The 256,191-nt window shown below is 42.5% G+C and overlaps 1 protein-coding gene across 1 annotated transcript; it reads left to right on the plus strand.

The window, feature by feature from the left end:
* Positions 1 to 21,605: 21,605 nt before the first annotated feature.
* On the plus strand, positions 21,606 to 239,795 carry CAMK1D (calcium/calmodulin dependent protein kinase ID). The gene is made up of 11 exons (XM_054399522.1): positions 21,606 to 21,697; positions 117,539 to 117,670; positions 155,047 to 155,121; positions 200,957 to 201,095; positions 206,610 to 206,736; positions 213,761 to 213,836; positions 221,876 to 221,988; positions 224,972 to 225,050; positions 235,009 to 235,096; positions 235,787 to 235,925; positions 239,674 to 239,795. Exons 1-11 carry the CDS (start codon positions 21,606 to 21,608, stop codon positions 239,793 to 239,795), a joined length of 1,182 nt encoding a protein of 393 aa, XP_054255497.1.
* The last annotated feature ends 16,396 nt before the right edge of the window (positions 239,796 to 256,191 follow it).

Below are 256,191 nucleotides of genomic sequence, written 5' to 3' on the forward strand. Positions count from 1 at the left end.
TTTTAACCTAACTTGATTAAACACTTTCTTAAAAATGCTCAATACCATGAAAATAGGCAACTAGATGGCGATAGGCAAGAGTGAGGTGCTCTGAAAGTCCCCTCCTGAAAGCCCTCCTAGTGGTTTTCTCCAACAGCCAGTAATAAATCTATCATGAATGCCCTGAAGGTAGTAAAACCTTCGGAACAGGTTTCTTTTATCAATCACAGCAGAAACAAACCTCAAAACCTCAAACGTCTGCGTAAGCCTTGCCTACGTTCTGCTACCGAGCAGATAAACTTCAAATTTGTTTGAGTCAGAAGTGTTGGACTATTGAAGAATTTTGGTTAATCTGGACATTTTCAGCTTGCTCTTGGATGAACCTTTTCGATAAAGAAGCCTTAAAAATAAGTGCTAGTTAGTGCTAATTGTTGCTTTTCCACCAGTCAAGCCCTCATGGCTCTGAGCAGACATTGATGAGGACACTTTCCATCTCAGAGTGCATGAAATCTATTTCCTGAATTAGCCATTAGGGAAGCAGCATGGATTTTGAAATAAAACACGCAACATCTTAAATACCTTGGCAGTCAGCAAAAGAATTAGCTTTGCTTCTTGCTGAATGGATCATGCTTAGCATGCTCCTCTGTGCATTAGGGAGGACTTTCTATATCTCCTCAGATGTTCATGACCTTCAGTGCACACAGCTTCTTCCGTGTGCATTCAATAAAGAAAGTGGAGCACTGCCCATGATTGGGGGGGTCTGCTCTGTGCTGGGCTCTCGGGGTGTGGAGCGCAGAAACTAGCATGTAATATTTGGGCATCTTGTTCTCGTCTTTCTTATCCAGCCTGAGATGATTGTAGGTATGGGAACTGTTATTCCACTTGATGCTAATTTTCAAAGCAAAAATTCTCTGCTTCTCTTTAGTATGGACATATAATTTCTTAACTTCAGTTATGTTGTTTTAATACACATAACAAAGATAATTCTCCTTAATTATTACCTTGAGCACATGGTTGCAGATGCTGTTTACTTTTTTTTTTTTTTCAGAAGGAAAACAGCATTAGTCCTAAATATTGAAGTGTTTATCAAGGGTATTAATAAGTTACTCAGCCTACAGCTTTCATGTAGTGGGATATAAGGGCTGTAGTGACTTCATGGTGGCAAAACCCTCTTTAAAATTAACGTGGGGGAAAAATAGGACCCAACCCTGAAATAAATTAACTGATGTTGACTTAGACACCTGCAACTGCCATGTGTATCCATCAGTCTTGTGGCTGAAATTTGTAGTTAGAGAAACAGGTTTCTGCTTGGAAGGCATTGATGCAGCTACTAGGAACCCTTGAAGCCTGAGAACAGTGTTGTGTGCTGCTGCCAGTTTCTTAGTAGGGGCTTTTGACTGTAAGTGATCATCCTTCCTAAGCACAAGGTTCTCCTTCATTGCTCTGTGCCCACCACAGAGTCGTCTTCTCTGAAGACGTTCAAAACCTGCCTGGATGCGTTCCTGTGTGGCTTGCTCTAGATGGTCCTGCTCTGGCAGGGGGTTGGACTGGATGATCTTTTGAAGGCCCTTCCAACACCTAACAGTCTGTGATTCTGTGAAAACAGCCTTCCCAAGTGGTCTTCTTCCATCCATCTCAAGGGTAGATGGAAAGTGAGGAAAAGGAGAAGGCATAATGGCAGGATGAGGGTTTTATGCTGAAATTCAGGTGTCCAGGCATAAAGAGGCTACTGTAAACCAAGGGAAAACAGTGACTTTCAGCAGAAAGCTTCTCCAGCAGAGGTGCTGAAGCTCAGATGGGAAACCTCTGCCACCCGTCTTCCTTGCCTCTTACAGACACCTGAGCATGCATCCATAACCTTCAGGGATTCCATGGTGATAGGGTGGAAACAACAGATAAAATCAAGGAGGTCTTCCATAGTGGGATATTCCTTTGTAGGTCACTCTTCTCTCCTGCAATAACTCTTTCTGGCAAGCAGGACGTCCAGTTCATGCCTTGCATCCACAGCACCCTAAGATGTGCAGGGAAGAGGATCTGCATGAGGAAGGACTGCAAGACTGAGCATTGTCTGTAGAAAAAGGACCAAGAGGAGCTCTGAAGCAGAGGCTAAAGCAAATGCAGTAAACTGTTCTACCATCCAAAGTCTGGTTTACAGAAGTTTCACATTTGCTGTATTTACACAGGCTCCTTTGCATTAAGCTCATGTCCCTCCCATGTGCCTGTTCATCCTCAGCTTTCTCTCTTGTGTTCCTAAGCAATGGAAAAAGCAAGACACAAGCTAATTTTGAGCTGTGCCTGGGCTCATCAGCTCAGAGGCTGTCTGGTCATCCAGAAGGACAAACAGAACAAATAACTGTCATCTTTACACTGTTGCTTCTTAGGGAAGGCACTAATTTCAAACTTTCATTTTCCTCTACTCAACCATTGTTTTTCATGAAATATGCAGCTGTTCCCTATCTTTAACTTTTAGCTGTTGAAGTTGGTATAAGTTGGCCATTGGACCACTTATGGAGGCAGGTGTAAAGACAGAAATCACAAAAACCCAGTACCTTAAGGAAACCAGGCTAAAGTATGGGGTGTGTTTTGCATCTCAACATCTGTACAGATCTTTCTTCCATCCCTAGCTCCTTCTAGAGTTACATCCATGAGATGCTGCCTGCCCACTGTGGTGTGTGTGTGGAGGCTGTGCTCTACCCATAACATTTCACAATTCCGTGAGCCTCTGACAGTTTGTTAAACAAGATAGTCTTGACTGCATGCTTCCTACAAATGTTTCCATTCCTAGATCCAGCACTTGCTTCTCCTAATTAAAGGCAGTGTTCCCAGTTTGGGTATGTTTTGCCATCAAAAAAGTGAAGGGAGTATTAAATTAATGAAAAACACAAAATACACTCTTACCGTGAGATAATAGTACACCTGATAACTTTAGAAAGTTTCCTCTAGTTAAAATGCAATTTATTAAATTCAGCTCCTAGTCTATATTTCTTCCTGTTTGGTGATTTTTTTCTTACAATAACATTCAGGGCTATTTAAAAATAAATAAATAATTGTTGGTAAATATTTCATAGAATTGTTTTGGTTGGAAAAGACTTCTAAGATCATTGAGTCCAACCATTGACCTAACACCACCATGGCCATTAGACCATTTCCCAAAGGGCCGAGTCCACACTTTTTTCTACAGACTAAAGAATTTTAGTTTCCTCAGCTGCTCCTTGTAAGACTTGTTCTTCAGGCTCTTCACCAGCTTTGTTGGCCCCTCACTGTAGGAAGGACATTGAGGTGCTGGAGCATGTCCAGAAAGAGGCTCATGAAGGACCTGGAGCACATGGCTTATGAGGTGCATCTGAGGGACCTGGGGTTGTTCAGTCTGGAGAAGAGGAAGCTGAGGAGAGACCTCATCACTCTCTATAGCTACCTGAAGTGAGGTAGGAGTGAAGAGGGGGCCCGTCTCTTCTCCTTGATGACAGGACCAGAGGAAATTATTGCAAGCTGCACCAGGGGAGGTTTAGGGTGGGTATCAGAAAATATTTCTTCACAGAGAGGGTTCTCAAACATTGGAATGGTCTGCCCAGGGCAATCGTGGAGTCACCATCCCTGGGGGTGTTCAGGCAGTGTGTAGACTTGGTGCTTAGGATCATGGTTTAGTGTTGACACTTCAGTGATGGGTTGAAGGTTGGACTGGATAATCTTTGAGGTCTTTTCCAACCAGATATATTCTGTGATTCTGATTCTGTTGCCCTTCTCATCATATAATGATGTTGTTGAAAATGAAGACAATGATTTAGGATTCCTGGTGACTTAATGCTGAATTTTGTTTAACACTAGATTTCAGTAAATTCTATTAGTGTGAAGTTCAGATATTGTTTATTAGGTTTGGGAGAGGCTGTACAGGAGAAACAGAAAATACACGGCAGAAAATTAGCAGCAGGGCATATAGAAGTGAGAACAGAAGGTAGGTGGTTACCTTGATCCAACCAATATTTGCCACGTAGGTTAACCTTGCTCAGGATTTCCATTGAACTGGGTCCCCTATAGACAATGACACTGTGCTCTTACTGTGATGAATTTGTACATATTGAGCTGAACCTTTCCAACAGTGAGACTCCTTTCAAGCCAAACATAAGCTGAGTATTCCAGGTCTGGTAGTTTGACATTATCCCTTGTATCCTTGTAATTATTTATCTCTTGGGTAGTGTGAGTCTTTGTTCCAGCTTGAGTGTTTGAGCTGTGCTTTGGGTATGTGGGTGGAGATGCTTTGTGAATGTGTGTTTAGCTTCCTGCACAGTTATGAAAGAACATTTTTCTTAAATATAAGAATCCCAGGAAAGACAGAGATTGCAGCCCTGTAAATCCTAGAGCACCAGTAACCTCTGCAAAGACCTCACACTTTCTTCAAGATTCATCCCCAAGGGAGAACGAGGATAAGGGAGCAGATTTAGATGGTACCATGCTATGTGGCATTAATGACAGTTGCAGTAATCTGCTTTACTTCCTATATCTGGAGGGGCTGTCCATGAGATGGCATTGTCCAGTTTAAAGGCTTCAGGAACTGACCTGTTCTTGAAATGGAGGAAAAACATGCTACAAAGAATCAATTTGGCTCTCAGAACATGTTTTGTGCATGATCAGGTGAATTAGGTATGGGTGGAGCCAACTTTTGCACTGGGCAGTGATGAGAGAAGACTTAGAAGGAGCCAGAAAACCCGAGGCTCAGGTTGCAGTAAAGAAAGCCAGCTAAGCAATTGTGTACATCCTGTCAGTCTCTGCTGTGCAGCAAAGATTCTGCCAGAGAAAATATACTGAGGAGATATGTTTTGGACCTCTTTCTGAAGCTATCAACAGTAGGTGTTGTAGCTCCTGTCTTGAACTGGCCTGGGTGCTGCCTGCAGGTTGGTGTTTTGGGAGGAGGACATCAGTATCTGGGTCTGAGCTTGTTCCACAGTGGGATGACTCCAGCATTTTGGACATCTCACACAGGTTTGTCATTCTTGCAGAGTCTGATGTGGGCTGAGACTTTCAATCTGTGGTGTTGCAGTGTGGCTGCTTGCATCATAGCAAAGCAAACATCTTTCTGGAGTAAAGCTACACTCTTGGCACAGTCTATTTCTCTGTGGCCTCCTTTTCAGTATCAAGCCTGTTTATGAAAGTATCAGGTGTACCTGACCAGCTTTTCACCTTTATCACTCCTGTCCCAGCTCCTGGGCCATATTTAAGAACCAGTGAGTTAGCACAGATAGGTGCAATTCTCAAAAACAAACTGGGGGAATCAGATATTCTGTTCTGGCTCTTTCTAAGTTTAAAGACACTGCAAGTCCTTACAATTTAATCTTTGGCCATTTCATGCTCCAAGGCTGTGCACCTCTCTGCCCTCCTCTCCCTTTCCACCTTCCTTCATTTCCTTCCACAGAACTATTTCCGTCCTCCAACTGCAAACCTTATTAAATCGCTCATTAGGCCCTGCCACTTCCTTGTGAAAAGCCATTAAAGCTGGAATGCTGAAGAAGAAGGGCAGAAGCCTGCCTGAATCTAGAAGACTTTCATTTAGCAAAGCCTTGCACCAGCAAGCTATGTTGAACATGTAGGGCCTGATCTGGACAGGTCCTGAGCACACTTGGTGTGCAGAACTCCTTGAAGCACCCTTTACAAAACCACAGCCTCACCTGCTTTTAAGGGATCTGCCGGTCTAAGACACCAAGGGAGATGACAACAGTGTCTTGCTACAAACCCAGGACCAGGGGAGCAGAAAGGTGCCCAGGGGCTGGACCAAGGGCTCAGCTTGGGATGCAATGGCTTATGGGATCTTACTGAGTTTTTTCTCACAAACTCAAATCTTAATATCAAAAAATGAGTTTGCACTGCCCAGACAGTGGCCTGATGCAGAGGCTGCCATGGAATAGCTCTTCCCCAGCCTTCCCTGGCTCCTGCCTGTGCCCTGTGAGCGAGCAATAGGCGCAGATATCCTGCCAGGGCAATTCTGCCTCTGTGTCCCTCTTCTCCCTCTCCATGACCTTTTTAGTCTAGGCTTTCCATCTTGGGCATTACATGGGGACAGCCTGCTGTGTCCAGGGCTCACCGTCCCATGCAAGACAGCATGGCATGGGGGAAGACTTGGCTTAGCAGCATGTGTTCACCATGGGGAGAAATCACAGCAGAAAGATCTCATCAGCAGGCTGGGAAAATGGAGCTTTCAGTTTTAGCTCACAAACTTGCTCTCAGCTTATATAGCAGTATGAAAGTTTTCAGATTAGTGTTATTTTTTTTTTCCCTGTCTTTGTGATGTAAGTCAGTATCATAGAATAGTTTAGGTTAGAAGAGGCCTTAGAGATCATCTAGTTCCAGTCCCCCCAAAATATGGAAAGATTCACAAATTTGTGTGTCATATAAATAATGTGTTGTACCATTGCACCAGTGGTACTGCTTTTCTTTCTGAATAATGACTAAATCACTAAAGCAGTCACAGGTTTTAGATGCTCAGAATTCAGTAACTTTTAAAATAAAAGTAGCTTCTAAAATAACAGGTATTTCTGTGTCAATCCTGCTGGAGTCTGCTTCAGTTACAATCCTTCAGCTACTAAAGTATCACCGTTCCTTAGATAGGTTCTAAAACATCTGGAAAACCTCATGTGAGCTAGAAAGAAATATTGTTCCCTGTTTGGCAAAACACTACCACAGTTTCCTGGGGCTGCAGGCTGCAGATTTCCAGAGCTCTGGGTCCAGAGCAGCAAGATGTTTTTCCTGCAGCATGTCTTCACAAGTGCATAGACAATGCTGGCAGCTCTGCTGCTGTTGAGGAGCAGGTTGTGTAGTTTTGTTGTTTTTTGAACCTACTGTGAGAGCTGGGCACTCAGGATAAAGGCACAAATAGCTTCTGGACTTCTCAGCTGAGAATGTAGGAAATGAGTCATTAATTCACATTTTCAGTTGTGCTGAAAAAAAAAGAGGGAAAAAACAATGTTTCCTTTCGACTAGAAGAATAAATTGTTGTTTTATGCATTCGGAGAGAGCTGCCAGCAGGCCTTTAGACTCTCAGGATTTATCCCCAAACAAGAATAGTTTTATTTCAGATACGAAAGTGGAAACAAGTGTGCCTCTTCATTCAAAAAAGAGAAAACTCCCGAAGAACCACATTATCTGCTGATAGAAATCAGCACAGCTCCAAGTTTATACTGTCTGAGATGCTGACCACGGCTTTGGAGGCAGAAGTGATTCGAAGAGTAGCATTGTGGCTCTTTTACCATTAGCTGGAGGCTGAGGGGGAACAGGGAAGGTGCAGGGAGCTACAGTTTGGGGAAGCAGCTCATGTTTATCACAGTGCTGCCTGGGACAGCTCTCCATGCAACCCGGGGCTTTTGCATAAAAAGATGTACCTTAGGTGCTCCTACCCACCTCCTAAGTGATCTGAAACAATGCAAAGCAAATTGTGCTGCATTCCAGCAACCTGTTTAGAATCCATCCTTCCCACCCCTGTGATGGAACCATTGCCCCAAGTGCCTGGCTGGCCATGGCGTCTCCTCTGCTGATGCTAGTGCCTGGCTGCTTGTGTTTTGTTGTCAAGATGTGGTCTAGGTGATGCTGTGACTACAGACTTTTACTCATGCTATATAAAATTATAAAATCCCTAAAATGGATAATTTTTTGTATTTTCTGGGCAATGCCACCTGCCTTGTATAAAAAAGGCCTTGGTCCCTGTTTTTCCTCCTTCTTTTATGTGCCGAATGAAACGGATTTTTTACCCCAAGGCATTTCCAGGCTGAGACAGGCCACAGCAGGAGTCCGCAGCTGGTTCAGTGGAGAAGATATGAAGCAATGCTGGTCAGAAAGTCTTGCTTCATCTCAGCTGGAGATCCTGCAAAATCAGGATGATGTTTCTTGTAGCTTTTGCAGCAAAGGAGGACTGGAGGCATAATTTGGAGGTGGCTGCTGTATGGGGAACGTTTTTTGAGAGCACAGGAAACGCAGGGTGAAGGAAAGCAAGCGCTTGGCTTCTCCATTGAGTGTGGGGCACATCAGATGCACAAACTGACTGTGTGACAGCCCTTTGCTCTCAGTTCCTGTGGCTAGTATTGATTTAGCACCCATAAGTAGCAGGGTGGGATAGCATCCCCAGTAAGGCCACGTTACCAAGCTGGTAAGCAGCAAAGATCCTTGACTCCAGACCATTTTCTCAAGGCTAGAAGTAGTAAACCCAAAAAAACTCATAATGATGAAAAAGTGCAATGCTAGAGAAGAAGGAAAATAGGTAGAAAAGTTTTTCTGTTAAAGCCCCTTGCTGCAGTGTCACTCCTGTTCCTGAAATGCTGAACAGCAGGGACTGCGAATGTGAAACCCCTTTAGGTGCCTGCACAGCTGCCCTTCACTAGGGCTGAGCAGCCAGTGATGGAAGAAATGCTGGATTATGTACTAAGAATAGTATTTTCTTACTGAATTTTAATTACCTTTCATAAAATGTCCCTTGTTCCTGTATGATACCAGTGGGGTAAAAAGTAGTGCTGATTCTGAACATATCTATAATTTCACTGTATTTAGGTCTTTCTACAAACTCCCCCATGGCAAACTGGGAATAGCTGTGTTTCCACTGTCTGTTGGTTTCTCCACTAGAGTTTTACCAGGATAACCCTGTGTTGGCTTCAAACTGATGTTGGAGAAGGGATCATGATGGTGACATGCCACATTGAGACTTGTTGAATCTTTGTGTGAAGCTGCCCAGTATTAAACTGGCATTAAAATTGCCTTGGCCACCAGTGTGTCTGCTCTGGCTGCTGTCTTGGCTTTGAGGAAGCAAATATCCTGGGCTTGCTGTGCATAAACCTTGTAGATCCACTTAAAGAGAAGTTAGCAATAGAGCAGTATCAGGAGCAAGTATATCTTCATATATTTTTCATTCACAACCTCTTTTCCTACCCAATAACTCTTGTAATTATGGTATATATAAATACTATAAGGAGAAGCAGCCCCAAAATGATCCCTACAAGATCTACTCCTGCATAAACAGCTCATGCATGCACCTGTTCCTCCCCAACCAGAGCCACTCTGTATCTTTTTTTCAGTAAAAATTGCTTCTTGAAAGGAAAATATTCTTACTGTTCATACACCTGCATGCCCACATGCCTATCAGGCTGGCTTTTCCAAAGTAATCCAGACTCCTCTTAAGGGGGAAGGCAAAGAGACCTTGTTGCTGACTTTCCTAGGACAGTATGGAGGCAAACAACAGAATCCATAGAATCATAGAATGTCTTGGCTTGGAAAGGACCTTAAAGATCATCTAATTCCAAAGCTCTTTCCATGGGCAGGGACATCTGCCACTAGAGCAGGCTGCTCAAAGCCTCAAGAGCAGAAGGAAAAGAGAGGAAAGAAGAGGAAACAGCCCTTCCCCCATTACTTCCCACCCTGGATATACTCTGAAAGTGACCATGATCAGGCAAACGGGAGCTTTTTGTTCTGGCTGGGAAGTGATTTTTCAGAAGAGCATAGCATCGTGTGTGTCATTTCAGGCACTCCTCTTGGAGAAAGAAGTGGCAAGGAGCTGGGTGGGTGGGGCTGTTGTACTGGGATGTGACAGGAAAAACTAATGAGCCTGTGCTAGGTTGAAAACATCACAGATATGGCTGTTACAGACTTGCTGGTGCTACGGGTTCCTGGAAGAGAGCTGTTTGTCTGAACAGCCATCATGTGTGCTCTAGTCCGTGACAAACACAGAGTAACCCAGGGGACAAGAAGACCTATGTCACTGTGCTATAATAAGACACATGGCATCAGGAACAGTGTTACTGTTTGCAGGAGAACAGAAGGCATTTCTGGAAAAGCCTTCTCCACTGACTAAAGAAGCTCTTCTTGAAAAAAAAAAAGTCCAACCCTGCCAAAATCTTTATTTTTCCCTTTGGTGTATAAATTAAGAATCAAATAGACTGGGTCAAATAGGCTCTTCCCATCCATCTCCTGATGGGAATAAGCAAGGTTTTTAAGGAATGGGCAGCACTGTTCAGATATTAGCATAGGGGCTGGTTTAGATCTGTTCTCATTTGTGCTGTGATTTTCAATTCGTCACCTTTGGTAAATTTGCTTTGCTTTAACAGTCTGAAAGTGCCAGAACAGTGGCCCTGCTGGAAGCTAGCCACCCATCTAACTTGCCCTGATTATGTTGGACAAGAGGACAAGCCCCTTTGTCTTTAAGATGTGCAATGAGAGGGAACCCAAGAGATGCTTCTGCATAGGTCATGTTTGATGAAGTGAGATGCTGAGCTAGCAAACTCACTTTGTTTTGCAATGAGTGCTGATCAATGAGCACCTTCATCTCTTTGGTAGGTGTCCAAGGTGGACTGGTTACACCTAAGCAAGACAGCAAGTTCAGACATGGTGTGTGCTAAAGGCTGAGGGTAGGTGAGATGGGTAGGTAAGATAAGTCCAGGTCTTTGTCATGGGTTTCTAGGGAGAATAGCAGATGCATTGTGCTTTATCCAGGTCTTGATCCAGAGTGTGATTCCCCAGCTAAACCACACTGGTGGGGAGTAGTGGCCTTGCCTGCACAGCAGGTGCATATGAAACCTAAGAGTGAACATGAAAAATGTGTGCATAATCTCCTTGAGATCTTGGAATCTTTCTGGATAGTCCCTGAAATGCTTGGTGATATTTGTTTGTTTTCCAAAGTTAGCAGAAGGGTGGAAGTAGTTGTACAAGGGTAGGGTGAGCTCGCCCTAATTGCAAGGCTTTGCTCACACTGGTGAAGTCATCTGGTTATAGATTCAGGTCTGTGAGTGAATGTACCTCTGACAGACAAATAAAGCCTTCTGTCACCTCCTTGCCATTTGACCCTGGCCCAGAGTTCCTAGTGAAGCCTAATTAAGCCTGTAAAAAACAGTTGTTTGTCATGCCTGTAGTGCATGCAATCCAGCTGGGTAAGGACAAATAAAGTTTCCAAGGGTCTGCACACTGCATTCTGGTGCATTGTTTGTCTTGAAATAAAAAAGATTTGAGCACAGCAGCTTACATGGGAGTTACACTGGTGGGCACCATCACTTCTCTCTAATTATTTTTTTAATCATGCAGATCATTGCTATGACATTGCATTGGGTTGGCAGAGGTAACCCTGGCAGGTTTGCCCTAAGTGCTATAGCTGACAGCTGGGTTCTTAACAGGTAAGACTCAACCTGCTCATTGACTTCTGAGTATAGAAGTGAACCAAGTCAAACCATCACTGCAGATGAAACTAGAGCTTACAGGCTTTAGGAATGTCGGACATGTGAAGTTTATATTTCAGTTTTCCTAGAGAATATCCACCAAGGTCCGTTTTAGAAGGGACATTATCAGTCAGGTACTCAAAGTCTTACTATGGAAATGGGACCATGACTGAACTTTGCAGCTCTGAAGTGTGGTTAAACAGGGAAGAAGTAAAGGGCAGTAAATAGAGCAGAAAACCTATGGAAATGCTTAGTGAGGAAGATGGTGGTGCACAGTGTAGAACCTTGCACTAATTGCTGTTTTCCTGCCTGATTAGATTGTGTCTGACCTCATGACACAGCCAGCAGTCAATGGGCACTGGAAACATATGGACATGGCAAAATACAGTGTAGTTCTGCTCAAAGAGTGACCCATGGGAAAAAAAGAGTGGCCAAATCCCTCTCCAGTGGGACACAAGCAGTGGCTGTCCTGGGAGTGTGCAGACAAAAGACAAAAGGCCTGGCTCAGTTTGGGAGAGGAAGGTATGAGGGTACAGCTAGATGGTGTCACTCATGGATGTAGCAAGGTGATGAGAATACAGGTTGAAGGGTTCATCTGGTAGATACTTTTGGGGTTGTGGAGAGCTGGCAGGAGGTTATATCACAATTTGCTTCAGTGCTTGTTTTCTTGAGCTCTGACTCACCTTTCCTTCACAGACCCAGTTCCCAGCCCAACTGTGGAGCCTCCCAGGCATGTCACAAAAATCATGGAGAGATGTGGGACACCTTTACTTAATTAGTCTCTTTGGTCCAAGCTATGATCAACACTGACTGAGACTGGGGGAGGAGCTAGTAAGGGATACACAGCTCCTGAGGTGTTTCACACACCAGGCTTTTAGTTGGAGACATTGGAAGCTAAAGTTGGGGTGTTGATGAAGAGTTGTGTTAAGGTGCATGAGTTTCAATGAGATTCAACCTGATCAAAACATGCCAGTGACATGGATGATCAGCCCAATGGCTTCTCTGCACCTCAACCTTCTCCTCTGTAATGAGAATGATGATGATGATGGTTATCATACAGCAGGCAGTGAGCAGAAATCAAGAGCCTTGATTGTAAATAGAGCAGAGATCATCATGTTCCATCACAAAGGAATAAGCAGAGACAAAGCAGCTCTTTTTGACAGCTGCTGGGGTTTGATGTGGCTGTGGAGCAGACTGTCTGTGGCAGTCACTGCTTATAGCCCAGTGTGTGTGTGGGAACTGAGGCAAGGCAAGCAGACAAGAGCCTGTGAAGGTGTAATTCATCCTATAGCTGGCCTGAGAGAACATTGGACTGGATGATCTTTGAGGTCTCTTCCAACTGGACGTATTCTGTGATTTTGTGAAAACATTGTGGCTGTCCTGGCTTCCTGTGTGAGCTTAATTAAGGGAGAGTGACTGAAATTTGCCATTCAATTGAATGAGTTTTCAAAGAGCACAAAGTCAACTTCAGTTCCTTCAGTGAAAACCACCTGCATTGTGCCACAAGGCTTAGAGATACCCATTTGATTGAACACCATGCAACAACCTTTGTAGGGCCGTAGCTTTCATATCAAGCTGACAAAAGCAAATTATCCCAGCTGTGTTACAGAGCTCTGAAAAATGAGATTCAACCCCTTGCTAAAATCCTTTCCCTCACCACCAAACTGCATAACTCACCTTCTGGAGATCTTTTCACAATCTGCTCACATCCCAGCAGACATGAAATTGGACAGTTGGAAGAATTACACTGGCTGACACTGGCCCTGGCATCCTGAAAGTCACCGATTCCAGTAAAAGTTTCCAATAAATGTCTGCTTTTGCTAAACACTGACAGCTTCCACTTTCAGCTCTGGCAGCAAATGAGGCTTTTGGCTGCAACTCCCAAGTCGGACTCTTTCTGTGCTTGGCAACTCCTCTGGTAATTATATTGTGTAAATGGAACATGGCTTGCAAGAGTGGTGGGCACTGATTTAGCTCTTGGGCAACTTGGGCTCAGCTCAATCACTTGTTTGCTGATGGCAACTGTGCACACCAAGTATTTAAGCCTAGATCCAAAAGACCATCCCAGTGCCCCGCACCAAATTTACAGCTACTCCGAGAGTCAAGCCTGGTCTCATGAACAGGGTTATCACCTGCATTAGTTGCCCTTTATCAATCCAACTGGTAGCTTCAATTTCAGATATTTACCCTCCATGCAGGAAGAACTGAGCTTGAGGCACAGCCTGGGGCAGTCCTGACATCCCTGTTCTAGAGGAACAAAACTCTTGGTCTTTTTCTAAAGCACCCACTGAATTTGGGGTTTGCCTGCCAGGGGGCACTAGCACATGGCCTAAGGGCAGCAAGTTTTTGTAGAAAGCCAGAATGAAGAGATCGTTCCCCATAAGTGTTTCTGTGTCATCTAATGACTGAAAATAGATATAACCATTTTAACCTGGAATCTTATAACGCTTTAAAAGTAAGTAGTGGCAAACCACGGAAAGCAGGACTTAATAACAGATTGGGATGAGGAATCTGCCCATTGGTAAAGACTAAAACACCTCATGTTTCTTCTGGGTCAGTTTGGGCCACAAGACTCAGCTCTGGCTGTTGTCTTAGATGCCCATTGCTGGCTGGTGGCACTGTACTACTTCGTGTATGTGAGGGTAACGTCAGTCTGGAGTTCATGTGGAGGCTGCAGTTAATTAGCAAATCTCCTTCTCTCTTCATTATTCAGCATTGTTAATGTCTGCGAAAGGAAAGAACAGAACGAGCCAAGTTCATTTCAGTGCTGTGAGAAACACGGGAAATGGCAATGTTCACAAAATAGGAAAAAGGGAAAATGAAGAGATAAAAAAAAATTAATTTCCAGCTTCTGAAAGGACTTTACCAATAACGATATAAAAGATAGCTGAGTGTTCTGCTTAAATGGAAAAAGTGATTACTTCACAAGGAAGTGAATGGCTTTCCATATCTTCTTCCCCTGCCTGTGTCATTTAATTTTGTTTTCCACCACTCTTTGCTTATTATTTGACTCCATTGATGTGGTGAGATGGTGCTGGAGGCTGTTGACATTTCCCCCCAGTGCAAGTGGAAGAGCCATCAAGAATAAGTCACCTTCTTTGGAGGGGACAAATCTGGCTTGTCACCTCTAGAAGTTATTTGTGTCAATGCAAGATTCATACATCTCAGATGAATACATCAAGCTCAGGAAGATGAAAATTCATGATAGATGTCCAGCCTTAATAGTAAAATTGCATGAATCTGTGGAGCTGTGATCCATTCTCAGGGTGAACATGGACCAAGTGCAAGCACAGGCCGGGCTGGAGAGGAAAAAGTGCCAGTCAGCATATCTGTGCCCACCAGCTGCTTCACAAACAGTATGATTTGGCTTGTACTCACTGATGTTCGCAAGCCCAGTTCCCAAATAGATATATCCATCAGATAAAAAGAGCAGTGTGGTGGACAGCTAAACCAGCAGAACCACATGACCTACAGACTTGTGTCTCCAGCTGCCCTTGCATCTTCTGCAGGCTCCCTGATGACTAAGCAAAATGACCTTCTTTTTGAGGAGGAATAACTGGGTCTTTTCTCTCTAGTATGCCTCCTCATTTGCAGGAAACTTCTCATTTTGGGCTTCCCTACAGTAGCATGATATGTGGCCGGAATTACATATGAGAGGCAAAAGTTAATTGGAGGTGGACAAGACCAACAGGCACATGCATGGAGGTGGTTCAAAGAGAGAGTGTGATCAAATAAACCTTCCTTCCACAGGGTATGGGCTAGAAACCCTGCTGGAATCTGTAAGGTTGTAAAGCTAAACTCTCAGGAACTAGGAAACACCAGATTTAAATGGCCTGCACAGCCAGTTTGTGCACATTGGATGTGATGCATCCTTTAATTATCTGATCACCTCTCATTTGGGGTTATTTTAATCCAGTGAATTGCTCCAGGCCACATTAGCACATGCTGTTCAAACCACACACTGAATTCAACATTAATTTCCTTGCGAGCGCCTCTGTAATGCTTCAGCCTCTGATCAATATTAATGAGTTTATCTTCACAGTGCTCCTGCCATAGCTGGTAAACCAGGGCACAGAGAGATTAAGGCTGTGGGGAGGTTCAGTTTTGGGACCCTCATTACAAGAAAGACATTGAGTTGCTGGAGCATGTCCAAACAAGAGAACACAACTGGTGAAGGGTCTAGAGAACAAGTCTTAAGAGGCAGACCATATGGCTCTCTGCAACTAGCTGAAAAGAGGTTGTAGCAAGGTGGAGTTTGGTGAGTTTTTTTCCCAAGAAACAAAGGGAAATGGCCTTGTTAAGGTAAGGTTTAGGTTGGATGTTAGGAAAACTTTCTTCACCAAAAGGGTTACCAAGCATTGGAACAGGCTACCCAGAGAAGTGATGGAGTCACTGTCCCTGGAGATATTTAAAAGACATGTAGCTGTGGCACGTAGGTACATAGTTTAGTGGAGGACTTGGCAGTGTTAACAGTTGAATTTGATGATCTCTTCACAGGTCTTTTCCAACCTGGATGATCAAATTTATTTTGAACAAACCCTGGCTCACTGGTGAGGCTCAGCCTATTGGGTCCTGAGCCCAGACCTCCACCTCTGCCACAGAGGAACTGAGAGAGCAGTTATGTGAGCAGGGTTTGTGTTACCCAGGCAGGTCTTTAAAGTTATGAGAGATGTTTGTCCAGTGATTGCACACTAGGTGCTTAGCAGCAGGGAAACACTAAGACTTGGAACTCAGAACTCAACACCAGGAACTGAGTGGGGTGTAAAGTTCTGCTTTCTGTAATATTTGCCTCTGGGACTATCTTCTGTCCCTCATCCTCCTGTCCTGCCCAACTCCTACCTATACACTGCTCTACTGCCTGGCTTCTGCCAGCTCTCCCTTTGCTCACATCCATCTTCAATGTCCATGTTGCTCCTTTGTCTTCTGCTTTGGCAATGATAGCTTTTTTCTCTCACTACACTTTTATATGACTGTGATTTATGACCCTGAGTTTAAATATTTAGTGCAATGCACACATGTCACAACAGACTGTAAGTGATGTGTTCACCCTGGTTATTATTCTCTTAAATCCCAGTTTTTCCATAGTGAAATAAGTGGGTTCTGCGTCATGTTGTCAAGACTTTTGTCCTCTAACTTCCTGGATTTATTCAGATGAGATAGAAAGCAGAGAAGAAAAGTACTAACTTAAAGAGGTTGACTGGCATTATGAACCTCATGAACAATATAAGCACCTGGGAGCTTAACCAAGCACCAGATGGTCTTGCTAACAAATTGCAGGCTGAGGATTCACATCTGTATCAGCACTTGCTTATTCCACTTTACAGATATGGTTAAAACCCCTATGGCAATTTAAAGTCCTTCCTCCCTGTGAGAAAAGTAGCACAGGCAGCATCCACTTACCCTCTCTCCCTTGCTTTGGTGTGGTTTTGGACAGTGTTTTAACTATCTAACATGAGCAAGGGCCGTAAGTCATCTTAAAGAGCTTAAACTGATCTCAGGTTTTAATGTACGTAAGGGTGGTGTAAGGACATTGATTATACTTAACCCTAAAAAGAACACAAAACACTGCATGTCAAAGATTTGCAGAAGGCTCTTGTTTGGCATGGATGTTTTTTTTTCTTTTATTCACTTTTAGCATCTTGATGTACAGACCAAGTCAAAGTCCCCTAAAGTCACTGAAAAGTCTTCATTTAGCTCAGAGGAGCATTGCTGTTGGTATCAGCTCCACCAGGTTCAGCTGCTGTTGTGGACACCCTTAGAGCTGAGTTTGCAATTTTCTGTGCTGAGATCGTAGTGCCAAAATGAACCTGCAAAACATTAAAACCCATCTGTAAGCACCAGTTTGACTTAGGGTGAAACCCCCAAACCCATAGACTTCAAATTGCAGTTCTTTTTAATTACTATCCAATGAAAGAAATGTCAGTGAACCTTTTTTTTTTTTTTCAACTGAGCAATTTTCTCCTTTAAATAAGCATTTAAACTCCTCAATTAAAATAAGCTATTTTCTCTCCCTTTTTCAAGTGAGCAGTTCTTGTCATAAGTTCATTTTCTCATGACTCTGCGTGATACCCAAGCAGGTTTCCTCCAAATTTCCTAATGGGTCACCTTGGTCCAAGGTTGGAGCTACAACACTCCCACCCTTGAAAATGCCAAGAAATGCATTAAAAAAAAAAAAAAAAAAAAAAAGAATGTGCTAGTCAGACCTGGCATCTAAAAAAATTAAGATGGTAATCCATGCTGCCACATTTGAAGATGCCTTGCCACAGGGTTTTATTTCATCTTAGGCTTGTCCTAGAAGTGATGAAGCATCAGAGATGTCATTTTGCTTTGAACTTCTTGCCAAGCTCTACACTCACACATGACAGCATTACTATCAGCATCCACAGGAGCAGACCAGCACCAAATAACCTTGCTCCTGCTGTATGACAGCTTGCGTGTGTATGTACCTATGTGTGTGAAGCCAATAATCCACCTTCTCACTAGGATTGGCCCCATGTTTTCTGTTGCAAGCAGAAAAGCCACTATCTATGGTTGCTGTGTGGTAGCAATAGCAGCAGAGAACAGCTGTGTTCTTGAGTGGTGTTTGCTTTACAATGAAGCTGCCCTGCCTCAGATGCTGAGGGTTGTTGCCTTGCAAACTACAGCTTGCTTGTGGGGATTTAACCTTAAACATGGACATGGACACGCTGGTGCTCATGCGTTGAGCTTGGACCTGAGCAGCTGAGAAACAGGCATGTTTCTGCTGCTCAGGCAGAAAAGCATCAATAGTGCTGATTTGTAATTGAAAAAAGGAAGATTATATTGTATGACTCAGAAACAACTCTAGGAAAGAGATGCAGTATTACAGTATTTAGGCAGAAGAAAATCAGGTTGCATGTAAACGAGCTTAGAAAGCAGATATGACTCCTCATTATAAGGTAGTTTGCACAGTGCTTATATTAAGACCAGCAGTGAGTGTGGCTGAGCACAGTTGTACCATATGTGAGCAATCCCAGCATTGTTTGGAAGGAGCAAAGTGGTAAATGCATAGTTTTAAAGGTTACTCCAAAAATGCTATCACTTTATTCTGAAATAAAATATTACATATAGAAATTGATTTTAAATTTCTCCCCTAAATTTCCAATATTTCCATAGAAGGCTTTTTAAAAGAGTTGGAACTTGTGCATCCCCTATATAAGAGTTTAGGGGTTTGTGGCATGGAGTGACTGGGTGCCCATGCAGCATGTGTGGCACATCAGCCACTTCTTCTCTTTAGCCATTTTCTGACATAAGCCTTGGCAGAGCTGCAGGGCATGCCCAGGTGATGAGAGATTGCTACTACGTGGCCACAAAAAAAAGACCCAAATTGATGTTTTATCAGTAGCCTGAATTCTGGTGTTACCTGCATGCTTCATTTTACCACTCTATTAATGTTCTTGTAATCTAATTGTATGTAATTAAGCCCTGAATGGAGCCATGCAGAGCCACACATAGCTGCAGCTTGCCCTGCTAATATGCAGCCACTCTGGAGAGAACTTTTCATGTAAGATTTTAATTCTTTAAAAATACCTGTTCTTCAAATAGCTACAATAGCTCTGTAGGAGCTTGTCAGTCAGGCAAGATTACAGGCTCCCTAAATTCGTCCTGACATGACAGATTGTACTGACTCTGAAGGGGCTGTCATGGTCTATTGTGCCAGCGGTCGCTGCCTAATAGGAGCATCTCGTACACTCCTCATTAAAACTGCGGTGGCTCCAGAGATTTCTGTATTACCAGTTACGTCAAATATGAGTTATTTTCTCACAATACTCCCCCCACATTCATGTGATTCTAAAAGTGCAGGTTAAATAAGGAAGAGAGAACTTAGATTTACAGGCTGACATGTACCTTTACCTTATGTGATTTTGATGATGAGAAACTGGCAGTACTGGCAAGGGTTTCAGCAATTTTAAGTGAAATTTTTGCCTGCTGAAAGCAGAAATTGGAAAGTGGGTGATGCTGTCTGTGCAGTGTGATTTTAATGTGATGCTGTAGGGACCAACGTGACTTCATAATAGTGGTGGATGGTTTTGGTATGCCAAGAGAAGTTACATTGCTTGTCATCTGGATGGATGGAGCTCTCTGGCTTTTGTCATGTGGGAGGTCAGAGCAGATGATCACACTTGCCCTTTCTGCCTTCAAACTCTCAGTCTTCTGAAGACAGAAAGCTACATTCATTGCTCTATTCAACAAATCCAAATCACAGTGTAGCATTTCTGAAACCAAGTGATTTATGTGTGAAAGAGAGAAAATATCACAGTGGTGCAGGTTGAAGAGAAACTTGGATCTGGTAGTGAGCTGCATCATTTTAGATGTGCCTGATCACATCTTTCATTTCCCAGGTATGCAGTGGCATGGAGAACCTAGCTGGGGACTCCTGGTGACACTATCACAGAACAGGTTGTAGGAATCATGCACTGAAGGAAATCCTGAGGGTAGCGAGAGGATGGGAAAGCTGTTCAAAGTGCACACGTGTGACAGCAGGTAAGCATGTATCATATGGAATCCTGGGCTGTGTGGGCTGCCCGTGTGGCTGGATAGGCACCAAAGCATCAACTTTTGGAGGTGCAGTAATAAATTGCAGGAGCTGGCACATGCAAAGCCAAGGGGCTCTGCCCAGCAGAGGGTAGCATTGCCCAAACACCCCAGCCCGTTTTCCATGTTTACACCTTAACACACCTTTGAACTCCCACACCAGCCACACCTCCTTTAAGATGGGAGACACAGCTCAGCCCAGACCCAGGGAATCCCCTGCTGGCTGCTACCCTGTAAATCATGCTCAGAATTTATGAGAAATCTGGAAAACCAGCTTCAAAAGTCAAATTTCAAGGAATCTGTTAAAGGACACAATGCATGTTAAACATTTGTGTGCAGTCACATCGGTTTTGAAGTAAATGTTTAGTTACTTGTACTAGGATTTATTTTCAGGCACCTAATTTGATGGTCAGGTTTGGAGCTGCCCTCAAGGCACAGGACAGCCTTGTACCTGCTGGCAGAGAGTTGCCTGATATAATTAGCTAACTTCGATGTTCCCAGAGAATTGCTCTTTTTTGGTGTCTAACATATTCCGAAACTGAATCCCAGGGATGTTAATGATGAACAGAACTCAGTAAGGCTGGATGATAACTTTTGCTGCTGCCTTCTGCCAGTCTCCTGCTCCACAGCTCAGGCGATGCCCATTATAACGACGCTAGAGGTCTCAGTGTTGCCGAGAAAAAGCTGCTTTTAGCCATCCTCAGTGGGGCCATACGTGTGTGTGCCCAGCTGGGAGCCCTATGCAGTGGCGTTGGCACGGTGTCGGGGCTTGGGCCTCTGGCTGAGGAGGCTGTGCTGTGCCTATCCACCTGCCTCTGGGCTTGGTGCTGCTCAAGGGAGTGACCCTGGGGTTTTCATGCCCATTGCTGTGCTGGGCAAGGGGAGTCCCAGGAGTGTGTGTGTGTGTGTAGGCCAGGTGGGCACCACCATGCCCTCCACATCCCAGGGCATCCCGGCTCAGCGCCTGGCCAGGCGATGTGGCATTTAAAATATTTTTTTTTTCTTCTCCTTGCTGCTTCCTCCCCCCGCCTCTCCTCCCCCACTTCCTCCTCCCCCCCCCCCCCCCCGCCCGTCTCGGCTTTCCCTCCCCTCCCGTTTGACGTGCGCGGTTTTGGTGCAATGCGAATTATCTCTAGTCATTCAGTCAGGAGGGGCAGCGCCAGGCAGCAGAGCAACCGCGGGGCTGCCTCCTCCTTTTCCCTTCTCCTCCTCCTCTTCCTCCTCCTCCCGCCATTGCCATAACAACCGCGCACAGCCGCGCCGCACCGCGCCGCGCCCGAAGGGCTGAGCATCCCACGGGGCCCCGCACGGGTGGGATTAGGGGAGGGAAGAGAAATAGTGACATCCTTCCAAAAAGGGGAACAACAGAATAGCAACCCAAACAAGAAAAAAGAACAAAAAAGGGGACTTTTGCGCGCGGTGTCGCGCGGTGGTCTGTCAGGGACCAAAGTGACCTCAAGGCTTGGGCGCGCGCAGCTGCTGCGCGGGACAGCGGAGGAGGAGAGAGGGAGGGACGGGACAGCCCCGAGAGGGATTTCGCGAGGAGGGGAGGGGGGCGCGGAGGAGGGGAGAGGAGAGGAGAGGAGGGAAAGAGCCGGGGCGGGGGGGAGGTAGCAGAGAAAGTTGGGAGGAAATAGCCCAGGAAAAGTGACACTCGCGGAGCCCCCCGGAGCGCGGAGGAAATAAAAGCAGCGGCGGGCAGGAAGTGTGAGGAGGAAAGGGAGAAGAAAGAGGAGGAGGAGGAAGGGGAGAGGAAGAAGGAGGAAGAAGAAGAAGAAGAAACAACAGCAGCAGCAGCCGCCGCCGCCGCTGCTGCTGCCGCGGCAGAAGAGAAAGCAAAAGCCGCACAGCGGCTCGGTGCCGCCTGGCCCGGCATCCGCGGGGCTGCGCGCCGTGGCCATGGCCCGGGAGAACGGGGACGGTGGAGGCTCATGGAAGAAGCAGGCGGAGGACATCAAGAAGATCTTCGAGTTCAAGGAGACGCTGGGAACGTAGGTGGAGGGGAGCGAGTGCGAGGTTGGGGGAGGTAGGGATAGTGGTGATGTCCCATCCCCGCGGGGATGCGCGGATTGCCACACGGGTGGGTGCATGTGTGGGTGTAATTTCGTGTGCAGTCAGGGGTGCTGCTTCGTGCTCCACTCATCCAAGCAAGAAGTCGGGACGATCTGGGCGCATGGAGAAAAATATAATTAGGGGAGTTATATCTATTAAATTCAGTCGATGTCCCTGTCTGTCGTGCCCCCTCCCCTCCCCCCGAAAAAAGAGGGAAAAAAGGGGCGAAAGTGTTTTAAAATATTCCTACGGTGAGAAGACAGGGGAAGGCTTTCTCGTGGTGTAGCACAACTGTAAATAAATGCGGTCTGACTTGCATGCTTCCCCCTAAAGCCGATGGCTGTGTCTATTCAGGGAGAGACGAGGAGAAATAACCGGAGTGGATTGGAGGTGTTTTAGCTGCGATGCTTAACTGTTGTTGGGGTTTATTTCTGTTATTTATAGTGGCGGGGCATAAAGATTAGTAAAACGTTGGAGTTTGGTTGTTTTTTTTATCAGAAGGCTGAGAATAAACATGCGCAGATGGTGTAAGGTATGCAGGCTGATACCTTTTTTGGCTGAGCAGAGACTTTTATTTTTGTTAAAACCAATTTTTGCGTGTAGGATATCGTAGAGGTAGGGGAAGTGCTGAAGGAAGTCAGCATATGGGCTGCTGTGTGTATATAGGTTGTAATTAAAGTCCATTTGTATTGGGAGTGCTCTTGGTGGCTCTGTCCTCCCTGCTTTAATTGCATCTTTAAGCATGTCTCAAAACGAAGAGTCGTTAATCCCAAGTGTGACATTTCCAAAATATGGATTAATAAGTTTTGACTGTATTATTTCAGTTTCTGTCAGCTTCCAAGGGAGGGCTCTATAAACAGACTATTTCTGGTTCAGAGAGTCACGGGTTTCCTATAAGCAAACTACGAATAAAGATCACACTGGTCATTTAATATGGAGGTGGGCCACTCGACTCTGTTGTGATGAGCAGGTAGGCATCAGAAAAACACTGACCTAGCAAATCAAATTAATGTCTGTCCAGGTCCTTGAAGCAGCGAAGTACAGCATAAGAACTAAGTGTTATGGTGTATTCTCATTGCCTTCATTGAATTTTTGCTGCTGGAATTTCATCTGGGAGAGACATGTCTCTGCTTGTCACCTTATGTGTTTGTTTTCCTTCTTGAGCTGTTTGGGAAGAAAGTCTTAATGCTAAGAGATTTGTTAAAGCAGTAGGACAGTTTGCTTCAGTTTTTATTATACATCTTTATAATCTTCCTGGTTGTTGTATATGAAGCCCTCTGTGAGAGTTAATTTGTGCCACTGAAGAGGTCCAGAAAGAGTTAACGCTGTAGCCTTGATCCCTATTCCACTGAAGTTAATTGGAACAGGTGTGGGTCCCAAGGAAGGTAAAGTTGGTCAGAGTTAATAGTTATGCATATTAGCAGGGCTGTTGCAAATTAAATTCATTATCTGTGGCCAATTAGTGTCTCAAACTATTAACCACTCTCTTAGCCTCACAGTTTGGTTAATAAGTCCTTTCTGATGAGAATGGAAGGAGTGAAGTTTAATGTAACAGTCAATCTTGAAAGTTTTTTGAAAACTAAAATGCCTGAATTAGAAACCCGGGCCTGTATAAAGAAAAGAGAGCTATTTTCTTTTACAAACATAAACCACATTGATTGTTATGTGCCTTTAACAGCCTACACATTGGTTACCTCTGGTTGTGCATTCCTTAGTTCTGGAGAGCAGGCTGATCATTAGAAGATCTGAATCTGAGTTTTGGTTCTGTCCTTGCCCACCCACCAGCACAGAACCTGCAGTTCCTACCAGCTCTGGTGTGACTTACCAGGGTGTGAAACTTCAAAAAAAATTTAGGCCATCACTGTGCAAGTTATGAAAGTACTTGTTCCAGTCCCACTGACAGCAGTGAGGGGCAGATACACAGGATGCAGGAGTCCAATTAATGGGACACATTCTTAGTTATTGACAGGCAAGTACTTAAGCAGGAGTTAAGCAAAAATGTAAATACTTTTTAAAGCATCTGGACCAAAATGCTTTTTCTCTTTTTTTTTTTTTTTAGCAACTACAAAAATCTGCTTTGATGCCTCTTGCCTCTTGTACTACTGTAATGCTGAACTGTGCTGGACATCTATTGGTTGATACCGCCACCTAATAGATTTTTCTTTAGCATGGATGGGCTTGGTTTTACAAACTTCTTGTGTCAGATGCAATGACTGGTTTAGTGTAGTAGCTGTATTTTGCATTTCTCTGTCACCTTCCATTTCAGGATATCGAAGTGCTAAAAGCACTTTCACCAGAAAAGCAGCCCTTTTTGTTACAGCAGTCTTACATGTCTGTGGTAAAATTGGTTGGAGAAAGAAAAGCATTAAACCCCCAAATCAGGGAAGAAAGTGAAAGAGAAACCTTAAAAACGTATTTTATTTGAAGTGCATTGATTTGTGAATGTTAATCTGCCTGTATACCGTATTCATGATTTGTTCTGTGAAGGAATTCTTTCATCTGAATAAAGCTTTTCAGCAGATCTTTAACATGGGAGAGCTGAAATTGCTGGAATTACTAGAAAGATCCTTACTCAGTTAATCATTATATCATTTGGTCTTCAAGGAACCTCTCTAATGAGTAGCCAGCTCTCTTTTCCAGAGCTGGAATTAATTATTTACATGTCCCTGTAAATCATGTCCAGCCACACTGATACTGAAATAGGCATCTTGAATTTGACATCACCTCTGGATATAAGAGAGTAGCCTTTTCCACCTGAAGAATTACTTTCTTTAGTGGCTGAGGTCTGTATTGTTTGCTTTGTCAGCGCTGTTTGGCAGCAGCGTTTTCCTGAAGATGTTACCAATGCTACAGTGGCTGGTTCACCTGGTACCCAAACCTGTATTTAACCTCTTCTGTATTGATGCAGTAAGTCCCTAAGGATGACCAGTCTTAGTTTGTGGCTTCAGCCTCCTGGGTACCAGAGCATGAACAAATATATTGGTAATGTTAATTAAAAAAATAGAATATAAATAGAAGATAAAATATATTATGTGTTCTACAGTATATTATAGATGATAATATATAATCATAGAATCACTAAGGCTGGAAAAGACCTTTACAGTCATTAAGTCCAACCATAACCTGACTACCATGACTGCTGAACTATAGCCTGAAGCATCGACACACTTGAACACTTCCAGGGATGGCAACTCCACCACCTTCCTGGGCAGCCTGTTCCAATGCCTCATCATTCCCTCAGTAAAGAAATTTTTCCTAATATCCAATCTAAACCTCCCCTGGCACAACTTAAACCCATTTTCTCTCATCCTATTACTAGTTACCTGGAAGAAGAGACCAATGCCAGCCTCACTCCAACCTCCTTTCAGGTAGCTGTAGAGAGCAAGAAAATCTTCCCTTAGACTTCTCTTCTCCAGACTAAACAATACTGGTTCCCTCAGCCACTCCTCATAGCTATAATGTAATGTATTATTATATACAAAATACATATTATGGTCCTGTTCCATTTTTGATCTGCTTAAGTTTGATGGTGCTGTTCCATGTCAGAGTGTGGTAACATGGCAGTGAACCATGCCCTGGATATTTAGAGTCAGTGGGCACCTCTTCTTGAAACTGGGCCTGTTTACTAGTGAGCCATTGAAGGTGAAATTACAGATCCTGAGAAAGTAGCTAGGAAGAAATACAGAGTAAAATTAAGAGTAAAGTAAAATCACAGCAGCAGGCCAGATGCTCAACTGATGAAATTTGGAGTTCCTTCCAAGTTAAGATGGGTAGGCTTAAGGAAAGAAGAGGATACGACTAATTGCTCATCATTTTTACTTTTCACAAGTTCTCCTATAGTAGCTCTACTCAATTCACAGGCCTGCCTGAAGAGGGGGATTTCTGCCTCAGCCCTTGAAAGATGTAAAGCTTAACAACAGCAGGAATCTGATAAAAAGATCTGTTAAAATAATCTGATAAGATGATCACTGAAATATAATTTTTTTCTCCATATAAAAATGATTTTATGTCTAAGGCATTTTTAAACACAGATTTTGAGATTCTAAGAAGTAATAAGATACACCATGTCATCCACCAGCCAAAGAGGAAAGCCTCCAATCACTTGATCTGCCTAATCAGACCAGCCTTGCATTTCTAAGATGTCTGTTATTAGGCCTTATTGACATTGGAGTTATGATGAAGTTATAATATTTAGAAAGTATCAAGCTTAGTAACTATGGAGATATTGATGCTGCACTTAAATATGATGTGATAGATGCCTGAAAGCATAGTAATGATAACACAGGGAGTTGCATGGATATAGCCATAACAAAGTAAAAGCCAGATGGGAACATAAATATGCTTCAGTTGTGTGTCCAGTACTTTCTTAAAATACAAGACAGAGAAAACCTATAGGTGGTTCTGTTTTTCTGTTTTGTGTCTCTTCCATACTCTTAAGCCATTTGATGGGTTCTTGGCTCTCTTCATAACTCTTCTATACAGCCATACGTGCTTGTTCATGCTGGGAAATGAAGTCACTCCATGTCCTGTTCTCACATCCATTTTCTTTCTTTCACGTGTACATTATCACAAACTCTTATGTGCTGTCTACAATGTTTTTGGCCTCTCATATCCTCCATGGTATCTTCCTCTGCATACAATCTCACCTGACACTCAGGCTTTTCATGAGCTGGTCTGCCTTATGCTCATCTGTTCTTGATTGCTCAGACCTTCATGGAGAACAAGGCTAATGGAGGTGATGTGCCTCAACTGACTGCCCTGTAAGGACAGGTTCTGGCAAAAGTGCCCCATGCATTTGAGTTGCTCTGTACAGAGGAGGTGCTGGGAGGCATCACTAGGCTCAAGATCTGTTTTTCTCTGGTCAAAGATCTTCCCTTCTCATCAACCGCATGTCAAAAAGCTGTTGTGTTGGATTCAGCACATCATCACTCTTTAGCTGTTTAACTTCAAACACCATGCAGGTTGCTCAAGTGCTTTTTTTTCCCTTCTGATTTTGGAATTTCTCAAGACATAAAGAAACATGTTGGTATTCCTCTGAAGATTCCTCTTCCCGTGAAGATTGGAGATTTTATGTGGTTTTCACGTTCCATGACGTTACCAGCAATTTCTGCCTTTCTCTCAGGACACCTCAGCAAGCAGCAGTGGGTCTGTTAGACTGTTTCATCTTTCTCTCAGTTCAGTATTTTCTTTTTTTTTTTTTAAATGACATTAAAGAAACATTTCACAAAAGAAATATCTCCAGGATAGAAAATACAATGTCCAAAAGGGCAGAAGTTAAGGCACATATTTTCATGGGGAGGATTGATGAACCACTGGGGCAGACTATGGAGGCAAGTGGTTCCTGTCTCACAGAATCACAGAATATTAGGGGTTGGAAAGGACCTTGAAAGATCAAGTCCAACCCCCTTGCCAGAGCATCTCCTCTGGGATGATTTGCTGGGAGAAATCCTCTTGCCAACTGAAAGCTCTCAAGTTTCATGCAGGAGTCACCAGGAAAGAGCCTTTTGTCCCTCTTTATGGAGGAAGATGTTTCAGGTTAATTTCTGACCTCAAGATCTGTAACTGAGAATCTTGCCATCAAAACCATGTGGAGTTAGGAATAATTCTTGGTAAGAGGTGCATGGTACCTACTGCACTTCTCTAACATCTGTGGGAAGAGGAGTGAAAGCTGAGGCCCAGGTATTAATGTTTAACTTAATGCTGTGAAACAACTCAGATGTCTGAGCTTGTGCTCTCTATGTAGGCCAAGCAGAAAAAATACTGTTAGAATTCCTTTAAGGTGGCATATTTGTTTTAAACTACGTAATCCTGTTTGCTATCATATGGCATAGTTTACTACCCAGTGTGCTCTTGGAGTCCTTACTATCTGCAGTGTGAATTGTAGTGTCTTGTAATGTAAATTGTTTGGGTCCTTTGAACAGTTACAGAAAATGACAGGTTTGAGCATTCAGCTGGGATTGAAATAGGGGGGGGGAAATAAAAGCTATATGATCAGTGGATTTAAAGGGTGATGGAGAGAGGACTGGGAAAAAATAAATCTACAGCCACTGGTGAGAAGGGATTTTTGACAGCTCTTCTATGCATAGTTCATGGGTGCATTTTGGACAGTGCTTGTTTGGGGTGACCCTGTAGTACAAAGGTCAATTTTCTTTCATTGGCTAAAAGTAGGGTTTCGAAAACTCGCATGGCTTTTTGGGAGTTTCCAAAGTTATATTTTTACCCATCTGCTGTATTGTCAGCTCACATATGCACTAACGCTTCCTTCATGAGCCTTATTTTCTCCCAGTTTTGACGCCTTACCTCTCTTTGCCTTGCTTTGTCTCTTTTTCCATGGCTGTTCTCTTTCAAGTACATCTTTGCAGTGTCTGAGGTCGTTGCTACCTGAGGATGCTTGCTCACCTGCATACCTCTGCAACCAAGAGGTGTGCTTGGCAAGTTGACAGTAAGATGTCTGGGTAGGGTTGAAATAGGATATTTGGGCTTTTTTCCCCCCTATTGTTTTGCACAGGGCTTAGAAAAATGGGATCCTTGCCTAGGCCAAAACTCATGTTACTATTCAGGACCTCAGTATGGGGAGAATCTTTTCAGCTGACCCTAAACAGCAGACCCTGTGACAGTTTTAAACTGAAAGAGAGGAGATTTAGACTAAATCTAAGAAAGAATTTTTAATTTTTTTTATTTTTTTAAACAATGATGATGATGAAACACTGGCACTGGTTGCCCAGAGAGGTGGTACAAGTCCCAACCCTGGAAACAATCAAGGTCGGGCTGGATGGGGCTGTGAGAAACCTGATGTGGTTGAAGATGTCCCTGCTCATTGCAGGTGATTTGGACTAGGTGACTTTTAAAGGTCCCAACCAACTCAAAACATTCTGGGGTTCTGTGAATGTAACAAATACTGAGTTCACAGCTGCTCTTTGTGTGGATGTGAGCTGAGGGCAAAGCATGTGTAAAAATAGTGGTGTTTTTGTCAGCTGTAGAGGTAGCTGACATCCCAAAGCTTGCCACAAGCAAATCCCAGAGGATCTGAAGATTTGGTGGAGAGGTAGTGGATAGAGCTGAACCCAACTTTTTAGAGTCCTGTAGTAATCCTTTAACCAGAAGTCTAATCTTCCCATCACAGCCACAACACAGTGGGTGTGAGAGCCTTCTTCGCTGCCGCTCCTGCCATCTGGAGCAGCCTGTCTGCTTCCTTCACCTTCCATCTGCTTTCACTGAGGAGCTGAAATAACTTTTTATGTCTTCTTTCCTTATTTTTTATCTCCTTTTCTCTCTACCTTGGTGACTGATCTCAATTATTTTTGTTGCCCTTCATGCACAATTCTCCTGACTGCATGCAGAATATTAGCCAGAGTTATTTAATCCTTTGAAGCAACCAAGGATACAATTAATATTGAATCAAGTTGTATTGTTTTGGTTTGTTTGACAATAACAGTAACAGGATTCTGAATTTATTGCCAGTAATGGTATTCACTTAACTGGTGAGTCATAGTTTATATTCATGATTACTTAATAGGACCTAATTTTCTAGACATTTTAGGTCCATGAAAACCAAGTTGGAACTAAACAAGTAATGTTAGTAAATAGGTAATAAGTCAAAGGCGGGATAAAAAGTTCCTCGGGGCAGCAATCTGTCATTTTCATTGGAATTCCAACCACCTTACATTTCAGTGCTTCTCTGTAAATACTAATTAACAACAATAACAATAATTTGCAAACATATGTCTGTGAATGGTCTGCCCTTGAATGACAAATAGCTTAGCAGTCAGAATATTTCTTCTTTCTAGAAATCATGCTGTTCCTTAAAACCTTTATAGCAAATCTTAACACTGATGACTCTTTTTTTTGTTGTTTTCTGACTTGGCAGTTGCTCTAATTTTGCTCTGAATGTTGTGTGTCAATAATTTCTAAAAAATAACACTATAAATAACAGATTGTTAATAAACTTTTCAAGGCCCTTCACTGATATTTTTGTGTTGAAAGCTGTGTATGGAAGTCTATGCCAGAGTTACCCAGCAGATTGTATGAGGTTAAATTAAAATAGTACTCTTTAGCAGATTTGGGTTTTGGCTGAGATGAAAAGCTTTTCAAAGGTCATGTATTATTTATTTATTTAAACACTGGACATGCTAAGAAAAATCTACTGGGAAGCTCTCTTTTGGATCTGATCTGTGTGTAGAACAGCTGAGCACAGGACTGCAGATCCTCTATAACAGTAGATCTAATTTTACATGCTCTTTTTCCTGGGCAGTATCGTAGGTCATACTTAAATCATAAACATTTTTGGACAAGAGGTTTACATAGCCGTGAAGATAGTTCTTAAAATACCTGTTTTAGGAGGAGAAAGAGGAAGAAGCATGTATTGATTTTTGTTTTATCTTATATTCCCAACTGGAGATAAGCTAAACAGTTTCAGTCTACTTACAGTTTCCAGGAGGAATGAAAGGGAGGTGCTTTTAACAATGCAAATTACCATGAGCATTTACCATCAGCATCAATAAAGTGCAACACTGTGGCATCTCTTCTCTTAACCCTTTGCTTTTACACACTTTCTGCTCAACATGTATTTTTCTCATTGCCTGCATCTTAATGCTCTCCTTAATTTACATTATTTTAAAGTATGTTCTGTCATACCTCAGCACTCAAAATTTGGAAATTAGATCCAATTCTCAGTTGTCAGAGTACAGAGGACCTAGAGATTTCTTCTGTGGCTGATGGGAATGGAGCAGGGTTAGAACCCAGAGAAAGTTTGAGGCCTGGGAGTCCTGAACCTCTGTGTTTGTTTTGGTGAGGCTTGGTGTATCAGTTTGGAGAGTAAGGAGAGTAATACTGTACTTGTTCATCAGTGGTGGGGTATGAAGGCTTGCAGGTCTTCCTAGGAAGCTTTCTTCCTAGGGTCCCTCAGATGTGACAGGTGTCTTCCTTAAGACAGTGCAACCTAGCGCTGCATAATCATTCTGTGATGTTTGTGTGTTTGGTCTGAGCAGTGTGTTTAAACTTGCCACCCAACCTGGAGCCACGTGCCCTTGAGAAATGTGGCTGCCTTGCTTCCACCAGCAGTGCTGCTGGTTGCAGAAATGGATGGGGTTTTGAGGGTAGTACACAACAAAACAGTGTAACTGCTTGTGCTTAAATGTAAAGATTTGCAAAAGCTGAAAAAAAAGGTATTTGAGGGTTGGACACTAGCAAGTGAAATTTGAAGGCTCTCAAATATGCAAAGGTTTTATTGCATTGCCTTTTGTTGGCCTTAAATGAGATCAGACACTGTTGAGGTAAGAAAATTATGAACACCAGAGTAAAAGACTGTACCCAGAAGAACTTATAATCTAAATAAATACAACAAAAACGCTAACACTGTTTTGTTAGAGATGAGAAACCGTGTCACTAGTAAAGCCAGAGCTGAGCCTGAATCTTAACCCCAGCCTTATGCAGTAGATTGTCCTGCTTCTTTTAATAGTGGGCACTGTGTCAGCACCAAAAAGTGCTGTCTGTATGCATGGGCACCTTATTGCTGTGTTGTTTCACAGATGCTTAGATGAATTGAGGTCTTCCCAGAGCTATAAAGAGCTGGAGCAGACCAGGCTGTTCTTGGCAATGTGGGATTGCTCCCAGCAGAATCCCAACCTGACATCCTGACTTAAATAATTCAAGGAACCAGGCTTCAATCAGGCTTCCGCTTACCAACCCAACTCAGAATGGTAGAATCACAGAGTAGTAGGGGTTGGAAGGGACCTCTGGAGATGGTTGAGTCCAACCTCAGCTCATTAACTGTGGCCTGGCCATCCCCACTGTGATGGGCAAGGGCTGAATTGAGGGAAGCTATTAGATGAAAAACTGTGGAAAAAGCAAAAAGATGTAGAAAACTCCAAGCAACGCAGAAGAGAGCTGTGGTGGTGGGTTTTTGGGGGGGGGGGGGGGAAGAAGAGCACTTAAAGGTTTTGCAGCCATGTGGAAAACTCCTCTGGGAAAGGTACAGGTTAGTAATGAAATTCAGCTGTAGTTGAGAGAGGCTGCTGGAGCATCCCTGAATAATCCTTCATTGTTATATTGAGTTGGCTTGGAGATTTCCTCCCACTGCTCGCTCTTGCCTTCTCCTGCCTCTCAGCATAAGTGAATTAGTACAATATGCCCAGCCATGAAGCCTGCAACGTTTTGGAAATTTCATGCACAGCAGCATGCTTGATGTCAATGGCAGAAGGAAGATGCTGTGAACCTATTAACTTACTGCATGCTCCCTAGCCTGTGTGCTTGCAGAGTACCTGAACAAATTCACACCTTTGTCTTTTACTTCAGGACGTTTTACGTTTTGTAGCTAGGACTTGAGATATCTTAAAGATACCTAAAGCTCTGGGATCGTCCTCAGCCTCACACCTTAGCACTAATGGGATTTCTTGCCGAAGGGGTGTAATTAATTTGTTCAAGAGGCACAACATTTTTTTTGAGGGGAAAATCTGGCACTGTTAGGCTTTTCCATGGACTGATGATCATCATCATAAAAACACCACCTCCCTCCCTGGGTGCAAGCCAGGGTGTTTTGAGACACCTCCTCTTGTGTAATTACATAGCAACCTGAATACTGCAAAGCAAATAAGCTCTCCTTCCCAACATAAAATGCTCCCAAACATAAAAAATACCGAACAAAACAACCCACAACCCTCTACAAAAAGGCTTATGCACTTATGTGCCCTTCTTTAGGGTGAGAAGAGGGAGCCAAACTACATGTGGCTTGTTAGCCAAGTTCCTTGATGCACCATGAGAAGATGCCTAGATAAAAACACTTACAGATCAGAATAATGGTATGACTCTGGTTGGCCAAATGACCTAGGCACAGGGGCACAAGAGGAATAACTTAGAAAGACAGGAAATGTCCCATGTCACAGATTTGACTTATGGCTTATGCTTTTTATAAAGGAGGACACTGGGGGAGAATGTACCAAGAAACAAGCTGAAAACTCCATAGTTCTGAAAAGCACAGACAAAGGACATACAGGTACCGCAGGTTGCAGGCAGGGTTCTGCACTTGGGTACATTAAGGTGTATCTGAGTAATTTTACTGACTAGTTTTCCTGGCTGTAGCCATGTAATTTACGTTATGGACACAAATCCTATCCTCTTAAGAGAGAAACCCTGAAAAAAAAATTGAGAGCTTTGTAGCCAAGGCCTTTGAATGACCTCTGAATCTTATATTTTTAATTGAAAGAAAATAAAGTGATTCTAGGATTTCTGAGTGACATCTGAGATGATTTGTGTCTGCAAAGCAAATGTGTGCTCTTCTGGCACTGCTGAAAGAGAACAGAACAAGTACTGAAGCTGAGAGCGTGCTCATTCTGCAGGTGAATGCCAAAAAGGAAAAGTCCGGGGCAAGGCAGGGCAACGGGATTCAATGCCAAGAAAGACTTGTTTAGATGGGCTGCTTTTAGTTTAGTTGACTCTAGAAACAGTTAGCTCACTCTGCTGGTTGATGAGATATACAGCTGCAAAAGTTCATAGGCATGGATAGGTTGTACACTGCACCAGGCAACATCATAATTTTCAGTCCAGGGCCACTAAAGTTACTGACAGCTTCAATGCCAGTGTTTGCTCTGGAGATGGTGTGATGCTGTGACATCTTTATCTTGCATTACCACATGGTTATGAGGAAGGTGTAGGAGCCCTTTATGTACATATAAGTAGATACAGTCAGCATGTATGTATATATATATATATATATAAAATGTATATATACCCACACATTAAAAATACTATAGTATGGTAATGCATAGTGATATCTAGTGCTAGTTTCTTGCCACACAGCATGTTGTTTGACTTTGTTAATAAATGCATAGAGAATGAACTGTGCCATTTGGTAAAAACTGTTTAAGAGTATCATGAACATTGTTAATTTATTCTGTAGTTTGAATTTCTCTTCATATTTGGGTTACATTTAGGTGAAGACAGGAGAGCTGTGCCTGATTACATTATGTAAGCTTCATTATTTCTCATAAAGTGTCTAACCCAAAATTCAGTATATCTCCAGTGGTGAAGAGGAGGTTGTCCCTGGATGTAAACTGGCTTTAGGCAATTTCTAAATACCTTTGTATATACAGTGACTTCTTGACAGATGTTTTTTCTGATGCCCTGTTGTGTCCTTCCATCTATTGAGGTAAGGCTGGAGCCCACCTAATGGCCCTGTGTTTCTACTCTTGTTCACCATGCAGTTGCTTTCAGTGATGGAAATGGGATAGTGTGTTTTTCCCATCCTGTCATCTTTAGGAGGAATGACTTTGGTAGTACTCCACAGCTGCTGCATGGTGTTGGACCTTGGTAAGTCTGTGACCAAAGACCATGGAAGGATCTCAGATGCAGTCTTTGCTCTGTGATGCCTCATGTCCCCCATGGCCTTCTAACTCTGAGACACTTGTGATACGTCCTCTGAAATACTGGAAGGAAAGTGCTCACATTGCCTAAGATTTAAACAAGAACTGTATGGTGCCCTTTCATTCAATTAGCTAATGGGATAAGCCCAGTCTCATAAGAAGTAAGAACATGATGTTCCCCTTCCCTTGGCTCCTTCATATCCGCATTACCTCTGCTACACAAATCATGGATTTCTATGTCCTGTCTAAACCTTGCACGGTTGGGTGTTGTCATGTCTCACGGGAGTGCACAGCTGCAAGATGTCAAAGCTTCTTCCCTCAGGTCAGTTAAGGGCTTTGTGTTTAGATAAAGCACACTTCCCGTGGGTAAATTAAGGGAGTGCAGAGCAGATGGAGTCTGTTAGAGCTTTTTGGGTGTAAACTTGACCACAGGAAGTGCAGGATGAATTAACCAATGCCTTGTTTGATGTTAGGAGGTCTATCTCGGATAGCCCCCTCCACAGATGGGGTGGTTGAAGTATCTTCACTGACCACATTTAACTCTGGTCTGTGCCACTGCCTGCAGGGTGATGGCAACTGCTTGTTGCCCTCTGCCGCTGTACCATTATGGCCTGCAACGCTGTGTCAATTAAAACCTCACCCTGCTAATGGCATTGTGGTGGTGAGTACAATAACTTCTGAAATCAGCTCCCTTTCCTGCTGTTATTTAAGCAATATGCCCAGGGACATGGCAACCCTATTCTGGTATTTTAATGCTAAAGCAAAATATGGAAGATAAAGAGAGTGGTAGTAAAAATATTTGAAAAAGGTGTTGGCTTCAGAAGGTTCCTATAAAATGTCTCCCTAGAGGTCTCCTCATGCATTGGCTTTGTGCTCTGAGTAGATCTCCCTAAAGTTAGAAGGTAGCATGCAAAAACACTCCAAGCTTGTTTCTCTTCTAATTTTCTCTTAACTCATTTGTAGTAGTGCAAAGTGTCTGTAAAATTCTGCCTTTGATGTGCACAGCTTGGAGTTTTTCCTTTTGGAATCAAGAAAAGCTTATATTACTCATCAGCACATTCGAACAGCAGCATTTTATGTTCCTTACACTCAGGTTTCAAACATCAGTATAAAGTTACAAGGCTGTGGAGGAACTGGTTGCAATTCTAGGACAGAAGAGGAAGGGGCTGAACATGTCCTATGGGGCAGTTTGCATCTTCTGCCAGCCCAGTTCTTTGCAGGGATGTACTGTGAATTTATTTAATGAAACAATACAAGTTAAAAATAGTCTTCCAAACAGGAGGTGGGGAAAGGGAAGAAATGCAAAGTACAAGAAGTTTTCTTTCTTTTCATTCCATAGACACTATAAATCAGCAGGGAAGTCAACTGCATTCTTTTTTTTTTTTTTTCTTTCTATCTGCATTGAAATAGTTTGCAAGAGCTGTTTCTCCAGGACCAATTTCTGACTGAGAACAACAAAAAATTGGTAGATGCTAGGTTGAATTTGTGTACTGAATTCAACTTAAGAGCTGTAAATGGAACCAGTCATCATTTCTTAATGAGATATATGAGAACAAAGAATCACAATGCTTGAATAATCTGTCACATCTCTATCAATGCTGCTTAAGCAGTTACTCAGTTTGTTCAATGGTTTGACAAGGTAACATGACAAAAGCAATTTGCAAAGCAGATAAAATATAAATATACAGTGCTTTTTCTTTTTTTTTTTTTTTCCCCCCAAGAAGGTAATTCTTAAAGCTGTATGTTTGTTATTCATACAATCCCTGCCCAGTCATCTGTTTTCAGTGGCACTGCTTGGATGAAGTCCTACATGGCCCACAGTGATATTATTCACCGGATCATTTGTCATTTATCCTTCCTTACTCTAATGAGACTGTCGTCTGGGTGAAAATGAATGATGCATTATTCTGATACACAGTGTAAGTATGTTTTTCACATAGTGCTCTGGCTGAATTTCTCCAGAATTGGCTCTTAAGGAAGCCTGGTCCTCAGCCTTTATTAACCCTTAATGTAAACCTTTCTGCATATTTTATTCATTTGGCAGCAAATGTAGGGGAAACTTGGTATGAGTTCCCTAGGAGCAAAGTAATAAGCATTCCAAATGGAGGTGATACAATCATCTGTTTTAATACCAGACATTTCAAGACATTGCAGCAGACTGGTACTGAGATGGCCCCATTCCTATTAGTCACAATGAGTATCTGCAGCAAACCATGGGTAACAAGTTACAGGGACCATCACAGTGGAGATGAAGTGCTATCTTCAGCAGCAGATGTTCACTGGCCTTACCCTTTTCAAGTGCCCATACTTTGAGTGTGGTGTCATGAAGCTATGGCACAGAAGAAATTATTTTTTTCCTTTATCTTCCCTGTTCTTCTATCTTTTCCCCATCTCCATCTTTCATTTCCCACCTTCTCCAAGGAGAGCTCACAGATGTAAGGCTTTTGTTCCCTGTGCAAATAACCCTGGGATTCCCTCAGTCCATTTATATTTTATATAGCCTACAACATGCCATTGAAGTACCTTGCTGCCTATCTTACTGTGTCTTTAACTTTGTATGTCACCAGGTTCTCAACAGAGATGTTGTAAACAGATTTTAGGGAATTGTGAGCAGATTTTATACCAGACGAGGTGACAGGATTCCCAGCCACCTTTCAAATATCCCAGAGGACTCTGTCATAGAAGAGAATCCTATTTCTTATCTTTGCCACACGACTCCCATTACTATAATTTCTGTACAAACCACAGTCCTTACAAAATCTATGATACTGAAAGATCATATGCTTATATTTTTGCTACATTTATGCATGACATATGGACTTCCAGTGTATGGTTACTCCGTTCCTGCTCAACATCTTGTATATTCTGGTGACTGCTGAAGAATCTGAATATGTACAGTATTTTCTTATCTATTTTTGGTGTTGCTGCAGCCTTTAACTTGTGGTTTGTTGCCTGTCAAATACTCATGGCTTCATTAAGAAACAGATGTACAGGTCTACACTTTGTCTTTGTAGCTGCACTTTTGACATATTGTAAATGTCCTTAATTGAGTTTGTTCAGGATAATACCATCTGCTGGCTTCTGTTTCTGCTGTGGCTCTTGCTGAATGCTTGTGCGTATCATTGTCTATAAAGAAAGATTGTAGAGTTTCAGCAAGCTATTATGTTGATTTTTTTTAATAAATAATTTAATATCTATATTAACAGAATTTATTCCTAAAGGCACCTTTCAGGCAAGAATTGAGCCCTGTGTCCATGTTGGCCTCTCTTAATTTATTGGTGTGTCTATCAAGGTGTCAGAGCTCCCAGACTAGGAGAAAAGCAGCCTTTGGGTTCAAATTTGGCTGCCCTTGATCATGGAGCAATGTGAACTAAACTTTTAGATTTGCCTGAAGCTTTGACATGAAACTTGATCTAACAAGATAAATCAAGATATGTCATCTTTAAAATCATTTAGTTTATCTGTAAGTTGATGGGCTTCTTGTCAGCTTTTAGCATAGCCAAGCATGTTGTGATATGAAGCTTTTGGTGGCCGAAGCAGTACTGCACAGGCACTGGATGAGATGTGTGCTGAGGATGCAACTGGAAAAATAAGTGCTGCTTCTTGAGAATGTAGAACAAAATCCTCCTTTTCATGTAGCCCACTGTCATGTTTGGTTTAGTTCTTCATCCTCAGCAGTTGCCATATCTGTGTCTAAACTGTGAAATGCAATGGAAATTCCATTTCCCAGCACTCTGTCTCTGGTCATGACAAGTATGAGCAAGTGTCAAAAAGTATATGGGTCACGATTTATCTGTAGTGGCCTAACTCTGCTCCCAGTAAAAACAGTGAGAGCTGGCTTTTAATGTTAATGAGACAGTGTTAAACCAATTTTGAGATGCTTATGAAGCCTTTACCTCTCTCTGTACCACTCACATGTAGTGGCAACAGGGAGAAGTGGGATCATGCAGGGAAATGAGTCCTCCAAATACCATTGAAGACAGGGAGATGGGCATGCTTAGTGTTTTAATAGAAGTGGGTCACTGGTCTGAAATATCTGGTGTCCCAGCAGGGTTGGATTGTCCTTCAACTGGAGTTGTCTTTGTGGTACTTCCTATGGGCAGGATTCAGTAGAAAACTTCCTGGTTGGCCATATGTGTTAGAACTCATATGAAGGTAATTGCAAAAACACAGGTTGTCTTTTCACTGTGATAACCAGTTTCTTTGGGTCAGTGTCCTTGCTGTTGCTGTTCTCTCACTACTGATATTCAGTACTGAACTGGTATTGGTTCCCTCATATTGATACTCTCTTGGGAATAGGAATTCGTAAAATCATGAGCTTTGGAGATGAGGCATCTATTGGGTGGAAAAGTGCTAGATGATGATTCAGAAGACTTGTGTTTGGTTTTGACTGTGCCTCTGGCCTTTTTATGACCTTGGAGAAGTTGCAGCACCTCGCTGGCCTGGTTTCCCCATCTGTCAAACAGTCACTGACCTACTTTGTAAGTCACTTTGAGTTCTAACTAATTAAAGCTTGCTATGTGAGATGTTCAAAATGTACCATGTAAGTGTTTTTGTCATGGTAATATGGCAAGATTCTCCCCTCTAGTATCTAAGTATGTTGGGAACTCAGCTGCAATGCTCGTGTTTTGCAGATGATGCTTTGTGTGGGACACACTTCTGCTCCTTTTCCTAAAAATACCACTGACTTCATAAAGAGGTAGAGAGCCACACCTCAAAAACACTAGAAATGGGACAAGCAAGCAAACCTCCCTAAAATGCATTTTGTTTTCTGAACCTTCTTATATTTCAGTGTGCTGGGAATCCCAGCACAGCAGAAAGAGCTTTCAGAAGTGTCTCTGAACTCAACTCCTGATGAGTTTTGCGATGGATGGACATTAGGAATTCAACTGTAAGGAACTGTAAATCTGTGAGGCAGTTTTCTTCTCCTGTGCAGTTCAAGTTCTAAGTGAGATTCAGAAAATAACAGTAGTTTTATCTTCAGGCTGCCAACAGAGTGGGATTTGCAGAGCAGTGAATAGAATTTATACTGTCCTGAAGAGCCCTCCAGTGATTTGACAATGTGGTGTTGCCTCAAAGATACATCTGGAGCATTAGAGATGTGTTGCTTATCTGTTAATGACATTTTTAATGTCTTAACAATGTTTGTGCCTCTTGAAAATCAGTTCAGTAGCTGAAGTCAGCCTGGAGAATAGCTGCAGTGACCCTGAAGTGATAAGCTTTTTGAAACACGTTCAAAAAACAATTAAAGCAATTGGAGGAATATCTTTTTTTATATGTCTTCATGGCAAACAAGGTGGTACCTGTCAGATGCAATGGGAATAGAGCTGTGTTTCCAATCACTGCAGCATTACTATTTTCAAAAGCCTTTTTGTAGGCAGAGTGAGTTAATTTTTTTCCCCTCTGATTCTGGACAAAAAGTAAAGTTAGTGAATAAATTGGAAAGCAGGCCTTCATTTAAGCTGCACAATTTAGATTTGCTGGTGAAGGCTGCTGCTGCAGAGTATTTGACATTCATCAGAAAAAAATCTCCAAGTCTAAATAGTTTTATTATGCAAAGTTATATGGTTGGAAGGTAAAACATTCTGTCTTTTTCCACTTTGAAGAACAGTGCCAGCTGATGGATGTCCTGTCAGATTTCTCATAAGCTTGCAAGGAAGGTGAATAGCTGTGGGTCTCACTTTTCAAACCCTGGCTGCTATAAGCAAGGAGCTCTGAATGCTTAGCCAGGCCAGGCCAGGAGTAAGAGAGCAGCTGTGCTCATTATTTGGAAATAATGTGTTGCACAAAGTGAGAATTAGCAAATCCTTGACATCTTAATGAATTAGGGTCCCGATATCTGGATCTTTCAGTTTAGATTTTATTAACACAGCTTTATACTTCTTACAAGACGCTTCCACTGCTCCACAAACAAAGCAGACAATGGCTGCACATGTACATGAGTGTAGAGCTTTTCCTGAAGTGAATTTTCCTTAGTGATTTAGGGAAAATCACAGTTCACTGAAACATTTATTAGAGCTTCACCCTGTTTAGTGAGTGATTAATTTGCATATGCATACTGCCACGTGTGCTTATCCCCAAGCATATGCTGAAGTCCTATTAGAGGTGTGAAGTCAAAGGGCCTTCAGCAGAAGATAAAATACTAAGCACTTTAATTGCTTTTTTGGTAGGTATGGACTGCTAAAAAATGACCAAGGACACTACTCCTGAGTTATAGCCTCCTGTATTTCCCTCTATTTCTACCTAATGCAAGGGACCAGATTTGCCAAGTTCATTGCAGCAGCTGTAAAGCCCATGATTTTGGGTGGGAGACCTCTAGCCAATGCAGCTGAGTGAGATGGGAGCTGTGGCTCAAGCCTCAGCCCTGTCAGGACACTGATACCAGCAGGAATCACCAACAGGGCAGCCTGAGCTGTGGGGAGGCTATTGCAGAAGTAGCCACATCTGGTGGGGATTCCTCACCCTTGGTGTCTTGTGTCCCAGCGAGCACGAATCAGAGCCCTCTTAGGCTGTTGTGAATCAGAGCTTTCTTAAGCCATTTTATAAAACATCACTGCAAAGTATCTTGGCAGGATGACAGGGAAAAAAGCATTTAGCATAGCATACTGTTGGTGCACTGTAATTATTTTTCTCAGTTTCATGAAAACTGCAATAAGGGAACATAAATCTTCATGAAACACCCTTTAAAATGCAGTAAGAAAACTCAATATTTTAATAAGTTCCTCTTTAATCAAGCAAGAAAAAAAAAAACAACCGTCTTGACTGCTCAGAAAAATACCCTTCCTTTATCACAGGCAAAGGAACTGTGTTGTTTGTGTTTTGTTTCAGGATAGCTTTAACTTTTCTGGAAGGGGGACTGTAGCAGAAAGAATAACACAAAGCAATCAACTGGATCTTGAATAAAACTAATCCTTGCCTGTAATTTGGGTTTATTGTCATCTGAGACTTTGCTTTAGGTAGACTGTATAAAGCTTGGTGATTGTTCAAAATCCTGAGCAAATACAAGAAAAGGCACATTATCTCTTAACCCTGTGCATTGCAGGATCTGCAAAGGTTGTGAAAAGTGCTGCTTTTCTGGACAAAACTACTGTTTCCCAGAAACGACTGCTTTTTAAAGGCAGTAAAAGGCTGGGTGGGATTCATTTGACATGTCCCAGGCCTTCTGAAATAGCCACATGAATATGGCAGGGATGACACTGGATGTGCTGGAGATGGACACCCTGTGGGAGCTGAAAGTTGTGTGCAATAGCAGAAAATATCATTTAAATGGCATTAAATGCCTACAGGCAGCTCAGTGGCATCTCTGGGCACTGGCATTTGGGTCCTGAGATGAACAGAAAAGCAGGATCCTGCATGACTGAGGGTGCTGGTGGAAACATCGCATCACCAGATGAATGTTGACATGGACCAAGAGTTGTTGCATCAGGATAGGGGAGCTGATCTCATGGTTTCAGGAGAACTGAGCTGGGTGAAGGCTGTTTGTAGTATAAACACTGCCATAAGGGTTTTTTCCTGCCAGTTCATGGTCTTACAGGCGAGAGTAAATGTTTAATAGCTCTGGTACTCATTGCAGTTAATTCATCTGAAATTAGGCCAAAGGTGCCACAAACTAGGCCGACTTGATCAACAGTCAGCTTGAAAATGTAGGTATCTGATTTATCTCTATTCACTCATGAAAAAACTGTTCCCATTTTTTGCTTCTGATCTTGCAGCACGTTGCTGGGACTATCATTAGGCAATTAAGTTAACAGCAGTTTAGCTTGTGTAGAATTGGGTCCTGGGGATGAGATGGGTATAGATCCTTCTTTCTCAGTTGGATCCAAACCTTTACTGCGTGTAAGATCTTCCATGAAGTAATTCTGGTAAAAGTCAAAATTATTTTGTTTTGGTCTAATTTTAGTTTTCCCACCTTTTTCTTTCTTTTTTTTTTTTTCTTTGATTGCCAGATTTTCAGTTATCTCCAGAAACTTAAGATGATCTTTTTCAGTCCTCTGAGGGTGGTGGTGACACTGTTCTGTCCCCTGAATTTGGCACAAATAAGACATTCCTTTAATGCTGACCATTTACAAGTAAGATCTTGGAAAGAAAAAGTAAAAGCACATGTATCCCAGCTTGTATCACTTGGGCTGTGCTGAAAAACCTCTCTTGTGAGAATTTCATATTGGGTTTGTAACCCAGTGGGGAACCCATGTGATCCACTGCTTCTGCTCTGCGAAAGCAGCATCCACAGTAATTAAACATTAACTCTACCTTTGCTTGCTAATAGCTGTCATCATTACTCTTTGCAGTTGTGAGATGTTTTGTGTGTGTGCACTTGATTATAAGCTTTTAAAGCACATGCCTACTCTTTATCTCAGTTGGTATTTACACTGAAAGGTGATTTGGATCCTGTGATGCTACGTCAGTGTGGCCACTCTGCTTGAAATTACTTCTGGATCATTTTGCGGAAAACCAGGATTTTTTTTTTTTTTTTTGCTCCTGGTTTAGCAGGTGATGGAAGAACCTGGTTTCTGCCATCACACAGTGAATCTGGCAAAACCAGAGACTCAGCAGGCTGAGCATGGCTTTGGAAGAGTGAGGTTTTTTTTTTTGGAAATGTGAGCAGAGCTGTAGGTGGGTGGCAAATGGAAACTCCAGCTTCATAGTGGGGCTTTCTTCAGCCTCATTTTCTCTGAACCATCATCCAGATGGAAAAGTCTTCCTTAATCTGTTTTGAGATGAAGTGATGGCTGGGATTTGGTTGCCTGATGCCCCATTGGGTTTGAAGTTGAGTTACTGTTGTTTGTCTCTTGCATGAAGCCTTGCTGTACTGGTGTTACACTGCTTGGAGTTTGTGGATGGTTGAGGGCCAGAGAGGCTGAGAACTGAATAGGAGAGTGGGGGAAATATGAGTCATAGCTGGATGTACTGAATTTAAGTTGCTCCTTAGGTGGCTTTAAAGGAAAATCACGGCACAAAATAAATAAAAAAACAAATAAATAAAAGGAGAAATACAAAGAAACAACCCAAGCAACCAAAAAACCTCAAAACAAACAAACAAAAGAAACAACGAAGCAAAACAGCCCAGAGAATGAAGTTTGATCATTCTTAGATTACAGAAAAGTGAGAAGCATTGATCAGCATCCTCATTTCCAGGGCTGTTTAAGCCCTGACCGCATCGTTAGATGGTTTCCAGTCCAGGGCTGGCCAATGTCCAGCTGGCAGGGAGCATGGCCAAAAGATCTCCTCTCTGTCTGTGAAGCAGTGCATAGATAAACTACACACCAGTCAAGCGCAGACTCCTCGCTTTACAACACAGCCCACTCTTGAAACAAGAAAAAAAAATATCTGAAAGGCTAGAGGAGAATTTCTGCCCAGAAGACAGTGTTCAAATGCTGTAGCATGGTGGTCGTGGATCTATGGATCCTTCTCCCCATAGCCCAAGTTTGGCCCCTGCCAATGTGTTTTTTTGGGAGGTTTAATTCCCATAATGTGGGGCTGGAGAGTAGGAAAAGCTCAGATACGTGTGTCTTTTAAGCAGCAGCAGCTGAAACAAAAAAAAAAAAAAAAAGAAAAAAAAGAAATTATTTTCCATATTCAGAAGTAACCACTGAGCACTTTCCATACCTTCTGCTCCTCTGCTGGAGCAGGAAAATTTCCTTTAGGTCTGGGAAATGTGCATAGTGCAAGTGTCAGGCTGCACAGCCTGAGGAAAATTAAGTCCAAAAAAGAGGCAATTCTTGGAGTGAAGCTGCTGAAGGCTTCTGTAACATTTAACAAGGCAGGTGTGAAGAGACAGACTTGTTTTGTAGACAGGCTGCTCCTGAGTCCCATGAAGTTAGTGAGAAGCATGGGAAGAGGATGGGCTTGTCTCCTACACAGCAGTCTTTTAAAAAACACTGGGTAATTTTCACCATCCATAAGTGCTTGGTTTTTTTGTCAGCTTCTGTATTTTTTTTCCTGCACTGATGTGCTGCGGAGCTATTGAGAGTCGGGGGCTGATGCTTCTGCAGTGATTTGAACGTAGGAATTTCCATCTAAACATGGGGAAGATGTCCTTTATGCTGGGGATGGTGGAACACTGCAACAGGCTTCCCGGTGAGGTGGTGGAGTCTCCATCTCTGGAGTCATTCAAAACCCACCTGGATCCCATCCTGTGCAACCTGCTGTAGGTGAAACTGCTCTGTCAGAGAGGTTGGACTAGATGATTTCCAGAGGTCCCTTCCAACCCCTATCATTCTGTGATTCTGCAGTGATATGCAGCCCATCTCCCCTTGACTGGGAGGCAGCCCTCAGGAGGGTGATTGCCTTGCTTGGCTGCATGAGAGTCAGAAACATGCTGATTTTCCGAGGTGTTTCTGAGGTTAACCCGATGGCAGCAGCAGGGATTGAATTCTCTTCTCTGGGAGAAGGCAGCTTCATGCACTGGCCACGGCGCTGAAAGCAGCTGTGACTGCCTGACCCTCAGACAACTTAACTCCAGTGCGTGTGCTCAGGAGTCAGATCTGCTTCATCTGGATCTGGTTGTAGGCTCAGTTTGATTAATGTTTCCTTCAAAACAGATTAAATTCATTACTTCAAAAAAAAAACCAAAAAAATTTCCCCCCAACTTTTTTTTCCCCCCAGTAACCAGCTGGGAAAAAAAGACAAATTAGGTGGATTCACATGATTTTCACTTTTAAATCTTTATTAAAAAAAACTACTTGACATGAATTAAGAGGCTGTAGCATAGACTGTATCCTCTCTTTAAATGATCTTAGTGTGACATTAAACATCTTAGGATGGAGCCAGGCTCTTTCCAGTGATGCCCAGTGATAGGACAAGGGGCAGTGGGTGTGAGCTGGAGCGCAGGAGGTTCCATGTGAACATAAGGAAAATCTTTTTCACTCTGAGGGCGACACAGCACTGGAACAGTCTGCCCAGAGAGGTTGTGGAGTCTCCTCTGGACACATTCAAAACCCACCTGGATGCATTTCTGTGTGACCTACTCTAGGTGACCCTGCTCTAGCAGGGAAATTTTACTGGATAATCTTTTGAGGTCCCTTCCAAACCCTAACATTCTGTGATTCTGTGACATGTCCTGCAAAAGGAGAAGCCATAACAGAAACAAAACTGTACTTTGCAACTCAGTAAATGAAGACAGTTGACTACAGCTCAGAACTACTCCCTCCTCTCCTGAGAAGGTCCTAAAGAGACCAAATACAAGGAGTTGAAGCACTGTAAAATTCCATGTGGGACATGTGAACGTGCACTCTGTCTACTGTGCCGAGAATATCCTCTGCACCTGGGATGTGGCGTATTTACTGCCTTTGTCTGGAGCTGAGGTTCCACATGCTGGATGAAACTGTACATTGGGGGTTTTTTTGGCTGCATATGAGCTGAACGTGTGCAGTTTATACTGACCAGGACTTCTGAGATTTTTGGATGTCCCAAAAGTCTTACACAAATTACCATCTTGCTCTCTTCTTGCACTTAGACAAAGTTTCCAGGTGGAAAAGAGGATCTCTGTGGGGAAACTCAGGGGAGGAAATAACCTAAAACTGGAATAGTGATCAGTGATTCTGGGCAGGGTCAATATTTTAAAGTTGTTGTCTGCATAAAAATTGGGTTTGAAGTAAAATAGCTCATCTGAGTTGTTAAATCTTTTTTTTTTTTAAACATTGTTGAGTGCTGCAGAATGAGAAGGTTTTGAAAGGGGAGAATTTTGTGGGTTTGGTTTTTTTGTTTTGCTTTGTTTTTAAAAAAAAAAAAACAGTGATTTTTTTTTTTTTTTGCCAAACTCAAACTAGTTCTGATGGTTCCTGAAATGTATAATCTAATGAATGTAATATTCACTTTTTTTTCTACCCTGCAACTGTTTTGAATTTGACTTTTTCCATCTGAAAGCTGAGGATAAACCCCAGAATATTCTTCTTTTCAAAACTGCTTTGAGAACCACTTAAAAAAATTCTAGGCAAGTGTTGTCTGCTGTTTTTCACTGCAAGGAGGGCTTCTGCAGGAGAGCTGCTTGCTATGAAAATTGAATGCAATTTGTGTTAAGTTTTCATTTCCAGGTAACTTGAAAAGCATTGACAGATGATGAGCAGATTTGTTGTAATTTCTGCCTTGCTATTTAATATTCGTCAACATTCTGCTAGCAGCAGCCAACTACAACCACCTGTAATCCCTCCTGTAAAAAATATGCATTGGCCCGGTGTATTGGCCAACTGTCCTGGTTCTTCTTGTCCATTTAACTGTGGGAATCAGAGTTTGGCCTTTGCCCATGTCTTCGGCTAATCCACTGCCTTGCTCTTTCAGCCCAACTATTCACATCTGCTATTTCATGCTGTATCCCCCCTGAAGCTTTTTTAGGTGGAGTTTGAGTTTGAAAGATGTGTTCATCCAGGTGCTGGCTGAGAGGTGTGCCCAGCCTCTGTTCTCCCATGCTGTGGGTAGCCTGCAGGAGTTTTCTGCTGCAGTAGGAATACAGATGCACTATGGGAGTAATATCTCATCCTGAGAAGTTGGCAAACACCCATTTTTCTGGGCATGGCTGCTTGATCTCTTGTAGCCTGTAGCGAAGTGGATCTGTGTTTCATGCCACCCTCAGCTGTGATGCATGGCTAAGGACATTACCAGATGTTTTCATATCAACAGGAATATACATGGCCAGGCATAAAGGGATGAATTTAGATTTCTTGACTATACCTAGAGGGTTTACAGCTGTGCTACGCATGGGTAAGTTTGAAATCCAGACTGTAGGTTACTATTGACCATCTCCTTTGGAGGCAGTGCTGGTGCCATGTGTTCCTGTTGAGGGCTCATTGAGCTGTGTCTGCTCTGTATGACTCCTCCACTTCATCCTGAGAGGATGCATTAGGAATCTGATAGACAAGGTTGCACTCAACAACTCCCTTTTGAAGGCTGAGCAGGGCTAGTTTTTCAGTGGGAGATGCAGCAAAGAGGTGCAAAGGACCTTGGGGTGCTAGAGAGAGTGCTTAGTCCCCGTTCAGTGGTATTTCCTTTACCCACCACACTGAGATTTTACACAAGCATCTCCCAGCCTATTACATAGTTCTTCCCCCAAGCATTGAGACGTCTGACATGAAGGTTAATCCTTCCCCACTTAGAGATCAGCAGCATGACTGGCTGGAGGTAACCCTGTGCAAACCTTTCTGGGGAAGAAAACATGCCCAAGGGTCATCCTGGGGCTTGTGAGCGCTAAAGATAAAAGTACAAAAATTCACAATGGAAAAAGGACTTCTTGCAGGACTAAAGGTTGTTTGTTGCCTGTAATTTCCTACCATGGTAAATGGAGAGTGAGCTTATTTGGGGCAGAGATGGAGGAAGAGACGAGGGGGAATGTACATAGCAGAGCTGGGACCATGACATCATTTGTATTATGCTTAGAGCATGTGGCTGTGTTTATCTGAAAACCTCATCACAGCCTATGTAATTTGTATTCAGTTTAAAGGATTTAGCATTTTTTGGAAGCCACTGATTAAGAATAGATTTTATCCATGTAATGTTTTCCTGTTTTTGTGTGATGCTGACAAAAATGTAAGCATAGGAGCTTTATGTTGAAGGAGTAATACAAATTAATATAACTATCTGTAAATCTTGGTGGAAAGTCCTTTTTGTCAGCAATGCCAAAATGCCAGCAGTTCACCCTGGCACTTGTGATGTTCAAGACCTGTGTAGGTTCCAAGGAATTTTAATCTTCTGTTTGATTCAGAAAGGATTTTGTGAGCCTAAAAGCCTTTCAAGGCACATGTTGGGGTCTCAGCTGCTCCCCATGCCAGAGCATAGCTGTGTTTCAAATTGGGTAGAAATGACCAAGGAGATTATAATGAGATGCTGAGTTTAGAGTTGTCTGGGAAACAGTTCTGAAGAGCGCCATGAGCTCTGTGTTACCAGATTTGTTGGAGCATTCTCTTGGTTGCATAGGCATGATTTTGGCTGGTTTCTGAGACATGAGCACTAATCTCACTGTGACTTACTGACTTTAACAGAGTTTGTTCTTTTAATTTTCACAATGGTGTAATTGAGAGCTGAATTTGGCCAGAAGCCACAATGGTGGTACATTGGCAGAGTGAGTGAAATGAGCAGAAGCAAACCCATAGTGGGGTGGTTTGAACTTTTGCAATACCCAAGCCCACAATTACAGATTTAGGTTTTTCATTTTCCAGGATTGCTAGGAGAGAGCCACTGCTTCCTAGTGTGTACCACATGTAGTAATGAAGAAGCTGGGGCTTTGTTCCCAGTTCTTGTTCTTTCATACCAACTGTTTCTCCATCCTGAGCTATGCACAGAATTGGTAAGATATGCTGTATTGTCAGGTGCTTCTTGATGATCCACATGCTTGTTCTAACCAGGATGATAGAGACCAAATGAGAAGGAACGAACAAAGCTGTTGTTCCTGTGCAGAAGGCCAGCACATGACTGTTGGCTCATGGTGGCACATTCGACTCCATCAGTGGAGCCACCAGTTTGGCCTTTCACAAAAGCAGTAGCTGCCATTTTTGTGAAGAAAAGATTTTCTCCTTGGTGCCATCCTCCTTATTTCCTTCTTTTAACACAAATCAAAAACATTTAAAAATGTGATGAGGTACGAAGCTGTGCTTGTAATTCTAGTAGGAAGGAAGTTGTATATTTATGCATGAGCAAGTGAGAGAGGAGGGGAAGGTGAGGACCTGGCCATGTACATAATGTCCAAAGGATTTCTGCTGGTATTAATTCCATTGCCTCTGCAGTTTCAGCATTGTCTCTTCTCTTTCCTAGCAGTGGCTGTGGGGGGAGGCACAGAAAGTATCTCTATGGAATATGATAACTCTCTGCCACAGAATCATAGAATGCTAGGGACTGAAAGGGACCTCCACAGATCGAGTCCAACCTCCCTGCAAAGCAGGACCATTTAGGGAAGGTCACACAGGAACACGTGCAGGAGGGTTTGAAGACCTCTGGAGAAGGAGACTCCACAATCTATACAGGCACCCTGATCCGGTGCTCTGTCACCCTCACATTAAAGAATCTTTTTGTCATGTTGAGATGGAATTTCCTGTGATTGAATTTACGTCCATTGCCCCTCATCCTATTATTGGATATCACTGAGAAAAGACTGGCTCCATCCTCCTGACAGCCACCCTTCAGATATTTGTAGACATTGATTAAGTCTCAGCCTTCTCCAGATTAAACAGCCCCAGGTCTCTCAGTCTTTCCTCATAAGAGAGATGCTCCAGTTCCTCAATCATCCTCATAGCCCTCTATTGAACCCTATCCAGTAGTTCCCTGTCCTCTTTGAACTGGGAAGCCCAGAACTGTGCACAGTGTTCCAGATGTGGTCTAACTAGGGCTAAGAAGAGGAGGAGGAGAGCCTCCTTGACCTTAATACAGGTCCTTTTGACTTCTTACACTTCAAAGACTGATTTAAGCCCTGTTTGTGACCTTTAATATGCATTCAAAAGATATTTAATCATTATCTGTTACTCTGCTTAGTCTAAAAGCTCAGTAGTATCATAGAGTACTATCAAGTTGGGCATACACTTAGTTTGTGCTTTATGGTTGATCTGATGAATTTTAGTACATCAGATGGTTTTAGTTGATCAGTGTTTTTGACTTGGACATGGTCTCCCTCTCTCACTGCAGACGTGGTGTGTTTATACTCATTGAACATATTGCAATCCATGCATACATGTACAACATGGATGTGCCTTTTGGACGCATGGCACATGGAGAACATGTGGGGGCACCTCTAAGAGTCGGCTTTGGCTGCTCCCTGGGCTGTGTTTAGCTGTTAGTCTTGCACTTGGAAGGTATTTCCTTTATTTAGCAGTCTGCTCTTTCATACTCTTCCAATTTGGTTTCAACACAACCTGAATGTAATTGAAAGGCCTCATCTATTTCTATGTAAAAAAATGTCTGGTTTACAGGCCTCCTGAGCATTAGGCAGTGAATTAAAAGCAAGTGGTTTCAGAGAGTCACAAATAATGCTTTAACCTCCCTCCTCACTGAAACCAATGAATGATCCTCTAAATAAACAAATTTTCTCTTGTATACATTGGGTTGGAATGAGACAAGAATCTTTCCCCCAGCTGGCCTCTTTCAAATCATGGCTGGACCACGATATCATGTGAATGTTATTGTGTGTTTACCAGCAGCAGAATTCATCCTCCCTAGTGATAGGGAGCTGCTGAATTACTTCACAAAGAGGTCATCTGGTCATCTGGGTTGGTTTTATCTTAAGTTGCATAAAGAGTTTAGAACAAGACTGTTCCTCTGTGACTCTGATTATTTTTAGTAAATCTCTGTGACTTCCCTACAGCTCTGTTCCCCTTACTGCAGCTTAGACTAATAGGCAGAGACAGTCACTGGGGATGTTAATGACTTGTCTGTTGAGGTCTGTCACTTGCTGGTGACTTAGGTAGTCAGGTGGCTCTTTTCCTCCCCAGAGTGCATCAAGATCCTTTATCTGAGTGTCTCTGTCTTGTCTCATTGGGATTGCTATAGAAATTGTATAGACTGTAGAAATAGTTGCAGGTGCACTTCATGAAACATGAGGTATTCTGCATACTTCAATAGAGTGGTTTCATCTCCTCGCACATGCTTTGTAAAGCCACTTGTTGAGCAGATTTAAAAAGACCTGCTCCTCTGATATTCAAGGACTCTGTTAAGAAAGAACCAAGTATGTCTTGTACCATGAGAATTGAAGTCCATATGGATTATATGGTAGGTGACAAAAATACTGTGAGGAGGAGAGGTGCTGACAGTTTGGATGATGTAAGTCTTGTAGCTTCCGTGTTTCTGCATTTCTCTTGAAAGGTCTGTCAACAATGCCCAGACTTTTGGATTTCCCTTCAGTCAGGTTTTCCTTTTACATTAACCATCACAACGTGATGTTTGGGAGACCATCTTGGGAAGAGCTAGGAGATGCTGTAGCTCACTCACCCTTAAAAGTGCTAGATTTTCTGAATGGATAATGCTGATTTTGTTTGGGGTTTTTTGATGCTTGGTGGGTTTTTTTGTTCGTTTTGTTTTGTTTTTTTTAATGACGTTATGACTACCTGTCAGAGAGGTTTCCCTCATGTGAGGAGGAAATCAGGAACTTGGCAGATGCTTCACAAAATTGTCATGGGCAACCAGACTACTTCCTAGAGTCTCTATTTTCAGTCTTCACTGCCACAGTGACTTATCACAGAATCACAAAATGTTAGGGGGTTGGAAGGGACCTCCAGAGATCATTGGCTCCAACCCATTACGGTCCTGCTGCACAATTCGCACTGCTTAATTTGGTTGCAAAGACCAGGCTTTCAAGGTGAGACTTTCAGCTCTGCTCAGGGGTTGAAACTGGGAGACCACTGAGGAGAGCTTTGCCTACGGTTTGACTCAGCAAGCAGATACTTAATCTGTGGGCTATAACTCTGCTGTATTTTAAAACTATATAAACCCATAGCAAAGCTGAGTCTCTGCCCTCTGTCTCCAGTACCCCAGTTAAGTGCCTCGAATTATGGTTCAGCTATTCTGTGTAGTCTGTTTATGTTGTAGCTGGATGTATCCTAGCAGTACAAATCATGTAGTGAATTTCTGGCATATGTGGCCTATTTGTTTCTCTCCTCCTGGAAAGACAGTAGAAAAAAAAAAAAAGTTGAACTGGTATAGAATTGATAAAAACGGAGTACAGAGCTATTTCCTTATATACTGCAATTGGCAGCTGTAGATATCCAGAAAATGTCAAAACCCATACCCACTAAATTGTCTCCTTCTTGGATAAGTAGGTTAAGTAGTAATAGCAGTTCCAAATCTGCCTGATCTTCAGGGAAATGTAAATATGAATCTGGAAGTGGCTTTGAATTAGTATAGTTCTTCTGTTGGCTCTAAATGAGCATCCAGACCTAGCTCTTGGGACTTTAGTGTAACCATGATGCCAGATTGGAGAAAGCTTTGAGCAACCTAGTCTAGGGGAGGGTGTCCTGCCCATGACAGGGAGGTTGAAACTAGATGATCTTTGAGGGCATGGAGTTACAGGATCACAGAATGGTAGGGGCTGGAAGGGACCCCTGAAGATGATCTAGTCCAACCCAAAACATTCTATGATTCTATTCTGTAATGGTTGCTAGGAAGATGAGAGAATATAACAGTAGAAGAAATAACTGTATGAGAAACCCAGAGTGTTGTAATTACAGGGCTAGAGAGGTAAAAAGGGGATGCCAGTATGGCATTTTTGCCTCACTGCAAGAGCCTTCAGGAAAGCAGCATGCACTGCTTATGTGAAAGGACCTCACCTCTTAGGTATCGCTACTCCTGCATGTGCATGTTGTACCAAAAATGCTCTAATAGCAGGGAAGATCACTTGGGGCTGGAATAAGAAGGTGGTGGCAGTAGCAGATGTAGCTTTCAGATGCAGAGGGAGCTGAGTTTTACACACCTGAGAAGACTGGCATGGTGACATGCCTGTGTGACATAAATGTGGGTATCGTGGGTGTCTAATTGAGTTCCTGATGGATGCCGGGGGGGAGCAGATAAGACTTTGCTAGTCCTGAGGACACACAGGAGGATGGGTGGAATGTTCTGCAGGATGAATTGAGGTTGCTATGTGGGAAACTGAAGTCCAGAATCTCTGTGCTGTTAATGTCACAGGTGAATCTGGAGAGGCGGGAAAAGGTAGGCAGTCTCAGTGCTTGGACAAGATGGTGTGGAGAGCCAAGGGTACTCTCTGGGTCTTCTGGGTACAGGGATAACCCATAGATAGGCCATATCTTTGTCAAAACAGATTAAGATTTGGAGCACGGCTGTTAACACTGAAAAATAAAAGGGTCATAGAGAAGCGTTCAGTCTGGGAGATGGAATAAGGTACAGAGAAGCACCTGGCTTGGACTGGTGCAACCTATGAGCTAGATGTGGTTGCTGCTGCACAAAGCAAAACTAGAGTAAATGGGAAAGGCAAATCAAACTGCCTGCAAAAGCAGTTGAGTAACATGCACAGTATTAGGTGCTGGAGTGAAAATAAAATGTACCAGTGCTCATATCACAGTGCTGGAAACCTGGAAAAGTAAATCAGGGAAACGACAGGGCTTGGTGTCAAGTGACAGCCATGGTATAGGAGGTACTTCAGGGATCTGGTGGGAAGGAGGTAATTAGAAGGATGCATTGTTGCCAAGTGACCAGGTTTATAGGAGTGCTAGAGTAGGAGGTATAGGTTGGAGTAGGATGTACAGGCAGAGGAGTGACAGTGCAAGTGAAGAATAATACAAAGTGCAGCAGCATAGAAATTTTATGGGAAAAGAGAAGCACTGTAGTATTCTTGTGGGTGGAAATCCCAACTCCAATACTAAGTGTAGTACTAGGATTGTACTACTGGTTATCTCCCCTCCCTCCCAGGAAGTATGATGTGAGATTAAAGAAGCTGCAAATTCAGGACAGGTATTAATAGCAGGAGATTTCAGCTATCCATACATAGATTGGATCAATGTCTCAGGAGGATGAGATGTTTTGGACGAAGTAAATACTTGCTTCCTAGAACAATTAATCCTAGATGCTGTAAGAAAAGATGCTATTCTGGATTTGGCCCAGACTGGTGTGCAGGATCTGGTCCAAGAGGCAGGAGAGCTCACTAGCAGGGAGCACAATACAATCAGATTTAACGTCACAGCAGGAAAAAGCAGGGCACATAAATCCTGTATGAGGACAAGGTAAATATGAGGCAGACTTTAAAAAGAGCAGTTAAAAAAATGGAGAACCCTGCACGCAGCCTGGAGGCTGTTAATAAGAGTGTATTAGAAGCTAAGGTGAAACGTGTGCTGCAATTCAAAAAGAAAACAAAGTTGTTCCCCAAATTCCCTGCAGACTCAGTAGGAAAATTAAACAGCACATAACAGGAGATCGTTGGCATCTGAGAAATGGAAAGTTTGTTCAAACAAAGAGAACAGGAAAGGCTGTAAAATACAGTAAGTCAAATGTAAACAGAAAATCGGGTTTGCAGATGAAGCCAAGCTCCTTGGGTAGTCAGATGCCATGCAGATGGTGAGGGACTCCAGAAAGACCTCATAAAAATGACTGAGTGTCAAGAAGAGGGTACAGGAACTTCAGTGTAGATAAACGTAAGGTAATCCATCAAGGGAAAATTAAACTGTGCTTTCAAGATGCTGAGCTCCAGAACTGGAAGTTACAGCTTTCAGGGCACTTCTTGGAGTCATGGTTGGCAGTCATTTGAAATTGCTGGCTCCATGTTCAAGGCAAACCCCTACATATAGTCAAGGAGGTTGCTGAGAGCAAGGTGTCAGGTGTCATACTGCCACTGTAGATAGGTGTGGTGCACCCATGCCCTGGCATTGCTGTCTATGGATTCAGGATGGAGGTAGAGAAGGGCATCTAAAAATGGCCAAAGGGATTGAGCAGCTCGCTGTGAGGAGATCTTGATGGCACAGGCTGGAACTTCATCAGCGAAAGGGGAGGGCATCCCTGTCCATAGTGGGGAGGTTGAAGTAGATGATCTCTAAGGTCCCTTCCAACCTAGGCCATTCTGTGTGGTAATGGGGGGTATGCTGAAACTGGTCAGTGGTTGGATTAATATCCAGAGATTTTAATCCAACTAAGAATAAAGTATCCAGCTGAAAGCAAGAAAGAAAGGAAAGTAATCAAGGTGAAAGAAAGCATTTTTTGTACTTTGCAGGTAGTGAGCTTTGGGATGTGTTGTCCCAGAAGGTGGTTCAAAAAGGAATTAGAACAATTAATTGACAAGAGGTCTATGATACTAGGAGTACAGGGATATTCCTAATAATGTCCTGTAACCAAAATATGCAAGTACTAGAAGAGTAAGAGTGGAAGAAACTGAAGGCAGAGACCAGGCTCACCTGCTTTTCCTGAAGAGTACCTCTGCTGATGAGAGTCCTGGCCTGGGTGAACCTCTGATCTCACCCAGTACGACATTATTTAAATTTTCTTAATGTGAAACCCTGACCCTGATGGTATTTCTAGGTCCATTTGCTATCTTCTGCTCTGGTCACTTCTGAAGCTGTATCATTCCAAGCCAATGACATCTTTTAAGTATGCAGAAATCTTCTGATTGTAAAGGAAAACAATAAAGGGGGCTAAATGGGGACATGCATGGAGCTTCTGTAATCTGTGATGGGCCAACAGCCAATCTTTATCTAAAAATGAAACTACTAGATGAAGGCAGCTGTTGGTGCTTTACAGCATCATTTGCCTTCTCATCAGCTTTACTTTACACAACAGTTCTATGCAGATTAAGATATTGATATCTCTATTTCCCTAAAGGACAGAAAGGAAATGAGGATGGAGGTGGTAAGGGATAGGCTATGAAAAGAGCCCTGTTCATCAGTATGAGAAGTACAGGGCATCTGGGATAGCGTGGAGGTAAATGCAGTGCCCCAGGTACAGTGGAGATCGTCTGTGTAAAGGGAAGAGTGAGAAACAAGCTCATGGGGAAGAAGTCACAGAATCCTGGTGAGGGGCTGATGCGGGGGGAAAGCAAGAGGTGTGTGTAGTGGGGGCAATTCTACTACATCTGCAGAAGCCACTCTGGTGTGCATTTAGGTCTGCTCACTTCCACACTAGACTATAGTGCATTCATACCGTGTATGTTGTGTAGAGAAGGGGCAGCTAGCTTATTCCTTAATAAAGCAGGATTTTGCTACCATGCTGACTGAATGCTCTAGAGACTCCTCAAACAAACTATTTTGATGCTCAGTCAAATCTCAAAAGCAAACATATGAATCCTGCCTAATGCTGAAGCCATGAGAAATCTGCCCACCCCAAACCTAATTTTAATATGGGTAGGAAAACAATTGCCTGATGAGAAAGCTCTTAATAGAGTGTGTTAATAGTGAACATCAAGGAGAGGATCGTGGGCTCTGGTGTAGCTTAGCAACCATGCTGGGAATTGAAAGGAAACTGGTGTTTTGAAGGGTTGTCCACGGTGGCTAGGGCGGGAACAGCATTTCAGGATGACCAAGACCAAGCTGCAGAAGACATCCCTTTGCTTTGTGGCTGTGGAGATGGTGGATGGCCTTAGTGGTTGCTTGTCGTATAGAGCAGGAGAATTGCAACACTCCTGGCCATTGCTGGTGTGATGTTAGAGCAAACCTGGCCAGCCAGTGCAAGAGAGAAAGAATAGGTGTGGGTATGGGTGCATTTTTATTGGTGTTGCAGTGTTCTGAAATGCCCTTCCAGTCAAGAGAGATCTCATTTCCCACTTGTCTGTCCCTGGGTTTAATCAGAGGACTTGGAGTCCACCAGGACAAGCAACTAGGATGGAAAGCCTCCAGGAAACTCAGCATTTTCCTTGGCTTCCCTTGTTGTTTTTACTTTCTTCCTCTCAGTTTGCAGCCATTTGTATTGGCAAGCCTCACTCCTTGCAAGGGCAAAGATGCTGAGGTTAGGGATATCCTTAGAGCCTGTAGGAGCCCTGATTTGATGCTCCCCTCTCCACTGAGGGGGTGGGAGGCCTCCTGACTTCCTGTAACCTGCATGGTGTGGCTGACATTGAGCTCCAGGTCTGTGGTATTTGGCTGCTTGTAGATCTTTGTCAGCTGTCTGGGTTTTGGTGGAAGCCATCCTGTAAGAGTCAGCTTGCTTTTAATAAACCAATGAGTCATGCAAGCATGGAATTTCTTTCTGCTTTACCTTAGAACTGGGTCGTTGCATAAGCAGACTCCATGACTTTGACCTGATGAGGCTCTAGTTTGCTCTGACATCTCTTCTCCCATGGGGACATTCATTTTTTTTGTACTTTTCTGATCTCCTCTGAGAAATGGCACACACAAATACAGCAGTTACAGTAGCAGAAGGGTTTCTGTGTCTTCTGATTGGGGTCCTGCGTGGACCCCTCCTCTCTATGCACTGCAGAGCAGTGATACTCCATTGCCCCATGCAGCCTCTCTGGGTCAATCTGTGTGTCACAGATGGATGAACCCTGTGGTAAGTGCTTCTTGTCCTATGATGGAAATAACACTAGGGCCCCACTCTCAAGAATGCTTCATGGTGTCTTTATTTTGGGAAAGAGACATATGAATGAGAGTTTGAAGAGTGTAGCATGCATCAGATCTAGGACGTGTGTTCAGCTGTGGTAGGGAGGTGGAGGCTAATTTGCTTTTCAGCTTGGGGAGTGGGATCCTCTGTCCATCCCAAGACCTGTTCCTTTGCAAAGCCTCTCATGTCTGCAGAAGCTACCCCACCACAGCTTCACTCAGAACCAGGGGATGTAGCAAATGGTGTAACCTTTCATTTTGTAATCATGTCCTAACCATGGAGAAGGGTTGTCCCCCTCCAGAAAGCCACATGTCGCAGTATCTGTTTATATAGTCTTCCATTGTGGATGCTTCTTACTTGTCTAGCTTCACTTTTGGAGACGGTTCTATCGTTACATTCAGACCCAGGTTTTGGTTGACCTGGAAGCTGGTATAGATTTAGGCACACTAAGAAAAGGTCTCATGAGACTGAAGATTTCACTTGAACTGGATTCATCAACTCATATTGATCATAAATCTGTGGGATTTATACTCTGAAATGCTGTGGGGGATACAGCAAAATTCAGTTTCTTTAAGCCTTCGTGCCTAGACTGTAAAATGAAATGGTATCTCTGGTCCACATGTGGTGGTCAGGGATAGAATGAGGTTACTGCTTAATTAATCGATAGTCTCAAGACTATAAAGGAACCACAGGTAATGATACAGAATTGGAAATGGGATCTTGGGATCTGGAATTAAATCTGATGGCTATGCCAGTCCCAGACTGTATACAGGGCTAGCTTTGTCCACATGAATTCAGCCCAGTGCACTGTAGGCAGATGTTCAACACTGTCTTCTTATCTCTAGGTTGTAGAAAGAGGTGAAAAACTTAATCTTCCAACGGAAGAAAAAGCAGAGTTTAAATAGGCAAATTGTACTGGCCCAGACTTGGTTTCCCCAAGACAGAAGAGATTGGTGCCAGCCAGCATATAGTGCTCCTGCTTCCCTGTGGAGCTGAGCAGATTTCCACTAAGCCAAAAGCTTGAAATCTGCATTCAGCAGAGAAAATGTTACATAGGCCTTGCAGAAGTCCAGATAGATCACATCCATAGGTCATTCCTTATCCACTGCCATAATCACTTTATCATAGAAAGACTAGGTTAGTCAGGCAGGATTTGCCCCTAGTAAAGCCATGCTGGCTGTCTTGAATCACCTCCTTGTCCTCCATGTGCCTTAGCATGGCATCTAGGAGGATCTGTTCCATGATCTTCCCAGGCATGTAGGTGAGGCTGACAGCAGGACCCTGGGAACTACCAACCTGTTCATTGGATAAGGAATTGGCTGGATGGTCACATCCAGAGGGTAGTGCTCATTGGCTTTAAGTCCAGATGGAGAGCAGTGACAAGTGGTGTTCCTCAGGGGTCTGTACTGGGGCTTGTACTGTTTAATATTTTTATCGAGGGCACCATCAGCAAGTCTGCAGATGACACCAAGCTGTGCGATGTTGTCAATACAGCAGACGGACAGGATGTCATCCAGAGGGTCCTGGACAAGCTGGAGAGGTGGCCCAGGTGAACCTCATGAGGTTCAACAGGAGCAAGTGCAAGGTTCTGCACCTGGGCTGTTCAGTCCTCACTATCAGTACAGACTGGAACATGAGGTGTTAGAAAGCAGCCCTCTGGAAGAGGACTTGGGGGTGATGATGGATAAGAAGCTGGACATGAGCAGACAGTGTGAGATTGCAGCCAGAAGGCAAATCACATCCTGGGCTGCATCAAAAGAAGTGGTGCCAGCAGATCCAGAGAGGTGATCCTGCCACTTTACTCTGCTCTGGGGAGACTTTACCTGGAGTACTGTGTCCAGGTCTGGAGCCTTCAGTACAGGAAGGACATGGAGCTGATGGAGTAGGTCCAGAGGAGGGCCATGAAAATGATCAGGGAGTTGGAACACCTCTGCTAAGACAGGCTGAAGGAGCTGGGGTTGTTCAGCCTGGAGAAGAGAAGGCTCTGGGGAGACCTAATAGCAGCCTTCCAGTAGCTGAAGGGGGCCTGCAAGAAGGCTGGAGAGAGACTGTTTACAAAGGCTTGTAGTGATAGGATGAGGGGCAGAGGCTTCAAACTGGAGAAGAGCAGATTTAGGTTGGATGTTAGAAACAAGTTCTGCAGCATGAGGGTAGTGGAACACTGGAACAGGTTGCCCGGGGAGGTGGTTAGGGCCCTGTCCCTGGAGATATTCAAAGTGGGGCTTGACAGGGCCCTGGGCAACCTGATCTAATTGAGGATGCCCCTCATTACTGCAGAAGGGTTGGATTAGATGACTTTTGGAGGTCCCTTCCAGCCCAGACCATTCTATGATCTGGGGAGAAAAATATTTTCTGTCCCCTTTTAGAAAAAGAAGCTCAACTGTGCTGTTCTGTGCAACACAAGTTTGGCTGTAGCTAGCCTAAGCTTTGCTCAGCAGAGCTGGGGCTGGTGTCTCCCCAGCTGTGGAGTTTGCAGTGGGAGACAGGGACACAGAAAAGCCCCAAAGTCTCCATCATGCAGTATTTGGCTTTACTGATTGTTTCCCCTGCTGAACTGCAACCACAGGTCTGGCAGACATTCACTTGAACAGTGGTTGATAAGCTTAGGTCCCCAAGGGTTGATGCATTTCATAAATGAGAAGATGGCAGCATCTCCAAAGGGAGGAGGATCTCCAGGGATCCCTCTGACCATCCCTATGAGGTTGGGTTTAAATTCCCCCTCCAACTGGACGCTGACCTCAACAGCTGAAGTTTCTTTGCCAACCCTATTAAAAACCAGATTAAGATCTCTCATGGAGGTCATTTAGCAAACAGTGAGACAAATTGGCAGGCCCTCTCTAAGGAGTACTTGTTTTCCTCTCAATTCTCAAAGCAATCTGGGGAATGTGCTTGGAGTCAGCCTATTTCTGAACTTAACCCTCTCATCCCAAGCAAAAATAGTCCGTGTGTGTGCTGCCCTTGTACCTGGGATGGGGCCAGCTGCACCCCAACCCTGACTTCCTGAGCTATGGTGGTTTTCTGGAGCACATACCATGATGAGAGGGTGATTAAACCCAGCAGGTGTGCAGTTACATAAATTTGCATCAGCCTGTACCTTATATGTAAAGCACAGGGATGACTCAAAGGCAGGAGCTGCAGTGGCACGTAAAGTCTGATGGCTGACGGTGGCTGACAGCACTGGACAGAGCTGCCAGAGCTATGTTTGGTCTCCTTGGGTGTCCTCTTTGTCTGCCAAGCTGGATTGACAGCTTCTCCTATGTTGAGGCATCAGGGAACAGGGATGCTTTAGTTCTGAGGCTCTGGGGCTGCAAACAAGTCAACCAGTGAGTCAGCCTGAGGTGGAAGTCCAGTATTGCATGTGTGGGCTGTTGAAGCACAAAACAGCCAATAGGAAAATGAGCCTTGCATCTCCACAGTGGTGAGTCCACCACTGTCCACAGGAGGTGAGATCATGTGTAGATATAATGATGAATGATAGACTACAGGCAGAACTCAGCTGTGAGCCCTGTCAAGCTTCAGATCCAGCCCAGAAGCCTAGAGCAAAACTCTTTGGATCACCAAGAAACATTTTTCTGCTAGTACTGTGCTCTTTCAATAGAAAGTAAAAAGAAAAAAAAAGAAGAGAATGTTTGATCAGGAACTCGGTGCGTTCTTTATGGCAATCCTTGATGATCAGACTCTTGCCTTCAAAATTGCAAGATTTAAAAATAATCAAAAAGTTAAAATTTGTAGTATTCAAACTAACTTTCTAGGCCATGGAAGTTAGATTTCCACGCTATAGGTTTTCTTTTCAGTTGAGGTCAAAATCGTATTTGAAAAAAAAGAAAAGAATATAGCCCACTTTGCCTCACCCTGCTTGGAAAGGCTCACTTGATGGCTGGCTTTGGGAGCCAGGGTGTTCACAAAAGGATCAGGAATCACAGGAGTGGGCGGTGCTGGCACTGCCTCAAATCCCCTGGTAATAAGCACACTGACCAAAGCCAGATTGTGAAAGTACATTTTTATAAGGTTTTATGTGGATTAATGATTTCAATAAACATTTTCCTCGTTTGTATACACTCAGAACAGCGTTTGCATGACATCTAAGAAAACTTGCTGAGCTTTCTCTGGCTTTCTGTGTGGCAGCGCTCAAAGGCTGAGTTTGTTTGATCTGCCTGAATCCCCTCTAATATTTATCATTTGTATTAGCCACAAGACTGCAGTGAGACAGATCCCTCAGGGGTCTGGCTTTGCCTTGATGTGTCTGTAACTCCTTTCATAATAATGAGTTATTTGTACATATGGAGGGGATTAGTTAATGACCTGTGATTCACAATCCACCAGGGCATGGCTCTCAAGGGACTACCGTTATGTGGTGGTTTCCTGAGTGCTTTGGGGATGTGCCTCAAGTATCACTGCCCTCTTTTCAAGATAGGAAAACAGAATAGTTCCCTGTTTGGTGGGTAAATAATGTGAGGTTCTGCAAAGTAAAGTTACTTACTGTACATATGTTCAGGGTGCAAGTCAATTTTCCTCAGCCATGCTCTTGTAAAGGCCACAGGGGTCCTCCTAACCAGGGGCAATTGCTGGGTGGTGAGCTTAGCCTGAGAGGAGAGGTGATTAAATGATTCTATGAAAGCCATTGTATGAGAGGTGATTAATCATACAGTGGTTTGGGTTGGAAGGAATCTTAAAGATCATCCCATGGGCAGAGGGACACCTTCCACTAGATCAGGTTGCTCAAAGCCTTGTCCAGCCTGTCCCTGAACATTTCCAGGGATGGTACCAAGCTGACGTAGCTAAGGTTAGCTATGCACACATTTCTCATTACTTCCCTAATGAGGTTATTTGTAACATGAGTGTTTCTAAGCTTCTGGTGTCAGATGTAGCAGCTAGGCTTGTGTCATGCTCAGGTCTCCACGCATTTGGGGCCCAAGCCTGTGCCCTTGCCCATACTTTCCCAAAATTGTCAGAAATTGTATGAGCAGTTACTGAGGGAATGCCTGGCAGCCTGAAGGCTTTTCTAAGGCCTCATTTTGTCAAGGAGGTTTTCTACTTGTTCTGTAGTGTCTGTGCTGATATTTATACCTATGGTCACCATGCTGTATGCTGTGGGTTCCCATCAGCCTGATGGAAAGCCCTTGTCTTGGGGCTCGCTCTGCGGGCAGTATATAGCGTCTGGGAATGACTCATACAACCACTGTATAGCACATCTGCTCCTAGCCAGATGTAAAAGTAAACTTACGCTTTTAGTGTTATCTTGACCTAGACTAAGGTTGCTATTTTGGGGTTTAATGTCAGAGGCACAAAACCCCTGGAAAGCACTGATGGAAAAGACCTATGAGATCATCCCTTCCACCCACAGGATTGTTCCCTTCAAAATATTCTCCGTCGTTTTGTCCAAAGCACTCAAAATTCACTCAAGTGAGGGGGATCCTAATGCTTCCACAGGGAGAGTCTTATGTATTCAAGTGTGCCAGGGAGGACTCGCTCATCCCCACTCTACAGTCCAAAGTTAATTTTGCTAAGTTTAAACCTGCCTATCCAGCTTCAACTCCCCAAGAGTGTTTCTGCGCTTCCTGCTGTTTATACCCAGCCTAGCACAGGAATGAGATGACATCCTGTGAGTTGAGTGCAGGCTGCATAGCCACCTGTAATGGGATGAGTTTGTAGTCACTCCCCACATAATTGTCCAAGGGCTCTCCAGTCATACCAGTGTCACGAGGGTGGTGTAGAATAGCACGTATCATAGCCCAGCGCTGCATGTGCTCCTTCCCTCTGAGGCACAAACCTCTCACAAGGCATTTTTTATTTCATTGAAGTATCTTACTTGCTGCTCCATGGGATGTACAGACCCAGACTGGTAATCCAGCTGTGTTTCTCACCAAAGGAAAAGTAAAAAATTCCCACTGATCAGGAATAAGCTGCAGTAAGTGGGTGAATAGTTCAACAGCTGGATTAGACCATCTCAACATGTCCATCTTCTCAGGTTCTTGGGCAGGGATGCTGGGGACACCAACCCTTCCATTGAACCTTGTCATATTTGAGATGCTGCAAACTACGAGCAACCTCTGCTAACGAATGCTGTAGCATCATCAAGAGGTCTATTTTTAATACAGAATTGCTGTTGCAAAAAAGCCAAAAATCCAACTCCCCACATAACAGATTTTATAGACATGTTGGAGAAGAGAATAATCTCTATCTGCCGGGTGGGGATTTTGTGTGCTAGCTCCCTGCTTTGGCCCAGATGTATGCTCCACCTCACTCTCATGTCCCCCAGGAGTGGAAATGGAAACCTCTGTGTTGAGCTCTGGCAGGACAAGTAAATAGCTGGGAAAGATTTTTTTTTTTTTTTTTGCCAGTACTTAGCAGGATCCAGCTCTTGCTTCATTGCTACAGTTAAACACATTAGTGCATGGAGGCTGTACAGTCCTCCTGGCACTGACTGAATAGGGACTTGTGGGGTATCCTTTTTTTTTCCACAGTGATCATTTTTTCCCTGGGTTTCTGAGCTCAGTTTCTTTCATTTGTTTTCAGTGAGATTTGAACATCTTTGGAAAGTGTAAATTTACAGCCAAGAATCACAAAATGAGGTCTCACTGTGATCTTCCTTGGGCAAGCTTTATGGAAGACCACAGTTGCCACCTCTGAGGAGCTACAATGGCTAAAGAGGTGCTCTGTGGGACCCATCCAAGATGTCTGAGATGGCTCCAGGCTATCACACACAAAGGACGTGCCAGGTTGTTCGGTACCACAGTCTGTTTGTAGACCAAGAGGATCTTTTGTGTGTGATAGCAGATCCTAGATAAACTGAAATTCCAGAGCTTTGTGCAGGCCTGGTGCAGCCCCTCTCAGCCAGTACAGGATGCTGATGCACAAGTGCTGGGAGAAAGGGGGAGATTCTTGTGACAGTGGACAAGTTTGGCTCATTTTCACCATGTACTGGGGGGAAGAGGTTTGGAGTGAAAAGTATCTTTCAGAAAACCCACCTCTTGATCCTCCTGTGGTTCCGGTATTTTTAGTGAAATCTGCTTGTCCTCCTTCCAATCCCCAGGACTTAGCTCTACCTTCCTCCTATATACCTGCCTCCTGCTAGCAATATTCCCCTGTCTTACTCCCATCGATCTTCACATATTCATCTGACTTTTCTTTTGTCTCATTTATTTTGCTCTCTTTGCATTTATTTGCTCCATGAATTCCTTAAGCCAGGGGCTGTCTCTATAAAGCATGTAACAAGTGCCCGATAGATTTTTATTGTGTAATTATTTTCAGAGGACATAAAAAAGACAGCTCCAACCCTACAGGTTGCTCTTATAAGTTGCTCCCTGTTTGATTCATAGAGTCATAGAGTTATTGAGTTTGGGAGAGACCTTTGAGAACAAGTCCAACTGCTCATCTTGAGCTTGCAATCCCACCACTACTGCTTAAGACACTGTCACTAAACCTCATCTCTAAGTACCACATCCGCACTTACCTCCACCCCTTCCCTGGGCAGTCTGTTCCAATGCTTGAAAACCCTTTCTGTGAAGAAATTTTTCCTAATATCCAACCTAAACCTCCCCTCGCACCAGGTGAGGCCATTTCCTCTTGTCCTGTCACTTGTTGTGTGTGGGAAGAGACTGACCTCCCACTTCACTCCAAGCCCTTTTCAATATTGAGAGTGCTGTAACTAAAAAAACTCAACCCAACTGTTACAAATAAAATTAATTCTTGTAACAAAAGAGTATACGCTTCGGTCCTCATCAGAGTTTGGCTCTGTAATAATGGAAAAATATGGGAAGAATGTGCAAAAATTCTGTTCTACATATCAAGTGCAAATATTTGAAGCTATTGGGTTATTTTCCATCATTGCCAAGCTCTACAGTGCCTGCTTACATTTCTTGCCACTCACGAAAGCTGCTTCTAGAGTAACCAGGCTGAGTCATTAGCGTCTTCAGCTGCAAATTTTGTGCTTTGAGCTTCAAGCTGCTTCTTTGCATAGCCGACATTTGTGCCGACTCATTGAAGTGTGGCTCATTTGTTTTATTGATATATTCACAGGACAAAGGACTGAGTCAAAGGGTGTCTGCGGTTGAGGTATTGAACCTTTCATCTCTCAAATCATTACAACATGCTCTGGTCTGGCAGAAGACAACAGCCATCCCAAGCTGATGGCCTTTGTGCAATGATTTGGAGGTCACAGCTGTGCTCGTAGCAGGTGGACATTAATACTGCAAAAACCTCACTGCTAGAGCTGTTGAGGGAAGACCATATGGAAGATGCTTTGCTGCTGTCAGCCACACAGCAAGTCATCATGGGACCTTGCTTTCCAGGCTAGCAGCAGCACAGGTCTGTCGGCGAAAAAAGGGGCTGGTTCTCTCTCTTCTGTGCCCTGCAGACAGGCTCACTGCCCATAGTACAGAGCAGACAGGCTTTTCTGATGACATTATGAATTCTGGACCAATTATTCTTGCTTCACTCATGCAAAATGCAGAGAAATCGACCGTCGTAACAAAGCCCTTCTTCATTTCCTGCTTTCACTCATTTCCAACCAACAGTGGAACCACACAGTCTCTTGAGTTTTATTATAAAATTGCTAAACAACCAAGAGGCTGAGCCCTTGTTTTAAATGGAAGCTTCAGTGTAGCCTCAGCTTTGAATCTGCTCTCTACTTCTGCAATTATCCATTTACAGTAAATAAGAGAATGTGGTCTAATGGACTCACAGATACATTGCTGTTCATTATTGGCAGTACTGTAGACTCAGTTTATATTTTGCTCTCTTGTTGGAGGTGCTCTACAATTGAGGAAAATTAGAGTGCTTATGGCTTGAACAAGGTCAACTGAGAACCAGGTGAAGACCTTGATATTCTCCAAAGGTCATTAGTTACACCCATTTCTGTATAACAGAGGAAACCATCAACCACTAACCCATCAAAACCTGAGGTCAAGAGGCTATTGATTATGCACATCTCTTCACTGGGGCACATGAACCAGAATTCCTCCTTTTATTGTTTTTCTGAGTTCCCGTGAGCTGCTTTCAGTCACCCAAAGTCCATTTTGGCATAACATAACCATACTGAAAGAGAACCACGTGCTTAGGTTGTATGTCTATGCTGCAGACACAGAGTGCAGTTTGGAAGCTGAACAGTAACATTTCTCATTTGCACAGAGAACTTCTCTTATTAGGGTTTCACACCCTTGGGAATGCTGGTGCTCTAGCACTCTAGAGATGACACCATCATTTTTGGGGTCACAAAGAGAGCAGGGTATTGACTGTAAAACCATTGCTTCAAGTCTTCATAATTTGTAGGCTTTAAATGCTTGTCTCACCATCACCCCAGACTGTTTGGCTTACAGTTGCCAGAAGGGTTTGCAATGTTGAGCACCCATCAAAGGTGATGTAATTAAATTGCATCTGGAGCAAACTAATTTGGGGTACCTTTGTGTCCTGCATGGCTGGACAAAGAAAGCCACACTAGCCCTGATTCAGACTTCCCTTGGATCTCCTGCAGAACAGGTCATATGCTGAACAAAAGTAGTCAAAGTTTGGCTTTTAATGTCAAAGCAAGTGGATGTTTTTTTCACAGCAGAGATGTAGCTGTGGATGGGTTAACCCCAGGGATTTGTAGTAACAATTCCAAGACACACCTGTGCCATTCCTTGTTTTTTGAGTTAAGCAGCCAAGATCTCTGAACAGTGTTCCCATACCCTATTGTCTGAGCACAGGTAAGACATGATCTCAGCAGTGGATTACTTTGCAGTGTGTTCCCTCCTTGCTGTTTCACAACATGGTCTTTTTTTTTGCATAGACTCTCTAATAGAAGCATTTGTTTGCAGAAGGAGGAAACAGCTTTTAAGGAATAGGGTAATGAGAGGTATAATCTGATTGTTTAATGGAAAAAAAAATAAAGTATAGGCAGAGAAGATGGGCAGCCACAGCAAAAAGGCAGCATTTGCAGTGTGATTCTTTATATAAACAAAATACTCCAGATAGTTCCTGGGAACCAGTGGCACATACAGATGATTAATAACAAAAACACTCCAGTTCCAGTTGGCAGGAGACACTCTTCAGTGTTGGCACATAAGACTTAGGGCTGAGCAATTGGGAGTTTTGCATATCGTTTGGGTACAAAATCGAGATGTGGTTCTGTGGCTCCAACGTGTGGAAGAGGCAGGAGGTTATCAGAATGAAACTCATCTTCTTTCTTTTGGCTGCATCATCTAAAGGGGATAGACTTTAATAAGGCTGAAGGCACAGATTAGGTGGTAGAAGATGTTAGCTTTATTGCTGTTTCTTGCAATGATTCTCTGGATTCCTATGTCCCAAAAACATGACAGTTCATCACCTGTATTTCTGTGCCAATAGAATGGGGATCACAACATCACTTATCTCACAGGAGTGTTACGAGCTGGAATGAATTAATGTCTCTGAATTCAGCGCTCTGATGGTAGGTGCAAAGTCTTTTCATAAGAGCTTATGATTCCAGCTAGAAAAGTTTTGTGCAGTGAATGCTGAGGTTAGGAAGGTGTGAAGCCAATTTCTCTTCTAAACACTCTGGGCCTTGATGCAACACCAGATAATCTGCAAATTCAGGTCCCTGTTGCTGAGTGGTTAATCAGGATCAGACTCTGCCAAATGCTTGCTGAAACCAATAAGACTGTGTATGTAATAATACAGCAGGTTGGACTGGGTGATCTTGGAGGTCTCTTCCAACATGGTTGATTCTCTGATTCTATGAAATCATGGTAAATGCATGCATACAAATGATGTATTTTTTTAAAGGCATCTTACAAGTCAAAAATAATTATTTAGAATATTTAGAATATATCTCTTTTTTCTGGGAAAATCTCTTACTGCTTGGAAGCTTTTTACCTTACAAAAGGTAGCAATCTTGTCAGGAGTTGTGGATGTGGAGTTCATTACAGCGTTAGTACTGCAGCAAAAGCTGTTTTGCTGTTTGAAAGTTGGAGATCTTCACAGGGCTCATGTGTTTATCAGGACTAGTTTCCCACTCTTAACTAAGAGTTACTTAATCTAAGAGTTCCCAGTGATATAAATGGAACAGGAATGAGGGTGATAGTTTGCAGCTGTCAAGGTGAAAGGAGAGAAAATACCCACATATTGCACTAAGCGGGCTCTTAAAAGTGTACAAGCTTTACCAGGAAAGATAAGGGTCTCTCTTAGCTGCAGAGTTTCCATGAAATGTACTGTGAATGCTGCAAAAGATGGAAAAATGGTCCTCCAGACTGCTCCTTGAGAATGGTCCACAGCCTGATTCATACCACTGTTACCTCTCAGTCTCACTGACACAGGCATAGCCTGCCAGCCTCAGTTCCCTCTGGAAAGACAAGATAAAAACACATCCCTGTATCCTTTGGGAAGGTTTGTTGCTAGGCTGGTGGCAGTCATGCAGATGTGCACAGAAGTGCTGAGGTTATGTGACTGTGGCTATTCAGGGATCAAAAGCAACAGGTGTGTTTTTGGATATTGCTCTTTTGCCCTGAACCCATTTCATCCCACTGAAACCGCTTATATAAATAACCCTGATTTCCTCTCCGCAGAGGTGTGAGGCTGCAAAAGGGGATGTTACAGCTCCCTAATATAAGTTCTGTGGTAGCCTTGGCCCTACTGTGATGGTCTGGGAACTTCTGGAGACTTAGGATGAGACTCTTCTGCCCAAGCATGGGTAGATACCTGTGTCAGAACTAGTCATCTTGAGTTCCCTTTGGGGAAGGTCAGAGGCAGCAAGATCCTTGTGGGTGGGACTTCCACTCCATAAGGGTAGTTGGCATAAATTATATAGGTTCCTTTTTCTCTATTAAGTACAATGTGACCTCAGAACGGGGAGATAGGTCATTGCTTTGCACACAGTAGATGTCTTACAGCTGTGATTACAACTCGCTCAGGGTTCATCATCTTGAGGGCATGATGGTTTCTCTTAAAACCACTGCTCAACTTGATCCTGTGGACACTCAGGCTTCTCTTGGTGGATATGAATTAATTACCCCAAGTTCTGCCATCAACCAATGAGTTGCCTTCTCTCCAACTGAATCCTTGGGGGTTCCTGCCTTAACTTTTAAATTAAGCAGGGGAATGTGGTCTGATATAATGTTTGTTGTTGATCAGGTTAGATGATGTCTTTGTTTCACTCCTGGCTCTTTAAAATGGATTGGGATTGTCAAATGTGTTCCTGGAGTGAGGCACGCTGATAACTGGTGTTTGTGTGGGTAGTAGGGCTGAGTGTGGGTTTCTCATTAAACAGAGTTGAAAATTAAAATTTTAGCTCAAGAATCAGAAAATGTGGCAGCCTCAGGAATAGCATTTAGATCTGCAACAACACAGCATTAGCTACAGGACTGCTTAGCGTTACACCATGTCTCTGGATGAACTTTTATGGAATACCTCACGCTGAAAATTTAATTAATCAGAGAAGGGTTATCACATTACTAGCCTGATTGAATTATTTTTTAAGTGAACAAACGTGTGTTTAAAAGTCTAAATGCTCCTGTTAGAATGACTAATTATCTCCAGAAAACTGATAGCACACAAGAAATTATTAAGAAAGAATATTTAGACATCATCTGTCTTCCTAAAAACACTTGTCTGAATGTATTAAGAAGAATATTGTTGCATCATAGATGTTGGCCATTTGCAATACATTTTTTTCTGCCTTCTTTTTAAGTGCATTCTTGCCGCAATTTTTATTTTTTAATATATCATCTGAATGGATTAAAGATGTATTGATTTTTTTTTTTTTTTTTTTTTTTTTTTTACTGAAATGATTCTCTGGAGAAGCTTGATTTCCCTACTGCCTCAGATTCAGTTTAATTTTTGTGTTACTTATGAAATAATGAGAAATATGCATCAAAGTAATGAGGAGAAACAATGTCACAGAGCACTGGCAGCACATCACGACGCATGGGTCAACAAGGCCTTTTGCATCTTGTATTTATGAGCTGTGACAATATCACAGGGATCACAGCTTGCAGAATCAAACTGATTGCCAGAGCCAGAATTAGTGGAGCATACACCCAGCCACCTATAAATCTGTGTACTCTTATTTTTTATTAACTGAGGATTAGAGTTTATTGATTATATAAAGCTTGATGATGACCTATCTTGTAAACCAGAAAAAAAATCATGTAGTAAAACTCAATAGCTTTACATTAGGTGAAATGGAGATGGGACTTTTACAGCCCAACATGGGTTTAGAAAAATAAAATTTACTCCTGCTCAGAGCATCCATAGATTTTTAAATGGGAATCTAGCAATGGATTAGCCCTGTTTCAGTTATTTCCTACAGAATGGAAATTACAGGAGGGACTTAAACAGCACCAAGTTGTTCTTCCTTAGGAAAGGATGCAAAACCAAAACAAGAGATGGACCAAAGGAATCCCAGGCAAAGGAAAAAAACATCAGTTATGTAGATACACAGCATGCACAAATATGTATTTCATGTCCACTTTGCTGGCTGACCCAAGGCAGAACTAACACTGTAAACACTACCTCCTGAGAGAGCCAAATCATTCTAGCGGGGAGTAGTTGTAGCTTATACCATCGCTGGACCAGTGTGGAAGAGAGAGCAAGGGGGTAGAAACAAGTGCTTGAGAGTAACCCATTTTTAAGCAGCTTTGCTCTAGGAGCCAGTGTGCCATTGAACTAAACCTTGTGGGCTTTGTAAAACTTCTGTCCACTAACGTCTTTGGCTCATGATGCAGAGCTCAATATCATGGTCTGAATTAAATTCATCTACAGTAGCTTTGGAGGAGATCTGGGCTGGGTGGAATGCCTTTAGCAAGGAAACCGAATGTTAATAACCAGCCCAATGAAGGCTATCCAGACAATTAGCCAAAGAAAATAATAGCAAAATGGAAAATAGAGAACCTATTCAACCTCCTTTGCAAATGCAACAAGTCCTAGGCTCAGCCCTACTTTGATCTTTATCTGTGGTCTCAGAGTCAAGGACCTGAGTCATGCCTGAAAGTGGCAAAATGAGGTGAAATTTATTCCTAGAATGAATATTAGCTTTTGTTTTTAAAACGTCTTCAAGATCAGGAAAATGACTTTTATTAACTCGGTATAACTTTTAAGCCAGGTACTCCGTAATGTTCTCAATACCTCCATTCTGTGTGTTTAGACATGGTTATAGATCAAAAATGGAGGGAAGAAAAAAAGAAACGAATGCTCAGACACATTAATGGTCACACATGAAAGAATTAGTGAGTGTTGTGAATTATTCTCACATTGTATTTTCTAATCATTAAGAAAGACTGCACTGATACCAGAAAGAAATAAAAAACAACTGAGCACAGAAAAAGCCTAGCCCTGCTGCTATACTTACATGATGCATGGTGCTGTTGTCTCACCCTTCTTTCTCCTTACATGAACAGTGACCACTCTGTCATGCTCACTGCATTAAAACAACTGATGATCTCCAAATCATTACTTGGTGCTAGTCATGCTCTTAAAAAAATATTTATTCCAGATAATAGCATCCTTTTGTCATTTGTGCTGCAAATGAAGATGCATTGGTTTCTGGAGAGCAACAGCATCAACTTTCTTCATGTCCTCTGACACAGCAAGTCTTGACGTCCCTAACGCTCTGTGTGAGCTTGCTTGGAAAGTCTAACCAGGCTTTAAAGAGATGCGGTGCCTGTTCTGAATTAGTGAGTGAAGAAGGTTCCATAGCCACAAGCTGCTTCCTCCAAGGCCTTTCTTTCTGAGCAGAGGAGCTCTTCTTTCTGATTGTACTTTTACAGTTGCCTGGCACACAGTTACTGTAACGTGATGTTAGTTTCGGTTGTGGATCCTGGAGAAGGGATGCAAAAATAATTCTCTTTGCTAGTTGGTAGATTGAAGGTTGCAGGAAAGAAAAAGAAAAAAAAAAAGGCTTTTGGGGAAGATTTGCCCGGATTTGGCCTTGTTTAAGAGGTTTGAATTAGGACCAAAAAATGGTGCAGTTTGTGGCTTGTGACCAGAAGTGTCTGTGTTACCATAGTTAGTGACCTACTGCTCTCAGCTGTATGGTGGCTTCAGGGTTTTTCTGACTGGTTTCACTTCCCGTTGTGGGAGGAGAGGTGAACACACACACAGCTGGTTACTCAGCTGTAGCTCCCCAAGGAGTAAGTTCTGAACTTCTGGGTATACATCTGTGCTTTAGAATTGCCATAGGGAAAAACAGTTTTGGGCTCCCAAATTACTTGTTTTTTTTGGCTCCTCAGATGTCTATGTTCCCCTAAAACACTGATAAACTCAAAGACCACTAAGGTGGTGTGTGGTTGAAGCACATGGTGCACCAGGAGAAGTTGAGGAGACTGCTTTTGTGGAGGCTGGAGAAGAGATGACTCAAGAAAGACCTTTTTTGTTGTCTATAAGTAATGGAAGAGAAGATGGGGCTCAGCTCTGCTCAGAGGTTGGATGGTGACAGGAGTGAAAGAAACAGGCATAAGCTGTGACGTGGGAAATTCCAGAAAAACTTTTCTTCCATGAAGGTGATCATAGGCTGGTGGAGGTTGCCCAGTGTCTGGGAGATGTCCACCTTGACAATGTTCAAAATTTGGCTGCATGTGGTCCTGAGCTGTGTGATCTAGTTGGATGTTCTTTGTGTGATGGGGTAGAGTAGAGACCACCAGGGATTCCTCCCAGCCAAAACTACTTTGTGAAGAGTAACAAATCCATCTGAAGGCTGAAAACCTAGGAGGTGAATAAACTTTTGTCTTGTTGTTTCCCCTACCTTGTGTTGTGTGGCTGAGCTCACAGTATGAACAGTTCTGGCTCATTAGGGTAGATGTGGGTGTCGCAGAGGCAGAAGGAGTTGCAGATACATGCTGAGGGTGACACTGACTCCATTGAGGCCACAGGTGATGTGTTTTTACTGATTATCCAACATGCCCAGATCTGGTGTTTTTTGCTTTCTTGGAAACCTCACATAACTGAAGGATCCTGCACTTTCTGGCTTGTTTTGATCACTTCTCCTTCAGCCCTAGTCCTTGAGCTGCCTCCCTTAACACTAGTGTGATGCTTAATGCCACAGCAGTTTATTGACACCCCACCAGTGGAGCCACACAGTCTTCCCATCCCCCACCACCAAGCCTGCCAGGACCTGTCAGCTTCTCCCCAACACTCCTACCCCCACCCGCTCTCCTGCCTCTTATGGATGTAGCTCAGTGCACACAGACCATGGAGCTTGGTGTGGAGGAGAGAGACATGAGCTAAATTTACCCCATTTTTAAAAATAAGTTCAGAGCTCTCTATACCAAAGGTGGAGGTTTCATCCTTGCTGGAAATGCCACCTTCTGTGTGCCACTATGTGCTTGTTAAAATCTGTCTGGGAAAACAATATTGGAGGCAAAATGGGGGAGGCTCTCAAAGAAGCCTGGAGCATCGCTTTGGAGTCGGTGTGTTGCTAATTTGCTCTCAGACTAAAGAATTAACACGTGGTTAAAAATGCACTGAAGTAAGTGGGTAGTTTCTGGATAGGCTTTTAAAGACCTTTAAAGGCAGCTAAACACTAGGGAATGGAGTGAACCAGGCTTGCCTGGAAATCAATATCCACAGGCTGAATTTTCACATTTTGGAAACGCAATTGGTTCACTTCTGTGTTAAACCATTTGCTCATCCTCAGCTGAGTGCTCCAAAATATTTGGCATGTATGTTCTTTTCTACCTGCTTTATCTCTCCTTTTATGATCTCCTCTTGCTGCTTCATAGCTGGCATGAAGAGATATGCAGCCAGTGTTTTCAGAAAGCAAAAGCATTTCTTTCTGGAATTTTGTAATTTGCTGTATTTCAAAATCTCAAAACACAGTGTGGGCACCAAACAGTTAAACGTCAAAAAACTTACTTGGGACTGGCAGCAAATGTATCCGTTAGACTGAGAGAGGTGATTCTGCCACTTTGCTCTGGTGAGACCTCACCTGGAGTACTGCATCCAGCTTTGGAACCCTCAATACAGGAATGACAGGGACCCGATGGAGCGGGTCCAGAGGAGGGCCACAAAAATGATCAGGAGGTTGGAGCACCTCTGCTATGAAGACAGGCTGAGGGAGCTGGGTTTTTTCAGCCTGGAGAAGAGAAGGCTCTGGGGAGACCTAATAGTGACCTTCCAGTTCCTGAAGGGGCCTGCAAGAAGGCTGGAGAGAGACTGTTTACAAAGGCCTGTAGTGATAGGATAAGGGCTAGTGGTTTGAAATTAAAGAAGAGTAGATATTCAAAGTTTGACAGGACTCTGGGAAACCTGATCTAATTGAGGATGTCCCTGCTTACTGCAGGACGGTTGGACTAGATGACCTTTGGAGGTCCCTTCCAACCCAAACCATTCGATGATTCTTTAGATCACGGCTGTGCATTTACTTACAACTGAGATCAGCAGGGAAAACGGTGGAGGAAAAAATGGTTTTGAAATTTTCCTCCCTTTCCACAGCACATGTATTTTTCACCTCTCCATTTTGAATCTCAAACCCAGTCTTCCTTGCTCCCCAGAACATGTGTCCTGTTCACCCAGCTGGGCCGTCCTGCACTTGTGATGGCTGCTTGGCCTGGCATCAGTGTAATAAAGCTCCGTCACAGCAAAGAGAAGAGTGTCCTGACTTTTTGACAGATTTCTTCCTATTCCTGGAGGAATTTTCTTTCCTCCTGAAGAGGAGCAGCCAGTGCTCCTACTGAGAGACAAAAAGAAATCAATATTCAGCTTACTTAACACAAATGATGCTCAATGAAACAGCCATTATCTGAAGTCATCAGTTGAGCAGCTTTTGGTTTTCACCTAACCATCATTTCTTCAAGATGCTCTCCTCAGCTTACTGAACTTGCTTTTCACACAGCTCATCTAAATGCAAGAGCCTTTTCTGGTTCTGACTGTGGGCAGTTCAATATCCCTTCTAAAATAAAATAAAAGGGCAGGGGGTTATTTCAGCTGCATAGCACCAATAGGAGAAGAAGTGGTAGATATTAAGTGGAGCTTGTGAAAGTAATTTTGGTGAGAGGTGGAGCTGGTTATCAAAGGTCTGATAGAAAAAACAGTCATTCTGCTAAGCATTAAAGATTCCCAGTTTTATGAACCTCACTGGAATTGTGCTAGCAAAATGAAATAACCCAGCAGATCTCAGTTTAATGGCTTCAGATATCTGCCTCTGGGGGTGAACATGAAGAGGCTGGGGCTGGAGCTGAAGACTCCATCTTAGAGAGACTGTCTTCTCCCTTAAAGGCTGTCTGGAAAAAGTGACAAATTCTGGTTGCTCTTTACTATTTCTATAATAGGAGGATAAAGAAAGAGAGTGGAGGAGACAGCCGAAGGCAGAGAGGAGTAGGATCAGGGAACGGGATGGTCTTAATTGTTCTCCCTCTTGTCTGGGATGGAGCGAGCCCATTGCCCATAAATCCCTGGGTGTCACAGCACTCTAGTAATGAACTCCATCTCAGGCAGTAAGACAAATGGATCTGAAGAATGCTTTAACAGTTCCTAGGCTTCAGACTCATGTTTTGGGTAGTTCTGTATTTTTTGTTGTTTCACTGATAGGGTGGAGGAGATGGCTTCTGGGTAGGCTAAGGCCAAATCCCTGTCTGTCCTGAGTTAGTGAGTGAAGAAGGATGGGAAAGGTTGGTAGGGAGAGGTGGATTGGAGGCAGTTTCTCCTGTTACTGGTTTTGAAGTGATGGGAGGTTAGTGTGGATGCTTGGCAAAAGCTGGATTTACATAACATGGTCTGTGATGTCACTCTAGCTGACCAGCTAAGATCATCCTCTTACAACTGCTGCCTGGAGAGATTGGTAGCCGATATAACACTGGCAGTTGATCCTGAGCAAGCATTTGTCTAGTGCTAGTAAATTCACCTTGAATTTACCCTAGGGCTTTAACTGACCTGAAAGAGATAACATGGCAAATAGGAAACCTGAACATTCAGAACACACATGGGGTATGGCTGAAGACCCCATCAGTCACCTGAAAACTTGCTTGTGTGGCACCATGATGGCTGGCCATCGTGTTCACACCTCAACAGTGCTATATCTCTAACCGTTTGGGGTGAAACAGAATCATTCCTGCACAGCCGGAAGATCAGTTGGCATTGACAGTTATTCAGAAGACTTTGCTGTTTATGGGCTTGTTGTTGGTGATAGTCCTGGCACTGTGGAAGGCACAAGGAGATGTGAGACCTGACAACAGTATTTTGCACTGCTGTGCTTGAATAAGAAGGAAAACTACCAAATGTGTAATTCATTCTTAATATTACACTATGAAGCTTTCTGCTGCTTGCTGCCCTGTGGATGCAATTGGTCATGGGATCACTTTTTTGGATGTGATGACACCGTTAAGCTTACTTTCAGGTCAACCAGAGAAATGCGTGGTTGGACTCTGTAGTTACAGAACTTAATTTCACTACGTAATTCTGCATAAGAGTATGCATGAAGCAAACAAAGTAAGGCTCTGACTCCCTCTGACTCGCAGCTGTCTTGATCTTCAAACTGGTCACTGGGAGTGAAAACTCTGCACTGGGTGAGTCTGGCTTGGAGAAGCACATCCACTGACTGTGATAAGGCCACACATGACATGTGAAATTAGAGAAGAGTAGATTTAGATTGGATATTAGGAACAAATTCTTTACCATGAGGGTGGTGAAACACTGGAACAGGTTGCCCAGGGAGGTAATGGAGGACCTATCCCTGGAGATACTCAAAGTCAGACTGGACAAGGCTCTGAGCAACCTGATCTGATGGAGGATCATTGCAGGGGGTTGGACTAGGTGACCTTTGAAGGTCCCTTCCAACCCAAACCATTCTATGATTTTACAAGTAATTGAAGGATCTGGGCTTAAGTCATTGGCTATGGTGTTTTCAAGTTTGTGGAGACTGTTCATGGTTTGGTGATTCAACATAGCCTGATAGCTGTTGGGTTCCGTTTCTCCAAAGAAAGAAGGGCTTTAGGGTCACCCTCATGAGGGACTGCAAATTAATAGATAATGTAGAGTGGAAGACCAGGAGTATTGTTGCAATGTTACAGCCTGGCCTTGGTAAGTTGGTGGATCTTTTCATGGAGACTGGACTGTTCCTGTCCTCAGCTATCCTTGACTTCAGTAGCTACAGGTCTTGAAGCACGTTATTTATAAGGAACAGCAAATTCAGAGTATCTCTAGAAGATGTTTTCTGCATGGCTTCAGTACCCTTCTCATTGGATGGTGTCACCCACCCATGGATGGCACCATCCCTGGTGGTCCCAGCCACCCAAGTAAGCTGAGGATGGGTGAGATGTCCCCATAACAGGCTGTGGGTGCCACCAGTAAATAGCACTATCTGCTGCACACCCAGCATTGCTCATCTAGCCCAGGGACATGGAGGGATACAGCCCGTTTGGTGTGGCTTTCATGTGCAGCTGTCTCCTCCTGGACTTACATTTTCCATCTTTGCTTACATTTTTAGTGTTTTTTAGTTTTGTGATTTCTTTATACTGCTTGCTTGAAAAAAAAACAAACCAAAACCAACAATTAAATCAGTGAAGTGATGTTTATTGTATTTCTTTAGTTAAAAGAATCAAATGATGAGTCCAACCTTAAAAAGAAATCAAAACCAAACAACAGAAGCTTGGGAGCTGCACAAGTGGCTGAATTCTTTCAGGTTTCTAAATAAGTACATGTCCATGAGACATGTTTTCTTCTTGTTTCTTTGATACACAACATTGTAGAAACTTTAAGTAAAATCTTGGCCCTAAATAGGCATCCCTGGGATGTGCAGCTGCCAAAACAAAGATCAGGCAACAAAACTAGGCTTGTGTCTTGTGAACAATTTATCCTGTTACCTTTTTCTTTGTCCTTGATCCCCTCCATTTAGTGTTCTTGACAATTTTTTAAAGCAATACTGTGCCTGGCCAGCTTTTCATCCTCATTTTGGGAGGCTGCAGCTACTTCTATACTAAATCATAGTTTCTGTCAGCACCCATGGGAAAAATGCCCCAGCTGTAGAGATGGCTGGAGGGCTGGACCTCCATGGGACTGTCAGCCAAGGTGTAAGTTAGTTTTGAGTTTGTTGGTGGTTTGCCCTGGTTCTCTCTCACACTCGCTCTGATAAGTTTTTTGGAAATGGTGCTGTGAAGGGTGTATTTGGGTTAAATTTTCTATAGTGCTGTAAAAAAGCAAAGCTGGAAGTAAAGCTTTGCAAGGACAACATCAGTTTACTGCATTTCCAGTATCTGTCTGTGTGGCTACTAGAAGGATAGTTGAGGAACTTGTAAATTAGTTGAGTCCTGATTCCCTTTCGAGTTCCATTACACTGCATTTGGGTATCATGTAATTGTCCTCCTCACATGTGAGCAAAGTAAATGTCTGTTTACACAAGGTCACTCTATTGCTACTATTTAAAGGCCTGTGTAACTTGTTTGTGTCAAGATAAAGATGTCTTAAAAACATAAGAATTCTCAGCTTTCAAAAATTATGCTGTGTAGAAATGCTTGGATTTAAAGCAGATGCTTTTTGATGCCTATTTGTTTATCTTATCATGGAAAGGGTTATACTGCATGCCTCACATCTTAGAAAGGACCACATGGTAATGGACTTTTTATAGGCTGAGGAGACACCAGTTCTGAATTAAGGGCCAGTCTAATATTATTTATTAAAACGCTTTCTCCATCTGCATTTTTATTGTTGGTTTGGTAGCTTCTTTGTTCTCCAATTCTCCGCAATTGTCTGCAGAATAGTAGTTTACTGAAGACCAGAGCTGCAAGTCTGGCAGCAGTCAAGGAGTTTGCAGACAGAAACTGATCTCTGCCATCAAATAAAGCACAGACTAGAAGCTTCTTCTGTTTGGAAGAGAAAATGAAGGGCCCAAAAGAGGCTGTGTTACCCTACCTGGTGCCTTCTGAAGTCCTGGTGTGAAAACTGGGACCACTCTTAGCACAGCTCCCCTTCAGCTCCTGACAAAAACATTCTGATCGTTCTTTCCTGTTCCCTGGCAGCAGTGCCAGGGTGGTCTTGGGCACTTTGTGGTTTTGTACTTGGTTGTGCATGTGGTGAACTGGGAGCCATGTACACTCGGTAGTGTCAGAAGTGAAAAACTTAGTGCAAAACTTGAGACTCTGCTGTAAACTATCGCTGCAGTTTAGGAGCTTCTGCCAACATTCATAATGAAAACTCTTTAGCCCCTTTGCATGATTTTCACTGCACAAGGACCTAACTAGTGTGCACTAGCAATACTGACCAGCAGGTTTCCTACTTTGCAGTGTGAGCCTATGGAACGTTCTGCCTCTGCTTCTGTCCTTTGCACTGGCTTCCATCAAATGCACCATCCAGCTCATGACCTGTATCTACTGTAAAAAACATTTTCTGGAGTCATGGCCATTGCCTATAGCATTTTCCCAGGATGTCAGTTGAAAGCATGGAATTTATTGCTGCATTTTATCAGGTCACATGTCTTTCCAAATGAAATGAAAAACTTCATGCTTTTTTTGGCTCTTTTTGGCAATGTCATCATCCTGTCGTTGAGATGTATACAGAGTTGGGAGCAGTAAACCTCCTGCACACCCTGCGATCTGGAGATTAAGAAAATAACTATTTGCCATAACTATTTGCCATGAGATAAATTTCGGTTTGTGTCTTTGTATGTACCAAAAGTGCATGGATGAGCGTTGCAGGTGACAATACATGGAAACACCATTAGTAACTGATTTTGCTCTTGTGGAGATACATGGTCATAAACCCCAGGGGAGACCAATTCACTGTGGCACCAGAGAAGTTATGAACATTCTGGGATGTCTAAACTCTCAGTGAAAAATTTTGCCAAACTGATAATAGTGGTAGTAGATATTGTTTAAAAAAAAAAAAAAGAAAAAATATTTTCTCCTGTAATAGCATAAATGCAGGTTCCTCTCAAAAAAAACAAAGCTCCTCAGTGGAACCACTGGTTCTGTAAAAATAAAACTAAAGGAAACTTTTAAGCAGGTCTCAGAGCAAGAAGCATTAGTTATATTTGGAATTTTTCTCTTGCAGTAAGTTGTATGCACGTTGGCTTTTCTTGGGAGTTGAGTTCTCCAGTGTTGTAGATATCTGTAGATGAGTGTACAGATGTGAACCTGTGATGGTTTAAAGACTGACTTTTTAATTTTTCTTCACAAAGTTCAAGCAGAGAAGGTTGGAGAATGTAAATAAATCACTATTGGGTGTAAGAAAGCAAAATAATGATTATTCTAAACACTTCCATTGGATAGATAGAAGTGTTTAAGAATTACTACTCAAAACAAAGTTGGGACAGTCAGAGTCTGAGTTCGCAACTTGCTGGGCTTCTGTCTGGCTGCTGCTGCTTCTTTTCTGGCTGAAGATAACACACTGACCTTGACAAGCTAAGTCTAATAGCTTCTCTGCTTCTTAACTCTCTGCCTTCTGCCAGGGGGGTCTGGGTCCTTCTGGTTGGGGAGGAGGCCCCTTGGGAGGTCCCCTTGGGGGAAGCAAAGGGGGCTTGGTTGTGCTTTTCTGTTGATTGTATATATTTGTAACTGTTGTGAATAGTGTGTATTTGTACATATTCATTGCATTTCATCATAGATTGTAGATTTGCTTGTAAATACAGCTTCATTTGCTTCCAGACTGGGCTAGCCTGGTTATTGTTGGTGTGGGGAGATTTCAGCTCTCACACTGTTACAGAACCAAGGGCATGGCATGTAGCCCAGAGGTTCAGCATGGACAATTATGTGTCTCAGTTATTAAATTGGATACTGATCTAGGCATAGCTGATTTCCCAATAGATGAAAACATCTTAAGTGTGATCTCTTCCATGTAAGTTACCTTTACAGTATCTTTTTTCACCCTTTCCCCCCTCTCTTTGCTTATAAATATATAATTTCCTGAGAAATTTCCTCCTGCACACTTATTTTTAGGCTTCTGTTTGTTTACCAGAATGTGTCTGAAGCCCAGCTTGACAGCAATTCAATATCCACTCATTGATTTCCTAGCTCTCATTAGCTTCAACACTTGAGGCAGTGTAAGGAGGTCTTCAACTTTTGTTTTAAGAGCATTTGGTTTTAAGATGGCCTTTTGTGATGTGTTGTATCTGAATCAATTTAGAAAGGGACCATTTATACTATCATTCTCTTTAATGTTTACTTTTTGGCATGGGCATGTGGTTGTTTCTGTTTCATAGTACATTGAAGTGGAAACTAAGTTAGATATAGAAATTAATGAGCTCACTGATCGTTTGCCAAAAAAACATGAGAGAAGATACATGTAACAAATTAGCCCCAATATTTTCCTGAGAAATGCCCTTTCCTTTATCAGAAATAAATAATGATTAAGTTTATTATTTTGTTTCTGATAGGGCAGTTGCGCTTTCTGAAAGGTAGCAATGATCTAAGGCAGTGTTAGTAAACCCTGAATGCTGTTCCCAGCACTGATCTCTATTAAGTCATCTTACTTTTCTAAGCTTCTTGTTACCATCTATTGCATCTAAAATTCACTTCCCCCCCATAGGAAAAGTGCTCTAGAAAAGCGAAAATGTCAGTTTTGTGTCAGTAGCATGATTTGAGCCATGCTTCAGCCTTTCATTTCTCCTTGGGCAGGGAACATTCCCTATATAGTCTGTATGGCTCAGCAATAGTTTTATTCTGATTATTTGTCATGAGCAGGGTCTGGCTTTTCTTACTGCCAAGTCAAGATTTTTTAAAGGCAAAGACAGCAAATTAATAATTCATTTCTGTAGAGGCAGAGGCAACTCCTGTGTAGGAAGGTCCAAGAACTGAAACTGAACATAGATAGTGGAGAAAATAAGTAGTACTAGAAGTAGTACTAGAAAAGCTTAGTGTTTGGTTGTTTTTTGTTTCTTTGTTGTTGTTTTGTGTTTTTTTTTTTTTTTTACACTGGCTATTGTTTTTTGAGAAATGAGGGAAGCTTTAAAGGAAGGAAATTAGAGGATATGAAAATGTGTCAGTCATCACTTTGCATGGGTTTAACACAAACACAGTTTTCTTAAACACTGCAATAAAGAAAAAGCATTTCCAAAGAAGGCACACCCAGACAGCAAGAGTGTCTTGATCTGCTCTGTGATTTCATTGGGTCTGACTGAAAGCCCAGTGATGAGCAAAAACATTTAATTTCTCGGCTCCGACCAGCTGGCTACAAAAATACGCTTTTTTCTGGGAGGTGCACACATAAATCATTGCACAGTTGTAGAAAGTATTAGTTATTATTGAAGAGTTAAATAAATGTTTACAGTTTTGAAAACTTAGCTCCACAGGACAGTTTTAAAATCATGTCTCCTCCTCCAATTTGTCAAAAGACACAGCTGAGGCAAACAAGCCCTTGTGGTTACCCTCCATTTGCCCAGCTATAGCTCCTTGTGGTGCAATGCAATATTTACTGGTGCCTAGATGAATGCTTTTAAAAATAAGCCTCTGAGTGCAAATCTAAGGGCATGTTCATGTGCTATCAGTATATTTGATCTTCAGACCTGAAAATACAAATATCTTTACTGCTAGAGCTGGGAAGTGACCTTTCCTCCTCTCCCCTTCTCCTCCTCCATAATAGGAAATAATTTACTTTGTGTCTGTCAGCTCAGGTGGTGCCTGGGGTCATACACAGAACCTCAGTGACTGATGGGCTACAAAAGGCATTTTAAACAACTTGTGACTTACACCTTTGAGTAAGCCTGAAGCTTTCATATGAACCTAAGAGTAGATCAGGAGTCATCTTTGGATTGAGGCTTGCAGTGTAGATACCTTGTTGATGTTCATTGTGTTTTCTACATAGAAGTATAAAAGATTGCCCTCAAACCTGCGGCTCAGGTGTTACCATTTAAGCTCCTAGGTGAATGTACTGGGAGCTTGCATAGCAGCTGTTCCCAATGATACCTGTTGGCTACAAAGTGCAGAGGGAAGGAAAGGTGAACAGATTGTGAAGGAGTGTGGTTTTTACTTGGCATTATGAAAATTACAAAGGTCAGGCTGCAAGTGACAATAATTTACGACCAAAATTCTGCAGTAAATAGCTAGCCAGAATGCATAAAATTTCCCTAGAGGAAGATTTATCAAAACAACATGTTGGTTTTGGTTTTTTTTTTTAACTGAAGAATACAACTGCAAATAAATGCAGTACTCTATAGGATATTAGAAGGGTGGCATGGCATGCTTCCAGCGTTTGGTTCTGAAATCAAATATTTGAACAGTGAAGGGGGAGGGAAAGGAGAAGAAAAGATCCATAACATTTGCATGGGTGGGTGATTTTCAGCTTGCAGTTGTTTTTCAGTGCAGAATTGGTAGCCTCAGTTGTTTAGAAAATACTGTTGACACAGAAATGTGGGACTTTAAAGAGTAAAACTTGGGTTCTTATCATGCCAACTCATCTTGTGCAGCTGTCTGTCAGCAGGAGCTGAGCAGAGCCTTGCTGAGGATATTGCTTGCTTTGGTTTTATTTTTCGTTTTGGGAATTTGCTTTATTTATCATTATTTCTTTCTTCAGCTTCATAGTAAGAGACTGTTCCTGCTCCAAAGGTCTTGTGGTCTAAACAGGCAAAGTTGCAAAGCTGCAAAGTAATCCAATAGCAAAAGCAAACGTAGAAGCTGGGTGTCACAGCCCTCTCTCCACACCTGTGTCCCAGTAGCTGCCACATACTATAATTATTAATTTCTTTCTGTAGCACTTGTGGTTCTTCAGGGAGCACCTGAGACTGTTTCTGGGATGGTAGATGGGTTATTTAGGCTCCCAGGCCTGCTAAGCTTTTTCTCATGTAAATCCTTCCTTCATAGGAGCAGCTCATGTGAATGGCAGCTATTGATGTGAGGAAAAGCAAAGTCTGCCCATAAATAAGCCAAGTATATTAGAGCTGGAGTAAATCTGTTTGTTCTTTGCATGAGACAGTCCCTGGGTTCAAGTCAAACCAAACAAAAAAAGACAATCTGCAGATCAGGTTACAGGATCAGCATTGATTCCTTCAAGTTACCAGGTGAGCTGTGTCCAATGCTCAGGAGCTGAGTTTTTGGAGGAGAGGTTTTGTGGTGATGAGGAAGCTCTCCAGAGAAGTTTGGGTATGAATCACTCAAGCTGAGGAAATTGAATATCGGTCTCTTACTGGTAGTACAAGTGTTCTGGTGGTGCTCCTTCCTCTGCTGCAGACATCTCAGTTTGCTGTCCAAGTCTGAGCAGGTTACGTTTATATGGTCAGTGGGATGAGAGTCTACATTTAGCCCATATCTGGGGCTAAACTCTAGCAGTTGCTGTATCTCCTGATGACCACTCCCCAGCAGAGAAGGGGAATCAGGAAAAGGAGGCATGAACTGAAATGAAAACAGATGTAATGAAACAGCCAAACTAATACCAATTTAAAATATACAAAGGTATAGTCAGCCCAGCAGAGGTTCACAATAAATGGGAAGGCAGTCCTCAGGAGAAGGAAGAGGAACCTAAGCCGGATGTCCAACGCTCAGCAAACTTCCCCCTCTATGCTGAGTGTAATGTTTCTGGTCTTAGATACACCTGTGAGTCAATTCAGGTCACCAGCCCTGGCTGACTTGAAATTGCTAATGGCCTGCAGCCCGTGGCTGGTCTGGGATTCTGCCGACAGGACAGAGGGGTACCCTCTATGGCTAATTCCTCGATCCTTCCTTAAAATATAGTAGAGTATCTCTTTTTCCGTGGCATAGACTAGATGCCCAACTTTAGACATTTGCGCTTGCAAACTGAATCCCAACCTCTGTATTAGTATCGAGAGTGAAATAAATGGAAAGGGACCTCAGGAGGTCTCTCATCCCACCTTCTGCTCACATGAGGGTCATTTCTGAGATCAGAGCAGGTTGTTCTGGACTTGGTCCAGTTGGGTCTCAATGTCTGGAGACTGCCCAGCCTCTCTGGGCAGCCTGCTTCATCTGAACCTATACTTCATCTGAGTATTTCCAAGCTCCTTATAAGACTTACCTCAAGGCTATTTCATATATGAATCCCAAAGGTTTATATGCACAGATTAGAGAACTCAGTTTTGGTGGTGCCTCTTTTATGCATGCCCAGTGGCAGAAACAATATGACAAAGTTTTTGCCAGCTTTTAAGGTTCGGGATTTCAAAGCTTTTTCCACATTCAGTTGAGTAACTGAGAATTTTTGCGTTCTTTTCTTCCTTCGTGAAGCAACAGTGCAGCAGGATGCTGTGAGGAAAAATCTGTCCCTGCTGAGCCTTAGCCTAAGCTCCAGTCCTGCTTTTTGACAACAATTAGATAGCCTAATAGCCTCGTTTGCAGCTGCATCTGCCTTACGGAGCAGCTCTGCACTGGGGAGCCTTGTGCTCTGGCATTTCTCTGCTTTGAGCTTTGGGTCCCCCTTGAACTGACAGTTCAGCAGAGGTGGGTGTCACAAAAGTGTCATTTTCTGCAAGGAGCAGGAGGGTGCAAGCTGGTAACTAATAACTGTAGCTGTTTCAAACTTGCACAGCTGTGTACAATAAAACAGGTGCTTGTTTTGTGTGCCATGGGCTGCTGATGGAACTCACATGAGCTGCTCTTGTAGCAGTCACCACCCCTGGGGGTCAAAGAAGGGAGCCCTTGCCCATGTCCTAGTGTGGTTCCTGATGGGAAATCTACTTGGGCTTATGCAGAAGTTGGAATTTAGCACTGTTGTGTTTCTGCAGAGTTTGGTTCCTTTTTGACCCATGTGGAAAATGATGTGAGACCACTGGGGACAAGCAGTAGCAGCCAGCATTCTGGGCCATGCAAGGGGAAGAAGTGTCATGTGGAGAGGGAGAAATTGGCATTTGTGACTGTGTTGAGTAAAAATAGTGCAGTCCCACAGGAGGAACTGGTCAGTAACCTTTAGGAAAACCAGACTTCTTTGGCACGCAGAAGCACTGTAGGAAGGTGAAGACAAATCTATCCATGAATCTAGTGATTTTATGGGGGTCATGGGAAGGACAATTTTGTCCCTGTGGGCTAAGTCCTGTAGGATGGAAAACTCTTTTAACTGCTTGGTAGTAAGAACAATGCATCTTTTCTAAACCTCCATTTTTAGGTAGTTTTTTTCTGGAAATGCTGAGGTCCTGCTGATACCCTGTAGCACCAATGGGATTCGGAGCCAGATCTCTTGAGTTCTGTCTTCCAACCACAAGACCATCCTTCACTTCCCTACATGGTGATTTAAAACTTTAGCCCAGTTTTCCTTGAATGCTGAACATCCACCTGTTCCCAATAAGAAGAGATGCTGCATGATTATTCTTTTTCTTAATGACAAAAACCCCACCAAAACCAGTCCCTATCTTGGTCATATTGTGATCATTTCTAGCAGACTTTCTCAGCTACAAGGCAGTGGGTTTTTTTGTTAACAAATTACATCTCTCAGTTGTATGTATATCCCCTTAGAAGCTGCTTTTTCTTTTCCAAGCTGATCTCTGATATTGTGCCTTTGGGCTATATCCTTCAGACAGGCTCAGACAGTGCTGCCCTCCAAGTCATATCACATAATGACTTCTGAATGAAAAATATTTCAGATCAAGGAAAACAGGAAAGTTCAGTGCAAAAAAAAAAAAAACAAAACAAAAAACAACAAACCACCATTACTCTTATCCAGTTCTTTTCATTCCCTGCTCTCCAAGGGATTTGTAAACCAAACTGTTCATTTGTGCATGTTCTGCAGATGGAGAAACACCCAGAAGGTCCAAAATCACTCAGCAAAAGAAGAGTGAATCAAAACTAGGTTGCGGGTTACAAATCTCCTGGCCAATGTCTTACTTTGAAATTTTTCAAATTTATTATTATCTAACAAAAATTTACACAATTATTTATTTGGTTGGTTGAGATGTGTTTTGGTTCAGGGTTTTTTTGTGTTTTGTTTTCATTTGGTGTGGTTTGTGAGTGGACACTATAGATTTTTATAATTTATTTTCCCAATGAGTTGTCTGGAGAGATGTGTTGGGAAAATGGGACTTTTCTTTTTCACCAGGGCAACTGGACAAATATCTGTCATCAAGAGGAAGTCATTGGTGGAGTGTCAGAGGTAGGGAGAATATTTTATGCATTGGGACAGAGTGAAGTATCAGCATCCCACTGCATACTTCAGCCAGAACACGTGTCCCAAGTATATCAAATGGTTCTGCCAAACTGATAAGGCCTGAAAGTTGGCCAGAAGGCTGTTTCATAATAGAAATATTACATGAAAACATAGACTTCTCATTTATTTACATCAGGTTGCATTAAAAAAAATGTGAATTCCGTTCTCTGGTCCCTGGCTGTTTATAGGAAATAAGAGAAAAAGAGTGCCTAGCATCTTTCTTTGTTTTTTCCCCTCTGTACACATTTATCTGCAGAAGAGCAGTTGTTGCCCCATGCATCCCTTGTATCTGGTTTGCTTGGCATTTCTGGAGGCTTGGCTGCATGCAGCCCTGAGTGCTCTGCTAATTCTGACAGAGCACAATCTGTTTAAGATAACGAGTTAAAGAAGCTGGATGCTCACACTTGCACATGTTTGCTGTCTAAAACAGTAAAAAATAAAAAGGCTCATCAGCTGCCTTTGCTTCCCCACAGCCAAGATGCGCTTATGGATACACAGTCCTTGTACCTACAGGTGCTGCTTTAAAAAGAAGTCTTAACTTCTCAGGCTCTAGGTTGTTGCTTATCTCTTTGTAAACCCTGTTCAGTCCCATGCTTGAAAGAAGAGGAGTGAAAAGGAGACATTTTTGCCTCAGCTTCTGCAGCCGTGCTTCATGTTTTCATCATGTGTATATCATTGGCAATAGAGAAACACTGGTGTTTTCCTCAGCCATGAATATTCATTGGTTGGGAGAGTTTCTCCTGATTTGTGCTTGTCTGTCTATGTGTGTAAAGGAAAGATCAGGATTAAATTAACCACACGGATTTCTGAGGAAATTGGTAACCTAAGGTGATTTCAGTTTGGGGCATCCAGATATTTATGGGAGCCTTATTTGTGAGGATGGATGATCGTGGCTGTGGTGGCACAGGGCTTTGTGCATATCTATCTAATGTAGTGTGTGACCATTCAGAGTTGTCCTGTTTTATCTTCCTTCCTGTTTTTATCTTCCCTCCACCAGCTTCTAGTACTTCACACTTTGAAATAGTTGTTCTTACACCATCCAAAGAAAGAGATGAAAAATAAAAATAAACCCTGACTTTTACAATCCTTAAGACATTTTGGACCTCTCAAATATGCTAATCACTGTCAGGGGTCAGAACATACCTGATGGAGAGATGAAGTGAAATTAATGACATGATAGGCAAAGGCTCATTTTCATGCCCAACATCTGAGTCACAGGAGTTATGGTCCTGTGGAGAGTGAGAGTCTCACATAGCTGCTCCACTCATCAGAAAGTTCACTCATCAGAAAGTTATGGTAAATTGAAAACAAGTACTGTTAGTAACATGGTGAACGTGGTCTAATGCTTGCAGTGAGACTTGAGATTTTCCTTCCAGATTTTTCAGTGTATGGCTGAGCTAACTCAAAACAAAACAAAACAAAAAGCAGAAGCAAAGTGATTCAGGATCTGATGTGGAAATCGGAGGTATGGCAGGGAGCTCTTTGAGTATGACTTGCTTTGCTAGTAGTCTGTTTACTAATTTTGAGTAAAAGCATCAAATCTGGGTTTATGCAGATTTGGCAGCATCTACCCAGCAACAAAAATTGGCTGAACGGCTGAAACAACTCAAGACAAGCAGACCATGGCATCTTTCCTATGTGATTAAACCACGTGTTACAAGGAATTTGACCTGGGAGGGCTTATTTTATGTCTTTCTTTGGTAGGCACCCGAGGTTGCATTCTCTGAGGCTGGAGCTGTGCGGAAGTGTCACAGGGAACAATAGCTTGCTTCAGAATTAATTACAGTGAGATAAGGGTTGTGAAATAGAGTTGTTCCTCTTGGAGCTGTCAGCATGTCTCCTGTGCTTGTTTGATGGTTGTGTAGCTTTTTGTGGATGCTGGTGGCATCCCTGGTTATTAAAGCCACTTTGTGATTTGTACTATCTACAAAGGATGTAGAGAAATCGTGGTCTACTTGATGACATGGAGATCTGGTATTTCTGTGCTATACTGTGAGTATTTTCTCCATTTGCCCTTGTTGGAAATGACTGAGGTCTAATATGTTCTGAATACTATCTGTGAATTTCTCTGAATGAGGACTGAGAAGACTTCATGAATTTGTGGCTTCCATAGGATAAATTCAGTCAGGATCTCACAAATCACCAAAAATCAGTCACCCAATAGACCTTACTGACTTAATCTTTCTGCAGGAGTGTATTGGATGAGTTGTTTAACTGAAGCTGTTTAACTGAACTTCATTGCTCCCTCCTAGGTAGCTGGTTTGGATGTAGTTACTAAAAGTAACAGGGTGGTGGGAAGAACAATACTTCAACCTGACAGATTTGGAAGTTACATAATTTTAATGGCTTGAAGAGTCTGTCACCTATTAACAGCTATTGAATACTTTAAAGAAATAATGTGCTGAGAAAGCTAAAGGCTAAAAAGGTGAAATTGGTATCTGTCTATTACTGCTTTTATTGTGCATCTCTGTCACCTTAGGTGTGAACCTGTATTTCCTCCTCATGGAGGCTCACTGGGCCTGAAACATTTGGGGTTTAGTGCAAGCTCTGGTACTAATATGGAATGTTTGGTCTGCCTGTGCCTCTGTTTTTCCCGTCACTTAAGCAGAATAATATTTGCATTATTTTGCAAAGTGCTTTAAAGAGAGGGGGAAAAAAAGGAGAGAAAACCAAAGTGCTATCAATTATGATTGTTTTATTTAGTGTTTGTTGATTTGATGCCATCTTATTGTTAACTTTGATGCCCAGGGAGAGTTCCTAGAAATGCAGTATCTCCAAGAAGAAGAAAATTCACAGAGAACTTAAGTAGTAAGAAAAAGGTCTCTGAGATTGGATCTTACTAGATAGAAAAGAGTCTTAAACATCTTTCAAAATGTAAATCATACTAACAGGATACATCTGAAGCTAATGCAATTAAGCATAATGTGAGATTAATGCACTCATTTCAAATTATCCTATAATCAACGCTTTAACAAAAGCACTCAGTCCCAAACCAGATAATTTATAAGGATGAGCCGTAAGAAGGACAAAGTGCTTGAACTGAGTGAAGAATAATAACAGTCTCCATTTCTGCTTGACTCCAGACAAGGCAGTCTTTGTTTGGTGTCTCATTTTACAGATAGTAGAACTGAGGCAAGGGTGAGAAATTGTGGGTTTTTATCTGAATCTGCACTGGTGTCTGCATAGGATAAGCATGTCCTGGGCTCTTTTCTAGGCTTTGGGAGAGAGGAGGTGCCAAGATATGAATAATGCTACTATCAGTCACCAACTATTGCTACCATGTGTATTGTCAAATGGGTGAAAAATGATTCTATTTGATAATGGCCTTTAGGTTTATCCTTTTGTGATTCAAGTGTGATTCAATTTAACTTATTAAAATAAACATAATGTTGACAAGTCAAGGTAGTTACAACTCCTTTGTGAAGTAGAATGCATTACATTTTTCACTGTAACCAAATGAAGGAGATGTGAATATGGCTGTGTTTTGCAAACACTAGCCCAGCTGTTATGTATGCATACATCAATATATATGTGGACAGACACACGTTTACACAAAAAATAACTTTGCAAAATGCCTTTCTGCTCTTGTGGCCAAGCAACAGCCTCAATTTCTAACATTTCAACTTGCATTAAGAGAAGACTGGCTTCTGAAATTAGACATCTATGGATTTTGACACAAGAAATCTCTCTTGCTAGAAATATTGCTCTCACTGTCCTTTAAAAACCTGGAGTTTTTGCAAGTAAATATCTTGTGCAAATATTCTTCTGTTCTGCTGATTTGATGAGCCATTATTCAAGTGACCTGCTGAAATCATCTTATTATAGTGAGGGCTTTGTTTTTTTGCTGGACTTCCAGTTGATAGTTGGTTTGCAGAGATTCTGTACACAGGATGGGAGAACAGCAGAAGCCATTTTATATCAAGTCTGACTGCTTCTGGCATCGTGTTTTTTTGAGAGTATGTAACACTGGAGGTAAAGATGGAATGCATAAACTGATCTTCAGCTCAGCCAAGTGCTTAGATAGACGTCTTCCTTTGCCTTCAATATATGGCTTTGCAATCTTCTAAATATCTGCTCTCCTCGTCTGACTTAGTGTAGGACATCGATTTACATTTACTATTGTGTGACTGGAAGCCATGTGACCATGTCACAATTGTCAGTCAAATTTGTTTCAGGATGGGAATGTCCACAAGGTAAAGCTACCATCTCCAGAAAGACAAGTTGTGATCTCTGTAGGAGATCTCAACAGAGAGACTAAGGATTAAGCAGGCAGAGAAAATGGATTTTTACAGCTGCCAAAGGAAGTTTGAGACTTGTTGCAGGGGCAGCAGGAAGCCGTTGCTGCCTCTTACCAGTGCTGTGATGGGCTTGTAGACCTTGTCTGAGTGCTTGGTTTGGTGCTGAGCCTTTGTGAGTCTTAAGGCAGAAAGAAGTAAGAGTAGGGATGGGAGAATGTTGTTACCTGTGCCTTTGTGCCCTATTTGGAGGGTTTGGCATACAGTATCTATGTGGGTAGATTGAAAATTATTCCAATAAGAAATTTTAAAAATACGTTTTACAAGTTAATTGAACTCCTTTGTTACCTATCCAAAGTCTGGACCTGGAAGGCTTGCTGGGAGTTTTTTCAGGGATGTGCAAGGAATAACAGAGGATTCTTTGGCCTATCAGATATATCACAATCACAAAATGTGATGGCCCAGAAAATTTCTTGTCGTTCTGAAACTAGACATATCCAGAAGCAAAATGCAGGTTTTGGCATGGTCATTCGTCACTAGACACTAAATAAATAAAATGTTGTCTCAGACATGCCCTGAGAGATAATGCTTCTTCACTATGCTATTAATTCAAGGAGGTGATCTGATGTCCAGCTGCATAGACCATCTTCATGGTCTTTATATCTATATTAATTAATGAATGTTCTTTGTTGAGGTCTACTGAGATGATCCTACATATTGGAAGATTAAGTGTTTTGTGATTTTTTTTTTTTTCTTTCTGGCTTTATGGGCTATAGCTTGTTTGTTCACCTAGATGCTGTTCCTGAGAGTGAGGCTCCTTTCTGGGTGTGTTTGCCCCATCTGGGGTTCCTCACCTGCAGCTCCTTGCTTCTTCCTTCATTCTCATGTACACTCATGCTCATCATATTTCTTCTCTTCTCATCACTTCTCTACAAGTGGATTCTGAACATTATGGTGTCTTTCATATGAATTATGGGCTCTTGTTCTTCTGGAGAAGTTGTCCCTATGCAAAAACTTAAACACAGCTATTGCTTCTTTGAATAGCTGTTTATGAAGTGGGTGCACACAAAAGAGCAGGGTTGATGATTTCAGTTCCTTCTCTGTTCATTTTGGGCTTTGCCTGCATATTGCTTGCTTTTAGTGGTTTCTTAGTTCTAGTTCTTAGACCAACCTTTGTTTAGTTAGTCTGGTCAGCCTGATGATATTTATTTTCTGAAATCCTGTTCCTACAACACGTGTGCATCACCATGGTGCAGAAACTCTGCAAATGGGGAGGGTTTGCCTTTCTCTTCTTCAGCCTATGACTTACGGTTGCTCATTTTATTTCTCATCAGTTTTGTTCCTGTATACAAGAACGTATCTCAAGATACACCATGTGCACTCTTTCGTATGGATTTGGCTTTTGGATGTCATGGGCATCTTAAAACCAGAGCAGATATGGCTAACACAGAACACCTGCAATTCCTTATTCTGCTCATATTTGATGTTATTTCTAATTCTAGTTAATTATTTAATCTGTTTGAATCAAGGCAAATCAAGGAAGCTGTGTAGCTGCTGCAATTTCTTTGGAGATATGAAAGGAAGCAGTAGTTTCCATATGCCGACTGAACAAACCAATGTGATTCTCTTAATTTTTTCACATTTACTGAGAAGTAACTGATTATAGCACTTAGTACAAATGAATATTACTTCATCATGTTTATCCCTCTGTATTATTACACTCTGTATTTGAATGTAATAAGTCTTTACAGAAGAATCATGTAATTAAGGATAAGCAAAAACACTGATGGGAATTTGCCTTTGGCTGAACGCTCCTTGCTTGAGGTTTAATGAAACTTGTTTAGTCTAAAAATGTCTTAAATGTAGCTGGGGCCAAATTCATCCCTCAGTTGTACAGCTGTGTGGCTAATTGATCCAACATGTTAGACTTCAGCACATAGCTGCAAGTAGGTGGGCTTGTACCTACTAGTGAGCTTCAGGTGTAATCCCGTGAAATCATCAGTTTAGGTTTTCTGTCTGAAACAAATATTGGAGCTCTCCCCATCTGTCCAGAGTAGAGCAAGTAAACCTAAATGCTGATGGCAAACAGCCCCTTCAGAAGAACACAAAACTGAGGATTGTCAGACAATTTGGCTGAGAATAATTGTGCTCATTGGATGAGTGATTCCCAGAACCAGGTTTGTCTCTCTGCAATGTGTTCTTCTGTGTTCGTCTTTCAGATATGCATCTCTGTGGGAAAAGTTCAGCTGTCTGCAGCTGCAAATGGCTGTAGCCTAGTTGGTGTATGCAGAATGCTTTCCTGTCAACGTGAGGAAAAACTTCTTTATTGTAAGGGTGACAGAGTGCTGGAACAGGCTGCCCGGAAAGATTTGTGGAGTCTCCTTCTCTAGAGGCTTTCAAGACCCATCTGGATGTGTTCCTGTGTGGCCTACCCTAGGTGATCCTGCTTTGTCAGGGCAGTTGGCTCGATGATCTCTGGAGGTCCCTTCCAACCCCTACCATTCTATGAGTCATTGTTGGATGGTGCTATGTGAAGTCTCAGTCAGCATCTTGAGGCTTGCCCTTCTGAGTGCTGCAGGTAGGGGGGCTTCAGGAGGGTCACAGTGGCTGGGCACTGGAATTGCCAGCTGGGTACAGAAGGACCTGTATTTTTTGGGAGTATGAGCCACTGTTAACTCCCTCTTCCATATGGAATTGCTTTCTTTGCTTCCAGTGTGAAAGCTCTGAGCTGAGGAAGGATGGGTCAGCAGCTGAACAAGGATAATCCCCCTTAGCACTGGCCTTGGACTGGAAAGAACCCAGGACCACTGTGGTCTCAGTGTGCATATTCACACTGGGGGCTGTTCCTAGGAAGGGTAAGGAGTGAGACTTTCTTTCTGTGTTTGATGGAGATTATCCAAGGGGAGAAATGCAAACATCTGAAAATAAGGAAATAATCTTCACATGTAAATACAGCAAAGAGAATCAGCTTCATCTAAATGCTGGGCAAAGTCCTCTCTGCTGCCAGTGGTTCAGGGAGTGCCTATTTCATATATATTTCTGTATTGTTATTGCTTTCTCTTATTATGTGTGACATTATTTCTGCTGCCATACCCCCTAGAAAACATGGCTCTTTCCCCTCCAGAGTAAATGTATTAAAGCAGACACCATTTATCCCCCAAGTGTAATGAGGCAGGACCACACTCTCACCAACTGCTGTTCCCTGTTCCCTGGATGATCAGCACTTGTGCTATCTCTTTGGAGCCTGAGCACAGACTGAGGGGCCCTCTCTGCTCAGATGAGGTCACAGTTTTAGATGGACCAGAAAGCATGTAAAAATTCACATGTATTACCTCATCTTCTAGCATATGTGCCCTTTTCCTTTTATAGAGTTTTCTTGGAAATAAAGGCTTTTTTTTCTAGTTGTGAACATCTATTATCCCACCAGCTTCAGTTAGCAGCTCTGATTTAGACCTATGAGCCTGTTCTCATAACTAATCAAAGCTTTTAATAACATTAGCTTTAGTGACGCCCTTGTAACTTTTTTAAAAATTACCTAACACCCGTCAAGAGATTTGTTTCATTAACTTGAACAGTGACAGGATTCATCCAATCAGTAGCCAGTCATTCTCTAAAGAATCATTTTAGTTTGGATGCCTACTCATTTTTCAAATGCTTCGTATTTGCATGTTGTTCTCTGTCATTTGTGAGCAACTTTACTGCACGTTCTGTGCTACAGAAAAATCAAATTGCAAGTCCTTATCGTACAGTGCAATTAAAATGAGGGGACCAGACATAATGAGAGCTGCCAACAGACTGTGGAGGGTTATATAGAGAGACAGCACAAAAACAGACAGATATTTATTACTGAGAGAGCTTTTTTTTTTTCCCCCAGCGGCTGCATCGCATTAATTCCAGGGATTAATTGCCTTAATTCTGTAACAATCGTATTTCAAGTTTGCTCCATGAACCACCTCTTGGGAGATAGAATTGTGTTGGTTGGAAAAGACCTATAAGGTCATCAAGTCCAACCATTATCTAACTCTACCAAGTCTAATCTTGTCCCCCTGCACCACATCGATTCATCTTTTAAACACCGCCAGGGATGGTGATTCAACCACCTCCCTGGGCAGCCTAATCCAGTGTTTGATAACCCTTTCGGTGAAGAAGTTTCTTCTAATGTCCAATCTAAACCTCATCTGGTGTAACCTGAGGCTATTTCCTCATGTTCTATCACTTGTAACTAGAGAGAAGAGACCAACACCCACCTTGCTACAACCTCCTTTCAGGTAGAGAGCAAGACGTTTTGCCATGCTGTTGAGATTTTAAACATCTTGTCTTAAAAATGTGTGTTTGTGTGAGGCCGAAGTGTTTGAGGTCTGGTTTTGCTTGAGCCCTCTGACTATGATTATACAGTGATTAATCCCCATTGATGGTGTGTTGTCATGTTATAACCTGCACTTCCTCATGGGAGAGCCTTGGTAGAGCTGTGTCTGCTGTATGTGGAGGTGAACACATTAAAGGAGGCATCAGGTCTTCACTGGCAACTTCAGTGAGCTTTCGGTTCATGTTTTGTCTAAATTTGAAATTCTAATTTTTAAGAATATTATTTTTTTCCTCTAAAGCTCATGCTATTCATAGATAAAACAAGAGCTTTAAAGATTTTCTCTGTTTATGAATACTCCCCAATATATGAAGTATGTAGCACTGTCCAGGGAAGCACAGCTCTCCACACACAGCTGCTGGAAAAGTGCAGTTTTTATTTCTTTCCTCTCTGCAATCACCTTCATGTATGCCACATACTCCCAGTTCACGTAAAAGACTTAAAGAGTCTGTCTAGCCTAAAGTTTCTCAAATCAGGCTAAATTGAGTCTTTATAAAGAATTTTTTGTTTGCTTTGAATGTTCTTTCCTGCATCAGTTTTTCTGTGAAAATGAAGAAAATAATCCTATCCTGTGTGCTTGAAATTTTATCCCTGCTTACACAGCCAGGGTCAGGCTTGGCCTGAACAGTAATTGGATGTCTTCATACATGCTGCCCAAGAGGCACCATGGAGTTCTTCTGGAATAAACTGCATTGTAATGTATATTTAATACCTTTACCTTTCCATTAGGTATATGTCAAATTGAAAGGCAAAACCCCTTTGTTTAAATATACCCTAGAGATAGGCTGATTGAAATGTGTATTGTTTTTTTTTATTCCTGGTATCTTGTGAGACAAGTCTTTGTTGGAGAGGTGGTGCCCTGCTGGATTTTATAACAGAAATCTGAACACAAAATTAAGTGTGGGTTGGGTATTTTTTTCTTTGCTTGTTTGAATCCAGCTCAGGTTCTGTTGTTTAACCACACAGTTCCTTATAAGAGCTTTATATAAAGATTCCTGACCAATTTGCATTAGCTTTTAGTTGTCTGTCTTTGCTAATGCCTAACATCTTTCTTTCTGTTTTCACCAGTGGGTTAAGCATTTGTGGCAAGCTCTCACCTTCTTCCATAGACCCTGAATTTCAGCATGCTCTTCAAATACTGATTATGGATTGGATACCAATACTGTGGTTTTGCTTATTTTATACAAGTCTAGTTGCAGAGAAATTATGGCTGTTCATGCAATACTAGAATTGGCCTTTTTTCCTAATTTGGTAGGGCCTACATGCTCTGGTAGTGGGCACTCTTGAACTGGGGCTGCAGTCAGTAGGGATAGATGATAGGGGAACCTCATCAGTGTCACCTGCACTACTCTGGTAGATGGTCTCCCCTGAAGCAGAGAGATGTTGTGCCCCTCTAGTGAAAAAGGAGGGAAAACGAAGAAGGTCGTGAGCTGTGGAAATTTTGCACATACATGCTGATTGTAAGGAGCTGCAGCATAAAAGAAATTCAGATGCTAAATCTTGATACTGTAGACAAGTCAAGTCTGAGAGTTAGGAAAAAAACACCTTATTTCCAGTCTCCCTGGAATTAGAAAAATCTCCCTAAAAATAGTGAGATTATATGAATATTCCAGTTAGCTTCTTGGTTTTGTGTCTTTGAGGGTATACTTGAGCAACACAGTCAAACTGTTCACCTGTAACCCTGAAAGCTAACAGATAGCAGAATAAAACCAAGTAAGAATGAAAGCTGAGCAACAGCATTACTCATAGCTTAGGCTTTACAAAAAAAGAGACAACAAATACCCAAAGACTGAAGACAAACTTAGGTGACTTGGCAATATCATTGCTGCAAGTACAGGAAAAGCAGAGAACGAAGTCTAGAAATGGATGTTGAACTTTGGTTGTCTGGACTGAAATGTGCAGAAAGAAAACCAAGGGCTAAAGATAAGAAAATGCATCTCACAGATTTTTTTTCCCCCCTCTTTAAATATATAGTTTAAAGTGCCATTTGGAACTTAGGAAAGAAAATTAGTTTTATTTTTGAAGATAAATTCTTTCCAACTTGACAGAGCCCTTTGCAATAATTCAGTGAGATTGGTGAGCAGAAAAAAAGGAGCTGTAGTGAGTCAACTTTGCAGCTCTGTGATGAGTAGCAATGCAGCCTCAACACAGATAATAAAAGGGAGAAAGGAAGAGGAGAGAGCCTTAAAATTAATAAACTTGCTGAAATATTCCTTAGTGACAGACCTATGGAGCAAAGAGAAACATATTGTCTCTCATTTTTCTCCTTTGGCATAAGGAAATTATACTTTGAAAGTAGCCAGAAAATATTATATCATGTAGAGTATCAGATTTGACTTGTGGATGTACTTTAATTTTCCTTTGGCAAATACTCCTGTGAGAAAAATAGGCACCAAACTTCATTTGACCCATGTTCTACTCCACTCCCCCCCATGTTCAAAAAATGTTCTTTCTGCTTTCTTTCTGCTTTCTTCTTCAGAAAATAAGGGAAGGGAAAGCATCATGTGACTTCAGTTGCTGGTATGAAATATGACAGGGTAAGCAACAATGCTAAAACAAGAAAGTCCCATTTTTCTCCTTCCAGACACCAGAAAAAGCTCAATCTTCATGCAAGTCGTGTATTTAGGATTATCTCTAATTGGGATGTGCTGGACTGTGAGGTTTTAACCACAGATTCTCACAATCCACTAAACTGATCAAAGGGGAGCTTTTCACCAGCAAATCCATATCTCCTGGGCCCACTTCTAATTACACACAGAAAAAGGGTAGAAAAAAAATAAAGCTGTTTCTCTCCTCTCACCCAGCATGGATCAGTGTGAGAACATGAACTTGGCTCCCCAGCAGCTGACAAAAGTAGGAACTTTGCCCTGAATCTTTAATTTGGGGAAATTCCTGAAACTTGCTATTGTGTCCCACTCTGGGGCAGGTTTGTAGGGCTGTCAGATATTGGTTGATCCTGTAAGTCCTGCCATCATGGAAGTATTTTGGTTGATGCTGGAGATTCCCATTCTGAATATTTAATAGCTGCACTGCTGACATTATATATCAGAGTGGGGTCTGCAACTGGTTTCTCTGATCATGAGGTGACATGAATGAGAAAGCTGCTTTTATGTGACAGGTAATGTATTTCTTCAGATTACTCTCCTGGGGGACACACTTTCCAGTGAACACATTACCATTGCTTGCCGACAGAACTTGGAAGGTCTTGGAAGGATAGACTCAGCCAAGGCAATGGTTTGCTGCACAAGTGATGGCACTGCTGAAATGTGCCTGCCAGTTCAGGATGCCATCAGTGTTCCATTTTGATTAAGGCTCTTGTACGCTTCTCAGCCAGGACCAGGCAATATGGGCAAGAGGCACACAGAGGCTAAAGTCATCTAGAACACTGAACCAGTGGAAAGAGAAATTTGGAGTAATATCTCCAAATTAGTTCAGATTTTCCCTTCACCTCTCATTGAGGTCAGAGAGTTGTTAGAAAAGGTGGCAGTAATTGGGCATGCTGACACTATCAGAGATATAAAATGAACTTGGCTTTTTCTGGGAATAATTGTAGGTGCTTTCTTTAAAGCAGGATGGAGAAGCAGTGCCAAGAGTGGTGTGTGCATAGGGATGAAGGGCTATAGTGTGTCCCCCCCTATTTCCCTTAGCATAACATCAGGCATTACATTAGCAGAGATTAGAACAACCCAAGGGATTTCAAGGGATAGAAAGAGCAATCCTGAAGGAATAAGCCAATATTTAGGTAATGAGGGTTAGCACAACACTTTCCCAGGGCCAGCATACCCTGTTACAGCTCTGTTATGTCAGAATTCAGCCCACTCTTGTTTAGTTGGACTGGCTGTGCAAAGAGGATGGGAGTGCAAAATCAACAAATTCTGATTTTTTATTTTCTACTCCCTGGAGATGTTATTCAGAATGCAAAGAATTAGCAGATTTGTGGAGTAAGAAAGTGCTTTTACAGATGCTTTCTAAAGAGCTGTACTTGAAGTGTTTTGTTTAGATTTTGAAATGTCAGGTCAGTCCTACTGGTTAATTGAGATTTAAATATTAAATAGGTTCCCAAACAGGCGCAGACTGTGCAGTGTCATGTCTGATATCAGACTTGCTACTCAGCTACCCGTTCCCTTCCATTTAAATGGCTCAAAATCAGTCACATGCAGAAGGGTTGCCTGCATTCCCTCATCCTCTCTATTTGTTAAGTACTTAATTATTTTTGTTGCCTTCTTACCTATTCATAAGTGGGAACTGCTCTGTGCCTAATGTGGGCAATTTTTCATTGTATTGTGCTTCCAAATTGACATTTATAAATTAAGCAGTGGTGTAGCATCCCAGAGAAAGCACCATTGTAGTACAATTAGAAATGTAATTGCACAGTCACCTGGGAAGCAGCTGGGATGGAGAAGGCATTGCAGATATTAGAGATGAGGATGACATAAGGTAACACTGATGAGCAGAAAACTCGCTCAGATGATCCCATTAGGATTGGTCTGGGGAGGGAGGATGGAAAAGGCATTAGAGAGCTGTGCATAGGGTCTGCTTTCATTGAACTCATGAGATTCTCTCTTTGACTTCACCTTGAGCAATGTATCGATCCTTAATGTAGAAATCTTGGATGCCTTATACTAGGCGTGGAGAAAACACTAGAAGGAACAATTAATTTTTCTCCACCTAATAAGACCTTTTAATTGGGCAAGTCCTTGGAGGGCACAGTTTTGTGGGTCCCTGAAGACCCATATTACCACCTCGTCGCCTCCAAGGTGGGATGCTCTCACAGATAACATTGTGAAGGGTTGAGCTTTCTGTTTTGAACTGAGTAGGATCTGAGCTTGGAGAACTTGGCAGGGAAAACTGTATGCTCCCTAAGCTCACCAGAGCTGTGTTTACTTCTGCCTTTATCACACAGGTTGGCTTGTGGCCTCCTTTCAGATGTGATTATCATCCTAATTGGCCCTAATGAGAACTACACATGCAGAGGAAAGGGGATAATGTGTGTTTCTCTCTGTAGTCCTGTTCTATCTCCAAATTACAAACAACATGAAAAAAAGATGTGTCTCTTTTATATATTTACATATCCTCTGCATCACTGTTGCTTTTATCATGACCTTTAGCCCCTGAATATGTTTAACATGAAATTTTTTTTAGGCATATGAGTCTGAATGTGGATGTTCCCTTCCTGAATTGGAGTTAAGACTAAAGATGTAACTCTGGAGACATAAAGCTTCCTGCTGGTGATCGCTCCACGTCTCTCCCATCTGCTGCTAGTGCTTGTCAGCCCCGCACAGGGACAGGCAAGCCTTTCATGTGAAGCCACCTGGGTGTTTGCAGCTCCCTGGCAGCTCTGCTGTTGCAAGGGTGAAGTCTCAGACCCTGCTGGTGGGTTTTGCAGCATGTGACTGGGTTGAATCTATCAAATTTGTTTCTCACTGCGTAAACACTGCCCTGTGATAACATGCCAGAGACTGCTGACACTGGCTGCATTTGAATGAGTGACCTCCTGGGGAAAGGGGCCCTCAGCAATTTTATGATTAACAATTTAATGGCATGCTATCAGGGAACTTTTTTTCCCAGGAAGAAATACCTAGAAAAACTCATGTCTTAACTTTCTCTGGTTGGAGTTGTCACTGCACATTCATTAGGTGTGCTTGAGGCTGTCTAGATTTACGTAAGGAAGAAGAGGTTTCCTTGTTGCTCGTTGAGGTCCTCCCTTATCATTAGGAAGGGAAAAAGTTGCTTGCATGGTTATACCTCCACTGTTTTCTGCTTGCCTAGATAAATGTAATTCTGGACCATTTATTAGTTGAAGGTGGTGTGATTTACTGGGTAATGCTTGGGGAGATGCTTCTAGTTTATTGGGGTTGCATCCTATTTTGAGGCTGGAATTGATAGGGTGGTGTGCAGTCTGGGCATTGCTTGAGCTGTCAGAACAGACTGTGAGCAGCTCTGCTATGCTGTGGAGAAATTATGTGCTATCCTTCATATTTACATGCCATCTTGGGAGCAAGAGTCTGCTTTAGGCATGGGTGACACATGGAGCAGCAGGTAGACACCATCCATGGCCTCTCCATTTACTTTGTGTGTTTGCTAAGACTGAGAAGCATGGATGAAGTGGAAGTCATCCTGAGCAGATATCTCTGTTCTTGGTAACAGCAGAAGCAGAAGATAGGCAACTTTCTAAGGGTTTCTGCCCCTCCCAAGGGCAGCAAAATTTATTCTGGCTCATGTTCCCAAGAAGCTTTGGATTGACACTGTCTTTAGCTGATGTGACTCAGCATACCATAAATCAGTATAGCTCCATCAGCTCAGTAACTCAGGTAAGTGCCAGGAAAGTACCTGACCCACAGATAACATAGAAATATAATATAATATATAACATAACATAATATAACATAATATAATATAGAAAGTTGGGAATGAATAATTTCAGAATATAGATGTAGTCACACTAGCAGTAATAATAATAATAATATTTTCCCTAGTGGGAGAAAAATAGACCTTTCATGGTTGTTGTGCCTAGAGCTATTAAATATGGATGAGACAGATGAAATGCTGCTTCTCCTATTACACAGAAATGAATAAACAGTAATCCTCAATCACTATATGCATCTCAGGCTTAAAACCCTCCTAAAAAAACAAGTTAAATATGAACACCTGCTAACATTCATGTATGCTAAATGCTACTCTGAGGCTTTTGTCAACAAATAGAAAAGATTTGCTTCCTTATAAGAACTCAAATGGCAGCTCAACCAAAGTGTATTTGCACTACTAAAGTTAGGAAAGTAGGTTCACTGTCAAACATGGGGGTCCAGTAAACAAGTACTACTTGACTGGTAGACTCACCGGGTTGATGTTGCTGCTGGTTTACTGAAGATTTTGTAGCACTTGTTGAAGAAAGCAAGAAACACTTCCGAGACGGGAAGAAATGATACCAACTTTTTAGTGAATGTCTGTTCTGGGAGAGAACTAAGCTTTAGCTTAGTGTGGATGATACGCATGCAGGGACTGCAGGCTGTGATACAGGAGGAGGGGAGGGCTAAAGCAAATGGTCTAGGGTGAAAACAGGCTGTTTCTGCAGTGTGATCTGACAGCACGTGGAGATAATCTTCCAGTTAGTCCACTGATGGTTGTTGGACTGGAGGGACCTGGGATTTGTCTGCTTTATGCCCTCCTTGCCCTTAGTTTTCGCATATTTCATACATGTGGCGGCGGCACTGCCTAACCCCATAAGGATGTCGTATGGATAAATGCATGAGAAATCTTGAGGGTTTGGGTTTCTAGCTGCAGGGATGCAAAGATTGTTGCACGCCTTTTAAAATCCGTAAGTAAGTGGGGTATATAAGCTTTAGTTTCATTAGTGTTAGCTACCTTCTAATTCCAAAAGGAAAAGACAGCTGTTATCTGCAGTGGCAATAGAAGGCCCATCATATAATTCACTTAAAGCAAGAATAAAGGAAGGCAGAGAGATCAGTCCAAGAAGATCACTAAGGCTATTTCCTCCATGGTTATGCGATGCACCTTTCAAAGCTGTGTTTTCCCTGGACATCTTGTGATAATTCTCTGCTGGTTTAATTCCTCTGAAGTCAGCTTGTCTTTACCTCCAGGTATCCTGACTGGGTTACTTAGGTGGAAATGCTCATGCTGGAAGTAGAAAGTATTTTACATACACTTTTCCTTGCTTTTTGCCATGGCTTAACTCTGAAGAAGCTCCCGTTTGGCTCAGTGATGGACTTGACTTTCCATGCATCTTTGCATGCCCATTTTTTCCCATGAGCTGCTGTTAGCTGCTGCTAGCTCCACCGTATTAATTGACAGTAAGAACAGCTATACTGGGTCAGACCAAAAATGCAGGTCATCCAGTAACCCATCCCTGCAGCCAGTGCCAGATGTCTGAGGAGGAAACTCTGTGTCAGTATTTAACAATAATGTAATTTATTACAATACTGTGAGTACTCCCCTAGCACTCAGTGAGATGTATGCAGGCATTTTCTGAGACACAAATGGTGTCTCCAGTCATCTGGGATGAATTTTGTCACCAGTATTTTTCTAGTTGTTTTCTCAATCGTTGTTAATGTCAGCTGTGTTTTATGGAAAGAAGCTGAATGAAGTGTTTTGAAGTGGGCCCTTGCTACCCTCACATGCTTGTGTTGGAAGGGAAAGTGATTGCCCTCCTTGCTCCATTCAGAGCTTTATTCTGTCCTGCTCAATTGCCCCTTCCAAGCTGTAAAGTCCCATCTGCTTAAGGCAGGTCACACAGGAATACATCCAGGTGGGTTTTGAAGATCTCTCAAGAAGGAGACTCCACAACCTTTCTGGGCAGCCTGTTCCAGTGCTCCGTCACCCTCACAGTAAAAAAGTTTTTTCTCTTGTTGAGATGGAATTTCCTCTGACTGATCCATTGCCCCTCATCCTATTGTAATGGGGCTGTTTCATAGTTTTGATCATTCCTGTTGCCCTCCCTGGTTCTGCCATGTCCTGCAGGCAAGAAGGATCTCACAAAACAATCAGGGTGTGGCAAACTGCTTTCTTAGTAATCCTGAAGACTGGGTATTAAATGGATTTACCATTTAGTCCTTGCTGTTTTCTGTCTTTTTAACCAGTTCTTCATCCATGCAAGGAGCTTCTCCTATCCCCTAACAGCTCATCCTCTCAGAGATTCTGCACTGAGGCACCCCATTGAAATCTAAGCCAACTACATCAACAGGATTTTCCCATCATACATGTTGACCAGAGCACTCCAGTACATTTTTGAAGCCTCATTTCCTTTCTCAAAAGCCACACTATTTTTTTTGTCTTTAATCTATCACATTCTTGCAGGTATTCATAAATTCTGTTTTTTTCCCCCAGAAGAACATTTTTCATTGTAGTTTTTTACAGACCTGCTGATGTCAGATTCATTCATCTGGAGTTCCTTGTAATTCCTCAGTTGTTACTTTGAATCCTTTGTAAAAAATGTGTCACATAGGCTGCTTTCTGATTTTTGTCTTCACCTTGTATTTGGAGCTCCTGTAGCCTCACACCCAAGTTTCCCTAGAATGATTTGGAGAGTCCAGTCTGTAACCCCTTTTACCAACCTTGTAATGAAGGTTTCCTGTGTAAGAACATCCACAAACCAAACTGCAGTGAGCGTGAATGCCAAAAAAGTGTTGTTTTTTTTTTTTTCTATAACCATGTGGGCTTATTCATGCTGGTTCTACACTTGATTGCTTCTTAGTCTATCAGCACTCTGGTGCACTTCTGTCTTCTGAATACTGTCACAGATGGAGTCATGCACTTCACTAGTAAGAGAGAAGTAGCAGTAAACTTTATTGATATCAAATGCTAACAGAGTTAATTGGTAAATGGGGCAGTGGTTTAACAAGACTGGATGGCAAGCTACACTACATTATTTACTGCATAGAGAACAGGGTCAGAAAAAACTGTAAGGGAGACTGTCCCATTGAATTATGAGGTTTGTAAAGGACCCCCTTGCTTTCTAAACTTCTCAGGGAGGAGTTCAGGTATGACTGGATCCAATCCTTGTCCCAGACTTGGTCAATGGTTTGTGTCTAGAGCATTATGCACAATAAATCTTTTCTATCATTTAGCTAAGATTTCAGAGTTTAGCACGCTATTAGTCACCTAAAATCTGTTGCTGCAAGGAATCTCCCAACCTCAAGGAGTAACCTTGAGAGGTGTTCCCACTCAAGGGGAGATCCTGGCATGCAGCTCACTGCTGTGCAGGAGAGCTCAACAAGGCCTGTGCTGTCCACTATTTATAGAGTCAGATGATTGATTTGTAGTCATATTTGCATATCAGCAAGACACCTCGGTCACTGTTCCAGGCAGCCCTTGACTACTGTATTGCCATCCATCCCCTAAAGCCCCGAGTAAGCTTCAGGCAGTCATCACAACCCCTACTGGTGGTTATGGCTTGAGCCAGGGAAGGGGCAGGGGGGAGCACACCACCTCAGATATGTGCAAAATAGTCTTTATTAAATTTTCTGCTTGTCTTCTCATATTTTCTCTTCCCAACTGCTTGGCCTGCCAGACTTCTCTGTTTCTAGAGTTTCATTACATGGGGTATATATTTGTTCTGAGTTTCAAGCCTCAATGTTTTCCAACAGTCCTTACACCTCCTGTAAGTTCTAACTCTCCTGGTTCTTCCTCCTAGGACCTGCTCACTTCTTGTTTAACGAGTTTCCTCATTTTGAAGTTCTTCTTTCAAAATTCAACATGATACTGAAGATTTAGCACAATGTATGAGGTTATAAACTCTTTTCCTAAGAATTTTTTTTGTCTCATATATATTCTACTATAGGTGGAGAGTAGAGTCACAGTTTAGAAACAATTCAGTGTATTTGTGATTAAAACCTATTTTGTAACATGGGAAAGCAGTTGGTTACCTAACATACTTAAAATGTGTTTTGCTGGAGAGTTATGGAAAGAACTGGGTTTGGGTGCTGTTTGTACTCAGTGCACCTCAGTTCTACAGGAGACTGTGAAATTTGAAGTGTAAATGTGTTAAGGGAAAGGGATTATGCAGATTAGTAGAGGATAGGTAGTTAAGACATGATGGGTCAAGGCATAGTGTGGTGGGTTGAAAATTCCCCTCAGCATTAACTTTGCCAGACCAGCTCAGTTTGGAAGCAAATGAAAGATGTATTTACAGGCAAAACTGCAATCTACAATGGAATGCAGTGAATATGTACAGATATACAGTATTTACAATATTTACAGGTATTTACAATTAACAAGCAGCACTAGGACCTTCCCCAGCCAACGACCAGGGGAGCTGCAAACAGGTTCTCCCTCCCTGCCTCCCCCTTACCCCCTGTACAAAGGGGAAGAGAGAGAGAAACAGAGATATTAGACTTAACCAAAATAAAAGCAATGCAGCCAAGGTCAGCAAAGCCAGTTAGTGTCTCCCCAGAGAAGAAACAAGAAGAGAGCAAGATTGTTTTGGGAACCAAACCTTATGGAAAATAGCTCTCCAATGGTATTATTTAGAATAATCATTATTTTCCTTTTTACACCCAATAGTGATTTATTTACATTTTTACTACTTTCTGCTCAAGATCTGTGAAAAATTTTAAAGGCATAATCTAAAACTACCACACATAGGGACAGACTATAGAAAGAGTTGTTGTGATAGGACAAGGAGTGATGGTTTTAAGCTGAAAGAGGGCAGATGCAGACTAGATAATAGGGAATACATTTTTTACAATGAAGGTGGTGAAACATTGTTGTCCAGAGAGGTGGTAGATGCCCCAGCCCTGGAAACATTCCAGGTCAGGTTGTCCTGAGCAAGATAATCTAGTTAAAATGTCCCTGCTCCTTGCAGGGGGGTTGGACTAGATGACCTTTAAAGGTCCCTTCTGACCCCAGACATTGTGTGATTCTAAGTTCCAAACTGTTACTTGAATAGAGATCCCTTTTCTGTATCATTGACTGTTGGAGGCTAGGGAGATAAGCGAGGTGGAGACAAGTCTTATGCTGCATGAGCTGCATTTCTTCTTTTTTTCTTTTCTTTCTTTAAACAGCTACTAATGGCTGTTACTGAAGAAGAATCTTGCACAGGGGAGACCCTGCTGCTAAACCCTGTTGAGCATTTTTGCCTTTTTCATGTCTTTCTTTAACCAGGTAAAAACAATAAATTTCATGGGCAAGCCACAGGAATTTAGATTTCAGGATCCTCCAGTCTCTATTTGCTTGAAACGAGTTCTCCTTCACTTAGGAATTGAAATATTTTAGTGGGAAAGGACTTTGTTTCAAAGGGAGCATAAAGTTTCCAATCAAATTAGGCTCTTACTCATAGTAGAAAGCAAAACTGCTTTCCCCAAGGAATTATCATGGTTTTTCTGCTGCTTGAACAATTTCATATACATCCTTTTGAAATGCCATGTTTCAAAGGGCTCTAAGCTTATTTCTTCACAGTGAACCTCCTCCTGTGATCATGGTGGGGAGACACTGTCTCATTTTGATTCATTCCTGAAGTGACCCCAGGGATCCACTTGTGCACTTGCTGTCAGGTTTAAGTGTCCACCTCTTCCTCCCCTCCAAACTTTCTCAATGACAATAAACAGAAGTTCGCCAGAAGGCCACATTTCTGGAAATTTTGTAGCTTTTTGTTTTTAATCAACTTTTATTATTCCACAGCCCATCTCTTCTGTGAGCTGGCATGCAAATCACAGCACATCTGTACCACACACAACCTGTGGCAGCTCTTACCAGTTGGACCAGGCTTAGCTTTGCTCCTCAGCTCACTGTCAGTGGCTTGCTGCTTGCTGTATTTTTGGGAATTGGCTCTCAGATATCCTTTACCATGCACTGAGAGAGAGATTCCTGCAATTCTCCCTGTTCCTTGTCACTCTGCCAGTGTTTTGCTGCATTCCATCTGGGGGACTTGCATCTGGGTTGCACATTACCCAGGAGGGTAATATTTTGCTTCCTTTTTATTCATTTTTGGAATTATGCAACAGCTTCCAAAAAAAGACATAAATTATTGCTGCCAGGTTTGAAGACCTGTGTCTTACCACCCTCATTCATCTCATCAGGCATATTATGATACTGCTTGCACCTGTCATCCAAGGTCTGGGTCGATTTACCTGGACCCACATAAAGGCTGAGAAGCATGGTGATGGGGATTGTCAATATGTGTGTAGCACATCAACCTGAGATGGAAATGAGTTCTGAGAAATTTAATTTTTAAAACTCGGCAGGATGCGTGGCAGTCATCTCCTAGGAAACTCAGCATTGTATTATGAGACTATAATGTGCTGTGATTACATTTCAGATAAAGGGAATCAGCCTTGCTGTCAGATTGTTTTTGCTGAAGTTTTCCAACAACAGAAGGTCATCCCTATGCAGCAGTTCACTTTGTTCGGTGTTTGTAAAGCTGGTTAGAGCATTGAGATGATTCTTCCTGTGCTGTTGCTCCGTGGAGAATGGGAGTTGAAGACTGAAGCCCAAGTAGCCCAGCACTGTCATGTGTTTGTACTGTGTGCTGAAGCTGTGGGTAGTTGGTGTCTATCATGGTTCTGATGAATCAGGTGACGTTCACTAGAAGCAGCTTTCCTAGGCAGATCTGGAAGCCTTAACTCTTCATCTCCTTACCTGCAGGGTTTGTAAATAGTGACTGCTTTTTATGAAGACTAAACTGGTTGCTGTTAAACCGGCAATCTAAAGCCTTTTCATGGATCACAGAGGTATAAATGTCTGTCTCACTGCTAACGGTTTCCATGGACCAGACCAAACAGTTTGGTTGGGGAGTTCTGTTCTCCTTTCAGATGAAATGCAGCACCTCTCTAATTCTCCAATGGGTTCAGCTGCTTTGGTGCAGGTCTGCCATGCTGGAGGGACTCCTTCCCTCATGATGCTGTCTTCTACCATCATAAGGGAAAGCCACCAGAAGGCAAAGATGGCTCCTATTCTCAGATTGGGATTGTATGTGTCACTGATCTTCTCTGCTGTTAAAAGCATGGGATAAGCCCAGAACACCTGTGCTGCCAGGCCTCATCTGCTCTGTGATTCATCTAGATTAATGCTTTTTAGCTAGGCATGGTTTGCATGGAAGCTAGTACTGCTTCTGATTCCTTACATCTCCTAGGGAATTTTCTTTTGGCCAATTCCTGTGACATCAAAAAATGTTCCTTCAGAGCGTGTGGAGGCTCATAACAATAAGTTTAGAAGAGGAAAGTTGTGCTGTTGCTGCATTTATTTTGCGAGTATCTCAGTAGTCTCAACACAGCACTTTAAACATGGAGCCATGGAGGAGCTCCTTGTCAATGGAAGCTAGAAGGAAAGCCTTTTTTGAACTGAGATTTGAGTCAGACTGAAACATGCACACATGACAAACACAGCATTATTTTTTGCAGAAGTATCTGTGAGTTTCAGAAATGCCTGCTAACTTCTGTATGCACCGAAATAGTCTTTGCCAAAATGTTTATTTTCAAGCTTGCTGGTTACTAGGCAAATGAATTTGCTAAGACCTCTTAATGTTCCTCAGCTCAGACATGAAACTACCTGTTCACATGAGTGAAGAGGCTGGGGATTAGGAAAGCAAATACATTTATAGTGTTTTAAGAGATGGCCATTGGAAGTAAGGCTGCAGATGAAGTTCTGGCTATCCTGCAGTGGTTTATCCCTCCAAAGCTCAGTTCTGAGCTATGAAACAATTTGTACAATTTGTATTCCATTGTACTGAATTGTGTCTCTCTCCCTTGTTTTTTTTAATTCTAGGCTGCAATTTATAGTGGCCAAGGATACAAAACACAGACAATTTTTAGTCCAAATATTTAAAACAGATATGCAGGACTGGATGGATGGATGGCAACAAGATAAGAACAAGCCAATCAGAGTTTCAGAGCAGCACAGAAGGGCTCTTACACACTGGGAATTGTTCAGCTGTGCTTGTGACAGTTCCAAAGCCTGTGGCCTCCTCTTTTGGTGGCTGCTCATCACGCTCACAGGGAGTGCTTCTTGACTGGAGACTGTAGATTAAGTCTAAAGGATGAAATAGGAGCTGTGCCTTTTTTTTGTTGGCCGATCAAGGAATCCAAATTTCTCCCTGCAATGGGCAAGCACTGTGCTGTGATCGTGAACATAGAAGCCTTACAAGTTCTAATCCTTCTTTTGCTATGAATATGTGGTCCTGTGAGTTGGGGAGGAGATTTGTCTGCCTTAGCATTCAAAATGTCCACACTGTGGACATCTTAACCTTTTCCCCTAGGCTCCTTTTGCTCTCAATGAAGATTAAGAGATGTGTTTTAGAGTGTGGTTTGTTTGACCAGTGTTAGTTACCTCAGCACTGCTCTCTTGGACATCTCTTGAGTGTAACAGGAGCTGTGAGTGAATAGTTTAGATTTTATCATTACCCATGTAGATACAGTGAGAGGACTTTCATTCTCGGTGATCAGACTCTAGTTTCTCTTGAAGCAAGATCAAATCCTAAGGCTGAAAGTCATCTAACTTAATTGCATCTGCCTGATGGACATCTTGGCACTAATATCTGGGTGTCTCAGGTGATCTCCTTGACCAACGACAGGAAGCAAATGGAGCAGGAGTTTTTTGGTTGAGAGGGTTTAAGGATTCCTACAGAGTCATAGTATTCTGCCTTCAATATATTTTTGGATGGGATATAACAGTCTAGAGATACTTCTCTGGGTACAAAAGGAGTGTGTGCTTTTAGATTGTGCAAAATTCCCATCTTTACAAAAATTAGAGTGAGGCAAGTTGGTCCATGTGGCTCCTGTTCTTCAGGTCCCTCATCTGTGGAACAGGCCACACAGTTCATGAAAGACAGAGCTGGTGTTTGAAAATCACACATAAAGTAATGCACTGAGGAAGACCGTCAGAACTGATACTTTGATTTTGTTTTGTAGAGAGATAAAATCCACCTGAAAGGATGAGTTGCCCTGTAGACCTTTGCAGCTTGGATTTGTGAAGGTCCAGACACCTTTGGACAAAACTCCTTCATGGTTTAGATTTGCAGAACGGCAAACTTACTTAATCTTTAGACAGTTGATAGTATCATCTTAACCAAAGATCTTCTCTTTAGAAGGAACATAGGAATTGTTGCAAGCAAAAATAGGTCTACATTGGCTTTGCATTGCTTTAGAAGATGCAATGTCATCTAGATGTTCCTTAATTAATTCATCCTCTTGGAGAGGGCCATGGTGTGCGAGATGTGCCTCTGTGTCAAGGAAGAGGAAACTTGTTTTTTCAGATTGCTGTAATCTGCTTTATATGACCAGATAAGGACTTCAGAAATCAGATGTGTTGTCTCCAGAATCTCCAGAAACTCAGATCCTGCATATATCAATGTCAGAAAAGGAAAATGCTTTGATAAACATTATGGAGATCACATATGCCTCAAGAAAGGTTTGAGGTCATTTTTAGAAGAAAGGTTGTTAACTTGTGAGAATGCTGCCATCAGATAAACCCTGGGAGACAATGAGCTCCTTTTGTTTTCTGAGATGAAAGTAGGAAAAAGGTTCATAAGTATTCACTTTGGAAAAAAAGCAATCATCAGTGGAGAAAATAAACTGCTTAACAGCTCATTTGTGACGTGTGTAATGGAAGAGCTCAATACTGAAAGATGTGTGTTTTGCCTTTGATTCTAGATAGCTTTACTGTGATTGCCATGGAGGATGTAAAGTAATGGGCCTTTAAAGACAATAAATAATTCCCTTTCTAATAAGGACCAGGATTAATCAGAAAGGAGAAACAGTTCAGGAAAGAAGAGGACAGTAATAATAAACATGACTGGGGATCTGTAGAGGGCCAGTTTCCCTTTTTAGCATCCATGCATCACTGTCTCAGAACAGACTGCATAGCATCCTATTAAATTAGCATACACTAGCAGCTAAAACAAATTAGTTAATCTCAGAAAGATTTTCTTTTGGGCTTAATTTATCTGCTTTAAGTGATTTATTTGTCTTTGAACTTAAGTTTTATGGCACTGAAGCCTGTATGCCATTCTCTGCTCTGCGTGTAATGGCTTTTCTTGCCTTGGAGTCTCCTTGGCCATGTTCTTTGGTGCCTTCACTCTGCTGGTGCATGAATTGGAGTGCCCCAGGCACCAGGCGATTTCCCATCTGAAAGGCTGGAAGCCATCCCAGCACTGCTCTGCTGCCTGCGTTGCAACATGGGTTTCAAACTTGGTGTTTCCCTTCTGGCCCTTGAAGTGGGAGCTGAGCTGTCAGAGGAAAGTGTTCAAGGTGCAAGGGAGCAGTGCAGCACCTTTGCTGATGCTGCCTCACAACCTCACATTTAGAAGAAAGGGAAGGGAGTTTCTCAGTGACAAGGCTGCTGGTAGTGTGTGCCATGCCCTGCTATGAATCTGACATTCATCCTAGAGTAAGGAATTAATTTCAACTGCAGAGTAGTTTGAATGGTTTCCAGCAATTTTTCCTTGAATAAAAATGATTGTTGCCTATTAAGAAAGTGGTTGTAGCTGGTGAAGGTGGTCCAGAGGAAGAGGTGTAAATGAAACAACCTTGACTATATATCGTAATTTCATGCTTTATAATACAGAACTTTAAATTGGTGTTTTTTTGGCTCAATAGTAGTCTCTCTTCTCTAAGTAGCTTCCTTTTAACTAGCTGACATGGATTTTCAGTTTTAATTCTAAGCTTTTCCGATGCTTTATTAGGGAAGAAGGGGTGTTCTGTTTGTTGTGGTGGGATTTTTTTATTGGTTTTGTTTTGGGTTTTGGTTGGTTAGTTGGTTGGGGGTTTTTGTTTGTTTTTCTTTTTTTTTCTTGAGGGTATGAAATACTGAGTAGCTAAACCAGAAGAAATGATAAGCCTCAAATTGGCATTAAAATTCTTGCAGCTGACTCTGGTGACAAAACCAGACAAAACAGTAAGCTGTTGTTGTAATTGTAGATAATAGCACCCCCCAAAAAAGAAGTTAAATTCAAATCCAAACAATTTTGGTGGCTACGCACATAGAAAGCTTTGTGCTGTTCATTCTTCTGCAGTAAGTTGCCTTGTAATAGTGGGACAAACCCAAATTGTCTATGGGGGGGAGGACACAGAGAATTTCTACCTGCAGTATGATATTATCAAGTGCCTCTGTTATGGTTTCAGCTGTAAGTCCCAACAGAGATATTGATATTTATATCCTCTCTCCCCAGTAATAACAGTAAGCCAGCTGGAGAGATTTAGTCTGGAGCTGGAGGTGTGCTGCCCAACACTGACAATTCTTGGGCTTTTCTCACACTGTGGGGAAGTGGCTGCTTGTTGGAATACCCCAATGGTCTTAATATAGCTTCTAGCTTAGACAAAATGCTGAAGCTATTGGTATGGGGCATTGGCTCAGTGCACAGAGAAACATGTCAGTGGTCCAGAAAAGAGCTCCTTGCTACGGGAATGCCCAGGAAAGAGTATTTTTTGCCCCTTGCCATTGTTGTTTGAGTGTCTGTCAGGCTATACAAACAGCATTTTGGCACAGTTGGAAGTGCTGTTCATCATCTGTAATGAGTAGTAGCAGCCCCAGGCATGAGGCATCTCCTGATGTGGGACATCACTGTGAGAGGGGATCAGGATCAGCCCTGTGGAGGGGAATCAGGGTCAGATACAGCCCAGGGCAGGGCCATGTCTGGTGTTATAGCAGGCACTCATCAGTCTCCAAGGTAGAAGAGAGCATTTTCAGTTGTGGCTGAATGGCTTAGTGGAAGTTAAACGAGTAGTGAGGATAAAAATGCTGCTGTTAGTACAGTGATCCTGGTTGTTCTGCTCTTGCCCAGGTGGAGGAAGCGCTGCCATAGAAGGGGCTGCGGGGTTGGGACTATGTTTGATGAATGAAAATAGCTAGAAAAAGCTGTGAAAATTCCAAAGATTTTTTTTCCTGACATACCTGCCTCTGTTTGTTGTGCAGTTTAAAGTCACCTGTCTTTGAGGAGTCAAGGAGCAGAATTTGTGTGTGGTTGCCAAAGCCATGCTACAGGAATGACCTTTGATGTGGTTGGTCTCACTTTAATTCAGTTAGTCTCACATCTCCAGTGATCTTCAATATGGAGTACTATGTCCAGTTCTGGGGCCCCCATCACAAGAGAGACATGCATCTGCTGGAGTGTTTCCGGAGGAGGGCCACAGAGATGATAAGCATGCTGGAGCACATCTTCTGTGAAGACAGGCTGAGAGAATTTGAGCTGCTCAGCCTGAAGAAGAGGCAGCTCTGGGGAGACCTTATAGCTACATTTCAGTATCTGAAGGGGACCTACAGGAATGCTGGAGAAGGACTGTTTAGAAGGGCTTGTAGTGATAGGATGAAGGGCAATGGATTTAAACTGGAGCAGGGTAGATTTAGACTAGATATCAGGATGAAGCTCTTCACAATGAGAGTGGTAAAATACTGGAATAGGTTGCCCAGAGATGTGGTTGAATCCCCATCCCTGGAGACACTCAAGGTCAGACTTGATGAGGCAGCCTGATCTAGTTGGAGATGTCCCTGCTCACTGCAGGTGTTTGGACAAGATGACCTTTGAGGGTCCCTTCCAACCCAATGCAATCTGTGCATGGTGTAATTTTCAAATGATGAGTGTTCACTATTTTTTCCTGTGGTTTGGCTGGGGCAAAGTACACAGAAAGCCAACTGTGTCATAATTAAGATCATTAGCTATAGACATCCTGAAGATGTGAAATCTGTTTCCTGACTATGTCTGTTGATTTAGTATGACAGAGCACCTGCTAATGCAGTGGAAAGCTGCTCAACATGGAGATCTCTGTGAATGGAAAAAAAAATTATCCCTCCATCAACTCTGTCTTCATTTTGTCAGCCCCCAACCCTGCTGTTGCCTGGGGGCTCTTTCCAGCACCAGCAATTTCATGCCATAGCTTCCTATAAGACTCAATGTAAAAAGCACCCTGTCAGTGCTCAGGGTTGACATGTGAGTGAACACTTTAGCTGAGGTTCAGCTTATTTCATGCTTTAATGAGAAAGGTTGTTAAGGAGATATAGAACCGCGGTTTATGGGTAGCTTGGAGCTTCCAAAAATTTAATTTAAATTCACAGAAGCTCTTTCCAACCATTGACCCCCATGGCTGGCCTGGTAAGTGGAGAAGAAATCCAGGAAAAATGAAGCCAGCTGAAACAGAGGCATTTCCCAATGCTGGCCATATTGCATAGAGGGATATAAAGGGATTTCCTTTATTTTGTTGAGTGAGAACAGCAATGAAATCCAATTTCATATGGGAGCTCTCTGTGTTTTTATAATATCATAAACACTGGGAGAGCTCTGTGATCAGTAAACAACTGATATGAATATGATGTTTTTAAACAGCACTTAACTGAAGACAAAATGCTTCTTCAAGACACAGCTGAAGTGAAGTGCAGTATTGGAAGCTTAAGCAGGTAGGGCTTAAGGGGTTCATGAAGTATAGCTGGGAGCAGTTCTGTGTGTTTCTGAGTGCCCTGGTCTGCATCCCAAGCTGATAAGCACTGAGACTTGTCAGGGCTTTCCAGTAAAAGGATTTTATTGCAGTTCTAGTCTGACTGTCCCAAACATGAAGGTCAGGATGGAAACCTCATTTGGTGAATTGAATGACTAGGATTGTCGATAATGGGAAAGCCAAGAAAAGGTCTTGAAAAAGACTTTGGGTGTCTTGATTGCACAAGCCATTAGCATCGGTTGTGTGGACTCTAAATTGAAGTCCATGATGCTCTAACATGCTGTGGTAGATTACAGACAAAGCAGAAAACAGTGAATCACTTCTGTGCTTGGACTGACGTAAAAGAGGTCAGAGTAGGCCCTTTCTGGCAAAAATGAGCCAAAACATTATTGTTTCAAAGGATCACTGACACATGTAGACAAGCTGTCATGCAAACTGCTGTGGTGTTTTCATCCATTCCTAAACTTTTGTTGCTATTTTCGTGTTGCTGCTGGCTATAAAAGCGTTTTTGAGTAAACATGAACTTTTCTTTCCAAATCAGCAACCTCTTCCCTTTGCTTATCCACTTATCCACTGGTTTAATGACTCATTCAGTCGTTTTGCAACTTGGGAACCGTTGGTGAGGTCACAGCCACTTGGTTGTGTCATCAAAGTGCATGACTTAAAAGGGAAGAGCCTGGCTGGGAAAGTGAATGCCTCTGTTTATTGCAAACATCTAGATAAGCAGCAGTTGTGGGCAATGAAAGCCAGAGAAAGTTGGTGATAACCAGTGATCAAACATTAATGTTTTAAGAGCAGGCTGGAGCATGGTTGGGTTTGCTCAACATGCTCCTGAGCTCTTTTTGCAGAGAGGTATGTAGAAGAGAAGAATAATCTACTGATGGGGGGAAAATAATAAGGGAAAGTGTCCTGCTTCTTTTGAATAAATAAATTAGGAACTTTCAGCTGGTGGATCCTTCAGTTGTGACCTGCTTAGACAAGTGTGTGTCTGTGATCACTCTTGACAAAGCAGGTACTTCAAGAGGAGGTTTTGGTGAATAGGAGCAAGACTTGCTGTTCCTTATCAGTCCAATGCTCTGTCTTACCCAGCACTTCACTGCTAAACAAGTAATAAGCACTGGAACATGGGAATAGTCCTAATTTGCCACAGCAAAGCTCCGCTCAGACCAACTGAGTGATGCTCAAATGCTCAGAAAAAAAGTGAGAACAGAAAAAAAATTGTGTATAGTACTGACTGTAAGTTTTCCTGGCTTCTCCCCAATGAGGTCCAGATGCTTTGGAGGAAGCAATGAGAGTGCAAGAAATCATACACAGTTACAGAATAACCTAATGAAAACGAGGCACTGCCCACTCTGGACAATTAGCAGCTGGCTGCTGTGCTGAAGTTTCTTTATTTGTGTAATCCTCTCTGGGGTAACCGGAGGGAGGCTGCTGTTAAGGCTGACATTTGGACTTGTGATTTAAGCCAATTCTTTGGCTCTAGCGATTACATACACAGCCGTTTGTGTTGTGGAATAACTTTGTGTACACAGAGAAATTCTGACTCTGCTACCCTGAGTCACAGTTGAGCCAACAGTGAGGAGATGCTCTGGGCTGACAGGAAGACCAAAATAGAAGTCTCGACCTTTTGTGGTCACCACTGAGGAACCAGGAACATTCTTGGGACTGATGCAGCACATAGTCCTGGGGACTTTCTCTTGCTGTGTGAATTAAACCTCCAAAACCTCCCGAAGGGGAAAAGTTCATCATCCATCAAATCAACAGCCAGCCCGTGTCCATATGTGCAGAAATAGTACTTTCTGATTTTCAGGATTTGCTCATACCTCTGCTGGACAATGGTTCTGTATTAAAGTGGTTGTGTTTGGTAAGCCTTAATTTTTTTGGTGACTGTGAATGTGTATGTTTGTAGAGGAAAAGAAAAATGCTTGCCATGCCATTGTTGCAATTAACAAGAGCAGCGTTCAAAAGACACTAGAAGAATTCTATTCAGTGGTTATGTTTCAGTTAGCAGCTTCCCAAAAAAGCACCACTTAATGCTGGGGGTTTTCTTTTCTTCTTTCAGGGGTGCATTCTCTGAAGTTGTTTTGGCTGAAGAGAGAGCGAGTGGGAAACTGTTTGCAGTCAAGTGCATTCCCAAGAAGGCATTGAAAGGGAAGGAAAGCAGCATAGAGAATGAAATTGCAGTCCTGAAAAAGTAAGTACCAGACCTTCACTTTGATTAAACTCCTGCTTTTAAAAAGCAGGAACAGTGATTGATAAGAGTGACTGGCAGATTGTTCAGCCCATTACAGTCAGACAAGCTCACCTGAATTTAAATGATGCTGAAAATGTTTTGAGAAATGCTCTGGTTTTCTGTTGTATTAATACAGCCAGATGACTGCAGAGTAGGAAAAAAGTAGAGTTAGGCTGAAGTAAAACCTGTGATGTCCTAAAAAGACCTTACCTACCAATGATGTCAGCAGTTGGGTCACTGGCTTTGAGGAGAGCAAGAACATGGTTATTACGCCAAATGCTTAAAATGGTCTACACAGTAATTGCTCTAAAACTAACTGGGCATGTCACAGATTGTTATAGGCAATGGAATAGGTATAGTAATGGTAATGGTATAGGTGTATCCTGTGCCATGGAAAGATACCTCTACCACTTCTGAAAATAACTTCTCAGGGCAGCTTCTATTGTATCAGGATTGTCCATGGTGTGCAATGTTTTCCTTACCATGGGTAAGGCAAAGTAACCTCACAACTGAGCTGAATTCAATGTAGTCTTGATCATTTTCTCTTCCTCATCTTATGCCCCAAAGGTGGGATTCGTCTCACCTGACATAAGACATTTGGATCTGAACTTGTCACTTGAGTTTCTTACTAGGTAATTGAAAGAGGTTGTTAACTTTAGGATTGATCCATGTAACATGTTTTAAACTTCTAAAAGTTTCTTTTCTACTCATTGAATTAAAAGAAGTACAGTTACATAGAAGCCTAGGCTGCACTGGGGCAATCTGATTCCTGCTGCAGTGGTGTCCCTAGTAAAACTTCTTGCCTTAGTTCTTGGCCATGTAGAAGCTGCTCATCTTGGCACTATGTGACAAAACTGATCCTGAACAAAACAGGGACCTTGACAGGCTTGAGACGTGGGCCAATGCCAATTTCATGAAGTTCAGTGAACCCAAGTGCAAGATCTTGCACCTGGGTTTGGTCATTCTCAAGCACAGAAACAGGCTGAGTGGAGAATGGATAGAGAGCTGCCCTGAAGAGAAGGACTTTGGGGGTGCTGGTTGGTGACAAATTCAACACATCTGTCAGTGTGCACTTGCAGCCCAAAAGACCATCTGTATCCCGGGCTGCATTAACAGATGTGTGGCTAGCAGGTCAAGGGAGATGATTCTTTCCCTCTGATCTGCTCTAGTGAAACCACACCTGGAGTACTGTGTCCAGTTCTGGAGTGTCCAACACAAGGAGATGGGTTGTTGGAGCAGGTCCGGGGGGGGCCACAAATATCATGTCAGGGTTGGAGCACCTGCATGTTTGAGCACCTGTCTATGAAGACAGGCTGAGAGTGAATTGTTCAGTCTGGGGATGAGAAGGTTCCATGGAGATCTCATAGCAGCCTTCTAGTATTGGAAGGGGGCCTATATGGTAGCTGGAGACAGACTTTCGTAGAAGGGCTTGTAGTTACAGGATGGAGGGGTAATGGGTTCAAACTGGAAAAAGATAGATTTGGATTAGACATTAGGAAGAAATTCTTCCCTATGAGGGTGGTGAGGCACTGGAACAGATTGCCCAGAGAAGTTATGGAGACTCCAACCCTGAAAGTGTTCAAAGCTGGGTTCGATGGGGCCTTAAGCAACCTGGACTAGTAGGATATGTCCCTGCCCATGGCAGGGGGATTGGAATTCAATGATGTTTAATATCCTTTCCAACCCAAACCATTTTATGATTCTAAATCTTTAACAAGATACTTCTGAACAAAATGGTCAGACAGCATAAGTCAAAGGGGCAGATTCAAAGGTGAAATCAGCCATCCCAGTATGCAAGGGGATCCTTTGCAGTCAAGGGGCACAAGTGGGGCTCCAAAGAGCTAGAAGCATTTGTTGCAGCTACCTTCCAATTGCTGGACCAACATCAAATCAGTAAAATGTAAAGCCAGTGATAAATGCAACAGGTTATCTTGCTGTGTAGGATAATTGAGAACATGTCATAAAACTCAACCGTTACCATGTCCATAACTAGGTAACAGCGGCCAGTAACTGGCAGCTTGAAATGGTCTTTGTCTGCATGTGTTTGTCCCCTGATACTCATATGTGGGTATAAGAGCAGCAATATTGGCCTGCAGTAAGAATTGCCTTGCTGTGACCCTAAGATAGCAGAGCAGAAAAATCATTTAGGTTATTTCTTGCTTCTGTGTTGTAAACAGTTTCTGTCTTCTGCAAACAATTTCCTGAGAAACAAGGAGGCAGCACCCGCGCTGTGCTGTTCCAGCTGCAAGGGCAGGAGAGTGCGTGGGTGGAAAGTTCCTTAATTTCATGCAATTAGATCTACTTGGTCTCTTGTCCTATCCACATTAGGACCTTAAGAGACATTTTTCCTTTTTTTTTTTTTTTTTTTGTCTCCTGATGTCTTCTATTTAGCTGTTGCCAATACAAGCTTTGCATGTAATTGTATTTACTCTGAAAATAGACATCTTTGCTATCAGACACAGTATTGAAATTATATGTACCACCAAGGAAATGCTTAGAAAACAACCAACTGGATATTTCTATAGTTGAGGAGATGGGATATCAACCAGTTTCTCTGTCCAATGGATTCTCTCCTTCAAAAGCTGTCAGTAAAAAGAGATTTGAGAGAGGTGGAGCAGACCCTGAGCAGCTGTTGCTAAGCTCCAAAGGTATCTAAGTATCCTTGGTTTTGTTTCTGGCAATTTAAAACTGAGTGGGGATGGCTAGTTTGTGTGTTGTCCAGTTAGTGAGTAGGATGCCAGAGCCCTGGGCTGCCCTGCAGAACGGTGAGGTGCCACAGCCTCAACATGCCATGTACTGAGCTGCTGCTTCTGAAGTGGATGTGCACAGAGGATGCGTGGCAGGGAGAACTGGTCCCTGTTCTGTAAGAGGAAGGTGTAGAGCCACAGAAGATGGATACAAAGCAAATCTAAATATGTAGGTCTCCCTTTCAGGCTTTGCATTATGCCTCTGGAGGGTGGCATAAAAGTCCCAAAGGACACCCTGCTTAGCAGAATTGCAAGCAAACTCCTTGTGATACTTTCAAGAAAGATCTCTTGTCTAACACTGGACTTTCTCCTCCTGTATTCACTCATTAGAATTTTGTCCTTCTCCTGATGAGGTACTTGTTTTCTGATAGTGTGGCAGTTTAGGCTGGGTGCCTCCTGTTGCTGCCACATAGGTCACACCTCTGGTGTCCTGAATGTCCACCCAATAAGGTGGACACAGGAAACAGCGTATTTCTACCCATAAATCCTGCACCCTATGAATACATCTGCAAAGTCATTCTCTTTCTCTTTCTTCCCTCTCTGCTCCCGTGGGAGATGCTCTCTTATCGAGTAACGGTGGGGGAGTATCCTCAAGGCCTCTTAGGCCTGTCTAGGCCTAATGCCAGGAGGAGAAAGGATGGGGGGGCAGTCTCAGACCTGGCCAGCCTGAGACTTGCCTAGCAGTGGGAGGGGGAAAGAAAGAGCCCTGGGGGTTTTGGGTACACCCTCAGGTGGGAGAAGGGAAGGATTGGGAAGCTTTTGGGTATTATGCAAGGGGCTCTGTACACTTTGGGATATTCTTGGCACCATGTTTTGTAGTTTTCTGTAGCTTCACCAATTGCTTTTCCATTTAAACTTTCCATCACTCTCCAATCCATTTGTGTGAGTGTCATTCTCTTGTCCCTCTCGGGGCAAGAGAAGATCTGTCTGGCCTCAAACCAGCACAGAAAGACATCTGCTTAGTGCTGTGAAATGCAACTGTTCTTGTGTTCTTGCAGTTGTATGTCAAACAGAGCTTTACTGGGGAATCCTGAATATATTCCCTGCAGCCTCTGTGAGCTTGTAGGTGGCTCATGTCCCTGTGTGTGGTGAGCAAGTTTTTAGGGACAGCCAGAGATGGTGTTGGACGTGTTCAGGTACATATGAGCATCACATATACTTTGTACATTTCAGGCTGCTTTGGTGGAGCTTTGTTCCCCTGCCAGATCTGCCAAATCATCCAGATCTGACAGAATCAATATGAGGGTTTGAATGATATTGTGTGCTGAAGTTGTATTTTAAATAACTTTACAGAGAATCAGAGAATAATTTGGTTGGAAACGACCTTGAAGATAATCAAGTCCAACCGTTTTCTTTTTACATTCAGGATTAAAAGTCTTTGCGTGGAGATCTATAGGAAGTAGAACCTGGTGGTGAAAGCAGTAATTCAAAGACAAACCAGTTGGGTCTCTTCTCACTTCTGCTCCTGACTTCCCATGTGACTTTCTGTCACAATATTTATTGTCTGTCTCAGTATTTGTTGTCTGTGAGACAGCCCCTATTCAAAAGACTTTTGACTAAAAGAAGTTTTACCTGCAGTTTGGTTTGCAGTTCTTTCTCTTCTCGGCAGACCCAGGCAAGTGGGTGCAAGAAGAGAGATTTCTGGGCTGGGTTTTTAGTGTAAAGCAATTGCAGTCTCCCATCAGTCCTTCTGTGTGTCTCACCTAAAAAGCTGTTGGAAGTATTAATCAAATGTTCTATGTTGGGGGAGGTCAGCAGTCCCCATGTGAAGTAGATGGAAGGCAGGAGATTTTATCTCCCTGTCTGTGGGCTTGGACGCTCTTGCTGACAAAAAAAATTGACACATTTTAGAAGCGATGTTCTGCTAACAGGGGAGCGAGCTGCCAGCCAACTGATCTACATGTTTGTGTGAGTGCCAGAGTGAATCATGCATACTCCATCATTTTATTTTTTCCAGCCATGGCCAACAGATCTGTTCTCAAAAAAGAAAAAAGGCGGAAGAGCCGTTAAGTCAATATTTACGCCTAGCAACCTTAACAGGGTTCTTCCAATATGGACTCTTTTGTGTCCCGTGGAAATCCATGGCAACATTCCCCCAAGACTCAGATGGGCGGGAACAGAGTGGGAAGGAGCTTGCTGTTAACTGGTGTGCCAGGAGAGACTAAATCTGCAGTTAATCCAAGAGCCTGAGCCTGACAAAGTGTTCAAGCAAGTGCCTAATTTTAGATAGTTATTTGTTGCAATGAGTGAGTAGATTGAGTTCAGGCCCAAAGATACACTTCAGAGCATGGTGAAAGCCCCACTAAGAACCTGTGTTTGGTATCACATCAGGAGGGGAATGTTCCTAATTTCTTCAGTTAGATGATGCACCGATGCCCAAAGATTGCTGTTTCTTTGGGTTGTGTGCTGGCTCCCTGTAGCTGGACACAATGTTACATCTCATCACAAAATCAGATGAGTACCGTGTCCAGTTCTGGAGTCTCCAACACAATAAAGTCATGGAATTGTTGGAGCAGGTCCAGAGGAGGGTCACAAAGATGACCAGAGGCTGAAGCACCTTCCTATGAAGACAGGCTGAGAGAGTTGGGGTAGTTTAACCTGCAGAAAAGAAGGCTAGACCTTATTGCAGCCCCTCAGTACTTAAAGGGGATCTACAGGGAAGATTCGAGGGTGTAGTGATTGGATGAGGTTTAGTGGTTTTAAACTGAAAGAAGGTAGATTTTGATTAGATATTAGTTAGAAATTCTTTACTGTGAAAGTGGTAAGGCACTAAACAGGTTGCCCAGAGAAACTGTGGATGCCACCTTCCCAGAAGTGTTCAAGGCCAGGCTGGACGGAGCTTTGAGCAACCTGGTCTAGAGGAAGGCATCTGTGCTCATAGCAGTGGGGTTGGACCAGATGATCTTCAAGGTTCCATCCAACCCTAAACAATTCTATGATTCTATGGATTTTTAGACTTTAATTTTTTTTTTCAGTATAAAACATGTTGTGGCTTGGAATGTGTTTAAAGAAGAAACCCGAGTCTCTAGAACAGGATTATCACAGCTCTATTAATTAACTGGCTATGGGGAAAAATGACACATGGTCATTTTAGTGTGACACAGATTTTACTGGCTGGAGATGTGGGGAGTTTCATAACATGCTCTGAAAGCAACCATTTTCTCAGTTTCAGGAGAAAGGTAAATACAGCCCTTTCCATTGTTTGTTGTAGAATGCAGGAAATTTCTTCACTTATGGTAATTGTGCAGGTGTGAAAATGCTGCAAGATGAACTGTCTTTTAGATGGGTTCCTGAAGACAGTGGTGTGAGGAATTGGCCTGCAGAGAAGCACCAGTCTGAGGTTCTAATTAAACAGAAAAAAAAAAAAAACAAACAAACCCCCCAACTCTTCAAGAGTCAGAGAAAAACATGCCTGATTACTTGGTCTTTTTGTTGTTCTTGGCTACACCTCACTTATCACAAGAAACTTTCTAGCTGCCTGCGTAATACCTGCACAATCACAGAGATTTGGTGCTGAGTTGGAGCAAAGCAAGGGGAAGAACAATAAATCTAAACCTCAGTGTATTGATTACTTAATAACAGCACAAATCAGTGTCTGGTTGAGCAACTACTGTTCAAGCTAACAAATCATACTCTGCTTTAGTTGGTTTTTGCTGAACAGAGATTTAAAAAATAAATTTCTACACTATTTTGGTATCTCCTACTCTCACCCCTTCCTATTTGCTCTCCTAGATCCTCTGGGAGAATGCACCATTAAATATCTTTAGAGCTCTGCCTAATTGCATATTGAAGCCATTTTTCCTGTTAAACAGCATGATTGAACTGTTTCTAGTAGGTCAGCTAAAATTCTGCTGGTACTTTCCACTCCTGTTTCCTTGGAAGATGGGGTGACTGGGTATTCAGGCAGTGATTCATGCTCAGCCATTTGCCTCACTCCTTATATGCCTGCACCTAAAGCCAAGAACTGCTTCTATAATAAGGAGCAGGGAGAGAGGCATGGAGGCATCCTTCTGCAAAGTCTGAGAGGTCAGGGCTGTACCCATCTCAAAACTAAACTAAAAACAACAATGAAAAGTTTTCCTAAAGTGGGTGAACATGTAGGCATTCCTGCTCTCCCATAAATCAGATATTGGTCAAAGGGGTCCCTTGCTCCATTCCAAAAGGATGTCCCATTAACAAAATTCCCCTTAAAATCTCTCTGTCCCAGATTCTTCTCTCTGTAAGGATGCATCCCTATGGGGCTAACCTGATAGCCTCTAGGAAGATGAGTCCAAATTTAGCTTTGAAACCCATTAGTTACCTGTTATTAAACTCTTCTGCACAATTTAACTCATAATCAAAGGCTATATTAATTCTGAATAAAACTGGCCATGCAGAAGTTTTATGTGCCCTAACATAAATTTTGGCATTTAGTTAATTCAGGTGAACGTTCCTGAGTAGCTTTGTGGGGCAGATCCATCTGTTCAAGCCATGGCTCTCTCTGGGTCAAAAAACACAGCCCTTCCTGGCCTGGATAGTCCTGTACTGCAGTTTCCTAGTCTGGAGGTTCTGCTGGTGCTCACTAATGCTCTCCTATGGAAATTATTTTTCTGTGTGAGGTCACGCAGGTAGAGTACAGAGCCATCAGAATTGGAGACACTCCTATCCCATGTTGATAAGTGCTAACATAAAGTGATGGTAATAAGACTGTGATGTAAAAAAAGCTGTGGGATTCAGATTTAAGGGGTTAATAACTAATTACCTCTTTACACCTCAGCAGTAAGAGCTCTTTTTCCTGTAAAGAAATGAATGGGATGCTTAGAAAAGGAATAAATTGAAAAAGCACTTGGTATCTCTGTCTGTCAGGTAACGTGGTATCTCTGAAGGTTTTCTCACTCTATAGACAAGCAGGCTTCTTGCCTTTTTTTTTCTCCTCACTGTTTTTTTCTCCTCTGTGAATAATGGTGAGAAGATAGGTTGCCTCAGCAAGAACTGAAGAGACAGCTGATTGTTACATTAAGTAATCACTTTCAGAGAAAGCTTTTATGTAGATTTACTCGTTAAAACCTGGCTTGCTCATGCCACTGCAGTCGTGCTAGGGTGACAAAAAGCTGACTCTGCCCTCCCCACACAGCTGTGGTCCAAGCCCTGCCAACTACAAAATCCAGGGCATTCCAAAACCCCAGCAGGGCCCTGCAGCCCCAGTGATGACTCAGAGTGCAACCAGTTAGGGGGTGATACCCAGTGGTACTATTAATAATGTCAGTGTCAGTGGTGGAAGAGTAGGATCCTTCCAAGAATATATTTGTTGGCATCCCAAATGGGTATGCTTAACCATTGTCTCCATGCATCTGCTGGGCTGGATTGGGTGCCTGGTGGTGCCTCAGTGCCCACCCTTGGATGTTGCTGCAGGTATCTCTGCTAGGGAGGCAGGTTAGGCATAGAAAGGAGCCAGAAACTACAAAACTCTTCAGGGTAGGGGGACAGTTGGGCATGCCTGGAGGCTGACATCAGCTGTAGACCATGAGCTCATCTCTTGAATCAAGGAGATGCAGACTGGATGAATTGCCTTTCTCAGGTTTCAGGCAAAAGTGAATCTGACCCCACATATGTGGGTATGGCACAGGGCAGCTCTGCCTTGGCACTAGCAACTGACTACTTGTTAAGCACCTCATTTTGCTGCAAAGAATTCATGTGAGTGAAAAAAAAAAGTGAAACCTGAAACAAAGCTGCCTGGATTGAATTGCATGCTAGAATAGATGTAAGCAGATGTAGGGAAGCAGATCAAGGCATATATGTTAAACAGGAGAGAACGTTCCCCTCTGAAAGAGTAAACACAAACAACATCCCTTGCATCTTCTCCTGTCTTACACAGTTTGCTTTGCAGGCAGATGCTCAGTGCCAGCTGTAAGGGCAGGCTGCAGCCTTCCTGTGTTTCCACCTGCCTCGCGTGGTGCATGGTCAGAGGGCTCTGTGCCTTCAAGAAGGTTATAGTGTGAGAAGTCATTTCACTGTAATTGCTGGGTGACAGTGCAGCTGTCCTCTCTCCTGCCAGGTGATGGTTTACCAAATCTCACTTGCATAACTGTTGTTCTTCAAGGTCACCCCATACCCTGAATCAACTGAAAAAATGACATATCTGTACTGGAAGGAGGGTGCAGGTAAGAGGGGATGAAAGTACATCAGTGCTCAGAGCTCCATCTTGGAAAATAATCTGATGTATTATAGAAGAAACAGCTCCTTTCTGAAATAATCACTCTAAGATGCTTTCAAATCAGCAGAATGTGTTTTTCAGGCTTAGCTGGAGTCTGCTTCTGTGCCAGATGTGTGTTTTGTGTGGATACTGTCCTGTGCATAGCTGGAATAACAAAGCCAGGGTCCTTTCAGAGCTTTTAGCTAAATAACAAGAATCCATACTTTATTTCCCAGTATTTATTACTCAGGAAGACAGTTACAATTGTGTTTCAGTGCTACAAATACCTGATTTTATGTCTGTTACCTAAAAGGAAATAATTGTTAAGATGCATAAAGGCTCTTTAATAAGGTCTACCAGTTTGAAAAATGACTCATATATATCTGGATGCATGAGGTCTGTCTTTGTTACACCCACATGTTTAAAGCTGTGAGTTATTTAATTTGCTAGCACATGGCTTTGCTTTGAGATTATGGAGCTCACAGAAGCTAGGGTGTGTTAGTCTTTTCATGGGAGGACACACAGTTGTGAAACTATCTGTCCCAAACCACAGCAGGCATGGGCAGTTACAGGTTGTAATGGTTCTGTACATGGCAGTGCTACAATGTAGTGTTTTAGAAGATGCCAGGTTTTAAATGGTGCAGTAGTGCTAGAGAAAGCATTTTCACAAGTGCCTGCAGCCCAGATCTTCAAGGTTGTGTGGGTGCTTAAAAGCTGCTGCTGATGCAGTCCTAGGTGGCTTTGTTAGGCAAAACACTTAATCTTCTGTTTTTCTGCACAAGATTCTTTAAAAAATGTCTAGAATATTTTGCCCAAAACTAAGATTTTTTTTCCATGGAAGTAATTTCTTCATTTGTAAAAAGTGTGAAAGGCTATTTTAAGGTTTCATGGCATTAGCAAAGTGAAGATGTACTTGTCAAAATATTATCAGCATATTGCATTTTGCCTGTCTTCTCTGAATTAATCTTGAAATATCAGCTGGAGGAATTCAGTTTTTTGTATTAAACTGTTGTGATTTACTGTTGGGAGCCAGTTAATTTCTAACCACAGCATGACCATGCTTTGATGATGGGTGAGTTATTTACATGCACAGTCCAAACAGCTCGGTGGAAACTCCTTTATCTTATTCTCACACTATTAAAATCCATGGCATTAACTCATAAAACACTGAAGTATTGGAGTGGTGAATTAGTTATGACTTGTGAAGCACTGCATAAAGGAAACCAAGCAAAAATTCAAGGTAGGATTCATCCAGCCAGCTGGAAGCATCCTCAAGGTATGCAGTTTCATGAGCTCAAATCTCACTTGCTGTGGAAATCATCAAATATGCATTTCTAAGTGGATCAGAGTGTACAAGGAGGAAAAACAAGTATTCCAAAACTGTTGGTTCAAGAAGGCAGAAACTGAAATCTTATCAGAAATGACAGTTTTCCTGAGCACTCCTTGTCCAAAGCAGTTGTTTGCTCTTAGCTGCATGCAAAATGCTTTATGAATACAAGTTGCTGCATTTTTGCCTCCATTATATGAATTTAGACTAGTGATGTTATTGATGGGCATGGTTTTGTAGATATGTGACCCCAGTGTGAATTTAAAACAACTCCACTGGCAACTTCTACCTCTTGTTTGCATTTATGCAGGATGAATCACAGTTGTATTTTGTGTCTCATTAAGGTTGCAATCCTTGGACTGTGTCTCTTCTTCATGCGTCTTGAGCCAGAGGTTGGTAGAGGGGAGCCGGCTCTTAGTATGATAAAATGGGAAAATATTTGCACTTTGTCCCACTTTCAACTGCACCAGGTTAAACCTGACAGCGACCTCTCTGCTTGGAAGGTAGCCAATATATCCTGAACTGACAGCTGCGTAAATTAATTGGTATTTGGCCAACCAAGTCTATAGCTGTCATCTGTAACACATATACACATATCTATTGTCTCTCATAATGCTTACTTATACAACACTTTCTTTGTGTTCAATAGGAGTTTTGAAGACAAAAGAATTTCTTCTTACAGACTTTGCCTTTTAACCAAGACCAACATAGAAGATGCTGGTTTAGTCCATGGACAGCCATTATTTCTCACTCTGACCAAGGAAAGGGGGATGACAGTTTTGTTCCAAATTAAACTTTGATTTGTCTTCTTTAAATCAGAAACTGTAGTTTTTACATTGTGCCTTGTATTTGTAAGGCGTTGGCTTAATCAGAATAGATGGGTTTTATTCTGAATCAATAGTGGCCATGTAGGGCTCCGTGCTTCTGTAGCTATAGGACTTATTAGTCTCTGGCTATCAGAGACATCTGCCTATATTGCTCAGTTCTTAAATCCCTGTAAGTGCAGAAACTTGTGGGTTAGTTTCAGTATTGACAATTTGTATTAGTAAGCAGACTGTGACATCCCAAAGGATGTGTGACAGCTACCTTTTACTTTGCCAGATACCTTATCAAATTCAAATTATGGAGTGTTACAATAAACAGGAATGTTATTGCCTCCTTTACCTGCCTATTTTTTTTTTTTGTTCCAAGAGAGTAGACAGAGATGAATTCAAACTTTCTTAGAGACAGTATTTTCTCTTTTGAAGGCATTTAAAAATGTAAATAGCAGAATTTCTTTCTTCATCTTGAAAATTTGGTCAATAATTTCAGAAGGGATGCTAAAAAGCTTTAGCAAGTAGTCTGATTTGTATTATAGTTCTATACTGAATCAAAACCAACTGACAAATGCATAGCAGTGAAGAGTACCAGATACGGTTTTACAGACCAGCCATGACTCTTTCTGAAATGAGTCCAAAATTTCTATATATAATCCATTTGATTGCCACCAAATAGAATAACAGCCTGATTCAAATATCTTCATACCTTTGCCGTATCCCCTATCTTGACTGACGCACCAGGGATTAAAGTGGGACCTTTCTGGACTCACACATACATATCTTTACAGCCTCAGCTAAGCAGCCATTCCCTGCAGGCACCTGGAACAGATTCAGACTTTGGTGGACTGGACATCAAGTGCAATAGTTAACTCATGCCAAAAGACTTGTTTGTAAAACACCCATAGGCATAGGGTGTTTTTCAGCTGTTTAAGACTTCTTTCATCTCTACCAAAAACAGAAGAATCCATATGCAGCAGCAATATTTGGCATAATACATTTTGTCAAGAAGTATCTCTCCAGAGCAAAACAATCCAGCTACTCCTGTCTCTGCTGTAAACATGGTAATTAGAAGAGAAAACAATGACTGTTCACAACTTTACTCTTCAAAGAGATAACAGGGGATTTCTAACCAAAAACAAAAAGGAAAAGGCTTTTTCATTCTTTTTTTAAATGTTCTCTCACGTGGGTCACAACAAGTGGATATAGCAAGACCCATAAAGATGTAGCTTTATTGACATTTATATAGAGAAATGCCAGTTCTTCCCTGTTTGGAGATAAAAATGCTACTGTGATAGTGATGGCTGTCTGCTTGTGGTGTTTACTACAAGTAGCTTGATGGGAAGGAAGTTGAAAACTTTGAAGTTTGAAACTTTTCCTTCCGTGTTTTATGGACATGTGAGAAAAGTGGTGTTGAGTGAAGCTGCTGCATGCCCCACAGTGTTTATGTGTTGAAGGCATCATCCTTGCCATTTATGGTGTGCAAAACATGCATCCAAGCCATGTGGCATCATCATGGGTAAATTAGTGCTCGTCGTTAACAAATAGACTTGAGTAATGTGATCTCATGCTATTCTGGTCAATAGGAAAATTCAAACTCATTGAACTTGGTTACTTGACTCTTTGAGGCTCCCTTGAGAATCTCAGACCAAAGCAGAAGTGGAAAGAAAGCCTAAACTGATGTCACCCATGAGAGTTGAGGGGTTTTGTCTTGTGCAGTCACGCAATGTGGACTCGGGGCTTTATATATAGCAGACATGCTCCTTTCCTGGTTTCCAGTGCCTCCTGAGTTGCTATACATGAGAAGAAGAGCCATAGCCCATAGCAAAAACATTGTCTATACTCCTCACGAAAAAATGCTCTATTATTGCCATTTGTCTGGGAATTTGTCCAGGTTTAACTTCTATTTACTTGTGGGTGTGTTTCTTGACATATTGGAAAACCTGATGTTTCTTTAATTTTCTGCCTTTGTAGGTACTTGTCTCGTGTAATTCATCTGCTTTTTCTTAAGCAGAGTTAAGTAGGGTTCTATCTTTATAGACACACTTTGGTACATGGAGAATATTTTGGTCGTTCCTCATGTGCACATTGTAGCTAGAAGTGTTCTCGTGGCATGTAGTGATTTATGGGACCATACAAGGAGGGAAAAAAAAATTAGTTTCAGTGTGTGTTTGTCCTGAAAAGAGCACTTGGTTTGGTAATAACCCTAGTGATTTATTAAGTGCCCTTGTGAGGTTTGGTTAACTGGGAGGTAGGAAGAGCTTATTTTAAGAGCACACTGACAGTATGGGTGTGAGACACTGCAGAGATGGGTAGCCAAGGACATAAAATATCTGGAAATGGTGTAAAAGGAGGGGGTTTGGTGGAGAAATCATACTTCTGACTGCTGTGGGGGATTTGTTGCTTGTTTTTAGGAAGATGAAAGAGCATAAACCCAAGAGATCACTCTGGAAATAGCTTTATAATAATTTGAATAGGCAGGTACTTTAATTTTTTCTAGTTCAGGGTCATCTTCTGAGCAGCAATTTAATTTGAAAATCATGGATGATGGATTTACTTTTTTAGTTATCCTTTGCAGACCCTGTGAAACCCACAGATTCCATGGGGACTGTGCTTTCCACTGTGGAAACCACCCCTCTGACACATGGAGAAATGAAAAGATGCTTAAAAAACCCCAAACCCATGAGAGAAGCAGAAGCTAACTATGGCAGTGTAAACTAACACAAAGGACCCGTGCTGGATGCCTCCAGTAGGGAAGGGGTTAGGAAGGACTCCAGCTGGGAAGGAGTTAGTATTGCATACAGTTTTCCAGAAAACCTGATAAGTACTTGAGCTCACAGCATTTTTCATCAGCCTTGCAGGAATCTCAGCCAGTCTTTGCCTCTTCTTATGCTATGGTTACTCTACAAGGGAGAAGATGGTGTTAAAGGATGTTGTTGTCACTGACAGTGTTGGTGTCTGTTTTGGTTCTTGGTCCTGTTTATGGTTTTCCTTCTCCAATGTGGAGGAAGAAGCTCAGAAAATAGGAATTTTCTGAGGCTATTTCAAACTAAACATTTAATTTGAGGATGCTAAAAGAGCATCTCTTCCCCAAACTTCCTCCTGCAGCCACATGTACGCCAGAGTTTGTTTGGTGGTGACAGAGCTCCACTGAAATAACAGTTTGTAAGCAAAATGGTAACTATTGCAGAGTTATATAAATATCAGCACTTGGCACTGTTACACATAGCCGAAAGTATTGCTAGGAGAAAGCAGTTAATTAAAACCTGCTTTGCAGTGCTGTGCTTTTCCTTGTATTAAAAATACAGTGGAGCATCATGAGCAGTTGGTCTTACTGTTTTGTAAAGAGTTTTTCCCACAGTTTTTCCTCTTTACTTTTGATAATGTTGATATGCTGCTGATTAAAGAAGCTGCATGGGGTCTGCTATGATGAGACCAGAAGCTTTTCCATTGCTCTGCCAACAGGACTATGTCCTATATAACATAACAAATATGCTTCTTGGTTGGGATTGTTACACTTCTAGTAATCCATCCTTCCATAGGAGGGAAAACATACACACATTACTCTAAATAGAAAATATATTTAAACATGACACATGGAGACATGGATGCTTTTATGATTGAGTAATGCTTGAGAAAGGTGGAATAGGAGGAGGTATGGGAGAAAGATGACAAGATTCCAGAAAAAAGTCTTACACACTGAAAGAGATTCCCAAACAGTTAATTTCGGATGCATTTTTTGTGTTCCTCACTTAAAATAGAAAAACAAATGAAAGTGTTCTCAAATGCTAGGAATGCTAACGGGAACTGTGAACCCTCTTGCAAACTTGCAGCTTCTTTTAGTTCACCTTTAGTATTTCATAGATAGTAGTAGCTCCAAAACCTAGGTAAGCTGTAGAAGCTCTAAAAAGCCAAGTGAAATTAGGTTCCAGATAATCCTTGCACTTGAGGAAGTAGTTTCCAAATGTCATTAGAGGGGCATCCCTATGGTTGAGACTCAAGGCCAGATGCTGGCCATAGTCATGGCTGGAAAAAGATATAAAAATGCACAGACAAGGGTGTGAACCTCCTCAGTGTTTATTGTCTGAGTCAAAACAAAATCAGAGATTGATAAGCACTCAGAGATGCAGAGGAATATTTTTTTCAGGTTCTTGCACCATGGACTAGCCTAGATCTGCCTTGCCTGAAGTATATGGTGCAGGGATGGCAATCTGCTTGAACCAGTGCTTCCTGTTCCTCTTTGTTCTGCAGCGAGATGCCCACGAGGATTTGTGTCAATCTGAGAAAGGTGGTTTTGTGTGTAACTTGTCTCACAGAGAGCACAGTGTGCACCACCTATTACAAAATAGATTTGTCTGTAAACGATGCTGACCTTTACCATGGTGCAGTCTGCTTGAAAAGAACACCCTGAGGACATGTACTTCACCAACAGACAACACTGTGATTTCTGTAATTTGTGTGTGGTATTTCCGACGTAGGAAAGGCTAAGCCATTTCAGCGCTGTTGCTCCCCACCAGATACCTTAACACCTTCTTAGCCAGGCTCTGGCTGGTAATTCTGCTCTAAACCAAATTATTTCAGTAGTTGTCCCAAGAAGAACTCCAGTATTTTTGCTGTTTCGTTTGGCTGGATTTAAAGGGATTTCTCTCACAGTTGACTTGTCTGCTATGAGTAGAAAGGCTACATGCAATCTCTCATTGATGTGATGTGCATTGTGCATAGACACATTATAAACCCATTTGAGTGTACATCCGTTAGCCCCAAAGGAATATCTTTAGCCATCGTGGCTCACAGCTGTCTCTCATGGTATTTTGACACTACGTTTGCAACACTGCAAACAATGAAGTACAAAAAAAATCCTCCTTGGCCTGTGAAGAGGTGGAAGGGTTTTCTTAAGGTCTGTGGGAAAAGCATTTCATGAAGAAGCAGGTCTTTCAGCAGAACTTATGGTGGCAAGGACATGCGTATTGGTAGAAATCATTTGGATTGTGGTGTTGCTTAAGGGCCCATCTTGGATTAAAGTCCTTTAAGAGTAACTCCTGTAGAAAACCAAAACATTCTCTGGACATGTACTGTGTCCCCTTCTGCTCTCCTTCAGGAAGCTCTTCTAGAGCTTCAGGTCAGCCACTGAGATGTCTTCTCTTCCTTCCTTCTGGATCTGTTAAACCTTCTGTATCTGACTGTTATTGCTGAAATATCTAAGTCTGGTAGAAAGGTGCTCCCTGGCACAGCATAAGTTTAACTTAGTGTGAGAGTTTTTTGCACTAGTACTGTTCTTGAATGCCCTATGGATCAGAGGGCAGGCACCGGCTGAAATATCGTGGTGTGATGCAGCACATGTTTGATCAACTCATGGTGGGAATGAAACCAAGCAGTAAGCCCAGTTCCTTTGTGAACTCTTTGGTCAGAAATGGGGAAGGCAAATATGCTCACCAGGTGTCAAGGTGCTGATCAAGTCTTTTTGTTCCTTTCTGGGAACTGGAAATGGCCCCACCTCACTCAAGACATTGCTACAGTAGAATGCCTGCCTTCAAATGGTTAAGCACTGATGGTTGTCTGAGCTTTTTCCTTCTGGGGAATGTGTTAACCACTAAATGATGCATGAATCCTGTTGGAGGGAAGTGTTACGTTCTGTATGAAACTGTACACGGACCATATATTTTTCACTTGATGATTTTATTCTGGTAGCCAGGTGTGGTTCCAGGATAACCCGACGTGCTAAGCAGGCTCTGAAGCAAAGCAGTAATTTCTGTTCTTCTAAACAAACACATCCCTTAATTACTGTTTTAAAGGTGATCTCACATAAGAAGCAGTGGCAAATAATTGTGTAGGGTGGGACACATGTCAAACTGGTAGTGGAGTGAATAAAAATGTCTTAAGGTTGTAATGACTTGTCTTTATCCTTGGCGTGCTGCTTCACTTGCCCCAGATTCGGTAAGATCTTGGATGTGATATTCCTTAGAGAAGATTGTTAACTTAGATATCAGTGTCTGTCCAAATTGCCAAAAAGATCTTTGTCTCATTAGTTTGCCTCTGCTTTACGTTTTTTGTGCTTTTGTTATTTGCTTTTTTCCCTGCGTATTTTAACAGGTGAGTGCTTGTAATGTCAGCTGGGGACTAAACAGGCCTCTTCTGTGGCAAAGACAGAAGGTGGTATAGCCTAAGCTGGAAGAAGTCCATCTTTTCAGGAAGGATTGTAATAGGCTCATAGCAACCACACATGGGATACAGAGGGGATTTCAGAGCACACAGTCATCAAAGAGTTGCATATTGAGGAATGCACAAAGCCAAAATCTCTTAGTGATTAAGATTGCAGTCAATTTGCATTATGAAGCCCAGCATTTGATTTTCTCTTCTCCCCTTTATCGTAGCTTGCAAAATTTAATTGGCCTCAAAGATGACGTATTTATTTTGAAATTAGCTGATCTGAGTGATCTGATCTGATCAGCAGAGTGAAAAGGAAATTAATCCAATTTGGTTCTAATAATGAACCACTAGACAAGCTGGCATTTGCTGAACACTTCTGTGTGTCCCTCTGAAGCTGCCATCCCCTGCCTTTACCATGCCACTGGCAGTAATGCTGCATGAGTTACAGACCCTAGGCAACATCACTCTTTGCTCCCCTCCAAAAGGGATAGTAATGACAGCAACTTCAACTTGAGTTTGCCTTTTTAATCCAGGTGTTGACTAGCAGAGTTAGATCTCCCACACAGCATGTTGGAGATGATGGCTTTATAATTACTCTGTATTATTTAAGTGTCTCTAAGAATTAAAGCTCTTTATGCCTTCACTTAAAACAAGACTGATATTTAATAAAAAAAAATAGCTGCATTATTAAATGAAATTACATTCTAGTTATCTAGGCTGAGGTTATTTCCTTCTTATTTGTATGAAACTTTTCTGTCATTTCTGCTAATGCATTTTGTGTATTATAAAACCCCTTTCTCACAATGCAGCAGGAAAGCAGCATGCCTGGAAAAAAAAGTAACCTGTTAGAAAACATCCCAACATTCAAGATCTCTGCAGTTGTATTAGTAACAGAGGGATAATAAAGATTTCATCAGAAGTCCCTGTCATCTGATTGTTCCATCTTTCAACAAAACACGTGTAATATCACCACCGCCTGCAGCCACATGTCGCAGCCATGTGGCTGGGAATAGGGCACATGCACCAATGCTTGAGATAATACCCAGGCAGATACTCAGCAAAGAGCACAGGAATATCAAGAATTTAGAAGGAGAAAGAAATAAAAATGAAAAAAAAAAAAGATTTATTTTAGTGATACTGCACTGTATGGATTAGTACAGTTCATGACCAGAAACCTGATAAAAATTTAAGAAAAACAAACACTTGTTTAAACAATTTCCTTTCATTAGAATTCAGTCAAAGGCTTCTTTGTTCAGACTCTTCTGAGATGGTTATTTATTCTTCAAAAATACTTTAGTTTCATCAGAGCAAACTGTAGCAAGCTTCAGCTAGCAATAACTTGAGTTTGCACAATAAAATGCTGCAGGTTCTGTAAGGGCAATAAATGGTGACTTTAACATTTCCTTTTCCAAGGGAGATGGTTCATGATGCAGCAAGAATTGTGTGCAGACTGAGAGATGTAGCTGTTGTTTGTTATGTATCATGCACAGCTGAGTTTACATATTTGATGTGATCCTGTCTAACTCTAAGGAGATAAATTAAATTAAGGTCTCAGAAAGGAAGTAATTAGACCACAAAACAATGGCAAAGATAAAGCACTATGGGGGAACCTGTCCTTGAATAAACAGGGAGTGGAGGGAGCTCTTGGTGGAGAAATATGGATTTCCTTAGCTCTCAATGGATTTGCAAATCTAAAGATTTCTCTGATTAAAATGAGAACCAAAGAGGCCACTACAGACCTGACAGTCCTGGCTGTGATAATGGAAGGGACAAATTGGTTGGGGAAGTATGTCAAGAAATCTGTCACAGGGAAGTGCTGGGAGGAAGGTACTCCAGATGGGTTAGATCCAGGCTTTAGCTTTTTTCTTGCTTGTTAATGATCATTCGGGAAATAAATGGTGAGGGTTTTTTCCTACAATCAATGGCTACAGAAAAAAAGCCTAGAGGTGCCAAAAGTAGAGGGACCATCTGTGTGAAGGTGCCAGGAAATCAATGAGTCTGCCCATTAGAGTTGTGGGGCTAGAGGATTTATCCCTCAACCCTGAGAGAGGTGGGAAAAGTGAAAGAAGTGCTTGGCAAAGTGCTCTGGCTGTTGACATAAATTTATTTATTCTGAAATTGAGCAAATTCACAGCCCTGTAATCTGCCTTTGTAGTGGCTGAGACAACAGATTTTTTAGTATTTCTCCTGACCTTTAGTTAAACAAATAATAAATGCTACTACAAGGAAACACTGGGTCACCTTCCTTTTAAATTACCTAATAGCATAACTTGTTTGGAGAATTAGGCTCTACACATCTTCCTTACATTAATTTTACATTGGTTTAAGGTTTTTTACTTCAACAAGGTTGTTTCTGAATTAAAATCTAACTGGATCTGATAAGCTATTAGCATGAGCAGCTTGCAAACAGTGATAGTTGGATGCTGAAGATTTTTTGTGTGGATCAGCCAGAGCATCTGAAAACTCACAATTGTGAGAAGCAATGAGACATCTTCTGAACAAAAGCCTGAAAGTAACTGTTGTACCACCTTACCAGGTTCACATGAGCCATGGATCCCTATAGAGTTGGATGGTGCTTGGATTTCCATTGGATGAAAGGTGGTAGCATCGTTGGCACTATGCATGGGAAGGATCCTCTGTCAAACAGTGTATTTAATCATACTATATTCTTAGAAGTTACTTAAATTTAAAATATCTTTTAGTCTTAAAAAATGAATTAATATTGTAAAATGTGTAACAGTTCCTATTTCAAGGGGAAATTATGGGTCTCAGCATTAGAAATGCATGAGTATTAAAAACAAATCAGGCCATGGATGAGATTTCTTAAGATAGTTGGGAAGGAATAGTTGTGCTGAGGGACAGGGAAGTAGGCACTTCTACATCAATTCTGGACCGTGATTTGAAGCTCAGTCAAGAAAATGGCCTTTTAATTTTAGTTGCTGGCTTCACTCCCTGCTGTGGATGAACACTTCATCCACACAACACCACTCAGCCCATTTATAAAATGATGAAAAGTAAATCCTGTTTGAAATGAAGGATTAATGTAGTCAAGAGGCTGCACTGAGCAGAGAAGGTGTACACACATCTGTCCTCTTGTTTTGTACTGCAAACCATCACCATAATGTCTGAGAAACGCATCAACCAGATTAAGAAATGCCAGCTCTCTGGCAAACTTAATGGAGATGTTAATCACCTTGCCTTTGGGATTATAAAATACAGTTGATACAAGCATCTGCTTGATGTTTGGTAGGTAATTTTAGATTTATTTGTTTGAAAGTTGTTTTTAATATTTTTTTCTTTTTTTGTGGTTGAACTGGGTAATTGAGAAAGCAAGGAGACAATTTAGTCTTGGAAGAGTTTAGCAGCATTTGCCAGAGAATTGTATTCTAGCTTTTACTAACCACCTTTCAAATTGCTTACCATAGCTAATGTCCTCAGCAGACACGTACACGGGTGAACTCTGGGACTAGGAAGCATCTCACGCAGTGGTGGATTCATCCTGGGAGACAGCTGACGGTTATTTTCAGAAGGCAAACTCCTTCCTCGGGGTTTCTGCAGGGGAGAGGAGCTGTGCTTGCAGATTGCAGAGTCAGCATATCCTCAGGCTGCTTAGGCCCTGTTCCCAGCTGGCATATCCCTCTCAATAGGTGCTGAGAGAGGTCTCAGTACGTTCCCAGGCCTCTAGTTCCCTCCATTGGGGAATTTTTTCCACTTTCAAGGGCCATTTATACTTGAATCAATGAAAGTTGAGTTCCTTTGGACCCTTGGACATCTGTGTTCATCCTCCCAAGAGGACTATTGTTCTGGCAAAAAAGAGATGGAGGTTGTTTATCTGCAGAGTTCTTCAGCCAAGTCCCACCTGAAAACTGTAATATTGTTATTTGGAAGGAAAAGAAAACCTTGAGAGCCAGGGTAAAATGGAAACTGCCTTAACATGGTCCAAGGCCTGTGGAGACGATCTACAGAGAGAGCTGGGAGCCTGAAAGCAGTCCTCCAGAAAGTCAAAATGCTGGATGGAGATTTGCCTAGTTGTGGGCAAGGGCAATGCTTGAGCTCCTGTCCCTCTGGAGTTCAGAGACCTACCTCTAGAGAGTACATTAATTGCCTCTCTTCATCCTGGAGCCAGTCCCTGCAGCCCTTTCTGGAGGTGGGTATCCAGCGGTAAGGAGTTTGCTTCTTGGGTTGTGCACTCCCCCTTTTAACGGGGATGTGTGGCCAGGTGATAAGACACCTGGCAGCATAGAAGTCCCACTCCTGGGTGGCTTTTCTGCTTGCCACTGGAGCAAACAAACCTCCTGGGTTTAATTGTTTACACTGCCTCCCAACAAAAGTGGCACTGGAAGTGTGGAATACAAGGGACAGAAGGAGACCAAACCATAGTATCATAACCTAGTTAGGGCTAGGATCAGGGAAATGTTTGTTCTGCTTTGCCCTGTAGTGACATCCTTTGCCTTATAGACATTGGATTAGCGGTAGAAAGATTCCTGATAGCTAAAAGCTGTTCACACATAGTGCAAAAGGAGTTCATGATGTAGGGGAACATGTAGTATGACAGGGCAGAAGAAACCAGCAAGGTCATTAGAATCATGGTATAGTTTGGGTTGGAAGGGGCTTTTAAACTCATCTCATCCAACCCCCCTGCCTTGGCTAGGGATATACAACACTGGCCAATACCTCTTGTCATCTTTAGGAGAGGATTTTGGTTGCCTAGAAGAGTTGTGAGGAGGACACAATAGTGTGGTAGTCACCCCAAAGATAAAGAGCAGCTCCAATATATATGGGCATCCAGTGCATGTAACAGGCAGCTTAAAGGTTCTTGGTTGAAAATCTGTTTATTTTCATGGCAAGCATTGCCACCTTGTTAGAGGTTAGAAATAAGTATTCAGTGTGATAAGTAAGATGGAGATAGGCTAAGAAGGTCCTAAAAGATGGAGATGAATGTGTTATGTTCTGGGGAGTACACAGTGTAAGAGCCAATGGACAGCACATAAATGTGCACAGTCGAAACCATGAACTAGGAAATGTGCTTTGCAGCAGTCTGAGTGAATGAAAAAGGCAGAGAGGAGGCGATTGCAGTAACAGAAACATGCATGTTTGGGACTCTTCCTTCCCCTTTCTCTTATCCCTGATTGCTCCTCAGAGCAGGGTGTCACAGACAACAGAAATTGAAGCACAAACTTTTGGAAACTGTATGTTACCTGCTGTTGTTACACAGCATGGCTGGCACAAGCAACAGCCACAGAGATTCAGAACAGCCTGCCACAGAGAAGAGAGCTTTTCACCTTTGGGTGGGCTTCTAGCAAAGGGTAAATAGATGGGGAGACACAGCTGAAACCAGAGGAGAAAATAAGACATAAAAACAAATCAAAAAATGCAGGAAAAAACAGGAGGAACTAAGTAACAACTAGACTAATGCAAGATTAATTTAAAGTGTTTTAACCATTCATGCTGAGTGATTAAGGGCTTTGAGATTTGATGGCTGATTATATACTCAGAAGTGTATTTATGCCTGTCAAAAGCAGACTGACATGTTAGAAACAGAGCCTCACCTTCCCCGCCTGTATCTGGTTGAAGTTTGTAAAGCATAGTTCAACAGCCTGTATTAATCAAAATTATAACAGTGAATTGTGTCTGAGTTAAACACATGCATGACTGATGCTATATTAATTGCTCAGCAGATTTTGCACATGAGTTGATGACTATGTGACTTTATTGGTGTTACAGACCTAGTTCCAGGCTGCTGAAAACCTGTATACACCTTGGGAAGTCTCCTACTCCCTTGCTTTGCTCACTGTTGTGTCGTCTGGTGTGAATAAGGACACAAGATTTGGCTATCCTGTCGTTTAACTTTAGATATCTACAAATGTATGTCCTTGGAGTAAGAACTGACATTCTTTTGCCCATTCCAACCAGCTGGTTCCACTCAGTTATATCTTTCAGAAAGATATATAAGGTGACAAAGAGATATTCCTTGGTGTCTGGTATCTGTGGAGGTTTCTGACTGGTTTGTTGACAGTAAGTTTGCGCTTTTCCATGTGCCTCTTAGTTGGCATGGAGTCACACACTGAAGCCCAAATGTATTTTGGAAATGTGAATTCATGATGGTTTGGTTTTTGCTCTAAATATTTCCAAAGTATTTTTCATAATGTTTGCTGGTAGCTTGTGCCAGCTTGAAGCCTGAACGTGTTTCCCTGCTAACTCTGGCTCCCTTTGAAATGCTCGTAACTTCTTAAATTCCATTGGCTTTGAGAGCTTTCATTTTTGATCCAAGCTCAAAGGTGGATTTTATAAAGTGTGAGAACAATGTTTCCAGTCACACTTCAGACCTAGATGAGTTAGGAGAAATGTACCTCTTGTAGTTTAACCCCATCTGACAACTAAGCCCCACACAGCTGCTCACTCACTTCCTACTCTAATGGGATGGGATAGAGAATTGGAAGGGTAAAAGTAAGAAAATTCACAGGCTGAGATAAAGACATTTAAATAGGTAAAGCAAAAACTGCACATGCAACCAAAGCAAAACAAGGAATTCATTCGTCACCTTCCATCAGGAGGCAGATGCAAAGCTGTCTCCAGCAAAGCAGGTCTCCATCATGAAAAGCAGTGGCTTGGGCAGACAAACACCATAACTCTGAATGTGTCCTCCCCGCTTCCTTCTTCTTCCTCCTGCTTTGTATGCTGAGCATGATATCTTATGATACGGATTATCCCCTTGGTCAGTTGGGGTCAGCTGTCCCAGCATGTCCTTTTCCAACTTCTTGTGTATCCCCAGTCTGTTCTCTTGTTGGATGTGGTGGGTTAGCAACATTCTTTTCAGCACAAATCCCAAAACAGAGACCCATAGTAGCTGCTATGAAGAAAATTAACTCTATCCCAGTCAAAACCAGCACAGTAGATTTTTCCTTATGCTTAATTTGAAGGTCATGATTTCATCATGAAAAATGTTGGAAGTTAGGAGGCTAATGGGAAGCATTAACTCAGCAGGGAGCTTCCTCTCTCTTATGGTCCTGTTGAGAACACACAAATGTCCTTCTGACTGGAGGAAATAATTATTTGCATCAAAGAAGTTGTTATTTTAAAGTCCCACCAGAATAGAGAGTAACATACTAATGCAGTAATATACAAGCTGAAGTATAACTAAGTGGATGTAGCAATAAATCAGGGCAAAAAGACCATGATGGGGTGCCTCTCATGATGCAGCCCCAATGCAATTTGGAGTTAAATTTCAAGGGGCATAGCTCAGGAGACTCTGAAATGTAAGAAGACACATAATTGGTATGGACCTGTGCAATTCTAGGTTTTAAGCTTAGATGCAAATTAGGAATTGTATAAGAACATCTGTGCCTGTATTTGTGTTGCATTTGGAATTGGGGATGTTCTGTAAATTTTATTCCAAATCCAGCTCTTGAGACATCACCAGATCACAGATGATAAGACCCGTGAGAATGTATACATTCATCTGGAAATGATCTTCTAACCTCTTAAGTTTGTGATGCTAATCACATCACCAATTACTTTCCCAGCAGCTTTTACTTATTGTGCTCAGTATCTATGAAGCAATAATATACTTGCAATTTGTGACAAGAGATTGAATTTATTGACCCACATAAAGCTGCAGTAATGATAAAAAAGAGGTAGGTTTGATGAGTGTTTCATGATGTGTCATAAATGAAGGCATTGTTCCAGCTAAGCAGACAATAGACAGGAGTGAATGCTATAAAATCACAGCCCTCGCTTTGTCATTCCTTTTTTCTTTTTCCCCCCTTGTTGGGGAAGCTAAGCATTGAGTAGCTTCAAAGGCTGAGCTGGGGATTGGCTTCTTTGCAAGTACATGGTCCACACTGCTCAAAATTGATGCACCCATTGTAAATCAGGATTTTTTTTTAATTAGGGATCCTCTAGCATCATCCTTACAAACTTTGTTGGGAGTTGTACTCTAAAAACTATACAGCTTCAAAGTATTAATTCAGTATTATTTGTGATGAGCAGCACAGCTTTTATCATAGCAGAGGAGAGGGTGATGTTAGCAGGATGCCCTGTGTCCATCAGTGCTAAGGCTGCATTTAGTACCATTTATTTTAGACTTCATCTAATAGGTACCTTTCATTCTAAATACCTTGAATTAATTAGATGTATTGCTTAGGAAAGAATGAGTCACTGTGTGTGACTTGTATGTGTGACTTGGCTGCATAAAATTTTACAAATCTGTAGCAACTGTAGTTTAGAAGCCAGTTGGTTAGAAAACATTCTCTTGAATGCCCTGAAGTAGCTCACTTTTCGTACTGATGTCTTCTCAGTTCAGTAACTGAAAACAAGGAATTGACAAAGATAAATTTGTTATCGTTGCCCTTTGAAATACGTTTATAAACTCATGTTTTCAAAGTATCTTCATTCCCGTTTCTGCTTCACCATGACATGCAAAAAGTCAACAGGCAATGGTGAAACCTAGAATAATGGGAAAGTAACCCACGTGTGATTGTGTAATATCGCTCTTTAGCCCTACTGTTCCTACAGTTAGACATGTATTTATTGTTCATGAAGGATTTTCTGTCTTTTAACATTAATCACTACTTACAGCATTAACATTCTGCCTGTTACTGTCTGAAGTATTTGCGTTGTTAACCTCCGTTCTCTGGAGCAGGACAGTGCTGCAGTGACATATTAAAAAACATAAATTCCATCTGCAGGGTTTAAAACTATGGAAACATTCTGGTCTTCCAGCTCTTTAATGTCTTTTATCACCTCTAGAAATCATTTAGAGATATATTTTTAAGATACTTAGATATCTGAACATGCCCAGGAGGATGTTTGAAAGTGCTTTGATGCTTAGTTACTGTAGGAAGTTACTTGCATCATAAGGTATCTAATAATCTTTGGAAGTCTGGTCCTTGACTACCAAATGAGTATTTTAAAAAATTATACTTCCATGCCATAGGAAAAGAGAGAATTGCAACTGAAATTATTTTTTACAGGGCAAGGGCCTATAAGTGTAGACCTGGCTTCTGGTTTAAACTCTTCTGTTACTGCCCTCTCTTCATTCTGGGGACGTTTGTGAATCCAGATTTCTCCCTCCTAAAAATAGAAAGCTATACATAGGGTCCCTGTGCTCCACAGTAACAGAAGTAGCTGGAATAAATGAACTTAAGCACTATTTAATTTTTAATTAGTCTCCCCTTATCATATGCTTTGTAAAACTGGGGAGATTAACTTTCTCAAACTTACTCTCACCTGGTTAAAAACCAATTAGCTGTTATACACAATCCAAATGCATCCTTATTAACATGAAATTATGCTAATTATAGTATTCTGGTTAAGTGACTTCTCTGCTACTTGGTGTGTCAAGTTCATCTCTACTTTGGACTCTGTAGCAGTGCTGCCAAGTGGAATTCAGCCAAGTGAGAGCCCCAGCAGTGCTGCCTGATAAAAGATTCCAAGACCCGACCCAGCTCAATCATGCCATGATTAATTCTGTCCATTGCTGGGAGTTTTCTTTCTCTTCCATCCCTCTGCTTCTTTCCTGATGACCACATGCAAAGCAAGCCCAATAGCAGTGGAAGTAGATGTATACAGTATCTGGGGAAGACTGAAAAGAAGCTTGAACATCAGTAGTCTTCACTTAAGCTTTAAAATGACAGGTTACAGAGGACTGAAGCTGTATTTTCCTCTGTCATTTCCAGCTATGTAGAGAAGTGACTCCAGGACATTCAGTCGTCGCACTGCTCTCACGCAGGTGTCAGGAAAAGTGAATCTGCCTTTGAATTTGTCTTTGTGCTCTAATTGAGGACAGTAACTCATAATGAACACAGAGGGGTTTGGTTGTCCTCTAAGCTCAACCCCCCACTATGCAGAGCTTTCCAACTTACTCTTTTATGGTATAGGGTGTGTATGACTCACCCGAGGGCTATTGGCACTTCCCACAGGCAACTGAGGGAGCAGTCTCCTGTGTAGGATTGTCCTAATACAGTGATGATGAAACATGGAAACCCACCTGGCCTCTTACTTATCCTTGTCTTTCTCAATAAACAAAATAAACTGGCTTCCCCATAGCTTCATGCAAAGGAGAGGGGTTTCTGGCGTGTTGCTGCTGATGAGTTTGTCATGTGGCTTACCCCAGCAGACCAAGCCGTTGAGATGCCAGCTAGGGACTCCCCAGAGAGCTATTATCCAGCATCCTGGTCTCTGGAGCTTCACAGCTTTCTGGGCACATGGCTCCAGGGCCAGCCATGTGGGCAGGGTGCAGGCAAACACAGTTGATGCACAGTGGTCCTAATGACACAAGTGCATCAAGACTTCAAAGAGACTCAAAATCACACATGCTAGAAGTAAAGTGATTATTATTGTACCTTTTATGCCCATAGGATCTCTTACCACTTTGGGAGAGTATTTGCTGTTCCTCACTGTAGGAGACAACTGCAACTGGGCAAACGTAAACTGTTGGTCTCTGTTGAGGCACTGAGGAACTGTAATGGACTTTAATTATTGCGTGTATGCTTAAGCTGATGGGACTTAGTTGAGACTTGTGTTTTTCTAGGCTGTCCAGCAATGATACATGGTAGTCTGATCTGCAGAGCTGAGCTTGTGATGGACTCATCAACTTCCTTGGAGAGAAAAAAAGTTTATGCTCATGATGTCATTTGTGCTTGATTGCCCTTTTGCTTTTCCACTTCCCTTGTAGAGTGGGAAGGACTAAACCTCTTCGGATATGATTGTTGTGCATATCCCTGCTTCATGCTGTGAGACAAAGAGTATTTTTGATTACATCATTGTTCTTTGAGTACACAAATAATCTCCACCTTTGTACTGTTACCTGCCCCTATCATCAGCAGCATGGCTCCACCTCACCCATATACACTAGCTGTTGGGGTTACTCAGTAACTAAAGATCCTGTACAAGCCACATCTCCCGAGTGATAGCTATGTTTATTTCCCATATGGTGGAATGAAATATCTAGTTTTGTTACTTCTTTCAATCCCATGATTGTCTGAAAAGACACGTTTTTGTGTAACTTACCTGTACAAGTGTGTGGGTGGTATAACATTCACCCTTTGTTACTATGTATTCATACCAATGAAGGAGGCAGTAGACAACAAGATCCTTCTGCCTATGTTAAATGAATATTTCATGGATGGCAGAGCTTTCTTTGCAGAAGTGTAGTGTCTGCTGCCAGGTTCCAGATACGACTGAATGTCTGTGTACATACTGCAGTCATCTGAGAACCAAGAGGCTACAGAGAGAGTATTACACAAGTTACTCGTCTCTTCATTCACTGTAAAATAGTAAGGACTCAGTGAGTAAGGATTCAGTGAGGTAAGGTATGGGGATAGTTGCTCTGCATGCAGCCAGTTCACCCTTCCAAGAGTGTTCATCTTCCTCTTTAGGGCAATGATTTTCAAGGTGTTTGCAAGCAAAGCCTCTCTTTTTGTTCATCTGCTGTTGCATGAAACCCCTTCAGAGCAACCTACTACAGCTCAGGAGCTGCTCACCACCTTTAACTGCATGTCGCTCCTCACGTCTCCCAGGCAAGGGAGTGGGAATCAGCTATAATTACTGGCTGCACATGTAAATCCACACTCCTCCACACTGGAAAAACAGGGTTGCTGCCAACAACTGAAAGATGGTTCACTGTTTTTGGCTGAGATAACTCTTTGGAGTCACTACTTTTATCTTTTTCACCTTTAATGATTAATTCATCATTAATATTTGTTTTGATGTGTTTCAAATTAAACAGTCTGGAGGTTTTTACTCAAACTTTGCAAGCCTTTTTGAACACTGGCAATTGGGATCCACCCCTTGGAAGCCATCATTCTGATGGCTTGGTCTGCTTCTTGTGGAAATCAGGGATAGCACTGACACAGGGATATTCCTGTTGCCTTAAATAGAGTGCAGATCATACTGTAGGAATACAAGCATTTCATAAAGTTATTTTTAGTCCTGGTGTTCCCTCTAGAGCTGTGAGATACTCTAATAGAAGACACAGAACTTAAATTTCCTTCTCTTGGAAGGCTGCTGAGCAGCATTCACATTCAGGCCCTTGAGACTTGTGAACATGTTAGCCTGTAGTTCCATATATGCAATCTAGGAATTCCTTATTTTTATTCTCAAAGTGCCTCTGTTCCTTTATTGCATTTGTGTGGGATTAGAAAGTTCCTTTATTGCATTTGTGTGGGATTAGAAAGTTCCACTGGTGCCACCAAATGCTTCTGTGGTGGAGATGTTCAGCTTTGTCTGAGCTCTGTTGTGATCCAGATACAAGGCAGAACAAGACATAACTTCAGTCTGTCCTGGGGAAGCAACAAGACTGTGGGCTCATACATTGCATTGTTTGATGGACCCAGCATAACAGCTGGAGTCAGCTGTTGTTTCAGAAAGGGTCTGGATGCTGTTCTCCAGCAGCACCATGTTTGATGGCAACATGCCTGATGGCTAGAAAATACCTTCAGGAGGAGAGTACCCATGTTCGGAGCCCGAAGAGGTTCATACATCTCTGTCCCCTTCTCAAGTTGTTTTTTTAAGATGAGCAAACGGTTCTCTTCTTCAAGCTGCACTAGTATGCAGAGGTGCAGGAAGGCATGCCAACACAGACTGCAGATGTCCCTATCAGTGAAGGAGCCAGGCCAGGATCTAGAGGAACTAGAAGTGAAGAGAAGGATTACACTGCTAGGGAATATAAGATGAGGTAGGGCATGGATCAGAACTTGTAATGTGTATGTGGTTAAGTTTTGTCACAGCCAGTTGGTGTTACAGCTGCTTAACTACACAGCTCATGTTTCCAGCTGCAAAAAGTCTCCAACTTGACCTTGTCACCTTGAAATCTCATGGGAATACTTTATGAACGTGGGTCATAAGGCTGACATTCATGATAGAAGGAATGCAGTGCTGGGGAAGAAAGGCCGTTGAAATTGTTGGAAATGTTTCTGGGTCTTCACACCTGAGTGACAAGAGATCAGAGAGGTGATAGGTAGGATCTGAAAGATGAAATGGAGAGAGGTTAAATTTGGAGACCACATGTGACCCCAAAGTTCAACTTCTTTGCCTTCCAGCTACAGAGATTTAGCTAAGGCAATCAACACATGGGCACTGAACCATCTGGCTATGAGCTGGAATTAGCTCTCCCTTGTCCAGTCATTATCTCAAGCAAGCCAAGATGAGCAATGTGTGTGGGAACAAAAGGTATCGTGGTGATAGGAGATCAGAGGAGGTCAAAACTGCCATCTTATTAGGAGACAAAGTTACTGCCATTTCTATCTTTCTGCTCATAAAGACTTCTCTTTAATTTTTAATGCAAGGAAATATTCAATAATAAATCCAGTAAACCAGCTCACTGCAGTAAGAAAATTAAGCATAAAACTTAAAAACCAAGCAGCCTGAATGCAGTAAGAGAGAAAAAGCAGATGTTTTGGATTTGTAAGCTCCGTAGGTCCACCTTTGTTAAGAACAACTGACATCTACCTGGTTTTCACACCTCTTTGCTGTGTCTAGTTGAAGTTTTGCTAACTTTCACATTATTCTCATGTGTGTTTGTGAATGAGAGAGAGGGATACTGCTGATTTTACATGGTGGAGACCAAAGCTCCTCTCTGTCACCACTGCAGTACCATGTACTTGTTGGCTCCAGCAGGGGAGAACAGTGTGTTGAAGTATTAGAAATTAATCTCAGTGCCATTAAACCTTCTGCCTTATTTCTGAAGCTGTATCCAAAGATGTCCATGTCAGGAGAGAGTGGTTGATTTGGTAATATGAATCTGGTAGCCTTTTGTTGACCATGGGTTGCTTAACCATTGGACAAAACTAATCCAAGGGTACATCCCCATGTTGGCATGAGCATTTTTGAATGTATGCTCTTCCAGCCTGCAACTTCACTTCTGTGTGCAAAAGAAAATAAAATCAACCAACACCCAGCTTTACTGCAAGCAAGCCTAGCCTGTGCAGTTCCTGCTTCCTTCTTGTGAACTGTTTGGGGCCACATCTCATGTCTGCTTGGAGCCATTGGTCAGTGCTGTCAGTGGACTATTTGCCGAGTATGAAACTGTGTTTATAGAAGGCACTCCTATTGAGTGGCCTGAAATCATCAAGGAGACAAAAATTTTCAATCTGAGATATAAAATCTTACAAGTTATCTCGTCATTTGGGACGGAAAGGTCTGCTATAAAGTCACCTTTTACAAGATATATTAGAGAGTGGATGGATGAGAAAGACCTGATAAATACCAACTGTGCAAAAAAATAAAGCCTAGCTTGAACTGGAGCTCACGTTTCTTCTTTTCACACCAAAAGTCCATGTGGGAGGGAAGCCTGTTTGGTAGTGAAGTGTCATCCTGAACTCTGCTCATAGAAATGTCACTGAGGCTATATGGGGATTATCCGTCTGTACAATAGCCATCCTGGTGGATGTTTAGAAGCTGCAGGATAAGAAAGGGAGGAGGTAGAGATATGGTACTTCACATCATACATGTCCAGTTGATTTTCAAAGGTCTGACTTATAAGAGGTAAGGCACTAAAATCCCTTGGTCAGTGTCAGTCAGCAACCCTTTCCAGGATAGCCATCAGCTTCCTTCTGTGTACCAACCCTTGCCATCTCACCCTATTCTCTTCTTAGCAGACTAGTCACATTTTGCCTTGGGAGCAGGCTGGTTTGTTCCCATGAGTTCTCACATCATTACCAACTGTGTGAAGATGTGTGACTGTTCTAATATCTGTTTAAATTTTGGACTATTTTCAACTGAGAAAGACAGCTGAGCAGAGGTAAGTTTCTGGTGTCCTCCAGAGCAGAAGATGTGATTTAAACACTTCCCTTGGTCATCTAGTGAATTTATCAAGCCTAGTAACACCCAAGCTGCTGGCAAAACTCTGCAGGGTACACGTGGAAATAAATAGAACATCTATTCTCAAAGACATTTGGTTACTCAAAGCTACAAATCCTTACAGACTCAGGCTTTGTTAGTTCTGCCTTTCACAGAATTATTTGTGCTTTCTTGTGGCATTTTATCTGTGACACGTGCTGTTCATGGAGGTGCAGCATTAAATGTCATGTCTTGCAAATGTAGCACTCTGACTCAGAGTTGTTACAAAGGGAACCTGCCCTACTTAAATGGCTCTCACGTTTGCCAAAGGGTTTTGTACAGAGTTCTTCTAGCTTATCCTGGTTTTCACTGTTGAATATGATAGATGTGAATAAAACAGGTATATTTGTTAGTTGGACTTGATGATCTTAGAGATCTTTTCCAACCTTAACAATTCTATGATTCTCTAAGTGATTCAGATGTAGTTTATAGCAGCTGGGGTATTTAATATGCTCCCCTAGCATCAGCAGCCAAAGCAACAGCAAAACCTGGGTCCTCTGCTTTTATCTGTGCAGATCGTTACCCCTCTAATTAACTGCAGCAGTATGCATCGAATTTACTTTCAGCTTTTTGGTCTCTGGGGTGGTCAGGAGCCACCAGAGATGTACAGGAAGCTCAGTCACTAAAGGATTCAGTTTCCCTTACTGTACATCAACTTCCACACTTTAATCCCTTGCTTGTTAGGAGCAATCTCAAGGCAAAGTCCATGGAATACAGTGGATTTTTTTTGGCAAATGTTGAAGTGAGTTTTCCCATTAGGGCTACTTCCAGATCTATGGGGTTTCTCCCCTTCTGGTGATACTGAGTAGGACATGGTGGGTCTGTGCTGGCCAGTGATGAGAGTGGATCTTAGCATCACTGGAGTCCCACACCACTTACTTTTCCTTTCTTCAGCACCTCAGCACACCCATTTTAGTGTGGTAGAAACTGTCATATAGGGCCAAATGCCACTCCTGGTCAAGTCGAGTCTTGTTTCAAGAATGGGTGTCAGCTCCTGCTGCACAGTTTCTGTGTTTCAGCAGCACCAAATGTTGTAGCAGTCAGGGGAAAATGACAGTTCCCCTATCAACGCTCTTGTGCAACAACTTCACAGCAAGCAAAAGGAACCAGACTGTGCTTGGGGCTCTGCAGCAGATCAAACGCTCTCCTGTCAGCCCTTGTTTGCACAGCTGCCATGCTCAGAATGGTCACCTGAAGCCCTTGGTTGCCCAATTCAGTTTGCTTGGCAAGCAATTTTCTTGTATGTTAAAATAATGCTCAGGTGCAACATTGCCTCCATTCGTGTGTGTTGTTGACACCTTTATAAGACACATGGGCAAAATCATAGACCTGAAAGGCTGGAGGAGGATTGTGATATTTTTGCATGGTTGCGTCTGTGGTACTGCATCCAGACAGGCAGGTGCTGCCCTGAAAATAATGAATCCATTCTTTCTTTTTGTAGTTTCTTACCAGGGTTAATCACTCTTCATGGAGTTTTGTATACTTACATTTCCCTGATTCTCACTTCTAGATTTCTTTTCTTCTTCTTTGTCCCTTAGATTGCAGCATCTCATGGGTCTTGTAAGGTAAAGAGACCTAAGGAAATTGGCTAAAGTCTCTCTTTATTTGTATTTTTATTTCTAGACATTTTCTTTCTGTCAGGCTCCCTCAAAATAGTCCTAAAAATGAATGAAGGAGAAGTGGCCAGGGATGGCATCTGCCCTTCATGTCACAGATGGGGGGATTTCCCCTCAGGGTGTGAGAGATGAGAGCAGCACATGGGGTTTGCCAGGAAGAAGGGAGAACACCAGGGAAAACAAAGCATGGTGAAGAGGAGGTTAAAAGGGTGGCAAGAGAGATTTCCTTAGCTGGATGTTTCCTTGTTCATAACAGTTTACATAATCTGATCTAATTTGCTTTAGCCAAGCCCATGTTTTGATGTTTACTTTCAGGGCCTTTTTTCTTTCTTTGGAAACAATTAACTGGGAACTGCTCTCACCTCAGCCCATGTCCATGTTCCCTCTGCTACAGGCTTAGTGTTGCACCATCACGTATCACAACAACATGAATGTGTTGCTTTATGCACAGTTAATTGAGGACAGGTTTGTCTCTTGCAGCATGGGAGACAGGCTGGGAAGTAGGGAGGCTTTTCTGTACACTGCTCCCCTTTTCGTAAAATGAGAGCAGCACCTTTTGAAAAAAATAAACCTGGCAGGTCTTGAGGAGATCAGATAGTCTGGGGAGTATTTCTGATAAGTGAGAGCGCTGGCATGGCTGTGTGGAGGCATTTGGAGGCTTAGCAGAAAGAGTCCTCTGAACCTTTGAGATTCACTCAGTGCTTCTAGAGGGGGATAAAGCGAAGTTAATTAAGCCATTCCCAAATCCCTCCTGATCTGTGACCATCAAGCAGCTGATGCTGCACAGTGCTTTCCTCAGCTCTCCATGTACCCAAGCACCCATGCAAGCCAGAAGTGTCTGTCTCTTGTCCATGGGTCTGGCATCATTGATCTGTTTCGATGAGAGCAACCTTGTTCTGGTCCCTGTTGGTCTTTGTGGTACTGACAAAATGCTGTGATGATACTGCACTGATTTCCCAAACCCCCGGGTGTTCTTGTAATGAGCACAGTTCAGCTCATTACAAGCTGGAAGGTTAGTTACTGTGTTATCAGGGTTGTAGGTGATGGCTCGCTCATGCCTTTAAGTGAGGAAAGGCGTGGGTGGCTGCTGCTGGCTGTGGTGACCTCTGCTGGGAAGGCCACAGCTGCTCTGGTCCAGCTTCAGCAATGCAACCCACAACTTGATCTAAACCATAGGTTTTTGTTTGTTTTTGTTTGTGTTGTTTTTTGTTGTTGGTTTTTTTTTTTTTCAATTTCTAATTGCATTTTCCTTTAAATAGCTTCTCATTTGAGAGTCCGTCTGAGCAGAGAAATGCTGTGCAGGACCAGCTGCTTCATTTGCAAGTATGTGCTGTGCACTGTACTGGGAATATTAAGCACTGCATAACTCCATGAGTAAGACCTTGCTGGCCTGGAGGAGGCTGAGAGAAAATGGAAAAAAAAGTGCTTCCTTCCCGTCCCAGTAAGCCCCTTTAGTGCAGCAGCCGTCAGCGTTTGAGGTGGCTGGTGTGTGCTGACATCACCTCCCAAAGGGACCTCTTCTTCCAAACACCCCAGCTTCTCTTCTACTTGGGAAGTGATTCAGTTTCTTCTGCTACCTTCTTACAGATTACACTTTATATTTGCTGTCTGCCTGAATCCCTCTTGCTCGCATCCTGCATCTGTTTTCAGAGAGGGGTAGCACTCCACAGTGGAAGGACTAAATCCTTTTGCTCCCTTCACTTCAGGGCTGAGCATGTTTATTTGCCTTCAGAGAGCGCAGTGGTGCAGTGCCCATTTGGTTTGCAAATCAGGAAGAGGAGAGGGTCTTGCGGCAACCCTCAGTGTGCAGCATTGCATGTCTGATGAGCTCTTTTCTGGCCTCTGCCTCCCCAGCTGTTTGTCTTTGTGGCTAACCCATCCATTAGCCATGTGTAAGACAGTTAGGTGTCACTGGTGGCTGTCTCAGAGGGGGTTAGGTTGGTTTGGAGAACCTCTGAGTCTCTGAAGAATAAAAATGCAAACCATTAATATGTGCACAGTAAAAGCTGTATGACAGACTACATTGGAGGCTTTAAACAGATAATGCTATAGTAGATTATTTGTATTGAAACTGCCTTCTTGATTGTGAAGTACACAAATGGTCATGTAAATGTATGTGTGCACAAAAGAAAATGTATAAATACATGTGATAATTTCCATTTAAAGTTACTATTTGCTTGAAATGTCATTTGGGATCCTTGTGTACTTTCAGCTACAAACAAAAAGGCAAAACTGCCCTTGCCCTGACTGTAACCTTAAGGCACCTGGCACTAGACTTGCCCAGCAAAATCAAGGTTTCCAAAGATTTGCTCTGTGAAGCCAAGTGGGCAATGTATTTGTTCCCTGATGTCAACATTAAAAACTTAATTTGTGATGCAGTCTACCTGGAAATTTTGTCAAAAGATCATGGGGTTTTCCAGATATTTATGCAAATCTACTCATGTATTTGTATCTCTGACATCCTGTAGTGCAATATATTTACATTGCTGATGTTAAATTTCCTTTTGTGAAGGTCTTTATATGAATGGAGCTTTTAATGACTGATTGTGGGCATAAATGCAGGTTGGTCATAATCTTTCTAGTGAATTCAAAGGAAATCAGATTAGTCTGCTTTCGTACGGGAAAGATCCTGTCAGACTCAGGGGACCTTCTTCTCTGAGCATCTTCACACAGATGTTAGGGCACTTGGGAACATTGAGGATGAAGTCCTGACACACAATTAAGCATCTTAATGAAGCTACTGGAACCTTGAAACATGAAGAGAGTTTTGCCTTTGCTGCTGAAGGCACTCTTTCTTTCTGAATGTGTCCATCTGTTGGTCTCTGCTAGCATTTCCCAGCTTTGTCTTGCTCTTAAAGTGGTTGTCTGCAACTGGTGTAATTAATATTCTGCCCCTGGAGTTGTATTAGTTGTATTGGTAGTCTCCTTAGGGTTTGCACAAGTTAAATGTATCCTTTGGAAGCTGTTTGTAAGCATTTAAAGAGCAAGCCCAGAGGGACTTTGCTCTACTAGTTAATTAGAGGTATGTTTGTAGAGATCATTTTTCTTTTTAAAGCTACATTTTGACAAGAGGCTTAGTGGGAATGATCGGTGGGAATAGTGAGGGTGTAGAAAACCTGTAAAAATGCCTGGAGCCATTGCACAGAAAGCACACAGTGCTTAATAACACTGGAGGGAAATTCAGGCGTCTAGACCAGATGTGACATGGGAGCGGGGTGAATTTGGTGAGAAGGAGAGTGAGGCTGTCTTGTAACTGCTGCCTACCTGTGCCAGCTTCTGCATGTGGACAAATCCCTGCCTCCTCCCTGCCAGCCCATGCACACCTTGTCACCATTTTGTTACAACTTCTGCACACCCTTCTTTGGTGCTGTCCTGAGACTTCAGCATCTAACCAACCACCTTCATTCATCTGACGTAGGAACTGTAAACCATTAATGCTCTAGGTACTTAACTGTTAAACATTTTGGCTTCTGAGAGGACTGAATGAATTTTCTGTGAGTAGTAACAGTTTTCTCGTCTGTGAAGGACTTATTACTGTTTACTTTGGTCAAAACCTTCTTTTGTGATGTTGAGAAAAGCACTGACAAGTAGTGTCTAACCAAAAATGGCTTTATGTTTTGCAGGCAGTTAAATAAAAATCACTGTTGCATCTTCTCTTATTTTGTGGTTTTTCAGGATCAAGCATGAAAATATAGTTGCCCTGGAAGACATCTACGAGAGTCCGAATCATTTATATCTGGTCATGCAATTGTAAGTATTGAACCTAATAATTTTTTTGTGTCCAAATTGCCAACTGCTGTTCTTCGGGTTTTGTTCTTTAATCTAAATGATGGGATACATCACATGTGTTTATCTTGTGTGCTATGGCTGGCAAAATCCTCAGCAGGTGGGTAAAAATGAATGTCCAGTCATGTTGGGTTGGGTTGTTATGAAACTGGGAGCTAAGCTGTTTCATGAACAGTCTGGAGTGAAAATGAGATGTTAAAGGAATCAGAACTGGCTCCTTATGTATGGAGTTGCATTGGTTTAGTTTTCTGTGACTTAACAGATACCTGCTCTGTACTGAGCAGGAGGTGACCCAAAATGCCACCATGTGTGTTGGTACCTGCATGCTGTATTGGCAAGAAAGCATTATCCTTGTCTCAGCATCAGTGGTAGCTCATACCATTATTAACACATCTCAGAGCCCTTCTTCTTCCTCATTTTTCCCCTTTGAGCCTGAGAAGATCAGGATCCCATTAGGGACATGATACACTGTGGCTGACCTGGTCCTCCCATCACATCCACCTAGCAGGGAGGAAGGAAGTGACAACCACATGCCCATGATGCTTTTTACCCCCTTTGTTCTGAAATACATTATAAAACAGGATTCAAAGTTAAAATTTCCTCTTACCAACTTTTGTGTCTCCTGTTCAATTATGAGGTCACCTCAAAAAAGAGTAGAGCATATGGACAGGGCAAAGGGATAAATCACAGATGGGAAGAGTCAGATGTGCTGTAGAGAAGCCTAGAACATCTGATAGAGGTGACTCTGGGGTTAAATAATCCTTGGGAAGCTCCTGGGGACTAAGCTAGTCCCTTGTTTGTTGATAACATCCAGGCATGGAGATGTTGTTAGAAGCTGTTCTGCTGGCAGTATGGGAAGAATAGTGCCCTGAATGTTTTTAGCCTGTTTTTGTAGCCCTACATTTCAGCCCAGAGTGCTGCAAAAAGACTTGCACAGGAATATCAGTGTTGTGCAGATTCCAACAAACCAGCTGGGCTATGGGGAGTTCCAATTTCATTATCAGTCGATTTACAAATCCTTATTTTTGTTTAATCTCTTTAGAAAAAAAAATCAGTATTAGTTCTACTTGTTACCAACTTTTTTAATATAGACTAACCCTCACTTTTCTAAATTTCTTACATCCTGATCATTGGGTTATCTGAAATGTGGGTCTGTAATCACAGGTGACACTGGGTATATATTAGTATAAATCTCTACTTGTTCACAATTCAACACTTAGTAAGAAATGATCCTTTCTGTTATAGCTGTATTTGAAAACCCAGCCAACTAATTTTCCAAGAGCCAAGCATTTAGCTATTCCAGAGGGACGTAGCCTCACTGATGCCCATTGGGGTGAGGTGCTTGGCTGAAGGCGGCAGCCAGGAACCCGTATGCAGCATTTGGGGTGGCAGCTCTGAGCCCCCAGCCTGTGAAGGTTCTGATGTAGATCAAGATATCCTGTGTACAAATGCATTGAACTGAATCTGCCAAGGAGTGAGATCAATTCTTTTTATCATTCCTATTAAAAATAAGCAAGAAAAAATCCTCAAAACCTGCAGGGTTATTTGAATATGGGTACACACTTAAATGCAATCAAGTGACAGCACTGTGAAAGGCTCCCACTCACACAGAGAGTCCATGTGACAAACTCCATGTGTATGCATGCTCTTCGTCTGCCTCAGCTATGGTTTACAACACATTAGTTTAAGCTTATTTTATTCAAGTTATTTGATGTTGTTCCAGGCCGTTGCTGTTAGTCTTCCGTATTGCTCTGAATCAGGCAAGACCATGTTGTCCTCTGCTCTGCACAGGGTATTTCCAGGGAATAACCTTTCTGCATTTTCTTGGAAAGGGTTGTATAATTCCATGGTGGAGAGGACAATATAACCAGATGGTGAAAGGACAAGGGGTGATGATCTTAAACAAAAAGAGTTGAGATTTAGATTAGAAATAAGGAAGATTTTTTTTTTACAATGAGGTGAAACATTGACACAGGTTACCCAGAAAGGTGGCAGATTGTCTTATTCTTTTAAATATTTCAGGTTCCAACTGAAAGCACTCTATGGTTTTATAATTCTATTCACCCTTATCACAGTGGATGTTGCATTAAGGATGGTGTAATCTCTGCACTGCTTCTGTATTTTCATCAGTGGTTGTATTTGGGACTGATTGGCATCAACCTTTGGACACCAACTTTTCAAAATCCAGAAGACTTAAAATCTGTTCTCCTTTCCCAGTTTCTGTCTGGGGAAAGCATATGCAGATGAGCTCTTGTTTCCAAGGTAACTCCAACTTGTTGATATAATAGCTGTAAACCATTGCACGGCATGAGGTATCTATTTGTTTGCATCTCTGCCCTATTTATTATTAGATTCCTTATGAGATTTTTAGCTTCTCATTTATTTCTCCTAAGCAAGGCAACAGTTGGGTACATTTAAAACTGGGGCTTGATACGAAGTAGAAGGGGTTCTGATCAAGCAGCTTCCATCAACCAGCATTTAGATTAAAATAAATGGGAAGTAAAGTTAGGGCCACTCAAGGTCAGTCTCATGGGCGCAACAAATCTTAAATCCATATGCCCTTCTTCCTAGCTCATTGCTTGCCAACTGGACACCAATGAATGTTTCCCAAGGAAGTCTTTTTGTAGTGTAGACAAGATGTTGGATATTAGGAGGAAGTTCTTTACAGTGAGAGTAGTGAAATACTGGCAGAGGTTGCCCAGAGAGGTGGTGGAGGCCCCATCCCTGGAGATATTCAAGGTCAAGCTTGATGGGGCCCTGAGCAACCTGATCTAGTTAAAGATGTCCATCCTCACTGCAGGGTGATTTGCCAAGATGACCTTTTGGAGTCCCTTTCAACCTGATACATTCCATGATTTTATGATTATGATTTTTTTATTACCAGCCTTTTGAGCACTCCTTGATGTGGTGTGAAAAACCCGTGTTACAGCCGCTGAGCATCTCACAGCACCTCTGTGAGAGAACACTTCTGGAGGTAGACCAAGCCTCCCTCCTGATGTTTGCCCTCTTCTACATCTACTTTTACTGGAAAGCTCTCCTTGTTAGCAGGACAGCTTAAAAGCTAAATATTGCACCATGTTTATTCTGTCAAGGAGGTGGGCAAAGCATAGGTGTCAGTGTCTGTTGTGGAGTTGGCAAGAAGGGAGGTGAAGAGGCGGCTGCCCGTGCCTCCTTGACAATTTATTCCTGCCAGTCCCTCTGGGAGCTATTCCCACAATTCTTAGCTTTTGGTGAATCTGTTCTGTGTGTTTCCTGGCATGTTCATGGGAAAATCTGATCTATGGCTTTGGTTTCACCACCTCGTTTTTGTGTACATTGTATACAAGCCACCATCAAACTATTTAAAATGTCACAATCCTCTTTGTTCAAGACAGACCAGAACCCCACCTTGGAGATCCCCAGATCTGAAAAGTCAGAATTTCACATGAGTATGTCTCAAAACATTAGCTTGTTCCTCAGAAATGGCTGGAGAACTTTTTCTTCATTTATTTTCCCCAAATACAGGATATTCCAACCCAGTGACTCAGTTTGGCAAGATTATGGACAGCTCCATGCTGTATTTTGCTCCAAGCAGTACTGCTCAGCTTTGAAATTGAGGTGGAGTTACTGGTGCAGCTGCAAAGTAGAATACAGATGTAGGATAATCACTGCCTCTCCTATGATGATTCTGCTAAAAATTTGCAGGCACTGTAGAAGAGTACCATAGAGCATTTAGATTTTGTCATATTTCCATTATGATGATGTGCTTTCAAACCAAGACAACGCCTGCTTCTTTCCCAACTTGGATTTTCTACAGTACTGTTAAGAACCACACAGGCGTTGAAGATAAATACTACAATATCGTGAAAGTTCCATTCTTTCTGGATGCTGGGTGAGATTTTCCCAAAGGAGATTGTAGGAGACAGGAGGACATGAAGTGCTTTCAGAAATAAATGATTTATAGAACTATGCCTCAGCATGATAATAAACTTTGCTAGTGAGCATTTACTATTGGTTACTATTGGTGCCACTCGGCAAGAATTATCCTGATGTCTTCTGTACTATCTGCCTTACTTTACCTCATCTAGGGAGGGAAATATCTTAATAACCTGTTGTGGTTAATATTGTCAGATACTAATACTTCATTGCTATAATCAGCCTCCTTGGGCATTGATGATTCATTGTCTGCATGCTGGAAAATCATGTGTAAAAATGGATTTACATAAACACGTCTTTTCTGTCTGAGTGTTATGGGACCATTTGCAAATGCTGCTTCTGAGCATGCTGCCCGGGCAGGTCAGAGCAGACTCCCAAAGCTTGACTCTGACTTCATCTGTATTGTTTGCCTGCATTGAAGCATGGAGCACCAAAGGTTGTTTTCCCGCAGATTTGTGCTAATCAGAGCCACAGGAGCTCAGGCTGTTGCCTCTCCAAAGGGATGTGGTGCCACATTAAAAATCAGTGAAGTCATTCATTTCTTTGTTCTTCTTTATTCATCCATATTTGTTTAAAACAAGTAGCAGTGTAACATTTTTGCTATTTGTACTCTTCTGGCAAAGTTCATTGAAATTCACCCAATGGGTCAGATGTTACTGAGGTCTGGCAAACCAAGATGGAGAGCCATTGCCTCACTGCTTTTGGAAAACAAGCTGAAAGATAGGTCTAAAAGGCACCTCCAATACTGTCCCAGGTCAGGATTTGCTGCCTGAACTGGCCAATCAACTTTAACAGATGTTTTTCAAACCTGTGGTAAAAAATCCCCAGTTGCATGCTCCTCGGGGAGTCAATACCATTGCTTAATGTCGTAATGGTTACAGAGTATTTCCTAATAACTAAGTCTTCCAGGCTTCTATTTTGACCTGCTGTGCTGGAGGTCTTATTTCTCTAACTCCTTCTGAAGGCAATGAGACTGTTGAAATAGGGAAAGGTTACAGGAGCAGGCCCTGAAAATCATGTAGCTGGGTAGGTAATGACTGAACTTGAACACCCACCTCTCTGTTTCTCTCCCTTTTTTACCCCAGTCAAAAATACTGCCAAATCAAAGAAATCCCTATTAATATCAGGATCTAGTTAAGGAAAGTGAAAACCCTACTGCCAGTCTGGTATATATTTTCACCTCTTTGAGGGGCTTATGATCCTGAAGACTGGGTCTGATTCTCTCAGTAGGAGCGGTGTTTTACCCTGATCTTGTCAGCTGGTGTTTCTGATTCTCCAAGGAAACCAGAGTGTTTCTACTGTGTGAGGTCTTTTGAGGCTTTGACGTCTCTGCTGAGATCAAGCTTTTAGGGTGAGCAGCCTGGTTCAGCCAACCCTGAAATGCCTCTCCCTACCTTTGCAAAAAATATCCAGCCCAAACTGAGCCTAAACCCCTGACCTTGGGGTATTTCCAGCTTGGCATCTTAACTCTGCTGAATTATTCAAATGACTTCCATTACATAAAAGCCAAGATGATGGAGGCTCGTTCCTGCCGGGTGCAAGTCACACACTGAGAAGAGCCCTGCCCAGAAGTTTGCAGGCTCAGACTCCCAGCATCCCATTCCTGCTGTTTATCAGCTCTGCCCAGCAACACGCAGTTTATAGCCCTGTAACAGCTTGGGAGGCAACCCAGACAGGCAGGTACCTACCTGCAGTAAAATCTGCAGAAGTCTTCATTATGACTGGAACTACTCTCCTTGTGATTTTGCCTTTCACCTGTATGTTTTGCAAATAAGTAGGCAAAGTGCTAAGCCATGATTAAGTGCTGAATTCCATTTTTTGAAAGCCCAATGCTTGAGTGCACTTTGAGAGCAGCTGAGCATGGATGGGGTGTGCAAGTGACATTTCAATGAAAATATTCAGCCTCCAAGAAAAACAACAGACAATGGAGGGAAGTGCTGTGTTTGCCAGGTTCCTTAAGGAGTCTAGCAAGGACACACTGTGTTACGAAACAGCCACACGCAAATCAAGCCACTATCACATCAGGATGCTAATTAAAGCAAAACATAGATCTGCCTCACCACATTCCTTCAGTTAGATTTCTTCTCATACTTTTTTGTGTGTGCCTGTAAAGTATTATGCAAAAAACAGAGGGAAATATCTCTGCGTTCACAAGGGGTTTTATAGGAATGGTAAAAGCAAGCTAGGTTCTTTAGTAGCAGAAAATACTTACATTCAAGCATCTGAGAGGAGCCCCTCAGCATCACTTTTTACTATGAAAGGTGCTGCTATCATTACTAATAATAACAGTAATGGTAACAAGAGAAACACCACTAGTAATGAAGAACACTGGAACTGATGACTATGAGACAAGGGCTTCAGATTATTTCACAGGGTGGGAGCTCAATTGCATACCCATAGACTCTGCTTTTTATTTCTAATACTCCTGGTTTGGACAAGGTGTGCCAAAAGGGCCAGCCCAAATTAGTACCCAGCACTCACTGGGTCTACATTGAAAGTCCCCATGCTTCCTGCACCTCCTTGTGCTGCATAGGAATAGAATGTGTGGTAGCTGTATGTGTGTGATGCTGTATGTGGTAGATGGATGCCATGGGACTTATTGGCTAAGACACTGAATAGATGGGCTAGGGGAAGACCTGTTCCAAATTCCAGGTTAAGCAAATATTAATGCATTTTATGTTAATCAGTTACTGCATAAATTGTTCATTTTTGTAGGTGTGGTTTTGTTGGTTTTTTTGTGGGGTGTTTTTTTTTGAGCAAAGGATACTTAAGAACAATATCAAGAGGGTTGATGCACATCTGGGCGTGCTAGGAAGGAGCCTGTGAGGTGTCAAGATTTGCTTGGGCTTTGACACAGCTGAGCAGAGACTTAGGGGCTCTAATTAGACAACACTTCATTTCATCACAGCTTATGGAGTGGAACATCAGTGATTTGGGCAAAGCAGCATTCATTAGTCTGCAATGGAACAAGAAATGGCAGCAACTACAGCCTGTGGTTGAAAAAAGTATTCTGCTGCTTATGGACAAGTGTTTTTTGAACTGGGGGTAGGGTGCTATGGAAGGCACAGATCTCCAGGGATGAATCCTTCTGGTGAATGTGGAGAGCAGCAACAGGGTTGAGCATGTGTGACACGACTAGGAGCATCAGACCACGATGGTGGGAGAAGTGCTCTAAAAAATCCTGTGTCCATTACAGCCTTCAGTGTGGACATATTGCAGACGTGGGCCCAAACTGCAGAGCTGGCATTTTAGATTTTGAAATGGGTGAGTGAAATGTAAGTTTGATTCCACCCTGTTTCTAGTGCTTAATGCGAAGCATAGATAAAAAGAAATACTAAAAAATCTTTTTTAAAAAAAATCATGCTTTATCAAAATCTTTGAAAGTATATTGACTGAACAACATAGACCACCCTCTCAGAAGGATAAGGGAGTTAATCTCACTGTACTTCAGTACTTTCCCACTAGAGCTTTGCAAGCCTCTGACCACATAATAAACTGACTCTGGCTTCATGCCCCTGGTAACTGGGAAGCAGCTATTAATCCAGCATCAATTTCACACCTTATTCTTTGGAGAAGAAAGAGTATTACATCAAGTGAGTGTTCAGTACAAGGGAGTATCTCCCCTCTTCCGGTCGCTGAGAGGTTGTAAGTCGAATAGGAAAGATTAATGTCAGGGTAGAGATCAGGGCATGGGCAGATTTGTAGGTAGCAGATTATTAGACAACAGAGTGATCACCAAGGTGACTTTTAGACGCCTGTAATTGTTTGTGTATGCTTCTGGAAGTCTACAGTGCTCATGGGATGGTCCTATCTGCCCTTAACACTTTGGTTTTTCTTCTTTTTTTTCTGGCTATGGTGGGACTTTTGGTAGCTACTATTCCCCATGTCCCCTTCAAACACTTCTCCCGGGAATGTCACTGAACAGCAGTCCTGTTGCTTCCTTGTGCTGTTTTATGTGTAAGGGCTTCAGCTGTGACTAGGAGCAGGCGTATTAAAGTTCATGGGCATCATTCCAAGCTTCCTACAGCAACACAGGAATAGAGAGAATCTTCTTCACCTTGAGAACTGTGAAAGAATTTCTCATGATGATTTCCAAAACCACTTACATGCAGACACCTTCAACAGGTGTAGATGATTGTCAGCATCCTTGCTCCAAAGCTTGCACTCATTATTGTTAGCTTAGTCTGAAGTGTCCCAGTATGGACTCATTACCGAGGCAACACTGAGGTTTTTTTTTTTATCAAAGCTTTATGCTACATTTGATAGAGAGTGATTTGTTGGTGGTGTTTTTTTTCCTCTAACCTTGAGAATAAAGAGATAATGGAGAAACATTTCCACATTTTCATTGAACGGACAGCATTATAATGATGTTTGCTTCTGCAGAAATGTATGTGAACAGTTCAGACTAAAATGGATTTTTTTCTTTAAGATATCTTTTGTTGTGAAGCTGCTATTGTGAATAAGGAAAACAAGAGGTTTAGCCAAAATTTAAAAAAAAAAAAAATTGCTCTAATGTATTATTCTGTAAAGTTACAGAAAGATTTGAAGGCCTCTTAAATCAGACAATATCTGATGGTTTTCCTATACTGATGAGTACAGTAAACAAATACTTTCTGAGAGTTATTTGATGTAACGAGCAGTCCCCTACCAGGGGCCAGTGCCAAGTCCTTAGGGTGAGAGTATGTGCCTGGATTGTTGGTTTTTTGTTATTTTTTTTTACCAGCAATAAATTTTGGCGACATCAACTTGATTTTTTTCCTTGAGCCCAACAGCAGCTCTCTTGGTAACTTCCCAGTTAGGGCTCCCAGTTGCAGCTGGGCACAGGGATATATATAATTGAGTCATATAATGGCGAGAGTTAGAAGGGACCTCCAGAGATCATTCAGTCCAACACTGCAGCCAGGGTCACCTAGGGCAGGCCCCACTGGAACAGATCCAGATGGGTCTTTAAAATCTCCAGAGGAGCCTCCAGAACCTCTCTGGGCAGTCTGCTCTAGGGCTCCAGCACCCTCACAGCAAAGAAGTTTCTCCTGAAGCTGAGGTGGAATTTCCTGGGTTTGAGCTTATACCTGTAGTTCCTTTTCCTGTTACTGGGCACCACTTAAAAGAGCCTGGCCCCTTCTTCCTGACACTCTCCCCTGAGATATTTATAAACATTGATAAGATCCTCTCTCAGCCCTCTCTTCTCCAGACCAAACAGCCCCAGGTCTCTAAGTATTCCTTTACAGCAGAGATGGTCCAGTCTCCTCATCATCCTCGTAGCTTCTGTTGGACTATCTCCAGCAGATCCCTGTCCCTCTTGAACTGGGGAGCCCAAAACTGGACGCAGTATGTACCTGTGTTGTATAGTTTGGTCTGTCATAGGCACTTCATGGGGGCAGCAAAACATACCTGCCAGTAATGCTGTATACAGCTACCTGAAGGGAGGTTGTAGCCAGGAGGGGTTTGGTCTCTTCTCCCAGGCAACCAGCACCAGAACAAGAGGACACAGTCTCAAGCTGCGCCAGGGGAGGTTTAGGCTGGAGGTGAGGAGAAAGTTCCTCACAGAGAGAGTGGTTGGCCATTGGAATGGGCTGCCCAGGGAGGTGGTGGAGTCACCATACCTGGAGGTGTTCAAGAGGGGATTGGACGTGGCACTTGGTGCCATGGTTTTAGATAGTCATGAGGTTTAGGGTGACAGGTTGGACTCGATAATCTTTGAGGTCTCTTCCAGCCTTCTTGATTCTATTCTGTTCTGTTCTATTCTATTCTATAGCAGTCCTGCTTCTCTGTGAGCAGGAGTGAGACCTTTCTCTCCAAAGAGCAGGCAGGTGGCTATTTAGAGCCCTAGCAATTTTCTGACCCATTTTGTTGGCTTTGGATAACCATCTCCTCCCTTTCATGTCTTGCCCAGAAGTTTCATTGCTGGTTACTTGATGCTTGCGTAGTCACTGAATGAGTCTTTTACGTTTAGTTCTGCATCTCTCAGTACATGGTAATTTACTCTGTGGTGCACTGAAATCAATTAAATAGCTGGCATTTAATTCAGGAGGAAGGGTCTTTGCAGCAAGGCAGATAATGAATGTTAAATCCATATATACCACAGTATGAGAATTCATTATGATAGGGTGTGATCCCTCTCAAACAGGACGTGGAGGCATTCTGATTAAATGGTTACACGCATTTAAACAGAAAAGGACTTTCATAACAACCTTGAAAGCTTTGAAATGAAGTACAAGCCATTGAAGCAAGATGCAAAATGAGCACTGGCATTCACAAGTCCATTCTTTTACATGCTGAGATCATTGCTAAAATGGGTTTTCCCTATTTATTTTTCTTCTGGAGGAAAGTTGTACGTGTTGTGGTGAAGGGAACAGTAGCAGGTTTATGGCTGTTACATATAAATGTGTACCAGAAGACAGGTAATGACTTTGTGGCCAAAGAAAAAAGAGGGTCAATTTCCTAAGCATGATCATACCTCTATTCTAGGTAGTATAGTCAGGCAGGTTACTCTGGTCAAGAGTCTGTCTGTGACTCTAAAGTCAATATTGCATTAACATGGACTTAAATTTTTATTGTATTATCAACAGACTCAATGTACAGCTTCTTAAAGTAGAAGTCAATTAATCAAGGTATGATGAAACATTGCTGTCCCATTCATATTCAGACTGAAAAGATTTCTTGCCTTACATTTTCTCTGATACCTGCCCCAGAAAATCTACACAGGGCATCTTTTTAAAACCAGGGAGAGTCATACAGTTTTCTGTGTCTGGGCTGAGGGCCAGGATTCTAAACAGGATTGTGCAAAACCTAGATTTTTAAATGGAAATACAGGTTGCTGTTTGAAATTCTGTTTTGACTTCCTTGTGTAATGCTGTGGTTGCTGCTTGGAGAAACAGGACCGCAGAAGTTCTTGCCATAGTTTTCTGCTTTAAACATTCTCCCTGGAAATTTATCCAGTGGAAAATCTGGAGAGGGTTGGGGTTTTCTCTTTTTTCTGAAACAGTGGTTAGCTCTGCTTTAGCCAAACTTTTACTTTTTAAAGCATTTTGTAGAAAAAGAAAATACTGCTGCCAGTGAAGCCTTTCTTTGATGCATTTATAGAATATGTGCTCATTTTATTTCGATTCGTGCCACACAGCTATATCTTAGCCTGTAAAGGCCATCTTCCCCCTTAAATTGGAGGAAGTGTTTGTTCAGAGACCCAAATACTTATATCATCTTTTCCTTTCTTCTCCAAGACAAAATTCCTTTGTGATCCTGGCTTAGTTGTAAAAGGCTTTCTGTACCAGAGTACTGAAGATGATTTGGAGGAGTTTGGCATTTGTTCTGTCTGATTATGCTGTTGGTTAGTAGCATTAATCACTGTAATTCTATTTTCTTTAATGCTTCAATGATGATACTGTAAGGAGCACTGATATCCTTGAGTACGATGTAGTAGAGCTTTTGAATATCCATATGTCCCTGGAAAAAGAATATACTCCTCTCCAAAATGTGTTGCCATGGGCAAAAAAAAAGTTATATATACCATTTGAAATCCACTGAAACAGGACGAGATTAATGAACACAAAATCGAACATAGGAACTTCCAACTGAACATGAGGAGGAACTTCTTTGAAGGTGGCAGAGCACTGGAGCAGGCTGCCTAGAGAAGTGGTGGAGCCTCCATATCTGGAGGTATTCAAAACCCACCAGAAGGCCATCCTGTGCAACCTGCTCTAGGTGAACTTACTCTGGAAGCTGGCGGTGGACTAGATGATCTCCAGAGGTCCCTTCCAACTCCTATCATTCTCTGATGCTGAGATTTTATGACCTACGTAAACACACGGAGAGGCAGCATTACTAAAAACCGGAGTTAGCATTCTTAATATTAAAAGCCAATTATCAAAATAAAATTCATCCACTCTTTATCTCTGCTTTAGGGGTTTTGCCATTAAAGCTCCAAAGTGAGTCTCTTACAGCTTCAGAAAAGAGGTTAGTCCTTTAGGAGAACACAGAACCAAGCACCCATCCTGACATCATTATGAAGCTTCTTGTCATGACAGTGGTGTTATACATACACTCAGCCCTAAAGTTCATGGTCACTCTGTTGCAAAACGTTACCCAGTGCCACTGCACAGAAGTGTAAATATAATTACGTGATACTGAGCAGAAAAGAGGGAAATTACCTTGCTCTGATTGCTCACCAGGCTTATCTACAGGAATATTTATCTCACTGCAGCCCAGGGTCTTTTCCATTCATTAATGCTTGTTTTTCTGTGAGCACGGCACAGGGCTGCTTGCAGAAAGTGCTTCTGACATTTTACTTCTGGATGCTGGAAAGTCTCTGCCAGAAGCTTTAAATCTTCTCTTTTCAGAGGGTTTTTACAGCTGGATTTGCTGTGTAGAGGTTTTACTTCACATTTGTGCTGTCTTGCTGAGTTTGGAGGGTGGTGAGGGAAATGTAACTTAGATTTCTGTCAGTTCATACTTTACATCCAACAAAAAATATTTTTAAAAAGCACATCTCATGGGGAAGGGCTTTTTATTTTGCACCTTCCTCCACCAGAAGTTCAAGATGGTTGTAGCTGGCAGTGCCTTTCCTCACTATTGAGATATGACCACTCAGGAGGGCCACAGCAGCTTCTAGAATAGCATATGGGAACATTTTTGGAGACAGCACTCCTCTGCTGTGTATGGACATTTCCTTTATAAGGCAGTGGAAGAGAGGAGTACTGCCTGCAGGCAGTACTGCTGCTGGCAGTACTTCCTATCAAACTGGAGAGAGTCTCTCCTTTAATTTTGACTCCACCTGAGCTTGATTCACTCAAGAAATTTGCTCGTGCATTTATGGCTGTTTATGTTCCAAAGTTTAGTGCAAAAAGGCACAACAGTGCAGGCAAAAAACAAAGAGGACCTAAATTAAAAACCAAAACCAAAACACAAGCTAATATAGCTGCTGTCTGTGCATTTAGCTGAAGCTCTAGAGCTGCTCTCTGGCTTGAATATCCTTTTTTCTCAGTGTATCCTCTTAAATGTGACCTGGTGGTAGTCAAATGGCCTGCAGTTGTGCTATGGAAGGTTTAGCTATTTACTGAAAGAGCGGTTGGATGTTGAAACAGGCTGCCCAGGGAGGTGGTAGAGTCTGTCTCTGGAGGTGTTCAAAAAACATGTAGAGATGGCACTGCAGGACATAGTTTAATGGTCATGGTGGTGTTAGCTCACAGGTTGGACTCAATAATCTTAGAGGCCTTTACCAAGTGAAAAAATTTTATATAATAGGTTGTCACTCTGGCTGAGCTTCTCTCTTGACTGCATGTCTACTCTCAGCCACACTCTACTTGAGTGAACATTCATCCAAGGTGTTCTGATACAGGTTTTCCCTTGACACAGAGGTGGCCATACCGCTCTCCAAAGCTGCAGCAGCATAGTGTGCCAGAGACACCTCAGTCAGAACTGTACTTGATACATAACTTATTTTCTGCTTTAGGTCACATAAAGTCAGTCTGTACATTACAACCCTTTGGATGCTGGCAGGAGGCAGGTGCAGGCATATTTTATTGCTTGGTTGTTTTCCCTGGTGCGTTACAGCCTCTGGCAAGGCAAATGACGTAATGGTGTGCCTCTCAGCTTGTTAAGTGCTAGTGCAAATACCCATCAGGCACTACAGAGTCAGGAGGGGGATTGACTGGCTCTCAATTTTGATACATTGCTGTGTGTGCTGCTGGTGCAGCCCCCGAAGCAGGGGCTCCTACTGCTGCCACAGGGACAGGGGCAGAGAAGATGGCTCATGGTTTGCAAGAGGAGGAGGGGGAAGCAGGAGCTGAGCCATATGGTTTAAAAAGTAGAAACAGATACAGTATCCCAGTGGCAGGTGCTCATTAGACTGTCTCTGATGTATCTGTTAGAGGAATTGCACTTCTCTTCTGTAGGCTAAAAAAATGTAGCAGAGCAGAGTGGGTAAGGGACAAGTCTCTTTATCTGGGAAAAGATATTCTAGCCCTTTTACCAACAGTGTGTAACAGGAACCAGAGGCTGCTGCTCTCCAGAGTCCTGCAAGGACATTTTTGTGGTTAGAGCACACAAGTCTGAAAATCTTGAGCTCTTGTCTTATTCTGTCATTGATGGTGGTTTCAGATCATTTTGTCTTGTAATTTCCATGCCCACAGAAAGACAATACTTTCCTAATTAATTCTGGGTAAGATTAATTAGTTTTGTGGGTTTTTGGGGTTTTGTTGCTGGTTTGTTTGTTTTTCTCAAGTCAATGCTACTCTTCATGCAGCATGTTGTTAAAAGAAACAAGAGTACTGGAATCTGGCCTCTGGCATTGTCCATTGAGGAACAATGTGGTCCACCTGGGAATAAGTAAAAGTGAATGGGCTTGTTTGCTAGGACCTATTAACTATTTTGGAAAACTTATTCAGATGTGCCTTGATCATCTCCAGTGTTTCCCAGGATGCCTCATGCTGCACAGTATCTGTTCAGTGGCTTTAACCTTCCATCCCATCCATGTCTGTGCAGAAACCTACGCAGAACGTAATCCAGGCTGCCTGGTGACTCAGTGTAACAGCATGACTGGTGATGGTCATCACTACTGCATAGATTTATTTATCCTTAGGGTATAGATGTGTGGAAGGTATGTATGACATTTGAAATTAAAAATTCACTTACATAAAGCTAGGATTTCATCTCCTGTGCATAGATGTTGATGCAGTCAAATGCATCATACCAGTGATAGAGGGGAACAAAAAGAGGCATCAGTTAAAACTTGGTAAGGGAGGGCTGTAAAACAGCAGTTTAAACCTAGGCTGGATATAAACTGAACAGCAGTGTCTGTTTTTAATATCCATTTCTTTATGCTGCAAGTAGGTGGAAATGATTCTTGCAAATATGAGGATGAAGGAGTGATGTGCCAAAGCACACAGTGAAGCAGGCTGGCTCCATCATCTCCCTCAACTTTGGGATATGCAACTTGTGGGTGATTTGGGAATCCCCAGTGTGTCCAGGCCCTCTCAGTTTGGAAAGAAAGGCACAATGGGTCTCTTTCCCATCCCTCTCTTTGCTTGTATGCAAAAGAATGCGCTCAAAGTGATGGATGACCCAGGGCACAGTGTAATAATGAGTGAGATAACTAGTGATCAGCTCTATGTTTGAAATACATATTGGGCTCAATAATAAACACCAGAAAGGGCCTTTGGAGGAGGATTCTTTGGAGTATGAAAGAATTAGATTTGATACATAAGTCTTCAAACTCATAGATTCTGCTGGCAAATATGTCTGGGTGTGCTTGGGCATCTTATCCCCACTATGGGAGGTAGATATGAATTACCTTTTTGACTATCTCTGTGCCAGTAAATAAAAAAAGGTCTGTATTGGTGCTATCCACTAAGCTGTGCCCAGGCGTTTGCCAGGAGGATGGCTGGCTCAGGGTGAACCAGGCCAGGGGAGTGTGCCAGCAGCCCTGACAGCATGGGCCATTGTGGAGCAGTGCCCTGTTCCTGTTTAGGTATAGATGCCTGTCTCTGTGCCCCTGGAAGTGGAAGTAAGACCCCCTTCTGCCATATGTGAATGCTGTGAGGATAAATGTGTTAAATTCCACAGTAAGTGCCTTAGACAAATATATTATGCAAACACCAAGTGGTTTAAAGTACAACTTTTGGCATGATGATGTTGCTTAAAGGCTGGTTAAATTTGATTTCAAAGGGTTTCTCAAAATGCCATTAAAACAAAACAAACCCAAAGCAGCAAAACAAAATCACAACAATCAAACAAAGAAAGCAAAGCAGCTAAAAGGTTTCTCCTGATTTGACATTTTAGATTCCAGAGCAGGACACATTTGTTCATCCATTAAACACTGTTGGCCTGGCAGTGGTACCACTGTCCATCACCCTGCAGCACAAATCACAGGGGCAAGAGCTTCTTCCTTCACTTTTCCAGAGCTTTCTGATACAATTCTAACTTCGATCTGTCTGCAGCTTCAGCAGTGGCATGAACACAAGGGTTACAGAAGTAGTTGGCAGGGTTGTATTCTGTGACTTAATTCCCACCTGGGGATGTCAGCCCTTATTTTAGCCTTTATATTTAGCCACAAGTACCTCTGCGTGGTGATTAGGTCTATCCCAAATGCAGGACAAGGAGAAGAAGAAACAGGAGGCAGGAGAATTGACTCTTGTCTTCAAGACACTCTTTTTTGTACACAAAAAGAGTCATGTCTACACCACATCACATGGCTGTTCATACAAAAATTACTTCCTTGCTGTTTACTTAATCTATAGCCTTTTGGTAGTAAATTATATTCATGGCTTCTGGGCTCTGGTCCTGTTGAATAGTTATTTGCAAGGCAAAGGGAATACATACTGGTTTTGTTCTGTTTGGGTTTTGAATGCATAAAAGAGTCTTCTTTCACTCTGAACATGCAAGTGCCCTTTAGAATGTGAATATTAATATTGCTTTCAGAAAATGAATTTCCTTTCCAATGCAAAACTCCTCATGTAATGACCCATTTTAGAGAATTCAGCATTGTTTGTGTTTTGCAGAGAAATCCTACTTTCCTTCGTATTGAGTTCTGCCCCAGTAGACAGCATCAGATGTCAGTGCAGCTCTGTCTTGCACAATTAACCCATGAAACTTTTGCCTTGTAAAGCTCCTTGGTACAGAGAGAGGGAAGGCTACTCAGTTCCCTCTAAGGTTTTACTTCTGCCAACATGTTCAGAAAAATCTCTTTTCTGATGAGTCCTAGGATCACAGAAGGGTTTGGGTCAGAAGGGACCTTTTAAAGATCATCTAGTCCAACCCCTCTGCCAGGGCAGGGACACCTTCCACTAGAACAGGCTGCCCTGTCCAATCTGGCCTTGGATGCTTCCAGTCAGAGGCAGCCACAATTTTTCTGGGCAACCTGTTTTAGTGCCTCAGCACCCTTTCTGTAAAGAAATTCCTTCTTATGTGCACTCTAAACCTGCCTTCTTTTGGTTTCAAACTGTTGCTGTTGTCCTATCAATACATGCTCCAATCAAAGTCTCTCTCTCCACCTTTCTTACACATCCTCTTTATATATTGAAAGGCCTCAATAAGTTGCCCCTGTAGCTTTCTGTTCTCTAGGATAAACAACCCAAACTCTCTTCATAGCAGAGGTGTTCCAGCCCTCTGATCATTTTTGTGGCCTTCCTCTGGACTCACTCCATGAGGTCCATGGCTGTCTTGTACCCTCAACTCATTCTAAGAGTGTCCTTGACCAGTTACAGTCTTCTGGCTGTTTTTACAGAAGATGTCAGGGTGGTTGAAGTCCCCCAGCAGGATCAAATCCTGTGACCATGGTACATAGTGTAGCTGAAGTAATGGTGCTTCAGCAACATCCTTCTCTTGGTTGGATGGTCTGTTGTGAACACCAACCACAACAATTCCTTTTTTGGATTGGCTTATGCATCACTGGTTTTCAAAGGCAACTCTGTGCAATCACTCACATTTTTTTTTCACACAGAGACCAACCCCATTACTTCTCCTTCCTTTCCTACAAATAATAGGTAATGAAATTTGTGATATAAATATTCTACTCTAGACAAAAAGAAACAAAGTTTAACCAGCACCAGCAGCTAAAATTGACATAATGAGACTTGTCCAAAGTTCCTTTACTGGTTATTTCCTTTATTGGAGGGAAGCTTTTGCATGCAGCTGGGCCATAGGATCTGTGTGTTCCTGGAGTTCATCTGATATGCATGACACATACAATATTTCCCTTTCAAGCCCAGTCTCTTACTTACCTGTCTGTGTGTGTGTGGTGGGGACTTTTCCTTGGGTCCCACAGAGACGCAATGTGATGGTGTGGCCATGCAGGATGTTCCAGCCAGGCTTCTGCAGATGAATCATCTGAAGGACTGTTTTTGAAAGATTGGGCTCTTGCATTTGATTCACTCTACTTGGAGAGCTGAAAATAGTGTGCATTGTTCTCATAATCCTTAGCAACTTGAAGACTACCATAAATCGAATACTTCTTAATCTTTACCTACAGCTGGAAAATAGACTAATTCAGTTGTTCCTGTACTTACTTAGCCAATGCTAATTAACTGAGATTTTTGATGGCTTTGTTTATTTCAGCAGTTTTCTAAACATTTCACTTAGCATTTCAATGAGATCTTTACAAATATGAAGTATAGTGAATAAGCTTGTTTCTACTTGCTGCATTATTAAGTCAAAGCTACATGTGAAAAATTAACTGTTCAGGAAGAAAAGACCCACTCCCACCATCTCATTAATCACAGAATTTCACTAATCATAGCCTATCAAGATTCATAATACCCTGGATATGTTTTTTATAGTCATGTCATAGAACAAAAATGAATCGAGGTGCTGTTGAGAAGTGGTATTGCCTTTTGATGATATTGCACATTTGCTATACTACGCATTGGTGGAGTTGTAGGGTGCATATGGGACAGATACCACAGACCCACCAGACCTCACAATTGTGCACAAAAATGATCTGGAGGACTGAGAATTCCACCTTTGGTTATTTTGAGTTGCACTTGCTTTATTTCTCCTGAAATCTGCTCCTTCTCTGTTGGGTTACAAGCATTTTGGTGAATGACTTTGTAACTACAGTCTGATACTAATCAGTTAGAGGTTTAAAGGCTGTAGTACAGCTGGGAAGGTCATCTCTTGAATGACCAGCACAAGTGACCACAGATACTGTGTGATGCAGAGGAAGTACCATGCATGTGTCTGCATAGTTGCAGAGTTTGCCCTCAAAAACTAGGGAATGATAGCTCTGCATGACTATTCTGTGACTATGACAATCCAGTGCTTACCATCAGTTTCAGGAACAGTTGCAGTTGTATCTTGAAACCCTATCAACCCAGTGACTTCTGCCCTGGTCTGGTTCCTAGGCATATCTGCACTGAGCAAAGGCTTGCCTCTCCCATCAAAATGGCATTAGGTAATGGACTGATGGAAATTAACAACCATCAGACCATCTGAGGACTGTTAGATAATGTCAATCCACATTCATTGAGCAATACTCTCCTTCCTTTACTGTGCAAATCAAATGCCTCAAAGGGATCTTCCAGGACTGTGTGGAAGGACTTGGAGCCAGTCAGAGAACAAACAAGACTAGTGGGATGAGGATGGGGGCGAGCAGCACTGATCTGCTTTCTGTGCTCATCTGAGGAATAGGTATCAGTTCTGACACTTTTCATCCCGTGGAGTGCAGAGACCATGTGTCTGTGCCCATGTCTTGGGCCATAACACGCTGTTGCTGAGGGAATTTAGAATTTTCCTGCTAACTTTGATAGGATCAGTCACATTGGCGAAAGATTAGGTTTTGCCTCTGGACAGATCTGTAATAATTGAAGGAATTTCAACATTCATGGGGTGGTAGAGTGCTTGTGATAAGCTAGGGAAGTAAAAAATACTTTGGCAAACAAAGTGTTTGGAGAAATTGTGAGAATAGACCAAACTTGATATTCACAGCGAAGAATTCTTCCCACTCCTGATTGGATTGGGTTTGCTAAATAAAGAAGATAAGAGGAGCATTCATGACCCCTGGATCAATGTCTAGGACAGCACTGCATGTATCCTGTTTATGACCAGTCTGCTCTTCATCTCAAGTACACCCACACCACAGAGCATTTACCTTTGCTCTCCTCGAGGCCCAAGATGGTGCCGTGATGGACTTGGCACATGATCAGTAATGCTACTTGGCTTTTCTTGGATCAGAGTGTCTGAGGACCACATTGCAGTCCACCAAAACAGCACTTTTATAGTGTGACCCTGAGGGTGTGAACATTCTTTGAATCTGTGGTCACCAGTGTGGGAAGCTGAGAGGTGTTGGAGAGAGGTCTCATTGTAGTGATCCAGAACAGAGCTAGGAGGGGATCCATGAATCTCAGGCATTCGGTGCTTAAGTGAGTGCTTATGCTCATTTCCTCACCTTCATTTAGCTGGCATTTGTAGGATGCCCTACATCCACCAGCAGGAGACCCCCAAATACTGAAATTGGATCTGCATAGTCAAATCCTCAAGCAAATCCACAACCTCCTTGAGATGGCCAGCATGTTTCCCATCCCAGTGAATTTCATGATCAGGCAGAGAGGTCTTAGGGCTGGTCTTGGTGTCTTTGGTCCTGGAGGCTTGTTGCTACTCGACCAGGGCAGAGAGGCCATTGCTGATCTCAAGTTAAGCATAGCAGCTGGTGGGTAGGAGTCAGTGCTAAGGCAGCATCCTGTGCTTCCCTGGCGGTGTGAAGAGCTGCTCAGCAGTGAGGGAGGGGAGGAGGGAGTATGTTGGGAGGAAGCTGTCACGGATCCACCTCTCATTTCTGCTCTCAGTCCTACGCTGGCTGAGTCAGAGCTGGCGGGAAAGGCGAGACACGCGAGTGGTCTCTGGGAAAAGTCCACACTCAAAACCAGATTTATGAGGAAGAGCCAACAGGACCCTCAGTCTAAGGACTGCAAAGGGCTGTGACTGGTGTTAAGAGAAGATGAGGGTGAGGAAGACAGTGCTGAAAGGCTGTGGTGGGCAGTGTTGGTGTTCTGTCTCACATCCCTGGGAACTGTGAATTTGTCAGCATGGTTGTCTGTTGGGAGGCTCAGCCTTTAGCTTGGACCAAGCCACTGCATTCAAGCTGCTAAGAGCAAATGAGTGAGGAGATGTAATCTGCACCAAAACATCCATTGAGTTTCCCTCTTTGTTGCCCTGCAGCGCTCACATCATGGGCTCACCAGCACTCACATGGCCATCTCAGCCCACACGAACACTGTTCTCATCAATGACAGTTTGCAAAAAATTCTCTGGGAGCTACTTAAAATGTTTGATGTCTTTCTTGGTTCAGACGTGCAAAACCAGAGTGAGTTTTGAAATCAAGCTTATGTTCAGCAATAATCCAGAGAAGAATTAGCCAAGACTTCAATGTCAAATTATTTGAGACAGCATGTCAAGCCACTGAATTTCAGTTTAGAACCATGCCAAAATATCTCAAGATGTCTCTTGTGATGCATTTCCTTGTTTCTTATAATTCAAGAGTAGAAAGTGATTAAAACTAAGACTTCATCTTTCTCTTTGATTCACTCTCTCAAAATTCAAGATGTTAAAAAAGGGTATTTATACTTGTACATTTAGGTTTCTGCAGTCATTTATTTTACTATGCAGTTTGAAAGTGATTCAGTTAAGCAGTTAAGATCTAAACTAAATTGTCACACACAAAGAATGTTTGCATTTGTTGCTTATAGCATCCATTTCAAGTTGATTTTCCAGAGAAGCATGGGGTTTTCTGTTCCTTCCCCACATTTTTCATAGCAATTTTTGAAACATTGGCTAATTTGAGATGTGCTTGATGGAGGAGTAGAGTTCTTAGATGTAAGTGGATCCCTGTATGTTTTGTGATGATAGCTCCCTGATAAAGAGAGAGCCTACAAGTGCTTTCAACAGCAGGGGATACATATTCTTGTAAGTTTTGGAAGTGGTAGCATGTGCCCCACAACCAGCTCAGCATTTCCCAGTGGCTCAAACAGAGAGGTGTTTCCTTTTCTAAGTGTAGAGTGGTTATTTTGAGAGCTTGACAGGGGAACATAGAATTTCAGGCATCACCACAATGTTTGAAAACTCATTAGGATATTGAGACTATCTATGACAAGAGGTAGAGAAATTATTTAAGAGGCTGGCATAAACACTGGGGAAGAGTTTGAAAGAACTCAAGAGGTTATTTGACCAAGTGATGATTAATACTGGATACTTTAGGCACAGTATCTGATGGGTGCAGACTGCTAGGAGAAAGAAATTGGCTGCTGCTTGGAAAACTATGGCAGAACTTTTCTGATTACTCACTCCAACTGAAGGTGTTCCAAAAGCCAGAGATGAGTTTCTGCAGCTCTGCTAACATGCAACAGCAAGTACAGCTCTGTAAACCTCTTTCTTTCTGGAGAAGAAACACCAGCAAGCACCCAGTCTAGGATAAACTGTGCTCTGGAAGGACTTTCAGGTTAATAGCTTACGTGTGCATGTGGGATGTTGCTCAAAACCACTGAAGTCACTGTGAGTTTTTCCATATGCTCAGTGAGACGTGATTCAGGCTCTTGCTGAAGCAGGGAGAAGGTTGTATCCATTTTTTTTTTCAGGGAAAAAAAATACTATCTGCAGAAGCTTCTGTTCAGCAAGAAATTTCAAAGAAAACTTTGGAGCTCCTCTCTCCTGTGAGAGAGGAGCTTGTGTTACCGTAACACTAAGTTATGGTAATTTTAACGTATTCATTTGAATTTTAAAAGAGAGTAATATGTGTTCTGTAAACAGCTCAGCATTTCCCAGTGCCAGAGAAGAGAGGTGTTTGTGATTTTGGTACTGGTGATGGGATTTCCATATAGACTCACAAGGAGATTCTAATAGAGTTTATGTTACAGCAGCAATGGGGATCCCAGCAGTAGCTCAACAGAGGAAGAGCAGAATTTGGGAAGGGTCCTGCTGTGTGCAAGATGTTAGAAAATGGCCACATGCCCAAAGGACATCGAAACTGAAGTTTCCTTGATGGTACTGGCTTTGAGACATCTGCCTCAGAGAGGGTAGCAATGATCTGAAAGTAAGAAAGGAATTAAAGAAAAGGAAATGTCTAGGAGGAGTATGGGGATACACTTCCCTAATAGTTGAAGAAAAGAAGGTTATCAGATGTAGCCACCATGGATTTATCAAGAGGAAGTCATATTTGACGATGGTGTGACTGAATGGGTAGATGCAGGGAGAGCAGTCAATGTTGTGTACCATGACTTTAGCAGGGCTTTTGACACTGCCTCCTTTAACATCCTTGTAGGCAAGCTCAGGAAGTGTGGGTTAGAAGAGTGGAGAGTGAGATGGACTGGGCACTGGCTAAACAACAGAGTCCAGAGGGTCATGACCAATGGTTCAGAGTCTACTTGGAGATCCGTAGCTAGTGGTGTTCCCCAGAGGGTCAGTACTGGGTCCAGTCTTGGTCAACATATTCATCAGTGACCTGGATGAAGGGATAGGGTGTACCCACAGCAAATTTGCTGATAATACAAAACTGGGAGGGGTAGCTAACACACCAGAAGGCTGTGCTGCCATTCGATGAGACCTGGACAGGCTGGAGAGTTGGGCAGGTGAACATCATGAACTTCAACAAGGGCAAGTGTAGAGTCCTTCACCTGGGGAGGAGTAACCCCATGCACCAGTAAAGATTAGCTAGAAAGCAGCTCCATCTAGATGGATGTTAAAGTCCTGGTAGACAATAAGTTGACAATGAGATTGCAATGTGCCCTTATGGCCAAGAGGGCCAATGGTATCCCAGGATTCATTAACTAGTGTGGCCAGCAGGTCAAGGGACCTTCTCCCTCTCTACTTTGCCCTGATGAGACCACATCCGGAGTATTGTGTCCAGTTTCGGGTTCCTCAGTTCAAGAGGGACAGAGAAATACTTAGAGAGAGTCCAATGGAGGGCTTACAAGGATGATTAAGGGGCAGAAACATCTGTCTTATGAGGAAAGGCTGAGGGACATTGGGGCTGTTTGGCCTGGAGAAGAGTAGACTGAAAGGAGACCTTATCGATGTCTGGAAATACCTGAAGTGTGGGTGTCAAGAAGAAGGGACCAGTCACTTTTCAGTGGTGCTCTGTGACAGGATAAGGAGCAGCAGACATAAACAGGAACACAGGAAGTTCCACCTCAACATGAGGAAAAACATCTTCACTGTGAGGGTAATGGAGCACTCAACAGGCTACTCAGAGAGGTTGTAGCATCTCCTTCTCTGCAGACTTTCAAAACCCACCTGGATGTGTTGCTGTTTGAGCCACCCTAGGTGATCTTGCTTTGGCAGAGAGTTTGGATTTGTTGATCTCCAGAGCTCCCTTGAAACCCCTACCATCCTGTGATTCTGTAATTCTGTGATTCTATTAAGTTATCCTCTGAATGAAGTGTGAACAGATCTGTCACTCAAAGCTGAACAGGACAGAGAAGTAGGGAACAATCTGCAACCTCAAAGGAAACGGTCAAAAGGGTGATGAAGAGTTTTTCTCCCCAATTCTGGCTTCTGTAATTTGAAATTGCCTCTAATAACAAGAAAATTGGAACAGAAAACTGGCCACTATTGCAGATGCATTGATTATAGTTGTGCGTGATCAGTAACAGGCCATATAATGAATTTTCTCCTGAAATTTTGCAGAGTACATTTTGTACTTCAGTGATGGAAAAACTGAGCTCAGCTTGATTTCTTCACTGAAGAGTAAGAATTTTCTGAGTAACATTTATCTTCAGGTTTTACCACATTTTATAAAGGGCTTTGTTCTGTTTTCTTTTCCCAAATGGGAAAATTTGCTCTGTAAAAGAAAAATTCTTTCAAGATCTAGTCTGAATATACAAACTACTTTTGAGCAAATCTGATATAAATTTAAGAGAAGAGACAAGCTGGAAAAAAAAAGCTCTTCAGGTTATTACATCAATCTCAAAGTTAATAAGCTGGAAGAGAATACATTTTAGATTTTATATTAACTTCTTTCAGATGGAGAACCATTTTCCCCTGCACTTCAGTTTCCATCTCATTAATTTATTAATAATTAAACACCTGAAAAATAAGATCTTGTTATTTTTGACGTAACGTCAATCTATAGATTTCTAATTAACCAGTTTAGAGCAGCAAGAAGCAGAAGCAGTTTCCTCCAGAGACTGTTTCTACTAGAAAATGTTAGTGGCAGAGCTTAATATATTTTTAAATAAAGTTTAACTCTTTAAATAGAGCTTAACTGGTGTTCCGTGCCACAATGGAGACCACAGGCCAACTGAGATTTTTTCTCAGCACAAAGGCCACATCTAAGGTGGGAACCATGGAGCATCTCCCAGCACGCTAGGTGGATTCTGTTTTTCTGAGTGATGCATTACATCCTCTGCTGGTTAGAAAATATAGAATCATAGAACTGCTTCAGTTGGAAAAGCCTTCTAAGATCATGGAGATCAACTGTCAACCTAAGACCACCATGTCCATAAACCATGTCCCAAAGTGCCATGTCTACATGTTTCTTGAACATCACCAGGGACAGAGACTCCACCACCTCCTTGGGCAACCTATTTCAATGCCTGACCACTCTTTCTGTAGAGAAAGTTTTCCTGATATCCAATGTAACCCTCCCCTGGCACAACTTCAGGCCATTTCCTCTTCTTCTATTCACTTGTATCTATTTCCACTTGATACTAGGGAGAAGAAGCTGAGCCCCACCTCACTGCAACCTCCTTTCAGGTAGCTGTAGAGAGCAATGAGGTCTCCCCTCAGGCTCTTCTCCAGACTAAAGAATCCCAGTTCCCTCAAACCTGAGAGCACAGACAGGGAAGGATCCATTTGTGCTCCCAACCTGGTTATGAAGGATGCTCTGATGCTCTGTGCTGAGATGTTAGCAATGGCACAGTTACACTGCTTTAGCCTTGAAGATCTCACAAGCTCTAGAGCTCATAGATAAGACAAACAGCAAAAGGTGAAATGAAGCATTTGGAGGGGGACAATGTGCTTTAGAACACAGCAGGAGCCAGTGGTGGTATTCAAAAACAAACACACCATTTTCAAAACCCAGTTTTGCCTGTTTCCAGGGGGAAGCTGTCTTAACAGCTACTCTCCAACACTTCAGAAATCTGTAATCTGCTGTCAGAGATGTTGTTACAGGTGTATTTAATCTTGTGATCCTTCAGATGCTTTCTGATATAACTTTGCCCCCATAAATAATCCCCTACACAAGGAACTGAGAATCGTGTTCTCAAACTATAGCTCCCAATGCACCAAGTGCCTCTGACTAAAGAAATCTCAGTCCATGGAAAATGACCCTAGAAATCTGACCCAGATTGATCAATATGCTCTTTCAGAAAAATTTATATGGATATATATATTAAAAAAGTATTTCCTGGCTAAATAAGTGAGAGGAGAGCTGTGTATATACGGTGAAACTGCAGAAGTTTTTCAGCAATCTAGAATTCTGCCTGCTAGAGTGGTACTGAGGCTCCTCCTGTGGGGATCACAGAGAAATACAAATGATGAAAATACTGGAAGCAAGTAGAAAAAGTGGCTTAGGAGTAGAAGGAGGAACACCAACTGACTGGTGAAGGATGAAAGTCTTAGCAATTAACTCAAATGATGTCCCTGCCAAGAGTATAAAACAAAGCCAGCATCTGTGCTCCCCTTGCTACAAAGCTGCATAAAATGCTGCTTTGTTTCTGAGTAACTTCTTGGCATTTTTTTGTTGGAAGCAGTAACACTGATTCAGGCTGAAGTGAGGGTCTTCTGGGTCTGGGGTTTTTCAGGGAAGCCTGGGCAGGTTACTGATGGCGTTTGAGCTCTAGGAATGTCCTGATATCCCAAGGTTCAGGCTTTGCTGCCTTCCAGAGAGCAGCACAGCATTGCTTTGCTGAGGCTCAGGTGTAACTCCTGTTACCTTTTCCAGGAGTGACATCTACTCTGTCCTCCCAGAGAGGATACATTGCCTTGTCACCATCTTTCCCTGCTCTTAGTTAATGCTTCTCCAAAGCCCAAGGGAAGGTTTGCACAGTTACCAACAAGACCTTTGCAATGAAGCTCTGTGAAACTGGCTTTTCTTGTACAGTAGAAAAACCCAAGTATGTGGATTTGTTTGTCAGATAAACTCAGTAACAACAGTGGTGACCCTGTTACAGATTGGGATTTATTGTGAGTATATTTATCATGGGAGTGGAATTACACATCCAATCTGGCCCTGCCTGAACTTCTGTTTAGGAGGTTCAGACCTGAGAATAAAGCTTGTAGAAATGTGCCCATGCAGGGATGGAGAGATCATGGGCATGTCTGTGCAGGAGTAGAGAGATAAAGGCCAAATGCCAAGAGGGACTTGGGCATCCAAAATTACACTTAGCTGGAATATAAATGTCAACATCCAAAGTTGTCCTAACAGAGACTTCCACTCATCTGCTGTCATCCCTGAGGGTGGGAAGAGCTTCCTAAGTTGCCTGTTGTTATTTGCTCCAGTCTCTGAACAGTAATGAGCAACCAAACACTAACTTAATTAGCCAAATTATAGAGACCTTCCTGTGCTGAGCCCTGGAGGAGCTTGGGTTGGCAGACAGACTCAGTACATTTAATGTGCACCATCACAGTTAGGTCCAACAATAAATGGAGCTGCAGATTCTGCTGGTTTCAGGCCTGTGCCCCAGAAGATGGTGATGGACTGTGACCTCTGCCCTTTCCACAGCACCTTTGAGGGTGGGCAACTTTCCAGAAATTGGTGATTGGGCTTTGATTTCCTCTTAGAAAAAAATGCCAGAAGAATGCCTGAACCAGCAGTAGTGCTTAGTTTCAGTATCTGCATTTTTGTGTTTTCTTCCGTTCCCCTTCCCCTTCCCCTTCCCTCCCCTTTTCCTTTTCTTTCTCTCTTTCTTTCTCTTTCTCTCTTTCTCTTTCTTGCTTTCTTTATCTCTTTCTTCCTCTCTCTCTATTTTTTTCTCTCTTTCTGTCTTTTTCCTGTTTTCTGTATTTCCAAAGCCACAGATATATTTGTCTTTCAAAATGATTGAAGTCATGGAAGAATATGGGGAAGCTTTCTAAGAAACAAAATGTCAATTCCATAGAAATGTAACAAAAGTTTACTTAACACTTTTTTTTTTTTAATCACAGTGGGGATTTTTGTGAAATTGTATTGCACTTCTAAACTTTAAAAAAAAGATAAAATAAACCAGACAGTAAATGCATCATTCATGCATTACAGTTCATATCTACAAAACGGTGGGAAAATCTTGTCTGCAATTCTGTAGGATTATTGTACTTTCATACATCTTACAATGCTTATTTTCTCTGCCCAGCTAATTTAGCTCAGAATCAGAGGAAGTTAAGAGCCTAACAGGCAAATTGTAATTAGAAGGCAATCAAGCCACCAGATGGCTCTCTGATGTTTTAAATCTCCACTTGGGTGAAATAAATTTACTTTCCTTGAAAACAGTGCTAGAGTAAATTTTAAACAATGCCCCAAAGCTGAAACGGAATGTAGTTTTGCATAGTTGTGAGAACAATTTGTAGGCTCTGAGGCATTCATTGGAGTGTTTTATTTGTTTGATAGAAAGCACTAATGTCTGGATCACTGGTTGCTTTTGCACTGTGCCCCCTGATCTGTTCTCAGTATGGCTTTTGTTTAAAAATATTTTTAATGTTTGGGTTTTGTTGCAGCATCATACAAAAAATAAACAAAAAGTAAATTCGTTCTTCCCAGTTCTCAGCTTTAGTGTTGTATCCCTTACGAGAACAGTGGCAGCTTGTGGTCTGAACTCTTCCAGTGCTGCTGGAGGTGAGATGGTTATTTTCTGAGTGATGAGGGCAGGGGGACAAGGTGACCTACCCAGATCAGTGAGCTATGAGCAGAGATGGAGCACTGTACAGACGCAGAGTTGTCAGATAAACTCTGAGCATCACTAGCACCCTAAAGTAGGGAAGGCCAGAAGGAGGAAACCTTCATCAAAGAGGAGAGCAGCATGGCAGAGAGGAAACCTGGGAATTCTGTAATGCCTGACTCACTGTATTGGGATCTGCTGAAATCATTTGTGTGTATGTTTTCTAGGGGCTTGCAGTCATCCTTCCCTGCAGCTGGGGTCCTTCACAGACTATCTTAAAGGTCTGTTCCAAGTGAAATGATTCAATGATTGTTTCTGTGTGATCATATCTTTATCCCATGTTCCATGTGTTGCTTGATGACCTTAGGGCCAAATTTAAACCCCATTTGTAGTCAGGGGAAAAAATGTCTTGGCTGCAGTGATTCAGACCTCAGCATCTCACTACTCTTTTCAGTATGAATATTGAGATTTGCCATCTTGCCTTGGTTGGTGGTTTGTATACCGGTGTGAAACAGGTGCCAGCCAAACTGTGTCCTCCTGTCCCAAAGCTGCTGCCCTGCAGTGTTTGCATCTGCTGCTGCAGGAGGAAAGATCCTAAAACACATCTGACTGCTAGGCAGCAGGTTCAGCTACCATATCTAGTTTGGCAGCTCACTCTGACTTTCTAAATTATCTACATTTTTGTGCCTATAAATAACAACAGCAGAAGAAATCGTGACTACTGTTGTGCTGTCTGTCTCTGGAGCAATCCCAGTCTTGTGATATAACTGCTCCACCACAGAGCTGCTCCTTTTTTGCATACTCTCTATATGTTGTGTTTCAACCTGATCTCCTGCCTGTGGTGCTAGGGTGTCCTGGTGTCAGGGTATCCAAGAGGGACACTGCACAAAGCTGTGGGTCTCAGAAGGGTCCAACACCGCAGAGGCAACCTGATTGCAGCTGATACATATATTCATTGCCTCTTCCACATTGCTGGGTTAGGTTTGTGGTGGTGCCTGTATTATCTGTGTGGGACATGCACACCATGGTCACATGAATGACACATTAGACTATCAGAAACCCAACTGTTGGAGTCTCTTGTGGTAGGCCCTAGGAGGCTGGGAAGTCTGTTCCTGCTAGCTGGTGTTTGGGGATGTGTTTATTGTTACACAGTGATATTATCAGTCCATGATACTATTAATACCTACTTGAATTCAGAGACACTGCTGTGTGCAGGATGTGTTACCTGATTAACATGGTCTTTCTGCTGGGTCACTATGTCCTTAAGGAAGCTGAACCATGGAAAAAAATTGTAGTAATGCAGCTTGGGTTTGCATCTTCAAATAGAGCTCCAGTCAGCTCTGAAAGTTAAGTTCAGCTGGGTTTGTGTCTAAGCTTTCAGCCTCAGGAGTGATGGGATATCAGGCATTGCCTTGTAGAAAGGTTAGGCATTTCCATGGGCCCTTTAGGTAAGACAGCAACAATTATTAAAAAAAAAAAATCATAAAAATATTTGTTCTATTTTCCCAATAAATAGTTTATTTTTACTGGGTATTATACCAAGGGGTTTTAACATCCTGGAATAGCACTTTAACAAAGGGGTTTCAGCCTGCTACATAAGAGCTACAAGGAGGGGAAACATTTGGCATTTCTGTTTTCCTAATCTCTTGAGAACACACCAGTAAGATTCCTCTTAATTGAGCCCTTAAACTTTTAATGCAGTCCCTGGACTGATATGCATTTGCCATATGTTTTACTTAGCTGTTAAATGGTTGACTAAAGCCTTTATTTGGCCTGTTAAAGCAAATTGATGTCATTTTAATATTGCACAGGGAATATTGCAGCCAAATAGAAGACAGACATCTGTGGTGATGAGGTAGATCAATCCTGGATCTGGACTGAGGAGCCAGACCAGGGAGCTGAATTCTTGTCACTGGAGCAACATAAATAACACAGCAAGAGCAGGAGAGCATTTTCAACAGTGGCTTTGGAAGTTCATACCTGGATATAACTCATTATTTAAGGGCTGTCTACAAGCACTTCATAAATCATCAGCATGAAATCTATTTTCCATACTGGTCTGTAACAAATGGCTAAAGTGAATGGCTGCTTCCACTACACAAATGCACCTGGTTTGCCTGCTGGAGTGGTGGGAATGCTTTCCTCTGCAAGACCAAACTTGGCTTGGTGATTTTTCAGTTAGTTATGGAAGACATGGGCTAGTATTACCATCTCCCAAAAGCATGACAGGATGAACATATTTCTTAAAGGGCTTAATCTAGCTCCCTACAAACGTTAAGGGAAAAACTGACACCTCCCTGACTTGAAGCTCTTACTGTGGCCATGCTTTGGAGTTTGCAGGAGAGTGTGATTATCCTGCACACCTTACACCCCCTTGCCCACTGACAGGGTCTTGGAGAGAATGGTAGGGTTACGTGGTAGTACTCATGTTCAATATCAGATGTAATTACTGCAGTAAAATTAATTTAATTCTTTGCCATGTCTGATGCTAGTGAAACCTTGCATGGTAGGCAGGCAGCCAAAGACTGCCTAATCATTAGAGATGTCAGGCCATCTAGCTGTGGATATTTACCCTCTTTGCACTTTTCTTTGGTCTCTTCCTTTGGACCAGAATAATAGCAGTTTACTGACTTGAATGCATTGGCTTAGGGAGACTCAGTGCTTCCCTGAGGGTGCCAAGTTTTAATACTGTTTTCTCTATTTTCAGTCTCAGAATCACTCTAATGCAGATAGCCAGTTGCAGATAATTTTGCCCTAATACTTAGGCATCAGTGTGCAGGCTCCAAGGTGCTGGGAGACAACTGCTTGATAAAAGCAGGAATCCTACTAAAGCTGTCTTGTGTTAATGCACAGTCAAGGCACAGACTCTTTAAAAGCTAAACCAGTAGCATTCTTCATCTAAGTGTGTTGGGTAGAGTCTGTGATGCTCACATCACTCTACTGGTCAGTGAATGGAGCAGCTACTATAGATATGGTCTGTGCCAGAATAAACATCACTTTGAACTACTTACTCTGCTATAAAAATTGCACCTCCACGGTGCAATTGCTGTGTCCTTCTTCATAATTTTAGGGTGATCACTGGTTGCACTGGCTGTGGGATTTCTTCCTTTTCAACTGTTTGGGTGAAATCCTGCACTGCTGTAATCAGTGCAACACCACTGGCATGTCTGGGTCTGTCCCACTTGGTCCCACTGTGCCCATGCAGGACACTCAGGATCACTGTGAAGGGCCTGTGAGCCCTGCAGCCAAAGTTTGTATTCCGTTTTGTCCATGAGTTTTTGCAGTGTGCTTTGACTACCATCTAAGTATCTGTCTGTTTTCATACAGTACCAGAATCATAGAATCATTTAGGTTGCCAAAGACCTTCAAGATCATCCAGTCCAACCACCAACCCTACTCTACCAAGTCCACCGCTAAGCTATATCCCCATCTGCATGGCGTTTAAAGACATCCAGGGATGGTGACTCAACTGCCTCCCTGGGCAGCCTGTTCCAATGCCTGACAACCCAGGAATTTTCTAAACTCCTGGGTGTTTTCAGTGTGTAAATGACATAGCCCAGGAGCACAGTGGGGGGTAACATTTGCTAGATTATTTAGTTTGATCTAATCGTTAGTTTTGGCTTGAGATGGGGGGAGAGCTTTTGATTTTCATTTTTGACATAACTATGTTTATAACATATGCAACAGATGCTAAGAAGTGATGATTAGCACTTAAGAGTATCTCTATAAAATGTAAAGGGAAGATTAGAAAGTTAGTTTTTTAAGTCACAGCTGAATCCATGAAATTATGAGGTCATGCTGTTTTGTCAGCTGGAATGCCCAGGATCTCCTCAGATCCTATGCTGGCCAAGTTAAGTAGAGAGCAATTAATGGTGGTAATGTCAAGGATTCCTTATGGGATTTACTGGGCTGTTATGGTGCCAGTTCAGCATCATGCCCTTTGCATCTGCTGGTGGAATAAGGTCCCAAACCACATGTGTTGGCTTACACCTCATCCATGACCAGAATGCCTGGCAGAAAGCATGCTTTTGGAGTCATCATCTCTCATGGGCCCCCTCAAGAGCAGCAAGGTTGGGCTGGAAGGAGCAGTTTGATGGCTGTAATCTGAAGCTGGTGGTTTTTTTCTGTTGCTGGGGGCTTGCTCATGAATGGGATTTTGTAAGGCAGTTTAAGTATAAAATGTGGAACATGGAGGATTTATATCTTTTATAGTCCCCAAGAGGTAGAGCTCAAGGAAGAACTGGATTTAGTACAAGGCAAATAGTAGGAGGCAGCAAGTTTTTTAGGCCTTTGGGATAATTCTGTTGGCTGCTTCAGAGGCTAGGGTGCTTGAGGGAAATCAGGGCCATGTCCTCATTCTTTTTCCTCTGCTTTAGGGTGGTGCTTCCTAGGAGCTGCCTTTGGGGTGCCACACATTGGTGGGAGATTTTTATGGTGCTATCATAGGGATGGGCAGGAGTATCACTGTGCCCTGCCTCAGCCCCACTACTAGCTACATGCTGCTATCTGACTTTGAGATGACTCAGGCATTTGCTGTGAGTGAGAGAAGAGTCTTTGAACTATGCTATATTGAGCTTTTGGTGCTGGATGTAGCTCCCACAGATTACTGCATCTGAGACAATCCAGTTTCGCTTTTCTCTGTTCCTCTGGCTACCTTTGATCATCTGTTATATCAGCCATGGGTTTGCTTTTTTGAAACTTTGGTTTTCACAGTATGTCACTAACTCACCTATGAAAAGATATTATGGAAATAGACACACTCCTAAAATACTGAGTATGAGCTGTCAGCCCCTGCTTGTCGGCATTGATATACTCTTCTGTCTTGAAAATAAAATTACTGTGGAGCTCCTTGTGTTGATTAATGAAGAATTAGCTGGAGACTTCCATTTTCTGTGTCCGAGCAAGTATGTAAAGTGTTGGGATAGATGTGGATGGTTAAAATCTCTCCCAAGGCCATGGGACAGAACCAGTAAAGCTCAGAATGCTGGCAGTTGGCCAGCCTGGTTTGTTAAGATGCAGGAACAAACAGATACCTTTAAAAATAACAGACGCCTAAAATCTCCTCTTTTTTGCTGGAGTCCTCATTATTAACATGAATATGTGTCTGGTTTTATCTGCCTGATTACATTCTTAGAAGTCATCTCTGTGATGAATTGATGAGTTCTATTAGAAACATTTCAATGGCCTGGACTAAATCAGCCATCAGTAAGGCAATAATTGAAGAATTATTAAAATAAGCCCTGGGGCACGTTTGTTTTAGGTAAGACATTCTGGAAACTTTCTCTTTTGTGTACTGTGCTCCTACTATACTGTTTAACAAATACTTTCCTTCCAGGAATAGTGGGAGGGTTTTTTGGGTTGGGTTTTGTTTTGTTTTGGGGTTTCTTGGTGTGTGTGGGGGGGTTGTTTGTGTTTTGTTTTGTTTCCCATGAGGGAATATCTGTGCTGTACACCTACCAGCCAAACCACAATAAATCAGTGGGTCCTCCTGGTCTCTGCTGTGCCTAATCTGAGCCAAGGGTCCACCTTGAAGATTAGCTACTGCTAATGGGAGAAGGCAACTGGCAATCTGCAAATAAACATTAACCTTTAGTTGTGAATGCTGCTCTTGGTCTCTCAGCAATCCACACACAGCATCAGGAATCACATTCACTCACAGGCTTCATGCATGGAGCTGGAAAAGAATGTGTAGTAAGAAAAGTTGGAACTAATAGGGTAGTCTCAGGTGGGACATTGTAAGGTGTGCTCAGCATCACAGATTGCACTGGGGCTGAAGCAGGGGGATTTATGGCAGTGCGTTTGCCATAAACTGCTTTTAATAGCTTCGATCTGGTTGTGTATGCAGCTCATCCTCACTCACTATGTCCAGTGTCCACTGTCCCTCTTTAGAGATGACTCTAAAGAGATTAATCAACTTGCATACAATCCTGAGGTTTCCAAATTCAATACCTGTTCCTCCTGGTTCTTTCAGTGACATTGCATAGCACCTCCAGTTGGAACTGAATTTACTGACTAAAGGTAGAATATTCTACTAAACAGTCACATAAGTTTTGTTTAGCTGAGACTGCACCCAAACTGTAAGAATGCAGTTTGATGTTTTTCTCCACTGCTCAAAATTGGAGAAATTCACCTCTCTGCTGTGGAGAATGGAGATAACTTAGTTAACAGGTGGTGTTCAGAAGAGAGTGGTGATGGGAAGCTCTACATTCTACTTAGATTATATTTGATTCAGTACTGAAATAGAGATACTTAGTACTGTTCCATATCCTGTCCAGGAGTGGCTAGATCATTATTGATGCAGATGTAAGTGAATCATAGAACGGCTTGGGTTGGAAGAGACCTCAGAGATCATCTATTCCAACCTCCCTGTCACGGGCAGGGACACCTCACAACTAGACCTGGCTGCTCAAGGCCTCATCCAACCTGACCTTAAACATTAGTGCCATGGTTTAGTTGATTAGATGGTGTTGGGTGATGGGTTGGACTAGATGATCTTGAAGGTCTTTTCCAACCTGGTTGATTCTGTGATCCCCAGGGAGGAGACATCCACAACCTCCCTGGGCAGCCTATTCCAGAGTCTCACCACCCTCATACTGAAGAACTTCTTCCTAAGATCCAGTCTAAACCAACTCCCTCATCTTCAAACCATTCCCCCTTGTCCTATCACTAGACACCCTTATGAAAGTCCCTCTCCAGCCTTCCTGTAGGACCCCTTCGTGTATTGGAAGGCAGCTCTAATGACTTCCCAGAGTCTTCTCTAGACTAAACAACAACCATCTCGCTCAGCCTGTCCTCATATCAGAGGTGTTCCAGCCCTTGGATCATCTTTGTGGCCCTCCTCTAGACTTGCTCCAACAGCTCTGTGTCCTTCTTATGATGGGGAGGTCAGAAGCTACTTAATAATCTAAGTGTCCAAATGGAGAACTGGAAATGAGCACCACTGTACATGCACTCAGCTTCTAGTTAGCTCTTCACAGAGGCTGCAAAAGTAGCTGATGAATATATATTTTTTTTTTTTTAGAGAAATATCAGATAGAAGCAGGACAAATGAAGTTACCAAAACCTAAAAAGAATAAGGTGCCTTTAATATAGCCAAAGACGCTGCAGTCAGTGTTGAAAAGGATCCAGTCACAGGACATCAGAAAAGAACCTCAGTGTAGCTAGTCAGTGTGTGTAAGCAAGCCCTGGACAAAGCAGACAAAGGATTAGTGGTATCTTCTATGTCAAGCCTGGCTATGCTGCTAAACAATAGTGTTTTGTTCATCCGGGAGCTATGGATCTGAGGTAAAAATTGTACAGTCTTTGTTTTGTCTGGGGTCATTTTCGTAATGGCTTTAAAATCTATGTATCTGTCATATTTGATTTTAAGTGAATGAGTTAAAAGACTCCCATAATGTAAGTATGCACATCCAAACCAAAGCTGAGTCAATCATTCAATAACTAATTCAGTGAGCACAAGCATAAGAACATGAGCACCATTTTATTGGGTCATGCTGAAGATTCATCTGCTTTAGGTTTGCCCCTCAGACGACAAATGCTTTTGTCTTAAATCTGCCACTTGCTGATTCCATTAGGTCCTACATTTGTCATCTGTGGTGTGGAATAATTCTTTCTATTTCCCTTTTCTATGCTCCATCCTTCTCAAGATTTAGTAGAGCACTCTTGTATCTGCTTTGTCATCTCTTTTCTTTCTAAATGTGATATCTCTTTTAATGGAGAAGCTCTCTGGTCCTGCTTGCTTTTCTTACTCTTCACTTTCCTAAGTTCGATGCCAAAGCATCTTCAGGACTCTTTTCCATAAAGCTCATCAAGGTGGCATACAACTGAATGAACACAGAACTGAGTATTTCTGTTTCTCACACCCAGAGCAGCATCACACCCTAGAAGTGCCTCCTCCCTTGCGTTGGTTGAAGGAGATGAGGATGGTAGTACTCATATGGGTGCTTATTCTGTAGGCTTGCAAGATGGAGTGAGATGAACTTCGTCAGAATTGTTGAGTGCACTATGGGTGTTTAGAGGGCAAATTATTTTCTTCATTTCACTCGGCCTTCTCCCAGACCTTCTGCTTGCTTTTTTCATGGCCACAGAGTATTTCAAGGAACTGTCCTTGATAACTCCAACATTTATTTCCAGATATTTTTAGATATTGTATGTACTAAAACCTGTGTATTAACATAAAATGGGTTTTCCCCTTGTATTTGCTTCAATTACTTGCTGCTTCTTAAGAAATTCTTCATTACAATCAACTAGGATTTAGTGTTTTTCTTCATCAGTTCTCTGCAAGTTTCTTCACACTTTCTCCTAAGTTGAAGATCACATTAATGATTCTTTAAATGTATATGTAGCTGTTATAACAGCTTGATAAAACAATGTATCTATACCATTCAAAGTTACATTAGTCTATTTGGGTTTAATATTTAGTTCCCTATGTATTGTTTCTACTAACTGCTTGGCAAGTTGATTTGTGAAACAGCATATCTGGACCAGTTGGCTTGTGAGGAAGCATGTGGAAATCAGACTCAGAAAAAGGAATATACATACAAAAGCAAGTTTCCATTATTCACACAAAAGCTGGGCTATTTAAGCTCCAGCTGAGAGCAACTTTACTTTTTCTGTGGTCTTTTTTTTATATTTAGAATAAATTCTAGTGTTGTATTCATCTTCTATTTCATATTGTTTAATATACATTGTGTAATTTATGGTATCCATTTTCAGTTACAATGGTTCTCATTATTTTTAGTCCAGCTCTTCCTAGTTAATACTGGCAGGACATTGAGGTTGGTTTCCATTGGAAAACAAGCTGGAAGGAAAACAAACCAAATCTATTAGTGCTGAAACATGACCTACTTTTAAATTGCTGTCAGGTGAGGAATCTCCTCCAGATTTTAACTATCCACTTATTTTATGGAGAGCTGGAGGAATAGGAAAGCAGTTAGGAAATACATTGTTCCAGCCCTCAGATATTGGAAAAAGTATTTTGTGTGGTGTTTTGTCTACAGAGCTCTACTTTTCTGTTTTCTATAAGCAAAGTGGAAAAGGTTAAGGCAGAAAAAATCTCACACACACACGCACACACATATATATCTTGCACAATGAACAAGAGTGATTGGGCTGACTGGTTTACTGACATCTCGCATAAGGAAATTAATAAATTATGGAGTAATTGCTTATTTGAAAATAACTATCCGAGTTATTTGATGTATCCTGTACATACTTTAATGATTTTTTTTTAAATGCCAGTTATTTTCATAGTGAAACTTGTGGTTCACCTGTGGTGAAACATTGTACATATGGATTCATGTGTGGTGACATCAAACTGCTGACTGATGTGGTGGGCACCAGTGAAAGTCACTTGCTGAGCCTCAGCTTTGCCTTTTAATTCAATGCAAAGCCATGAAGAAAACTAGGGAATAGTCAACATATATCACAGAAGCATAGAATAGTTTGGGATGGAAGGGATCTTTGAGATCAACTAGTTCAACCCTACCTGCAGTGAGCAGGGAGATCTTCAACTACATCAGGTGGCTCAGAGCCCCATTCAACCTGACCTGGAATGCTTCCAGTGGTGTGGCATCTACCACCTTTCTGGGCACTCTGTGCCAGTGTTTCACCACCCTCCACAGGTTATTTTTAAAATTACAAAAAAGCACACTTGAGTGTGGTCAAGTTGCTAATACTAGATGATTTCTTGGCTCTTCTGGGGGTGCCAATAAAACTGTAAGAATCACAGAATTACAGAATCAATAAGGTTGAAAAAGACCTCAAGGATCATCAAGTACAACGTATCACCCAAGACCTCATGACTACTAAACCATGGAGTTCAGAAAAGCAGAAAAACAAGGTATGCCCACCTTCTGCCTTTCACTATATCTGTAGACCTCATCAGGGCACTAGAGATGTGACATTTTGCTGCAATATTTCCTTAGGATTTGACTGTGTGATGGAGTTACCAGCACAGGTTGCTTTACTACAGATAAATGCCTTACAAATAGTGATGGCAACACTGGACAAATGTTGCTGTAGCTTGCAGGTCCTTGGTCTCCTCCATGCACTGCTTTCTGTGGGGACAAGCATAGATGGAGGGTAGTGGGCTGCTGGCATTTGACGGGCTATCATAAGCTGTCAGTCAGTAAGGTTTAGTCACAAGGGACTTGAGAACCTGAGGTCCCTTTGTCATTTGGTTGCTATTAGTGCTGTCACACTTTCTAGAGCTGATGAAACCAGAGAAAATTTTGAAAACAATGATGAATATTTCAATATGGAGTAAAATTTTGAATAACACAAGGCAGCACTGGCTTCAAAAAATCACAGACTTCAAACGAGCTCCACAATAGGGATTCTCCAAAGGAAAATGTTCTATCCAAAGATTTTAACTGCCAAACTACATTACATCCATGAGCTGAGTTTTCCAGAGACTTAGCAGTCTTATCCCAGTGGAAACAAGTATGTTCAAAGCACAAATACAGCTGCTCAGCAAATGTCATATAAAACTTCTAATGCAAGGAAGAACCTGGTTTAGTTTGCTTAGTTTGGTTCTGAGACATGACCACACTGTTTTCCCCAAACATTCCAGAACAAGCCTTCAGGGTTGGGGGCAGCCCTCTGGTGCAGGCACCATCACAACTCTGATGAAAGGCTGAGAAGCCATCAGTCCTCCACAATAAATTCCTCAGCAATGTTGCATTGAGCAGCACTATCAAAGGAGAGGGTGCTAATGCTCATCCATCCCTCTCTACCACTCCCCCCAACCCCACTGTAGTCTAGAAAAATAAGTCAAAATTAGTCCTCCATCCTTTTTTTCGTGGCCTTGGAGCATATATTTATGTTGTCAGATTTTAAGGGGGGTGATATAAAGCTCAAGTGATTTAAAGTGTTATTTGCAATAACAAGGAAAATCCTTGCCTTGTTCAATCTGCATGTTTTATGACGTGCTGCAAATGAAAAAGCCAATGCTGTTCTCTAGATGTATATTGAATAAGGCAAGTCTCTGTATGACGTGGAGTATTTCAACAGCAGTATCTGTCCCTGCCTGATTAACACCATAGATTACTGGCACAAGGACAATTTTAATCACATACTTATATTTGAAAGAGGTCAGTCTTTCAATAATCATAATGTTCCTCTCTGGGTCTAAAATCTATTAGTCTGTTTACTCATTTTCTTATGTGCTACATCCTTTGAACAATGAGATCAGGGCAGCCAATTTCTTTTTCCTTTTGCACAGCAAGTTGGCCAGGTTTGTCTTCTGGTTCTCATGCATTTTCAAAATGCAGAGAAAGTTTAAAGCCAAACAGAAAAACTCTCCATTAAAAAGAAAATAAAATTTTTAAATGGACATATTTGTATTAATAAGAATTTCTTCATTAGAGAAAAGTAATAAAGCCAGAACTTCCCAGGAATAGTCCCTTCAGTTTTTCTTATCTCACCTCACACTTCCAGCCTCACACCCCAGCAGCTGAGTTACAAGCTTTTACTGATTTATATTGTAGGACACTGTGAACGTGTAACTCCTGATCCATAAGCTGTTCACAGGGTATTGCTCATATTTAACTTATTTTTCATGTTGGCCTGGAATGCCTCCTGCTGCAAATGTATTCCCTTTAGGCATCCCTAATCTGCAGGTTTAAACAGTATTAGTGAGTCTCTAGGGACAATTCTGCCTTTGCTTGTTGGTTCTGCTAACCCAAAGTTAGCTTTGATGGCTTTGTGATGTTTTGTGATGGCAAAGTGATGCTTTGATGACTTGTCCAGTGGAGGCTGGATCATGACTTGAACAGCAGTGAAGCATTACATGAACTTCACATTCTTCTGGAGAGAAAAACCTACAAGCTCTGAGTAGCTTTGATGAGATTCTTTGCTTTAATCCACCACTGATGAGTTCATCAATGAGACTTTTGATAAGAAGCAATTAAACTGTCAAGGAGTAAACAACCCAGAATGGTTCCAGCCTGTACTCCAAAAGAGACAGAAAAGAAAAACATCAATGTTTTGCCAAATAGCAAAGAAGTCAAAGTGATATTTCAAAGGGTTTTATTTTTCAAGCTCCTAAAACAAGCAAAAGGTTCCTACACTTGATAACCATGGGGGATGCAGGGGTGAATGAATGAGAGGATTTCTCTGTACACACAGATGGTACCAGCAAGAGAACAAAAAGTTAATATGAATACATTAGTATTGATATATAACTAACATATTTTTAATTTCAGCATTTAGTTGTTCTGTTATTCATATATTGTCTTACCTGAAGGCTAACATATGTAAGGATGTCCCCTGCCAGCCAGCCCTGCTGTGGGGGTGGTCTGGCAGGTACCTAGTAAGGTGACCTGCAATATGTGAGTGCAGGTTTCACACTGCTGGCAAAACCATCAGAAGTCCAGAGAGATTGGCTCTTGGTTTGTGTTTATGAGTTAGAGCCTTAAATTACAAGGGAGTTTTTGTTTGGTGCTCATCTTCAATCAAAGCATTTCTTTGAAACTTTGCATGTTCTGCTTTCCTAGTGATATTGCAAAGGAATTGGATGCTTCAGAAAAAGATTGATGACATCCTTTCTCCTTACCTGCAATAGGGGTTGCTTTCTTCTTGTCAGTTTGGCTCTCTTCAGATGAACTTGATGATGAAATGAGTTAAAGTGTGATACCAATGGTGATTTTTTTCCTCAACTCTCTCCTTTTCTTCTAATAAGGATTGTGACAGTCCTTTTCTGCTGTCTGTGCAGGGTGTTCAGCCAACAGGCTGCACACACAGAGCCCAAAAAAGAGGTAGCTCATCCCCCTACACAAAACCATTGGCATTTTCAAAGTTTTTTGAAACCTATGCTAAACTTAGACACAAGTGTGGCAGCCTGTGCTGGAGATTTGGATCTACATTAAACACCAAAATAGGAAGAAACAAGAGGAAAAATCCCCAAATCCAGCCAGGAAAATAAAATATTGAAAACATAACAATGAACACAGATTATGTTTTTAACATCTGTCTCATTTTCCTTGTTCATCTTCATTAGAACTGGGCAAACTTTCTATAGCTGACCCCAGACCGAGGGACTGTAGGAGCTTATTGCAAACTCCAGCATCAGGCTAGATGCTCTGACAGACTTCCATCATTTACATGACTGATTTATGAAGTCTCCTTATTGAAACACTAGATCTGGAAGCATTTACCTCAGGAAACTCTGGAACAAGAGTGAAGTCTGAGTCTCCCCAGCAGAATTACAGCTAATAGCTCTTTTTTTTTCATATGGTCAAGCTAGATCTACTCTGCAAACTATGTTTTAAAGGCAATGTATCCTTCTTGTGTCAGAAATAGTGTGGCCAGCAGGACCTGGGAAGTGATCATCCCCCTCTACTTGACACTGGGCCCTTCGCTGCAAGAAAAACATTGAGGTGCTGGAGCATTACCAAAGAAGGGAAACAAGGGTGGTGAAGGGTCTAGAGAGCCTGTCTTATGAGGAGGGCTGAGGGAACTGGGGTTGTTTAGCCTGGAGAAAAGGAGGCTCAGGGATGACCTCATTGCTCTCTACAAATACCTGAAAGGAGATTGTAGGGAGTTTGGGGTCAGTCTTTTTTGCCAAGTAACAAGTGACAGGACAAGAGGAAATAGCCTCAGGTTGCACCAGGGGAGATGTAGATTGCACATTAGGACACATATCTTCACCAAATGGGTTTTCAAGCACTGGAATAGGCTGCCCATGGAACTGGTTGTATCACTGTCCCTGTAGATATTTAAAAAACATGTAGATGTGGCTCTTAAGGACATACTCTAGTGATGTGCTTGGTAGTGCTGGTTTAATAGTTGGTCTTGATGATGTTAAAGGCTTTTTCCAACCTGTATTTATAACTGTAATTCTTAGTGGGGTAGGGCTTGTGGAAAAGAACTTTTATATATGTCCTGAGTGTTCCATTGGGTCAAGACTGAGAGTTTCTGTCTTTATTTTTTCAGTGAGAAATGGAAGTAATGTTATTCTGGACTTTTTCATGTGGGTGGTTAGTGATGTGTACTAAAGGCACATAACCTCAGGTAAAAAATGTAATAGAAATGAAAAGTATTCATATTTATGGATGAGTTTGGTTTATTTTTCATTCTAGACTAAATGAATCTTCTGGACGTTATTTTGAAGTTGTTTCCTGTATTTTTGGGTTGAGGCAGGCCATATGCTGGGATGACATATGTGATATGGACAGCCAGTTCAGCTCTTTCTCCACATGCTGGACTTTCACAGTGCTGCTTGTTGAACCAGGGAAAAGCCACTGTACAGTGGCTGAGGAAGGAACAAGGGATGGAGCTGCACACATTCCCAATAGACATCCATGCTTTGCTGATTTTTGCCCAGCTGAGTCCCCAGAGAGGCCCAATGCTACAATGTGACACCTGAGCTGTTTCCAGGGTTAAATGCTCTTCAAGTAATTGCACTTGGCTACTCCTCCTTTGACTTTTTCTTTGCTGGGAACCAAGATTGAAATCAGCAGGGGAAAAAGGTTTCTTGTGCTATTGTTTGGGACAGTGTGTCCGGCTCCAGGAGCCAGTGCCAGCTGCACAACAGGAACAGCTCTCTTTCAGTAATGAGAAATCCCTCCTGCCCTCTCTTTCTAGTCAGAAAACTTTGTCTTAAATTTCTTTAAGACAAAGACATGGTTTTACTGCCTGCAGTTTCAACTCTTGTCTCCTGTGTACTTCTCAGAATTGCCATAGAGAGGACAAAGGTTACACTGCCACTAAAAAATAAAAAATAAATTTAAAACAAACAAACAAAAAAAATCCCTCAAATCCCAGAATAATAAATCCTGGGGCAAACAAATTTGAGCAGTGCTTTGTGAGTGCCCATTTCTGCTCAGAGTAGGATGCCAAGTTTAGGGGACTGGGATCAAGACCAGATTTAGACAAACAGGCCACATCTCCACAGTGAGTTTAGCTGCCCTTGCTGGTTTGCTCCTGGAGCAGCATTGACTTATTGAAGTATTGGGCCCATACAGGGAGCAGCATCCCCAGTGGACATATGGACATAAGCTCCATGTGGAAAGTAGCCATAGTCTTGGGTGCTGAGTTGCAGAGCATCCCTGGGAGGTAAATGCCAGCCATGACTCTTGCCCACAGCAGGGAGTCCCTATAGGTGAGTGCAAACATGTAAGGCCACTTCCAGGTCCCATAACACCATCACGACATGAATAAATAGGAGCGTGGCTCCCTTGATTCTCAGGGTGTACCTGGGATGCTGTTGGCACTGAATAATCAAGTGGCTGCAAACTTACCAGCTGCTCTTCCCGCGTCCTTGGATTAAGATCTGGTTTGCAAAGCATCATTGAAGAGGCTGCAAATATTTTCCATGTGTTGAAATATAATTATAAACAGATTGAGTCTGGGTACAGTAGATCTACTGGACTAAATCTGACTAAGAAAAGCTTTTGATTAAAGAATGAGGCTTAAGGGGGATAGGGAATGAACTGGCATGGAAGGAAATTTTGTCATTTTAATACAAAAGTCTTTGTGGAAGTACACTGTCTGCAAATGCAGCAAAGTGTGTGATGTAATTCAGTATCTGCTAAAGGAGTCCATCTCTTGAATATAACCAAAGTAACTGTATGAAATTGCAGAACAGCATTTTCATGGAGAAATCTGCTGTCTTCAGCCATCTTAATTACTGTGTGGGCTCAATTTTCAGGCCAATCAATCCATGGGAAACAAAAAGGCTGTAGAGGAAGTATAAAAAGACAGCTAATAGGAGCCAGATTCAATAAAATCATGTTTGCTTCCAGTGAAAAGGGAGGCAGAGGTGTGCCTGTCCTCCCTTGGCAAGGCATGCAATGTGTTGGGCAGAGTGTAAGGTTGAGAGGCGCTTGGAGTAACGCTCTGTGTATATGTACATATGTATATAAATATATACATACATACACACACCCCCCTATGTGGATATGAGAAGTACAACTCTTATTGTGACAATCTAGGAAAGAAAGGGTTTTAATTCAAGTTTTCGTGTGCAATATTCAGGGTGGCACTGCAGAGCAGGTTGTTTGTGATGGTGCTTCTGCCACTTCATGCCTCCTTCCTTGCTGTGCTCTAAGTCACAGGCTCTCCAAATCAGTGCAGTATCAGGGACTTTTCCCTGCCCCACTGTCAAGCCAGCACTGCTGCTCCAGCAAGCTCCTGGTATGGGCAGTGGTCTCTCAGGTGAACTTCAGACCCTGGGTAAACTTCACCTTTGCTGCAGAATTTCAGTTTAATGTCAATATTTTAGCAAGGTATTTGATTTGTTTGCCTAGCACTTAATAGGAGCATGGTCTGGTTGTTTGGTTGTTTTGGGGTTTTTTTTGTTCCAAGGTTGATTTCATTTACAAAGTCAAATATGTATGTTTTTAGCAGTAGCCTTCTCTCCCATTCAGGCTCCAAACTTCCCTAGCAAATGATTTCATGGCATTATTCAAGCAGATTATTTCTTGGAGTGGCTGAATTACCTAGTATTCATATAATGGCAAGCTCCCTGCCCATATATATTTAATGACTCTAATAATTTATTATTTTCTTTTTATTAGGTTTGTTTTTAAAGAAAGTTTTACTGTGCTGTTTATGATACATTAAGTGGTGCAACTTGCTGAAAAAACACATCACATACATTTTATTTTTCAATAGGTTTTGCTTGTTAAAATGGAAATCTTTTCTTTACCCTAGCAGGCCAAGTTTTGCTCATAGTTTTATTATTTTAATTACTCAGCCATTTCTTTCCTCTTTTGTTTCCCTATGTGCTGCTCCAGGGAGTTTTTATGTGTCCATTCTTTATTTAAAATTGGGTTGAGAACATGTTATTTCTAGCAGGGCAGAGGAAAAGTGTAATATAGAAAACATTAAATAGTGAGATGTCAAGATTTTATTTTCTTTCCTCTTTGAGTTGTGGATTCTTTTCCCCATCTGTGTCATCTGGTGATTAATTGCACTGATAATCTACACTGCCTCATCAATAACTGTCTGCTACCAGTGCTGGGCAGAGGCCGTGCTCTGCCTAAAGGGTTTGTGGCTGCTGATAAATGAATGTGCAAGTACAGGGTGGGACCTCTGAGAGCATTTAAAGTTGCCAGAGGCACAGAGTCCTCCAATAAACTAATACTCTATAAGTACTGGCAGCAACTATTGTATGCATTTCACTTGCCAATGCAGAAAGAAGAATGGGACCATTCCTCCATGGTGAAACCCATGCCTTCACTGGTGGAGTGAAAACTGAACCGTAGGGGATCACACTAGTAGGGAGCCAGTGAGGTGGGCCAGCACCAGCAAGAAGGGAGACCAAATTCACCTATACAAAGCTCCCTACAGAGAGCATGGAAACGTGTCTTCTCCCCTGACTCTTCCTGGAGTACAGTTGTGATTTCCCTCTGAAAGTTCCAGTGAGTCTTTGACCACTCTCCGATGTGTGATGGATTTTATTTTCCATTATAGGATGACCAGCCCTTGGAGTATGGAAAAGTCAAAGCCAAATGCTTGCTGGGACAGTGGGAGAGCCACCAGAGCTCCAGGTGGATGTGTGCTTGTACCACCTGTAGCTAGTGCGTGGCCTTGATCATCATTTAAGAAGACAGAAATCACATTTCCAAGCGTATTCTCACATTTCTGCATCATGTCCTGTTTTCTAGAGTGTCTGGGGGAGAGCTTTTTGACCGCATTGTTGAGAAAGGGTTCTACACCGAGAAGGACGCCAGCACCCTGATCCGGCAGGTCCTGGATGCTGTCTACTACCTGCACCGAATGGGAATCGTGCACAGGGACCTCAAGGTATGACTGTGGCATGACTTGATCCTCCAGGCAGTGTTAATTAGGGTTGCGTAATTATAAGTCTAACAAATTAATTCCAGCCTCAACTGGGGTTGGCTGTTTCAGAAAGGTTTTACCGTAAGAGGGATGCTCTGAAGGCTCCATATCCTACCATTGTAGTTGGTTTTAACAAGGACTTTGCAATCAGTGCTGTTACAGGGGGAGTTTTGCACATATGATGTGGAGAAATAGTCATTCACTAAGATCCAAAATGTTCCATTAGGGCAGGAAACTCATCTCAGCTGGGATGCGTTTACTGCTGTAAAGTATCTTGCTGACTTGCTGTGCTACATTTGCTTAATAATAATTACTAACAATAAATAGTGTGAGAGAGTCGAATGATGTTTTTGGAGACACTGTTAACAGCAAGGATTCTTCTAAGGAACAATGTGTGCCAATGTGATTTTCAGATAATTTTTCTTTCAGCTGTAAAGTGTTGTCACATCAAAAACTCTCAGCACAAGGCGAAAAAACCCAAACCCAAACATTATTACTGTCTTGTTTCCTTCCAATGTCTTAAACTAGGATAAACAGAAAGGCCTGAATTTCGTAACACACAGCTAAACCTCCCCATCTTTAGTGTCTTCAATAATAAATTATCAGAAGACATTAGAAAAAGATAGAAATGTCAAAAATGCCACTGTGGGTTCCCTTCATGGGCTAGTTGATTCTACCAAAGCTTACTGCAGGAATGAAGAATTCAGTGAATTGCTTAACACCTCTGGTTATGTTTTAGAGGCATGCTCCAAACAGGAGTTTCCTTGGGTGTTGATGCTGTGGCCTTGAATTGTCACCATATGAAAGGAGTGGAATTTGACTAAATGAGTCATGTTGTGTAAAGGTTTAATGAACATTTATACAGTCAAAACCCACAAAGTTGGGTTGGGTGGTTTTGTTTGTTTATTTGTTTGTTTTCTTAAATACATTTGTTTGCTTGTTTTTTCTTAAATACTTTTTTTTTCCAAAACGTTTTAAAATTACTAGCATTGTTAATACAGTTTAATGCTTCAAATTTTGACAGCTGCTCTTAGTGAAGATTGTAGTGCTATGAATGGGGCCTCACTATTATGCCTTAAGATGGATGAAAAATTATGGTGATGACAAATACTTTTGTTTACTTTTTATCTGCTGATGTGAAATATTATGTGGTATACATTAAGACATGACAGGCTTGTTGCCAAAACACAATGCAGTGGGGCCAAATTGAAGCCCATTATTGGTGTAATCACCAGCACCAGAATTGTTGAAGATGGAGCAGTGCCCAGAAGAGGCAGGCATGGCCTTTTTTTGTGAGATACTCAATGCAGCTGTTTCTTTCTGCAATTCTTTGACTCCAGATGTGAGGTTCTTTTAGCTGTGTGGGGGCCGTTCTGTAGGGTTGCAAGCTCTTCCGCACCTTCCTGCGGCAAGGGACTTGCTGCAGTCCTGTTCACCTCTGCCAGAAGGGAACATCCTATTATCTTTACTTCGAGAGACAGAGTTGAATAATAGAAAGTAGAAATGTTTGTTGGGGTTTTTTAAAGTACTGATCTAACACATTTTTAAGGCAAAACCTTGAATCCATTGAAGGAAAATATACACTGATGTCCACACACAATATTTCCTCCTCCATGTTGTAAAGTTTAGTCCTAACAGTCCCAAAGAATGGATTTTCTCTAATGGGGCACTGGTTAGTCCTCCATCTCCTACAGTCTTTATGTTTTGCCTTCAGTTCACCTTTATTTCCTCCTCTTATGCTGCAGTGTGTAGAAATATTCTCATATTTATTCAAGTTCCATCACATTTCAGTATGGAAGCATTGGTTAGTATTTTAACGTCACCAACCTCTCCCAAGTTCAATTTGTAGAAAATAACTTCAGGCTTCTTTCTGCCACCAGTGGGTTTGGAGGGAGGTCTGAGCCCTCTTAATAGAGATACCCCATTGTACAAGCTCTCTTTAAAGGAAGGCTGTAGTGCTCACTTCAGTCTTATTAAAAAGCCCACGTTTTATGAGGTGAAATCTGGTAATTGGGAAGCAAATTCATGTACAAATTACTTTTGGAGTTTATGTAAGGACATGCTGAATTTAGATCAAACCAATCTTCCCCAGTGGCATTTTTTTCTCTTTCTTTGTTTGCAAGTCTTTGTCAGTACCATATCAATTGTTAAAATGACTCATAAAATATGGTATATAAGGAACACCTGCTGTGAATTTCCATTACCGTAAACATACCATGGTGGTGAAAACAGGGATATAATAAGAATTTTTATGACCTCAAAACATCAACATAAGATTAAATTTCAAATTGTGATCCCCAGAAAGAAACTTGGGGAAAGAATCCACTCTATAAAGATACAACCCTTGAAATGTCCATAACAATTATTTATTGTAATTATGTGTTATTCATATACCAAAACAGTACTTGCTGTAGTTGAGAAAAGTAGATCTGGACTCCAACTCTCTAATCTAAGTAACACAGTAGCAGATAACAAGAGGAGATGGCAGTGGATGAAGTCCAGGGAAGTCAAGGACTGAAAGGCTTGAGCAGCTTCACTTCATACAGAGTCACCTCATTAACACTCTTTGAATTAACCAGTTTGAAGAACCAGAATTCTTTTAAATGAATTTTAGAGAAGTTTAAATTTTAAATGGGTGGGGTTTTGGCCTTACTAAATATAAGTGGGAGCCTGAGGTGAGTCAGCAGAAATCATTAGGAAATAATTGTCTTTCCCTTAATACCAGCTCTAGCAAGCCCTCAGAAGTGCACTAGTAAAAATCAGGACACACATGCTGCCTGAAAACAATGCCAGCATTATAATGGGCAGTTAGAGCACTGGACTTATGAAGTATCATGAGAAAGAAACATAGAATCAGAGAATCAATTAGGCTGGAAAGGACCTTTAAAATCATCAAGTCCAACCATTAACCTAACACTACCAAGCGTCCATGTCCCTCAGCACCACATCTGCTTATCTTTCAAATAACTCCAGGGATGTTGATAGAACCACTTCCTTGTTGCAGTGCCTGACAACCCTTTTGGTGAAGAAATTTTACCTTATGCCAAGATCAAACCTCCCCTTGTGCAACATGAGGCTGTTTCCTCTTGGCCTGTCACTCACTACTTGGGAGAACAGGCCAACACCTACCTTGCTACAAGCTCCTTTCAGGTTTTTGCAGAGGGAAGTGAGGTCTCCTGTGAGCCTCCTTTTCTGCAGGCTGAACCCCAATTCCCTCAGCTGCTCCTCTAGGACCTGTGCTCTAGACCCTTCACTGGCTCTGTTGCCTTTCTCTAGACCTGCTGCAACACCTTGATGTCTTTCTTGTAGTGAGGAGCTCAAAACTCATCACCATGTTTGAGGTGCAGCCTCAGCAGTAACAAGTACAGGGGTACAGTCACTTCCCTGGTCCTGCTGGCCACACTATTCCTGATACTGAACAGGATGTTCTTGGCCTTTTTGGCCACCTAAGTACATTGCTGGCTCATATTCAGCTGGCTGACCACAAATGCCCCCAGGTCCTTTTTCACCAGGAAGGTTTCAAGCCACTCTGCCCCAGGCCTGTAGTGTTGCATGGGGTTGGTGTGACTGAAATCCAGGACCCAGCACTTGGTCCTGTTGAATCTCATACAGCTGGCCTCAGCCTATCAGTCCAGCTTGTCCAGGTCCCTCAATAGAGCCTTCCTACCCTAAAGCAGATTAACACTTCCTCCCAACTTGGTGTCATCTGCATACTTACTGAGGAGGTATTCAATCCCCTGGTCCAGATCATTGATAAAAGTTATTCAAGAGAACTGGCCTCAGTACTGAGCCCTGGGGAGCACCACTTATCACTGACCACCAACTGGATCTAACTCCATTCACCACCACTCTTTGGGCACAGGCATCCAGCCAATCTTTACCCAGCAAAGCATATACTAGAATGCTAGAGTCCTAGAATGCACTGGGTTGGAAGGGACCTTTAAAGGTCATCTAGTCCAACCCTTCTGCAGTAAGCAGGGACATCCCCAGCTAGATCAGGTCATATGCCTGTCTAAGACACCCATCCAAGCTAGGAGCAGCCAGTTTCTCCAGGAGGATTCTGTGGGACATGGTGTCAAAGGCTTTACTAAAGTACAGATAGACTACATCTGCAACCTTCCCTTCATACACTGAGTCATAGAAGGAGATCTGGTTAGTCAAGCAGGACCTGCCTTTCGTAAACCCGTGCTGGACAATACATAAATGGTACAACTTTGTAGGTATTTTTGTGGACAGAATTGTCTCTCTTTTTGTCTCAGTCACAGCTGGTTCACAGCTGTGGATGCAGCTTGTAAATCCTCTCATGGCCATTGTGTCCCATGGATAAAGACATCACCACATGACTTCACACTGGGGACAGAAAGCCAGAAAATGCTTTAAACTCAGCTTGAGGATAAAACAGAAACCTCAGAATTGGGTGGAGCTCATGTCATCCCCCTGGTGTTTCTTAATCCCCACTTTCCCCAGAACAGGAGGTTCCAGAATGGAGTAGATGCCAGCACTGCTCCAGGGCAATTGCTCTTTCTTACAAGTCCAAGCTTGGATGTATCCCAAGGAGTTTGATGATGTTGTGTGGAGCACACAGCAGGCTGATAGACAAAATGTGTTGCATATGCATGGGCATTTGTACCAGGTTCTGGACACTTTTATAGATGAAGACCACAAGGTCCAGGCGGTGCAATGGCCTCCCATTACCCATGACTGTCAGCATGCTGGCCAGATGCTGGAACTTTTTGTGAGCCCAGTTATTAAGTAGGAGAATAAGTGTATTCTCACAGCACTTAGCAAGAGATTTGCTGTATAGCCTCAGCACATTCAAAACATATGGATGGAGGACTCTGCTGTAGCAGATGGAGTTTGCTGGGCTTTCCAACTCTCCTGATGTTGGCATAAAGTCACTAGGCTTTGGGGAGTGGCTCTTGTTTTCTCACAATGTAAACAAGTCATTGTGCTTAGTGCTGCAGCATTTTTTTTCCTAATCAGCTCTAGCTGAAACATCCTCCTGCAATTCTGTTCTCTCTCGTAACAGTTTATTTTCAGTGGAGAAGATAAAAAATTTCTCTAATGCCGATTGCTTTCCTCTTTCTAGATTCTTTATAAAACTTCTCCGTTACACTGCCTGGATTTACCGTATTTACTTGCCTTCAAATGAATCCTTCAGTTTTGTCACCCTGAAGTGGCAATATGCAGACACATCTCACAACTAAAGGATGAGCTATAGTTCTTACTTGCAGTGCCAAAGGAGAAAAGGAAAGTTACTCAAAGCTCAAGGTGTCAGCTTCTTCCAATAGTTGCCATACAGGAGTTTGGAGAGGATCTCCATATAGGTTGTAAGAGCAACTCATTGGGGTTTGGGGGAACAAAATTATTTAAGTCCATGATGCGACAAAGTATTGTATCAAATGCAACCCATCAAGTGAGAGAAGTTGTTACTGGACTTACATATTCGAAACTTATTTTGCTTATTCTCCTTTCTAGCCTGAGAACTTGCTTTACTACAGTCAGGATGAAGAGTCAAAAATCATGATCAGTGACTTTGGACTGTCAAAGATGGAGGGTAAAGGAGATGTGATGTCCACAGCCTGCGGGACTCCTGGCTATGTTGGTAAGAGATTTACTTGTACTGTCCACCCACTCTTCCCAGCTGCAATACAGGCACATAGTAAAAAGAGGACAAAGCTTGTTTTCCAGTACCACTACATAGTGCACGTGGGATTTTCCAGACGTTTGTTAGAAATAGAGATTTCAGAGGTTGGTGGTGCTTTGGTTTATGTGTTGTTCTGCTTTGGGGCCCCATCCTGCAATCCAGCTCAGGGTTTGTGGGATTCACTTTCATGATTTTAATCCTTTGCAAAATGAGTTTGCTCAAAGACACTGCCTGCAGCTAAACTAGGAACACGTGAAAAATATCCTCAAAAGCATTGATAGAAGCACCTGTAAAATGAGAAAGCTTTACCAAATGTAACACATATTACTTGAATCATAAAGGATAACGTTTTTCAGATTTCCCCTGACGGAAGACAGTAAAATGAGCTAACTACATTTATTCAGACATGTTCAGTAATCTTCTGTTACAACCTTGTTAAGTCACTGACTGCTAGATGTCAGTATGCAAAAGCTCTTCAGAGATCCTCGAGCCTTCCTGGACAGTGTCAAATTGTTTCCTGTCATTTATTCTATGCTCTTCAGTCCGTCAAGTAGTGATTGTACCAGGCTACCCATTAACAGTGTGTTTATCAGCATCCTTATTAAAAAAAAGTCAAAGTGACTGAATATGAGATTATACGGCAGGTCCTGACAGGGTCTGTTTAAGCAAACACTATTTAAAAGGCTCACTTCATGCATGAGGTGGATTCAATAAACCTGTGCCTCCTACAATACCTAGTTAGCCAGCTGAGATGATAAAATTAATCTCTGGGGTATCCAGGAAATTCATGAAACTAAAATGACAGTGGCTTGCCCAGGGATAGATTTGTCTCAGTTTTTTCCAGGGAGAAGACCTGAGGTTTTCCAGCAGTCAGAGAGAGGCTCCTATTGCTTTGCAGCTGCCCCTTCACCTGTTTTCATTGCTTTCATGATATGAGAATTCAAATAGATGATGGGGTTATGACACAGTGATACACATTTGTCCCAGGAACACCTTTTTCTGGACATTATCTTCACACTGCACAATCACACTCTATCCTGATACATCAGGGAAATGAACAGATTTCTTTGCTTTCCAATGATTGTGAGTCATCAGCCCATCATTTCTTTATTTTAAGACATATGAGTCAGGATGCATCCTGAATAGCTGTCTTCTGTTATCACACCAGACTGGAAATCTTCTTCCAAAGCACTAACAGGAATTGAGCTGAGACAGCAATTTCCATAATTTTTGCTGTCAGCTCTTCTATCCTTAATTAACACTTTTTATTTTGTTCTGAAATGGGCACTGACTGGAATTAGTCTATGAGACACTAGGAAGCTCAGATGATGATTGCTGAAGCACTGATGAAAATGAGGGAGTTTGTCTCTGCTTGGGCACTGAGAAGATCTCATACAGCCTTTGTGTAGCCATTTACATAAGGAAACTTGCTGTTTTGGAGAGGAAGCTCTCCGAGTGTGACACAAATTGTAGTGCTTTGAGAGATGTTTGAGAGCACCCATTACTCGTGGTCTGGGCACTGATAGCTCCACGAGTGCCTCCAGGCCTGTTCTTACCTTACTGAACACAGGATTTGCTCATCACGGTTCAAGAGGTCACAGCCGTTTATTTCTGAAGTGCTGACAGGAGTTTTCCCCCCTCTTTCACACAGAAACCCTCTTTAAATATTTGTTCTTTCTCATTTATTTTTGCACAGGAGACAGCTCTTCTTTAGTGTTGCTTTTTTTTTTCAGTTGGTTTGTTATTTATTATAATTGGTTGCCCAGACAACATTTTCCAAGCACAGAGATTTTTTGTTGTCAGTCCCCACAAATGGTATACCTGACGGCTTCTGTGTGCATGGTCTGCAGTTTGTCCCCATCCAAAAGCTTTCATCCCTTCCAGCACCAGTACAATTTGTAGCACCTGCCTAATGCCCTCAAATAAAGGCAGAGTCACAGAATCATAGAATGGTTTGGGTTGGAACAGGCCTTAAAAATCGTCTAGCTCCAGCTGCCCCACCATGGGCAGGGACACCTTTCACTAGAGCAGTTTGCTCAAGGCCCTGTCCAATCTGACCTTGAACATCTTCAGAGAGGTTCTTCCTCAAAATAGCACAACATGAGTACTTGTCCTCATCTGGATTGGGGCATCACTCACAAAGCGTTTCCTGGTGCTTTTCTTTAAAGATTTGCAGAACATCCCATTTTCTGAGACTTTAAGAGGAATTAATTATTTTTGTCAGTTTAACCACTTAAATTGCTAGAAAAAAAAAGTCAGCCACATATCACACAACAAAGGCACCCAGGGCTCTGTTACAAAGTCATTAGCACCTGCTATTCTTTCTACTTCATCTCCAGAAATGGATCCATTCAAATCCTTCTATGCAAACTGCTGGTCAAGCTTCTGAGTTGGTAGCAGACCTGATCTCATTTCATGTTTGCTGCCCAAGTATTTGCAATTATGCAAACCCTCTTGTCGTGTCTGATTTCCCTGATTAAGATATACTTTCAATTTGTTATGTTTCAGTTTTTAACTCAACTTTTCTTAGTTTCATCTCCAAATGTTTCCCACTCTTTACTTGCAGGACATACTTAACTTGATGGAGACTCACTGAAATAGATACCAGCTGAACTACTAGTCCTTGCTTGCATCAGGCCAATTTGCTTGGCAAGTTGAACTATGTCTCTGCCCAGTTTAAAACTGGTCCTTTGGATCTTTCTATTTGTCCCACATTTATGGCAGCCTGGTGATTTATCAGTCTTACGGAGATCTGCAAAACCATCATCCTTTGTTCAAACGTCTCATTCCTTCTGGAACGCAGCTCGTGAGAAGCTGCATAAACCACAGAAAATAGCATTAGATTGAGTTCTCGTGAGACTGCAAAATCTTCTGGGAGTAGCACCATCATGGGAGTGAAGGAGAACTACTTCTAAGTATGAGGCTGATAAGATGAACAGACACCCTCATGATCTATACAGTTTCTTCAACAGGATTAAAGTATTAGGGCAATCCCCATCACTTGAGGTCTTTGCAAGAACATGGATTGCTGTTTATGGTATCCAGCAGCTGCATTTTTAGGGAGATTATTAGCATGGATGTGCTCACTGAAGGTAATGCCATAGTGCTCTTAAAGGTTTCCATTTGAAACAGGACTTTTAATTCTTTCTGTTATTAAAAGCAACACATGCCTAAACAAAAGAGCAGATCATCTGGGCCATGAAGCATATCTGCATGTACCTGCAGGTGAGATGAGGCCCTGGGATCATTACCCAGTGTTTTACCTGCCACATGTTGCTGGTAACAATGCTGATTTGGCCTGAAACACAGTTCCTGGATGTGGAAGAATGGTCCAGGTTTGCTTCATTGACTTCCTTGTCTCCAAATGATCATTGTATAGGATTTAAGCCCATAGTGATTCCCTGGGGAGGTTTGTTACTGGAAGCCTTTACTCAGCTGGCATTTCCCCAGCACAAGAAATGGGAATTTTGACTTTCCCCTTCTCCTTAACTGTTGTTTTGTGTCCTCAGCCATCTGTGTTGATCCCTTAATGCCATCAGGTCTTGGATTTTTTTCATTGCATTTCCTGCTTTTGCCTCTTGGCACTGATCTGCTGTGATACTTGAGAGCTCCTTTGACTTGTTTTTCAGCTCATTAAATATTTCTCTCTTCTCCAGGTATCAGAGACATGGTGCTTAGCTATATTCTCCTGTTCCTGTTGCATGTCTGCTCTTTGGAACAAAAACTAAAAGCAGCCATTTGGCCTTAAAATAACTACTTAAACCTCCTGCCTTTCTTCATAAAGTTTACCAAAGGGAAATTAATAGCCTCACATTTGCTTTGGTTTGATCCTGTGGTGTTCTTACCTGCTTCACAGCTACCACCTGCAGTAGCAACTGCCTGTTACCAGTGCTCTTCACTCCTTTAAACCATAGAGAAATGCCCCAGCAAAGCTTTGATATTTTAGGAGGAAGAATCTTTATATAGTTCACATCCCCTTGTCTCAGATTTGCTTTCTGTTATGTTAATGTGGCATATCTATATAATGTCAGGAGCTCACTAGAATCCCTAGTGCTCAGGAGCCATTTGTGTAAAATTTTCTTTGGGGGATATGAGATGTATAATGTTTACTCTTGAAAATGATGCAAACAGGAGCAGACAGTCAAAGGTAGAAGAGATAAGCAAACAAAGTATTAGGAATTTGGAAGCACTACAGATTTGGAAGACATCTAATCACCTCAAAACAGGGGGGAATTAACTCCTTTCTTCCACGTATTTTGTTACAAAATTCAGTCACAGGGAGGGAACAATAAAGGAAACTGAGTCTCACAAACCCTCTGTTGCACATTTTGAAAAAAAAAAAAAAAAAGATTTGGATGATCCAGGAAGAAAAAGCCAGACTAAGGGACACAAGTTGTTTGGGAAGGTTGTCTTGAGTGGCTTTGAGGAAAAACTGCTTTATACAAGAGAAATTTAAATTTTACAGATTGTCCCAGCTTCTTAGGTTAACTGGGAGGCACTGGCTGGCCAAATAGGATGAGTCCAGCACTTTATTGTTTTATCCCAAGTTCACCTTCAAATTCACCCCTGCCAAACTGACTAGCACCAAGCTGACACACAGACCCTGCAGATGCCTTTTAGACTTCTACAGATCTGTCCCCTGTTGTAATTAGCACATTTTAACCTTTGTGTTGATAGATTATGTGTGCCTATGCATGAGCATGCCTATGTCCTGGAAGGAGTCAGAAGCTTCTTGGGAATACCTAAGGCCAGGTTAGGAGCTCGTCATGTTAGGTACAATGGAAAGAAACCTCCTTTGCCATGTAGCGGACAGGTGTTGGAGTATTCACATGTTGCAACAGTGAGTTAGCATTAACAATATATTAACAGAACCATCACTTTAATTTTTTATAAATTCAGTAGGCCCAGTCTGCTGGATGACTTGAAGACTGGGTAACATTTACCCTGTGCTGCAGATAGGGACATATCCCAGTCTTCAAGAGTCTTCATAATCCAGCTGCCAGCTACATTTTTACCTAGCTCTATTTTTACCCACACTCCCCTGAATTTTCTTCCTTCTTACAATATGTTCCTAGTGTGGCTTGACACCTCCCGTCCTTCTGCTGCTTGTGGAAACACAACTTGGATGCTGTCATCATCACTGCCCATGGTGGAGAGAGGTTGGAGTAGATGATCTCTGGGGTCCCTTCCAACCTAAGCCATGGTTCTGTCTGCCTCATACACTGTCTTCCTTTCAATCTCTTCTATAAAATCTCATGCCCAAGCATCAGAAAATCTGTTCTGTTTCTCATTATTGCTTTCTGTTCCGTTTCTCATTATTGCTTTCTGTTCCTTTCTTTTCTGGCAGTTTTGACCTTAGTTTTGTTGACTTGTCTACCTCAAGAAGATGACTCTTCTTACCAGTACACCAAAGCATATGTGAGGCTCAAGTTTTAATACATTTATGTGCTTCACATTTTTTTTAACTGTTCTTCAAGCAACTCTTTGACATTGGTAAGACTCCTAGCAGAGGAAGACGTAACCCTAAAGAAATATTTTTGCTGGGACTTGCCCCTTCATGATTTTTTTACAACATTTGAACTCCAGAGTGTTCAGAGGAAATACTGTGCTTTTTAAAACCCAGTGTAGCAAGTCTGCTTCAGGAATACCCCAGTCAGTGATTTCGTGCATTACTGTGAACATTTTCTTTGGAAAAAAGCGCAAGAGCTTCTTTACATGAAAAAAAATCAGAGTCACAGGCTTTTAAAATTTAGGTTTAAGAATTTGCATTGAAAAGTCCCAACAAGGAAAACATAATACTCCAGGCTTTCAAAGAAAAAAACACACATTTTTAACTCTATCTGGTGTAAGAACTGGAGCACCACTCCTATGAGAGACGCTGAGAAAGTTGGGGTTGTTCAGCCTGGAGAACTCTCCAGAAAGCCCTTATTGTGGCCTTTCAGTATGTAGAGGGGTCTAGAAGAAAGATGGGAATGATCTTTTTAGCAGGGCCTGTTGTGACAAGGAGTTATGGTTTTAAACTATAAGAGGGGAGATTCAGAATAGATACAAGGAAGACATTGTTTGGAATGAGGGTGGTCAAACACTGGCCCAGGTTGCCCAGAGAGGTGGTAGATTGTTCCATCCCTGGAAACATTCAAGGTCAGGGTGGACAGGCTCTGAGCAATGTGATCTAGTGAAAGATGTCCCTGCTCACTGTAGAGGGGCTTGGACCAGATGACCTTTAAAGGTCTCCTCCAACCCCAAACATCATGTGATTCTGTTCTATGATTTTAAGATAGGAAGGCAGACCTGCAAAGAGTTTCAATAAATACCCAGGCTCTCACTTCTAGCAAAATTCAGGCTATGCTGTTTGAAAGCTGTAGAGGCAGAAGTTCCTTTCTGCGTGTTTCCAGTCCCTGCTGGTTTTCATTTCTCCTTCTGAGTTATGTGTCTGCCCAGGGGCAGAAGGACAAATGACTCCCTCTCTCACTCTGACATACAGCAGGCTTTGGAAAGCAGCTGCTGGGAGGTGTGGTAACAGCTCTCCTTCCCCTCCTGCAGATGTAGCTTATCACCTCCCTGACACACTGCACTTTCTGAGTCGTCTTTTCACATCCCTGCTTTGGCAGAATGATGTGGTGGAACTACAAGGCAGCCAGGTTAATGTGCATCTCAGCACCAGTGCAAAGCTCAGCATCATTTTCCTCAAAGTCTCCTGAAATTCCTCTGATAGCTAGGTGATGGCCCTCTGCCTCTCATACATTTCTCTGTACTTAGTTCTGTTTTCTGGCCTCTGAGTCAGAAAATGTCAGGGGTTGCTTCACTTTAGGAGTCATCCTTCATTGTGAGAATATGACCTTCAGAAACATCAGGATATTTACATACGTATGTAAAGGGCAACACAAGGTCTCAAGGAGCTTCACGTTTCAGGGTCCTCCCTTTTGACCACATTCAAACATTTGGTCTTACAACATGTGCTTGTTTGTCTTTTTCTTTTCAGCTCCTGAAGTGCTGGCCCAGAAACCCTACAGCAAAGCAGTGGACTGCTGGTCCATCGGGGTCATTGCGTACATCCTGTGAGTATCTGTTGAGTTTTCAATCTCAGGCAGCTTTGGGACTGGCAACATGCACTCCCACCATGTAGTTACCTGCTTAGTCCATGCAAAAAAAGTTAATTTCTGACACTTGTACCCCAGGATAACATGAAGCCTAGACAGTTCCCAGATACATAAAGGCTGAAATTCAGGTAGAAGTGGTAGCAAATTAACCAGGACCTTCTGAGAACCATCATCTGCATCCAGCTCTGTGTGCATGAAGTTATGAAGTTTCTGCTAATATTTGGATTGAGGAGGAATGTTGCCTGTGAGCCTGTAGGAAGACCCTGTCTAGCTTAGGGGCCTGTCTTGAGTCTGTCCTCAGGGCTCAGATCTGTGAGTCCAGGTGTGCCATTCTAATAACAGTTGTGTGTCATTCAAATAACAGTTGCATAGGTTGCATCTACCCAGCCTAGCGGGACCCATTAATGCAGGTCTTTGAGAGGAGGTGGAGCCTTTGCTATGGACTGTCTCAGGGTGACCATGCAGAGAACAATGACCTTGTTCCTTTTGTGCAAGAGAGCACAGAGCTGCTGTGTAGCTGTTGGCTGCTGCAGAAACAAATGTCTTTTCATGCCAGCATTTCCTTTTTTTCATTTTTCCCTTTTACTGTCACAGTTAAACAAGACTGAAGGAAAAAGCAGCTCCAATGAGGCACAGCATTAAAGCATTCCTACGTTGTTCCCTTTTTCCTTGTGCAAACATTTCATGGCTTGTCAACATGAGTAACTTTTTGATGATGTAATAGAACTATTTTTTGCCAAGACACACCTCATTGCTGTTTATCCACTCTGTGCAATATTTGTTCTTTACATTTTCATTTAGTCTGGAGCATAAGTTATGGTACCCAAAGCAGTTTTTTTTTTTTTTTACTATTAAAAAAGCCTAGGAAAGCTTTATTTCTTTGCATGTATGTTTGCTTATTTAAAACAAAGTCCTGCCTAAAAACATTAGCTTTATGGCTGGCTTTCCAGTCTCCGTGAATATTTGAAAACTTGTTGAGTACAAAACTTTGCAAAGGAGTAGATTTATCTTGGAGCAACCATCAATAGCAGGATGCAAAAAGCTTTTGCATAACAAAGCAAAAATCAACAGTGCTGATTTTGACTTTATGGCAAAGCCTAGCAGGATGTGCTACAGAAGTGAGGAAGTCAGCAGGCATGCCAAAATACCTCAGAGGCTGCTTCACACATCCCTTTCTAGTGATGTTTTAGATGAGGAGGGTGTGTGCTGACCCAAACGTACCATTTTCCACAAGCAAACCTGAGCACAGAAAGACTTGGAGTTGGAGATTTTGAGTTTTGGTCCTTGCCAGCCATGGCAGAACAATCAGGTACAGTCTTTTCTGTTGTTTTTTGTACTACTTTGCTGAGTACCAGCTTCAGAGTGTGAACAAAGCTGCAGGTGGAAGACAGCAGTTTGCTGCCTCACTTCCAGGCTTGACTGCTGTCTAGGTTCAGTTTATTGTCAAATATCTACCATGAAAATATGTGTCCATCTGGCACCACACAGGGGGATTGTGAACTGTTGCATCCTGATTGCCAGGAGGTAGACTTGGCTCTGTTTTCCTCCAAGCGTTCAGTCCCATTCACCCATGGCTCATAGACCAAAGAACTTTTTTTTTGCTGGCAGACCTGTTGTTAGGTGCCTTACTGAGGAATATGAGTGAGACAGTCCTAAGTAGTGTGTCCTCCACACCCAGTTTGTGAACACATTTGATAGGTGAACACTTCAATCTCATCCATGATTCTTCTCTCTTCCTAAGCAAAGCTGCTCTTTCTGCAAGGTTCAGCTCAGTTGTGTCTTTCTCTGTTTTCCAAATCAGCATGTGCTGAGCTTGTCAAACAAGGCATATACACCCCTCAAATGTGAATTCTCCATTTGCTTTATGGGGAATTCCAAACCCTGAAGGCTTAAATCAGTTTAGTAAGAATGAGTCCTTACGAGTTTTTGTTTGCAGGACAAGGAAACTTTTTCAGGGTTTCTTTGCTTCTTGTAATGAAGACTTGATTTGTATTGTGTAGAGTCAAAATTAATGTCAGTAATGCCTTGCTCTGGGAGGAGTGTGGTAATGTGTTTGCTAGATTGTTACTGCTTAGGTGGGATTCGATCTGAGATCAAATCTCCTTCTTGAATGTTTCTGCATGTGAACTCCATTCTTCAGCTCCTATAACAGTCAGTGGCACTCCAGGGCTCACTTTTGTTACCCTTACGTAGGCGCTCAGTGCTGTTTCAGTCACATGTAGTGTCCCACCCAGTCTCGAGCTGTGGCTGCAGGATAGTTCAGACTGCCAACTGGGGACAGGTGTACCTGCCAAATGGAGACAGGGGCTCTGTGCACTCAGCAGCTTCTCCAGTAGCGCTGGGATGCTCCATTCAGTTGCCTAAACTTTACTATTTAGTGCCATGTGAGGTGTCTGGGACAGCCACTTGGGTTTGGCAAATGCAACGCGCTGTGGACACCTTCTTTCTGGAGTGGCAGGTGGAAGACTACTGACTGTGTTGAATAGCATCAGATGCATGTGCTGAGGCTACTCACTGATCACATCCTGCTCCATGATCAGACCTCTGCCTTCACAGTATGGTTTCATCTGCTTTGTGGTACGTTTACATCACTCACTGGTCTCTGTTGACTCTACCTCTTTTGACTACAATGAGAGTTTAGAAACCCAGTCCACATCTCATGTATCCTAATCACAGAATGACAGGGGTTGAAAGGGACCTCTAAAGATCATCTAGTCCAACTCCTGCTGCCAGAGCAGGGTCACCTAGATCAGGTTGCACAGGGTGGTGTCTAGGTGGGTTTTGAATTACTCCAGATGTGGAGACTCCACCACTTCTCTTAGCAGTCTGTTCCAGTGCTCTACCACCCTCAAAGTAAAGCAGTTCCTCCTCATGTTTAGATGGAACATTCTATTTATCATTAATTGAGTCTCATCTTTGCTGCCAGGAATAGGCAGAAACTGCAGATGTGGCCTCATAAGAAAGTGGATGTCAAGGATACAGTAAAGACAGAGAGGAAGAGGGTCCTTCCCTAAAATGGAAGGAAGTAACGCTGCTGGGGTGTCTAATATCACCAGTAACGGGCATGAGTTTAACATCTAGTTTTGGTGTCTTGGCAGTGCCCCAGCACCAGAGGTAGCAGAGCCAGGGTCAGCATGGTGCTGAGATGCCACAAGCACTAGCTACAATGTTAGTAAATCCTGCCCTGAGCAGGAGTTATTAATTGCAATATATAACTGCACCCATCTGGACATACCATTTCCAGCCCCGCAGTCAACACAACTGGAGCTACTTGCACGTATTCAGACCAGTTGGAGACAAATTTATGCACAGGGCAATCCAGGCACATCATCCTCCATCACCTCCCCACCTCTCCCACGAATCCTCACAGCCACTCTGAACAGTCTGTTGTCATTTAAGAAGATGGAAACTCAGGGGAATCCAACACAGAAGCCAGGCATAAATTAAAGATGCTTTGAGCTATTATTACTGCAAATGGTTTGAGTGCCTCCAGACACAAGCTCTGTCTCACATGAAAGCCTTCAGTTTATGGCACTGGAAGAACAAACTGTCCTGTGGCACCGATGCTCTAGACAAGTATTTGTTTCTGTGATATGCAAGGTAAAGGATGTCTTAGGAAAAAATATCTCTATTTCACTGCCAGTCTCTAATGCTTCTTGTTAATGACAGCCAGATTGCAGAGGCTGCACCAGCGGAGTTTTTATCAAAACCTGTTTTGCATGAGAAGTCATTATTCACACAAACTAATTTTAGCAACCTGAAATTTCCTGTTATTCCAGTTGCAATATTTCTCAATTTTAAGCAGTCCTATTGTTGTACTCAGCTTTCTGCTTATCACAAGGTAGTTTTGGTATTTAACCAGCTTAAAAACATAATGCATAAGAAGAGCAAGAGACTTCAATGGATTTTGGACCTGCCTGGGTCACAGGAGAGATTACGCAAGCTTGGGGAGCTAAAATATTGATTGCATACATACTTGGTATAATGAGGGTTAAGTTAGTATACTGGGCAACCAGTGTCTCACCACCCTCACAGTAAATAGTTTCTTCCTTATATCTAATCTAAATCTACTCTCTTTCAGGCTGAAACCATTGCACTTTATCCTGTCACTACCTCCATGAGGAGGAAGACTCCTCATCTTTCCTGTAGGACCCCTTTAAGTACTGGAATGCCAGTATGAACACCTCCTTTGCCTTGAATTGTCTTCTGAGTCTATTCTCTAATAGATCAAGTGAATTACTAGAGATAAACCCTGGGTCATATTTTCACACTTTGCTGCTGAGTTAGTTTTTATTTTCAAGCAGATGTGCATGAATCATCAATTATGTTTGTATGGAAGGGTTAACCAGGGACTGCACAAAGTATATTATTTCAGAAGAAGTTTCCACCTCACCCTGGAGTCATGTGTCGGGGAAGGGTGGTCAGCCATCTCACCTGATTGTCATCACACACAGGCCTAAGCAAGAAACTGAGGAGTAGCTTACTTCATCAGTTCTGGAATGAGAATCTGTGGTGGCAAAATGTATGTGGACTTGTTGGATTACTCAGGATAGCTCGGTTAACACTGAAAAGACAACCCCAAAGGATTGCTCCTCATTGCTTTCTTCTTAGTTTATTTTGTATTCCCCATGCTAATATGTCCTTCCACAGTTTTGTGAGGGCACCAGTGTCAGCCAGGTGTGAGGGTCTGTTCCCAAAGTAAGAATGAATGCATGTGTTTATTCCTATAAATAGCACTTGGATGACTTCCCACACCATATGTGTTGGGTCCTTGAGCACTTACTGAATTCTTTGCTCTAATCTCACTATAAAATTGCTTGTAAAACTAACTCTGGTGCCTCTTGTGTTATGGGTTGTACGCATGCAAATGGCTTATTTAGCCTTTGGTATCACCCTCAATATGTAGCAAGAGATTCAGGGATTTACTTTCTCTTCCTGGTGAGGAAAAGATGTGCCTGGTATTCCTCTTGTCCTCTCCTGTTGGCTTCTGGAAATGACTTCTGGCAATATCTTTCCATAGGAGGCTGCTGATGTGATAAGGTTGCTAAATAGCTCTGAAAAGCTTTTATTTGGTGAAACTGTGAGAAAATTATGACAACTAATAGCTGCCCGAAGCTCCCCCAGGCATATGTGGGATTTTTTCACATTGAAAGCAGGGAGTTATTTTTGTAGTTCTGCATATCTGAAGATAAACAGCAGAACCTCTGATAGTGAGGTCATTTTTTTTCACACAGAAATGTCCCAGCAGATGGAAATTAAGTTGGTGGGATTTTGATTGGCTAAGAATTAAATAAAAACTTACTATGGAGTTTGGAAGGTAGCCCAGTTGCTGAAGTCCAGAAAGATTTTCTCCAGCCGTAAATTGCATGATACTTTCCTGAGGCTTTCTCATCCCTTACCACAAAGCCAGTAATGTTAAAACGTTGAAGTAAGGAACTTGAAAAATTCTTTGTCTTCCTAAACTCTTAATTTTAAGGGATAGAACAACAAGACCACCTATATTTTGGCTCCCAATGCCTCCCTGTGCCAGGATGCCCTGGTGTTCCCCTCCCACATGCCACCTCCTCTGTCCTAAGGAGCTTGATCACTTCTCACATGCTTTCTGGTGTATGTCCTCCTATGCAGGAGGTTCATCCCTGTCCCTGGGCAAGCCAGGACCAACCCTTGCCCTGCACTCAACCTGCTTTCAAACAGCAAGCTGGTTTGGATGGATGTCCCTGCCCATGACCTGTAGTAGAGACTAACACTTCTCAAGGTCTTACCAGCAAGGGAAAAGCAGAGCCAAGAGTCTGTTTTCTGCCCTGTGCCCAGCTTCCAGTAGCTCTGGCATCCTCCTGCATGGCACTGACTCCTCGTACATCAGGTCTTCCACCAGGTACCTCTGCAGTGGGCTGCAGTCAATTCATAGATGCAGAGTTAGATACTCCAGACATGTAGATACTCAAGTGATGCAGAGGAGCATGGGAAGAGCTTGATGTTGATAGGAAAGGGAATGAAAGACTGGAGAGGCTGGGGTTCTGGCTGGGTTTCTCTGCTCCCTCCCCTTGCAGGGTTATAGCCCTCCAGCTCTCTGCTGCTGAGCTGTTTGCTCCTGCCTTTTGCTGCCATGAGCATGTATAAATCACAGCAGTCCTAACTTGTGCTCTTGTACCTTTGCCAAGGTAATTAGTACAGTGCACATTTTAAGAGAGTTATTTCTCTCTCCAGAGCAGCCTTCCAGCGCCCCAGCATGCACAGCACTGTCTGCTTGCCCTAAAATGTTTTGTCAGAGCAGTTTGGTTTTAAGAAAAGTGCTGAGGGAGGCAAGAAATTAATGAAGGGCTGACAGGCCTATATAGAGCTTGATGTGTCCTCCAGGGAAGAGGGACAGAGTGAAGGTTCTGAGTGCCTTTAGAGGAGCAGTTTTCCTCCAGCCTGGACATCTCTACTCCAGTGCCATCCTAACAGTTTCAGTACTGATGCTGTCAACTCCTGCCTTTCCAACCCCCTCAGTAAAGGCGTTTGGAGGGTTGTGACAAAACAGGAAGAATGTGAACCAGTTTGTGTGCATCCCCCTCAAGACTATGGGATGTAAACATTGATATTTATTACATTAAAGCAAGTTATATAAGTGTTCTTCTTAGATACTTGTAGATCAGAAGACTGTGGATCCATTTTCTGCATTCACATATCAAATGTTTTTCCTCCACCATCAAGATGCAGAGTGGCTTTTGGGGTTTGCTGAAATGCACAATTTTTACTGCTTCCACCTCTGGGTTTCATGTGGAAGTTGCTGCATCAAGCCCATACATAAAGTATGTGCCTGTTTAGTAGGTATGCAGTCCTGCTCTGAATGCAAACTCTTGTCTGGCATGAGGTTATCTTACTTGCTTTAGATAATGGCAGTCATTGAGTAGAACACAAGGGAAGACTGGCTCATCAGCTTTGCAAGATAAAGAGAGATATTTCTGATTCAACTGAACCACAGTGGATTCATTATAATGCTGCAAACTTCAGTAGAGTTCTTCCAGGTCAATATGGATGTGACGCAGATCAACATCTCACTCAGCATTTAAATTATTTATCAAGCACACTGGCTCTTCAGAGCTAACAAAACATTGCTCCTTTTGCCCTCAAGTGTTGAGTTGGTTCAAATAACCTCCAGGGCAGCTGGCTGGCTTTAGGTTATAAATAACTTGAATATTTCATTTCTTACAGTCCCCCTCTCCTTCCTCTGTTGTTGCTACAGTGTAGTGTTTCAGTTAGATCTTCAGTCTGTTTAGAATGTCTGGCTCTCACTTAAATGCTTTATTCGGGCTGATTGACTCAGGGTTTAAGAAAACTGTAGGAAAAAAAGAATATGTGAAATAATAATTTCAACCACAGACTAGAGATAAGAGGAAAAAATCAGAACATGTCTATAGAAAGACAATAGAGACAGGAAGACCTATTTGGCTGTGAGCAGGGTGGGTTTGCTAAAACCTTGGGGCAGAGTTGGTATAGACCAGCCATACCAACTTTGCAACATTAGTACTAAAACCTGAAGGGGCATGTTTGCCAGCATGTCTGGGCAGAGGGGCAGTCAGCATCAGCTGGTTGTGGGGGATTTCTGACACGAGTTCTGTTGCTGATTTTGCTTCATACAGCACCAGATATGGCTTTTCCTATGCCCCGCATCTACAGGGCTGGAAGAGCCCTGCCTCAGCAGAATGACTGTCCTGCTGTCCTCAGCACTGGGAGCATGCATCCTGCATGGTTTAGCTCAAACCTGGCAAATAATGTCCAATATCCTGCTTGTCCTGAGACTAGGTTTTCTGAGAAGTCTGATTATGAATGCTGAAAACCAGGACAGGACTGTTGCTAGCCTTAGGCAAGGCTGGTGATTTGATGTGGGCAGCAAAATCACTTGCCGAAGTGAGAAGTCTTGAAGAAGAGTTTCTCCGTCTTCTCCCTCCCTCTTTCTCATGTCACTCAGATGAGTCCAAAGGTCATAGCTCTCTTTTCTTGTTCTCCTTTAGGCTCTGTGGGTATCCCCCTTTCTATGATGAAAATGACTCTAAACTCTTTGAGCAGATCCTTAAGGCAGAGTATGAGTTTGACTCTCCGTATTGGGATGACATCTCCGAGTCAGGTAAGAACCTCCTGCTCATTTAATTGCAGCAACCATGCATGCGTACCTGTCGCAGGTATCCTCCTCTAGGTGTGAGAACCATCCATCATGTGCTGAGCTCTTTTTATCTGACACCATTGGGAATGTTCATTTCTTTCAGTTCAAATAATTACAGGAGTTTATTTCTGTGGGAGAACAAATTAAGTGCCATTTTGTCCAGCCACACACAGAGCACTAAAATGTAGCTGGAACAGAAGATGAAGGTAGCAGAAGACTAGCCCAAGAAGACAAAGCAGTTTAATTTCTCCATGATATCCAAATAAAAAGCAGATTTTTTTCTGTGTCATTGATAATAAGGTGGCAAACTAGTTTGGCTGTGTTGTTGACACTGCACTGCAGGGCCAAAACCAGTCTGAAGTGTTACCAGCAAAGAACCCAAGAAACCAAATGACATCTAAATGAGGTAGGTAAGCAGTCTCAGAAACTGGGAGTACTGTTCACATGATTTATCCAGAGAGCTGCCCAGTGCTTGTCCAGTTCCCCACTCAGTGCAGAGGACATTTAACCCATAGTCCCTGCCTGTCCCTGTTGGTCAAGCAGAGAGACAGACAGATCAACCTGTTACAGACAGCTATGCCTAAAGACTTCTGGCTGCAGCATGGCTCGTGGTCTGCCAGCATCAGTGTCTCCAGGTGGCAGCAGGGACATGTTCAGCATTACAGCTTGCACATGCTGCGTGGTCTCCAAGAGGTCACAGAAGTTCAGTGTCCTTGCACTGTCCAACCCAAGTGTACATCTGCCATTTCATGCAGGAGAAGAAACGAATTCTAGAAATATTTTATCATGCAGAAATATCCCAAGAAATGCAATTTTCTGATTCATTAGTACTACTGATAAAGGCAAGGGAGATATAAATAATGTTGTTTTATATTAATGATGATTATATATTGTGTTATCTCCACAGAGAACACTTCATGCTGCTTACATCTGCCATCCAGATAGCATTGTGATGGATTGCTTAAAAGTATATGTGATGAGAAGGGTTTTTTAACTCCATAAGAGTTTTCAGAGAAAATATGAAGGTCTGTTGGCAGACCCCTTTGCATTTTAGGAGAAAGGCCATCATGTAAATCAACACAAGGATTTTCCTGCCATATTTGGCTTCACTGTGGCTCCTTCAGCTACTCTCTCCTACAACCACTGGATACATGCTATGCTGCTATGCTGTGATGTCCCTTCTTTCCATTATAGTGTCAATTAAAACAACATTAGCTTATGCTCAGGGGAATCCATTTTCCTCTATGAATTGTTTTTAAATGCACCACACATCCTCACAGCTGCCCGTGTGTGGGCTTAGAGTGAGCAGTGAGAAACTCCTCGTGCTGTGGCATCTGACTTCTTCCTTGCCTTTCCCATTCAGTTTACCAGCAGCGTCCACAACAGTGGTGGCCATATTCAGACTACTAAGATGATCAGAGCCACTTGGCTGACCAGAGAGCTAGGAGGTTTGGAATCTGCTGAGTTTGAATTATCCATCCCACTCCTAAATATTCCTGCAGGAGCAGACATCTTCAGCTTGTAGCTACCATACTAAATAACTTGGATTTAGTCCTAAGTCACTTTGGTTGTACTAATAATGACAAATGACCCATGATCCTGGCACAGGCTGGTTTTCTGATGCAGCTGCCATGCCTGCTGTTGGGGTCTGAGTAGCCACGGTGCCTGCTGGTCTGCCTGTAGGTCCAGAGACCTTCCCTTGCCCATGCTCACTCTGACCAGTGATGAGAAGAGCTCAATAAGCATGGGCCAAGACCCAACACATCACAGTGATTTCTGTCTCTCGGGAAGTTCCAGGCTGGCAACAGATTTTTCCAAACGTTTCGCCATTTTTTCAGGATTTTGCACTTGCCCAGGGGTGAAATTCCCAAACCCCAGAGGTGTGACCACTGTCTTAGGCAACTTGCTCAAACTCTCTCAGACACCCTGCCACTCAGAATTACCCAGCCTTGGGGCAGATCTCCAGGTGGTATTGTTGAAACAGACCTGCATCACTCTGGACAAAACCTGGCCCATCAAATGGGGGAAATTGCATCTAAACTCAGTGCCTAGTGGAGTAATCATCTCTTAACATGCCAGTAATCAGCACAGCAACAGCATAGCTTTAAGACATTTCCCTGAAGTGACAAACAGCACCACGGAGAGCACACAAAGGACCCCAGCACACCAGCACCAGCTGCCCCCAGAAAGCAAATGCATCAACCCAGCAAACATACCACAGGGGGAAAAAAAGTGTATAAAACTCTCTTCACAAGCCTCAAACCTTAATTGAATCCTCTGTCTTCTCATTCTCTCAACCCTTTTGTCTCCTGCCAAAACAGACTGTCTTGGTTAAGACAGCCCATTTTTTGAGCACCACATTGGCCTCCAAATGTGGACTTGTCCTGGGTTAACACAGCCCCCTCTCATAAACCCCACCTCCCCACACAGACAAGAGGGAAAGTAACACAAAAGAAACCTCTGGGTTGAGATAAGGAATTTAATGAGATGATACAATACACAATTACCTTAGCCTATTTGCAGAAAAATGCAGCAAAAGCAGAAGCCAGCAATGAAATCGTTCTCTGCACCCAAACACACAGCAGCCAGCCCAATGGAAAAGACCAACACCCCAAACACAGAAACAGGAAGCCTCTCATGTTGCAGTCTAAACTTAAAGCTTCATGATGCTTTGCTCCAGCCAATACTTTCATTTTGAAGCTGGTATGATGTCAGCATGGTATTGAATACATATCAGCAGATTCAACTCAACCCATGACACTGTACTAATAAGTAAAAAAATGACCCAGGGCCATTTTCTGGTACCGTGGACAGATGGCACTTGATAGCCTAGTCAATGCTATTGGTTGATCATCCTGCAGAAGAACTGGGCATCAACTCTATTACTTTCGATCATTATATCTCTTTTTCTTTCTTTCTTTCTTTCTTTCTTTTGTTTGTTTAACAGCTAAAGACTTCATACGGAATTTGATGGAGAAGGACCCTAATAAAAGATACACCTGTGAGCAAGCAGCACGGCACCCTTGGTAAGCAACAGTCACTGCTGTGTGAAGCACTCGGTACAAAGAGCATCATTTTACCTTGATGGGTGGAAATGGGGGTTTTGTTACGTAGTATACTAACCTCTGCTAAAAATCTCTAAAATGTTCTTATTCTTACAATTCCTAACTTTGTCCTTCCAGATTTTCCTGGAAAACCATGATGGGCTTTAATCTCATGTACCAAGCTGTTGAGTATCTGTGTCAGGATTCAGTGAAATCATAGAATCAGTCAGGGTTGGAAGGGACTACAAAGATCATCTAGTTCCAATCCCCCTGCCATAGGCAGAGACACCCCACGCTAGATCAGGCTGGCCAGAGCCTCATCCAGCCTGGCCTTAAACACCTCCAGGGAAATGGTGAATTATGTGTGTTTACTCTAGTGCAGCAGTGGGATATGCCAAAAATGATTGAACCCAGAAATCATATATTGGGACAACAGGTCAAATTCTGCAAGTATGCAGAAAGCTGGATATCAACCAGTTCATGAGGTCCTTACCAAGGTGATAAAAGAGTGCTTAAAGCATCCCATGAATTAGGACATTCTCATCCTCACTTCGCAGATGATAGTCTACCTCCTGCTTGCAGTAAAGGCCTAGTTTCACATACTGTTTACTCTTTCTTGTTCTGTGGAAGAGATGGAAAACCCTAGAGAGGGATAAGCTGGGTCTGAGTTGGCAATAGCAGTGATATCTCTCTGTAGTAACTATACAAAAGTACCTAGTCTGACTGTATTAATAATTTCAACCTCTGTTAAGTGCTTTAAATTAGATGATTCCTTTGCACATGGATGTTTTCAACAATGTTACCCAAGGATCATGCAGCTGAAACAAGAGTGGCTCACGTAATTTTGACCAGCTCTGAATCACTTAGCATCACCTCACACTACCAGCTGCATCCAAAATCAGCTTTTGATCTGAGTCTTTTAAGGCAGGAACCATTATATGTGAATCAAGATGTTATCTTGGTTGTTATATACTATATAATAGTTGCAACAGTAGTCAGTGGCATTTTCACCCCAGGTGTCCTGGTTGTGTTTTTAGGCTCTCACAATTACCACAAATGCCATTTCTTTTTGCAGTTTCTGGGGCAATGGCTGGATAAAAGCATTAGACTGTGCATTTGCAGGGAAAGAGGAGTTTTTCCTGAGTGTATGTAGTCCCTGGGCTAGTGTCACAGCTAGCTCAATAGCTTGATGGGCTGCAAAACTGTCCTAGTGATGCAGTTTGAGCCCCAGGATCAGCCTCAAGTGGTGTAGTGGAGTATAAAATGCCTGGTTAGAAAAAAAAAACAGCATAGAAGTTGTCAGTGAGTTTTAAAGTAGCACTGTTTTCTGCTGCAATCTGGAGATGTTCATTCAGAGGATGGAGTCTGCATCCCTCTGAGTTTGCGGAGCTTTATTCAGCGGGGCTCATGTCACCTCTGCTTCCTCAACAGACATGAGTTTTGGATGCACTCCTTGACCTTTCTAGCTCTGTAGGAAAAAACTTGGTACTCAGTTTAAAACTGTGTTAAATTTCAAAGCAGAGTAAAACTTAATGGCTTTGGCTCTAGAACAAATACTTCAGTTTGGCATCAAGGGATTTATGCTCCTCTCTTTGACACTCACTGGTTTTTCTCATCTTATTGCTGCTTTCTGTCCTGGGACTAGATGGAAAAGTAAATCCTTTCAAAAGTCTTTACCAATCTGGTTTACTTGCTAATAGAAATTTTATCAATACACAGGCTGATGAATTACCCCCACTGATAATTAATGATATGGCATTCATAAAGGCATTCAGTAAGTTATGACTATAAAAGTCTGGGAGCACAGAGATATGTCACTGATTTCTTCATATTGGGAATGATGTACCAATGTCTGACTGCAGATTGTCATTGTGATTACAAATTAGGCTGAAGGTAAGATTGAGGCTCAGCCTTTCCAATTAGAAAGTCTTAGGAAAGGCAATGTGAATCACCAAGAAGAGCAAAGTTCTTGCTTTTCATCGTCCATGCCAATGCCAATGAGATACATTTTGCAGATAGTTATTAGCTGCATCAGTGGCTGACATCAATACAAATGAGAGTTGAGGAAAAGTCAAGGCCTGAGCCTGCCCTTTTCCCAATGTCCCATCAATAACTGCATTGTCTGTGTGAGAAAAAGGAAATCTAGGAAATTAAATTCAGCTTTTGTGAATTGAAAAAAAACCCAGCATTTCTAAATGGTACTGACCTGAGCCTCAGGAAATTAAGCAAGTTACAAGAGTCAATACTAGAAGTACAGGATAAACAATAGGAATGCAACTCCCAGCAGAGAATGAGGTGACCATTTGTATAACAGGCAGATTGTCCAAAACCTTATGTCCAAGATAGACAAAACATAAGCATCCAGCTTTTGACCCTGTTACATCTCTGTTGGTTGCTGGAGTGCAACAAAGAAATGTGGTACTTGTAAGACACACAGCTTCTGTTCTTCTGTTCCTCTTAAAAGAACAAACTGATTAGAAGTGGGTTTGTTGTTTCCCCCCCCATTTTTTTTTTTAATTTTTTTTTTTCACATGTCATGGCCAAGGGCCAATGGAAATTCACAGACTACTCCATAGTTTTGGACATTTTCTACAGAAGCTAATCTTCCATTTGAAAACAACACCCAAGCAAGGGTTTTCCTATATTTTTGTGGCCAGGAGTCTTCTTCTGGCAGGCTAGCTTTGCAAGGCAGTGGCTTATTTGCAGAGCTACCTCCCAGCCCTGTGAAGCATGGATCAGGGTCAACCTTTGAGGTATCAGACATGCAAATAGTACTGCAGTAGGAACGTTTAAAATATTCACCATGTTTCCACCCCACATCCCAAATCCACCTCCCTTCAACACAGAGACAATATGTGTCAGTGGATTACAGAACAGTTGTACAGTGAAAGCAAAGCATAGAGGTTTTCCAAGGTATGGCTTTAGACCTGCCTCTGTTTTCCCCAACGAGCTCTTGAGCAAAACTCAATGTCTCATTCCTCCTGGCTCTGAAAAGGTTCCTGTAACATAAGTGTTACAGTTATGGACATCTCTGGAAAGCAGTGCAGTAATTTTTTGAAGTGTAAATGCTACTAAAACCCTTTTTAGGATAAGGTATACTCACCTGGATAGTATCTGTTATTTCCAAGTTAGTAATGAGATCTCCATTTGCCACATCATTTTTCCAGAAGCATCTTCTACACAGATTATTTATGCCAGGAAATAATGAGGGGTTTACTACTTCTTTTCTCATTCTAGTCATTGAATCTGCTGCAGTGGCACCCTTTGAAGGAGAGGAAGGTCTTTTTGGTGGAGAAGGAGGAGAGCTTGGTGCTTCCTCTCAATGATCATCTATATCATTCCCTCAACCTGGACATATTTAAGCTTCCAGCGTGCCCAGGCTCTCTTATGGTCACATTCAACATTGCAACAATTGGAAATAAATGTGCAAGTGTTTAGCCAATGGAAACAGGCTATCATGACTTCTATAATGAGGGCATCCTGGACCACCTTTTCATAAGACTATGTATTTTTTGGCATACATCTGTTAGCAGCCTCAACTTCCATAGTGTCCACACAGGGTAATCTTCACATGTAATGAGGCATTTAAAGCTTAGTGGGAATAGATGATGAGAGCAGATTTCAAATGGTCCCCACTTGCAGAGTACTTACACTTCAAATATCCCTTAATTGCATCTCAGAAAAGGTTGTTTTGGTTTTGGTGAGTTGTTTTTTTGGTGTGGTTTTTTTTTCATGTCTACACAACTGGTTCTATGGAGCAAAATAATTGAAGAAGCATCTTTAAACACTAGAGTTCACATGGAGTGAAATCCTGATTCCACTGAGGGTAGTGGGAATTTTGCCACTGACTTCAGTGAGAGGTAGGTTCTGCCTCCTTGTTGTGCCAGTGGAACACAGAACACCTACCCAAGTCACTGGTGCTGTGCAAATGGTAGATAATTAATACACATGATGAAGTGGCTCCATGTTGTGACATTTTTCAGCTTTCTCTTTTTCTTCTTTCTGGGAAATCTGCCTCTGCAGTACTAGATCATTAGGAAGAAATCTATTGCATCATGAATGCTTAACACATAGGTTATAATCAAGATAAAATTAGTTATTGATATGGCTACCTGGCCACAAGATTTTCTTGTTTCAATATGTAATATTTATGAAGATCTGCTTCCAAAACATACTTCTTATTTTCATTACTGTGTTTTGATTGAGAACTCCCAAACAAGGCTTGCAAGAGCTGGATCTTGCAAGATACTACATTTGTGCCTTTAAGGCTAATATCTCCATGAATTTCAGTAAAGTGCTCTGGAGTAGCCAGCTATTCACATGACTACGTGTTTGTACAGGATCAGACCCTAAAAAAAGTAAATACTTCTTCCCAATGGCCCACTTTTTAGTGCTGTATCTGCTCCCCACATGCCTGCACTTACATGATGTTTTGCTATTTATAATCAAATGGCTTTGGCAGTGGGATGGTGTGTTAAAGTTGGAGCTGGCAGGAAAGGAGGCTAATAATTGCAATGAAGAATGGTAGCTGAAACAGTACAACATGTAGGACTCGTTGGTATAATGATTACACCCCAGCCTATACAATCTGTCTATTTACACATATTTCTCCAGTTTAATATACAAGTCACTTATGCTTTCCATTGGAAAGGGTATTTATTTTATAGTGTATCTTTCACTGAGGTTTGCACTGTTTATGGTGTGTTCCAGAGGTGCAGTGTTCTGCTTAGTTGTTCCGCTGTGGCTTTTTGAAAAGGATGTGGAAAATGAAGGTAACAAAAGAGTGAGGTAATTTTCCTGCAGCTTGATACATTTTAATGTTTCCCTAGCTCATATTAATGACAGCAATTAAGTTTATTAAATATATCACCATGTTGGCAGCCACATCCTGTTTAGTGCAGCTGCTCAGGGTGCAGCAATTAAGGGCAAGCAGCAGAAAACTGAAGAACCTGTTTTTTCCAGCTATAGGATGACACTGTGCTCCTCACCAGATCAGGCTGCTCCTGCAGCCCCAAGTTCAGCCTCCAGGCTCAAATCAGAGAGAAGGCAAACAGTCCTCTGAGGGCAAGGATAAGGTCCAACACTTAGGAAGCTAATATAGGAATTGGAAGGTGTGCTGTGGATTTATTTGCATTACCCAAGTGACTTTAAATGGGGTTCAGAGCTGTGTGCTGAAGCTGGTTATGGCATCGAAGGCAACTTGGGACATCTAAATTAAAGGGTGTATATAATGTATATATTGTCTCCCTGTATAGATTGTGTAGGGGAGAAGGAGCTTATAGCACCTAAATGAGACACCAGTGTCCGTGGGTACAAGTGTGGCCCTCTCCTTTCCCCACTCCTTGTACAGAAGAGCAGAGATACTTGGGGTGTGCTGATGTCCATCCCTGCCTATGCCAAAGAATCACAAGACTTTGGCAAAGATTGAGCCTCTGCAAATTGTGACCGTGACCTGGAGTGTTTATTACGTACCAGAGAGCATAAGCCAGATAATAATTTCCACCCAGGCAAAGGACATGGTTTACAAAGAGCTCAGTTCTCAGACAATGTTGTTTGAAGTGTGAAAAGGGCTCCCTGAAGGGAACCACTGATGTTTACAACATTAAATCAAACTCTTTAGTGAGTTCATCCCTGCACTCTATTTATTTTGGAGCATCACTGATACAGTATGTGGTGTGTATATTTATAGGCATGCATGTGTGTATGTGTGTATATATGTGTGTGTGAAGAGTTATGATCCCTCAGGACTATCCATCACAGCTAACTCCATATTTCCTGTCATCATACTCAAGAGTATTTCCAAGCACTGTTTGGCCAGAACAGAGTTTGAGTTGGCTGCCTTCAGTATGAAGGTTCAGAAAACAATGGTAGATAAAAGACTCTGCCTGCCATTGTGGGCAGGGAGGATGCGAGAGACATATTCTTGCAGTACTCTAACAAAGAACATTCCAAAAGGAAATTTACTGGATTTGTCTTTGCTGGAGGTTCCTCTCAAAGTGGTATTGCCAGATAAATTGCTCTGACAGCTTTAAATTCAGCTAGAGAGCTAAAATGAGTTAGATACTATGAAATATTATTTGATTAGATTCCTCTCATGTGCAGGGCTAGATTCGTTATGGTTATTGATGAGACACAGCCTTTATAGCTTCAGTGGAAGTATTTGTGATGGAAAATTATCAGGCTGTGGCCCATGATGTGTAATTATGTATGTTGAGACACTTAGATATTTACAAGTGTGCATTTACAAATGTAAGAGCAGCTTCAACACAAAGTTACCCAAACCATTTTTAGGACGCATCTGATTTCACTTGCTGCAAAATGGGGATGGCCAAGAGAAAAGTCAGGTTCCAGTCAAGCTGATCAGTCCTTGCTCGGTTCTGGGTGATGTTCAGCACGATAACAAAGCATGCATTATTCTGATTTGTTTAATTTGGGGTTTCTGTACATGTGCGTAGATAGAAGGAATATCTTTTACTGGGCCACCTGGTATAGTTGGTAAAAATGAGTTTCAGAGCTGCTACAGTTAACTTCAAAGTTAACTGCAATGCCAAGAGCTGTTGCTGAGGGTTTGACTAGCTATGCATCAGTTGATAATCTCTGAAACAGAAGATGTCTGTTTCTCAGGGAAAATTGTTCTGATTCCTGTAGGAGACAAATGTGTTGTGCAGAGGAGGAAGGAAGAAAGATGTTAATGTATTTTTGTCCTCAAAGGAAAAGCAATATGGTTTATAGCCTGTGGACTTGGAGAGTTAGAGAAAGGTGGAAGGGTGATTATAATGTGCCCTTAAAACTGTCTCTTTTCTAAATTTCTCAGCATGAGAACTAAAGTTTGTGATTAAATACATTCAGTATAGATATGGTGATGCTCATGATACCTACCTTAGGGTAGGTTTGCGTGCCCAAAAGCTTATTTCACTTTTCAGTTTCTACCAGCTGATCATATAAAAGATATGACTTTTACCTGCTCAATTCCTTGCTCTCTTGCCTGTGTCTTTATGTGACCACATCTCCTGCAAAACACCAATAGAGAATGGATGTTAATATCTTTTGTTTTCCTAGAAGTAAAACTCTACTATAAACACTATAATGCCACAAGTATTTTATAAGTTTCCAAATCCTGCAAGTGCAAAGTACAGTATAAAAGCACAGTCCTCACATTACAGCATTGCACCATTAAGAGGATAGATCTTCAGGGGTGGCTTGGAGAATGATCCCACACTAGGCTTTGGTACCTGGGACTGCATTTTGAACTACACTGCTTGGCATACCAGCATGCGTTTGAATGGAACCCTCTGTGCTAAATTAGCCCCAGCACTGCTGTTATTTTGCTCTGATTAAGAGCTGCCATCTGCAAGGTGCTAATGCTGCTGAAGGGACCTTAGATGTAGGATGGTCCCCCACCACTGTAGCATCTGAGGGCTTCACAAAGTGTCTGTTCATCCCCTTGTGAAGTCAAAAAGTACTGTTCTGCCTGTTTAGGAAACACCCAAATACCAAGATTTTTTCACAGAAACTATGAGGACTGCATAGTAAGCACAGAATTAGTGGTGGCACAAGACAGTTTGTGAGCTACCAGAGCCATCAGTTTCTTATTGAAACCACCAGTATTTCAGAAAACTATCCCTAAACTAAAAAAAAAAAATGTATATATAGCCTGTACTTGAGCTGCACACCCAACAAAAAGTTTCATAGAGCAAAAATGCATTTGCAAGTCCATGTGGACACTAGCTGGAAAGATCTGGAAGAGCTGGTAAGGGTATCATACCCCAAGGACTTAGGGTGGATGCAAGGTCAGCTAGGCTTTGTATCCGTCTAGGAAGATGTACTACATGGGATCCATCAGTGTCTGTGCTGAGCCTGGCAGTATTCCCTGTGAGGGACAGAGAATGGAACAGTGAACATGATGCTTAACCTAGATGTTGCGTCACCAAGCTTTTAGCTGCTGGTCCCAGTGAGAAATCCAGACAAACTTGCCTCCCTATCAGTAGAAAAGGTGATCAGAAGGAATCCTCTTCAGATGAAGATCTGACAGTCTTCCAGTTCTGTCAAACATGTCCCCTTGTCCATCAACAGCACAGAGGTTCTAGACAGGATGACAGGTGCCATTTGGAAGCCATGCTTTGCTCAGGGTACCAGTTCTTCTATTTGAGATAGAGGTTATGTGGCAGTGGTGGTCAGACAAGTACCCTTCCCAATACCAGGTGAACTACCTGAATAGGAAATCTTCTCCTTCCTGCCCACAATATTGCTGGCTCAAGTACTCTTGAATAACTCAGTACAGATAAGCTCAGTTGCAATGGGATGGAATTGGTGCCTCTCCACTACTGTGAGATGGGAATCAGTCCCTTACCTTCCTCTCATGAGTAAGTAGTTCCTCTCATCTCTCTGACATCCTGGGTGAGCATTGCCAGTAGAAAGAAAGGGAGTAATCTGGAGAAGACTGGTCCCAAAGAGCACTTCTCAGATGTGACACTGACACAAAAATACAAAAAGCTCCATGTTCTTTGAAGAACAGGGCTACTTGTAAAGATCTGGGCAAAGTGGAAGGAATGTCTCCAATTCAGGGGACACATCCATCAAAACAGCAGGCTGGGGTATGTAAGCAGAGTTTCATCTTTTATAAGAACAAAGCAATGCTGCCGTTCTGCTGCCTTAGTTGGAAAACAGTGAACAGTTTGGGTACTGCCCTCTAAGACATGAACTAGTTGGAGAAAATCCAGAGAAGCTCACTAGATCAGAGGATTAGAAAATATGAGTTATGAAGAAACAGTGAAAGAATCAGTTTGTTTAGTCTAGAGAAGAGAAGACAGAGAGAAGACATGATAACAGTCTTCAAATATGTGAAAGGATGCTTCAAAGACCAAGGAAGTAAACTATTTTCCATGTTTCTGGGAGATAGTGAGGCACTGGAATAGGTTGCCTGAAGAGTCTCCATCTTTTGGAGATCTTTAGCAATTGGTTAGCCAAATATCTGTCAAAATTATTTTGATAGAGCTGGGGGGAGAGGGCAGGGAAGGCTAGGAGTCCCCCTGGCTGTCTGATTATTGTATTGGAGGTGCCCTGATGGGGAGGCTCTGAGACTGATGGATTATTCAATTTTATATTTTTTAATTGCTAATGGACTCTACAATGTGGCTGAAAAGATGGTTTTTAAAGACTTCACATACAACACAGGAGTCAATATTTGCTTCCTGATAAGATAGCTCTAATTACCCCAACATGTGACCCAGTATCTGTTCACTGTGGTGCCTACTCTTCCAACAGATCACATGCCTTGAGTTAAATTAATCAGGGACTAAAATTTCCTTGAAATGATTGTGTGTAATAAAGATTTAAATGTGTCTTTATGTACTGAAGAAACTGTAGAATATCAGTCAAGTTTTTAGGTTGAGTGTTGTTCAGCTTAAGGTGTTTGTGCAGCCTGTGCTGCTTTAGTGAGTGCTCATGTATCTGCTGTATTGTAAATCTACATTAATCATGATGAATGCCTATGTGTGTTGCAGGGTGGCAGGAAAATCTCCAGTGCAAACAGAAATCAGACAGGTTGGAGTGGCTCTGGGACCTGTGCAAGGCTGAGGCTAAAAGTAGTCTCAGCCTGTTGATGTTACATCTGTAGATGTAAAGAAAAAAAAGGTAGAATGTTTTCATCTAGGGCTGTAATGGTGATAGAAAGCAGCCATGCACCAACAAAATAAGCTCTACCTCTTTGTAGCTGTCAGACCTACAAGCCTTATCTACACTTGCTTTTATTGCCCCAGATTTTCCACCACTGCTGCCAGCAGAGACAATAGTGGAAAGTTTGAGGCCCTCATGTGAATGAAAGGGTCATCACTGCAGGAGCAATCACACCTTGGACCAGCCTTCTCTGTTGAGGAGAAGAAGAAAGAGTAGGAAGGAGAGCAGAAGATCTCTTAAAAAGTCTCTTGTCTGTCTGTTTCAGGATCGCTGGTGATACAGCACTCAACAAAAACATCCATGAGTCTGTCAGTGCTCAGATTCGGAAGAACTTTGCAAAAAGCAAATGGAGAGTAAGTCATCTGTCCTCAGGGACAACTCTTGGACACATAGGTCTGCTAATGCAGGGGCAATACTGCCACCCTTTCAATGCATTGGTGCTTTTGTGGCCCAAAGTTTTGGTCAAAATACTTGGTCTAGACTAAGGCTACGTGACCCTGAAGGGCTTCCATAGAGGATGCTTTTAACCAAGTTTAGAAACATAACAAATGTGAAAGATGGAGCTGGGACTGCTCTCAGCTAAAACACCCATAGTTTATGTAGAGTTTGGGTCAGCACCAGGGGGAAACATGAAGCAATGTCGACATGGTGTGTTGGGGCAGGGAAGGATGTGTCAAATACGACTTTCCTTGTAGGCTGCTGTGTCCCAGCTGAATGCTAGAAGGAACAATGAGGAACAAGATCATGGCAGAAATGTGTATGGTTTGATACTGTCTATCTTAGACACTAGAAACTGGGAGAAATTTGAAAGGTATCATATCATATATGTATATAATCATATCATAGAATGGTTTGGGTTGGAAAGGACCTTTAAAGGTCATCTAGTCCAACCTGCTGCAGTGAGCAGGGTCATCTTTAACAGGTGGGGTTACTTAGAGATGATGGGCTCACTCACTTCTGGCAACTCTGAGCAGCCAAGAGAGGAGCAGAAATACACCTTCCACCTCCAATTTTTTATTTCTTTCATATTTTTTTTTCTTCAGCAAGCGTTTAATGCAACAGCAGTGGTACGGCACATGAGGCGGTTACACCTCGGCAGCAGCCTGGACAGTGCCAGCGCCAGCGTCTCCGGCACCCTCAGCCTTGCTGCACCGCTTCCCGATGCAGCCACACGGAAAGATTGTGAGTAGCTGAGATCCCAGCAAAGCTCCTGCCATGGCAGCTGAGCAAATTCACAGTAGTCCCATTTGCTTCTTGACCCCCAGGCTGCAGTCCTCACTGCCACTAGGTTTGGCTTTGCACAAGTAGGTGTTTAAAATAAAGACTGAAAAGGGATAAAAGACTTCATCTTAAGCTGGCAAAAAAAAATCAGTTGGAAAAGTTTATCCACTAAAAGAAAAAAAAAAGGTTTAGCTCAGTGCATTTTTGAGAGAACACTGTTTCTTGTGGAGAAAAAGGGCTTTCACTTGGGAAAAAGACGCAGACCTGCCTCCCCAGCAAAAAAAGTTTTGTATTTGATTGAAAAATGAAAAAGTTTACTCCAACTGTTTGTATTTGAGTTTCCAGTATTATGATAAGAAATTTTTCTGTAAAAATTGGTTTACTTTCCATTTCCGTTTTCCATGGAGGAGACTGATCCTGCCAGTCTGACCCAGCTTCCCTCTTCCTGGGCCAAACTGAGCTCCTGTATGAAGAAGATCATTTGTGTGAGCAGGGCTCATCTCTGTAGACCACAACAGGACTTGGCCTACTGCCTTCTTTGTTATATGCTATAACTGAGATTGCAAGCTGCCCAATGGAGTCAGACGCTTGGGATATATATTTTTTCTGAATGCCAGGGAAAGAGACATGGCAGCAAAGGAATCATTTGCAAAACAGAAATATATCCTTTGCAATGAAGCCTTTAATCTCTGGATTCTGAGAATTTCTTTTATTCCTTTCTGCCCATCTGTAGAGATTTTTACATACAAAATGTAGAGATATGGGCTTACAATTAGATGAAATTATATTAAGTTGTGGAACCAAAAAGAAATATTAATAGCTGATGGTATTGCAAGCCACTGTTTACTTCACTAGGGATTAAAGAGGTCATTTTCAGAGTATACTCTGCACTGTTCTGGAACTGAAAGCTGTTCAGTATGGATTTTGGATGGCGCTACTACCCTCTGCCACTCCTGCCTGCCAACCTCTGCTCCTTGATGAGGGCATGCCACATGCCCCAGTCGCTGTGGCTCTATATGGAATTGTGGTTTCTCTTGCTGTCATGGGTATGGTTTCTCCCATGGCTGGAGTGGGATCTGCTTCTGGGTACTGCACGAAAGATTTTTTTCCCCAGTTTGTGCTGTGGCTGAGCCAGAGGAGAGCCCCTTTTACATGCATCCTGGGCCTGATGGGGATTCCTTCGTAGTTCCCGGTTTGCAATGTCCAGTGCCAAATCCCACAGGTGCTGCTGAAAAAGCATCACTGTGCTCCTGGCACACATCTGGCAACTGCAAAGCACCGACCAGCCACATGCAGTGCAATGATGTAGAAAACCCCTTACAGTGGAGAAATGTGCCTTTATTTTGGTTCCTGCTGCAGGATGGTTAAGATGGACTCCGCTCGGTCTAGAGCATCTGATGGTGTGCATTGCTGTTAAAATTGATGGATGATTCATCTCCACCCATCCATTTCATTAATTTCAAGTGGTGTTAATTAATAGCATTGCATAGTCTGAATAGTAATGGAAAAACATCTGTGAACAAGAAGGGGCAGAAGAGATCAAAGTCTGTTCAACTGCTACAGAATCCAGCAGGACCCTGTAGAGCATCCAACTATATATTTTGCAATGGTGGAGAAGTCAGTCAGAATACAAAGGATAAAGCAAGATGTACTAAGATGGGTCAAGTTTTTTTCACATCAGAAACATGAAGCAGAAAAGTAATGAAAAAGTTCCAAGCACCTCAGATTAAATCCATCTTACTGGCAGACAGTACAGAAGAGCTTCCACTCCTCCAAGAAATTAACAAAAGGATTAGGAGATGTTGGAGCCCCAGAGAACCAGTGAGGAGAGCCAGCAGCAAATACAAAGAGTAACACTAAGAGTGATCTGACATACCAAATGCACTTCACCAAATACCTCTTGCTGGGAAAAAGGAAATCTCTGACATCTCTGTCCTGCCACTTTCTCAGTGGTTCTCTCTGGGAACAGATTTTTTGCACAAGAAAGATCCCATCCAGCAAGTTCCATGAAACAGCTGTGCCACCATTACAAAATACAATACTGCCCAGTGCTATTAATAGACATTTAATGAGCTCTGCAAATAGTTTCAACTGCAGCAATTTCACATCACTAAAGACGATTAAATACAGCCTTTGCCTGGGATTAGGTTATATTAGGCTGTTGCCTGTGTTAAGACAGAGCAGAGATGATGTATTAGGCTGGACAGTGCTACCTATCAGCCAAGTCTAAGTGAATCAGTTGGGATTTCTAAAGTGTATTGGTATGATTCTCAGTCCATGCCTAGTTTATTCTGTTTAGACATCATTGGACTGCCTCAATTAATTACAGGACCTATATCTCTCTGTTTTTAAGGTAATCAATAAATTGCAGTGTGAAGCCAAGGTATCAAATGGTGGGAAGGAGGATGTGGCCAAGTGTAGTACAGCATGGTCATCCCTGAGGTTGGAATGCTACCTTGAAGCAGAGAAAAGTAGTTGAAGTCTGTAACAAGCATCAAAAAGGTCCTAAGTAATCAAAGGGCTACATCAAACTCCAGTCTGAAAATATATTAATATATATCATCCCTCCTTTATTCGCCAGGGTGGAAAAACAAACTGTGTTTTGGATCACTTGTGAGTATCAGTCTTATGTTGTCAGAGCGAGGTGACTATGCCAGTTTCCCCTTCGGCAGCTCTTCTCAGACGGGAGCTGCCTTTGCACATCAGTGCCGATAATGCTGGAGACCTGCTTGTGCCAGCAAAATCTAAGAATCTGTTCTGAGGTCTTAACAGCTGCTGCAAGAGGGGTAGTTCATCCATGGAAAGCTCTGGCAAGGATATGTTTTATTTCTCTTCATTAATGCTTTCCATAGAAACTGCCGACATCGTGCAGGAATAGCACAGTCTGAATCTGTCGTTCAAAACCCAGCCTACTTTGTGGTTTCAGAGGTTATGCTTTGGAAGGTTTGGGTTTTTAAAGCTGTGGTGGAGGGTTCACTGGAAGTAGATACTTTCTATAAGCTTTATAATTTAGTTAAAACTCCATTTTTGAAGTCTTTGATTAGTTCGAAATTAACTACCTGAGTAAATTCTGAGTCCAGTTACTCAAGCAATATCAACTTACATCTCTTAGCTGGACATCATGGAGACATACTAGCAAAGCCTGGAGTGACCTGAGCTGTCACTAGAATGATATCTAAGTCACACAAATTTATATCCCCTCTACGTTTTCTGGAACTCAGAAATGAATTTGACCCGCTGTTATTTCTTATCAGCAGATTTTCAGGATGCCTTGGGAAATATTTTTAGTCCAGGTGCACAGTTTGTTCATTTAGCTAGATGGCCATGATGAGAAATTTAATCATCTTTAACATGCTCATGAGGAAAATTATTCTAAGTACAATTCTGGAGGGATTTTTGAATCCCACAATTCTTTATCTACAGCCCTAAAAACATGGAATCAGTCTGGTTGAACATGTACCAAAGCTGGGCATTTATTCGTTTCAGCAGGCATATGCAACTGTCAGTGGTGGCAGTAGGTGAAGGGCCATGGGCCAGAAGATGCCTTGTGGAGGTACCCAGCCAGCCCACTGCTGCAGGAAGAGCAGGAATGCCATCCCCAGCTGTGGTTTCCTCTACTCTTTATTGTGTTGCCAAAGAAACTCAACTTTGCCCACATTCTTACCTCCTAAAATAACATTTGTAACTCTGTTTCTGGCTTTCCTTTTAGGTATGTCTCCATCAACTCTGTGTAGTTTTGTTTCATCTGCTTCTTCAGGCGTTTCTGCAGTAGGAGGGGACCGGAGACCCAGACCCACCACAGTGACCACAGTGCACACAGGGAGCAAGTGAGAGCTGGGGCAGCGAGGAACGGGCAGGTGGCTGGGCTGGCAGGTTGCCTCTGCGCCATCCCACCCTGCAGTGCACGCTCAGCGAAGGACTAGAAGAAAGAAGATTTTTTTATGGCCATATTTTATACTGCAATTCTGAAATGTTTCATTTATCACAAACTGCAATGACTCCAGGGGGAATGGATCTAACGGTCTTTAACGGTGCTGTACATATATATACATATATATAAATACATATATATATATATATATATGTGAGTCTAGCAATGTTCTAACTAATGAACACTCATTCTTTTCCCCAGTGATTCACTTTTTTCTCAGTGTAGGTAACCATATATGCTGTATTTTTTTCCATTAACTACAAACATCTCAACTGGATTATTTAACTAGAGATGCTTTTCTGAGCATTATTTTTTTTTCTGTTTAAGAAGTACTTCCAGTAATGTCCCTCCTTCCAGTTTGCTGGGGGATAGGCTATTTCTGTAGGTAGGAATTGATGTTAACTTTGCAACATGGGAGGATTTCAATGGCATGCCATTTCTTGCTCCTCAAATCGAACTGCAAGACTGTCTGGCTTTAGCACAGCTGTTAGTGTTCAGATTAAAGAACTGCTGAGTTGCCTACCCTCTTTCTCCTTGAAAGCCATGGTGAGAGTTAAATTGCCACCAGCTGGGAGTCAGTTCATCCTTGTCCTCATTCCTGTAGTGCTGGGGATCTGCAGCACCCATGTTTCAGAGGAGAGGCAGATACATGGTGCTGCTGGTCAGGAGCCAACTAGAGCTGAGCAAATGAATGACAGAGCACGGGCTCATCTTGCAGCTCCTATCTCCTTCAAGTTGCTGTGTGTTATGAGCAGAGTGAAAGAAAAGGAAGATGTGAGACCAGGAGTCCAAGAACTCTCTGTTCGGCCCTCAAGCAAGACATTTAATCCACCAGCCTCCTCCCAGCCTGGCCTCTGGCACAGGGCACATCCAGCCCAAGGGCTCTGTGCCAGAGGTGCTTTGCCTGGTGTTGCCGATGCTCAGCACCTCCCAGAGTTGCCAAAATTCAGTTTGGATGTTAATCTCTGATTTCTGGGTTTCAGCCTCAGGGAGAGAGCTGATTCTTTGCACTCCTCTGTGACAGGTTCTTAGATGCAAAGTGCAGGATCTTGTGTAGTGTTCCTCCATCATACTTAGGTCTGACCAAGGGCTGGAAAGGTCCACTGACCTGGGAAAGCAAAGTCTCGGTGAAAGGCATGAGCATATGCAGAAGCAATGGTGACACTTGCCTCCCCCTCCTCCAGAAACTCATATACAAAAGTAAGATCAATCTCCCCAATTTTTTAATTAATATATGCACTTTCCAGGCTCTGTGTGCTGGTGCATCAATTACAAAGAGACACCATGACTGTCATACAGCCAGGCATCAAAGCAGCTTGAAAAAGAGAGGAAAGCAAATCTTCCTGGATTTGCCAAGAAGCTTCAGGTTACTTCTATGCCATTCCCAGCAGTGATTTTTCCTTCAAGGCAAAGAGCAAGGGGGCAGAGGCAGGCACGTTTCTACAGCTGCTCTGAGCCTCCCACACCCTGGACAGGGCCATCAGCTGCCAGAGGCCCAACCTGTTCCCTGCACCTCTCTTGATTGCCACATTCATGTCATCTATACTGCACAAGAAATTTTGAAAGCCAGCCACAGACACAGCTGAATGTATTGGGCAATAGTGACCATGCTGGGAAAAAACAGGAAATACATATTTTTTCATTGAGAATTCAAAATCCTCCTTCAGCTTCATCAGTTGACCTCAACTAGCAGAGTCAGGACTTCATCCATTGTGCTTTGAGTGCTAAAAGCTGAAAAAACAGATGACAGTAAACACTAACTCTGAAATGGCTACTCCTTTGGTGGCACATAAAGCTGTTGCACCAGTTAGATCTCTGCTTTCCTTGGCATTAAGATGCTTCCCATTTTTGGAGGGACCCACGGTGTCTCCCATCATCATGTTGCAGCTGGTATGAATGCTAACACAGAATGGCTTCAACTTCAGCTTCTCATTTTGGCAAAGGCAACAGATATTGGTCTCTTGGGTGCTGGTAGCAAAACTCCATAGAATTTCCCCGATGAGGACTTCTGACCAAGCTTTGGGCAGACTGCAGAACAGGGGATCTCCTTGCTGCAAGTCACATTCCTGACCCCATCTCCTGGCCATTGCCACCATATCCTCCCACCCCACTGACAAAGAGTAGGAAGAACTTTCATCAGTATTTACCCTGGGAGCTACTTATGTCTTGCTGCAAAGGTGTCTAAAAGGGAAGGAAACTTTAGTTTAGGAGAGCTCTTTTGAACCCACATAAGCTCAGCTGATCTATTCTGCTCCGGTTGCAGGAATATAAATAGGCAGCCTGCCTGTTTGGGCTCAGTGGAGTTACCCATGTTTACACACATGCAACCAAAAGCAGATTTAGCCAGGGACTATTTTAGTCCTTGTACAGTTGTTTCAAAGATGTAGTTGCTAAGGGCACTAATCAAAATACAGCATCCAAATGTCGTCTTGCAGAAAAAAAGAGAAGCACATGGATTTCAATCTGCAAAACCAAGAGCAGCAAGAGGAGCACAGGCAGACAGGCTGTCCTGTAGATGAGGGGGGACTGGCTGCCCCTCGTTGTTGGATGCTTTCTGTGATTTTTATTGTGAGGGGTATTCTTTCCTTCTACACTTGAAATTAATGATGGTTTGGTCCCCTTCCTGCAAGTAATACTCTGCTGTAGTTGTGTATCATCATTCTTTTTGGCTTGCTATCAACTGCTGGGATCTTAAGAAACAGAAGCTCTTCAAAGCAAAATTGTTTCTTTCTAGTACAATTTCGGGTGGTGGGAAGCTCTTCTTTTGCATCAGTGAAACACAGCTGAAGACCTGACCCAGGGTTCACCACATGCTTAGCCATCTCTCACGTCATTGAGTCCTGAAGTATCTCTTGATTAAAACTTCTCATTTTAAATCTGGGTAAATCTGTTAACTGGGATGACTTAGCAGCACCCAGGCCAGCTGTATGGAGGGGACTGGAGCTATTTGCCCCTTGGCAATACAGTGTGGTCCAACAAACACTCCAGCATCACTTCCTGGGGATGCTCCAGTGCTGTTGCATGTCCTTCTGCCCTGATCCACCTTTGCTCTGTCACTCTCATGTGAATGCACAATCAGGAGTGAATAATGTGTGCATGTGGGGAATGGGCTACTAGCACCAAAGTAGAAGATTGAAAAGAAATGCTCAACTGGCCTTTTCCTGAAGGAGTAGAAAGAAATTCCTCTGGGCTCTTTCCCAATGGACTGTCCTACTAAGCAATGTGTGATTTGCTCCTAAAATGAGGATTTCAGCCTGGACTCACCTGTGTGTTACTGTTTTCTGCTTTACTTTACTGGCAACTATGTGTTTTTTCCTTTGTGAATTTTTTTTCCTCAGCTCCTTCCCCTTCTTTTTCTTTGCTTGCAGCTTTGATTGTTGATTTTTACCTCTAGAGTCACAGAGACCATCTCTGATGCCCACAGCAGTGTGCTTGCTGAGAAAAATACATCCAGAAAAACTCCAGCTGACGCCTTAGTCTGCAGAAGAAGTTGTGAGGACAGGCTACCAGTGAATTCTGCAAGGTGAAAGTCAGTATCATAGTGGCAGGGGCTTCTGTTGATGATTTTGCATCATTTGACTTCATTCCCAGTGCACCCTAACTGTCTGCTGGATCACCCCTTCTGCAGCATCTAACAGATATTGGCCCCATGGCACAGCTAGTGGGGAAGTAGGTGTATGGGAAAAACCTAGCAGTGATGCTTTCCTGAGACTGTGTTACTCTGGTGTCTTCTGTCCTGGTTGCTATTGTACAGGTGCCATTAGAGTAGTGGGTGCAGAAGAAACAGTAGGATTTTGCCTATGCCTTGTGTGTCTGTTACGGTTGTAGTGCTGAAATAAAATCAAGCAATGGTAGAGGTTTGTTCCTGATATGAATCAAACCACAAAAAGGGTGTCAGCATAATGGTGGACATCTCCATGTAGTTCTGCAGTAGGCATTAGACAGTTTCCATGGTGCATGTGTCCTGCATACCTCCATGGCTGTTGATAGTATTTTTTCTATAACCAGTTCTTCTGGACCCCTGCCTGGCCCTGAGGGACTTCAGAGCTTGTCCAAAGTTTTTCCCAGCCCCAGAAGCTAATGCAGCCCCTGATCTCTGTCTTTTCTCCCCAAACCCTCTGCAGACAAGAACACAGTCCTCCTGGATGCTCAAGAAATGCAGTGGGAGATAGATCCAAGGCTGCCTCTTCCTTAAGTGTTTTTAGGGAAAAAAAAGCCACAACAGAAAGCCAGATAGATTCCAGCTATCCTTGGATGTGAACTTGGTGTTAACTAGATCAGATGTAGGTAGCTGTGCTATCCCTCTGTGATAACAGCTCCAGCACTGAGTAGCACTGAGTGAGCATAGCTTAAAAACACCAGACTGACTTTGCCAACAAGTTCATGTAGACCATAGCCTGTTGCTTTATGCTCTTTCCAAAGGGTCAGGGGATTCATCTGCTGGTAAACTAACAGATTCTATTCTCAGCCTCAACGTACAGAAGTATCTTCCTTTCAGCATATTGAAACTCTCATTTAATTGGGATTATTTATATCCTTGCTGTCATGTGCATTTATCTGTCTGAGTTGGGGCCTGAACGCATCCCAGAAATTATTCATGGGAAGGGAAGTTTGCTTTCCTTATCATGCTGATTTGCACCAGAAACTTGATGCAAAGAATTAGACTCATTCAAGCAAAAAGCAGAAACACACAGAGACCATGGAATACAAGGAAAAAAGCATCAAAACCTAGTGTGGAGGATTGGTTGGCAAGTCACCATCAGCAATGGCTGAGTGAGGAAATCGCCACCTCCTCGCACCATAGTATGAGCGGAGTTTTCCCTGGTGAATCAGCTATTCCATTGCTTGTCCAGCAGCAAGTTTTACACAATCCCTTTTGTCTTTCCCTGCATCCCTGCTGCTGGCTCCTGCCTTCTCATCCTGACTGCTGGGGTGGTCCAGTCTCTGTGACAAACGTGTGTATGTTGTGGCCCTGGGGATTGCAGATCCCACCAGTGGGAGATCAGGAGTTTGTTCAGGTTTTATGGGCCAGCTTTGCATGGTTGAGTCAAAGCTGTGTAAATAGTGTTTGTAATGGGGGATAAAGGCTCTTTAGCCCAGACTCTGGTTTTCAAGATCCCTTCCCTACCATGACCAGTGCTATTGATCTGTCTAGGTAGCTATTTTTTTTCCATCTCTTCATAAATGATAAGGTCAGAAAAGCTGCTTTTACATTTTTTCCATGCTCCAGAGTGGAATTAGGGCATGTACACTCACAAGTGTTGTGAAAAAACACTTCTGAATTAATGATGACATCAAATGTCCAATTAATGCATGATACTGCACTGCATGTATTAAACTGCTGTTCACTGTTTTTGTATTTCCCAAGTCTTTATGCACATTCAACCCAACCTTTTCTTCGAGGGCTTTACTTCTACGTTTTGCTTTTAAATGACTCAGTGTGTCTGTAGCTCGAAATCCATCAAGTTTGAGTAAGTGCAAAAGTTGATGTTTTGTAAACAAGATACTGCAAAGTCTGGTGATTTATTTTGTCTTTCTGTTGAGTTCTCTGCAGCATGTGCAGGAAGAGTCACCATCCAGAGCAGCTTAAAACTATGCAGCAGCCACATATACATGCCTAGAAACAGACAGTCAGGGAGGTGGGGATCCCTTTTTTAGTACAATGCTTAAAAATTTGTTCTGAATCAAAAATTCCTTTCCTGGGGTGCTAACACTCAGGACTACCAAGAAGCATGTTGGTGTGCCTCTTTGGGCTTTCTCTTTTCTTTTGGTTTGTTTTTCTTCACACAGTTCTTAGCATTTTTTTCTTCCTACATGATATTTCTTTTTCACCTGTTGCAGAATGAACTGCATTTTGGGGACCAAGATGCTGTGATTCTTTGCCTGCACAAAACAGGGCAGAGGGCTGAGCTAATTATCCCATTGTTTCCAGAGCATTCCCATATAAATACCAGCAGTTAATCCTGGAACCTCCATAATAGTACCACCATTTAACTGTGAAAGAGTTGGTTGTGGCACTTTTCCTTCTTCCCCATGGAAATCGTGGCATTGCCTTCTCTTCCCTTAATCATTGATCCATTTTCATTTGTGCTGGTCTTTCTAAGGCAGGGTACAGGATGGCCACATGTACTTGCAGTGGTTCCAGCCCAAGGACATCAGCAGGGCAGTGGTGCCAGCTCCTGAGTGGTTTCTGTGTTATTGTGAAAAATGCTGTAATTCCCAATATTTGGGAAGCAGCACCGCCTGAAAGGGCTGGGAAATTGCTCTGGATTCCTGGCAAAGGCATGCCATGAAGCAGGGCTGGAGAGAAAGCACCATGCTGGTGGCATGCAGAGCAAGTATCAGTTCTTGGAAATCATGCAAGGGATTGCTCCATACTGGCTGAAAGCACCAAGAAGTCTTGAGCCCACCTTCAAGGCTAGTGCTCAGCCAGGATGCTGTGCCATTGCCAAAGTACTACATGGCACCATAAAAAATCATCATGGATGTAAACCAGCCTGAGTTCAGATTGCTGAGGCAGCACATGGTGCAAGGCTCCATAAGGAGGTGGATGCACCCTGTGGTTCCTGGTGAGTGGGAGCTCCTAGGGGAGTGCTCAGTGTAGCTCTGAGCTTTTTCATCTCTCATTTACATGCCCTGAGCCCAGCATGACATCACACATGCTATGTCTCACTAGATCAAGCTGTAGCACGATCCCCAAAGTGAAGCTTGTGGAAAGCTGTAGCTTAGTGGGAGTTATGGTGTGACTCATGTTTCTGGTCCATGCAACATCAACACCCTGTTCCACATTGACCTCTTGTTGAGAAACAGCAGTTTGGTCAGTTGAGCCCTTTTTTCATGTAGGTATCTGATTTGGGTCAGTGAAAAATGAAAAAAACCCCAGTCGGCCCAGACTAGTGACTCCCCAAATATCCCCAACTGCAAAACGTCTCTCGGTTGACTTTTTAATGAAACTGTAAGCATGTTTTCTACAGAGGCTTAACTCTTAATCAAGGAATGTCAGTGTGCCTAATATTGCAGGTCTTGTGATTGGTACAAGTTCATAACAACATCCATGTCCAAACAGAAGGGAGAATGTGTATTTACTTCATGCATGTATTAAGGCATTTCAAAAGTTTTATCTGCATAATGAGTTTGCAATACTGCAAATTGTTAATGGGGCTACGTCGCAAGTGGTTCTCTGCCTTGACAATCATGTATACATATCGAGATTTCTATCATAATGGCAATTTAAAGGGATGACTAATTGTTTTCCTCCAATAAATCCAATTAAATCACCTTGGTGTGAAGTCTGATGTTTCTAAGTGCACCCACATGCAAGAAAGGGTGTGAATTATCATAGAATCATAAAATGGCTTGGGGTGGAAGGGACCTCCAAAGGTCATCTAGCCCAACTGCCCTCTACTACATCAGGTTATTCAGAGCCTTGTCGAGCCTGACCTTGATTATCTCCAGGGATGGGGCCTCAACTACCTCCCTGGGCAACCTGGTCCAGTGTTCCACCAACCTCATGGCAAAGAAGTTGCTCCTAACATCCAATCTAAATCTACCCTTCTCTGATATCAAACCATTGTCCCTCATCACTGCAGGCCTTTGGAAACAGTCCCTCACCAGCCTTCTTGCAGGCCCTCTTCAGGTACTGGAAGACTGCTATTAGGTCTCCTATTGGATGCTATTAGGATAAGCCTTCTCTTATCCAAACTGAACAACCCCAGCTCCCTGAGCCTGTCCTTGTAGCAGATGTTATTTCTAGGGCTGCTCCAATGTTGTGTTCTATACACCAATATTCCTTTGTGTCCCAAAGGACAGTGAGATTCTTTCTCTCCCCCAGGAAACGCCCTTCAGATGTTTCTTAAAGTTACTGTTAGAAGTGATGCTGTGTCAACATACAGAGACACTGTCTTCTGGGAGTTGAGAGTAGCTGTGGAGCTGGGTGAAGGAGATGCATTTGTTGGAGACTGCCTCACCTTTGAGCTGGTCCTGTTGACTTACATATCTTGTGGTGGGAATCATGAAAGGAGATGGGATTTTTGCTACTGTTTCCAAGTTCCTCTGTAGTCAGCAGTGAGCTGCAAAGGCTATTGTGTGTGCTTCATCATCTGCTGCTTTTTCTGCCACACAATGTTCCCTCCATGTATTATGACTTGCTCTTTTATTTTTCCCTCTTAATTTTCCCCACTTTCATTTCTGCTTTCCTGGCTTTCACTCACTGTCACACAAGAATTCCTTTCCCTTTAAAAATAGCTGGCAAAATCACTATACCCAGACAAAAGTTGTTGGGTACCCAAGGCGGACCCATGCTTTCCATCAAACCCAGGTAGTTTCTGACATCTGGCTAAGTGACAGAGCTGGAATGAATAGCAGGGATCATGGCCAGCTCACAGCAATATAAAGAGAAAGGCAAATTAATTAAATAGCTCTTACATTGTGAACCAATCTAATTACTATCTCAAAGCAGTGATACACAACTGTGGCCACAGAACTAGGATTAGATGCTGGACTGCACCAGGAGAGTGACTTCCCATTTGTGCTCTGGAAAAGCACATCCCTAGGAAGGCACAGACACATGATCTGCACTGTCACAAGGTATAGCAGATCCTACAGAAAAACTCCACAGCCCTCCCTTATCACACAAGTCTGAACTCTGATGATCCCTCCACATCCAGTACCAAGCTCCTGCCTGTTGGCTCTCCTGGTTTGGTTCCAGTTCTGCAGACTTATGGTAGTTTAAGGCTTATCCCACATTCTGCCATAAAATGAAAATCTCAGCCAGGAAAACCATCTTCTGAGTTCTTGGTTTTAAAATCATGGGGTCCTCTGTACTCTCAGTGGGCACTAAGCTTTTCCTGGCTTCCAGTGAAATGGGACAGAAGATCACCACAGTACCATTAAAATCCTGATGCTTTAAGATGAGCTCTTGATGTCAAGTGAATATTTACTTAATCTTTGTGCATTTTCTTCAATCTTCATCCTCAGTAAAAAGTTCTTGTCAGTACAGAGAAGCTAAAGGGACAAGGCCAAGATATAGAAAATACTGTGTTTGCAACATTGCTAAGAGCTATGTTTGCAGTGGAGGGAAGAAGACCATCCTTATTTTGAAGGCTTTCTGATTGTTACTGTGCACTGATAGTCTGGCTTAAGCCACTGGCTTTTATTCATGCTATATGAAGCCCATTTCTCAGCTCATTTGGACTTTAGCACTGTCCCTCAGCAGAACCAGGGTTCCAATGGACACTGCTAGACTATGAGCAGCTCTTCTTTCACAGTCAAGAGGATTTTTATGGGAGTGGTATCTGTTGAAGCAGATTATATGCAGGTGCCTAGCTTCAAAGACCATCCAACCTGCGCAAGGACAGACACCTTGTGGTTCAGGGCCCCCACAGCCAGGTGGGGACATTCTGCACAGGACTTTCAGGAAAAGTGATTGTTTCCTTGCAGCATAGACAGTCCTACCCTTTCTCTTGTTGTACATACACTGAATTTCGTCCTTAAGGCCATTGCACTATCTCATACTTCATTATACTTTTTTTTTATATGAATGTCCCTGTTCAACTAAAACAGAGGGACAACATGGCATAAACTGAAGCTTTGGGACTAGGCCATTATGCCTTTCCAGTACACTAGGATTTTATCATGTATTCCAAGAGTGGAAAGAAGAAAGAGGACAAGCTTTGAGGTGCTTTTAGTTGACAGTATCAACAGAGAGAATTCATCTGTGATCAGGCTGGGGCTGAATTCCATTTAACTTCACTGCCACCAAACACGTCAACATCAGAATCCTCTGCCAAGTCAACTGACAATCATCTTGGAGGCTTGTGTCGAGCGACTTCCAACTGCTTTTACCTTCCTAAGTGTTCTAGTACTTCTATGCTCATCTCTGACATGCTTTGCAGGGATCTTAAAATGGAACTATGGAATGGTTGAGGCTGGCAGGAATGTCTTGTTGATTGTCTGGTCCAACTCCCCTGTTCAACAAGCAGAATGACCTAAAACAAGTTTCCCAGGACCATGCCCAGATAGCTTTTGACTATTTCCAATCATGGAGATGCCACAACCAATCTGGTGATGGGCTTCATCAGGCCAGGCCAAAAGATTTCAGCACTGGCTGAGCCTTTGCTAACAAGTCCAGATAATGTACATGTTAGTTAAATATCCCAAGGAACAGAAGAAGAATTCAGATTTTGCTTTTACCTTTCACCCTCTGTTTCACCTTTTCTCTTTTTTTTTTCCTCCATGAAAATGAGCATCTGTGCAAACATTTGTTGGTGAAGCCAGTAGTCTAGATGCTTTCCTGAAGGACAACTTGCCATCGTGCTGGCTAAAGGATCATCTTGAGGAAGCAAGTCACATTATGCAGCAGGTGCCATGTGCTTGAGTTTACCAATGGTTCATCTAAATCTGTGGACAGAAACAACTGTTCAGCAATTTCACTAGAAGACAAAGACCTTCAAGAAAGAGCTAACAGCTGTGGTAAAGAAGACTTTGTTAGCAGGACCCCTAGGGGCTTTACTTGTCTGTTCAAAGGAGGTAGTGACAGACTGATGAAATAATTTAGCCCCAGATGTGGCTGTACAGGTAGATAAGGTCCTGACATCTGTGACTGAAAGTCACCAGAGACCTGTTTTGCTGTACGTCCTGGCAATGGCCCTCAGCAAGCTGACAGATCTGTACCAGACTGTGTCCATCAGCACCAAGCTGGCTGCAATAAGATGAGCTGGGGGCCTCAATTGGAAAGTATTTCATTCTTTAAATTCTCCTGTGGCAATGTTAACACAGTAATTCTGTTTAGCATCAGCCTCATAACTTGTTTTGATTATCTGTGGCCTTATGGTGGTGATTTAAACCTACTGATTTATTGATTCAGTCTTAATTGGGTCCTGAACTGGGTCATTGCATCATTCTATCTTTAATTGCTTTAAGGAAAGTCTAGCAAATTAGACTGGACTGATTGCTTAGAGGGATTTTTGCCTGTTCATGCTTCTTAGTGAAATCCATTTTAAAAAAAGAAAAAAGGAATGAGCTTATCCTACTGAATTGCCACTTGTATTATGGAATCTGAGTGAAACTCAGAAATTTAGTCTGCATTGCCCTTTGGTCTTCCTCTAAATACATGTCCTCAGAAAGAGGAAACAGCACATCAGCAAATATTCCCACAGAAGAGGAACGGATGGAAGAAAATAGCAAAACGTGAAGCTAAAACCTGCATCCCAGTTCCTGCTTTTCAGGCTTCCTTTGGCTTTGCATGCAAGTCATTTAGGAGAAGACCAGAAAATCTACTTGCATCCCAAAACTGAACTTCAGCCCACTGGCTAGAGCACACCCTGAAAACCCCTCCTGTTCTGAGAGCCCAAATCTGTGTTTTTTGAGGTCTTTCATCATTTCCAAAAATGTTTGCCTTGTTACCCTTGTTTTTCCTGGCAGCTTGGTGCTCCGATGAACATTTTAGGCAGAGGACTCGACAGGACCTGTGAGAAGGACCATTTTCTCCCTGCTGTCTGTTGTGACATTCATGAGAAGCAGCCTTGGCTGTCATGGCTGCCCTTCATCACCACTGGATACTCCCTGTTGCCTGCACAGGTCCTCACCACCTCTTTCCCACTGGATTTCCAGCAAGGTTGCTGCATCTGGAATGCAATTTCACAGTATCACAGTATATCAGAGATTGGAAGGGACTTCAAGAGATCATCAGGTCCAACCCCCCTGCCAGAGCAGGATCACTTAGGGTAGTCCACACAGGAATGTATCCAGGTGGGTTTTGAAAGTCTCCAGAGAAGGAGACTCCACAACCAATAAGAGATCTCTAACCCGGTCCTGACTGACCAGTGGAATGTCCAAATCTCTCCAGTTCTGCTCCCTTGTCTCTAGAGACTGAGGTTCCTGAGGGCTGGTCTTAGGAGTGAAGACTGAGGCAAAGAAGGCATTCAGCAACTCTGCCATCTCTGCATCAGCAGTTACTGCATCCCCCCTCTCATTCAGCAGTGTGCCCACCTTTTGCCTGCTCTTCCTTTTATCACTGATGTATTTGAAAAAAATCTTCTTGGTCTCCTTCACCCCTGGGGAAAGATTCAGTTCCAGGAGGGCCTTGGCTTTCCTTGTTGCATCTCTACATTCTTTGGCTATATGTCTATAATCCTCCCAATTGACCAGGCCTTTTTTCCACATATTGTAAACCTCTTTTTTGAGTTTTACTAAGAGTCCCTTGCTTATCCATGCAGGTCTTCTCCTTGCCTTACTTGATTATTTTTTTCATGGGAAAACATTTCTCTTGAGCTTAGAGGAGGTAATGTTTGAACATCAACCAGCTCTCTTGGGCCCCCTTTCCTTCCAGAGCCCTAGTCCATTGGATATTTCCAAGTAGAGTCTTAAAGAGGGGAAAGTTGGCCCTTTTGAAGTCCAGGGCTGAAATTCTACTTATCACCCTGCTTCTTTGTCTGTTGATATTAAACTCTAACATGTCATGGTCACTGCAACCAAGATTACCCCAACCTTGACAACTACAACCAGTCCTTTGTTTGTTAATATCAGGTCCAGTATTGCACTTCTCCTGGTTGGTTCTTCAACTACTTGCAGGAGAAAGTTGTTATCAGTGCACTACATCCGTGTTTGTACGTCCCTTCACTCTTACCCATAAGCTTTCAATGCTTTTATCATCTCCCCCTGGGTTGAGCTCAACACATTCCAGTTGCTTATTCACATAGAGAGCAACTCCACCACCTCACCTTGTCAGCCTGTCCTTCCTGAAAAGAACATAGCCCTCCATAACCACATTCCAGTCATGGGAGCTGTCCCACCATGGCTCTGTAACTGCAACAAGATCATAACCCTGCAACTGCACCCAGATTTCCAGTTCATCCTGCTTCTTGCATTGGTATATAGACACTTCAGAGACTTAGCAGAGGAGTATCTGTTACCATTGTGGGTGTTGCATAATCCACTACCCCCTACAGCCCCTGGGACAGCAGTGGAACTGGTACCCTGCCTCACAATTGTCCCAGGAATGTCCTCAGTGAGGCTCGTTTTTCCCTCTTCCCCCTTCAAAATTAGTTTAAAGACCTATCAATCAGCCTTGCCAGTTCTTGTCCCAGGATTCTTTTTCTTCTTAGAGATAAGCAGTTTTTTTCTATAGTCAGCAGGCCTAGAGTCTTGTAGAGTAGCAAAGATCAAAGAACCCAAAATCCTGTCGTTGACACCAGTCCTGCAGCCAGGCATTAATCTGCTGGATTTTCATGTTTAGTCTATCATTAGGCATAGCTAGTGGGGGGGCAGAAGCAAATACTACTTGTACTCCTGACCCCTTAACCATTCGTCCCAGGGCTCCTAAATCCTTCTTCATTGATCTTAAACTTCTTTTTGAAATTTCATCATTGCCTTCTTGGAAAAACAACAATGGGTAGTAGTCAGCTGGGCAGATCAGGGTAGGAAGCTTTCTTACTATGTCCTTGATCCTGGCCCCAGGTAGGCAAAAGATTCCCTAAAGAGTGGATCAGGTCTGCATATAGGACCCTCAACGCCCTTCAGAAGCGAGTCCCCGATAACAAGCACCTGGCTTTTCTTCTTGACTACAGATGTTTTGAGTAGGTTTACTCACCCCTAGCCTCTCTGAACGACATAAACTAGATAAGCTTTCATAGCTGCTGCTAGATGGTTCCGCTTGCTGAACGTTGGTTTTGGTGGAAACAGGTTCAGTAAGAACAGCATATCTATTATAACAGGGGCACCTGAGGGGGTTCAGTGGCTTGGGGGGTGCCATGCCTGGCACACTTGGGAAGAATTTGTCTCCATTGCTCTCCAGCTTCTGAGTCATTCTGTTTGGGAAGCTGGTAAGAGAGTCAGGAGCATTTAGTATCCTGACTACTACATGGCTGATGGGACTGTTTGAAGGATGGCAGAACCTGATTCCACCAGTCCAGCTTCCTCCCACACTCCCTAATAGTCCACAGCCTTTCTACTTCCTCCTTTAGCTCAGCCACGAGACAGAAAAGGTCACCCACTTGCTCACAGCAAGTACAGGTGCAGTCCCTGTAGTCTGCCACGGGAAGTGAGAGATTCTGGCACTCCTTACAGCCAGGAGTTTGCATACCTGCGTGTTTATGAAGGACCTCTCTCTGGGCTGACACCTATCTTTTGGAAACACTTTTACGAGGAGCTGCGACCACCTCTGATCCTGCCCGCGTGACCTTACTGAACGACAAACCCACCTGACTCCGCTCCTCCCTCTGGTGAAAACACCTACGGCCGCCCTTTCGAGGTCCGCGGCTGAAACTTTACTTATCACCTACCGCCAGAGTGGAGACTGTGCCCACGCCGCGCCCGCCTCTCGGCAGAGAGAAGCTGGCTCAAGAGGAGGGCTCGGGCTGTGCTGTATCGTGCTGTGCCGCTCAGCGCTGCTCCTGCCTCCGTGAGCAGGGAAGGGCTGAGATCGCAGATCTGACCTGTCTCGACTTGCTGAGGTTTTTAAACCAGCTCCCGAGAGGCAGGTGCGGCGTGGGCGGACTCTCTGCTCCGGCGACTGATTTAAAAACCCAGCAAGTCGAGACAGGGCAGATCTGCGACCTGCTCACTGAGGCTCGGGCTCGGGCCCGGGCCCGCTTAGAGGAGGGCTCGTGCCGTGCCGTGCCGCGCCGCTCGGCGCTGTTCCCGCCTCGGTGAGCAGGGAAGGGCTGAGCTCCCTGGGCTAATGAGCTCTGTGTTGACAAAGCTGCCTGTAACTTCTTCACATCTCTGTTTTATGCTTCTTCTTCCCACTCCTTGCTCATCAATGAAGACCATACATCACTTGCAGGTTTGTATGCAGAAGGACGGGACTAGGTAAGACAGGCCTGACGTCGTGGGCAGTTGCCTATTGCCCGGCATCCTGGGGCTGGTCATGAATCAAAGGTGCTCTGCAGCTGTGGTTTCACCTCCACATCCAGGAGGTTGGGCTGTTGTGTTGCTTTGTAAGGCAGGGAGGTCTAGTCCTTAGATGTTTCATTTGCTTTGTCACTTGCAAGGCTTTGCTGGAGGTGTGAAGGAAGCGGATTCAATGTAAGGGGATGTGTGAATACTATTTTCTTCCCCAGATACTCTTAGCCTCTAGCTGACTCACATGACTGCAAGGACAGCAATCATTGCACCCAGTATTTAAGGTTCAATAGGTCCATGTCAAGCCACTATCAATATATTATTCCTTTCTTACATTATCATGCAAGCTCTGAAGGCTCCTGGCAGGTGTCAAACACCTCCTTAGTAGTGCTGTAGTCTTCTGCCTCAAGAGGTCTGCATCTCAAGAGGTTTGATATTTGTTGTCTATGCTTGTCCAACATGCCCTGAGTATAGATACCTCCTGAATCGTTTGTGCATGTCACATCACATCAGTGTATGGTATCCTCCAGATCTGGCACCTTCATGATTTTCACCTGAAAATGTGCACTCACCTGGAAGCTGCCAGTTTGGGGCCTGGATGCTGCTCATTCCCTTTAATATTAGTTGCTCTTGCATGAAAAAAACACAAGATGAGCACCTGAACCAGGTTTTCCCCCCTCCTTTGGTCTGTGTTGGTGGTACTGGCCTTCAAAGCCACATTCCTTGCGGCTGGTCCAGGAGGTTTTGTACTCCTGGATGTGTTTTGGTCCAGGTCTTCTCAGAGGGTCCTTTCACAGCTGAGGCTTCAGCCACAGTTTATACCTTGATGAGAAGGTAGGTGTGGAGGAGGGTGTTGAACCATGGTTTCTAACCTCCCATGGTCCATGTGTGCATGGTCCACTTGTGTGTTAAACTATCTGTTAGGTTATACCTTAAAACTAGACACTGTCACCACGATGGCAATATTGGCTGGCTCTAATCTGATGATTTTTATAAAACACCCATGTTGTTGTCAATTTTGTTACACCTTCTTTTACTAATACTGGTTTCCATCTTACTTTTTATTGCTGTTATTATTATTTATTCTACTTCAGTATTATTTGCTTACCATTTTATTTCCTTGGGTACCCATTGAAATAAAGGAACTGCTCAGTTATCTGAGATGCTGACATGCATGTCTCTATAGCTGCCAGATGTGGTAGCTATTTCTGCATGTACCTGCCCTTGGCATGTGTGCCTTCTACAAGGTCTCAATGAAAAACCCTTAGTAATGCCTAGAAAATCATCCTACTAAGGCTGTGCTGAGAGGCAAAAATAAAGCAGTGTTTAATCCAGCAGTCTGTCTTTGCAGGGTCTTGTCTCCCCATCAAGGTGAGCTTCCTATTTAGAAGCAGTTCAGTGCCTGCATTGGCCACCTATCTAACCTTGCCCAGTCTCTGTCAAAAACCTAAGACT

Source organism: Indicator indicator, chromosome 3 (genome assembly GCF_027791375.1).
Source record: "Indicator indicator isolate 239-I01 chromosome 3, UM_Iind_1.1, whole genome shotgun sequence".
Lineage (NCBI taxonomy): Eukaryota > Metazoa > Chordata > Aves > Piciformes > Indicatoridae > Indicator > Indicator indicator.

Excerpts from the sequence above, each read along its gene's own strand:
- CAMK1D (XM_054399522.1), top strand. The coding sequence starts at position 21,606 with ATGGCCCGGGAGAACGGGGACGGTGGAGGCTCATGGAAGAAGCAGGCG. Across the intron at positions 221,989-224,971 it reads GGATGACATCTCCGAGTCAG|CTAAAGACTTCATACGGAAT; the intron begins GTAAGAACCTCC and ends TTTGTTTAACAG. Across the intron at positions 225,051-235,008 it reads CAAGCAGCACGGCACCCTTG|GATCGCTGGTGATACAGCAC; the intron begins GTAAGCAACAGT and ends TGTCTGTTTCAG.